This window comes from Protomyctophum parallelum (genome assembly GCF_964188405.1).
Source record: "Protomyctophum parallelum genome assembly, chromosome: 8".
Lineage (NCBI taxonomy): Eukaryota > Metazoa > Chordata > Actinopteri > Myctophiformes > Myctophidae > Protomyctophum > Protomyctophum parallelum.
In genome coordinates this window covers 27,836,306-28,109,713 of record NC_139703.1, presented here as the reverse complement: position 1 = coordinate 28,109,713, position 273,408 = coordinate 27,836,306, and the positions used below count along the sequence as shown (strand labels likewise).

At 42.5% G+C, this 273,408-nt stretch overlaps 3 protein-coding genes across 6 annotated transcripts; 1 reads left to right on the top strand and 2 right to left on the bottom strand.

The window, feature by feature from the left end:
- Nucleotides 1–684: 684 nt before the first annotated feature.
- On the bottom strand, nucleotides 685–5,260 carry elf3 (E74-like factor 3 (ets domain transcription factor, epithelial-specific)). Of its 3 annotated transcripts, none has more exons than XM_083770595.1 (9): nucleotides 5,115–5,260; nucleotides 4,713–4,877; nucleotides 3,606–3,842; nucleotides 3,304–3,441; nucleotides 3,076–3,192; nucleotides 2,874–2,963; nucleotides 2,565–2,684; nucleotides 1,984–2,179; nucleotides 685–1,695 (listed from the first exon to the last, which is right to left on the bottom strand). In XM_083770595.1, exons 2-9 carry the CDS (start codon nucleotides 4,867–4,869, stop codon nucleotides 1,584–1,586), a joined length of 1,167 nt encoding a protein of 388 aa, XP_083626721.1. In that variant the 5' UTR covers nucleotides 4,870–4,877; nucleotides 5,115–5,260; the 3' UTR covers nucleotides 685–1,583. The 3 variants fall into 3 exon arrangements, with proteins under 3 accessions (XP_083626721.1, XP_083626723.1, XP_083626722.1); XM_083770597.1 differs by having other exon boundaries at nucleotides 3,076–3,189; XM_083770596.1 differs by having other exon boundaries at nucleotides 3,606–3,839.
- A 7,674-nt stretch (nucleotides 5,261–12,934) lies between these two features.
- apobec2a (apolipoprotein B mRNA editing enzyme, catalytic polypeptide-like 2a) lies at nucleotides 12,935–22,543 on the top strand. Its single transcript, XM_083770943.1, has 4 exons — nucleotides 12,935–13,357; nucleotides 19,407–19,628; nucleotides 19,963–20,271; nucleotides 20,930–22,543. Exons 1-3 carry the CDS (start codon nucleotides 13,086–13,088, stop codon nucleotides 20,264–20,266), a joined length of 798 nt encoding a protein of 265 aa, XP_083627069.1. The 5' UTR covers nucleotides 12,935–13,085; the 3' UTR covers nucleotides 20,267–20,271; nucleotides 20,930–22,543.
- An 18,379-nt stretch (nucleotides 22,544–40,922) lies between these two features.
- atp2b4 (ATPase plasma membrane Ca2+ transporting 4) lies at nucleotides 40,923–189,489 on the bottom strand. Of its 2 annotated transcripts, none has more exons than XM_083770505.1 (21): nucleotides 188,780–189,489; nucleotides 143,802–144,362; nucleotides 121,190–121,387; nucleotides 119,419–119,676; nucleotides 117,287–117,412; nucleotides 101,835–101,972; nucleotides 98,800–98,835; nucleotides 94,111–94,275; nucleotides 91,797–92,011; nucleotides 90,753–90,995; nucleotides 86,295–86,536; nucleotides 85,158–85,395; nucleotides 82,510–82,689; nucleotides 81,272–81,359; nucleotides 78,340–78,446; nucleotides 67,655–67,846; nucleotides 65,242–65,455; nucleotides 62,537–62,748; nucleotides 60,555–60,662; nucleotides 56,801–56,983; nucleotides 40,923–44,649 (listed from the first exon to the last, which is right to left on the bottom strand). In XM_083770505.1, exons 2-21 carry the CDS (start codon nucleotides 143,995–143,997, stop codon nucleotides 44,395–44,397), a joined length of 3,594 nt encoding a protein of 1,197 aa, XP_083626631.1. In that variant the 5' UTR covers nucleotides 143,998–144,362; nucleotides 188,780–189,489; the 3' UTR covers nucleotides 40,923–44,394. The 2 variants fall into 2 exon arrangements, with proteins under 2 accessions (XP_083626631.1, XP_083626632.1); XM_083770506.1 differs by lacking the exon at nucleotides 188,780–189,489 and adding an exon at nucleotides 154,188–154,207.
- Nucleotides 189,490–273,408: the final 83,919 nt, after the last annotated feature.

Here is a 273,408-nt window from a genome sequence, read left to right as displayed (position 1 = left end):
TATACTGTTAACTCTTGGTGCCATTAGATTTATGGCTAGAACAACGAAGAATATAAATTACTGTACACTTTCATTGGAAGATTAGAATTTTCTTTTACTAAATAAAATAATAATGTTAAAATTACTTTTAAGGGAACTGTTGATGAAGAAAGAGTTGAGCAAAGCTAGAAGATATTATACTACACAAACAAACACATAGTCTGTATCTCAAATGTATTTTTCAAATCAGACACACGTACATCTTCTGCAGGTCTAACACAATGAAATTAATAATTGAGATATCTGTCTCAAAACAATGTGAAGTGATCTACTTTAATGCAGCGCAATATTTGTCTTTTTTAGCCATTACAAAGGATTTTGTTTTTATGTTACCATGTTTTGACAATGATGGATTAGTCTGTGGAACCATTATGTGAACAAAAACGATCCTATTAGCTGAGAATGTGACAAGGATTTTGAATGCTCATACATAGGCATTTGAAATGATCCACATACAATTATACACTGTCAAAATGTATTTATTAAAAAAAAGACTTTACAAAGAGAACAATATGTCATACATAAATAGGGATAGGCTATCCCAAACGATACATTGTGAGATTTACTTCTCAGACATGATATTAGGTGATAGGTCATAGATGATAGGAGACCCACTTGCACTTTATAGCAAGTGAACAATCATACAGAACAGGTGCACATGATTTCTTACTGATTCATGAAAATAAAACAGATACAGTATTATGTAAGATCTGTGACATAAGCCCTTCTGAATTGAAATGGAACGTTATGTAAACACATTCCATATTAGAAAGAAATACCATAACAATAGTGTACTTCAATACAATGTTATAAAAGTCTTAACATAATATGTACAGTATATTATACTGTACATTGCCTTCATTCTTTATTTTCCTTCTGCTGCTACAAAGATAACGATACCTCAATCGCAGATGACGTGTAGAACAACAATAATTAAGTGTTACTTTTGGGGGCTATGTGGACAGTTTTCACCTGTCTATAAATATAAAAATAATAATAATATGACAATAAAATAATACATTCGTCAATAACAACATAAAATGTATGCAGTGCTGTAATACAATCATTAATGCCCCACATACCAAAGGTGTCTTCCAAAGTGAAAGATGGACAGGAAAAAGTCATAATCTAAATGCTTTCAGAATAATATTGTTGGGATCATCTCCGAGATTGTTGTATCACCAAAATCGAATACATTGATACAACTCTTTACTTTGTTAGTCGCGAGTTGGCTGTGATAACACTTGAAAGCAATATCCCAGTGACTCAGTTACCACGCACACTGTAGCTCATACTGAGAGGTTCGTACTGAGAATCGATGTTAAAATAATAAAAATACAAAAATAAAACACTGGACAATATTAAGGTTGGTTCATAAAACCTACTGGAGCCAATAACTCTGGCTTACATTTTCTGCAACACCTCCCCTTTACGTGGGAAGTAAGTGTCTTTAACATGAGGGGTAGGTACAGTGCATGCTGTCATCCTAGAAGCTATACTGTACAACGGACAAGTCTGTCGCCCCCTGTTCCGTGCTTGACAGCTCACATGGCCATGCCGATCTCATCTGTCTTCCAACCAGTGGAGTTCTTCCCAAACTTGTAGACCAGTCGCCTGCCATCCACCCTGTCCAGAATCTCCCTCTTGTAGTAGTACCTTTGGAGAAAGGTAGTTTGGGTTATAGACCTATACTTTATTGAGTTTCAAGCTCATGCATATATACGCATAATGACTGGTTGATAGATAATAATAATGAGTACATTTATTGAAATACATTGTTGTTGCTTTTGGTCAATTTCATGAAAGAATTAATTCATTAACTGGTGTCAATAAAAAGATGGACAAGAAAAACTCTTGCAGGCTACCTAGTTTCATATCCTTTAATACTGTATAATAGGCTAAAGCAGCTGTTAGCTATAGCCTTACATGTATAGGCTAACTCACCTCATGGCACGGCTGAGTTTCTCATACGTCATGCTGCTGTTTTTCTTTCTTTGGCCCCACATCTGAGCCACGGCCTCGGACTTGAGGAACTTGAAGACCCCCTCGCGCCTGTCCTCCCACTTCATCAGCCCCTGGTTCCTCTCTGGGTGGATCAGGATGTCGCGGATGAACTCCCACAGGTGGGTTCCACGGGGTACTGCAGAGAGCACAGGGACAGCGTTAGCAAAAACTGTTTTGTTTTGTTTTTATGCTTGTGTGTGTGTGTGTGTGTGTGTGTGTGTGTGTGTGTGTGTGTGTGTGTGTGTGTGTGTGTGTGTACACGTGCGTGCTTGCCAAAGAGTGAGAGTCTGCATGTGGCATGAGAGTGATGTGTGACTTTGATAAAAACAAAGACATGCAAAATGAATGCAAAGTGTACACCCACTGAAACAGCACATGCACTATAAGATCTTCAGTATTAATTTAACTGTGAGTGTAAAGTAAGTAAGTAAGTAAAGGGTAAAAAAAAAAAGGAAAAAAAAGGAATGCATGCTATGGCCTGTGTCCAACAACTCTACTTAAAGTCTAAACTGTGGGCTTACCATGTTTGCTTTTCTTTGGGTGGCTGAAGTAGTTGTTGCCATGGTGTCTCTCGAGTTTAGGAGGTCGTCCCCTTGGTCTCTTTGTTCTCAGGTCTCCTTTCTCCGTCTTGATGTTCACTTCTGTCAACAGAGCAGTTCACATTTTATAAATTTGGAGACATAACAAGCAGTCTTTGACGACGTGAATGAGTTGGACTAATTGCCGGCTAAGGAATGAGTCAATATGCCTAGACAAAAGGTCTCAGCAAACCTATACATCTTTCATTCAACTTCTTTTCATGTTGTTTTGGTGATTGTATGTATACTCACTTGCAATCTGAGGGTAGGAGAACTCAGGGTCTGAGTCGCTGCTGCTCCTGGACTCTGGAGAACTTGGGTTGTGGAAGCTAAATACACCACCTAGAGAGAGGGATACATGTTTGTTTAAAGTAAACAAGACAAGACAAGACAATAGAGAGAGGAACATGATATAGATTGTGGCACACAAAATAATAAACTAAGCAACACTCACCAGTGGAGGACGAGCTGTATTCACTGTCAGAGGGATAGTCCATATCCAGTGGAGTCATGGCCAGATGTGATAGATCTAGAGCTGTCTCGTATTCAAACTCCCGCTTGATGTTGTCTACTGTTGACAGATAGAGTATCAACGTTAACTATCTATGTTGTGATGTCATCCGTGAAGAGCCATGGGCTCAGTGAAATGCTGTTGCTGCTGCTGGTATATATGGCTACCTACCTTCGTGAACTTTAACGGTGCTGAGGCGAGGGAAGTTCGCACTGAGAGAACCGAGAGGAAGGTCCAAGTTTTCCAAGAAGCTGTCCAGGAGTTGGCATGCCTCATCGTTCAAGTCTGTCCCTGAGAGACTCTGAAGCTCTGGAGAAGGAAAAAATCAACAGAAAGAAGAGTTATACAACAAGCATTTTTTCAATAAACAGACCTGCATTTGCATAAAATGTCAAAAGTATATCAAGGCGTTTCAGTCAATAATATCAACGCAATGCAAAACCAGAAGTGCTCGATTAGCACATTTTATGTACCATATTTTATCTTGAGGTCCAGGAGACTCTGGTGGAGGTGTGAGCCGAGCTGCGTTCCAAAGATGGCCAGAATCTGGTCATAGCTCATTTGGCACAGAGTGGGCCCGTCCATGGCACAGTAGGCCACGCTCAGGGTGCTTGCGTCAAACTTGGTGTTTTCAATGTGGTCACTGATCCAGTCCAGAACATTCCTCTCTGACCAGCTCTGGGGGTTGATCTGCTTGTACCACTGGCCTGCTGGAAGAGAATGAGTGTGTCAGTGAAAGTGGATTGTTTGTCTTTTCTGTTTACCAAGAAGCAAACCATTCATGGCATGCATGGCAAAGTGAAGTATTTGTGTCAATTCTTCAGTGGTAGTAAATGTTTGTGTTTTGTCTGGGTCAAAACGCTTGTCTTTGAAGTATATCTTACTAGATCTCTACCTGTTAAACCACTTGAGAAGTAGACTGGCTTGTCACTTATTTTGGGTCAAGAAAACCAGGCAAACAAAGCCTGCATGGGCTCTTTTAACAATGAGAAGGCAGGCTGTTTGGCGGGCGGGTATGTCGAGTTAAACATTGGCCCTGCGGTGAATGATTGAGCCAACAGTGTCTGAATGAGGTCATAGCGAGGTTCAGCACAGCTAATGGCCTTTCTGTCTGGTTTAGAAATAAAACGCCATGTTTGCTGTGAGATTAGCGATCCAACGTTCCGCAGTGACGGCACTGAAACTGCTATCACAGTTTCACATTGTTAGCACATGCTGGATAGACTAGTGAGTCACTAAACACGATTCGAAAAAACCATCAGAATTCAAAAAGCAGAAACATAGCCCCTAGACAGGACATGATTCTTAGGTTACACTTATTTATTTTATTATTATTATTATTACAATCAATTGTAATTGAACAAATTAAGCCCCGTAGAAACAATACTGACTGTGTATTACATTCTAAAAGATGTGCCGTTGAAATTTGTAGACCTACGGTTGAGGCTTTACATTTATAATAAAAAAAAAAAAAAGTACCAGCAGCAGCATGCAAATGCAACAGTGAGCAGTCTGAACACACAATGCAGTGCTGTTCCACTCAGCCACCACTTCCACCTCAGTATTCTGTATCTTCTTACCCATCACGCTGTAGCTCAGGCTGGGCATGTGCAGCGTGTCGATGCTGGGCAGCAAGGTGGAAGCAGCAGGATGCTGCTGCGAGGACTCCAGGCTGCCATGATGGTACATGGTCAGGTTGGCGTGGGTCAGAATGCTGCTCAGGCTCAGAGATGACATGGATTCAACTGGTCGAAGAGAAGAGAGAAGAGTAATATTGGTCAGCATAAGCATCGGCGTATGAGTAAGAATAAGTAATAATGGTATAACTATAAGCATGCGGGCAATGCATTGTGTTCTATTGAGAAGCAGGTTCGAATGGGTAATCGTTTATTTAAAATCGAGTAAATTACTAACACGTGTTATTTTCCCTATAAAGTCTCAGTGTCAGTGTCACTTCATGCAATTTCGTGGATATGCCGTACCTGATGAGTCGATGAGCAGCAGGCTGTGCGGCAAATAATAGAGGTCCAAGATAATCCAACGTGTGAGTCCGCTACTCTGTGATTCCACTGTTTCTTCTGAGTAAATCCTTCAGTCTTCTCTCCCTCTTATCTCACGGTCTAGAGGCAGAGATGCACCTGTTGCTACTTTTACCTGCCTGGATGTCTTATAGTCAAAGGTGGAGCGGCGGGGGGGTGGGGGGTGGGGGGGGTGGCTTAGGTGAGATGGGGCTTTCCACCGGAGCTGTGGACACGCCTTCCCCTTTGCCGAGAATCTATGTAGAACAAAACAAGCCTTCCCTCTATTATGCGCTACAACGGTGTTAACCCCTTCTCACTCAGAGACACACACACACACACACACGCACACGCACACGCACACACACACACACACACACACACACACACACACACACACACACACACACACACACACACACACACACACACACACACACACACACACACACACAGCCTAATCCCTCTTCTCTTTTGTCTCTTAAGTCTTTTGCTCCGTAGTCTCTCTCCATTTTTCTCTCTCCATTTCTTCTCCATCACTTTTTTTGGCCTCCCTCTGTCTCTCACACCCGCCAATAAAATAATACAAAAGTCAAGCAGTAGTCAAAGGGTTACATGGGTGGCTAATGGATAAGAGCTGGGTGAGATATGGAGATACGGACAAATTTTACATCGTTTCTATAAATAGCAACAGCTTGTTATCACGCACACCTGTCTGGTCAGGTTTTTTTGTTGTTTTTTTGTTGTCTACATACTACATAGTGTCATTGTTAAAATGACTTAATCGAGGTCCTTGGAAATTTCATTGCACCAAATAGTTCCACCTCAACAGTACACAAACAGTACATTACATTACACTAACAATGAGCATTTACTTATAGTCAGATTTCCACAAAATAATGCAACTCAAGTTTTTAAAGGTGACACACATTTACGTTAAGATTTGACATAAGGTTTGAATTGCCTGCTTAGAAAAACCTGACATAACTTGTAGAAAGTACACATTTCTACAATTTTAGAAATTGTAGGCATGTGCACATGCGCGCACGCACTCACGCACGCACGCACACACACACACACACACACATGCACACATTACACGCACACACACCATCTGCATTTACAAACACATTCAGGTCTTTGCGTTTATCTCTTTGGAATGGAATCTCCGCTGCCAATATTTACCATTGACCCTGACACCATGAGCTGCACCCTGCAGACCTTTCTCACTAACTTTATCTCTCATTCCACTCTGGGAGGGCGAGGGAGGAATGGCCAAACTGCCATGCTCAATTATTTACATAGCCAACACCCAAAATCTATTAGTGCAAAGCACGGATTTGATAATAGATACCATGGCTTGGATACATTTGAAGTCTCATGGCAGATCAAATGACCAAATGACATGTTCAGCTAAAACCATCAGACTAGTCTTTGTTTTTTTTGGGTTTTTTTCCTTCTGTCAATAGCATACTGTGCATGACAGCTAGGCCTCAGTTTGGATTTGCCTGGAGTGAAGTTGGGTCAGTTTAATTGAGTGGTAGGCCTACTTAAATTCAACTGGTAAACTAATTTAACCTCCTTGATGGAGGTGAGTGTTCAATTGAATGAATTTAATTTGAAGGACCCCAATGGAAATGAGCCATAGTGCTTTCTTGGGTTATAAATCCTCTTAGCAGACCTAGTATTGAACTGTACTTTACCGTGTTCAAATGGCACATCAATTGTTTTAGACTAAAACCAGCGTACTCACGTAAATGAGTAAGCTGGAGAGGTTTTGGCTCAGGACCGATCTGCTCAGAGAATCGTTGTTGATGGCCTCAGCCTCAAGAAGGGAAACACGCGTATAAGTCATTAAGTGTATATGTTTATGTAGATGGATGATTAACATTCCATGAGTTTTTATCCCTTAGTACACGCTTTACCAGCCTGACCACAAGACCACAGTCTGCTAAGAGTCATGCTGGAATACACTCATGGAAAAACTTGTGGACAAACTTGTTAGTTTGCATAAACTGATCTCTGCTGGCATGCTGCCCTATTCACTAGCCTTAAAACTATCAGTCATTACTAATTACTGTTTACGTCTGGTCCAATTCAGTTCATTTGAAATTCTATTCAGCAGCCATAGAACTGTAGAATTAAAAAGTGAGTGTACAATGCATGTAAATAAAACACCAAAATAAACCTGTAACCACTTTCAATTTAGCATCCCTATTTTGGGTATGCCATTATAGGCAAATTAAAAAAAAGAGGTTAGACTAACACAAGTCCCCTTAGCCCCCTTTTGCCGGTTAAGACTTCGCCTGCGGTTAGGGTTAGGGATTTTACGGCGTACAGCGTACCATCTACAGCTGTGCATATCTGATGGTTTCGAGAAATTGGATCCAAATGTCCTTTATAAGATGCATGCATTGCATATTCAGTTTCAGTCTGGACATGTGTTCTGAAGTTAGCAGGGGTCATGTTAAGTCCACTACAGTATTACATTATGATACCAGACTTCACTTGACCCTAACCAATAGCATTGTGATTCACTGTCACCACCAGCAGACATAGGCAGCGGGCAACTGTAAAAAGAACATGTCCTTAATCACCTCACCTGCTATGTGTGTGTGGTTGACTAGTGTCTGTGTAATCTTTGTCTCTCTCTTAATCTCTGCCATTCTCATTCATAATGTGACCCACATAATTATATCTAATGACACTACAGCACAGCAGTCAAGCTGCCTGGCAAATTTGCATTTAAACGTGTTTTCCCACAGGGAAAGCCAATGCATGGCTTTTGAAATGACGTCATATGGCAGCCAAGTCCATGGACTTAATGTTTGTTTAGAGCCCTTTAAACAAAACCTGTTTGCAGGCCAAGTCTATGTACTTTTAATGTTTGTTTAGAGCACTTTTAACAAAAATCGTTAGCCAGCCAAGTCTATGGACTTTTAGAGCAGTGACGTGACGACGTGAGACGTCATGTGGCCAATAATTATACAATAATAACAACACACTGCATTCATATCTAGTCATAACGTATATTAGTGGCAGTATTCTAAAAGTCAAAATGATGCTTCATTTCAACAGGCACCCTGGGCCTCACTTCACACGAGTGTAATTTTTACTTTGACCTTAGGGTTTGTGCACATCTCCCACCCTCTGACATCACAGGGTACAGTATGTTGGAAAACAATAACAGTCGCGAGAGTGACTCCGCTGTATTTTATTACACACCGAGAGGCATGGGTAGATGACTAGACGCGTGACATGTGAACCATACGTTTAACTGCCATGGTCTGCCGAGGTGAGTTTCACAATGTCAGTGACCACAAAATTTCACAATGTTTCCGTAGCTCCTCCCCATTTTCCCCCTTAATTGCTGCAGAGTTTAGAGAAAGTGCAGGTGTAGGAATGTGGCCGGACAGGCTTTTCTGTCACGGCTCCATCTTTTCGTAGCCCACAGACTTGTCGGCGTTGGTCGGTGGACTGAAGAAATGGAAAATGTCATCACACCTTTTCTTCTGCTTTCTTCCCGTTTGCCACTCCTCCACACCTGAGCTGCAGCTCAGTTAGGGGTTTTCCACAGCATTTTGAAATCGAAACAGCACGTATACGTGCGTTTGTGGGTATGGATACTTTTCAAGTGTGTGTATACTGTATATATTTATAGGAAATCCCATTGTTTTCTCCATAGACGTTTCAGAAAATCCTTTGAAGAAGGCCTGGAATCAAGCCAATAGGCTCCTGGTGAATGACCATGACGCATTTGATTCTGTTCCTAGTAATTGGAAAACGTAAAACCCTTGGGTCTTGTCTGTGACATCATAAATTAAACGTGTTTTTCCTTAAAAAATTGCTTCCACAGGAGCATATAGCATCGTTTTACAACCAGGAGCCTCATGGTAAAGTCTACATTGGATTGTTATATATGGATTATAGCTGATAACAAAATCCTCTATGGAGGAAAGTGAAGGGACTTTTACTTCCGGAAACCCACTGCAAATAAAGGTCTACATGTCATGTGTAGGAGAGAGAGGTGAGCAGGGTCAGCAGGTTACTGAGAGGAGTGGGGGAGGAAAATACTGAAGGGAGGGAGGGAGGGAGGGGTGGTGAAAACAAAAAAAACAGAGATCAACAACGCAAACACAGAAACTAGCTGCAGGGGTACAGAGAAGGGGGGGGGGGGGGGGGGGGTTATACGGTATTACCCAACCGCTCCCAAAGTAGTAATGATATATCATGCATGCACTGTTGCTGAGAATACCAGCTGCAGCCTATACCACTGATTCCTATATACAATGACATGTTGATCTGTCATGGCTCTGTCAGTGAACAAGAACAATAGAACATACACACAGCAGTTGTTTTGGGCTCTTCAGCCGTCCCTGTTCAACAGCTCTTTAATTGGTGTGGTCTAGGATGGTGCTATGCAAAAGATGATGATGTACGATGATTAGAGGGCCCCTCACTTCACACGGGTGTGATTTTTATTTATGGAATTTCTTTGATTTGTTTGTTTTCAAATGTATGAATTTATTTAACATTCTTTTATTAAAAAAAACCCAAAAAACAACAACTTTTAAAATATAATAATTTTCTGAATGTAGGAAAAATAAAATAGGATTTTGACTTGTGTCGTGACCCATAGAAATTGGTCCGTGACCCACAAATGGGTCCCAACCCACTGTTTGGGAAACAGTGCTTTAGAACCTTTAAGATAGAAGAGGTTCAACTGTTACCACTATAGTGACTATATTCTCACACACACACACACACACACACACACACACACACACACACACACACACACACACACACACACACACACACACACACACACACACACACACACACACACACACACACACACACACACACACAGTCACACACACACACACACACACACACACACACACACACACAGCATCCATCTTGCTAGCAAGGTGATTTACTGAAAACGAGTGCTTCCAAATCTTCCTCATCTGCAAGGAATTTCTTGACAGGAAGTAGCTCACAATTGACCATATTATGGTCAATTGTGAGACTCCTGTATGATACAGGAGTCTCACAATTGACCATATGCACATACACAGACTGATGCAGGCTATATCAGTATCTGTATGCACACATTAGCCTACTTTGTACTTTTACATGATACAGCAGGAGACACAGATCATGTAATTGAAATAGCACTGCTGCCCACTAGTGGACATGGAAAGAATCACAATGACCTAAAATGATCCCCTTCCAAACTGTCATGCTAGGTCAACCTACTCCAGACTAGAGTCCAGACATCTAGAGATCCTGTGGTGGAGCAATAAACTGAATGTCCAAACTTGGACTTTCAGTCAGGCAGTTTCACAGCACCACAGCTATAAACCCTATGGTACATGCCATTTGCCTGTTTCAGCCGCTGCATATAGTATATCAATATGTGACATACTGCACCCCAAAGAGAGGTCAGGAGAGAGAGAAAAAAACAGACGGAGGGAGAGACAGAAAGAGTAGCGCAGGTGGCTTAGTGGGGCAATGGAAAAACCCCTTTGCATTGGATTACAGTCTGAGAAGCCCCCATGTGCTCCATGAGTGTTGTGTGCAGCGGTGGAGAAAGTAGGCTATAGCCTACACACTCAAATGTAAAACTATCAATGCTAATGCTGCAGTATGGAAATACTCTGTTACAAGTATTTTTCTGTGTCAAATTTGAAAAAGGAATAAACATTGAGTCATACAAAAATAAGTCTGGAATTCAAAATGTACTAGTAGTAGCCTAGTACAAAACTATGGTTAATGTATGTTTTATGTTTTGTAATAATAATCCAAATCTACAAAGTAACAACTAAAGTTTTCAAAAGTACAAGTAAATCTTGTATTGCGAATTGAAAATACTCAAGTAAAGTACATATCATAAGCACAAGAAGTGCAGTAGCCTACTTAAGTAAATGTATTTACTTTCCACCACTGGATGTGTGCTACAGTATGTACTGTAGTCCTGTTGGCACAGATGTCTGACATGTTACCCTCCCACGGCTGGACTTGGTTTGAGTATTATGTGTCCCTCTGCATGCTGATTCACGTTAGGAAGAGGGTTCGGATGGTCGGTGAGGTGTGTGAATAATGCAATCAAGAATAGGTCTTCTTGGTTTCTATTTCTGTAACCTTCACAGTCCAGGGCCTGAAAGGCCTCTGTCACCTCACTGTCAACCCAGTGGCCCTAACTGACAAAGCCTGACCTCAACTCCATCCAACCCTGCATGACTGTCTGAAACCATAATTATGTCTCTCCCTTCCTTGCTTCCATGCATTTGAATTTCCCCGTTTCTCGACATGAGCGCCATGCAGGACCCAAGCGGCTCACAGCTCATTAGGCATCAGCCACTTTATATTCACAGCCAATTGAAATCTGTATTTCATAATGTACTGCAGGGGTAGGCAACCTTAGGCTGCAGGTGCCCACTTTGGCACAGGAGGGGTGATCGCTGGCACTCATGGCATAAGTGGATGAGAGCCAGGACTTTTCTTTTTTTTAAATGTAGTCAATTAAATGAAGTCCCCTCACATCTGTATGCAAATTAGTGAAATGACCTCCTGCATTCTAATTCTACTTCTGGGAGGAGAAGAAGAAGAAGAAGAAGAAGATTTTGGGATGTTATGCAGGTCTATAAATGAACAATCAAAATATGTTGAAATATTTATTTTGATGTGGTATCAAACGTAAAGTTGGTGGCACTGAAGTAAAATAAGTGTTTCCAACACGTGAAGGCAAATGTGATCTCTCAAATGATCTCAATGTCAATCAAATGATTCCCGATTCTTGATTCATCCTATGCTGGTGCAGCAACAACATAGCAGCCCATTACTCTTGTCAATGCTCGTCTATTTAATGTGACTATGAGCAATTGGTCATAGCTGTGCTCTGACACTATTCATTAGCCCTTTAATCATAACCAGAACCCACGAATGAAGCTGCTGCTACCCATTAGAGAACAGGCTCACAACCAGTTCTGGTTCGGGACCATAAAAAACGAACACAAACTCATTACTCAATGTGTCAAACAACACCAGTATCTGTTAAATGTTGCTTTTCCATGACCTTGTCCAAAATGTTGTGTGACAGATGTTTGGGACGCACACAGAAACACTGTTCCAAATAACATAAGAAAATCACACCTGTGTGAACTGAGCGATGCAACTATACATTTATTGTTATAGTTACTGTACTCTACTGTGCTCTGTACTGTATTGTAGTATACTGTGCGGGGGTCCCTGCCCCTGGAACATCCAGACCACCATGAACGCACGCATGGTGCCGGCCCGGTTCCCGGCGAGCCGCCCCGCGTCCAAAACGGTCGAGAAATGACAGAGTTACCATGTGGGGGTCCCCGGGGTCCCCCCGGAACATCCAGACCCCCAGGAACGGCCCAGGGCTCGTGCTAGTGTGTAGTGTACTCTGTGCTGTACTCTACTGGCCACTTTAGGTGTTGCAGCTTTCCGTGCTCGGACATATAGACACAGAGACAGACATACGGACATACAGACACAGGGACAGACATAGCTCCGTAAAGGAGCGGAGGCACTTCTCAAAAATAAGGCATACAGACATACATTCACACACACACACACACACACACACACACACACACACACACACACACACACACACACACACACACACACACACACACACACACACACACACACAGAGAGAGATAGGGTCTCTGCCCCCTACCCATGGGTTCTTTTAATAGACCTGGCTGGTCTGGGCGCTGCAGCTGCCTCAGTGTGTCGGTATCACCTCTCATTTCGTCCGGCTTTTACCCTATCCTCGTCCCAGTGACTGTCCCTCACTCTACCTCTCCTACTCTCGCTCTCCCCGTCTCTCCTCTGTTCTCTTCTCCCTATTCACCTCCACCTTCTTCTCTCACTGAAGTTCCCCCATTCGCCATGGCTGACAGAAACCGCCTGACGTCGACAAGGAAAAAAGAGAGAAAAGAGAAAGAAGTCCCAGAAGTAACCAAGAATGCAAAGAAGGAGTTGAAAAGGGAAGTGAGCGGTGGTGCAGTTGAAATGGAGGACGCAGCAGGGCCCGGGGAGAGCCCGGCGGCTGACGGGGCGAGCACCAACGGGAACACAGCTAACGGGGCCGTGGCCAATGGGGAGAATGGAGCGCCACCGGTGGAGATAGCAGAACTTCCCCCATGGGAGATCGTCTACGGGTGAGTGACGAGAGAACCCACTGGTTGACTGTTATGCAGCACGAGGCCCGATTCCCGCAAAGAAGCTCAACGGTTAACAACATGATCCCTGTTCTGAGTCAAAAATAGCCAATCTTCATGCTGAAAATGCGTAATGCGATGCGTTGCAAGCTTGACTATAATATATTTGCAGATTGTAGGGCCCTGGGGGACCCCAGGGTTTAATTAGTTCATATTCTTTATCTCTCTACAGTTTGTGATCAGACAGAAACTATTTTACCCTCACTTAATTTTTTAGTGCACTTCAAAACTCTCCTTTCAATTAGTTATTACTGATTATGGTAATCTGCGTCATAGTAATGTCTTAAGCTATGCAAAACGTACTTGATAGATTGCACATTGTGCAGAAAACTTCCAAAACCAAGACAAGGGAACTTAATACTCCTATTTAAAATGTCCTACACTGATTGCCTGCCTGTTTTAGAATTGATTTTATTTATATATATTTTTACTTTAAAGTCATGGCCAGGCTCCTAATTAGGCCTACATTTTAGAGTTTTATCACCCTGCTGGTTGTTCCTGAGTCAAGGCTGAAATCACAGAGTCACCGTGACTTTTCCGTCAGGGCCCCTCTGCTCTGGAATGACCTTTGCTTTAGCAATCAGTGAAATAGGAATGTTGATGAGGCTCTACTATACAATCTCATGGACTGTTGCTGGGTTCAGGTTCTGCTCTGCTTCGCCTCACATTGCTTAGAAACAATCAAGGGGTCAGGGGTACTTCATCCATTAACACGACTTTCAGAACAATAGTAACAACAACATCTAACTATAAATGCGCCACGTCTGTCTGTCTGCGTGTGTGTACGGTTGCAATGCATGTAACTTGACAACCGCTTGCCCCACGACTTCTAATTCGACACACGCGTTCCACACCTACGCAGGGAGTGCAGTGCCCCGCCTTGAGTCGGTGGCTTACACCGTTGTCCAGAACCACCACAAAAGGTTCTGGTCAGGCTCTGCCAGTGGACCTAATGAGCCTAAGTCCCCTCAACTGTGCAATTTCCAGCCTCTGCCTCAGCCAATTGATTGCCATGGCAAACCCACTCAGAGTTCTGGAGGGTGTACTATACAGGTCCTAGCGATAAATGCATATACTGAAAGACTTCTGCTGTTGTGATACTAATGCTTTACCATTATGGGCTGGGTAGTTAATTTTTGTATCATGAGAACCTCACTGATACAACCAAGCACTGAAAATGCTACGATGTTTGGTGCAAGTTTATTTTACTGTCCTTTTCATTGACACAGTTTGATCAGTGTTTCCCAAACAATGGGTCGGGAGTCGGGGCTTGTGGAGCTGCTATTTTGTTTTTAAATAGGGTTCAAGTGGTTAATTTAATAATTATGTACAGTATTGTGTTTCCGGGGAGACACCAAATTTCCCCTTGGGTCCCAAGCTAAAAGGTTTGGAGAAACACTGAGTTAGATCACTGGATGAATCGGTTACTACAGTATCTCTTCTCTCACAGACACAATGTGTTAATGGTGCCACATCCAATTACACAGCTGCACTACATACTTTTGGACACTTTTGGCATTTCTATCCAACATTGTTTTGATCTGAAACACCCGAGGGATAGTCAATAATTATGTATAGCTCACTTGATGGTCAAGATAACTGGCACAGTTTTGAAACTTGAGCTATAGGGCTGAGACTGCTGACGTCAGAATGAAATGTTCAGAGAGGAGTCATCCCATCTGCTAGACTAATTGGTCTCTCCAATGTACTGTCCTGTTTGTGTGTGTGTGTGTGTGTGTGTGTGTGTGTGTGTGTGTGTGTGTGTGTGTGTGTGTGTGTGTGTGTGTGTGTGTGTGTGTGTGTGTGTGTGTGTGTGTGTGTGTGTCATGTCATTAGATATGTTTATGCTGCAAATATGGTTACAAAATTTGATCTTAGTCTGTCTAAGAATCTAAAGTGTATCAGCAACATGTAGTGTCCAACAGAAAGAAACCACTGCACTGCTATAAATGTGTAATTGGTCATTCGCATTGGATAAAGAGTAGCTAAAGTTAGAACGCCCTTTATTAAATGGACCCGATGTTGAGGTTCGATGGGACATGGTGGTCAACATTTTAGGGAATTTCATTGTCCATAAAATAGACGTGGGCTATGTTACCAACTAGTTACTAGTAGCAAGTTAACATTGCAGGCCCTGAAATTCTTGCACAGGTAGAACATGTCTCTGGGTCCCTGGCGCCTCCATCTTCATGTCATAATGTCCATGAGCATGACACTATCCGCTCTGTAAGGGTTGTCCAGCACACTGCTCCGATATGGGTGGGCAGGCCCAAATTAACAATTTAATTTACTGGCGTTTAAGCCCCAGGGCCCGCAGCTTGCAGGGCCCTGTGCGAGACTATTTCAAATAGGTACAGCTGTTGCGTCCGTCAAAACCGTATTCATAGTTACCGATTTCAATGTAAAGCAACACACAGGAACCCACGCTAGTGATTTTGATCATCCAACAGTTTCTTACCCACTCGGTGGGAGGAGACTCAAACATAGCAGTTCTAGTGTCGGGGAACAGCCTTAACTCTATGCGAGTCACATGAGCGCATGTGCATGGGGCCTATTGATTTGGTGTAGCGCCAGGGCCCTCGGAGGAGTTGATGCAGAGAAACAATTACCCCCCTGGGGATCCCTACGTAGTATCCTTAGTTAAGAGTGTATCAAATATTTATCCAGGTTAGGTTACACAGACAAATGGTCCTGGCTGCAGCCAAGGTGGAGGACCGGATGCAACTCATTCACCCAGCTGACTGTTGACTATGACAATCATTCATATCATTGGTCCAATGCTGTCACCACCTGTAGGTGCCAAGCACTTGCTGCCCACATACAAAGAGGTGACAGGCTATGCCATTGAGTCAGTCCAGCATTCTTCTTTCGATAGTTGGTAGTGCAGGCTGCCAGTGAACCACAGGCTGCTATCTTAGCCATACCCATGAGAGCAAGTGGAAGTAGATGTTAGGCCTCTGGCTAATCCTGCCCGACGGTGACTTCTCAAATATGTCGAGGAACAATTTGGACTCATCCACTGGGGGGTGGGGGGTCTCATTCAAACTGACATTTGTCTGCTGAGTGCTTGCAGAGTGCTTTTTCTGCTGCAGATTGTGAGACTCCTGCAGCCGCACCAGATGTTGTATCAACCTAATGTGGGGAGAATAGATTCCGTCTAGGACTTCAGGCAGCACCACTGGATTACTGGAAATACACTTTCTGTCCTCAGAAATAAAATGCATTGTTAAGACCCTGGCACAGACGCATAGGTTTGCCAAGGAGCACAACAAAAATACAGGGGAGACGCCGTTTTAACAAAGAAATTAGAAGAAGAACAGAAGTGGGAGAGGTCTGGGGAGGCAGGCTTTTATATGGCTTTGCCACCCGGGCCCAGGTGCCGCGCCAATTAGGAAACAATGAGAAGACATAATAATAAGTAAAGTGCAAAGTAAACATACAGAAGGTTTGAGAAACCCTAACCAGATAACCTAAGTGTAATAGCCTAATATAATATAATACACAGGGAACCGTCACAGGATAAAGAGGCAAAAGGGGTAATCTTGTCATTGTAAACGCAGCCTGTGTCTGTTTTGCTGGTTGACAACACAATAGCAACAGATGTACTTCATTGTCCTGGCAAGCTGGCACCTCCAGTATGGCTGCCACTCGACCCACCCGTCCCAAAGGGCCAAACACAATTATTGTGGCAGTGAAGGATTAACAACAATAGCAGCAACATAACAGTTAATTCAACTGATATTCAGAGATTAAAATTCCATGCAGGGTATAATAATAATAATAATTCCATAGGAGTCAAGAGTGAAGTTGCAATCAAAAAGATCTCTGGTTACCCCAGGAATATAACTGTATAGTGTTTGACTGCCAAGTCAAACACTAATAGTCGAAGATTCTGCAAAAATAGGTGAAAAGATTTGGTCGAGGGTTTGAAAAAAGGTGACGACCAAATATACACCAGTGGTTTAAACCTGGTCAACTGGTGTATATCTCTGCTGTCTGGAAGAAACCACCTAACTCCAAAATATTAATTTTTCAGGAAATGAAAAAAACCTTTCATTGGTACATAAAGGGTGTTCAATAGCACTGATTTATGAAAAATAAATAAATAGTTGGAGTTAGCTGGTTTGGCAGATATAGTTTGAGGATCCAATGGAGGTTTTCACCAAAGCCGTTTTTAATACTTTAAATTGATTCAGAATTATTTTAACCAACACACAGATGCAAAGGATGTTCAATTGCATTTATTTATGAAAATTAAATTAAAAATAAACAAAACCTCAAAAATGGAGTTAGTTGTTTCTTTCGGACATCAAGTATATATTTATATTCTAGATGTGGTTAAAACTGAATAATAGGAGAAACAAACTAAAGTGTTGGATCTGACCTGGTAACATTCAATATGGGTGACAGATTCAGGGGTCTAAGAATATAGCTCTGGAATTCCTCTATGGGCCACCACATCCTAAAATTAGCTCTGCCCTGCTCTGCTGTGTGCTGATCTGTAAGCACTTAACCTCACAGTACCAGATGCTACCAAACACAACGCCGACCTCATCTTATTCAGCATACTTTGCTTTGGAGACCTCATCACGGTTTGAATCAAGGTTTGAATTTCGCTCATGACCTATAGCCTGGGAAGCATGCCTTTTCGGGTTATGATCTAGTAGGGAGCGGATATTAACTTACGTCATGTTGTAGTCACTGATTTGTAGTCATCAGCCAGGAAACCACAAATTAGAAGTACAGAAAATTCCCCGTGATAAAGGGCATCGTAATTTTAGCGCCAAAAAAACCTATGAATATGAATCTGACACGTATGTCTTGGAATAGTTCCAACTTGTAGCAACTGGCGAACATAAAAACAAACAGGGGGCCCCAAAACAAAGCAATGTCGAAAAAGCCGGTCAGATAACTCACGAATAGATTTAACCAATATTTATTATAGAATGAGAATAAGTGTGCATATAATATTTTATCTTGGCGTTTGGCTCTGCTACATTTTTCTCCCTGCTCGACAATTAAACACCATCATTATGTTGTTTCTGTACTATGTGCTGCTTCTGTTGTTTTTGTTGAACAGACCTGTGAAGATGAATATCCTTCGGGACAATAAAGATTATTATTATTATTATTATTATTAAACATTAAGAGCAGACCGGGAGATAGATATACAATAACAACTCCCTATGGGGAACAGAAATAACAGAGCCCACCGGTGGTGCTGGTGAGAGCAACATCACATAACAACCAGGAACCATATGCAGAAGGAAGGCAGGAAGAAGCATGCAGAGCTTATATTAAATACCCCGTCCAATTGGTCAGCTGACTGCCACGTCAGCATATGACATGGGAGTCTGCAGACACTGAATACACCCACATAGTAATGCAGCATATTAACCCCTTGAGTATATGTATGCTCCCTTGAGCACAGCATGAAACCCCTCGAGTATATCTGACTGAACTAACTCCGCAAGCTACGTATCATATATCTTACCATCCGGTCTGGGCCGGATCACACAGCAATTTAGCAGACCAGGCAACTGGTGACGCAAGATTACTAATGTGTTATGCCATATCAAGCAACGTTTCTGTCTCACTCCACTGTAGTGTGAAACAATGCAAAAATGCCATAAACATTTTACAAGACAAGGCAAAGTATATTAGAAACATATTGTGGATTTCATAATCAGCTAATTGAAAGTTGTGATATGTAACCTGAATATATAAAGTTGTTTTTATTTTGTTGCTATTCCTCTGCCCCCATGTAAAGCGTCTTTGGGTACTCAGAAAAGCTCTATATAAGTTTGAGATATGATTATTATTATTAATAACTTATTTTTAATTGAGAGAAATATCAATGTCAATTTAACAACAATGTTACATATTGTTACAACTCGAACAAGTACCATGGGAGCCATGCCTAAACTAGTAATAATACTGTTTTTACTAATTACGGTTGTTTTATGTTTTGTTTTGTTTTGTTTTACAGGGACCGCATCGATCCGTTCTTCTACAAGTTTCAGTTCAAGAATGTGGAGTACTCGTCAGGTCGTAACAAGACCTTCTTGTGTTACATGGTGAACACAGGAGATGTAGAGGACATGAAGAAAGGCTACATGGAAGATGAACATGCAGGCGCTCATGCAGAGGAGGCCTTCTTCATGGAAACTCTGCCTGAATACGACCCTGCACGCAAATACACAGTGTGCTGGTAATTGTAGTTCTTTCAATCTTAACATATGACACATGTCATGTACCAGTCCTTCACCTTTCTTGTCAGGACGCTGATTAGCTTGATTGATAAGACCCTTGATAGCTTAACAATCTTAATAGAAGGAATTTCTGAAACATCTATGGAGAAATGTGTGGGATTTTTACTTCACCAGTGCCGGTGATAATCATGGCGGCAACTATTGTGGTTTAATAGAGGGACGATTATACGCAGATGAATGTGCATGCGGGCACACCAAGAATGCAACAAAGGATTGCTAGTTAACTTTTATTTACAGATAGCCTTTACGGAAACATGGTTCCTCTTTCTATAGGTATGTATCCTCCAGTCCCTGCGCAGCCTGTGCCGCCAAGATCGCTGAAGTCTTGAAGGCCAGGACGAACCTGAAGCTGAGCATCTTCGCTGCGCGGCTTTTTGAATGGGAGGAGCCAGAGATACAAGCTGGGCTCAGGGCCATGCACGCTGCGGGCTGCAAGCTGCGGATGATGAAACCCCTGGACTACTCCTACACCTGGGAGTCGTTTGTGGAGAACGACGACCAGCCCCTGAACCTCTGGGAAGACTGCCAGGACAACTATGACTGGTACCAGGAGAAGCTAGCGGACATTCTTCAGTGACCATGGTGAGTGAGAATGCTGGCACAACAATGTCAATTAGGAATAATTAAGTCATTCTATTTCCACTGCGTGTGTGTGTGTGTGTGTGTGTGTGTGTGTGTTTGTGTGTGTATTTCCACTGTGTGTGCGTGCGTGCGTAGCATAGCGTGTGTACGTGCGTGTGCAGGACACACACACGCAGGACATCCCTCATACACGTGGCATGTACATGTCACAGAACAGTCATGTTATTGTCTTCACCAGGCCGAAGGCCGAGGTTTTCCCTCCGTCCGTCTGTGAACAGCTAATCTCTGGCACTGTTGGCTTGCTCACAGCCAAACTCTGCACACACACTCCCTGGATGCCAGAGCTGAACTTCTGCCCCACATTTTCCACATGGGCCTATTATAGCGCCACCAGGAGGCCGACTACTGCAAAACACTTTTTTTGACAGTACATCTACAGATTTTGTCCAAACATCGCGCAAATTGGTAGTCTCTCTATAAACATTAAAGGAAACAGGTCTTTCAGAATTTTCATACTAATAAACAGAATGCAAACTATATTCATGGGAGTGTCTTCGAGCTCAAAGCAAGAGAATATCTCTGAGGCCTCATGAGACTCAGTTTGTGCACTGTTTATGAAGTGTTACTTGCTGCCCTAACACCCCTTCTCTCCACACAGGAATCAAGGTGGCCACAACCCAGTAGAAGATCATCCCTGCACTGTCTTGTATGTGTCTGGCTGGCTTGACCTCGTCTGTGGACTGTCCATCAAATCAAGATACAGGAAAGGCTCTGGAGGCCCAGGCGGTGGCGTAACCGTCTGGGCACCCGACTGGTATTCCAGTCACAGTGTGCCGCGGGTTCGACTCCCGAGCCTGACACGGCCCTTACTGCATGTCATCCCCCCATCTCTCTCCCGTTTCCTGTCAGCCTACTGTCTGTCCCTTCAAAAACAAATAAAAAAGGCGTAAGCCACAAAAAAATATCTTTAAAAAAAAAAGAGAAAAAAAAAGGTTAAGGCTCTGGAGCACCAGGAGTGCGTACGTTCAAATGTAGACTAGTAACATAAACAGCAGCCAAACGGACCCTCATTTGATAAGATTTTGTGCCAGGGACCCCCAGAAGAGAAGATTTTTGTTAAATGTTTTGCAGATGTCAAAAATAGCAGATCTATAAAGCTCACAGCGCGTTGTGATGCAACATGTTGTGAGCTTGTAAATATTTTGGAATAGCCGTATAAAATATCCCTAACAACTATCTGAAGAACTACTGGCTGGCCATTACATTGTATGTGCAGTCATGGTCCCCCGAGGGACCCTTATCCCTAAACTTATTTGCCATTTTTGACTATTTTGAAAATCATTTTAAAATAGTTCAACTAGCCGATCTACATCTACACGTTGTGAGCTTGTAGATCAGCTAATTGCACTATTTTAAGAGGGGTTTATTCATTGTAAAAACTGAGCAAATAAGTAGCCCATACCATAGCCCTAAATGCTTAGTGACAGAATGGCATTTGTTCTAAAGCGGCACCTGTAGGCCAGAATTTCCACTTGCACATAAGATATTGGAAAATTATGGGAAGATTGCCCGAAGGAACTTGCCAAGCGCATTCATGCTACCTGGAAAATATGTGTTGTTGAAAATATGTGTTACATTGTTGAAAATGTGTTACAGTAAGTAAATAATCTGATTCTGGCACAACATTTTCCTTTCCTTTTTTAATTGTTTCATTAAGGCTCCAATATCTGATTTATAGTTGGTTGTGTACCATGTCTCATACCAAAAGTAGCAGATATTCCATTTTTGGAGTGAGACACCGGCACATAAGCATGGCAACATCATCAATCCAAGCCACTGTACAGCTGTCTGTATGATCTATAGCGGAGCTGGTTTTTCCTGAGTGCCACCATCACTGTTTGTTTTGTTTGTTTGTTTTACTATGTAATTAAACTACTTTAATAGCAAACACAATCACTGCTTGTCAGCTGTGAATTGTAAAACTGCACTCTCTCTCTGTCACATGAATATATGGTTATTTTCATAAACTGCACTAATGTGATTCATATTGAAAGGAACTTTGTTTTGCCTTTTCTTTTCTTTTAATTGATTGACTGAAACCCCTTTTTTACTACATGAAATGGATTTGTTTTTGTGCACTAATATATCATAATATATTAAGATTATGACATATTATTAGGGTTGTACTATCAAAAATAAGACATTTTAAAGTTACATCCAACAATTGATTGTTTCTAATACACCTTTAATAAAGATTATTAATGATAACCTATAGCTGATGTTTAAAGTTGTTTTTGTTCTGTTACTTAAATAGTTAACTGATAATGCCATCCAATTATAATAAATACATAAATGATTGTTCAACTGAACAAGATGGCAAAGTATATAGCACTCTCTCTTCAAATGCTGTGCTTTCCAATGATTCCAGCCAAACGATCAAATAGCTTGCTTTTTCTTTATTGTAATCATTTTTATTATAGTGTTTACATTGTTAATAGTGTTGTAAAATATTGTAGTTGACCCTTTTGGCAACAATTTACTTTTGTGTCTCCAGTCTAGACATATGCTAGATTGTGGGTAGTGAAGTATTGCTCCATGACATCAGAAATGTTTTTCTTAAAACTATTGATTGTGGCTTCCAGTGTTGCCAGATTTTGCGAGAGAAATAAGCAACCAGGCCTATGAAAACCATACCTTCTTCTGATTTCTGCTTGAAATGAAAGAACAGAAACTGACTGTTTCTACCAAAAAGGGGGCAGGGTCACATTCAAATACAGCCCGAACCCCCATTTCAGGGCCAGCTGCGTGCTTCGCTAATCATTAGACTTTCAGTGGAACGTTGTGAAGTCTGCTTCAGCCGACTCAGTGTCGTCCGATAGAGACCGAATCCTAAAATCATGTTTTGGGCTGAGCGTTCAGCAAAACTGCCAATCGCATCACTTTTTTTTTGGGGCTTAATTGGCAAAACACTGTTGTATATTGTATATACAAAAATACAGACCAGGAGTCATACACCCTTCCAGGCCCTACCCACATATAGGACACGGACACGGTCACATGAATGCGCCCGCACACACACATGACAGCCTGACAGCGCTTCAGATCAGAACAATAGAGGGTATGCGCATGCATAAAGTGAGTGGCAAATGCAATCAAATAGGACTTTTCTGTATGGACTGTCAAGGCCAGAAAGTAGTTTTTTGTAGTTTTTAGTTCCTGCATAACTCACGCACGTACAGTCAATTTTGTCAGAGATGTTTCCTGATATAACAAGAGGAAGAAGGAAAAAAAAGATAGCCTACATACCACACACTGTAGGCCAACAGTAGTAGTCACTACAACACTCAGTATGCTACAGTATGTCACAGAATCAATGAATTCAACAGTTACAGCATTATTCCTTTCCACATGGGCTAAGTAATCACTGATAATCATTATTCCATATAACAATTCTCACCAACATGTTTCCCTCAATACAACAGGACTCATAAGATAATGTTATATTATTATGGAAACATCATTGTCTTATTTTATCATCGAATTAGCTTACCATTATTCAATAAAATATGCCATTGCCTATACTGTACCAATATTCAACAAGAATAGAATTACAGTAAGAACAGTAAACATACAGTAGTTGTAACATACTTGTGTTATTTCAGCGATTAAACTGAAAAAGTCACTCAACTTAAATAAATGAGAAACAACATCACAAGTTCAAACAACATCTACTAGCACTAAATGGAATACAGCTTTGACAGAAACAAACCTAATGCCAAGATAAAATGTTACAGCTAACATTCAGCCATATAGAATAGCCTAGCGTAACTTGTGTCATGTCATGTTATGAGGTATAAGTAACCCATACAATGCTTAGTAACGTTATCCCAAGGAATATACAATTGACTCAATATTATACTAGCTATGTCCAACTGTGGACAGTTTGTTGTGGCATCTTAAATTTGATGGACGCACAGCTGCAGCTGCACCTACTTGCGACATCAGTATGATTGACTGGGGCTTTGGATATTGGTCATTTGGAAACAGCCTCCTCCTCCTCCTTCTTTTTCTTGTCCTTTCAGCTCCACCGTTCTTTGTCTTACTGGGAATTGAGTTCGGGTCCATATTTGATTAAATGTCCCGTCCCTCCATTTGAAAATAGCCGATCTACAAGCCAACAAGCAAAAATCCGCACAACACAAATCTTATATGATAAATTGACTTGAAATATTTGAGAACCACTGGTTTAAATAACAATAGGAAGCTAGACCAAATAAGCAAGCAAGCCCCCCAAAACCGCAACCCAATATTTACAAGCGACCAAAGTCGCTTACAATAAGCAGACATGGCAACACTTATGGCTTCAATTGGAGCATAGCATCCTGACCTGTATGGAGGGAAAGGATGTGATTTATACTTCTGGAAACTCGCCCGGGAAGCTCTATTGTTGCTTCTCTAGCACTTGTGTCAGGTAGGGATCAAAGAAGTCTTTCATTAACATCTCTACTGCCACCTTGTGCTGGCTCTCCACCCTGGCTGGCTTGGAACCACCTCCACCTCCACCTCCAGCAACAGCAACAGGAACTACAGCTGGAACAAGACCCAGGTTGAAGAGAACGGGTGGAGGGAACAAGGAGGCACGGCTCTGGGCGGTGTTTAGGGCTTCCATGGGTGGAGAGGGCAAGGAGGAGTGGGCTTGTATGGGTGGAGAGGGCAAGGAGGCACGGGATTGTAGGGGTGGAGGTGGAGGGAGAAAGGAGGACGAGCGGGTCTGGGCAGTGTGGAGGCCTTCCATTGCACCAGACAACCAGATCAGCCTCTTAAGACCCTGAATGGTGCGACTACGGTCATGCATGAGCTGGTGTTCGCTTACTGTTCTGCGACTGAGAGAGAATATAATACAAATAGACACACGGACACACACACACACACACACACACACACACACACACACACACACACACACACACACACACACACACACACACACACACGCGCGTAACAAAATATATACCGGTACATATTGGCTAATTTGGCTCATTGATAACATGTTCCTAACTTCATATTAAGAATTGGTGAGAGGTCAAATTAATTCAATGCCAATGTATTCGTTTCATTTTCAATAAGGTGTATCACTAGGGAAAACAACCAGGACATTATTACTTATTATGCACAATTGAGGCATTAAAGGAATAGTTCAGATCATTTTTACTTAAGCTGTATGAAATACTTGCCATTAATATAGTGGTTGCAACTGTATTAATTGATTGCCCGAGTCCCGTGGTGGGAGTTCTGCTCTGGTTTTAGTGAATATTAAGTAGTTCTGGTCATTTCGTGGGGGGCACTGGGCCACACAGTAAAAGTAAATTAATTCACAAAACTAACGTCATTTGTATAGTTGACCTATTTCTAAAATATTTGCGCAACTTTCGTTCAACTTTGACCCCTATATCACATGAAACTATTTTTTGGGCGTAGTGATATGGACACAAAAAACACAGTTCCGTGTGATCGAGGTGTCAAAAATGATGAAAGTTGCAATAATATTTTAGAAATAGGTCAACAATACAAATGACGTTCGTTTTTACTGCATGGCCCCAGTGACCCCCACAAAAGTACCGGAACTACTTAATATTTCACCAAAACCAGAGCAGAACTCCCACCACGGGACTCAGGCAATCAATCAATACAGTTGCAACCACTATATTAATGGCAAATATTTCATACAGCTTAAGTTAAAAAAAAAGTATCCCTTTAAGGTCCCCTTATCCCTAAACCTATGTGTAATTTTTTACTATTTGGAAAAACATTTTAAAAGTTCAACTAGCCGATCTACATCGATACGTTGTGAGCTTAGAACAGCTATTTGAACTATTTTAAAAGGTTTTTTAGTAAAAAGTGGCAAATACATTTAGGGATAGGTAAGGGGTGGCGCAAGATATACTGTAGCTATAAGTGTTAGCAGGGTTTGTATTAACTGTAAACAAATATATTGCATACGTTATGTCAATATCATATATTGAACACTATATGCAATACATACACAAGCAAAATGTTGGATGCTCATTTTTAAAAGCAATTTGATATGCATTTTCTTTTTGGGAGTTAAACCAACAACATACACTAATTTATCTCTTTATCTCTTTGCTAAAACATCTGTAGCCAGTGAGAAAATGCTGAGTCATTTTAGTGGTAGAATTGTATCATGGCTGTGGAACAGGAGTTAATCAAATATTCCTTCTAAAAGTATTTAATTACACATAATACTGTTGAATTAGGTCTACAGAAGCACTAAATAAAGATACAAAATGTTGTATGGTACTCATGTTACGAGCCGGCCCACTCACCTTACATTCTCCAGACAGCTACCAGTGGTAAAAACAATCAGAACAGTGACAGCAAGCAACTGAACAGGTGGCTTATTCCGCACAAGCATCTTCTATAAAAGAAAATGATAAAAGAAAAGAAAATGTAATAAATACATGAATAAATAAATAAGAAAACGAATAGGTTACACAACCATGCACAATATGCAAGGGTATAAATACATGAATAAATAAATAAGAAAACGAATAGGTTACACAACCATGCACAATATGCAAGGGTATAAATACATGAATAAATAAATAAGAAAACGAATAGGTTACACAACCATGCACAATATGCAAGGGTATATTGATACCATAAATCTAAATGGTAAAAATACATTATAATAACTAGAAAAAAAGTGTGGTTGCCGCAGTCGCTTACATAGGCCCCTCCCACTAATTTTGCCAGCCAATTACAATGTTGCGTCACCCCTGTGATCATGCGCAAGTAATTCAGAGGGGATTGATCCCCCAAAAATCATGTTTTTGCAATAAACAGTAAAGATTTTCGCATTTGTGGCGCCCCCTATGGATGAAAATGAAATTGGGATGGATTGGACATTCTGTTCGTGATTTGTGGCATTTTTTCGTAAAATGGGCCCTTCCCACTAACTTCGGGGCGGCGATTACGGCCAAACAATACAAACTACCAACATTATGCCTGTGGTGTTTCAATCGGATACGTCCAGAGATCAAGTGTACCGACTTTTGTGAGATTTAGACCAAATCTGTAGGTGGAAGAGCAAAAAGTGTATTTTGAAGAAAATTCAAATTTGGTGGAAATTCTTCCCGTCATGACCCAAGGAATCCATGGAAAAGGAACATTTGATTTTACGACTTACGGTTCAAGAGTTATAGAGAAAAAGGTAAAGTGGGCTGTTATTGCGCCACCATGAGGCTGACTGATGTAATTCCTTTTCAATTAATTTTCATAATTATTATGAACCTACCCTACAAGTCTTGTAAATATGGCACTTATGGTCTCCAAAGGAAAAAATACTTAAATTGGAGCCTTAATTAGTCTTCGATCTTCAAATACTAATTAATTAATATCAATTAAACTATACAACGGATCTCTTAGCAATGAGCAAGCACACTATTCCCGATGAAGCTGGTCGATTTGTGGGCGGCAGCTGTGGGAGGAGTAGTGCGGCAAAGTATCGCTCATTTACAATCACAATAGTCTGGTTGCCCTAACAGGGCAACCACACTAATAACATATAGTTTATACTACATGTGTGTTTCATTACACATGTATCCAGATTTCAATCTTATGACACTAAATTTAGCAAATATCAGAAAAAACGATAAATTATACTAGAGCTGGAAGATATACTATACAATGTATATTTTTAGTAAGCTTAGTAATTAACTGTATAAAATTTAAGAAAAAAAAAGTAAATGTAAAAATAATCAAGCAATAATCAAGCCAGAACATAATCAAAACAGTGTTAAACAAATGTAAATGTAAAAGTAATGAGGTTAGCAGGTATACCTACAGAGTCTGCCTGTCAGTGAGGTTGTGGATCTCCTTAGACTCTCGGACAGTTGAACTAATGAGTGTTGCCCTTTATAAAGCCACACTCACGCACGGACACACTCGCACATGCACGACCTGTCTCCCAACCACATGAGCGTATTTTAAAAATAGGCTACTCCCATGTCTTACGTGTTAGATACAATGAGCAACAAATCATCGTGGCATTTGATCTGCTAATTTGATATGGTAATTGCTAAATATTTTCTGATTGATCGGAGGAGAGTTCAATCCACGACTGCATAAACGACGTGTATATGCATACTGTAGCATTTACTTGCAATATTAACATTTTTATAATAGAGGTAGTTTATGTTACTGAGATATCCTATCTTACAGTATTTAAAATTGGCTTTTGGGAGGGCAGGTTGGTGGCCCACGCCATCATGCTCATGTCACTACGTCATCGTACATCGTAGAACTGCAATGTAAAAAAGTCCCCAGTACTTTCTTTGTCCACTGATGACGCTCATGTCACCATAAAGGGCAGTCCATACTATCTACGACCATCAAACTTTTTGTCGGAAAGCTCCGGTACAACTACAACATGACGTCACTCGCAACTTCTGAAACGCATTCCTCCGAATTTTTGTTCTGAAAGCTGCATTGCCATATGATGTGACTCTCCGAACTCTACTTCGGAGAAGAAATTAAAGTCTGATCTTTCCGACGAAAAGTTCGGTGGTCGGAGAGAGTATGGACTGCCCTTAACTCAGCCATAACCATGTAAGGAGTTCCCAATGCAGCTGCGCTTAAATATGGAGTATGTTGTCTAACCTCAATGTGTCGTCAACGGCATCAGGCCCAAACAAATCGGTCAGCTCCATATATGGGCACAAAAGGTATCATGCGCATATATGGGACTATACTGATGACATCAGAGATCTACAGTATATGGGCATAAAAGGGAAAAGGACCGACAGATAGAGATTTCCATATATGGGCATACGGCAAGACGTACATTTTCCCTTCATTGTCAATGGCGTTTTTAAAACAAACATTGAACTAAACACAAACATTAAACCTGTATAATATTTGAGGGGCTAGCGCCCCTCAAAAATAATCCAATGTCATCAAGGGGAAAAGTCTATTTCATGCCCTAATCCTTTAATAACTTCCCAGAAACATTAAGCCTTATCTGACAACCGAGCATTTAGCAAAAATATATGAATAAATAAACAAATAAAATAGAAATAAAACAGCTCTGCCATTAGAATGCCTTTGTATTAATTCTGTACCTCGATATCTGTTCTTATACCGATTATACTGCCTAAATTATATTCCCTCTGTATATCTCTTGTGACAGTTGTACTGTCGCCTGCTTGTAATGACTATAATGATCTGTTCAGGAAAACCTGACAACTGCCACAAATATACAGGTATTTGTTTAAGTCTTTCACAACATATAAACAATGTTATTATAAAACCTTTGATCTATCCAGACTGTGCGCTACTAATCCCACTTGATAATTCAATACCATTTACAACTTTCTGATTCTGACTATAAGACATAGTCATCTAGACATGCTTCAAACGAGCAGTACTACATCTGTCATAAAAAAAACCAATAGATTTTACCGAATATCTTAGTTATAATGAAATTTATTTGACATGTTTTAACAGTATAATCGCAATATTACACTCAAGGGTCGTGCTTTATCGTTATTAATGACACTTCTGCGCTGCTTATGGAAATGGCCTATCGGCTTATTCCTGCAGCAAAGAAGTCGTGCCATTAATGACGGTAAAGCACACCTTCTCGTGTAACATTGCTTAAATGCCTACCCATCTGAAAACCACACTCATCAAACTAATGATATTATGGATAGTAATAGGTCACAAATATCTTATAACATAATCTACAAAGTAGGTCTACTTTAGATCAACGTTAATAATCTTTTAAAGTAAAATCGTAACAGGAGCTGTGTTCGTCGTTCATTGACTGTGGTCGCGTCATGTTGCTGTGAGGTCAGGTAAAGTCATGATGGTGCAGACATAGCCCAAACATTTAGATTCTCGTAGAGGTTTTTTTTCGATTCTGACGAATCTCTCTACGAGAGTCTAAAAGATAACTCCGCCCCTAACGTCGAAAAGGAACGTTTGTGCCTCAAAATCACTCTTACCTTGTACAAATGCAAAATCTAAGCTGCTTTAAATGTTGCCCCACTTGTTTGTGAGGTGTTCGCAATCAGATTAAACACCGCACATGCTTATTTTTCAATAAAAAAGGTATTTTAATCCACTCTGTTTCTGAATCCTCCATTGTAAATGCGGTAAACGGCGCGACAGAATATTGCCCGCGCCCCTAGCGGCCAGGGTTCTCTTGCGCATTTACAATGGAGAGAAAAGCAAGATGGCCGCCAGATTCCGAGACAGAGTTGATTAAAATACCTTTTTTATTGAAAAATAAGCATGTGCTGTGTTTAATCTGATTGCGAACACATCACAAACAAGTGGGGCAACATTTAAAGCAGCTTAGATTTTGCATTTGTACAAGGTAAGAGTGATTTTGAGGCACAAACGTTCCTTTTTGACGTTAGGGGCGGGTTATCTTTTAGACTCTCGTAGAGAGATTCGCCAGAATCGAAAAAAACCCACGAGAATCTAAATGTTTGGGCTAGTGCAGACACACAGACATATAAACGTAGACGTCCTTTCCGGCTCTGGAGCGTATGTGCTCAAGGGAGGGGAAAACTTTCCAGAGATTCCTTGCGAAGCCCCGCGGAAGCATGAGCGTGCGTCACAGAGCACATGTTCGGGTCTGTAAGTCCCAGAAAAGATGCGCTGATTGGCCAGTAATCACTTGAGTGGCAGCATGGCATAACGTGCCTTCCACACTTCCGGCGTACTTCCTCTCCAAGTGTAAATTATTCCGCCCCTCCTTCAACACACATCGCTCCAACGAAATGCAGTGGCCAATGTTTTTTTTATATCTATGGAGACCATAGATGCAGACACATATAGACACAAGAATGCCAATTCCTTTTCTATGGAAGTACGTGACGTAGCAATCCTGCGCAATGGATTGTGGGATTGATGACGGACCAGGAGAGCATTAAAAAGGGGCGTGAGAAGAACTCAACGCCCTTTTACCACTTTATGACTATAGGCTACTGTACAGTGTGCTGATAATAGAACACAGCTGGCTATGAGTCTGATAACTAGGTCCACAAATAAATAACAATATAGGTGGATAGGAATAGATAGCAACACGTATACCAATGCCATTATGGAAACTCCAGAGTAGGCTACTTCAATTCAACATTATTAGTTATTTTCAGAGCCGACCCCGGTGAACAAAGTATACTTTACTTTAGTTTAAGTATTAGCTAATTTAGCATAGGGATTTTCTTCCCAAATCATTTTCATTCGGTGACCCAAAAGGTTCTATTGGCCAATTGGACGTGCACATTCAAACATTCTAACTAAAGTAATGTGAATCTGTTGTCACAAAGTTAAAACAGAAAGTGGAAACGTAAGAATTGTGTCAAACATGAAGAATACTCACTGAAAAAGCATCCTCGCCCCTCTACAAACAAAAACTGTATTGTATGTGGACATTGGTATTGTATCTGGCCCCCTGCTGTGAGCCTGTGACCCAGTGGGTCACAGTTTGAAAACCACCACTGGCTAACACTACTGTATAGGCAGTATGCATTGCATGCAAACTGACTACAACACTGACTGGAACACCTGCTGCTGCAGCAGCATATGGAATAATCTTTTCCCAAATAATGGGTCAGGATGCCCATGTTTGGGTTACAAATTTTTTTATGGGTCACAAGTAAATAGCCCTTTTGAATGTTCAACAAAAATGTCAAACATGTTTAGAACATTTACATAAAATTGAGAAAATAGCAGATTTACAAGTTATGTGATATGCTGTGAGCTGGCATTTTATGTGATTAATTCATAATAAATGTGTAAGTTTGGGACACCAAACAAATTTTTGGGGTCTCGAGCTCAAAAGTTTAGGAACCACTATGTCTCTCTGCTTCTGGCAATTACTATAGGTCTATGGAGATTTTATTGATCTTACAGTGGTGTCAGCAATGTTTGACGCAAATGAATATAAGTGGGGGGTGTTTTACATAACGCGCGCGCACACACACACACACACACACACACACACACACACACACACACACACACACACACACACACACACACACACACACACACACACACACACACACACACACACACACACACACACACACACACACACACACACACACACAATGTAGTATTATGTGAATGCATGCACGTCACAAGTGCATGGATTCTTTCATGTACACAGACGGCTAGCCCTGAGAGTTCTCTCTAGTTAAGATGTTTGTCCCCTAGAGCCATTCAGCGGATCCGTGCCATTACAACTTCCCGGTAATGAACCCACAGCTGCCATGCTGGAGTTTCTTGTCACCATGGTGCTAGCACAGTCACCATTGGAAACACAGTTGTCTTGACAACTCCATCAGACCAGCAGGTTTCCCTCGATGACAAATGTAGGCTGGTGCTGTGGCACGTGGGCGGAAACGGCAAGCTACAGATAGATGGATGGATGGTGTAAGTGTAATAGTGTAATAAGTGAAATAAGTGTAATAGTGCAATAGTGCAATACGTGTAATAGTGTATTACGTGTAATAAGTGTAATAGTGTAATTAGTATAACAGTGTAAAGTCTAAATAGTGTAATAACCCTAATAGCCTACTGTGCCAAATTTGGCACATACCTACATTTATATCTATTGTTTGTTCTAAATTCAAATTTCAAACTTAATATAGCATCTGATTGATGGCAGAAACACAAATATATTTTTTTCATCATTAGAAATTAATTCAGGGGATAAAGTGAATGGCAAATCGAGTGGCAAAGTGAGTTTAACATTGTTTAAAGCAATCAGATAGGACTTTTCTGTTCTGATGTATGGGCTGTCAAGGCCAGAAAGTCGTTTTGCCACTCAGTAGGTGTTTCCACATTACATCTGGCCGGGTATGATGATGACGCTACACGCATACGCTCTATAGCTGCCAATATCACCCTATTGCAGCAGCTTACGGTAACTTTTTTTTTAATCAGGGCCTACTTCAAAATCTTACACGGCCAAACCATCCGACTCAAACCTTACATACAACACTCGGTCGTGACTCAGACTTGGTCTCGACTTGGACTAGCTTTAGGTGGACTCAAGTATACAACACTATAGAGCGGCGCAGTCCCTCCCCCTTTCAGAACAACGAACGGCCCAGGAAATGAAATGCAATGCATTCTGACCATAGTATTTATTTAAAGACGGTTACGCCACGGACAAAGCCAACTCGGATCGTGACAAATCATGACAATGAACACAATATTTTGGGCCGATCAAATCATTAGAAAGAAGAAAATAAAGGCAGGAGACAACACTATTTGTTTAGTTTTTCTTCTTATAAATGATTTGATCGGCCCAAAACATTGTGTTCATTGTCATGATTTGTCGTAACCGTCTTTAAATAAATACTTAAAGAAAATCCTATGGTCAGAATGCATTGCATTTCATTTCCTGGGCCGTTCGTTGTTCTGAAAGGGGGAGGGACTGCGCCGCTCTATACTGCCTGCCTCCAATGGGCTCTATGCACCTGCGTGCTGAGCCTGCATGGGAGTCGATGGTCACTAATGGGGCGTTGTTTTACAGGTTAGGGATAGGTTTATGCATAGCTTTTGTGAGGTTAGGGTTAGGCATAGTTTTTGTGAGGTTAGGTTTAGGCATAGTTTTTTTTAGGTTATATTATATAACCCCACCCTACTAGTAGTAGCTGGCGCTGTAAAACACGTGCCGGCTACTACAGGATTGTCACGCTCATAGACATATAACTCGGCAGGGGTTCATATTAGAGGTCCACGGAACTGCGAAGCGGAAGACGAAAAAGAGACTCCGGGGAGTGGCTCCCCGGATGTTGAGTTAGTGGCAGGCCTTACTGGAGCCAATGTTTATTACAAACACTGCTGGGCGACAAACCCACACAGACGATGTACGATTTTGGCATTTAGCAGACGCACAACACAGGTGCGGGTTTTGCGGGAGGTTCCCCTTTACTCAGTTCTCACCCTTATTACTTTGTCGGGTGACCGGCGAGTACTGAAGACAAGTCTAGCTATAGGCTTTGTCGTAGAGAAAGGTTTTTAACCTAGTCTTGAATGTGGTTCCACAGCTGAGGTGCCTGGGACCTAAACGCCCTGCCTCCTATTGCAACTTTTGATATTTATGGGACAGTAAGCATTTTTGCATACTGTGAACGCACTGGTGTTCTATTTGGGTTGTAGGGATTGATGAGTTCTTTGAGATATTGTGGTGCCTGACCATTGAGAGCTTTGTAGGTGAGGAGAAGGATTTTGAACTCTATTCTGTATTTAACCGGGAGCCAGTGTAGAGGCCAGTGTCCTTTCCTTCTCTAAACTTCCTTGCCCGGAAGTATAGGACATTATTCTGTGTGCATATTTTCTCCTCAGTGAGTTGTCCAATCAGTCTGACGCAGGGAGAGACCAAGCTGATTTTTTAATCTCCCCAAATATAAGCCGTTTATTAGCATTGTAATGAGTTCATTGTGTACGGACAAGATGCACTACTATATTATCAGCACCCAGGCATCATAGCATTTGTTTGTGTCTTAATCTCGCAAATAACAGGACAGATTCAGAAGCAAACATTTTGTGCATGAGGCCTGTAGTTGAAGGACATCACTCTACCACAACATTTTCAAATTGGCCTCATGGTGTTGGTGTTGCTATAATAGCCCACTAAATATTTTGGCCTATAGTATAACTTGAACCACCGGATCATCACAATAGGCCTACAGTACGTCCATTTCCACCCAACTCGATTCGCTACAAAAAGTGTGTTTTTGTATATTTTGTCCAAATCTCACATACAAATCACTGTGATCAGTGATTTGTGTGAGTTTGGGACAGTCAAACGTGTATCAAACTGATATTTTATGTTCCATAGCCTACTGAGCGATCAGCTACAATTCCGTCTAAAGTTTGTGGTGGGTGCCCAAAAAAAGTTAATAATCATTTTTTTAATCATAAATGTAGGCAAAAGCCCATAGAGGGCACCATAGAAATGCAACAAATGTCACTGTTTGTTTCAGCTTTTTCCTGTAGTTTGCTTTGTGGGATCCCATTTGTTTACAAAACAAAAATAAATCCCCCAAAAACACCATACTGTATATACATATCACGAACGCAAAATCAATCTCAAATTGAAATTGGAAAGCTATAGAGTGCACCTCCAAAAGCACCTTCACTTTCAGGGGGTGCCTCAAATGCGGTTTCCAGCTTCCTCAGGTTCTGGCAGCTGCACAGCCCCAGGTTAGCTCACCCAGCCTGACGGAAATGTGCTTTGTATTGCATTTTGTATTTTGATTGATTGAAGTATTTAACAGTTTGCAGAATTACAGTACACAAGCACAACGCAATACATAAACTGTGAGTGGACGACACCATAAAGCATTACACTTGTTTTCAAGAGGGTCCACCGTTTTCAATTGATCATAACATTTAGAGACTACAAATATACCCTAGGCCTACTATATAGCCAAAAACAGGAAATAATCATAAAAAAAACAAAACATTTACAGTGAGGGGAAAAAGGGGTGGGTGGGGGATTCAGATTTTACGGGGGCCAGTTTCGAATTGCAGCCGTCCGTAGGTGCCCTTTGAGAGCGGTTTTGAAGCAGTCAAGGGATTCACATCTGTCTTAATGACAGTTGGTAGGGCGTTCCACATTTTTGTGGCATAGGAGCGAAATTAATTTAGTCCCTTGTTTGTGCCGAATCTGGGTTGCACATGGTTTGTTGAACTCCCCCTGGTGTTGTGGGTGTGGACTTCATTGACATTAAGACATGGGTACATGGGTATCTTTGTGGTGTATCAAATCTTGTGGACCAGACCCATTGCAAGATGGCTCCTGTTAGGGTCTTCAAGGTGATTTTTGTTGACCAGTGAGGAGATCCTGTATAGGAATCTTGTTCTTTGGTTGAGTTTTTTTTACGTTGGTGGCCATTTTATCACCGGAAATATTTGCCTCCAGGATGGAACCTAGGTAGGTAATTACGAATTTCATATTTTCGTGTGATAATAACCAAGAAGCCTGCCTTGCTGAGATTTGATCTAAAAAGAATGGATTTTTTTTTCATCCTGGTTATGGGACATACATATCACAGACAGTAGTATTGATCACATTGATTCCCTCAAACAGGTCGTGTGGCCAAAAAGTTAAAAACATGTTTCACCCTCAGTGGGTAAGATATTGACAGCAGAGATTAGACATTTGCTCTTCTCTTGACATGATCTGTCCACACGGTGGCGATGTTGGACCATCTATCGGCTAATAACGATAACATGGAAAACTACTGCCCTCACCACTTGGCTGTGAATGTGGAAAGAAAAGCTAACAGGCCTAGGCCTATACAGAAAGATTTGAGAACTTGTGGAATGAAATAAGTGTAAATGTTAAGCAATGTGTAAAACTTGACTCTTCTTACACGTTCTTATAGGATTATATTCACAAACTTGACAAAAAGAATGATCATGAACCATAGAAAGTGTGTATTTCAAATCCCAATGGCTTTATTTTATGTAGATCTTGTATATATATATATATATATATATATATATATATATATATATATATATCATAACTTTGACCTCAATTGCTTGATTTCCATTTTTTTTGTTCTGTATAAGTTCAAACGACAGGACATTAAGACCAAGGCATTCCACATGATATGATATCATACAAAAAACTAAAGTAAAGAAAATGCCAGTATGCACGCAGGCCGTGCACACACACACACACACACACACACACACACACACACACACACACACACACACACACATACAATGTTGCATGTGTGTTGTGGTTCCGTTAGTAGAAAGAATATAAAAAATGAAATTCAGTAAGACCATAAGCATCCACTGAAACAGAGACAAGCACACAGAGCATGTGAGCGTTGGAGAGCATCAGAGGGACAGAAAGAAAGAAAGGGAAATTAAAACAACGGTTAATCTAATTGGATAATTCTGTTGCATAGTTTGAAGCAAACAGGGACAATGTTCTACTGGATCTAGGATAATGCATCACATTTACAGAGGAGGTGCTGCTGCAAACAGGAGGACTGAAGCTTGAATGCGGGGTGTGTGCGAGCGAGGGTGTTTGTGTGCGTGCGAGGGTGTTTTGTCTGTGTGTGTGTGTGTGTGTGTGTGTGAGCGCGGGCACGAGAGAGAGAGAGAGAGGCAGGCCTGACTTATGCTTTGCCATATGACGGAGCATAAATTAAGCAAGAGAGAGACAGGCAGGAAAACATACAGAGAAGGTAACAAACAGTGCAGGGAGACACACACTGAGGAAGACCACCTCACAGGGGCCAACGAGACCTCTGCCAAAACAATTACCTTTCATCATTTACTCAGTGCTACATGTTATTGTAGCTAGAAAGACTTGCAGTGAGCAGCTAGAGGTTTGGTGTCTTGCTCAAGGACACATTGACAGGCCGACACAGTGGGGATTGAACCCGGGACCTTTAATGGGATGGCAGGCCATTCTGCAAAATGCAATTATCCATCCCGACACAACCAGAACGTTATTTATTTTATTTATTTATTTTTGCTTTAGCTGCTCTCAAGCAAGCTTTGCTGCACATAAAAGCCGCCACTTTAATCGGGAAATTTTAAACCCACTTGCACATGCACACATTATACAGTACACTGACACAAACAAACACACAAACATAAATGTTTATTCTGGCTAACAAATGACAATGTCTTTGAGGAAGCATTTGTCTTTGATGTGCCAATCAAGTCACAATGTCCTGACAGCCGGAATGCACTGTACAGAATGTGTGATGACACGTCATTATTCATTTTCACACTAATGCAACTTATGAGGGCCTGTCAGCACGAATCACCAGCTCCACAATGTTCCTACAATGCCAGAAAATGACCACTCCTCCATGAGCCCCAAACAAGCAAACTCAGACAAAAGCATTGCTTTTCACATGCAGCTGTATGTAGTCTTTGACAATGTGAAACAAACAGCCTTTTGTTGTGAAAGCTGTAGCTATACCAAAAAAAGCTACCTTGGGGGCTAAATGCAAAGGAACAAGAGATGGGTCGATCCTCTTAACCACAGCAAAGCTCAAATACTGGTACCATTCTAACCAGTGATCAGTTGTCCACGTTTTAATTAAATAATTATAAGAAAATAAAAGAATTCAGTGCTCTGCATGGAAACCAAAAGCCCTCCACTATCCAGCACCAGAGAACCAGGCAGTAAAGTCCAGACTTAATGGGATCCGAATCAAGTGGCAAAGGAATATTTCAACTTAAGTGGTGTTGATCAGCAAGAGGCTAAACCATAACAACCACAATACCTGCAAGTGAAGAAACTCCCTCTTACTCTGTCTTAGTGGCAGTACAATAGGAAATAAACCTATTATTTTTGGTCCAATTCAATTCCAGAAAGCCCTATGCCTAAGTTAGTGGTTAGCATGCACAGTAAAGCCTCATTTGTTTCAGTGCACAACGGTGTAGCTTGCTCAAAATAACTCATTCTCAACAAGCAAGCCCATCGTGCATCGAAGACGACTATAAATAGGCTTAAGGTCCTAGTATCACAGTTTCTCATTGAGTGGACAGAGGAAAGGAAAAGCATTACGGGCTATTGATCTGCTCAGCTATGTGTTATTTGCCCCCCCCCCCCCCCTCTAGCCCATAGCCCTTGATGACCACACTTACGCACATAGCATGTTCACACATGTACGCGTGTGCACATGCACATACAGCTCTGGTTATCAGAGTGTGCCTGGGCAGAAGGTGCAGGATTGAAGACAGCGACATCACGATGCAATGTAAACATTCACAGGTTAGGATTAGACAGCTGCAACCAGAGAACTAAGCACAACAAACTTGTATAAAATGTTAACATTTAATTGCGGATCAATGTGTAGAGAGAGTAGAACCTTTGAGCAAGAAGTGAATCCATAAAAAAGTGAAGGGAAATGCTCTAGCTAACAGATAAGACAACTTCCCAACAGAGACCAATACACTAGAACAGAGCAGTCCTCCCATACCTCAAGGCCTTGGGGGTTCACGGCTGAACTCCCTAAAGCCTGGTAGCACTTAGGTCATTAATGATGCATTTTGGGTCAATGGGACAAGCATGCATGGCCTTAGTGCTAAAAGATACAAAAACTAATAGCATATGATACGCACATCACTTAGTTGAGGTGCTGGGTTGGAATGTGACATCAGAAAAAGAATAAACCCGCACACTCATCTGCTCTGAGGTTTGCTCCAGTTCGACCTGATGAAGAGCCATGGCTCGAAATGTCAATAAATTACATCGGAGCAGATGAGTGTGCGTGTGTATTCTTTTTCTTAATGCTAAAAGACCCAGGAGACCCCACTCAAGTCTTTCAGTTCACAGGAATATTGACAAACTTGAACACCATGCCATTAAGGTTTTGTCATGCGGCTCGTGTTCATCCATAACAGACCTAGTGTCTTTGCTATGCACCTTTTGAATGTGGTCACTGTCAGTCACATCAATGACTCAACAAGTCATAAGCCAACAGATAAGATAATTTGACTAAAGGATGCAGGTAGAGAGAAAGAGGGACTATGGGACGACTGATGCGTGTGACAATGTGAATTCAAACAACAGGGTGGCTTTTCCATGGTGATATTAGATAAGTGAACGGTTGTGTAATCACTTAAAATGGTGGTCTCACATGACAAATATGGGAGACGGTGGCATTCACTGATGTTTATCATGTAAAAATGCTAGAATGGGGAAATACAATCGTTTGTGGGGAATGGAGATGCGACACACACACACGAACAAGAAACGGAGTAAGTGAATGTGTGATATATATATATTGGTGAATGAAATGAAGAACATCCAACAAAGTCTGGTGGTAAACCCTAAAAACATCATTTTCAAGCTGGTCGTCTACTTCATGCGATGAATTTTTATACCCCATCTCATTTTCACATTCCTCAGTGTGCGTTTCTCCTCACAGAATGTGTTTGTGTGCGTGAGTCTGCATGTACAGTAATGTTGGTGTGTGTCATTTGTGTGTGCAAGTTTCATTCCAGAAACAATTATGTCCTGTGATGTCTCATTCCATACCAAAACATGCAGAACATTGAACACATATACTGAACAGTTAGCTTTTTTTTTCTTCTTTTTTTTATCCAAATGTCTTTTTTCTGTTTTTATACAGTGGCTTTAGGCTACACAGAACACGACAGTATCAATCGCACCAGGTTGGACATATTGCTTTAAAAACCACCAAATTTTGTATATAGGTCATGCATGCCACATAGCTATTATGTCTATACAAAAATAACACCAGTGCCTATTGTATTATATCAAAGAAAGAAATATATTTGACTGTCTTTTCAATTAAATAAAATTGAGAATGTATTAAAACAAAGAAAACAGGTTTGGGTATATATTCTTTACATATACCCATGTGTAAAATAATGGTTAAATATATTCTCCAACTGTGATATTCCAGTTATCTTAAAACATTTTTTATTCATTTACAACTGATGTATATCCAATGTATATACCAAGGAAATTCCCAATGTTGAATGAAGGAAAGCTATTCTAAGAGAGGCAATGCTTTTACGAATAAGCAATGCAGTTACATTTAAACAATTATTCCATATCCAAGCATCCATACATTAGTCGTAACTGAGGCCTGTGCAATTTATTGTCTGACAGAAAAAGGGGAAAAAAAAGAAAGAAAAGTAGAAAAAAAGCCTTTACGTGGCTTCTCCAGTGAAAAATAAAGACATATAGACATTACTTTGCCTGGACCTTCTGGGCATTGTGATTTTCTCTTAGTCTTCTCTTGCTAGTTCTTTTTTTTTTAATGTTGTACAGACAAGTGTTTTTTTTTCTCTCTTATATTTGGGCTGTACACTTGTAGTGGGACATGAGGGCAACCGCTCAACTAAAGATCACCACAGCACAACCAAAGGACGATGCACATGCAACATGAGGGAAATGAACAGGAATATCCATTCAACTTGTGCAAAAACCAAAGGATAAATGCAACCGCTTGTACTAAGTAAAGACTTTGGCTGAACCTTTTAAAGCTTTGCTGGATGATCGTTGGCTGATTGCCCCCCTTCCTTCTGTAATGACACCCGTAGAGTTTGCAGTTACTTCATATTTCCTTCTTAGAATATGGCATTATTTACATCATACTATAATGGAGAAGCACGGTTTCTTCTAGAAAGATAGAAAGACAAAACCATAGCAATTCAATAATTCCATACACTTGTACATGTAATGTTTTATACTGTGTCAGTTGTATCCATTAGGTTTCATTTCCCACAAATCCCAATTGGAGTTTGGTAAATTGCGAAATCCTACTACTGCATGTAGTACTCCTAAGACTTTAGATAAAGTGGTCATGTTTGCGTGAAAGGGCCGTGGTAAGAATAGATTGCTGAGAGTTATATTTCGAATTGCATGGCCAACAGTAAGTAAACAAGTCATTTTGGGTTTTCTGACTTAGCCCTAGCCTCAAATCACCAAGAAGACAAACGTGGCATATACTGTATATAGAGAGCTGTAAAAAGACATACTCCACGGCTATGATCTCATTCATGTACTGTTACTGTCACCAAAACTCTTCAGCCTATACATATATATATATATATATATATTCATATATCTCCAAAATATTAAAAAGTACTAAATATAAAAATACAGAATCGTAAAAAATGAGCAAAACATTGAAGTTTTATATGAAAACCATGCAAGAAAGATTTCCCCATTTACTGTGGTTATATAGAACTGGGAGACTCACGAGAAGCGAGGCAATGGAACGAGGAGGAAGCGCAGGGGAGGGACAAGAGGCTCATCGGGAGGGAAGCGCAGGATCAGGCCGTCGGTCACCCACATGGTTTCCTTTTTTTTAATGTAAACATCGTAGGTGGTCTTTAAAACGTAGTTCGGCAGTGACAAATTTATATTTTTTCTGTTCTGTTATACCTCTTAACTTTTTGGTCATGTGAAGTGTTAAAAGGGCAGGGGGGGGGGGGTGTATTGGAGTGAGAAAATCAACTCTTAACAATGGGATACAAAACAATACAGGCAAACCTAGAAAATATGGCTCTGTTATTACGTAGAAAAAAGCTTATCCGAGGGGAGAAAGAACCTAGTTATGACAAAGGAGGTTGAAATATGGCAGTAGTAGTACATTACTTGTATCCGATAACGCGTGCCAGCCTGACTGCAGCACATAACGACATACCAGACCGGTTAGCTCTTTGACGTGTGCCTGCTTGTGATAACTAGGGTTGATTTCTTGTTCCTTTCAAAACGGTAATCTGGAGGAGTGGGGCCTGGAGATGTGGACCCTGGTAACAGCAGGACAGAGGGGAGAGCAGGAGAGGAGAGACAGGCAGGAATACATATTGGTTTTAGATCTAGGATGCTGATTGTTATCCCCGCAGCTCGGGTGCGATCAATATGTCCCTCGTGTCACTGGCCACAGCCAACACAGTGAAGTTCAATAACAATCCTCCCTCACGCTGAAGCTAACAGGGCTGAGCCGAGATGATTTATGCCCGAGAGTGGAACGCAATCCTTACCTTCCTTACCTTACCTTTTGATTAATTTATTTTTGGTCGTACAAACTAAAAAAAAAAGAAAAAGAAAAAAACTTCACATAATGGAGTGACGAGCTAAATAAAACAAATAGGACTAATACCAATATTTTTTCTTGTACACAGGTAGATGCCCTAACCCTCACAAAATGTGTCCCATATAATCCATATCCCCATGCCACTCAACAGTCAACACAGATGAAACATAACATGCATACTACTGGAGGGGCAGACTGTTCATTGTAAAAATAAATAGCACTCCTCTTCATTCAGAATGCTTGTAATTCTTAACTCCAAATTGAGGCAGTATGGTAAGCGTTCAATTTTACTTGGGAGGGGCTAGAGAGAACCCAGAACCCTTATTGGATGAGATGAGGTCGTATATTGTTTTGCTATGACTACTAAAAGAATGCAAGCCTTCCGTGACGTGGGGCGGCAATTTTGTATTCTCTTCTCGAGTATGAGACAATCAAAATGAGCAAAAGAAGTTAAGAATCTTTAGTGCTGTCCTTTCACAAAGAAATAAAAACAAAATAAAAACATCAACCCATAGGGACAATTTTAGACAGTTAAAACCTTCATGACTTTGGAGTTTGTAGTGTACCACAACCAGTTAAGACATTGCATTTAGTGCTGGATCAGCCACTGGTACACATACCTTTACACTCCATTTATACTTAGTTGTGCACCAGCAGCTTGTACAAAAGTAGCCGATTTACAAACTCAAACTTGTTGCAACGTGACACGTTGTGAGCTTGTTGATCTGCTATTTTCGGTGTGGGGCGTAACCAAGTACAACTATGGAATTAGAAGACTGGAAAATAACTATGTACAATGGAAAAGCAACTTAAGAAAAGACACAAAACCAAATACCATCAATGGTTACATTTTTTGTCTTTTTCTTTTTTACACCATGAACTTCTAATCATCAAACCAGCTTTAAGCTGCATAGAGGAGCAAAAAGCATATGTACACTGGAATTAGTGTGCTCTCTATAAAGTTCAGTGTAATTTCAGAGCATTATACAGGACTGGAGCAATACAGAACGAACAAACATATAACATGCTGCTTCTCAGTCCAGGAGTTCCAACTGGATAAAATAAAACCAAAAACTAAACCTAAAAACTAACTGTAGAAAAAAACAAAACAAAAAACAGAAGTGTGCAGGACAGGTGATGGTCTTTAAAACATGGATGCAGGCTGCTGACCCCAGCCATTGGGGAATTAAAGGGAAAGGGGCTGTGATGTGATTGGACAGGTACGCATGCCAGCGCCAAAGTCAGAGCGACCGAAAACAGACTTAAGACAACTAGACAACTTAGTTAGCATAGTTGGCCGTAACAATGACAAGAGAACAGAGAGGATGGAAGAACGGATGAAGAAGATGAGAGAGAGGGGCCATACAAGTGGGAGTTGAAAGTATGAGCTTTGCCAAATGCCTTCCTGTGGTGGTGGTGGAGGAGGCAGTCAGGCCCGGCAGGAAGGGAGATGAGAAGACTCAGAAGAAAGGGTGATGTCAATGGGAATGAGCGGTTGAGGGAGAGGTCAAATGGAGGACTCCTCGCTGGGAACGGAGGCGGCGGGCGGCTCCCCTTCTCCTCCTCCTCCTCCTCCAGAGGCGGCAGAGCTGGGGATGGTCTCGATCTCGTCACCCGTCTCATCGATGGAGGGGGTGCGGGCCTCCTCCTCGGACAGGGGCACAAACTCGGGGTGGGCCATGAAGTTGTGGATGGAGTTCTGGGCTTTTGGGTTCTCTATCCCCTCATAAAGGGAGCTACGGAAAGCATTCACCACTTTAATCTGAGAGACGGACGAGAGAGAGAGAGAGAGAGAGAGAGAGAGAGAGAGAGAGAGAGAGAGAGAGAGAGAGAGAGAGAGAGGGAGGGAGAGGGAATACAAAAAAACAAAGGAGGTCGGAGGGAAATGGGACAAAATGTTAGCATTACCACCACACTGGTACGACACGTCCTCCATTTTGTATGACAGTATGAGGCAGGCATGTAGGGGTTCAGGCATGAGGAACACAAGATGGCCACTGTGTGGGGAGAATGGAGTGGTTGGGTCAACTGGGAGGAAATCAATTTTGGAAATGCAAAAAAACCCCCAAAAAACCAAACAAACACCAATGTATGTAAATGCAACAAACAAATGCCGATGAAGAAACTGCAAAATGAAACATGACCATTGACACAAAATACACTGCATGGAAGGTGAGGGCCAGAATGGAGCTAACAACACTGCAAAACACAAACCATACATTAACATAAAGTAAGAAACACAAGGTCAGATGCAGATACAGGTACAGTATATGTAGACCATGGGAAGAATGCCATACAATGAAAATATAACCACCCAACTGAAAACCCCAAAACTACTGCTTCTGGTGGAGTGACAAAATTATGTTCCTAAACTACAGCACACTGCATAACAGACAGACACACACCTATTTAAAATGCACACGCTTGCTGTAACACACTATCACACTATCTACAAGCTCACAACATAACACTCATCATAGCCTTGTAGATTTTACCGAATGTTCACCAATCTTCATGAAATGGTTAAAGGGATGCTATGATGCTACTCATTTGCATTTCACTTTGATCTGATGGTCATTAAAATTGTATTTATGATACAACACACACACAGACACCGTTTCCGGCATCTTTCTGTGTTCCTACAATTCCCACAATGCACTAGTTGGCAACTTAGCGCCATATGATACATTGTGAGCTTGTACAGTAGATCTGCTACATCAAATAGATGTTGCAAATGGTGACAGTGATAGTGTCCTACCAGTGAGGACATATGACCTACAGTACTAGTGTTGATTTTGACAGCAATTTTTGTGTTTAGTTTAGTCATAAGTCATCTGAAATGTTTGTGCGTTTTTTGGCGGGCCTTGATGTCGTCATAATGGCTGATTTTACACTTGGTTACAAATAGCAGATCTACAAGCTCACAACAATGTGTCACAGAGCGACATAAAACTTGACTTGTCTTACTTCTACTGGATCTCTTCTCCACTAGTCCCTCCCTAACATTTTAGTAGTTTGTATTTGTTTACGGAATTGTCATTATTATTTAGTGTTAGGCCTGACTCTCACCTTCACAACAGATTGATGTATAGCTGATGCATGAGACTTGACTGATGCAAGCTCGCAATTAATTTCCAATGGAAGTCACATGGTTTGACACATTTCTGTTGTACGTCTTTCGGCTGTGTTTCGACTGCCCCCCACCCCCTCATACAACAAAAATGTTGTGTCAAACCATGTGACTCCCATTGGAAATTAATTGCGAGCTTGCATCAGTAAACAAGTCTCATGCATCAGTGAGTGAAGCCTTAGTCATCAGCTTTAGTCTTAGTTTTCCTCAATGAAAAAAGGCAGTCAACGGACATTTCTCATCATACTGTAGTCTTAGTCGATGGAATCAACACTATACAGTACGAAACCCATACAGACCCATGACAATATGTCAAACTGTAGGTCAGTGGCTCTCAACGTGAACCATTTGGTTCCATCTGTACACCTGTAAAGTTATGGGGGTCCGAGGCCTATTGCATACAAACTAGGGGTGCTTGAAATGTGAGAACTCCTGCTGTAGGTCCATATGCTGAAACAGTTGGGATCTTGGGTTTAGAAATGGCCAGGGAGGGTGACCAGCAAATTCACATCTGGAAATCAATACTATCCACAAACACGCACGCACAGACTGACAGACGCAAGCACAGTCGCACATTATCGCTAGACCTTGAACTATACTTGTCGTACGGCGGTGTTGCGCACCAACAATAGCCGAACTGTAAGCTCACACTGCTTCAGAGTCACATCCGTGAGAAATGGAGGGTTGGAACGATGACACTTCTTGTGAAGATGAAGCGGGAAGGAAGAGAAGAGATGAGAGAGGGATTTTGTGAGAAATACGTCTGACAAATGGAAAAGAAAGACAGTAATGCGCGGCGCTTGTGTACCACACATGCCTAAGAATAGGAGAGGAAAGGATAAAGATAGATACAGAGCCGTGAACGTGCCGTCTGTGTCTGACTTTTCTCCCTTCATGTTGATCAAAGGGTCCACATTGAGTGAACAAACATTATGAATATCTATTTAGGAAACAGTGTTATGCCATTCCTAAATGTCCCCGTGTGGAAAAAGTAACAGCTTGCTTGGACTAACTTAACCACTTAAAAGTATACTTCATTGACTGGAGTCACCAAGGAATCCGTTTTTTTCACTGAATGTTCATCTACTGCCCAAACGTTAAGACGACGCGGAGCTCGATTCATACTTCGTCGCACAGTGATGTTGCGCGTTGAAAATAGCCACCCTTGTGATGCTGCGTTCACACGAGGCAGATGCAAAGATGCACAGGATATTTGTCGCGTTGCATATCTGTTGCTCACGCGGTCGTTGGCGTAATCAAGTGTGCGTCCGTGGTGACGTGTGTCATTGCAGCTACAGTGAGCTCACATTCACAGAATCGTGCCGCAGCGGTACAGTATGAAGGGTCTATTCACATCAAGCAGGATGACCACAACTATAACGCTAAGTGAGCGTCCACACTGAAGAACGACGAAGAAAGTAGAGGGGAGAGATAGATCAATACGATACATGGATAATCTGACCCCGATTAACACATTATGTGCCCTTTTAATCTTTCAAAATGGCGACCCAGGGTGCCCACTTTTCAGACGCACTTTTTGAAATTTTTTCACAGCGCCGTATTTTCTGAGAAAAGAGCATGCGGCTAGTACAGAAGCTAAACACGCAAACGCATTGCAAGTGAATCCCTAGAAACTGTGCCTACTAACCGGAGCGATTCAAAAAATGGGAAATAGCGAGGCATTCTTATATCGATCGATATTAAACGCCTTAAGTCGAGCATACTCTTCAAGAGTACCCCGCGTATTTATTTAATAGGACGAGTATACTCATCTAAAGCATAACAAAAAGCATGTGTGAATAACAAAACCAACCGAGGGCGAGTGAGACCAATTGCATCCCAGGTGTCCTTTAGATGGATTTCGATTGGCTCAATGTCAGGTCAATGTTTCTATTTTGTAACCCATTTTTCACCCCTGTGTCAATCATCTAATGTGATCCTGGGCTCTACACACCCTCCACCAACCTAGTCCCCATATATGGGGGACAAGGGGAGAGCAACTTGAACTCATGCTTCCTTCATGCCTGAGTGTCCAAGTTGCTCCTTTACACCTGGCAGGGGGGAGTTTCCCTGGTTGGACGTAGCGCGTGGAAGGAACACGTTATTCCAACCAGTTCCTTTCCCCTCCATTAGGCGCCCCGGCTGGCCAGGGGGAGGCAGTTTAGTGACCAGGATTACTGCATGTTTTTTGTGAGGGTACCTAGGGGACACGGGGAGAACATGCAAACTCCACACAGAAAGGCCAATGTTTCTATCGTTCATGAAATCGCTCCGAAATGGATCCAAACGATATAGTTTAAAAATATTGTTTGGACTCCGCCATCCACTTCAGATAAAATGACATATTTATAGTTATAGTGCTTCATGTGAATGGTGCTTAAGTGTCGATTTGTCTGTGTTTTTGTTTGCGCTCGCTTCTTGGGTCATTAGCAAAATTCTATTCTCCAAGTTACAGATTGATGACCCGATTATTCTCACATGGAAAGTCGCCCAGATCCAAAATAAACTAACCCTGTCAGGATGGGAACCCCTTTTGACGTTTTAAGCATTAGGATATAATTTAGCTATTGAAAAATAGCAGATCTACAAGCTCATAGCGCCCGAGTGCCGCGCTATGAGCTTGTAGATCTGCTATTTTATTTTTTATTTTTTTTATTATTATTTCTTTCAGAGCCAACTCAAATATTTGCTTCTGTGGGGGGGTTTATCTTGCACATTAAACAAATGAGAATACCCCCCCCCCCCACACTAGCATTCTATATAAACTGTGCAAAATGTAAACAGCAAGACAGTACTTCTTCCTACTTATACTTACTAGCATTATGGATGTACAAATATATACATGATATGATACCAGTAGTGAAGGATCTACTAATGAAGAGAGATAGAATGACAGGGAGTATAATGATCTGCAGTATATGAACTGTTACGTGTAAAATATATATATTATATTGTTCCTACAACCTGTAGATGTGTATTTGATGATGTATGACGAGACTGGAGGAGACATAGGGCACACACACACACACACACACACACACACACACACACACACACACACACACACACACACACACACACACACACACACAACTGGATCCATCGAAACACAGGTTGTTTTTTGTCCCAGTTTTGGACATGCATGTTGTCTGCTTGACACAGACAACATGCAGAAACACGAGCAGGCAGGCAGGCAGGCAGGGCTGGTAAGAAGCCAGGGAAAACGGGGGAACCGCTGCATGGTTGGTTGGTTGAAAGTAAATACAAATAAATAAAGCCATTGGCCATTAACCCTCGACTTGCTCGCCATAATGAAGAACACAGCTCCATACAGAGCATCTGTCTGAATATTTCACCCCTCGCAAGGATTAACCCATGAAATTATCGCTCTACCCAAGCCACAGCCTCCGGAGAAAAGGCAGAGAGAAAATAGGACAGGGATCCCCCACCCCACCCCCGTATTGCGTAGTGGAAGGATTAAACACCCCCCCCCCCCACCCTATTTTTTTTCCTGGCAATGCTTCCAGTTATCCGTCACATGGAAAGGAAATCAGCAAGTCACAGAAGGGTTAATGCGAGCTTGTGAGAAGAAGTTAAATCCCCGTATCGTGCAGAAGAGGGAGAAATATGGTCTGGGATCGAAAAAAAGGAAACAATAAGAAGAGGAGAAATGTTGTGCCGTGTAGGCAAGAATGACGGGAGTAAAACATAATATAGGGGAGGGCAACAAGGAGTTTAGGAAATGCAAAAGCACAATCAAGAGCCTATAAATGAACAAGTTTGAGCAAGTTACAAGCCAAAATAATTAACTTATACGTCATCATTGTACGGTGACGTCACAGGCCAATCACAGTGGGTATGCGCATAAAGAGAGTGGCAAATCGAGTGGCAAAGTGAGTTTAACTTATACTGCCACCTGCTGGACTCAGAGCTAACCTCAGACTGCCGAGCCCATTTCAATGCATCACACGCTGGACCCACATCCTGTTTTGGGCGTCCATGTTTAAGGCTAAATAAATAGCGTCAATGTTAGCGAGCTAAAATTAAGCCATCCTTGCTCTAGAAAGCGCCAATGTTTCCATCTAGACCACCGGATAATCAGCAATGACCTCCGAACATCACGCGTTTTATCCAAACCACGGAGAGCTCCGTAGATTTCGAGTTATTCAGCTTTTTAGTCAGCCTGTATAATGGGAGGTGGACGGCAGCGCGGTTGCGGAACCCGGTCTAGGATCGCTAAAGAAGGAAAGGCCAAGCCAAAAAAAAAAAAAAAAAAAAAGAAATCAGTGATCCAGTTTGATATCAATAATAAAGCTCATCAGACGGAACATTACGCCAGAAGCAGTTGCTAGTTGGATTCCTTCTGACGGAACGTTCCACCTCGAGCAGCTAATTGGATAATGCAATCAGATAGGACTTTTCTGTTTGGATGCATTAGCTGTCAAGTCCAGAAAGTCGAGTTTTGCCACTCAGTAGGCGTTCTCACATAACTTCCAGTATGATGATATCACATGCATACCCTCTATAGCTGAGCGGAACCACAAGCTAATAACATGTCACACTGCGACGTGTTATGAAAAGTTCAGCTATTTCCGGTGTACGCCTATGACAAAATAGAATCCAGGCTTAATGTGACTGATGATGAACAATAACCAAAACTGCAAAAAAGCAGGGAGGTGCGTGGGGTCCATGGAAACAAAAAAGGGAAGGGACTTTGCTGGGGCCCATTCGTCAAATCACGTCAACATTCAGCATTCCTAACTGGATGACGCAAACAGGCAAACACAACGCAAAACGGAGCGGTTTGGGATCAAGGCTGCGGGTCGGTCATGCCGCGGGTTATACGGCACTCACTGCCTGCAGAGGAGGAAGAGGGTGCAGCGGGGAGGGGCGTGGCCGAGTTGGAGGTGCTAAGCCCTACGTGGGTGGGGCTAGACAGAGTTTTGGCCGCACCATCATTGTGCTGGCTGACGACGGAGGGCTGGCGACGCAGGGCACCCGGCACTGGGGCCTGGCCTGTCTGGAAGGTATACACCACATCCATCTGAAGGAAGGACATAGCCAAAGCACAGAGGTTAGTCGGGACAGCCAAGTGCTACAGGGCAGGAAGAGTGCCTATGGCAAGGAGTTAAAGAGTATATATATATATATATATATATATATATATAGGGCTGCAACTATCGTTTGTTTTCTCAGCGATTCTTCTGAATCGATATTTTTTTTAAATGAATATCAATCAAGCGAATGCCCTCTATTTTTTATGATAAATTGACGTGAAAATATTCGACTAAAGGATTATTCTGATTAACCACTATAACCACCATATTTGATACTTTGTTGTAGAACGCCGTCACATAAAAATACAGAAAATAACCAAAGTAGCAAGCTCACAACATATTACACATTACATGTGTTGAGAGTTTGCAGATCTGCTATTTTTGGTATTTTGGGTGCGGGGGAACTAAATGTTTTCCCCAAAAAGATTGGATTATTAAAGAAATCGTTTATAATTGATTAAATCGATTAGTTACCAGTAGATTAACTGTTGCAGCCCTAGCTAAGAGAAGACAAGGACTTAGAGAAGATTCATAAAAGAGTTAAACCTGCATACCAAGGAATTAAACATAATATCAAATAGAGAAAGAAGATGCACTAAATCGAAGAAAAAAAAAAGCTTTGCTGAGCAAAGGACATTGAGACCATTAGTTGAAGAGGAAGGAGGCCACCTTGTTAGTGAGGAGAGGGCACGCTTTGGAAGGGAGAGAGAGAAGCACAAAGAATAGTGTCATGAGTAGAAAAGAGAGGCGGACAGTACGACAAAGGGCAGTCATACAGATACTGTAGATGTGGGGAAAGTCAAGACAGGACTGAGGGCAAAGACCCGGAGCCAGGAGAGTGAAAAGAAGAAAAGAAAGAGTGTGAGAGAAAGACAGATAGCGTGTGTGTGTGAGAGAGAGTCCGAGTTCTGCCATTTAAACAGGAGAAACAATAGTTATTGCAGGAATTAAATGTGACAATCCCAGAAAAACGGTCTGAAAGGCGGAGGAATGGCCCTTCAAGTCCTTAATGAAAGAGCTGAAAGCTCTGGAAAGAGAAACAGAAACAGTGTTAGTTGGGAGGGTGGCTAATGAAGATTTGGCAACGAAGGTCCTTGTAGCAATTTATTTCCGTATTGTGTTTGACTAGGCACGCGTGCACTGTGCAGACATAATATGTATTTGTAATATAAAATCTCACACACTTCTGCACACAAGGATTAGAGAAGAGACTGGGAAAGAGGGAGGGGGTAGTGGGGGAGGAAGAGGAGGGGGGAGAAAGATAAGGACCTAATTAGCTCGCATCCTTTCATTGTCTCCACCCCACCACCCCCCTACTGTTCCCTCACCCCCCCTCCTCCCATCCCAGGAGGGAAAGACAGGCACAGAAACAGAAAGATGGGCGGGAGGGAGAGAGATTCTATCAACTGAACTGGGGCATCAACTACTAAAGTGTCCGTAAGTCACAGCACTTTTTTCAGTTGAAAATATTTTTTCCCCCGAATCGCACAACACATCACATGTACGCACAAGCATAAATCTGGCTAAAGTGGGTATCATTGATGACACCAACTGCAAGTCAAGACGTAGTCCGCAGTCCACAAAGCAGAATCTGAGCGGCGACATTTGCAGGACATTAGGCTATGAAGATGACAAAAAAAGACTAGAGCAATGGCGAGGCAGAGAGCAGTGAGAAAGAGGTAGGCAGATGTACTGTACGAACAGGCAGAGGAGGAGAGTGAAACGGGAAAAGACAAGACGGAGGCGCTACATACGTAACCAGCTGCAGGCTAAAGCTCCAGGTCCCCTGCCGTTAACCCCCTAGTGGCCAATGACGTTATCTGCGTATTAAATCAACAAATCCCTCGTGGCAAGGGACGTAATTGACGTAATAGACGTACTGCCCTGTCAGTATGTCTTATTATAACAAAATAATGGAATTTTTTTACTTTATTTTGTATGTAATCTACCAAAAACCGTCCGAAAACCGCACGATCGTGCACTATCGTGCACGCGCGCCGTCTCTATGTGAATCGCGGCAAAATATCTGACATTTTGAGATGTTCCTGGCCGTTTTTTAGCTTAATTTGACTAGGTTATGAAAAAGCTAGTGTTAGCCTAGCCTCCCGGTCAGCCAAGCTATCTGCTTGGGGTCAAACTACCCTCGGATGTTTACCTCCGTTTGACAGGAAGTGAATTAGGCAGATTTGACTGTTTGTCCAAAATCAGCATAATGGTGCGTTCCCGCCATCAGGTGGCAATTATGGGTATTACAGTGAAAACGAAAGTAAAAAGGGATCTAAATTATTTAGATCGCTGAGCTTTATTTTTGCATTAAAATGACGAATTAAGAAATGGGGCATTGGCCAGCATTGGCCAGCTTTGGCGACTTTTTGAATGGCAATCGAAAAATGTGAGATATGACCACAATGTCACGAAATGTCTTATTTTAGAGCTCCAAGTCTCTACTTTACAACGAAAAAAGAATTATGATTCTAGCACATTCCATCATTTACTTATAAGAATTTTAGTAGACCTTGGTTTCAGTGAAAAGTGAGGTGTACTAAAAGTGAGGTGTACTAAAATGTAAACGAGGGAACATGCTAGAAACATAATTATTTGCTATAAAGTAGAGATTTGCAGCTTTAAAATGAGACATTTCGTGACATTGTGGTCATATCTCACATTTTTCGATTGCCATTCAAAAAGTCGTCAAATCTGGCCCAATGCACAATAAGATGTTATTAAATCTAGCAATAAGAGGGTTAAGCCAACGCAAAAGGTATGAAGAGAAAGATATTAGTTGAAACAATAATTAAATGAAATCCCTTTTCATCCTCAGGCCAAACTGGAATAAAATAAGTTCCTGCAATGCTGGCAGGGAAAAAAAATACAAACAAACAAAGTACTTCACTCTGACCTAGGCTGTGTGCGCGGGGTGATAATTCTACAAGCTCACGACGTGTTGTGCGTTTATAGATTGGATATTTTCGGTGACAGGGAAAAGAGAGGGGACCAACTACATACAGTAGACCCATGGGGTCAACTGAAGTATTTAGGGTTTAAGCATTTAAATGTTGTTTATCTTTCACTGCCTAATCTAGCATGGGAAGTTGCAATGTTAGCTGTGCATCCGGTAGGCGTTGGAACCAAGGCCAACAAAGCCCAGACAAATAATGTGTTGACGAGAGACCTAATGTCATCTCACAATGTAAACACCCACTAGTGCCATCCTGTAGGAGAACAATTAGTCAAGGCACCATTACAAATGCTTACATGTGCATTCAAACGCACACACAAATACATACTGTACACATACATGAGGCTTGATTAACCATTTAAATACTTAGTTGTCGGGGTACCCCACGTGTCTATGACATACACAGAAAAGGAACATTAACATTCGTGTGGTTAAGAACTAACGGGCAGCATCGTTGTCATTGCCATTTTTACATGGCGCCTGGTGCCCCTGTTAATACAAAAATATATACAGTATTAGTATATAATAATAATGACCTACGTGCTCCCGTGGGGGAAATTCGGTTTTAGCTCAGCCTAGCTGATTGCTCCCCACAAGGGGTGCGCTTAGGTGTCTTGCTCAAGGACACTTCAACCACTCATATTCGACACATTGCAGCCAGGCCAGGCCTAGAATCGTACCTGGGACGAACTGCGGCTCCCCAGGCAGGCTCTCTCGCCATTCAGCTATGCCAACCCTAGATACCGAATGCCAACCCTAAATACCGAATGCCAACCCTAAATACCGAATGCCTATTTAGCGCCCATGGCCGCCAATTAGCAAAATAAGTGCACGCCTTAAAATGAGGGTGCGATCTGGAGCAAACAGGGCACACAGCCACCTTAGACCTCCAATCCTCCATTACTGCAGTGCACCATCTGTATACAGCAGCCAGGCCTTTTAGAAAGAGGTTTCAAATCAACTGACTGGGGATGAAGCTGTGACAAACTGAGTGAATTTTTTGAAAATGGTCGATAACAATATTTCACATGCTGCTCAGAATATCTTTGCAGAGAGAAAAACTAAAAAACATCCCAAAATATTTCTGTAATATCACAACCCGGGTGGTCTTTTGTGTGTCCTGACCCTAATCAATGAAGCTGAAAGGAGAAGTGTTGATGGCATTGGAATCATTGTTAATGATGTGCAAGTGACACTCAATCACCTCACAGCTGGAGATTTGTTGGTGCCGTCTGGCGTATGCCGGTGTGTTTTTCCTCATGCAACACAAATAATTAAAATTGAAGTGTGAAGATGTTTGTGTGGGGTATCTGCCCCCCCCCCCAAAAAAACTATAAAAAGACATGGCTGGTGAGAAACATATTCAGTATTTCCGAACAACACACACACACACACACACACACACACACACACACACACACACACACACACACACACACACACACACACACACACACACACACACACACACACACACACACACACACACACACACACACACACACACACACACACACACACACACACACACAATTGCATCGTTATTTCAGTGGGCTGCCAACCATGTCAACTGACGGCACAAGTTGCATGATGGCAGCACTTGCTGTGTTTTCTCCCTTGGAGTTCTTGAAGCTCTCAGAGACCCTGCAGCGCTATCCACCTGTTCACCCACATGGGTGCACCACATCGACTGGGAAACGAAAACTAGTTTAGACTACTAGTTTGGACTCCCAACATATAACGCAACCTGAGGAAAAAAGAATGGATGCCGTTTCATTGCAGTGTGCTGCAATAGCTGCCAGACGTTGTTCTGCTGCGTCTTCTTTTAGGTGGAGGGGACGGGACGGGACGGGAGGGTTGGGGGTTGGGGGGTTATGCTAAAAAAAAAGCAACACGGTTAAAGATACTTACTCTGCAATGCCGATGCATACTGTTTCCATAGCTGTTGATGCGAGGGAGGGACTGCTCGGAAAATAAATATAATTTTATTACAAAGTTATTTAACAAACAAGAATACGTAAAGGTGTAGGGACGGAAATGGTGGACATTTTATTTTGAAGTTTTAGCCTGAAACGTTGGCTCTGAAGTTTCGGAACCAATCAGAGCGTTGCATCCCTCCAGGCTATGGGGTCTCAAATTCTGTGACTTCCTGCACGTGCATTTCATTTGTAAACAAAAGTGACAGGGAGACATTTGGAAAAGCCAGCGGATTATTTCTAACCTGTACACAACCTATATACATATTTTGGCGTGATGAATTGAGTTTAAAACAAGTAATACACTGTCTGGATGTCATCTTGAATTGGATTAAAAACGGAGTAATTCTTTAATAAAAACCAGGAGGAATCAGGAAGCATAGGAATTAAATTGGTGAGCTTAATTTTTACAAGTAATTAAAAATATATTTTAATTACACACAGAAATGAGAATTTGCAAAAAATGTTTACATCCATTGTTAGGTATCTCCATATGATGACCACGGATATGGTCTAAAAGTGTGAAAAACGTATAAATCATTTCACTACGCCTTTAATGATGATTTTGAACATCTGGCCAAACCGGAACCTGCATTTCCACTTTGAAACAAGAACAGCAGCTTAAGCCTGATTCATTCTTAGTTGCACGTGGGTGTTGTGCATAGTACCGTAAATGCCAGATCTAAACTAAAAGTACTTGTCTTGTACATAGATAGTCCCGACGCGATGTGCGGCAAAGTAAAAATCAGGCATTGCATTTCTTCCAAAACTATTAAAATACTTTGTCGTACCTGAGTCTGGATGCGGTTGAGGCCTCGGAACCAGAGGATCTGTCCCCTCCTCATATCGATCTCGGCTTGGTCGATCTCCTCTTCTCCTTCGATCTGATCCTGCGTTGGGAATTCGCTCGTGGCGGCGCCATGGCCTGCCTCCTTCAGGAACTTCAGGCGGTGCGTGGGTATGGCTGTGACCAGCTAAAGGACACACACACACACACACAGTACATGTAACTACAGTCGAGAGTTTGTGACAAATGTTAGTCGCAAAAAAACCTCACAAAAACAGAAATAATAGCAAAACGGATATAAAAACAAAAAATGTGGACGTTTAGTTTTAGATTTATCTACTATATTTATCTACTTTAAACATTTCCTTGAATTTATAGATTGAACTGAATTGTCCATTCCATATTTCGATTGCCGTAACAGGCGGCAAATGGACCAAACTGCGTTTGCCTACAGAGCAAATAGGAGTGTAGATGATGCAGTATCCCTCTGTCTGCACACTATCACCCAACACCTAGAATCCAGATCCACCTATGCTCGTGTACTTTTTGTTGACTTCAGCTCCGCATTTAATACAATAGTGCCTGGGAAGCTGATCTCAACCCTACAGGAGCTAGGCGTCAGTACACATCTATGTAAATGGATCTTAAATTTTCTATGTAACAGGAAACAGGTGGTCAAAATAGGTGATCTCGTCTCGCTGTCGAGGCTCCTAAACACTGTGGCCCCCCAGGGGTGCGTCCTTTCTCCACTTCTCTACTCATTATACACTCATTTCTGTCAATCTCACTTTAGTACAGTTATGATGTATAAGTTTGCTGATGACACATCCTTAGTAGGTCTTATTACCAACGAGGTTGAAACCGACTACCGCAGAGCAGTAGAGGAGCTGGTGAGATGGTGTGAGAGTTACAACTTGATTCTAAACATCTCTAAAACCAAAGAGATGTTCATAGATTTTAGTAAAAATAAATCGAGTCCCCTCCCCCCCCTCTTCATCAATGGGAAAGAGGTAGAAAGAGTTTCCTCCTTCCGGTTCCTAGGGACCACCATCCATGAATCCTTATCATGGGATCTTAACACCAGTCTCATAATAAGCAAATCACACCAGCGTCTCTATTTCCTGCGGCAGCTTAAGAAGTTCAAAGTCAGCCAAGCAGCCAGGACTCACTTCTATAGGGCCACTATTGAAAGTGTTCTCACCTTCTCCATGCTTGTCTGGTTTGGTCACACAACCTCTCAAGACAAATTAAAGCTGTAAAGAGTAGTACGTCGCGCATCAAAAAACATAAGATGCAGCCTCCCTACACTTTCCTCACTCTATTCCACCAGAATAATTAGGAAGGCAAATAAAATCATTGCAGACAACTCCCATCCTGCACATCACCTCTTCAATCTCCTCCCATCAGGCAGGAGATATAGAAGTATCCAGAGCACAACATGTCGCTTCAGGGATAGCACTTACCCTGTAGCCATTAGACATCTGAACTCATAGTATATACATATAGCACTTTAAAAAACTGAATGTGATTTCCTATGCTGCTGGTTTTTGTTTTTGTATTGTACTGTCCTTCTTGTTTGTGTATCTATGGTTGTCTGTATATGTTGAGTATGAACCAAGACAAATTCCTATCAACTTGTTGACATGGCAAATAAATTATTGAATCTTGAATCTTGTCCATTTGCCAAATTTGTGTCAATTTGCAGTCAATTCAAATGACCAGGATCAGATGCAGTTATTCTGCACTTTACAAATGCAAACGTGGAGTAAATTATGAATAAATTCCAACGGCATAGGAAATTTGCTCTTTCTGCACCCTCCATATCTGAGGAGTAGAAGTACCCAGGTCTTATGCTTAATTTATCCGATGTCCTACGATGGTGTAATGCTCCAAAAATAGCTGATATACAAGTTCACCATTTGACGGGTTGTGAGCTTATAGTTCGGCTATTTCCAGAAGGTAACACTGTTGTACGACAAATTATAAATCAGGCTTTACTTAACACAGTAGTAACTGAGTTCTGTTGCATGAGCAGGCTATTAATCAGAATTTATTGGCAAATTTAGCATGGCACTGATACACATTATGGAATCACATATTTTTCATCTTATGAGTGCCGGTGCAGATGACAACCAATGAAGTTATTATGCTAATGTGGTGTTGCTGATTATGCCAGTACCACACACATCACTAAAAGCAGAGCATGTGAGTACACTGCCGAGGTCTGAGTGTTATTTAACTGAAGTGTAAAATCTATCTAACCATCTATCTATCTATAAATGCGCCACGTCTCTGAACGTCTGAAATCCACGTAACTCGAGAACCGTTCCAACCCACCGACTTCAAATTTGACATACGCATTCCACACCACTACAGAGAGTGCAGTGCCCGGTGTCAAGTCCGTCAGATCGCATGGTTGTCCAAAACCAGCACAAAAGACTCTGCCCAGGCTCTGGACAGGGCCCAACTTAGCCAATTGATCACCCCTAGATCTCCATATGTAGCTGGCCTGTTCTGACATCTGCATAAACTCCATATTTGGGCATGCCTGACAAAGAACACCAAATGGGCATAAAAGGGACACATAATAACTGGGTGGGGCATCAACGGACACCACTCTATTAAATAATGTTAAAACTCATTCCCTGCCGTTGACATCTTTGACGCCTTTTGTCCCCAAGGCCCCTGGAGGGCGTTGTTGGCTAACATATGGGTCTTCCATGGTTTTTGAGGATTCTCGGGAGCCTTCGGGACACATCACACGTCGATCACATGACGAAAAATAAATAAAGCACGACCACGATTGTAGGACCAAGTGGAAAAAACCCACACAATTAAATTCCAATGGACAACTTCCAACATTGCACCCTCTCAATCAGAGCTTGTAGCTTTCAAACGGATTGTCGCGTATGGATCATGATTATTTTCCGATTCTAGGACACGCGTGCGCGTCATTTGAAGAATGGAGCGACGCAGAATATTCAATGATTTTTCAAAGGTAGGTGAAAAAACGCTCTGAAGCCAGGCAGAGAATTAAGTTGGTTAAAACAACACTCTGGAAGTTATTTTAAGAGGTGGTACAGCACATTTCCAGGTGCTGTAAAATATTTAGAATGTTGGGAATATTTGATGCCAATGAGCAAGCATGCCAATTGATGCCTGCTACTACAACATCAGACTATACTAGAGTGTCATGCCCCTTTACGTCTACCTTGGCATAGACATAAAGTGTCTGTTCTGAATGTCAACTGGCAATTCTTTCATAACAATGTCCAACCTGTTCATAGTAGTGAAGTGCATCGTCTCAGGCACTCGATTCATTTGAGAAGGCCATGGCTATATCATTCGCTCATTTCAATCCGCACTGAAGCATTCAGTGAGCAACCTAAGCCCTGGGCATTATCAGGCTGCAAGAGCCTACTCGTACTGTCAAAATAGAAATGGTAAAATGGTCAGTCTAAAATCTACAGGGCTCTTACTGCTCGCTCGCGCTCTCTCTCTCTCTCTTTCTCTCTCTCTCTCTCTCTGTTCCGCATGCTGGCAAAGCAATCATGAACTTGGACCCATTTGATTTGGTGCTGCTGTGCCACACGTCAACGCCCGAAAATGTCAAAGCCTGTTATCATCAAACTGTAAGCGGTTTATTTTCATATCATTTTCAAATGCACGTTTCCCCACTATAGTGTATGTGAAACTCAATTGTTTAAGTTTGATTTGTCCGCTTCAAGGTTCAAAAGTACGCGTGTCTCCTACTGTACCTGTCCCCAGAGCAGCTCTCCTATACCGATGAACACACACCACAACCACAGGTCAAGGCTCAGAGCGGTGCAGGAGAAAGGCTTCCCTCCAAACTGCACAATGACGATCTGGAACAAAAGAAAGGTCAAGTCATCCATCTGTGTATGCACACGTGTCTGTGTGTGGACAAAGTGCCATAATGTTGCTTTTTCGGTCTTTCATTTATGCAAGGACTCGCCATTACTCCTGGCAGGCAATGTTGATCGGGCAGGCTTATCATTTGCTGAGTCCAGCAACTTCACTCCATTACATGGAATGCATCCTGGCGTCGCAATGCAAACAATGGATACCATGAAGATGTGTTAACTTAATTCTGTCAAGAAATTGACATAATTCTATAATTAGACTTAAGGTTACGACAAACAAACATTTCCTTGGAATGTGCCATGAAACATCTGTGAAATAAACATTTGGAAGATCCATAATGAACTTGCATGGGAAAAGATAGAATCCTGGGTGTTGCCCACACACAGTGTTTTGCCTGGAGGCCGTCCGCAGTGCGGGTGCCTTGGAATCACTTTCTTTTGATTAGGTTTAATGTTTTGGGATGAGATAGATATTCAGCGCCGCTGTTACTTCGTCATAGGGGAAACACTGTAGCTCCCAACAGATTGACTTCATATAGAAGCATGTCACTCAAACAAATTGTGTTACAGTACTGTATGTGAATGCACCTCAACAACCAGTATAATCTAGTGTATTGCAAAGAGAATGTCAAACGACTTGATGATCTTCTGTTATGTAATCCATGCCTATTAAAGCTATTTTATGCAGCGAATATCCTAGTTACACAAGCATTGTTGTTGTGAAGCCGTTTGTTGTGCTTTGGTGAGACTATAAGTAGGCAGTGAAAAAGTCCAATTCAGTATCTGTAATAAGGGCTGTGATGAAAAAAAAAAGAAAAAAAGAATTGTACTCTTCTGTACACAAATCTAATAATAAAAATCTATAATATTGAAATACAGCTTTATAACAGACAGTGTGTGAACAGTGTGTGGAAATTAAACAATGCAAAAATGCATCGTGAATATTTCTCATTTAACTGTTAATTTGGTGACGCCTCATTCTTGGAGTATGCTTTAATTTGCGGTAAAAATCGACCTAGTTATGAAAAGATAATTACGGCACTTTATCGCCTTGGTATAATTGCGTTTTGTGTGGATGTACTCATGACACAAACAGCAGTTTAAATGAACGCAGAATAATTGCAAGAAACAAACGGTGTGTAAGGACAGTACAAATATAATACAGTAGTTTTTGGAAGAAAGACATGTGGAAATATAATATAACAGTAATATCCGGTGATAACTATTTATGCCTAGGATATACAGTAGGCCTGTGGCACTCCCAAATTCAATACAGAGAAGAAATAATAATAAAAGGAATCACACACGTGTGAAGAGAGGGGCACCTTTTATCTTTTTATTTACATATGACCCACATTCGCCATTGAATTGGCCTGAAAGTTTGTATGGAACAAATTGTCATAAAAAGTCCATAGACTTGGGCACACCATATGACGCCACGGGCGGAACACACAAAGCAAGATCTAGGCCAGGATCTAGCGGCCCTCAAAAAGCATGCGCGTACCTGTATATGTGCACGTGCGTGAAAATGTACGAGACCATACAGCAGGGTACCCCAATAGGCGGCCCGCGGGCCATTTGCGGCCCACAGAGCGCCCCCTTGTGGCCCATGAAATAATTTCCAAATAAATAAAAAAAAACTTTTTTTTTAAGGGTCCCAGATATAAATGGCATTAAATGGGGGTCAGTAGCCTATGCATGTCAAACTGGGCATCCTTTTCAAATGGGGTCTTGCCCTGAAAATGAATTTTCTGGGCAAGACCTCAACCTCGCGCGTGCAGACTCGGCCCCCAGCCTGGTACGCTAGTCAAAATATGGCCCTTGAGGAAACCCTGGGGAACCCTGCCATACAGTACCTGCAGGGCGAACGTCCCCAGGACCACAGAGCAGAAGATGGGGTTGCGCCAGATTCCCTCAAAGACGTTCCTCTCTCCATGGATCTTCCTGGCGTTGATCTCGTTGAAGAGCTGCATCATGACGAAGACGTTGAAGACGATGGTGTAGTGCTCAGAGGGCGGGGAGTGGAGTGGTGCGTTGCGACCGCTGTCGATGTCAAAGAAATGCTCGCCTGCAAAAAGGGGAAGAGAGCATTAGAAATGCTGTGTCAGGGATCTCTGGTGGTCTACGTTGTGGTCAGGGTGGGTGCCAAATTAGGCACTGCATTTTTGGACCACTGAAATAAATAAACTATAGGAATAGGTTCAGTAAGTGGAACATTGAATGGGACTGGCACATGAAAAGCCTATTCTTGCAGCTATAAGTATATAGTTTCCAACACTATTATGAATTTTGACATCAGAATAATCATCGTTGGTTAATTAGACACACAATATAAACTGAAAAGGTACAGATAAAAAAAAAGGTACAGATAAAGTTAATTCTACAAGATGAAGAACATAATCAGCACCAACAGACATTTCACTGCTGAAATGAACTCATTTCATGTCTCCTTTTATTGAGTAATGAGTATGAAGATGCGTTTAATCTATCGATGATTTCCTTTTCATTAATTTATTTTATTGTGTTATTTATTTAAATCATCACATTTCAGTTAAAGGGAAACTTCACCCTTTTTGCAGAAAAATATATGTTAATGACGTTTAGAAGATTTAGAACAGTTTCCTGGGGGTCTTTATGTGTGTAATATGTGGTTTTAGATATTTTAGATTTTAGCAGTGAGCCCAGTATCTCTGATGTCATGGACACTGGGCTCACTTACTTCCTGGACTACATCAAGGTTAATTTAATAAGGTTAGGAAACGGTGGTCTCCATGTTGCTCCCTGGAAGGAAAGAAACATGCGCAATTGAGACCAAGGAAGTGTTGGCTGCATATAGCCCATTGCGCATGTTTCTTTCCTTCCAGGGAGCAACATGGAGTCCACCATACAGTCTTCACTTCCTAACCTTATTTAATTAACCTTGGACTACATGTTGTCTCAGTAAGACAGCCCTCCACCTATCCACAAGGAGGAGCAGTGCACCAAAGCATTATGGGAATTGTAGTCCAGGAAGGAATTGAGCCCAGTGTCGATGACATCAGAGACACTGGGCTCACTGCTAAAATATCTAAAACCACATATTACACATAAAGACCCCCAGGAAACTGTTCTAAATCTTCTAAATGTCAAGTGTCCCTTTAAGGGGTAAGAGGTGCTTAATGCTGATAAATCATTTTATACATTATTTTTCAAGAATGAGGACATCATACAGTATGTGGCTGGGTTGTTCAGATTTTAGTCACTTTATGGCACAGGGTGGAAAATATTAAATCTTTAATGCTCCAGATGGGCTTTCAAGAATTTCAGAATACTAATAGGTTAGGCCTCATAAGCATCTCCCCTGTTCCATGCTCTTCGTACAATACAAATAAATGCTTTTATACCAAAAAATCTGAAAAGAGGTCCATGGCATTCTATGGCTGGTTAAGGTAAAGTCACTGAAAGTGCTCTTTGGTTCAAAAGGGGGAAATCATCTCTAATCAAAAATGTATTAGTACAAAGCACTCAAAGTAAACAAATGTCAAAAAGGCTACAGTATAATAATAAAAAAGCCTACGTAGTTAATCATCAAACAACATTGCCTGAAGAAGTCTACCCGAGTCCAAAACATGTAGGCATGTTTTTTCTTTGATTAAATATCCTGTTTTATTGAAGCTGTTTTAGCCTCCTGAAGAGTGCCTTGGGATCTTATTCTTTGAATTGTAATTGTAAATCTTTAGACACAGAATTCAGGCATGCCCCATTTCGCAATTTACCTAGCTTATTCCAAGGACTGGATGGAGTAAAAACAAATCCATTCAATTATACAGTACATACAATTTTAACAGAACTCCTATTTGCGTGAATGTGAGTGTGTGTGTGTGTGTGTGCATGTGCGTGCGCATGTGTGTGTGTGTGTGTGAGTGTGTGTGTGTGAGCGTGCACATTTGAATGCCAACAGAAATGTGGCTTTCGTGGTGGTAGATGTGATGGTTAGAGGTAAACTAACTGTCCGGTAAGTGTGCAGTTTGTAGTCCCCATAGCCTGGTAATCAACTTTCATACAAAGGATAGTTCCGGTCATGGATTAGGTTTGGCTGAGCGGTGTTCAATGCGGTTGTAAAAAAACGCCCCTTATGTACAGTATGTTCTAGACTAGAATCACTATAAACCATGGCCTTTTGGGGCTAATTCCTGTATTAATTCTGCCTCAGTGCCCAACCTTTTCTGGTTCACTTGAAAATATTGAAAGCCTCCCCTAGGGGACACAGGGAGAACATGCAAACTCCACACAGAAAGGTCCTTTTGCAAACCCTACCTTTAGGATATAGGCACCGATGACGCAGAGGAGAGAACACACCCCCAGCACCCACAGTGGGAATCAAACAGAGAGGACCTTCTAGCTGTGAGGCGACAGTGCTACAGACTGCGCCACTGTGAAAATAGCCGATCTACAAGCTCACGACGCGGCACGGAGTGTCGTGTTGTGAGTTTGTATATCGGCTATTTTCACTAGTTTAGGTCTTGGGCGGGGAGACATAAAATTCTGGGTCAAAGTTTGAGAACCACCGATTAAGCCTCACCGGCAAAGAGGAGGGTGAAGATGATGACGAGCTGATAGACGGCGTGGCCCAGGATGTTCTTCATCATGGTGCGGGAGATGAGAGGCTTGTTGCGGCCGTAGGGCTTGCGCAGCAGCAGCGACTCGGTCGGGGGCTCGGTGGCCAGCGCCAGGGAGGCCAGGGTGTCCATGATGAGGTTGACCCACAGCATCTGCACCGCTTTCAGGGGAGAGTCCTGGAGGGAGGGGAGGGGAGGGGCAGTGAGACTGCTGTGTAGGTGGCATAATGGATCTGTTGACTGACGTCAAGCCAGTCAATCAGCCTATCAATCATGATATCGACTAGGGCTTTTTCAACAGTAATTGAACTAATTGATTTAATCTATATTTTCGTGTGGAGATTTCTTTATTTAAAAAAAAAAAAGGAAAGTAAAACTGAACTACGAAGTGATAAACCATGGTTATGTGCAAGGAGTGTACAGTTGTTTATTTCAAATGCTGTAGGTCAGGGGTACTCAATAAGAAATGCTGAATGGTCCGGTCCCATGCACAAATACAATTGTGGATAGAAACGCCTATGCTCGTTTAGTACAGTCAAAGGATCCCCTCCCAACCAACCAATACTGGGGTGCAGAGACAAATATTCACCTCCAAAAATCCACAGCAAATAATTAGGAGAGGTATTGTGTTGAGGCACAAAGAACACTTATTTTATCAAGTTGTGCCTGCTTAATAAGATAAATAGCCTCTTTAAGAGAAATAGCACATTTGGTTACCAAGACTTTGACCACTGAGGTTTAATAATCCCAACACATCTTCAATAATGTCATTTTATTCTGCCTGCTGTTTGATTGTTATTGATTGTTATGTAACTGTTGTTTTCATATTGTTAAGCACTTTGTGACACTGTCAAAAAAGGTGCTATATAAATAAAGTTTATTAATAAACTCCCCCTTTGGCTTTGCCCCATCATAATACCTCACCCCCACAACCAGACTACGGATAAGCGGTTGAAGATGGATGGATGGATAATACCTCACAAACACCAGCAACTGAGCATTATCATTGGTGTCAGTGGACTCATCCCCTGGTAGGGAAAGGCACTCTGCATTTTGTATTCCATCACAAAGTTGTTTCGACAAATCACCAACGAGTAATTCAGTACACTGGTTGCAGTGGAATCCGAGAGTGGGATTTGCTTAATTTTAGCTGTCATTTCCTCTTTTTCTTTGCCTTCAAACATGGCGTCCATCATCAGTTCAGCCAAACATTGTTTTATTATTTCCGCATCAGAGAATGGCTTCTTGTGCTTATCCAAAACGCAAGCCACTTTGAGTGAGCACTCTTCATTCTTCCATTCTTAATTTCTTATTAATTGAAATGCCGATTTTCACTGTCAAACTTTCTCTTAGTACTACTAGTGAATTTAGAACATGCAATTGTGATTCATTCAAAATGTAATCGTGTTCTACTACTGTCAAAGCTCCGGCACAAGCGAACACACTCTGCTGCAAGTCGAAACCTCCTGGCTCGTCTTTCTGTGTGCTGACCTGAAGCTGCAATCACAGCGAGCACCATGCGTGCAAGCATGCGTCTGCCCCCATACACACGCATTAATTTCCCCGTCCCTCTGTGTTGAATGGTTGTGTTAGGGTATGGGGCGGACGCGTGCTGCACGCACATGTGTGACTGCGACCCCAACTAACAGCCAGTCAGCGCAACGTTGTCATGACACACAGGCACACACAGTCAGTGGGTCCACATTCATTGCGCTGCGCTGCTCGGCATTCAGTGAACACAACGGAGAATTCAACTCGCGGTCGCGGTGACTTTCTTCTTTTTTCTATCATTGTCCAGGGTCAGCAGAGAGGTGTGCCGCGGTCCGGTCATGGACCGCGGTATGCCTATTGAGGACCACTGCTGTAGGTTTTACAAGATCTGTATATGCCATAGCATACGCTACATATCTTTCTTCTTTCTTTCTTTTTATGCAATAAAATATCATAATAAAACAATAAAAGTTAAGATACAAAATATCTTAAAAATATATACCGTATATGTCAATAGAGAATAGGTGTGTTCGAAAAGGAGCAGGTAGAAGTGGATACTTATAAATTCCTACCCCTTCATAACGTTTTTATATTGACACAAAAGTCTTATGACTACAGTATGAACAGAATGTTGATACAGTGTAAAATATACAATATATGTACAGTGTACAATATTGGTCTATTCAGATTTCTCTCAAAAAGTGGTTGCTGTTTTGTCTTGTACCGCATGCAGGTGAGGAGACAACATGTCTGGCTTCTGCCTACAGCCCAGATTTATACTTTGTTGAGAGTCTGTGTCATGAAAAAAAAAAGAAAAAAACGACCAAGCTCGCGGCAGGTTGTCAGCTTGTAGATCTGCTATTTTGGGTTCCAAAGTAAGCATACCTGTGTGATACAGGCACCGGTGAAGGCCACGATGACGGCCACAACGTTGACAGTGAGCTGGAACTGGAGGAACTTGGAGATGCTGTCGTAGACATTTCTCCCCCACATGACGGCCTTGACAATGCTGGAAAAGTTATCGTCTGTCAGAATGATGTCCGAGGCCTCCTTGGCTACATCTGTACCAGCGATACCCTGGCGAGAGACGGAAGCAAGAGATGCGATGACGACCAGGAAAAAAGTAGTGTGTGTAGTCTCTTCATCAACATAATCAAACCGTAACATTGTTTAAGGTGATCAAATAAGGAATAGGCTGAAGATCAAATAAAAACCTACCCTACATATGCCTATACATGTCATTTTGTTTGGCAAAAAACACTTTGCAATGAGCGTAAATCAACGATAACTAGCCCAAACAAACAAATGAAAAAGTTCCAGATTTAAATACATAAAACAAAATCCCACAACCATCATAAGCGTGTCATTATATGTAGATATGGATCAATAAATATTATACACTATATAAACCCATTGCATAACTTCATTCCACAGACAGAAGTGCACAGTCTTCACAGCACTGGATTGTTTTCAATTCAATATCCCTCAGTATGAGGCTGATTCTGCGTAATTATCATGTACAATTATTACATTTGGAAAAAGGGGGTTGGTAATAGAGTCAAGTTGGGGGAACAAACTGTGGTTTTGAAGATTGGACAAGTTACAAGACCCTGTCCGCGTGTCCCATCGTGTGGTTTAACGCATTTTGACCTTAGATCAGATTCTAAAAATGTCTTCTACATCCTGACAAAAAGCTATGTTTCTGTCAGTCGTTCTTCGATTTTTCAACAATAGCAGACCTACAAGCTTGTAGCTTGTAGATCTGCTATTTTTCAATAGCTAAAGCATAGCAAAGTGCTAACACCAAAAGGGGTTCCCGCCCAAAATGAATCATCATCACTGCTCAATTAAACAAAACGCATGTGGTCTCTGAGGCTGCTGTTCAATAAATGTCAATATTTTGTCTCCCAAATTCTAAAGGAGATTTACAGTACATTTATTCATCTTTATCTTTTCCTCCATTAATATTCAATATCCTCTGAATTATGCAAACGCTTTATCCACCAAAATGTGGGTAATCCAAACTATGAAATAACAATAAAAGAAAAACCTGACAATGTAAGAATCTACTTTAGACCTTCAGATGCTCCAACATGCTGTGGAGGAAAATGACACGTATGCTGAACATAAGCCATTTTGCACGATCAAAAGTGTTATCTGAGTTGAAATTGAATGGAGGGAGCTTTTTGTGTCAGAAATAATCTCTGTTGATGGGAATTGATTTGGGCTCAAATGAATCAGCTATTTGGGATAAACAATAAGCCACTGGCTCGCATAATGGCTGCTGGATCTGGCTGGCTCAATCAGACAAGATTCAATTTGAAAAACACAGGGTGGACTCAGGCCATACCGTATGGGCTGCTGGTTAACGCACCAGTGTTTCCTGGGGACTGAAATTCTAAACTTTGACTCGGATATTTAGCCCCTTTCTCCTCCTCACTCATTATGATTCAGTTAGTTGAGGTAGCTAGGGAAGCCTTCACTATGTTCAATTTCCTCCTGTTATATTTTTATATCCTATTGGTCTGAATATAAGACTACGTTTTTTCCAAAGGAAATATCCTAAAATCTGGGACTAGACTATTTGACATTCAATGTTCCTTTTCCACAAATGATTCTTGAATCATTGTCGTCTTATATTCGGTACAATTCAACACACACACACACACACACACACACACACACACACACACACACACACACACACATATATATATATCTCACACACACACACACACACATATATCTCTCACACACACACACATATATCTCACACACACACACATATATCTCACACACACACACACATATATCTCACACACACACACATATATCTCACACACACACACACATATATCACACACACACACACACACACACACACACACACACACACACACACACACACACACACACACACACACACACACACACACACACACACACACAAGCTGTCGGTGCTGCAAATTTAGGCCAACTCCTACCCCGGGCTATATCATTATCCTCTCCATTTTCAATTTAACTGCTTTTATAGGTTAGACTCTCAACCTCCGTCAAGCTGTTCATTTATCTGGTGTAAAGTGACAGTAGTGTAAACAGTGATGAAGTGGTAACGGTCTCTGTCTGTCCCTTCCTGACCTCACACGGCTTGCATAACCGCTAGAGTGACTGCTCTAAGCACTGACACCGATTAGATGTGCAGGTCTCTCACTCTCCCTCCACAGGGTGAGACCCTGTGGGCTTAACAGGGGCGGGGAAAAAGTACTCAAATGTTTTACTTAAGTATCAATATGGCAATGCAGTATTAGTTCAGAATTCGCCATTTACATGGTGCCAACACAGAATAAATCCATATACTCACAAAACAATACTGATTGGGTCGTGCAGCTGTCTGTCACAGCTGTAGCTGCAGGCTCCGCCCGGAGCCTTTAAAGCAGCCCACCAGCCGAAAAGACGTCATTCCTATCAACCAGTCCTTTTTCTGTGCTCTTTCTAAGCAAGAAGGGTAGTAAGGGCGATTCTCTCGCTCGATTCGCTTGATAAACTGAGGTTACTAAAGTAACCCAGAGTTTATCTAAGCTCATCTCGCTCAAGAATCGCCTAAGGGTGTACATAAACCCCCCGTATCACTACCACCAGTTGAAAAGGAGGCCCGACCCGGGATCCCTCCCCCAGCAGTCCCCTGCCCGTGGGGAGAAGGAAAGGCAAGGAGGCTATCTGGACCACAGGCCCAGTAGACAAGAACCTATCTAAGGAGCTAGCCAGCGTAAACTGTCTAAGCACTCAGACGCGGGCTGATGGTTCCCCATCTTATATGCCCTAGGATCTGTCTCCTGAAGTGAGCGTGTGTGACCGTTGTTCCCAACTGTCCCATCACCTAGCGGCAGCTCCCAGAACGGCGTGAGCAATTCCAAAAGATGCCACGTCCAAGTTATAGTACGTGGCGAAAGTCGAAGGGGACGACCAACTCGCCGCCGTACACACATCCTGAAGTGAGGCTCCCTTTGCAAGGGCCCAGGATGCAGACATGCCCCTCGTAGAGTGAGCCCGCAACCCCTCCGGGGGTTGTGCTCCTCTTTCGGCATAAGTCAACTGTATGGCTTCCACAACCCATTGTGAAAGTCTCACCTTGGTTATGGGAGTCCCTCTTCTCTGAGGGTCCCATGCGACAAACAACTGACTGCCCTTCCTAAAGGCAGCAGTCCTGTTCACATACAGTTTCAGTGCCCTGACAGGACAGAGACTGTTCAGTCTCTCGTCCTCCGCCGATGCGAACGGGGGCGGGTGGAAAGCCGCCAAATCTACCGGAGCACATCCGGAAGGAAAGTTCTTAGGCACGAACGACAGGTTCGGCCTGAGCGAAACCCTGTTATCGTTCCCACTGAACCTCATGCAGCTTGAGCTCACTAAGAGCGCATGCATGTCACTAGCTTAGCTGTAGCCAAGGCGACCAGCAGGGCGGTCTTTAGTGAGAGAAATTTCAAACCCACTGTGTCCAGTGGTTCGAAGGGGGCTCTTGACAGAGCGTGTAGCACCAAAGTCAGGTCCCAGGACGGAACTAGGATCTAGATACCGGCCGAGCACGCTTGACACCCCTCATGAACTGACGAATCAATAAGTTCTCACTTATTGGTCTGTTGTCCATACCAACATGGTAGGCCGATACGGCCGCCAGGTTGAGTTTGACTGAGGAGTTCCCCAAGTTTCTATCCAACAATTCCTGCAGGAAGGTTAGGATAAGAACCACCGAGGCTTGAAAAGGAACCGCCCGTTCCGGCCTCGCAGCACACCAGCGCACAAACACGTTCCAAGCCGTGTTGTACCGCTGTCTAGTTGAAGGGGCCCTGGCTCCCAAAATCGTCTCAATGACTCTAGGGGGCAAGCCTGTGGCTACTAGGGTCGACCCTTCACCGGCCATACCCAGAGATCTAGGTCCTGCGGGCGCGGGTGGAATATCTCGTGACCCGCCTGGGTAAGCAGATCCCTCCATAGAGGGAGCTGCCAGGGCCGGTCGTAGAGGAGGGGAAAGATGTCCTGCCTCCAGGATCCTCGGGCTGGCGCCACTAGGAGCACGCTCGAGCCCTGAACCCTCACCCTGGCTAAGGTGAAGGGAATCAGCTCCAGTGGAGGAAAAGCATAGAGTAGGCCCTGAGGCCACCGATGTGCCATCGCGTCCAGTCCCAACGTCGGTGAGCCTGTCAGGGAGAAGAAGAGTGGACACTTCTCGTTCCCGCCTGCAGCGAACAGGTCTGCCACCGGTGTCCCGAACCTGTCCCAGATCTGTTCCACTACACCCGGGTGTAGGGACCAGTTGCTGTAGCGGAGGGGGCCTCTGGACAACAGGTCTGCACCCGCGTTCAGAAGTCCCGGGTTGTGGCAGGCTGTCAGTGACAGAAGACGTCTGTTGCACAAAGTCAAAAGCCTGTATGCCAACGTGTGCAGGCGTAAGGACCTCAGTCCACCCTGCCTGTTGATGTAGCACATCGTTGTCGTGTTGTCGGTACAGACGAGGACATGACAACCCCGTATGAGCGGCTCGAACGCTTGCAGCGCGAGGAAGACCGCTAGGAGTTCCAGATAATTGATGTGGGCGGACCTCAAGGTTCCATCCCATATCCCTTTGGCTGACCTGCCTTCGTGGGTGGCCCCCCACCCACTCAGGCTCACGTCCGTAGTGACGACCTTCCTGGTCAACGGTAGACCAAGGGGGACTCCCTCCGTCAGGATCCGTCTGTCCGACCACCATCTCAGGGCGAGCGTGCATTCCCTGGGGATTGTCACTCGCCACGAGAGGAATCTGGTGGGCACCCGTAGAGACCTCAACCAGCACTGAAAGGGTCTCATGTGGAGTCTGCCCAACCGCACCAGAGAGATGGCCGATGCCATCAATCCCGCCATACGTAAGCAGATTCTGAGTGGCAGTCTGTGCCCTCTCTGGAACAGGGCCACGCACTTCAGGAAGGCGTCAATCCTCCCCGGGCTCCACCGAGCCGTGAAGGAGACTGAATCCAGTGCTATGCCTATGAAGTTGACCGACTGGGTGGGCACCATAACACTCTTCTCGTGATTTATGGTGAACCCTAGGGAGGACATATGGGACACCACACGAGTGGTGTTCCACAGTGCCTTCTGTGGCGAGCTCGCTCAGAAGCCAGTCGTCGATGTAGCTTGCTACACGTAGACCTCGTCGCCGCAGAGGGTCTAGAGCCGTCTCGGTGCATTTGACGAACACCCTGGGGCTCAGGGACATCCCAAAGGGGAGAACCGTGTACTCGTACACCTTCCCCTTGAAACCGAACCTTAGGAACTTCCTGTGAGGTGGGTAGATAGGGATGTGAAAGTAGGCGTCTTTCAGGTCTATAGATGTGAACCAGTCGTTCAGGCGTATAGAGCGCACAAGAGACTTGGCTGTCAGCATCTTGAAGTAGAGGACTTCTCCGAATGCAGGGGGTCTCATAGCGAACTGGAGCCTGTAACCTCTCGCTATGGTGCGGAGAACCCAAGGAGACGCTCCGCACAGTACCCACTGTGTCAGGCGACGCAAGGGGGGTTCGCAAGGGGGTTCTCCATCGCCAGGGGAGCGAGTCGTCGCGCAGAGCTGGCGCCCCATGGTGGACCAGAGAAAATTTCGGCATGACACGTCCTTGCCAGTGGTGTTTAGGCCCGCCACAAGGCCATGGTCCCGCCCCACTGTGTCGGAGAGCCCGGGGGCTACTCCTGGCAGTGGGTTAATCCCCCCCCGATGTTGTTGTTGTTTTGTTTTAATGGCGTGAAAGCCTTCATTACAGGAAATAAAACAGGTACAACATTGGAAACAACAACATGTCGATGGTCGGCCGCACCCGTGGTGACGCTCCGCATCGTGAGCCACCTCTTCCTGGGCGGTCTGAGTGTGAGAAGAACACTCAAATCCAGGCTCGGGGAGGGAGGGGAGACATCTGGTCTCGTCTCCCCTGGGACGGGGACGGTGTCACTTGCTCTGTGGCTCCCCACGGCCTCTGCCCTGGCCTCGTCTGGGGTCATGGGGCGGGCGGCCGTGGCCACGCCCAGCCGGGCGTCTGTCACGGTTGGGGGTGTTGGCCGAGGCACCGGACGGTGCCAGCTGGCCTCCTGCCCTCTCCTGGCGGGGCTTGGAGCCAGAGCAGTCACCCCTACCACCGCTGGTGTGTTGGGGTTGGCGTGCGGAGGGAGCTCTTGGAGGAGCTCGCTGTCCGTCGTCCACCTTGAAAAGCAGCCTATCTAGAATGCTAAGCATGCTAGGGTGGCATCGGCCATCCAACGAGGTTGCTACTCCCGACCTCGAAAAAGTTAGAACAACAGCTAAAGAAACCTAGCTTCACAATGTACATACCTGTAATGTTGAGGGAAGCAGTCGGTAGTCGAGGGTCGCTGGGGAACCACGTCGAGTGAGACTCGTGCCTTTGGCCGCTGCGTGAAGTAGTAGTAGCGGTAGTTGTCGGTGGAGGCCTAGGACTGCATCCGACATCCCGTTGTCGCAACCACCCGGCTCTGGGGAGCCTCGTTGGTGGGCCGACGAGATCCAGCCGGAGGGAGAGCAGCACCCAGAGCCAGCCGGCGAGGCCTGGCTGATGTCTTGGGTCTGGCTCCACAGGCCTGTTTACCAGTGTGGTGAAGAGCGTGTGGAGCTTGTTGTTGGCGGTCTGAGCCGCCTTCCTGGCAGGGGAGGAGCCCAGGAAGGACTCGTCATGGTGTCTCTGAGACGCGTCAAGGTTGAGGGGTCTGGAGAGAGAGGACGAGGTGGTGGGCCTAGGCCTCGAGGTTTGGGGCTGGTCGGGACAGCCGGGCTCGGAGGTGTCGACCAGGGACCTGTCTTGGTGACTCTTGACGCGTGAGATGCGTCAGTTTTTCTCCCCGTCTGCGAAGTAGAAGCAGCAGGGGTAGAGACCAGAGGTCTCGAGAGCCTGGCGAGCATGCTCTAGAACCAGGCAAACCATGCAGCGAGAGTGACTGTCCTCAGGGGACAGCAGGTTGCTGCAGTTGCATGAGAAATTCCCGGTGGCGTTCCTCTTTGGGAACCCGGGAGGGCTGTTGTCACCCCTGCTGAAGGTCCTCCTGGGTCTGGTTGTGCTGTGTAGCGTCACCGCCAGTAGCCATGTTGCCTAGTTTAGTTTTCCTACTGTCCACTGAGGTGTAATAAGGCTAGAAAACTAACCAGGGTCTTCCGACACAAGGAAGAGTCTTGTAGGTCATGCGCAGTTGTAGCTTAAAGAAGGAACCAGCAGTTCAAGACATTGTAGAAGCACTTCTCTTTTAAGTTATAATATAAAAATTATAAAGGAAGAAAAGTGGTGGTGGAGTAGAAGAGTAGGACTCGTGGTGCTCCACTGAAAATCAGCTGTCTAAACAGAGAGGACCACGTTGTGAAACTGTGGTCGGGCTGGTGCTGTTTAGGTCTGACGACACAGAGCGATGCGGTGGTTCGTTGGGTAGTGCGGGTTGCGTAGAGCAGGCCCGTGGCCTTCGATAGCAAACCGTGCCAAAAATAAGCTTGAGAAGCTGTAGTTAACGCCTGACGGCTGGAAACTAGCTAGTGTCTAGCGGAGCTAAAAAGCTATAGCTGCGTTAGCGGGAGCTAGCTAACCTAGGAAGGCTAGCGAAGCTGCGGCTGGATAGCAAGCTAGCGTTGTAACCCGGCTACGGTGGTTGCTTGTTGTTGGTGACGCTAAAATCAACGCCTAGCGGCTGAGGATTAACTAGAAACACCGGTAGCAAGCGAAACAGCGTTGCAGCTTGCTGCTTATGCGGGTTGTCTGTTGCCAGGGCCCTGTTGCAGTTGCGACTGAAACATACCCGCTGAGGGTCCTCCTGGGTCTGGTTGTGCTGTGTAGCGTCACCGCCAGTAGCCATGTTGCCTAGTTTAGTTTTCCAACTGTCCACTGAGGTGTAATAAAAGGCTAGAAAACTAACCAGGGTCTTCCGACACAAGGAAGAGTCTTGTAGGTCAAGCGCAGTGTAGACGCAGCTAGAAATATATATATACATATATAAATATGTATATATATATAATAAATATATTTAATATATGTTAAATATATATTCAATATATTTAATAAATAGCTACAGGACCACAAACAACAAACCATAGCTTACAGCAGCTGGTATTCCCAGGCGGTCTCCCATCCAGGTACTAACCAGGCCGGACCCTGCTTAGCTTCCGAGATCAAACAGTAGCTAGAGGCAACAGGAGTAGCCGATAGCAGCTAGAGGAGGCTGCCGCTAGAGGTAGCCAGAAAGGCTGCTAAAAGCAGCTAGCTAGTAGCTAGGGTCTTCCGACACGGAGCAACGTGCGCTACCAATCTAGCCGTGGGCCGTGAGGCCGTATGGAAGCCTGTGGTCGCGTGGAGCGTGGGGCTTCCGAGCCGACGGGGTCTTGCGACACAACGTAGTGAGAAAGAGCGTGGTTCAGCGCGGGCTGAGGGAGTCTGTAAAACTGCGTGTCAGCTAGTAGGGTCCCTAACAGGCTTACCAACTCACCGTAGCAGAGCAGCGCAGGTTGACTTCCGCGGATCGCTTCTTTCCGACGAGCGGCTGTCTCGTCCACTGTCGGCTGGCTCTTGTCCAAGGGCCAGGCAAAGCTTCGCGGCTAACGTGAGGTCTTCCGACGCTGGTTAGGCTAAGCCAGAGCTAAGCTAGAGTTTGTAGCTAAAGCTAAGCTAGCGTTTGTCAACGCTAATAGAGCTATGTTCAAGAGGCCTCTCGGCACTGCTAGAAAAAGCCCTAGAAACTTACCTCGTTTCTTTTTCTGTGTTCGTGAGTGTAAGACCACCGGGTTTCCACCGCGAATTCCAGGGTACAAGTGAGGGCACTCGTCCAAGGGGAATAATATTCTCAACGGAGTTAATGGTAGTCTTAGAAATACTTCTGTATCAGCGCAGAAAAAGGCAGGAATGACGTCTTTCCGGCTGGTGGGCTGCTTTAAAGGCTCCGGGCGGAGCCTGCAGCTACAGCCGTGACAAACAGCTGCACGACCCAATCAGTATTGTTTCGTGAGTATATGGATTTATTCTGCGTTGGCACCATGAAAATGGCACCACCCTTAGGCGATTCTTGAGCGAGATGAGCTTAGATAAACTGGGAGGTCGCGGTTTGATTGGCCGGGTCATCCCAAAGACTGTAAAAAATGGGACCCAATGCCTCCCTGCTTGGCACTCAGCATCAAGGGTTGGATTGGGGGGGTATCAACTACAAATGATTCCCGAGCACGGCATGGCTGTGGCTCACCGCTCCAAGAGATGGGTCAAATGCGGAGAACGAATCTCGCATACAGTAATGTATGTGACAAATAGTAGGACTTTAACCTTTAGGCATCAAAATGTACTTAACGTGCCAAAAGTAAAAAGTCCTCAATGTGAAGAAAAAAATAACGTTTGAAAATAGCCAATCTACAAGCTCACAACACGTCGCATCAGAACGCATTGTGAACTCATAGATCGGCTATTTTCAAATGGCCAAAATTAATATAGTTATGTTTTGTAATAATAATCCAAATCTACAAAATAACTGAAGCGGTCAAATAAATTAAAAGTACAATATTTGCCTGCTCCGAGATGGAAATACTCAAGTAAAGTACAAATACCTCAAAATTGTACTTAACCCATTCTGAACTGGAACCCCTTTTGGTGTTTTAAGCATTAAGTTATACTTAGTATATCGAGTGCCGCGCTACAAGCTTGTAGATCTGCTATTTGTGGAAAAATCTTGAAAATGTGGCACACATCTTTGAATATATACATTCTTTCACAGCAAACGTTTTTAAGTCATATTTTTGCTGCTGTGGGGTCCCTGGAACAACATATTTTCAGACGGGGGTCGGCGAACAATTACATATATGTTTGGGGGTCCTTCACACGAAAATGTTTGAGAACCTGGGTTTTTCAGAAAACCATTAGATTTAGAAGGCATTTGTGGAATCCTCCTCAGGTCTAAATGGGTACAGTAAATGTACTTAAGTTACTTTCCACCACTGCTTAATGGTATACATGTGTCTTGCTGAGCCTCTCCTAACGCCATTAGTCTCTCTCCTCCATGGCTAATGCATCTCTCTCCTGTGGGCTCATTTATTCACAGCCAGTTGCCCTAGCTAGCCGCAGGGTCTACCAGTTAGCCCAGCAGGGGCCGGATGAGGGTGCACCCCCTGCTGTTTGCCACTTTGAATCAATTAAAATAGAACAGCAACTTTGGCGTGGGTGAAAATTGGATATGTTGTAGAGGGACTGCAGCCAGAGTCACCGGGGAGTTAGTGAAGTAAAACAAATCTTGGCTCTCGTGCTCTGACTAGCACACACATTTACTGTGCTCAAAAGGCAACTCATTCAAGGTCAACTTTTTTGATTTATTCCGTTACACTGCTATCTTAATGAAGGAGCTGCCATTCATTTGGAGACTTATCGGGTATGCGATTAGGCTAAATTACTTTTTCACAGCAGCATTAGAAATATAATTACATTGTTAGTCTCTCGCTAACACAACTGCACTGAGAAAATAAGCTTGGCAAAATACAACAGTCAAGGTTGGGTCATGGAATCATTTAATGGAAAAAAGGTTGTTACCATGGCAAATCCAACATCAGCCTTCTTGAGGGCAGGTCCATCGTTAGTGCCGTCTCCTGTTACAGCCACCACCTGCCGTGTTTCCAAAACACAGCTATCAATGATACCTGAGTTAGAAAACAAAGACAAAGACACAGGAACATCCTCAGTATTCATTTACCGGTAACTCTGTACAAATGTATCAGAATTTAGTTACATTTACAGTCTGAGTTAACACTGATGATTTGTGATAGGACATGAAGGATACTTGAATTCAGTCGCTTTCGTAACTATGCTTTGGCCTATTTAGATACATTTTTTCTGACCCATTCACACTACAATCTACAGCAGAGGTAGGCAACCTTTGGAACTGGTACAATGGCACAAAGGAGGGTGATCATTGGTACACTGGCATAAGTGTGAGAGAGAGGATTTTGGATTTAAAATAAACAATTTAAACAGAATGTAGTAAAATAAATCACACCAGTGTGAACCAAGTGGTGCAACTCCCGTCTATTGGTTCTCTGTATCGTTCCAATTTGTATCATTCCAATTTCTTCTCTGTATCGTTCCAATTTCTTCTCTGTATCGTTTGCGTCCAGCAGGTGGCAGCCATGTCACATACTTCTCTCGTTCCAATTTCAGCATGCGCACACCACTCGTACTCACACAGGTACATCACAAACAGGTACACATGTACACGGACATTGCATGCTGGATGTAGAAGTGGTTGCACCACTTAAAAATTAAGTCTGATACATTTATGTCAATTACATCCTCTGACTGGGGAAGGAGTCTGGGAGATAGGTGGGTTATTATATTTCAAAAGAAGGGAAAGGGTTCATGGCTAATCAAAACATGTTGGATTCAGGAAAGCGGGGTATTTGTCACAGTGATAATTTACACTCTGCATTTAACCCACCCTAACTCTTAGGGGGCAGTAGGCATTATTAATATAGTGCCCAAGGAGCATTGAGGGGTTAAGTGTCTTGCTCAGGATCCCGGGGCCGGGTAGGGAACCAAGGTTCTTCTGATTCCCAGACGGCATCTGTACTAGACAGTGGCCTTGTGGTTAGAGTGTCCGCCCTGAAACTAGGAGGTCGGGTACGATCCCCAGCCGGGTCATACCAAAGACTGTAAAAATGGGACCCAATGCCTCCCTGCCTGGCACTCGGCATCAAAGGGTTGGATTGGGGGGGTCAAATCAACTAATCAAATGATTCCCGAGCGCGGCATGGCTGCAGCTCAATGCTCCTTGGCTGCGGCTCACTGCTCCAAGAGACGGGTCAAATGCAGAGAACAAATTTCATTAACGTGCGACACAAATCGTACGACTTTAGATATTCCCGCCCCTGCCAGTCTACTGTAGAGCTGTAATATTTCAATTAATTAAATAATAATTGAATATTTAAATGTATGATATACTACATTTAATAAATACCCTTTGTTTAGTGTGTTATGGTCATGACTCACCAGGTTCCTGGATGGCTTGATTCTAGGCTTAAAATAATTGATATAAATATTTTGGTAAATCTCGATGGGAAAAATGAATGGCAGATTTTTCAGTGGGTCCAGAAAATCACGCCCCACTGCTATGCTCCATAGCAGAGTGGTTGGGGCGCGTACTACATAGGCCTGACAGTGAGTCCCTATTTCGTACTACATAGGCCTGACAGTGAGTCCCTAGTTCGTACTACATAGGCCTGACAGTGAGTCCCTAGTTCGTACTACATAGGCCTGACAGTGAGTCCCTAGTTCGTACTACATAGGCCTGACAGTGAGTCCCTAGTTCGTACTACATAGGCCTGACAGTGAGTCCCTAGTTCCATTCCCAGGCTGACCGGACCATGACATGTTCCCCGTCTTTCTCCACTGTGTCAAATAAAATGTGGGCTCAGAGTGTTTGCTGGCACACCCTTCCCTTAATCAGAACCTGCAACTGTGTGTACACCACTCGTTCTCCTTGCAACCACCCAACCATCAATGAGATTAAAAATAAGAGCGGGACTTTGAAGAAGACAGTCACGAGGATAAAATATGCCGCACTCAGAACTGCAAGTAGGGCTCTGAGCCTGCATGCATACACAGTATGTATTTGGCTTCAGATGTGGCTTTATTAATGCAGGAAAATGCAAGCGAACATGCAGATGAAAATGCACAATTTAGCCAGAGCAACTTATAAGTGCAAGATCTGACTAAATAAAGCAAATCCTAGTGGAATATTACTAAACCAAGGGATCTACTGTAATTGAGTGTAGATTATCACTCCAAGTCTACATTTGCAAAAGCATTGACCTGTTTACCAGCCTCAGGCCAGGCTGCACCAGTCCTTGCCTAGGGCTTGGGTCGGACATCGAGGGCAACCTCACTGGTGGGTAATCATTTATTTATCACAAACACAGCCCTATTTATTCCCAAAGTAAAAGAGAGAATAGCATATGATCAACATTCACTTTTAAGGAAAATGCAACGAATCGATATAGTTGATGCTGAAAATATTGAACCAATGGAAAGTAGTAAAAACACTTTGGACAAAACCTCGTATCTCCATTGGACCCTCAAACTGTCTCCACCACCTCTCTCCCTCTCATGCAAGTCATTGACAATATATAAAGTCACTGCACCAACTTCGATGAGGCAGTATTGCTTTGTCTTCAAAATGGAAGTTGTGATCACACAACACTGTAACATGAGAAATGCGTCTGCATTTCTTCCATTACTATAGCGCCTTTATCGAAAGTGCTCTACAGTGCGTTTTACATGCACATTCAGTTCAGTGTAGGGGTTCAGCGTCGGTTCAGTTCAGGGGTTCAGATGTCTTGTTCAAGGAAACTTATAAAGACAAAGCCAGGAGGGGCCGGGATCAAACCAGGAACTTTCTGTTTCCCCAAACATCCACTCCACCTCCCTCATCTGCAATCCAGAAGAATATCAAGGTAGCTGATGGACTTACCCTTGACTAGTGTGTGTTTGTCCGTCGGGGAGGAGCGAGCCAGCACGCGTAGCTTCGGCCAAACCTTATCCAGACGCTCTTGCTCCACCTGGAGTATGGAATATCAGCATATCATGTATTATTTTAACCCATTCTGACCCGAGATCAGATTCTAAAAATGTCTTGTACATCCTGACAGTTTTCTGAAAAAGCTATGTTTCTCTGACGTTCTTCGATCTTTCAAAAATAGCTAAAGCATAGCATGATGCTAACACCAAAAGAGGTTCCCGCCCAAAATGGGTTAATTCCCTCAGTCCATTATGTGCCTTCACCTCATGTACTTGAACATTTCCCTTTCCTTTCCAGATTAAATGTCCCACAGTGATAGTTATTGTACCGGTACTTAATAATATATTACATTTTGATTAATTTTGAGTAACTAGACCTTACCCACAAAATTATGTACAGTGTGGGTGATGCAATGTAATAGATCAAATTACTGATTGGGAGGGAATTGGCCTGTCTCACTATAGCACACGTAGGCTCCGCTATCGCAAACATAGCTGATTTATCCCCCAAAAAGCATGTTTTTGCAATAAACGTTTTAAAATTTCGCATTTGCGGTGCCCCCTATGGATGAAAATGGAATTGCTTTGGACTCTCCGGTGGTTAAACCACCCTGAACATGTGAATGAAACTCACTAACTTTGGATGCCGATTACTATGAAAATTCTGCCTGTGGTGTTTTAATCGGATAGGACCAGAGATCATGTGTACTGTTTTTTTAGAGATCTGCACAGAAGCTGTAGGTGGAAGAGCAAAAAGCGTGTTCTGAAGAAAAGTAGAAATGGCAGAAAATCTATCCTATATGACCCAAGGAATCAAGGGAAAGTGAAATTTAGATTTTTACGACCTACGGTTCAAGAGTTATAAGGCGGAACTTAAAGTGGGCAGTCATAGCGCCGACTGATGTAATTATTTATTACAATAATTGTAATAATTATTATGAACCTCCCCTCTAAGTGTCGTAACTGTAGCTCCGATGGTTTCTGAGAGAAAGAACACTTTATGTGAGTTTTTGCATTTTCCCATGTAAGTGGATGGGTAATTTTATGCACTAACAAATTAATTATAAATCAATCATTTGTTAAAGTGAAAAAAGGGCTTCGTTAAGACCCCAGTAATATTATGGTCAATGCCTGTGTGAAAAGTGGGAGCGATTGGTGCAGGTGCACCACTGCTCCAGTGTCTAGCCTCACCTCTCCCTGGTCATTACGGATCTGCTGGTTAAACTCTTTGCCTTCCATACACAGCCAGTCTTCGCCAGGCGTCAGGATGCCACACTTGATTGCAATGGCGCGTGCAGTATTGATGTTGTCTCCAGTCACCATGCGCACAGTGATTCCAGCACGCTGACACTTTTTAATAGCGTCTGGTACCTGGAAAAGTGTAAACATTAGAAATTTATTTTTAATCAACAATGGAAATGAGTGACCAGCCAAACTTCATCCTAAGAGGTTTCTTTTAACCCATTTTGACCTGAGATCAGATTCTAAAAATGTCTTCTACATCCTGACAGTTTTCTGAAAAAGCTGTTTCTATGTCAGTCGTTCTTTGATTTTTCAAAAATAGCAGACCTACAAGCTCATAGCGCACCACTCGGTGGCGCGCTATGAGCTTGTAGATCTGCTATTTTTCAATAGCTAAAGCATAACGTAATGCTAACACCAAAAGGGGTTTGCGCCCAAAATGGGTTTTAATAAGGCAGTTGGCAGTTTACTCCACTTAGTTTCTTTTGAGTTAGACAAACAGTATAGTTACTGTATTTGTTTATTTGCACATTTGAAAACTACATACCAAAAAAAACATAGTATAGGGTTGTGCAGGTGAGATTTACAAAACCCTGTCGGGTTTATAAGTAGGGAAGCTTGCCCAATTCCTCTAAAGATCTGAAATATATTTGATGTGAGTTTATATACAGTAGATTGGATTGCTAATATATGAGCATGAAGGTATTTTTTGGGCTTATATTTTTTTAAATAACCAAAAATATATTTTTTAGAATCAAAATGCCATTTTATCAACAAATAATTGACTAGCCAAAGTGCTTTGATTCATTCAGTTTAAAAAAAAATCCACCCAATGCACAAACTTCCATTTGTGCATTGTAAGCACAAGGGAAGTGATGGTGAAGTGAGGAAACGAAAGTGCAAGATGTTTGACTGGAGGGTCACAAACATCTTAAAAGACAAATGATTGCATAAGTTGAAAGCATTGCTTCAAGACAATGAAAACTACCGCTGATATCTGTGCTGTGTGTAAATAATTGGCTTTGAAATGGGGTATAATCGCAACCTCATTGGTATGAAAGCTGTGGTCACCGTTATGTATACTTAATTATTTGCTCTGAAAGTATATTTGTGAAATAAATATTGAATCAGATAAACACACCAGAATGAAAATTTTTAGTGATGAGAGTTTGTACATGATCACATTCAGGTTAGTCTCAAAGCTGTGTATATTTCCCAACAACATCTAAATGCATTGCAGATCATGTGTGAATATAGCATTAGAGATTGTGCTTCTCTTCAGGAGAATTCCCTGGAACTCTGGGCTGATGCTGCTCCTGGGTGTGGACATTGAGAGTCTTCTTTATTTAATTTCTCCAACTCATTGCCCTCTTTTTTTCCAGCTCTGATCTCTTGCTCCATTTGCATTCAGGCTATTATCTTCATCACTGATAGTGGAAGTGTGTGTGTGGGGCACTGTCAGCCTCTGCCCTGACCTCTGAACCCACTGTGTGTGGTACAGGGAATACATGGTGTGTTATTGGCGTGTGATACAATATGTGGTTTCCTAAAATTAACCTCCCTCTGCTTGCATAGTCACTCCTCATTAGAGTGATCCGATTACTTATTTATAGATCATTTGGAGACCTGCCACGGCGGATGCTTTGCAATGCATAAACATATCTTTGAGCACGCACGCAGGCACGGCGCGCACACATTGCGCACATGCACACGTAAGAAAACCAGGTACACATTTTGAATATTTAAACTATAGATTATTTGCCATTATGAAAGGAAATTTCACATGAACGCAGAATAGAAAATAATGCATATTCATGCTGTAGTAGGCTATACAGTAAGTATAATACTAGCTCTTAATTAGACCCATTTTGACCCATGCTTTTTATGCGATGTATTCCCATGCTTTTTTGTTCTTGCTTAATGTCAGTCGCTCTGGATTAAGAGCGTCTGCTAAATGCATACATGCGTAAATTGTATTTTCTTCTCTTTAAGTGTAAAAGCAGAGGTAAGCATGTGGTAAGTAGTAAAGTACATGAGAACTGTCTTTACGGCAACTATCTGAAGGCTAAAAATCTAAATGGTTAGAAGGAATGGTTTATATACAGTAGCATTGAACACATTTATCAGACGTGTTATCTGACATTCAGTTGACCTTTCAACCCATTTGGGAGTTAAGAGTGAACCCCACTGTCTTTGAAGCTATTTTCAACCTCTCTTATGCATTAGCAGTCTTCTCTTGACATTAACAACTGTAATTACTCTTAATATGTCACCTGTGACTGTGACCCACTGGGAACCGGTAGGACTTTAAATATGATGAGCTTACCAGGTCATCGAATACAAACTACAGTATACTATATACCCAATATGACTAATCCAATTAATTTCTAACATATAATTTGATTTATTAGAAATGCAATAAAACCACTGAGGGCAGCAGTTAGAGGATGACACAATAAGATCCTACTGTATAGGACTTATTTCCATTGCGCTCCTCTTACAAGCAACAGTTAATAAGTTAAAAATACTGTATTTAAAATACACAATCATTGTATGTGAGTGTGTGGGGGGGGGGGGGTGTTAACCTTGCCACCTACCTCAGGTCGCACAGGGTCTTCGATGCCGACAACAGCGATGCAGGTGAGTTCATTGAGGATGTCATTTTCAGCGTCCCAATTTGGCTCGCCAGCGTCAGCAGGAAAGTCCCTGTAGGCCACACAGATGGTCCTCAGCCCTTCACAGGCCATGGGCTCGATCACTTTACGCACCATCTCATCGCGATCCTTAGGTTTGAAGATTCGTGGCGCGCCCTGGGCGTTCAGAATACGGGAGCATCTAAGACAAGAAGGGGAAGAAAGACAAGGAGCACATCTGTTTGGCCAGAGTAGAAATCTCCAACAAGGTGCTCTTTGGTACAACTGGTTGACAGAATTGATGCTCAAAACATGTATACATATATACAAATAAAGATGAGACCAAGGTACCGTTAATAAAAAGCCTTTAATGTAAAGTGGCTAATACATTGCAAGATTTAAATGCACTACACGTTGCAGCACAACTGCCTTCATCAGGGTGACTAACAAGATTGCAGATAAAACATGATGGCTTTTACAGGATATGACACAGGTTAATTACCATACAGATTTATTTTGTGTGTGTATGTGTGTGTGTGTGTGTGTAGTGGTATATGGTAGGTTTTCATGGTGGGTTTTGTGAGGCTCAACTTCTTGTTCTCTTGGTGTGTTTTTTTGCCCGCCACCAATCCGTATGGCAATTAACCTATGTCATATCCTATAAAAGCAATTTTTTGTGCTATCTGTAATTTTGTTAGTCACCCTGATGAAGGACTTTGTGCCGCAATGCATAGGTGCATTTTAATCTTGCAATGCATTAGCCACTTCACAAATAGCGGAAATCATACGACAAATGAGAAAAATAGAAGATCTACAAGCTCACAATGCTGGCATCACGTCATGAGCTTGTACGTATTTCCGCTATTTGTACCATTTCTGAAAATCTTAAAAAAAAAAAAAGAGAAATAATAAAGCTAGGGCAGAGAAAAGGCAAATTGGCTGCCTCTAACATTCTTCAGGCATCTTCTATTAATAGGAAGATTCTTTCATCATCCATTTATTGATCTACTTCTACTACATCCAACCATACTGTATATTCATTCATTCATCCATTCACTCTCTTCATTTCAGACATGCCCAGTCCCCGGCCTCCCTGCATACTTGCGCAGTACGATCTCGGAGGCGCCTTTGCTGTACATGCGGAAGCTTCCGTCCGCGTTCTTGATGACGGTGCTCATGGACTTGCGGGCGGAGTTGAAGGTGTACACTTTGTAGAGGCTCTCCTCTGGGATCTCGTCTCTGACGGGCTGGTAGTCCCTCTTCAGCTCCAGCACCAGGCCCAGCAGGGAGCACTCAGTCTTGTTGCCCACGTGGCGGGGCAGGCCACCCTCCTTCTCCGGTACCTGTACAGTCAGGAAATGGCAAGATGTGAAGTCTCTATATCGGTGGTTCCCAAAGTGGGGTCCAGGGACCCCCAGGGGTCCTTGAGGGAGTTCCAGTGGGTCCCCATGCAGCTAAATGATAGTTTGGAGTTTTGCAATTCTGAGAGTGTACAAATGGAATCATTTGGAACCAAATGGTTCCAAATGGTGGGGGGGGGGGGGGGTACTGTGCCCTGTGGCCGCGGGGGGTACTGCGCCCTGGGAGCGTTTTCGCATTTTTAATTCACTAATTTTAGCATTTTCTATTCACTAATAAATTCACTATTAATTTATAATTAGTTAAATTGGAAAAAGGTCTTCGTTAAGACCTGGTCAATGCCTGTGTGAAAAGTGGGAGTGATTGGTGCAGGCAGTGAGGAGCTACGGCAGTCACAGTGACACACAGACAGACACAGACACACATTCAGACATTGATTGAATTATAGTATGATGATGATGATAAATTGGAGTCCCAGAGATGGAAATGACATTAAATGGGGGTCTATAGACTAATGCATGTCAAACTCGGGGTCCTTGAAATTAAACGGGTTGAGAATCACTGCTAGAGCTGTAAAAATCTTCTCTTATGGGGGTCCCTGGCATATATTTTCTAATGGGCGTCCACAGGCTAATAACATGAAAAAGTTTGGGAACCACTGCTCTATATAACCAGGTTTTAGTGTCATATTACAGTGCATTATGTGGGAGATGCAAAAAAAAACACGGCAAACAAGCACACAAAGAAAACAAGTACCTGGTTTTCTTTGTGTGCTTGTGTGTCGGAAGGATATTTAAAGCAAAAACATCTTTGTGTCTTACGTACTGCATGTAAAATGATACCTGTGACATAGTTACACAGCCTTTATCTTATTATTGTTTGACGATTGCAACTGCTCTTTCCTGGAGCGTGGCGAGGGTCAGAGTTGCTATACAAGTGGCATGTATTGGATTACTGTATGTACTGTATGTGCAAGATAATAAAAAAACATAAAACGGAACTCCTGGGCCTGGGCCTTGGCTCAGCGGTCCAGGCATCTCTCTCCCCCCATTTCCTGTCAGCCTAGTGTCACCCTATCCCTCTATGAAAAAATAAATGTGAAAGCCACAAAAAAGATTAACTTATGGTCAAAAAGCACTCCCTGTGCGCACACGAGTATGTGTGTGTGTGTGTGTGCGTGCACACGTGCATGTTTCATATTCCTCGTTGTCCAGTGGGATGTGTACTAATCTGGATATCCACTCATTCATGTGCAATCACCTTATGTGCACACATATGTTCCTCCACCTCTCTAGCCAAGATCTTCAGTGCATGTGTGCGCATTTCTGATGTACAGCACGGGTTAGTACAGTTGGTTTCAACCTTTTTTGTATCAGAGTCCCCTTGCAAATCTTGAAAGAGAATCGTGGGCCCACCCTTCTAATCATGGGTGTCACGTGCATTTTCAGAGCATGCTTAACTTAACGAATCAGTTAAGTTTTGGGCGGGAACCCCTTTTGGTGTTTTAAACATTGTTATAATTTAGCTATTGAAAAATAGCAGATCTACAAGCTCATAGCGCGCCACCGAGTGGCTGCTATTTTTGAAAAATCTTGAAAATGTGGCTCAAATCTTTGAATGTATATTCTTTCAGAGTGAACGTTTTTAACTCAAATCTTTGCTTCTGAGAGGTTCCTGGAACAACATATTTTCAGATGGGGGTCGGTGGCCAAATACATATCATGTTTGGGGTCCTTGGCATGAAATATTCAGCACCACTGCTATAGAAACATGAGGTTTTTCAGAAAAATACATTTTAAAAATATATTTTTTTTTTAATTTCGACGTCAGGCCTAAATGGGTCAAGTTAAGCATGCTCTGAAAATGCACCATTGACTTCTGCCACCATTGACTCCGGCGCTGCAGCGGCAGTGCCAACAGAATGCACAAAAAAGGCTTTTTCAAGCCACCGCCGATCACCTTCGTCAGAAGTGCTAATATGCTAACCGGGACATCACCTCAATCTGAGGCTCAATTCCGAGAAACACTGCTAAAGATTGTGCGCACATGTACAGTATGTGCATGAGCTTTTGGGAAGAATCATTGCCTAGGGACAGGAAGCTAAAATACGGTAAAAATAATATAATTAATTCTGGATTCATAAAAGACGAGATTTCTCGTCTTGGCACAGCCGGGTTTGAGCTCTATATACAAGATTACTCGAATCTGGCATAGATGTGTTACGGCTTTGATCAATGAACTAACATTGCATCATTTAAGTTCCTATTTATTTAACGCATCCCTTACCAGGTATTCATTCATTCTTGCGCCCCTGCCGAGGTCTTTTCACTCTGAGCTTTTGTTTTGAAGGAGAAATAACTCCCAGGCTGTGAACCGGAAGTGAAAACCTGCCTTGTAACCTACATTTTGTAACCGTGATCAGCGGTTTAGTTATCGTCCGTGAACAAAGATTGTTTTAATTCAAATCGGAATCTGGGAAAAGAATCAGAGATAAAAGCATTTGAGCCAGGCAAGAAATGACTCGAGTCATTATACTGTATCAGCTTGCATTCCATTCTCTTGCACATTTTACCTTAGTGGGACTTTCTGTAGTCGTGTTTGCAGTCTATAGTCATGGTGTGGTGGGGGAGAGGAGAGCGGGCTTAGTGTCCCATTGGGGCTAGTGCCAGACAATCATGACATTCTCGTGACTAAACATAGAAAGTCAGATCATTGATCAGCTCTGGAAGCTGATAAAAATGCAAACTGGAGGTGGACGGGGGTGGCCATCTTGCTTCCGGTGCATTGCCCTAACTTAATCACTTAACTTAATCAAAACTAGAAAAAGTGCCCTTCTGGGCACAGGTCTCCACCAGGATAGGAATGTAGGACATTGCAGCTTGCCTTCATCTGGTGGTTGGATAAAAGGGCAACAAAAGTAAACTAGGGAGTTGGCATACAAAGTTATCCACAGATCCGTGTAGTTAGAGGTAAAAACACTTTTCGGCCAGTTATAGCGCCACCTTGAGGCTGAGTTGAAATTGTTCATGTGGCATTTCGTCCTCGGCCTAGTGGGAATGTGGGTGCACAATTTAACGGAAATCACGCGATGTGTTCATGATTTGCAGCATTTTGTTTGAAACTGAGCACTCCTGTGAACTTTGGAAGCCAATCTTAACCAATCAGGATGGAGTCTGAGAAATCTGAAAGACCGGTTTTGTTGAATGGCTCTAAAGAGACTGTGTACCAATTTGCGTGATGTTTGGACAAAATCTGTAGGTGTACTGTGCAAAAACTTGTTTTGCACAAAGCGGCCTCCTGGTGGCGCTATAACAGGCCGTTCTGGAAAGTTTGGGGCAGAGGTTCATCGTTGGCATCCAGGGAGTGTGTGTGCAAAATTTGGCATCGACCGGGTTAACGGTGGCCGAGATTAGCTGCTCACGGACACACACACACACACACACACGCACACGGACGGACGGAGTGCAAAACATACTCTATTTTTACGTCAGGCTACGGTGCTATTTGAAAAGACGATCAGTGTATGTGTTCGTTCAAATCTTAGTGTATTGCCTATTATTTGGGGGCCTACTTGCAATGTCCTCATGGCCCATGGCTCACAGGTTGAGAACCACTGGGTTAGTGTATATACACAACACACATGTGGCTTAGACACCAACATTGAATTGTTTACACTCCCGCATCCCGTAGCCAAGTACATTGAAGACTTGGGTAAAGGTGATCCTTGTCCAGGCATCAGTGTGTGTGTGTGTGTGTGTGTGTGTGTGTGTGTGCCCGGCCGGTATCACTATACTTATGAGGGCAAGATGTGTCCACGTATAGCAGAACTTGATAAATTGAGCTTGAGGGGGACCATTTCCCTGGGACCCCACAGGTGAAATATTGTGTTTATGGTTAACAAAAGATCTTTAGAGCTAAGGATAGGCTACAATTAGGAAAGTTTTCAGATTGGTGTCAGGGATAGGATTAGGCATTTAGGTGTTATGGGGTAGACGACAGGGTTAAAAATGGCACACACGAAAATCTTTAAAATGGAATTCATAAAGAAAAATAGCCATCCTAAAAGGTTGCAGTCCTCTTGACCTCCTTAATACCAGACAGTGTGTGTGTGTGTGTGCGTGTGTGTGTGTGTGTGCGTGCATGCGTACGCAAGTGCCTGCTCTTCTGCAATGATACATCATCATAATCCCATGTCCTCACCAGGATCTTGGTAGTGTAAGCAGAGTTGATGGAGATACTGTTGACCAGGACCTCCAGTGTTGCTGGTTTAATGGCCTCTGGCTCGGGCACCGTTCTGTAGTGCGTGTCCCCTATGTAGGCCTGGACCACGGTCATGCGGTTCATTGTCAGCGTGCCCGTCTTGTCGGAGCAGATGGCCGTGGCATTGCCCATGGTCTCGCAGGCGTCCAGGTGACGAACCAGGTTATTATCTTTCATCATTTTCTACGCAGAGAAAGGGAGGGGGGGAAGGGGGTTAGTTGTCAACTTTCACGCTTTATTTGATTTGGCCTTAAGGAGGCACCCTTTTGACATTGTAAACTAATCCCTGGAAAAAGAAAACATAAGCGTAAAGGAGCATACGATCTAGAGGAATACCTTAAGAAGCAAGCAAATATCACAATAAAGATTTATGAGATGTATTATAGAAATCAAACAATTATTAAAGATAAATAAAAGGCAAGATCATTATGATTAAAAAAAACAACACCGCCCACATTCATTACAGGATTACCTCGAGGGTATAGAACAAATAAGCCTAATTTGAGATGGTTTATTTGGTATTTTCGTTCTGAGATGGTTTATTTGGAACCAAATTTGGTTCCATTTGTACACTCTCAGAGTTACAGACCGATAAAGGTCCATTTGGTTTCAAACTATAATTTAGCTGGGGACCCCCTGGAACACCCTCAAGGACCCCTGGGGGTCCCCGGACCCCACAATATGTATTCATCCAACATTAACTTAACTTGCTTGTATTGTTGAAAATGCTAGAAATGTTTCAATATCTTGAGCGGTATTAATCCATTCTGAGTGGGTTAAGGGCTAAATGTTGTGTACATGCACATACAATGTGCTAGGGATAAAAAACAGATCTTAGACAACCTGGAGGGAATGACCTGTGTGTATTGCACTCTGTGAGTGTACAGTTGTAACAACATGGACCCAAGAAATGTGTACACTCTACAGTGCTAAAACATCACTGAAAAACACGACTGAGTTTGTTTGGGGGTGTTTGGTCATCACCTTCACAGAGTACGCCAGGGAGATGGTGACGGCCAGGGGTAAGCCCTCCGGCACCGCGACCACCAGCACAGTCACACCGATGATGAAGAACTTGACAAAGTACTGGATGTAGATGGGTGTGCATTCCTTCAGCCAGGGTCGGCCTTGCACGCCGAAGGTGTCCACCGCAAAGTACAGGATCAGAATGATGACCGTCACGGCAGACATGATCAGACCTGGGGTGGACAGGGAGAGAGTTAAAGGGAAGGTCATTCAAATACACAGCATACAAATTCAATACTTTGTATTTGGTACCGTAGATGCTCAGCAAAGTTGTACGACAGTGTATAAATACTTTTACAATACAAATACATTTAGTGTGTATATGTGTGTGTGTGTGTGTGTGTGAGAAAATAAGTGCAATGTGTCGGTTACTGTATTAAGTTGGCACCTCCCATCACAGATGTTTGGTTGAATTAGAGCAACTAAACTTAAAGCCTTTTTTTAAAGGCTCAACTATGAATGTGTTCACCCACTTTGGGTGATATTAGGAGGCTGGACACTAAAAAAGAATCCGATTGCGAAATGCATTAAAATACCAATATTTTCTGTAGATTTGTTTCAGTAATGTTACCTCTGTGTTTTGTTTGCATGTGATTTATTCATAAACATGGTAACACAGTAACCACTTTTACTCAATCACCGAGTATTAACTAATAAAGTAAGTAAAATATAAACTATGTTTAGACATGTTTGGTTTTAACTGAAGAAATGAACTACTAGGTAAAGTAGGTTATGCACACATTATGGCAAGCTAGTAGGCTGGATCATTATGTTTAATTTATAGCCTGTCAGACACAGCAGACAGCACAGCATAAATCTGCTTTGTCGCGTGTTGAAAATCAGCAACAACCTTGTGACGCAGTGTGAGATTATAGACCTGTCATAAAGTAGAAGTCAGGCTTTTGAGACTTGAGAAGATTGATAAGAGACGAAGGCATCGCTGAAATGAAATTATATTAGACCACATTACCCAGGATAAATAAGGTCATGGTCTGTATGCAAGTGTTTTTGCTCCACATTCTATTTCTGTACAGGAATTAAAGGGCAAATTATCACTGAACCTGGTGCATGGCTAAAAAATACCACACTTACACTTATGAAAGCTCATGAGTGTATTAAGGTCAACTCAAATGACACAGTAAATGCATTCAATTCCTGAGTAGATCGTGTTCCCAGTAAAATGTGTACCTAATAAAACAGAGTGCATTTATGACCAGCCCTCTGGCCTCTTCACTGTCTCGCCACTTTGCAAAAAGCACTTAATATGTTTTAACAAAATGCCGACCCAGTTTGCCACTTACAGACACATTAACCCCAAAACACATTTGGAGTTCCATGCAGTGCAGGATATCAGAGATTAGTTCGCCATAATCTTACTGTCGCTTCCAGGACAGTCTAGCATTTTTGTACATCAAATATTGAGAGAAATGTGTCAGAACACATGTCAATAGTCACCCAAATCTGTTAGGAAATAATCATAAAGTTTGTCCAATGCTATTTCAGAAGCATTCACATTCACTTAGAATGCACTTTCTATGTTGTTTGTATTATTTCACTATCAAATGATATTAGCAGTGTATTACCTTCCTGTGTTTTCTCAGCTTTAGGAACTGTTCCTGAGCAATGTGGCCCATGGTTCAGGAACCCACCTCCTTTTTCTGCAGCATGAGCCAGCTTGATGTACAAGTACATCCTCTGGACATATGTCACGGACTTTCCCCCGACCATTAATGCCGAGTGACAAGCAGGCATGCACTGTGTACTATTTTCTTTTAGTATCTGGTATGGTTCGGCCGAGACCTTCCAGTCTCAAGAGTGGAAACTTTGCACACAGGTGTTTCACACACCTTAAACCAGTGGCTTTGAACCAGTGGGCCTTGAGGGGGTTCCAGATGTTCCCCAGCTAAATGATGGAGAGTTACTAACCAAGATCTTTAACTCTTGAGTGTAAAATGAAACCAAATCCATTTGGTTTCATTTTACGCTCTCAAGAGTAAAATTGTTGTTACGTGCCTGTACAAGAAGTGTACACAATTCAACATTTGCCTGATATCTCTTCTATGGTAGACTACCAACATCAAGGCAGCATGGAATTGTGGACAAAATCTTGTCCAGTGACAACAAAATATTATTTAGTTTTGGATCCGAGAGGCTAAATCTCATCAAATAGTGGTCCGTGGCTCAAATGTTTACAATGTGCCCATTGGTGTGTCTTGGGCACAGAAAGTCAGAGATGGGCCTACTGAATGTGTGGGTGTTGTGTTGTTCTCACCGGCCTTTCCGATCTGCACGGCCAGCCTGGTGAGCTTGCCCTGTAGCACCGACTTATCCTTCTTGGAAACGTGAACTTTCTTCACAGGCTTGGCCTCTTCCTCCTTCTCCGCCTCCTCGCTCTTCAAGGGCTGGATCTCTAGTGCAATGCCATCTTGGGTCTTAGCTATGAGGTGGGAGAGGTGGAGGGGGTGTTGGTGGGAGGACAGACACAAGGGAAGACGGGCAAGGTGGAGAGGGTTGGAGGCAAAGGTATGAGGAAGATGTATGAGGGGGGTGGGTGGTGGGGCGTAAGGGTACATAGTTTGGAGAAGGACAGGGAGAAGGAACGTGGAAGAGTTGACATGAGAGCGAGGCATAAAAGGGGTTGGGGGGGGGGGGGGGGGGGGCGAAGGACAGGTTGAGGGAGGTGGTGTATTGCAGAGTGGATAGGTTGTGGAGGGTGAAGGAGGGCAGGGGGTAGAGTGGAGGTAGGAGAGTGAATTTCCCCAAAAGTGGGGTTGAGGGGTGGTTTGGGAATGATGGGTAGAGAGGCAGACAATATATTTTCGGTTCAGTTGGAGTCACAGAGACAATATCCTGCCAACCAGACCAGTGATCCACAAACGCAAGCTAGTCAAGCAACGCAAGGGATTATAGAGATCCCTCGGATCAGAAAAACAAAAACCCTCAAAGAATCAAAAACCTGGATCGTAATTTTTGGTGATGCTTGATGGTAAACATTGCCTTTAACCAATTTCATAATCAAATAACAATCGATCGATGCAAATGAAAACGGTCCAAGAAATTGGCATTTTAGTACCTCTTGCAAACAAGGAACAGTGGTTAGTTATGAAAAAGTAGCTTGGTGAACATTTAAGCACACACAGCACAGAGTACAGCAGATGTGATAAAACAAAAGAGGATTTAACAAGAAAGTGTCAATCATAGACAAATGGTGTCCCACTTCTGTCAGGAAAGCATTAGACATCACAACTATAACAAGGAACATCAAGGGGATAGGAGAATGAAAATTATTGTACAGTTTCTTGTTTTGTCTTGTCAAAAGAAAAGATAAGTCATCCTGCTATGCAACGCTGCATCTGTTTTACATACACAAATAGCTTATTTGCATTTCACCTCTTCATTGTCATGGTTTTGTCCCATTTGTAGAGCATAGTTGTCTCGATTCATTTGATCTCTGGGCAACCTGGCATTTGCTGTCTCCACCACACATTTCTGATACATATATCAAAGCACCGAATAGCAAAGAAGGTGAAGGTGATACTACTACTAATAATAAATATAATAATAGCTTTCTTTTGACGTTTTATAGTAAGTGTCCCAGTGATTGGCTCTATATTTGGAGCAGTTGTATCATGTCAATATAAATTCTAATCTAACAAAACAGTGACACTATTAGTAAATGTCCCAATGATTTATTTTACGTTCAGTACGGTATGGATTTGTGTGGAATTTAGTTAGTGAATGGAACAAATACAATGAATACTTGTTTGGGAATAACACAAATACACAGCTATACAAATTATGGACAGAAAGGCAGCAGTAACTAAATCTCTTGAATATTTTAGCGAACTGTACCCATAATTCCTTTAGAACCTCATGGAGAATCAACCCACTTCTGACAGCACCAAACATCAATTCAGTATAAACACAGATACCAATGGACCATGTACATGAAGCATGTTAGTCCCCTGGATAACGAGTGTTAATTGGTAACACCCTGTCTGCAGTACAACATGCAAAACAAGAGAAAATGTACTTGCAAAAATCTATCCTGGTCTCGCGGTTTACTTTTAAAACTCGCATGCAGACAAATTCTGCTTGGCTTGTGGCCCTTACGGCTTCTAGATCGCACTCATTTGCGTTTACATTGGTCTACATCAGGTGAGATGTCAAATATTCGGCAAGAAGTTGCTTAATAAAATGATGTATGTGCCACAATGTTTTACATCGTAAAATCTGTTTGTACAGAATATTGCACACAAAATTAATGGCCCGAGTCAACCAAGACTGAACAAAATTGTCAGCTTAAATTAAACGCACAACTTTCCAGCACTGCCAAGGAGAATGTTGATGGCTTTTACAAGGTGTCCATCTACAATACAGAGACTGGATCCCTAAGGTCATACAGAATTGAGTGATCGTTATCACAAAGGTAAAACTGCTCACATATTCACACTTGAAGAAGGCTACTATTACAATTTTACATTACTTTGTTTCGTCATCCTTTCCACTGACTCCAAATTTAAAGGCTGAATATAATTAGACCTGGTGTCTGTCCAGATCTATCAACCCATTTTGTTTCTTTTAGATTTTCTTTTAATCTTAGCTGGTAAAGGATATCTATTGTTTTGCAAATAGGACAAATTTAGGACACATTAAACCTAACCCAGGATATTCTCCTTGCTATATGCACATGGTCCATTCTGAAGACAGGTTTTGGGACCAGACCACCAAGCACGACATAGAAGAAAATCAGAGAAAACAGAATCGACTGACACAGCTTCACAAGGACTGGACTCGCAGACTGGACTTAGGCAGGAGGACTGACGGACGAACCCCACTGATGGATCAACGCACAGCACTTAAAACAGACTCAGCACGGAACCATGGGACCACGCACGGCGGAGAGAGAGAGGGGCGAGTGTGTGTCACAGTAAAAAATAAATAAAAGGAAAACAAAGAGGTGGTGAGTTGACAAACAAAAAGAAAAAACTCAAAGTATTACCCAAGAAACCAAAAGAAACAATACAAAACCACAAAACAAAAAAGGAGTGAGGGTACGAGGTAGAACAACTGTAAGGTGTATTTTCGAGAGAGAGAGAGAGAGAGAGAGAGAGAGAGAGAGAGAGACAGAGAGAGAGACACAGAGAGACAGAGAGAGAGAGAGAGAGAGAGAGAGAGAGAGAGAGAGAGAGAGAGAGGATAGTCAAACTGTGACTAGGAGGAGACAGCATGGAGTCCCGAAAAATACCCTGGAAAGAGGCAACAGTGGGAGAATTGACAGAAATCAAAGCCAAAACAAAATAAGTGGAAAAGAAAAAAACAGCAACAGAACAAACAAATTCCACAGGCTGTGATACTGCAAGGGTGCAACTCCCACACCATAGCTTTGGCCAAGGGCTTATTCAGTGTAATTTATTCAGATGGCGAGAATTGTCAGAAACTGTGACTTAGGACTTTCTCGGACCCTCTTGCCATGCAAGTTACATTAGATGAAGTGAAACACAATTAGTGTTAGATAGGATATGCAGAGTTGTTATATTGAACCACAATGGTTACTTACGTAGCTGACTGTAATATAATGTTATCGTCCTATTTCTGCTGACGACGTGTTGAATAAGCTTGTGTCGACAGCCGTTATTTTAAGATGGTTGTATGAAACACAGTTTTTAACATTTATTTAGCAATACAGCCTGAACATTTGACAATGTTCCAAAAGTAGGATGGTTTTGAGTAGTTGATTTGAGTTGCGGAATGTAGTGGGATAATATAAATATATGGTTAAAATGACTGGGCTTCTGTCTGACTGGGAATATTATATTTAACTTTAATATTTATATTTACATTATAGAATGTAATAGACAAACAAAATTCTACACACAATATTTTAAGTTGTAGCTGAAAAGCTAAACTTAATTAAATGCGATGCAATCTAGTTTATTCTCAATGGACATCATGACCAAGTACAACACAAATTGACAGCTGAAAAGCTGCTGAATTTCAGTTAACTGAACTAATCCTGCTGGGGAAATATCTCCCTTTCACTCTCTCACACCAGAGACATCAAAGGGTGTTTAATGGTGATTAAGTCCAAGGGCAATTGGAAGGAAAGAAGGTGGAGGGGCTAGGCATTGTGTGAGTGAGTGTGTGTGTGTGTGTGTGTGTGTGTGTGTGTGTGTGTGTGTGTGTGTGTGTGTGTGTGTGTGTGTGTGTGTGTGTGTGTGTGTGCACGCATACGTGCAATGAAGAGGCATTCTGTCTGCAGCAGATGCCGAAGCTGTGGGAGGTAGTGAGGCGGTGGGGAGTGAGTGTGTGTGTGTGTGTGTGTGTGTGTGTGTGCGTGGAGACAGCTTGCAGGGGAGGTTGTACGTGTGCTGGATCTAAAAGCACATGGGGTCAAAATGGGCCTATGACAGCCCAACATATAATAAATGAGGGGCTAGGCTATTTCCCTCACCATCGTACCTGAATGACGGTGCTCTATCGACAGTGTATTGTACACCTGCAGCTTATGGACAGTTGAACTTAATGCGCCGATTAACTCCAATACCCGAGATTGTCTACAATTGCACTGCATTGTCCTTTTTGCACATGTTTTTGTTTAGTCTGCCTTTCTTCTTTTTGTCTCGTTGACCTTCCCGTTTTGCACTGTGCCGCGACCACAAGCACAATGTTCTTAGACGTTTTATGTTCTATGCTCTTAACAGGCTAACGTGGGTCTGCGGGCAATGAGAGTTGCACCCTTTCACAGGTGAAGCAAGGCGAGAGAGTGTCACCCTTATTTACAGCAGGTGTGGGGGGGAAAGCAGCGTGAAACACATGAGAGAGAGAGAGAGAGAGAGAGAGAGAGAGAGAGAGGTTGACACAAGACTCCCAGCCTGCCCCTGAACGGACAGGGGGAAGGGCGTGTGGGGGATGAGGTGGTGTGAGGTGAGTGGGAGGGGGAGGGGGAGGGAGGGGTTACCTTTGTTGCGATTTTCTGGGGGTCCTTGTTTTTTACCTGTTCGGACAGAGGAAGAGAGTGCGGTATGCTGATAACATGGCTCAAAGGAAAGAGGACAAATCATAGAACTGAAGGAAACTTAAAAAGGGCAAAACTTAATAGAAAACCACATGTGTGTGTGTGTGCTCGTCTGTGTGCTGAAATGGGCCATCAGAGGAGAGAGAGAGCAGTCATCTGTTCCAAACTGTGTTGGATATGTTTTTATGGATTGTTATACCATTAGTAGACCAATACTAGACCATAAAAAAATGGATCTGATGAGCCAGGTCATTGAGTACCTTGCCTTAGACTCAGATTCAGCATTAACTACATTCACAGCACTGTAATATATTGATAGACACATTATGTGCATGCAGGTGTTGTAATTCGGCCTCAGCAGCCTGAATCAGACGACGACTCACAATGGATCTTCACCCACCACCCGAATGGATTATATGGAGATTTCTAGATGCCTTAGAGATGGTCGCCCTTTTAAATCATTACAGCAGGTACATACAAAACAATGAAAAGGAGTTTTATTTCCTCTTGTTTTGCGTGTGTGTGTGTGTGTGTGCGTGTGTGTGTGTGTACGTGTTTCTGTGATAAAAGTGTGTTATGCTTGTGGTTAGGTCGATAGATAGAAATGTGTTGGGCTTGTGGTTGGAAGAATTCAATATGTGTATATACTGTTACAAAGCTACTATAGCAGAAGAATGCTCCCAGGCCTCACTAACTGTGTGTCTACCTCTCCCTCTGTGTGTGACACAGGTACCGTAGAGCCACATCCAGTGTTTCTTTTTGTGTCTCCCACTCCGCAATTCCATGGACTTCTATTATGGACCCCCAGCTGCCTATCAAGAGTGTGCCCGTGGACAAGGCCTCTTCAGGGAGCCTCAAGAGTGTGACCGTGGACCAGGCCTCTTCACGGAGCCTCAAGAGTGTGACCGTGGACCAGGCCTCTTCACGGAGCCTCAAGAGTGTGACCGTGGACCAGGCCTCTTCAGAGCCTCAAGAGTGTGACCGTGGACAAGGCCTCTTCACAGAGCCTCAAGAGTGTGACCGTGGACAAGGCCTCTTCACGGAGCCTCAAGAGTGTGACCGTGGACCAGGCCTCTTCACGGAGCCTCAAGAGTGTGACCGTGGACAAGGCCTCTTCACGGAGCCTCAAGAGTGTGACCGTGGACCAGGCCTCTTCACGGAGCCTCAAGAGTGTGACCGTGGACCAGGCCTCTTCACAGAGCCTCAAGAGTGTGACCGTGGACCAGGCCTCTTCACGGAGCCTCAAGAGTTTGACCGTGGACCAGGCCTCTTCACGGAGCCTCAAGAGTTTGACCGTGGACCAGGCCTCTTCACGGAGCCTCAAGAGTGTGACCGTGGACCAGGCCTCTTCACAGAGCCTCAAGAGTGTGAGCCTTCACACAGCCTATCATGGGTGTGGGTGCACAATACTGTAACTTGTGCATGTCTGTGTCTCTGAATGTGATGTGGCAGTGGGAGGGGCAATGTGCATGTCTGTGTATAAGTGCTGATGCAGCCACATGTATCAGCAAAGTCTGTTGTGTATCCCTGCCAATTCCAGAAAAGAAAAAAGGAATGGCTTGTCTGTGAGTAGAAGGGCTGAGGCAGCCATATGTGACAGTGACGTCTGATGCATGTCGGACCCGGTGCCATTTTCAGAAATGCCAGAACGTGTGCGTGTGTGTGCGTGCGTGTGTGTAAATGTTGACACATGTAAATGTTGACAAATGCACTGCTCCTTGAGTCATTCTATTAAGTGGTTCTATTTATCCGACTGCATCCAATAAACTATAAGTATGATGTTATAATATCATTAAGACCCTTGATGATGCTCTGAAGTATCATTCAGCTCATTATTGGCCCGGATTCCAAAGCTGATAATTGGTGGGCGAGAAAACATTTTACATTAGCATTGTCTCTCTCTCTCTCCCCCTCTCTCTCTTCTCTGAAGTGGCGCATTCATCCCTTGCAGAATGAATGCCTCAGGAAATCAAAACCTGAAGCCAAAATGTGTTGCAAAACACAAATAAACAAAATAAATCAACAAACATTTACAGTTAAAAAGGTTGTTAGTATGGACCATAAGTCAACCGAAAGCAAGATAGATCCATTGCAGATCCATGATATTGTTCTTTTGGGCTGATGTGACTAGTAATTATTTATTGTTAATTATTTGTTCACCACAGAAAAAAGTAACACCACTAGAGAGGATAAGAGGATATCTAACCTCTGCTGTCGAGTCTGAGACCTAAAATAGAACTCCAATATATATTTGAGAAAATGGAGGAGGTAGTGAAGGGTACAAACATTTGGATGAGAACGGTCTGGAGCACCATATTAGACAATACAGAAATACCAGGACCTTTGACTGTATATGCAAACTAATAAAAGCAATAACAGCAGCATCAGTATAGTGTAGTATAGACTAATGCACTGGAGTCAGGGAACCCCAATGGTCCTTGAGGGGGTTCCAGGGGGCACCAGCTAAATGATAGTTAGGAACAAATTGGAACCGTATCAGGCTGAAATACCCATTCACACCAAGAAACACCAGAGATTGTACAAATTAAGATAACTTGACCCCTTTTGGGTCCATTTGGTTGCATTTAATGAGCATTTTGAAATGAGGATTTTAATAAGAAGATCTGAGTCCCAGACATAAAATCATATCAAAATGATGACTAAGGCATATCAAACTGGGAGTCCTTAAAATTAAAAAGGTTGAGTATAACTGGACTAATGTATTTTGGTACGTCATCGGCAATCTGACATTACCTGAACTTTATGGCACATTATTCATCCTGCAACCACTTTCCATAAACAATCAATGTTAAAAAAAAAAAAAGAGGAAAAAAGAGAGAGAAAGAAAAACGGCAAGGGCCAGAGAGTGACAGTGAAAGCAAGTTGGAGAAAAGCCAACATGTCAACATGAGCCTCTTCCATTGGATGAGCAGCTGTGACGAGGCATTTAGTTGGCATGCCCGTTTGGTTAGCCTTACTTTTCTTGCTTCCTTCCTTCCTCTGTTTCTCTTCTTCGTGCTCGCCAGCGCCCAGGAGGGTAAAAATGATGCCTGTCTGCGAGTTGAGTCCGACAGCTGACACCAGCATTCTGCCTGATCCCTCCATCACATGGGTTCCTGGGGGAGGGAGGAAGCGAGAGACAATGTGCACAGTGCACACCAAGTCAATCGTGAGTCTTGACAGCTGTACATTTTTAATGAAGGAATAATGATTCATGTTACATTATATACTACTGTATACTATACTACTACTATTAGTGGAATGTGGCTGAAAAACGAGGAGGAATAGTGAAAAGGTTTTCATCTAATCTCGGCAACACCAACCTAAGCAATCAGCGGGATTCCTAAATGCAACGTAGTTGCAAGAATGGTGGCAAAAACAGCCGCTAACAAACCTACACCTTCTGATTTGGAAACCAATCATGTCACTGCCCCAATAGGCCTGCCCAAAAGACTTTGGATTGGTTCTGCAAAAGAACACTCCGTTTACACCCAGTTGCAATCACGGAACCGGAAGGTTCCCAGTTCCATCCAGGGCTCCCCCAGCCCCAGAGTTAGTGTCGAAGTGTCCTTGAGCAAGACTCTGAACCCCAAATTGCTCCCGATGAGCAGGTTGGTGCCTTGCATGGTTTCCTCCACCATCCAGTCAGTGGTCTTGTGGTTAGAGTGTCCACCCTGAAATTGGGAGGTCCGGGTTCGATCCCCGGCTGGGTCATACCAAAGACTGTAAAAATGGGACCCAATTGGGGGGTCAAATCAAACTAATCAAATGATTCCTGAGTGCGGCACGGCTGCAGCTCACCGCTCCTTGGCTGCGGCTCACCGCTCCAAGAGATGGGTCAAATGCGGAGGACCAATTTCACTGCGGTAACGTGTGTGACAAATCATACGACTTTGACTTTGATCCGTGTGTGAATGGGTATGAATGTAATGCACAATCTTTGGATAAAAGCGCTATATAAATGCACCATTTACAGAAGCTGGGAGGTTGATCTCAATCTAGTTGAGTGAAGCATTAGAGGCTAAATTTTGATGCCAGTTCAGATATGGATATACCGTTACATCTTCGGGAAACTATTTAACATAAGTTGGCGGCATAGAGTAGACAGTAGTCACGTCTTATTGTTCTGTAAAGAGTACAGTACCTGCTACTCAAGTGAGATACTAATAATAACTAGAAAAAGTGTCTCCCCCAGGTCAGGTAGGTTGTTGTGGGCTAGAAATGTTCAGAATTCAGCCATTATAGAGGTGAGTGGAATGTGTAGAAGTTGAGGGGTTAATGTTGATGAAGTTATTGCACAGACACTCGGATGCTGCGTTCATGATGTTGAGTAATTTTGTTCAAAACGAGCCAGATGGATGCTTCTTGATCACATACTGTAGACAAAATGTGCACCAATGTGTGTGATTTTTGGACAAAATGTGTAGGAGTAATAAAAAAACAAAACATGTTTTGCTAAACTTTGCCTCCTGGTCGAGCTAAAATAGGCCAATGTGAAAAGGGTGGCATTTCACATGACTATAGAGATAATGGGGTCGATTTAGGACTTCTATTTTACTTACTTCTATATTACTAATCTAATTACAGTATTATGATCTGGGGGCGTGTAGTATGTCATATTGCAATTTTGGGCATGTTAAGAAGCGCTTTTGACACCCCGCGGAGTGCGCAAAACGGCCTTGAATTAGTCATGGGTGTGTTTAAGGCGTGTTTGAGACGTACCCAATCAACATGTCCGTACAGACCAAACGGGCTGTGAACTTGAAGAGCTCAATCACCATCCCGACACGGAAGAAATATAGCCTAGTGCATGCATGTATATGCACTGTTGCACTTGCACACAGTAGCCTACACACGCTCTTTATTTGTTTCTATTGAAAAACACCAGTAAAATAACGTTTATTATATTTTATTTCATTCAAGTCACGACGAAGGAATGAGTTGAATGCGTGCTGCGTAATGCTGTGGCCCCGATGGTATGGTCTTCGCTGAGTTCGCTCGTAGCATTTTATTGAAGAAGACTTGAATCGGGTGTGATACAGCATATGAAAGCACATTTCCCACGGATTATGGAGATGTTTTTATTTATTTTTAAGGTTGAGAAATGAAAGAATTATGGCCGTTTCTAATCTCAACATTTTTTAAAAAAAGACGCAAAACTGCCATGTCTCATAGAAACAAGTAAATAGGTCTATAAAAATAAGCGCATATAACAGGGGTCTGTAACCTATTTTAAATGAAGTGCCATGTTTTTATTTTCTAAATAGTGAGTCTGCCATATCCAGATTAATTTGAATGACACCACATTAAAATAAAAAAACATTTTGATTGTCCACAAATATAAAGTTCTTCCTTCTTTTTAAATATGTTCTTGCACATTGTTATAATGATCATTATATATCCCCCTGCAGTCAGAGTTCATAGTTTTAATGAATGAATGTGATGCATTGTGAGCTGGTATAGATCTGCTATTTTCAAAAGTAATCTTTTTATTTAATTTTTGGATTAGCTGTCCTTAGTTGGGCAAATGCATTCATCTGGGGATCCTTGACATGGGAATGTGCTGTGTGAGGATCACTGGTTTAAACAACATTAGGAGAAAAGCCCAAATAACCACTTTAGAAACAAGAAAAACAACCACACAGAAAGCAACTTTACAGAAAAATAAGCCGCTTATAATAAACAGACATGGCAACACTCTACCAGCCTCCCAGAGCCGCTCAAGTGTCAAATCAAACAGTGCTTTTTGCGTTTATGAGGTGGTCAGACCCACGTCTAATCGTTATGCGCTGAGTGTCTTTAGGTCAAGGGGCTTAATAGCAAATTGCGCAAAGCGAAAATAATTAACATATGGACACTCCCACAATGCTAAAATATTCAGGACCGCGGTAAGCCATAATGTGTGTGCGTTCAACACGGGTCAGTGCGTTCAACACGGGCCGATATGCCTTTCATAATACGAATGTGCGCAGAGCGAGGCCAATTTATGTATTTCCATTGGTAAAACGCACCTTCAAAATCTACCCAAATGTGTCTACCAATTTGTGTGATGTTTGGACACAATCTGCACGTGTTTTACAAAAATCTGCCTCTCGGTGGTGCCATAACGGGACGATCTGAAATCTCAAAGTGCTACATGGTAGGGCTGGGGCGGTATGGGATTTTTATTACCGCGGTTATTGCCGACCGCCATACCGCCGGTATGGCGGTTATTACCCCCCCCCCCAAAAAAAACAATAAGGAACAATAAGAGGGCTAATAAAAGTTACAGGTATGGTGTGTGCGATATTAATTGTGAGATTACCATAATGACGGTAATCATTAAAGGACCACTTTTGAACCTATCTTCATATAATAGGTCCTCACTAATAGTCATGATAAAATGGCACGTTTCTTTCTACTCGGTCTGTGTCACATAGGAGGCCTAATCTAATTGAATACCCCTGCCATAAAGCATTACACTTGTTTACAAGAGGGTCCACCATTTTAAATTCATCATATCATTTTGTACACTATGCACTTCTATAAAGCCAAAAACAGGAAATCATCATAAAGGAGGTGTCGTATAATTTTCTATAAATTAACTAACTAAATAACTATGGTACTATTACTATTTTTACTGAGTCAAGTAAAATGTTTTAGAGTAATCACACACCAAAGGGTCTTTTCACTCAGGCTCTGATTACATCCTTTGAAGCTTGCTCGGAGGTGTCTATGAAGCCAGGTCCTATTGTTTGCTTCAGGAACATGTGTTTGCATAGTCCTTTGACCAAAGGGGAGAGGTTTTAGAAATTAACATTGGACCATTTGGTACTTGTAAACCTACACAGGTTAAAACTCAATGATTTTATAAACAATCTGTTACTATAGAAAGATGAGACTAACTATTTATAGTGAGTTTAACTTGTCTCCTTTAAAAGGTATGATAAATACATAGGGTTTCGCGTCACCGTGTTGGTTTTTACTCTTAAAAGAAAGTGTTCAGTTTGATTTATAGTTCCGTTAAACATTTCCTGTGTTTCCATTTTTCATATACTTAAGGTATGATTAGCCAGTTTATAAGTTGTTCACAGTTTCATCTAAAGACCGGTTATGTTACTACAATATGTAACTACAATTTGTCATGGGATCTGTAAAGTAGTAATCTGGTGTTTTAATGTAAGGTTAGATACTCGTGTCTCTGCCAGAGAGGCCCGCCTCTGTAAACATGAATAAGCGGGTAGCCCAGATTTCATTGGTCAAAAGAGTCAGGAAGCGCCCGGTTCAGCTACTGGAGGAGGGGTGATCAGATCTGTATATAACACTTTGTTTTTCTTGTGGACGGGGCTGTTCGAACGAGTCTTACATTTGGCTAACCTAGGCTGGTTGGAACAGACAATTTGGCGTGTACCTTTTTGAGACATGCTTGCTTTGTGACGAATTGAATCTCTGTGTTTTACCAAATAAACGCTAAGATCCGGAGAAACCTTTGTCCTGCTTTTCCGTCTTCACTCTTCATACTGACTGACACACACGGTGAAAGTATACCACAGTTTTTTGGCGCCCGATGTGAAAGTTCGATTCCGTGGAGAATTCTACGGCACGAACACTGGACCTGCGGAGGTTTTCGTTCTACTTACCGTGTCTAGGAGCGATGGGTGAGTTGAATTATATATTTGTGGGTTTTGGCTTGCTTGTTGTTCCTAGACGAGTGTGTCGGCGTGTGTGCGGAGAGAGGACAAAGGGAGGCGGTGATGTTTTTTCTCCGGTCGTTACAAACCAACCGGGTAGGATTTTTTTTCTTTTGTCTAGCCCGTTCGCTTTTGTTTACTTTCCGTGGACTGAACACGTGGTCCGTTCTCTAGTTTGTTTTATTTTTATTCATGTTTCATGCTGTTTTAGTGCACACTCCAGGGTGTGTGTGTTTGTGGTTTTTGCGATTGCCGTACGTGCATGGCCGGCTGTCGTAAAAACGTATCGTAATGGGTTGAATACAGACGTGATGTGGTTTGCGTTTTTGTTTTGGCAGCTGCGATAGTGAACGTAGGGTTAGGGCATAAAAATATTTATCGTTTTTCCCATATAGGCTGGGGCATCCTGCTAACACGCGGGTAGGTGTTGTAGTTGAACTATGCGTAACGACTGTTTGTGTTTGATTGATTCTGTTTTAAGCACAGTATAATGGAGTGGTTTACGTGTGTATTCTCTGTTCAAAGGCTGTGAATTGCAAGGAGCCTGTTAATTGTAACTTTTAGACGGCCGTTCTGTTTGGGGTGGTGAAGTTATAATGTGGGGTTTTTTGACACATGGATTATAGAATTTATTGCACTGTGTGCTGTGAGATTTTGTCTGGTTTCGCGGTGTACAGAGTAAATTCTAGTTCATGTTAGGGATGTTAGAGGGCGGCGCTGATCCCTGCGAAGATCACAGAAGGATGTCAGTTAAGTTGGAAATCACATTTTTTTAAGTAAAGTGTAACTTAGTACTGGTGTTTGGAGTAGCATGCGTTGCGGGTACCCAAAAGGAGTTGGAGGAGTTGGCTATTTCTTTTATTATAAAAAGAGGCGGAGGTTAAGTGTTTAAATTACACACATTGGTTGGTATGTTACTATTTTTCCTTTATAAGGGGCATTCTTAAATATGTATTTACGTTGCTACGATGGTTTGATATATTGTGGGAGTGAAGTCGCTAAGTTGTTCAGAGTTAGGTTTTCGGTGTGTGGGAGTGTTCCTTTGTTTAATGGGTGGTCTGTGGACGGTTCTTTGTTTGGGGGTCTGCGACGCCATTTTGTTTTTCGATTTTCGGCGGGGAAATGAATGTGTCTGTGAGTTGAGGAATGTGTGTGAGTTGAGTTGTGTGTGTGATGTTGTAAGGGTGACTACAGTTGTAGTTTTTTCTTGTGTTGTGTGTGGGCGTCGACGGGCGCCATTTTGTTTTCTTTGTTCTTGGAGACGGGGAGGCAAGGGGAGGAGGGGGTCGGTAATTCAGGGTTAATTGGACTTTATACATTTTTTTTTAAGGTTGGATGTCTGTGTCTGTGTCTGTATGCTTCCGTAGCGTCTGCTTTGTTCTCAATTTAATCCGTTTTGGTCTGAAATCGTGTGCAACACGTTTCAAAGGGGGGAGTATAGATTAAATTGGGGTTTTCAGGTATAATTAAATTGGCTTTATTAATTGTAATGTTTTCGGTATAGCGGGAGGGTACGTTTTTTCTCAGTGGACATGGGGTGTGTTGGGAGATGATGGAGATTGTCTTACGTTCTATAAAGACATGACACTTCAGTGTGTACAAACTGAGGGTGGTAATATTTCTGGGTGGACCAGGGATTTTTTTCTGCATGTTGTGGTTTTTTAGAGGGAAGTGCTTGGTCATGTTTAAACTACACCAATGGTGCACATAGAGGGAAAAAAGGTAGGTATATGTCTAAGCACAGTTAATTTGGATTATGGGTGACTGAAGGGTACACAGAGGTGGTTACGTCTTTTTGTCACTATTATAATTTAGAACTGGGGACCTCTGGTCCTGGGTTGAAAAAATTGCTAAACGTTCGGCATTACACGTAAACATTTACTGTGCATCGTTCATTCATGTATCTTCCACATTGACAAATCCGTATAGTGTAGGAGGGGGTATATTTTATCTTTGCAAAATGTGTTGACGTACAGACCGGGGGGGTATAGAACATTTCAAATTTAACGTGGAGTCTCTTACGAGAATAAGATTATAAATACTTTGTTTAAATATAATTAGGCCTTGATTACATTTGGGGGCACAAGCCTACAGCAGACCTTTTTTGGTGACTGTGACTATTAAATTCCTTGGTCTGAACGTCTTAGCGCCCTCTACTGGCGACTGTACAGAATGCCTAGATTCTGATTTCTCTTTCATTAATTGTTGGGCGTTAGCTGGTGTTCCTGTCTCGTGTGTATATTTCACCCTCATTGTCTGTGTCATCTGATGAGTGTTGGGGTGAACCTGTCCACGCTCTGTTTCGTGTGTTGATGTTGTATATATGTTCCTTCCTTTGAAAGTATATATTGTTCAAACTGAATTCTCCCTGGTAGATTGTATAACCATTCTTTCCTTCCCACTTTTCCCACCTCATTGGGTATAATTAATAATTATCACCCCATATTCCCTTCATGTTTAACTTTCCTTCCAGTTGGCCACTGGAGATGGAGTTAATCATTTTCCTCCTGTTAATGCCTAGACTTTTCCTTTTAGGGAAAACGGTGTTAACCAATTTCTTACCCACATATAATTGGTTCGGGTAAAGGGGTTGTGGTTTTGTAAGAGTGCCGTGTTAAATCATGTATTCTTAAGATATTCTACATGTATTGCTGGCACATAAATATTGTTACTATATGAGTAGGATATTGTCTCACGGACACATATATGTGACATATACATTCAATAATAAGTGCAGTCCCACATTTGTTTTACAGATTAGATACATATTTTCCTGCTTAACCGGGATTAATCACTGTGCTATAGTATAGGCCTTGGGTCACGGAGGACCGACAGTTAACTACATTGTGTGCATATATACTGCAGTGTATAGGCATACACCAGGGTGACGTACATCTGTCACACATATATGCTATGAATAATACCAATTCTCATTATCCAGAGGGTGGAGAAAGCAGCAGAAGGGAAGATTATTCGTTCCTTCTAAAGTGGCGTGGTGTGCTTTGGGATGAGCAAAGCGTGAAGGGGGGAAAACCCTGTTCTTAGATATCAATATGTTATCGGTATCGTGGGTCGGTATGACTCATTGTTGAAAAGCATTTAATGGTGAGCAATGCATGATTCTTTCATTTCTATATTGTACGATAATAACGGTTTGAGTTATATTTTTCAGTTTGAAGGCAGATCCAGGGAATCGGTGAGTATCTTATTGTATAAATATCAAGTCTTTTTTCACTATTTTTTAATTAACAGTTGGGATAAATTATGTGCGTCCCAATGGTAAGTTGCTAATCGTCAGTGGATTACATTTGGTAAATATAATTTGATGTTGACTCGTTTCAGTGGATGTTTAATGCAAGCTGAGGGCCAACTTCTGACCTCTTAATAGTTATTATTGAACGAAGGTTAGGTGTTAAGTGACACTATTCCTCGTGAGAGAAGCCACTCGGTTGTTCAATTTCTCTCATAAACTGTATAGACGTTGGTGCATGCATTATTGTACTAACAGACAATTCCTGTTAACCTGGTAACTGCATGGTCGATTTTTTATTGTCTTAAATAACTAACTCTGACCTGACAGTGGATACTTGGGGGGTGTGGGGTTTAAATACCTGTGTTCTCTTTCAAAACAGGAAAGGGAGGCGAGCGGAGTCATTTACTGCTTGATCAAGTGAGACGTATTGTAGGGTTTCCTAAAAACGCTGTACTTTTTATTTTTCCAACTCAATATAGTCCATTTCGTTATTTTTGTTTAAGCCTATAATCAGTTACAACCTTTCTCACACGTGTCTCTGGACGTGTGTATAACATATACAGTGTTGCCTTTCACATAATTCGCATGACATCATACATTGTGCTTACGCATCTGCCTACCGTTCTCAAGTAAGTCTGCAGTCTGTAAGTGGCTGGCAATTTTTGAATTTCCTGCATGTTTCCCTGGTTGAGTGAGGTGATATTTTTAGCAGTGCAGGGAGGACGATAAAGGTTAGTTGACGTGACATTTATTGTAATTCAATATCTCTGAACTCAGTACTGAAAATACTGATTATGGCAACGGCTAGTCAGCAAGCTTCTTTCCACAATGATGAGTTTATTGACACGTTATCATCAATTCTGGGGAGGTGGGAATCACACGGTCCAATTAAGAATTGGCCCCGGGACAGCATATTTCATCCAGGTAACTTTGAACTTCTGGTAAACTGTGTGCACGATTATGACAAAATGTTGGAAATGAGGTTCCAGGAACAAAGGAAGATTATGAAACTGTTTCTTAAAACGGGGAAAAAATTTAGCAAAGCCTATGACCTCATCACCGAGAATCGCTCTAACATGTCGCTCACGCAGCCACCCTCCAAAGGGGGTGACCATGATTTTGATAGGAGCGCTTCGGATGACAAGGATTTCGTGAACGCAGTGCTGGGGAAGAAGGAGCGTGGCGCCGGAGCCAAACCTGCGGGTCGAGGGCGGCGGCAAGAGGAGGTCCAACAGGACTGGAATGAAGCAATGACTGCCATGTCAGCAAGGGAGGCGGCCCTAGACCTGAGGATGCAGGCCATGACGGAGCTCAACAAACGTCAACTTACCTACCTGGAAGCCCTGGAGAGCAGGATGAAGGCACCAGACTCAGCACCGGCGGTAGGGGTCCGAACGCAAGACATAAAGAAGCTAGCAGGTGAGCCTGGTGTCACACCCCCTCCAGAAACCCAGGGAGCGGCGAGTGACCTTACACCACCATCAGACGATAACCACGAGGGGAAGGAGGGTAACAACAAGATGGCCCCTGTCAAAGTATCGCCGTTGGTGATCTGTGGTCAACCTATTGTCTATCGGCCATGGGCCCACATGGTTATGAAAGATGTCATCGCAAGGCTCCCCCCATTACAGGAAGGGGCATACCCGTGGATGAAGAAGCTGGATGTGGTGACGGTGGGAGTTCCATTGGCCGTGGGAGATATGAAGAGACTGTTGGTGCACCTGGTGGGGAATCAAGGGTTGAACTACATCTTGGCCCGGGCAGGAATGCAGGCTTACGTGGACACGGACATGGGAGACGCAGATCGATATGCAGACCACAAGGGGCTCCTGTGTCGGGCAATGAGAGAGATTTACCCCAACAACTTCAATCCGGACAGAATTCTGATTGACCCCCTGACTGACAGCGAGAATCCAAGAGCCTATGTGGCCGGTGCGCACGAGATCTGGACCAGCATGACGGGGAATGACGCCCACGGTCCGAGTATCGACCGGACATGTCTTAGAAGCAAGATACTCGGCGGATTGCCAGGGCCTGTACAGAACAAGCTGAAGGAAGTCATCGCCCTGTCCACTCTGCCATTGGATACATACACAGATCATATCGCTCACACGGTGGACCTATACAGACGGAGGAGAAGAGGGTCTCAACTGCAAGGACGGGCTGAGGATAGAGGTAACAGTCCTACACCTGCAGGGGCCACCACCCGTCCCACTACAAGTCCCGCCACCTGTCCCAGATGTCCTGCACGAGGAGGAGCTGCGTCAAATGTCACCGGAAGGGGGTCCGAAGCGGTGAGATGTCCTGCAATGATCAAAGGTGGTTCCGCCACACAGCTGGGTCTTGTAGCACAGAAGCCACAGTGGAAGAAGGGCCCCAACCAGTACAGATACGAACAATCAGATACCCCACCAGCCAACTACAGTGGATGTCACAGGTGCGGGGAGCAGTCCCATTTCATAAGGAACTGCCCGCAGCCCAAGCCACGATATAATCAGCAACAGGGCCCCCGCAGCAAAATCAGCCGCAGCAGTCCAGGTATCAGCCAGACCAAGGGTTCCATCAGGACCACACCGGGAGGGCTTCTGCAAGGCCCCACAACTACTCTGGATGTTACAAATGCGGCAGTCTGAATCATTTCGCGAGAAATTGCAACTGAGGGGTGATCTCATATCAACAAGGGCATCACAGTGAGTCCGTCCTATTTTTCAAGGTGTTTCCATCGATTTTGGACATGAGGGATTGTGGGGAAAAGAGAAACTCTTTTCTGGCAAATGTGGAAAAGATAAACCCCATTCTAGGCAAATATGCGGGCGACTGGTGAATAAAAAAAAAAAAAACTGGGAGAGGCAATGACAATGTTCCTCTGTTTGGGATGTGCAATTTCTAAATACTTCCTGCTTCTTTTTCTTCTGGTACAACATGGTAAGAGTGTTCATAGTATATGCTGTCAGGGGGCCAGTGGGACAGCAAATGCCAAAAGGGAGGTTGTGGCAGAAGGTTATCATTGACATGTTGACAAAATCAGTATGTGTGTAAATATAGTCTGTCACTCTTTTTGAGTAACAGAAGGGGGGAGTATATTATAAGGTCAAATTAATAAGAGGGTATTTTTTTCATTTTCAGGTTGCATTTTTTTAATACAGTTTGACTAAATTCTTTAAAAATGTATAAACATATTAGGAGTCAGAGTGTCACGATAAATAGCTTTTGTTTAGTTAGAGGGAACATGCAATACATTTTGAACTTGTGACTTATAATTGCTTGGAGAAATGACTTTTTGTCAACAAATGTGCAGTCTAATTTAGGGTGCATTATTCACGGATAGTAATTGGGTTGTTCAAGAAATAACCATGGCATTAACAAGGCAAACGAAAAATGAGACTACATTGTTAAAGGTAATAGGAGTTGGCGAGATAAAAAGGACCTCACATAAATAAGGATAATTTGATTTTAATATAAGAAGGATGATTTCTTAGGACTTTGAGTGACACTGAATGGTCTACTAAGTTACTAATAGTTCAATGCATGCGTGTGCTTTTGCAAAAGAACGTCTAATCTTGGTGTGGAAGTGGTTCATATTTCTAAACAGGGAGCTGATGGAGAGAAAGTGGCAGGAACAGCAGCATCCAACATCGTGTCAATATCAGAGGCTGTCTGTCTACTTCTGCGCTACACGTCAAGTCGTGCTCCTCAACTCTATATCAGCTAACCTGAGAACAGGTGCTCCACAGCGGCTAAGCGGTTAACCAGAAGACTTCATTGTCAATACTACGTCATCGATGGGGTACCAAGTGCCAGAGAGGACTTCAGTCCTCAGTCTACTTTCAGGTCACGTCTACAAGAGTGCTCTGACGCACTTCAGCTGTGTCATGACTAAGGCTGGTATACAGTCAATATAGTCGCACCGATTTCTGATTGTTCAGAAATGAGTAATCCTACATGGAGTATTCGGTCCTGAGGAAATAGCTGGTACAGCCTCCAGCCATACTTTGCGAAAAAATGCCCTGGTGACCAAAATGAAGATCATTGCCATTTCCGTGGATTACTGGTACAAGGCAGTCCAAGGAGCCAGGATTCATCTGCGTTTATATTTTAGTCGAAAAGAAATAATCTATGCGCGTGAACCGTCATCGCAGAAATTTCATTGAACTTTGGAGAGAAGGAGAAAGAAAATATGTCGATATTGGATTGTTATGATTTTGTGTTTATGTTTTTCATATGTTTCAAAGTTACTGGTACAAGGGATTATTAACATCAGATATGCTTGCGTTGAATGTATTTACTTTTCAAATCCACAGGTGTGACTTCTTGAATCATGACGGATGTTGTGGTTCCATTTTGAGGTTTAATTGTACTCCAGCTTTCCAAAATAGACCTGGTAATTCTTGATGTGTCATTTGAGGTTAACTTTGATTGTATTTCCAACCTAGGGGGGATACGATGACTGTTTAGCTAACTTTTTATTTTGTACATGTTCAGGTTGATAATTGCGCAGGTATTACAGTGTCAAGGGAGGAGGCTAGGATTTGTGTACCTATTTCTACATATGTTTTGTTGGTGGTGGGATGTTTCAACGTGGTATTTTTATTATTGCGGTTCTTACTATTTACCATTGGTATTATTTCTGATGGTTCATACTCCATAGATGGACAGACAGTCATTTTAAACATCTGTTAAAAAGGGGTAATTTAAAAAAGTGTTTCATCAACTTGGGGTTTTTTATTTTCTTTTTATTTTGTGACATTTAGGGATAAAAGGGAGGACCTTTCTTGGAGTTCATTTAGTTAAATTGTTTATGGAGCATATAGCCCCATAAAAGGGAGGAATGTCGTATAATTTTCTATAAATTAACTAACTAAATAACTATGGTACTATTACTATTTTTACTGAGTCAAGTAAAATGTTTTAGAGTAATCACACACCAAAGGGTCTTTTCACTCAGGCTCTGATTACATCCTTTGAAGCTTGCTCGGAGGTGTCTATGAAGCCAGGTCCTATTGTTTGCTTCAGGAACATGTGTTTGCATAGTCCTTTGACCAAAGGGGAGAGGTTTTAGAAATTAACATTGGACCATTTGGTACTTGTAAACCTACACAGGTTAAAACTCAATGATTTTATAAACAATCTGTTACTATAGAAAGATGAGACTAACTATTTATAGTGAGTTTAACTTGTCTCCTTTAAAAGGTATGATAAATACATAGGGTTTCGCGTCACCGTGTTGGTTTTTACTCTTAAAAGAAAGTGTTCAGTTTGATTTATAGTTCCGTTAAACATTTCCTGTGTTTCCATTTTTCATATACTTAAGGTATGATTAGCCAGTTTATAAGTTGTTCACAGTTTCATCTAAAGACCGGTTATGTTACTACAATATGTAACTACAATTTGTCATGGGATCTGTAAAGTAGTAATCTGGTGTTTTAATGTAAGGTTAGATACTCGTGTCTCTGCCAGAGAGGCCCGCCTCTGTAAACATGAATAAGCGGGTAGCCCAGATTTCATTGGTCAAAAGAGTCAGGAAGCGCCCGGTTCAGCTACTGGAGGAGGGGTGATCAGATCTGTATATAACACTTTGTTTTTCTTGTGGACGGGGCTGTTCGAACGAGTCTTACATTTGGCTAACCTAGGCTGGTTGGAACAGACAATTTGGCGTGTACCTTTTTGAGACATGCTTGCTTTGTGACGAATTGAATCTCTGTGTTTTACCAAATAAACGCTAAGATCCGGAGAAACCTTTGTCCTGCTTTTCCGTCTTCACTCTTCATACTGACTGACACACACGGTGAAAGTATACCACAGAGGTAAAAAGGGGGAAAACGTATACAGTGAGGGGGGAAAGGGGTGGGTGGAGTCAAGGGATTTACATCTTAATGACAGTTGGTAGGGCGTTCCACATTTTTGTGGCATAGGAGTGAAATTAATTTAGGTGGACCCTCTTGTAAACAAGTGTCCACTCACAGTTAACAGTCTTTGTATTGAGTTGTGCTTGAAATGTAGTGTAATTCTGCAAACTGTTAATAAATATTTTAATCAATCAATCAATCAATCAATCCTTGTTTGTGCCGAATCTGGGTTGCACATGGTTTTTTGAACTCCCTCTGGTGTTGTTGTGTTGCTGGCATGATTAGACTGACTGAGCGTCACTGTTTATTATGATACACTTTTCTTTTTTTTTTATTTTTTTAACCGCGGTAATGAACCCGATACCGCGGTATGCGTTACATACCGGCGGTATGGCGGTTATTGCACCCAGCCCTACTACATGGCATAAAAAAAGTCAAGAAAATAGATATAAACAATGAAATTCAGATAATTCGTTAAGAGATCCCCCCCTCCCCATAGTTTAAAACACGCAAAGATATCAATAAGTCCATACAAAGAAAGGTACAGCATCCTGATCTATTGAAGTAAAAAAGGGGACGAAAACGAATGGCTTTCTGCTGAGGAAACGGCTTTGAAAAGAGACCATTTACAGGCAGAATAATAATGTGATATGATCATCATTGATTATCACCGGGATGCGGGGGTTAAAGGGATTGTGACATAAAAAATAAAAAAAATTGAATTGTTCTTGTTTTTTTTAAGTTTTCTAATCTCAATTGCACCCAAAAAACATGAACTTTTAACATTCAGTAGATTTTCTGTGATCTGGGGTTTTCTGGCTCAAACAGGTGCTCTGATTTGCCGGCAGTAAGTGACATCACTTACTGCAAATCCCATATATGTCAATGGGATTTGCCAGCAGATGTCACTGTTTCACTGTGTTGCCTGTTTTCATTGTAGCTCAAAAGGCCCAAAAAACCCCAAAGAAAACTTCAGACCACAGAAAATCCACTGAATGTTAAAAGTTCAGGTTTTTTGGGTGTAATTGAGGTCATAAAACCTAAAATAAAAAATAAAAATAAAAATAAATGAAAATTAATGTCATAAAACCTTTAAGAAAGCTGGACTGCTGCTCTGTTAACCCATTTTGACCCGAGATCAGATTCTAAAAATGTCTTCTACGAGCTTGTAGATCTGCTATTTTTCAATAGCTAAAGCATAGCATAATGCTAACACCTGCAATGTTGTAGGTCCTATGCAAGCAGGCAGGAATGCCGAAACAAGATTGCCGCCAATTCGGTGCATGTTCACACATGACACCAGAATCAAGTTTCATAGACATTATTTTAGATGACTACAATACCAAAGTCTTTCATGAATTTTTAATAAAAGGTTTAACATTAATGAAAATCTTTGTCGATTTTTAACCTCAATGCCGTCGTTCTGACGTGAGGAGATCGATAATATAGTGTGGCAGAAAATGCCCTACTGTATGTCTTCCGTGTACAGTTATGTGTCCGTGAAAGAAACAATGGCCTCACATGCATCAGTTCACAGCACTGAACACAGCATTTACACTTGATGCTATGCCAAGCAATGAAGATTGTTCTTAGCACACACTGCACGTTGGATGTTTTCTTTTTGCCTTCGTTGCTGTGAAATGACAAGCATGCAGTCTTACCGGACAGCAGCATGGGGTCCTTGTCCAGAGACTTCCTGACTTGGTCGGATTCTCCGGTCAGAGAGCTCTCGTCTATCTTCAGGTCGTTGCCTTGGATCAGGATGCCGTCGGCAGGAAGCAGGTCACCTGCAACAGGGGTGGACAACTTTGAAGATGGGGATAGGACCACTATAGTTCCACGCTCACTCCAGAGGGCCACGTTGCATATTACTGTCGTAGCAAAAAAAGAGCCGATCTAGATCTGGTATTTTTGCTATATTTGAATTGAAATTCAGAATTATTAGTTTTTGATATATTTGAATTGTAATCCTGAATTGTATTTTTTTTTTTCCAAATGCATTTACTCATGTTAACTCATGTTAACTTTATGAACTTAAATGCAAATACATTGGACATAAAAAAAAGACAATGAAATTTGAATACTAGTCATTAAATAATATACTAAAGTAATGCAAGTGTGACATGTTTGGAATTGTAACAGCTGAAATAAATAATATATCAGTATTGCGATATTAACCTGAGGGACACATTAAGTGAAGGTGGGGGCCGCATGTGGCCCCCTGGGACGTCAGTTGCCCATGCATGACCTACAAGTTCACCATTGAGAGTAAACGTTTGATGATGGCCGTGTTTGAGTTGCTATGATTATTAGTGACATGATCACTGGAGGAGGAAGTTGTGCCAATGCTATGGATAGGATGTGTCCTTCACTGGTTAATCTACATAAGAAGTGACAATTGACTGCCCAATTTCCTTCCTGTCTAACGTTCATATCTTCTGAGATTCTCTTCACCAATGGCAGATGAATTAGAGCTTACCAATAGAATGAATGCAATGACAGCATCACATAAACTTAATCTGAATACTTTGTTACACGACTTTGTGATGAATTGATAGCTTCAAAGTTTATTATTATTAGTTTGTTGTTAATTGTGACACCATCCTGCACCGCAGTATAGCTTGCGCTTAACCTATCCTGAGCAGTGTTCATTTTTTCCAGCAGATTTTGATTTAGTCTTTTGAATAACACATAACCATTGAATGTTAACACGTAACCATTGAATAACCATTTAGTCTTATGTCAACAAGATTAACAGTGATCCCGAGTGGTGCTACAGAGGAGAGAAAGTTACATTCTTATGCTAATTGAGTGCTTCATATTGCCCACACTGCGGTGCGAGTCCTGTGGACATTCAATCACGAGTCATGACACAACATCAAAGGCAGCCAACGTTCTCCCCTGCAGCATTTTAATTGGACATTAATTCACATGTTCCTAGATTAACTGATGACACCCGGCTGCCCTCTGGCACTTGGAAACAAGCCACTGGAGCAATGAATTATTGAAACTATTTCCCCATATGACATTTTATTTCAGCAGCAGAGGATCAGATAGTAGTTCTCCATGTTGATGTGTTTTTTTAAAACCATCTTTGCAAATCCCTACAAATATGCCGATGTTAAAGCTCTATCATGCAATTGTTTTGTGTGTGAATAAAATTACATTTTGTCCAATCTGTAGCATAACTTATACAATTGGTGTTTGGTCGCCCTGCACCCTGAGACATTTAGATGTCTCAGGGTGTGTTTTTAGATGTTGAGTTGAGTGTGATACGATCCAGTTTCTCGTTTGACAAAACTTTTGACCCTGGAGGACAATTTACATTTCTAAACAGTGCAAGGAGGCAGGCTCTGTAAGCTCAGCGGTAACTAATTTCAGCACTTGTGCAGGATAACCGGGCTCTCCTGCAGAAAACAGTACCTTTGCTCGTTGCCAATATAATACGTTCTGACAAATCCTGGCATTGTTTTATGACCCTTCCACAAGAAGGGTGGCTTGCTTTTTAATCTTTACGACTGTGTTCAAGGTACGGATTATCTCAACAGAAGTGAAACTCTACGATGTCAAGAGCATGTTATGACGCATTGGAAAAAACGCTGGATATTTTTACAACACGCTATAAGAGTAAAGAGAACCTATTGCTTTCCATTCAACCTCAAAAGCACAGACTTTTCCCATTCATTCAACTTAATTTGAAGTTTAAACTGAAAGGGGTAAAAAGTTAAATCACTGGGCATCAAAAGGCAGCTAATGCATATAGTCTCCCACTATAACAGGTCTCACCCCTCACCATATTTAATCTGGGCAATGTCTCCCGTCACGATCTCAGCCACAGGGATCTGGATGACTTGGCCCTTGCGGATGACGGTGAATTTCTGCTCCTGCTCGATGCGATTCTGCAGCCCACGGAACTGCTTCTCCTTGGACCAGTCATTGAAAGCAGTCACCAGAACCACTATGGCAACGGAGAAGAGGATGGCCGCACCCTCGATCCAGCCGGCCTGCGCTTCACCCTCATCCTCTGCGCCGGCGGCAGCCTCCCCACACGCTGTAAGCCGGGGAACAGATATTGGGCATGGTCAGTTGCACCAGCTGTTCAGAAGTTAACACTGCGCTTAAGTATTACAATATGTTTTAAGAGGCGGCACGCGGCAGCATAGAAACAATGTAGAATGGACATTTCTATTCATAAGTGACAGGATTTGTCCAATCAAAACCGGATGTTACGTTTGGGACGCCCACCACCGTCCAGCCACAGGCCAATTTTAAAAGAGCACTTTTTTTTTGATGCATCTTCAGATAAGGTCCTCTCTCACTCATTATAAGATGCCACAATTTCTGTCTACTCTGACAATCTCAGAGGTGGACCATGGGCATTTCAGAAAACTGCCTACCAATGACATCATCGATGGGGATTCCAAGCTAATAGAAGTGGAAAGTAAACTACAGTCTCTCTCTTACTGGACATTGTTCTTGCATGTTCTTGCATCAATTAAATAAAATAAAAAGGTATAAAATCAGTAGTAGACAAGATTTCTAGTCATGAAGCTCTAAGGTCCACACATAATGTCATAATGTGTTTTCAGTGGTTTTACGCTAGATAAAAGGGGCTCTTCGATAACCTATGAGTCATTGTTTGACTGTCCTTGAAACCAGGCGCGTCAATCCAACCGAACGCTAGTGCGTGCACGGATACGGAAAGGATACGGTTGTCTTTTACAATTTTATAAAGCTGCTGTCGTCATTATTTATTTATTATTATCACTGCTGCATTGTCTGAAGGAAGAACAATACCTGTACACATAACGCCAGGGCTCCACTGGGCGCGTTGCGTCACGCGTGCGTCACGCGTGCGTGCGTAAAAAAACGAACCGGTTCAATTTTATGGTGACGGAGACGCGACGCAACGCGGGCAGTGGAGCTACCCTCCATTGATTAAAAGGGCACATTCCCGACGCTGACGGAGAAGCGACGCAGACGCGCCGCAGACGCGCCCAGTGGAGCCCTGGCGTAAGTTTCATTATATTATATTAACATTATATGAACACATTGTCTTCCCAATAAAAGCGTGACTCCCACTAAGCCGCATCAAGGCTAAAAAATTATCCAAAGTGGCGATCAACAACAGAGGGCGGAGGAGGAACGCGCCCGCTGCATTCCACCACCGCCATTGGAATGCATTGGGCCTCAATTTCGCAGAACCCTTTGCATGCCAGTGCGACGGCTGTTTTTCCGTTTACATCATCCGAACAACGCCACCTATCCCACTCCGTCTGATGGAAACCCCGTAAGTCTTAAAATGTATTAAAAACGTGATTTAAACAATGAAAACGTAACTCATGTAACTCGTTATTGGGAGGGAAGCTGTTCTACAATCAATTCACTCGTGTAACTCGTGAATAGGAGGGAAAGTGTTAAAAGGTCAGGACAACCGGAAAAGCGCCAGCACTGGGTGAATTAAATAATTATTTAGTCCGGCAAGTGAATGAGTAAATATAAGATTAGACGTAAATGTATCCACTTATAGGCATACTACTACTACTACTACTGCTACTACTTACCCTCACTGTCCCCCCCTGGGGGATGGTAGAAGGAAAGACCCAGGGAGATGATGGCAGCGATCTCCAGGATGATGAGGGTGACGTCCTGCAGAGCCTCCCACACCAGCTCCAGGAAGGACTTGGCCTTCTTGGGAGGAATGAAGTTCCTCCCGTATGCATTGTGGCGCTTTTCTAGATCGACCGGGTTGCCAGACAGACCTGCGAGAGGGAGGAGGAAACAAAGCAAAAGCATGAAATTCTGAAATTACATCTGGTTTTAACCCGTTTTGACCCGACGCCAAAAAAAAAAGAAAAAAAAAAACGTTTTCTAAATCATGACAATTTTCGGAAAGATTTGAGGCACAGTTTAACGATTTTTCAAAAATAGCAGACCTAAAAGTTCATATGAGCTTGTAGATCTCCTCCATGTTTAAAATAGTACTTGTGCCATGACATAGTATTCCTCTGTTGTAGGACAAAAGACAGCAATTCAAGTGTGAAGCCTGACCTGTGTAATGAGTAATGACTCCCCCCCCCCCCCTGCCTTTATTGATAGGACACAGTGGCGATAGATACATCCAAACAGAAAAGTCCAATCTGATTGTAATAAATGACTTCAAAGTCATCAACATTGCAGCTGTATGAAAAGCTTGAATTATCCTCTTTATATCTGCAAAGTGTTTGTTTAATTAAAATCCACCGTAGACATGTTATGAGCTATTTCCTGTCAAGAAATCCCTTGCAGGTGATTATGTGTGTAGGCTTTTGGAAGTGCTCGTTGGATATCACTCAATGGCCCTGCATACCACCCATTTTGAATTTGCACATAATGTAGGCGGCAGCAGGACGTTGCGTAAATGAAAGTGAGCGCTTCCAAACTCCAACACTTGCAAGGAAATGTCTACAGTGGATTATTATGAAACAAACACATTGTAGATAGAGAGAGGAGAATTCAAGCTTTTCGTACAGCTGCAATGTTCGTGGGTTTGACGTTGTTTAATTAATAATAAAGGACATTTATACACGTTGCTGGTGCATCCGTTGTGTTAATACAATCAGATAGGACTTTTCTGTTTGATGTATGAGCTGTTAATGGGAAATGACCACCACGGTGGTAGCCACATCTAATGAGGGCTCAGTTCCAAAAGCTTGCTGGCTGACCGAACACACCCATACACACCCGATGTCAACCACCCACTGCACACAATCTGCTGCACGACAGGTGCCAAGCTTTTTGACTCGCATCTTTGACAAGACAATGTCTACAAACAAGGACATCTTTTATTAATTTATTTTGTTTACGAGTGTCAGAGTGAGAGAGGAGAGAGAGAGAGAGAGAGAGAGAGAGAGAGAGAGAGAGAGAGAGAGATTTTTTTCCTCAAGGCCACAATTTGGATTAAACCAGATTAGAATGAATTCATGCAGCAGATAAAAAACCGGTCATTTATCCTCTTTCGTGGTCTCTGCTCTCTTATTGCATTGATTGTCCATCCAGCTTCTGGAGTGTTAGAATCATTCAAAATCCAAACATATATTGCTAATTGTGCTACAGTGCTTGCTTGCGTGCTAATCCAAGACTGTAAAGTCATTGTCACAGCTGTGTGGTGTTGTTTTTCCACACGGTTTCATCCAATAACTCAGGTGGCTGTGCTAAACCTTTAAGTGGCAGTATTTTGTGTGGTCTATCTATGTAGATGAAAACAGATGCCCTCGAGTCAATCCATGCATTTCTCTCCTTAGTTGCCAGCTGTGTAACTGCTCAGACAAAACCAGTAGGGGAGCAGTTAGAGAGGGCAATGAAGAGCCCATTGTGGAACTGAACAAAGACCAGAGACTGAAGAAAAGGGAAGGGAGAGACAGAGGAGAGGACAGAGAGAGAGAAAACAATGAGTCTTGTGTGACACTCTGCTGCCACGTTCCTTCCTAAGGCCAGACGTTGAGCTCGCTTCCTGGCCTGGCCTCAGTTAAAGAAATATGCTCCCCCCCCCCCCCCCCCCCCCCCCGGGTGCGTCTGAGCCCCTTCCCAACCCACCACCAATCCACATCACAACAGAACCTGCCATCCCCAATTCCGCTGCCTCCGTGCTTCCTCCAAGGAACAAAGACGCAATGTACTGTAAGTGTAAAAGCGGCCCCCTGACCAACTCTCTGTGGCCACAGAAGAAAGACGGGGGCTTATGAGAGAGACTGGGGGCACAAAAGCAGACGAAAGTCTAAAACCAAAGCCATGTGAAATGCACTTGCTCTGGACGGAGGGCATCATCTGGTGGGGTAGCGATAGATAGGAAGAGACAGGCGCATTCTTGAGGGAGGCTCAGGGCCAGGCCGAGGGTTTGCCTGTGTTCCTTTTGGCTGAGGCTGGCCTGGGGCTGATGGATGTCTAAGATGGAGGTCTGTGTAATCTTTATTTTTTACTGTCCCTTTGTCTTCAGTGGTCTGTGTAGGATATAGGATAACAACAGTCCCCAACACCCCTGCATCCACACACTTTATGTCCTATCAATTACTCAAAGTATAGTTTTATAGATTTTACTGTGTAGTATATGAATTGAACACATTGATAAAGCTCCCTGCTGCAGTTGACAAAGCGCAGTGTGAACACCAAACGCACAAAATAAAAAAATGCAACAATGATGCAACTTCACCCCCCAAACGCACAGTCTACAGGTGTGAATGCAACCTGAACTAGCAAGTTCACTAGGACTAGTGAACTTGCAATCTTACCACAAATCTTAATTTCCGAAACCTCAAAGATGTAAAATGCTGTATGGCTTGGGTATCAAGCTGATTAAATAACATTGGCCCGGTTTCCCAAAGGACACTTCTTACACCATTGTGTAAGGGGTGTCCTTTGGGAAACCGGGACATTACTTTCAACAACATCCCCAAACGCAGAATATGTTCTCTACCTGTGCTCAAACGGTTTGATGCATTATTAATCAGTTACAAAGTAAAACAAACCCGTCTGATCAAGTACGAGAATCCATAGAGCGAGAATCACTATAATGGCAACCGGAAAAAACGAACAGTCGCGCTCCGAGAAAAGACGCCAGAGCGGAAATAGATGGCGAGGCCAGGAATGCCATGTATACACTGGACTCAAGGATGATATTGTCCTTATGAATGCATCAGTGTGAGTAACCACATGTTTTCTCTAGGATTCTCCCTGGACGCAGGAGACGACAAAATGTAACAAATGTTAATGGACAAACAATGCCATGGACTTGGTCAGGTTGAGTTGAATAGATTGCTCTCTGTGGCATAATTGGTAAGCCATGCATCCTCAGGGTATCGTGGTGACTCAGTTAATTAGTGCACTACTATGTACCGCATAAGCACATTTATGGGTTCAGATCCAGTTCACAAACTCGGCCCCCTCTTCCTTGTCAGTAACGGTTGGATTATCGGTTAAAATGCTTAAATATAGAGATGCTTAAATATCCCCAATGCTCCCCCTTTTCATTATAGAGTATCTCCAACACACACGTATTGCTGAAACAGCCATCATTCAAAATAAAATAAATAAAACCATTTTGTTGTGATTCGTCTTATTAAGTGTACCATCTTCCGTCACTGGCCTGCCCAAATATGGAGTCTATGCAGTTGTCAAGAACATCATTGTGATGTCAGAACAGACTGCTCCATGGAGTTCTAGGGGTGATCAGGTGTGATCAATTGGCTAATTTGGGCCCTGTCCAGAGCCTGGGCAGGGGCCCTGTCCAGAGCCTGGGCAGAGGCTTTTGTGCTGGTTCTGGACAAACGGCTACCCGATGGAAACATTTGAAGTCGGTGGGGCAAACGGTTTTCGAGTAACGCGGATTACAGACTTGGTGCATTTATACTGTAGATAGATATTCATTTGATTGTTTCTTATTCATTGATAAACCCCACTTTTTCCACAACAGTCCTCTTTCTTTTTTTCCATTTTTTTATCCCATGATTTTTGTAACCCATTTTTCCACCTAGTGCCAATTGCCTAAGCTGTGATACTGGGTGCTCTGCCATCTGCCATCTGGGGAGAGCCACGAACTGAGCTCATACTTCCTTCAATGCATGAGAGTGAGCATGCCGTTTCTTATCACCTGACAGGGGGGGGGTCCCCTGTAGTACGTAGCACATGGAAGCACACGTTATTCCAACCAGTTCCTTTCCCCTCCATCAGGCCCCAGGAAATGATTCTCTGTTCATTTTCCTCATAGACATTTCAAACTTACAAAGCCAACTCTTGTCGTGACAAATCATGACAACAAACACATTTTTTGGGGCCGAACAAATACTTAGTAAAAAGAAAAAAACGGCAGGTTACAACCCTTTTTTTGTTGTTTTTCTTCTTTTTCTTTCTTTTTTTTCTGTTTGGTCCAAAATATTGTGTTTGTTGTCATGATTTGTCACGACAAGAGTTGGCTTTGTCCACGGCGTAGGCTAACCGTATTTAAATAAATACTTTGTGAAATGTCTATGGGAAAAATGCATTGGGAATAATTTCCTGGGCCTGGCGTCGTCATGAAAGGGGGCGGGACTGCGACGCTCTATAGAGACCAGGATTACTGCATGTTTTTTGCGAGGGTATCTAGGGGACACGAGGGGAGAACATGCAAACTCCACACAGAAAGGCCCTTTCGCCGACCCCACCACAGTGTATGGGCACCGATGCCGTGGAGGAGAGAACACGCCCCCCAGCGCCCCCTGGTGAGAAGTGAACCCGGGACCTTCTAGATGTGAGGCTACAGCGCTTGCGCCACCGTGCCTGTGCATCTTTCTGTGAGTGACTTTTGATTTCTCCAGACAGACAGTATCGCAGTATCACAGACGGCTTCACACTGTCTCTGGCTGGGTTCCTCCTCATGAGCTCTTCTGTTGTCAGAGTACTGCGACATAATATGGCAGCACATCAGTAAAACACAGTTCCTTTCCTCTTTCCACCTCCCGTTTTCTCTCTACCTCCATCTCCCATTTTCTCTCTACCTCCTTTACTCCATCTGGTAAATCCTCTGGGTTAATACTTTCACTAGATTACCAAAAGCGCAATGTCCTTTGTCATTGCGTGTGGTGTGTATTTGTGTCCCTTACGGCCATTATGTGTGTGGGCGTGTGGTGTGGGCATTCGTTTCCCCCCCAGAGGCGTTTTTAGCCACACTGCGTGTTTGTGAGATTTTTAATCAAAAGTCATGCATCATGCATTTTAGTACTTTAGGTTCAATCTCTTAATTGTCCTTTTCACTTCCTGACCATGTCCACACGGCTTTCCCCCTCCAGCATGAATCACTCGAGAGCGAAATGGCTCCCGTGTGAATACGGTTAATTCCATCGATTTCCATCTCTCTGAGAATCTCAAAAAGATTATGTCAGCGAAGGCAGTAGTTTCAAAGTTCAGATGCAGACTATAATATGCACACCTTGACCTTGAAAAGGTCAAGACACTGATTGTGTCTCTCTTCCTCGCTGCTGCCAATGTCGTCCACAGTCTCCACTACTTGAGATACTAGACAATTCTTTGCCTAAAATGACATGCACAAAATAGACACCAGGGTAGCCCTTTTCCATCCCCTTCTCTCTTTCTCCCCAGTACATTTCCTTCACCTGCTACCATCTTCAGCAACATATTTATTCGTCTGCACTGCAAAGCCATGAGGTCACGGACATGCAGAGAATGTTCTAACATTCTCTGCATGTCAGGGGCTGACAAATGTTTTCTTGTTTGACACGTCCCCTAGCCAGATTTAGAGGAATATATCATCTTAAATTCAGAATGATACTCATAATATTATTATTATTATAATATTGATACAAAAGTATAATTTGATATAACCTCAATATGTTCTCCTTTTCTCACTTTCATCTCACCACACATAAGACCAACCACTCATGTGGACATGTGCATTGCCGGGTTTTTATTTATTTAAAGGTCTTGCAGTTATATGTAGGCTACTTTCTTGTGCGTGGTGTTAAGCTCAAACCACACCATTTGCAACTCCTTGCAACAAAATAGTTTTCAGTTCAACCACACCAATGAAACTCCGTGAGTTGCAAGGAGTTACATTGGTGTGGTTGACCTTAAAACGGTTTTGTTTCAAGCAGTTGCAACTGGTGTGGGTTTGGGCTTTAGACACCGAAAATAGCCGATCTACTCACAAGTCCTCGTGCTGCCACGTGTTGTGAGCTTATAGATAGGCTATTTCTGGTGTGTGACAACACGGTCAGCTAACTCCAATCAAGCCTTTACTGGAGATGTGGCGTATGGCATTCTACACAGAGGGCAATGGTAAGAACTTGGGCCCCTTCCCTACTTCCTTCACAGGTGTTACCAATGATACTAATGAAGGCTCTGTTCCATTCTGGTCAAACAGAGTCAGGGTGCTGCTATTGTGCATGTTGGCTCACTGGAAAAACTCTGCTACACCAGTGTGTCTCAAAGTGTCCTTGAGTGGGTTCCAAATGGCCCGTATGGGTGTGTAACTCTGAGTGTACAAAATGGAAACAAATGAGGACCCTTTTTGTACACTCTACACACTTAGTTTGTACAGTTATGGGGGTCCTTGAAATGAAAATGTTTGAGAACCACGTGTGCATAAAATGGAACAGAGCCTTAATTCGTATCATTGGGCAACACCTGTGAAGAAAGTAGGGAAGGGGACCGGAAGACGGAAGTACGAACTTAGGAAGAGTTATTTTGTGTGCATAGGGCCTATTCTTTCAACATGAATGCATTGGAAAAGGCAATTCTCTTGAACGCTGCCTTTGGTGTACAGCATGCACGTGCCTGCACGTTGTAGAGAAGAAGAAGAAGCTAAACAAATAGGATATGTTCCAAATATTAGTCCTGTGAGGCTCGTGCATGTCATGTTATGGAGGAGAGAAGAGCAGAAGAGTAAAAACAAATTCGACAAGTTATGAATATCTGTCCTTTGAGGCACATACAGTACAGTGATACATACAGTGCACATGAGTTAACGTCCCACTGAAAGCCCTTTATTTATTTATTCAACTGTGAACAGGAAGTATACACTCCCTCGCACAGCTCATTATTCATTCTGAAAGTATGTAGCCGATGAACAGGATTTCCAACATTACAGCAGGCAAACACTAACTGGTTGGATCTTTCTAATCTGCAGTAGTAGTATCTGATTCAATCTATAGGCCCGGGTCTCCTTCAAGATTTGGGTGTAAACAGTCCCATTTCATCATGTTTCCATGAGCCCTGATCACTAATGCAGCACCAATTTAAAAGACAACTTCACAAAGTACATTTAAATCACTGTCAGACATTGTTGACAGTTTGACCTTTTGACCCGGATCCACTGACAGCAGTTCTAGGAGTCAGAGGGCCCGGGGTCAAACTGTCTACTTTCCAATATAACATGGTAAAATGTCTGACTCTACTGGCTCGCAGACTGATACTGTTGAATTGGAAGCAAGCACAGGTTCCGACTCACACTACACTAATGAAAGATTTGCAATTGGAAAAGTTTGAATTGAGAGGGAGTGAAGATAGATTTTACCAGACATGGCAACCCTTCATTGATTTCAATAGGTGCACGCTAACCCCTCCTACACAATAGATAACATAATCGAAAATAGGAAAGGAAAGAAAAGAAAGAAAGAAAAAAGGAACAGAGTGTTTTTTCTTAATTTTTTTCTCATGTCTGTAATTCAGTTGATTTACAACAACATGTTGGGAAGGTTTGAGAGCAAGAGTGTCTGTCCTGTTGTCTTTGTTTTGTTTGTCTGTTCACATTTGTCACTGTTTAACAGTTTTTGTTTTTTCTTGTTTATCACATTTATATATCTTTTATATTATGTATTGTATTTGGAACATTTACACTACCTGTCATTATTTTTTGTCATTATCATTGTCAAAGATATTCTGAAGTTATGTCATATACAAAATGCTGAATAAAAACAGTATAAAAAAAAGACAACGTCTTTATTTGATAAGACGTGTGGGGACATCCTAGGCATCAGAAGCCTTGATAAGACGTGTGGGGACATCCTAGGCATCAGAAGCCTTGATAAGACGTGTGGGGACATCCTAGGCATCAGAAGCCTTGATAAGACGTGTGGGGACATCCTAGGCATCAGAAGCCTTGATAAGACGTATGGGGACATCCTAGGCATCAGAAGCCTTGATAAGACGTGTGGGGACATCCTAGGCATCAGAAGCCTTGATAAGACGTGTGGGGACATCCTAGGCATCAGAAGCCTTGATAAGACGTGTGGGGACATCCTAGGCATCAGACGTCTTGATAAGACGTGTGGGGACATCCTAGGCATCAGAAGCCTATATACTTAACTGACCCGTCTATCCTTTTCCCCCCTCTAGACCAAGATTTGGGGTTAACGCCACCGGCCACTTTGGGTGCCATTTTCCAGCCTATGAGTTTGACATGTATAAGTAACGCCAGTCTGTAGTTTGCATCGGTCCCACTGGTGAGTAGACTGTTACTGCAGTACACCATCTTCCATCTCTCTACTATCTTTGACTTGTTTGTCTGTCGCTCTAATTTAGCTATATGGGTCAAAGGTGCTATTATTCGCCGTTAGAAAATGTCCATGTGGTCTGATCTCCGCCTCGATATCCCCTTACGCCAAAACAGTTCTCAATGTTTACAACTTGACTTGATGAGAAGTGGGCAAACTGGGCATATGTCTTAGTCAACAAAATTAACACTGCATATCGTTATGGAACCAGAGAGAGAAAAAACATGAGTGAATCAGCGATCAGGCAAACGTGTTCTCTCCTCAGTAAATAAATAGCAGTTTTATGTTGCACGCAGATCATGATACGCATCTGTCTAGTAGGATAGTCGTGTGTGTTGTTAGCCGCCTAGCCGATCTAGCCTGGGCAGTGTGTTGACTGTACAGCACGGAGCAACGCATGTTCGCCAACCTTAATGCATGTTCGCCAACCTTAACCATTAACCATTGATTGTCGGACTATTGGTTGTAGGACTATTGGCTGCCGGACTATGTCTGACTATTGGTTGTCTGACTATTGGTTGTCGGACTATAGGTGGTCGGTCGGACTATTGGCTGTCGGACTATTGGTTGTCGGACTATTAGCCGTCAGATTATTGGTTGTCATACTATTGGTTGCCAGACTAATGGTTGTCGGACTATGAAGTCTGTATCTGTACTGCCTCTCATCATGCACCTGTGCATGTGCTATACACCGTAATCTCTACTGCTCTGCTACCAGCTCAGTGGCCTTGTGGTTAGAGTGTCCGCCCTGAGACGGCGAGGTCGGGTTCAATCCCCAGCCTGGTCATACCAAAGACTCTAAAAATGGGACCCAGTGCCTCCCTGCTTGACACTCAGCATCAAGGGTTGGATTGGGGGTAAGTCCCTGCAACATACAGTACTAGCGTCATGTCCAGGGGGTGTACTTGTACACCAAGCTGCCTCACGCTACAGAAACAGGAGATAGGCTCCTGCCCTATGGGCCTCATGGCTCTGCAAGGCTACTTATCTGTGCTGGACGCTGGTGTTACACTAACACAAGAAACTCGGCTTCCCATCATGCACCTGTGCACAGTGTGAAGCTCAACAGCACCACTTTGTCACCTGTTAGTACCCTAAAGACAGACGGAGGAACACATTGCTGTTCAATGAAGTGGCTGCACCACTCAAACATGACATACAAGCCATCAACGCACTGTCTCATGGCTGTCGACAGCTTGTAGATCGGTTCTTTTGGGCACATAGAGGCATGACGGAGACACCAGCGTAACATTCTCCCTCCCCTGAAGACCTGCCAGGAGCCACCAGTGCTTACAAGATTTGTTTTACTGCGATCATGGATAAGCATCACTGCTTTAGCCATAACCATTATTGTACAAAACACGTCAGCTATTGTTTTTATATTGGTAGGCACCCTCCAGCCACTATGTGGTTAACCATACACTCAGTTACAATTGTGCTTTTTTTTTTTTTTACCAAATTCAAAAAACATAAAAGATGTTTACAGCATCAAGGGTTGACAATCATTTGAACATATTGCCTACATCTCGACAGTAATGTCAATTGCATTGAGGGAAACTGTGATCTTATACAATATAGCGATGTGGGCAGCATACGATAATGACACTGCTTCAGGCATAACGATCCAGACGGGCTGCTGAGGGAGCCATGCTACAGTTCGTATACCTGAATCAGTCATCCCAGACTCATGGAATCCCTCCCAGGCAGCGGTGGGCCCATTGCCGGGGCTGTGACGGTCATGGGTGTCAGTATGACTGATGGTGGAAAGCCTTGCATGGCACTGTGGGATTCAACAGCATTGTCCACAACAGATCTGCTCCAATACGACACGAGTCCTAAAAGCTCAGCCAATAAGCTCTCATGTTACGCCATTTCAAGAGTGTAGGATACTACATGTCAAGGGGTGTGTGTGTGTGTGTGTGTGTCTGTCTGACTGGAAAGAGCGCGCAAACAAACAAGTCTGCAGGGAGGCAAGGTTGGAAGGAACAGACTAAATTAATGGAGATTGTGTCTTGTACGTACCCTGCTGTTTTTCTAGGCTCGACTGATCCACTCACTATTCAGACTTGAAGGGTGTGATTGGTCAAAAGTCTCTCCCGGGGGAAATCGGTTGTGAAATGGATCGAGATTGAAAATGAGAGAAAAGAGATGATGCGTGATTGCTATTGACATTAGCTTAACTCTTTAATGAGGACTCAACAATTTGCCAACAGGGGGGGGGGGGGGGGGGGGGGGGGCAGCTTACGGTATATACCCAATTCAATCTCAGTATGCCTTGTGGTTGTCAAAATGTCTCTATGAAAGACAGGTAAACCCGTTACAGCCCGCCCCCTCCTCCCCAGTGCTCATCATGACCATTCTTAGCAACAATCAGTCGAATAATGAAAATGAATACCAATCTCACACTGGGTATGATATCTAATAAAATAACATAACCAGGTTGAAAGTGGTTAACGAGGACCAATCAATTTGCTAACCGGGTCGCCTTCCCATAATGCTTCACTCTCACCCTCTGTTTCTGTGTGCCTTGTGGTCGAAATGAACACATGGGCGACAGCAGGGAACTGGCCTGAGGACACAGGCAACACTGCCTTTCTTTCTCTTCATATGTCCCCGTCTAACTCTGACTGTCTCATGTTCCATCTCTCCCTTTCCAATGCCTTTCTTTACTCTTCCCTTTCCTGCGTCAGAGAATCTATATGCAAACGTAGTTCTCACATTCCCAGACTCCTTTCAACCACACACATGTACACCACAAAGCATACTTACTATCCCTTCCCTAAAAGCACTAAGAATACGTTTCGTCCTTTTACCCGGAACAAGCACCGAAACAGCTTTTTGTTTGATAGCCGAGATGAGACCCCTTTCCTTTCCCTCTGGAGAATTTCTCCTGGCAGTGTTAAAAAATGCATGAACATATGTAGTAAACTAGGATGACAACGTGAAGAAGAAGCGCTCCATAGAGGAAATAGAACGTTCATAGAATATAAATTATATACATTCTGTTTGTGCACACAGTAAGCAAATTGTACTATAGTGATGCACATTTTCTCTAGGAGGTCTACAAGAGGAAACCACATTGCACTGAAGTGGCACACAGCAATTATTTTTTTACACCTGTTTTACACCTTCCCAGTTTTGTAATCCATTCTATTTTGGATCAAAACTTTCTTCCTTCTATTGTTGGTCTACTTCCTACACTCCTACAGTATTCCTGTTGACTGCCCAATTTCTCCTCTGTGATTAATTTAAGTTTCTCTACAGCATCTCATCTCATATATTACAACAACTGTGGAATCTCAGCAGCATCTGTTGTTGGCATAGCGTATGTCGTTGGCGTAGCGCATGCTGCCGACATATTTGACCAAGCATTAAAATAGGTACGGCCGGAGAAAGCGCGGAGAGTCCCTAGGTTGTACAGACATGGCATATTGGTGTCGTATGTTTGGATAAAGATGAGCATGACGATATGCACAATGTTGCAGACCCATGCACGTTCCCAGCCCACAGCTGTGTTTTCATGTGGCAAAGCCCTCAGCCTGGGGAATGCGTGTATACAGAACTTTGAGTTTGAGTTTTCGATGCATTTCTTGCTAATTAGAAACTCTCCCGCGTAGAAAAAAGGTGTCATGGCCGGGGTGATCTAATTAAAAGATGGCACCTAGCGAGAGGATATACATCACAAGATGTTTCCACAGCAAATTGAGTGTGACGTGTCCTATACAAAATTACAAAATTAAATTAAGGAAAATAAACAGATGAAAAGAAAAGTATAATTTAATTTAGTTTTTAAATGCCTGTGCAGGGCAGGGCAGACGGCACAATTTGTAAGGTATTTGATTGAAAGAGCGAGATTACTATTAAATGGGTTTTTCAGGTCAGACTTGAATGTACGGTTCATTTTCTCTTTTAGAAAACCATCAGTTTAGAAGTTCTCTACAACCCGCGAGTGAATCCAGCTGGTGTTGTTTGGCATGAACAGCTGATCCACAAGCATCAAGACACTTTGGGAGCCTGAGTAGATCCTCTACGGTTTATTTGGCGGGCGACACCATCGGACTAATAAATTGTCATATTGATTAGCCTACCTGACTTTGCTCTCAACTCGCAGCGCAGCAGGATCTTAACACATTGGCTGCTGAGCAGTTCAGGATAATTGGAATACAGGGTGCTGAAGGAGATAGGTCAAAAGAGGACCCTTGTTTGTGTGCACAGGCTGCATTTTTTCCATGGATCAGTATAATGAAAGACACAAAATATCAGCGAGAGGCAAGGTATTTTTTTTTCCTCAAAAACAAATAAAAGGCAGAAAATACTGGGATGTGAAACCGTGAGCCAAACACAGAGGTTCGAACCGAACCGTGGTAACTGAATCGTTGCACCCCTAAAAGAGTGTGCAACTGATGATCCAGTTCCTCGTCACATGCCATAATTTGAGTCCAAATTGATCTTCTAATATACATGCATCTCTATTGTTCTAGCCTAGGTTACATCACCCACACAGTAGTACTACCAAGGATGTGATTCACAAATGCACAAAGAAATAATCCATATCCGAACACTAACCCCACAGAAAAGGTGGGGTAAGGTAACGAAAAAGAGAGAGTGCAGAATGTAAATTATAGATTTGCTTTTCCTTGAGGCTGATCAGTGCCAGTTGAAGAGCATCTCTGGCAAAGATCACCTTAGGCACTGTGTGTGTGTGTGTGTGTATAAACAGTGAAAGATAACTTCAGTCTATAGAATTATCACGCAACGAGAGCTTAAAGTAAACCTTGCATAGCTGGCCGTTCACAACATTGCTTTCTAAAAGCTTCTAAAAGCATGACAGACCACGGATGGGACCTCCCAACGTTCTACTACATCACAATAAATTTCATTTTCCAGACCAATTCAATTATTGATAGTTTACTCCCATGCAGAGTACAGTACATTATACCGACTCAGCACTGCACTGTACATGTAGCACTTTGTTGTCTGTTGCCTTGCATCCCCATGTTTCCAGTGCATCATGACAGTAAAATGTTTTCATGTCGACTATGCTATACTTAGGTGAAATGACAGTACAGTTATAACTGTTCAACTGAATTATTAAACACACACATACGCACAGGGGCGTCAGTGGCTTAGGGCAGGGGTTTTCAACAGGTGGTCCGTGGACCACTGGTGGTCCGTGGAGGTATTGCATGTGGTCCCTGACCGTGCATTTAGTAATGTAGCAAAGTGAAGAGTTTGTATATGGGCATGCATAAAGTGAATGGGAAATCAAGTGGCAAAGTGACTTGGAAAAGTGAATTTAATGTTAACATAATTTAATGCAATAAGATTGACTTTTGTTTGGATGTATGGGCTGTCAAGGCCAGAAAAGTAGTTTTTTGCCACTCAGTAGACGTTCCCGCATAACTTCCGGGTATGATGATGATGTCACACGCATACCCTCCATTTTCTTCCACGGAACAGTGCACTAAACCTTTTGTGCACTGTTCTGTGGAAGTCAATGTTGTCAGAATTACTGAGAAGTCTGAGGTTAAGAAATTCCACAGAAAAGGGAGATAGAATCTCAAGAAGGGTGAAGTGGTGAAGCTAGGGAATGTGCTAATATAATCATTTCATCATGTGCTATATCTTGCACATATTTGCCATTTTTACTATATATATATATATATATATATATATATATATATATTACTATTATTAAAATAGTTCAAATAGCCAATCTACAAGCTCATAATGTGTGGATGTAGATTGGCTAGTTGAACTATTTTTAAATATTTTTCAAGATATTAAAATATGGCAAAAAAGTTTATGGATAAAGGTTAAGGCATGCCCAAGATAGGGCCACATGTGTCAGTACTGTATATCAGTCGTTTTAGAAACAGTATTCCATAGCAAGTATTATGAAAGCATTAATCTTAGCCCATATCCCATTGCAACATAACAGTGGTCCCCAGGTTGATTCTTAGTCAAGGTGGTGGTCCCTGGTTCACAATCAGTTGAAAACCCCTGGCTTAGGGGTAGAATAGCCGGTAGAGTGGTCAGATGGGAACCCAGTTCAATCCCGGGCTCCCCCAGAGTTAGTGTCGACGTGTCCTTAGAGCAAGACTCTGAACCCCTAATTGCTCCGATGTGCAGGTTGGTGGCTTGAATGGTTTCCTCCGCCATTGGTGTATGAATGCGTGTGTGTGAATTGGTGAATGTAATGCACAATCTATGTGCTCTTTGGACCATTTATGTTAAGAGCTTGTAGACCGGCATTAGTAAATAATAAGAGTTTACAGATGATGCCTGAAGACCACTGGATCAGGCAACAGAGAACAGGAGAGACAAGATTGAGTGATCTACTAGTACTAGTGAGCTATCCCAAACTACAAAGCAGATCCAGACTTTAAAGCAGAAAGTAGCCAACATGGGAAACAGAAGCCATCGTCTCAACTTCAGGCGTGTGCACTGTGCAGCTGAAAGAGGCTTGTGATACAGTACCCACGGTCTTTGGCAAAATCCTTAACTACATACTAGACCAGGGGTTCTCAACGTTTTTGGCCGGGGTCCCCCGGAAATGCTTTGGCCATGTCTCGCGACCCCCGCCCCGCTCCCTCCCCCCCCCCCCTCCCCAATACAACTTGACTGCTATAATAACCTTAATAATAGAGAAAATACATCAGAACCATCGTTAAACCAGTGGACCATCCTCTCTTCATTTTCGCCCTAGAACTATTAGCATGTGCATTCCGCTCTTGTAATGATATAACCTACACTGTGTGAACACTCCATTTCATTTTAAATTGAATATGCATGCTGGTGATATTTCGCAAGAGCCAGCATCCCCCCCATACCCACAGTTCTTAATTGTATTCATTTATGTGCCCGTTTTCTTTTTCCACTCAAACTTTCACACATTTACAATCGGATCCCATGGGCAGTTGGGCACCCCTTTCATTTGGAAAACAAATGAAATGGAGAGCACAGTAATGAACATTATACAGTATCACACATTAATAAAGCTCATAGGCTAATGGCCCTGGCATCCTCCAGAGCAGAACTTTTGAAAATGAATGTTTTACCAAGACTTTTCAAATTCCATGTATTAATCTTTAAGTTTTGGAATCGCATGCTCTATTGTGAAGCAGCTTCATGGGAGACACAGCAATAAGGAGCTTTCTATTCTTCCCCCATTAACCCATTTTGGACTGAGGTCGATAAAAAAAAAGTCTTCTAAATCCTAACATTTTTGAGAAAAACTATGTCAGTGGTGCTCAACCTTTTTCATGTCAAGGAACGCCAGAATTATCTCTATTGGGCCACGGACCCCCATCTCAAAATATGTAGTTCCAGGGACCCCCCAGAAGCCAATATATTAGTTCTAAACGTTCGCTCTGAAATATATATTCAAAGATTTGCGCCACACTTTCACGACTTTCAAAAATAGCAGAGCTTGTAGATCTGCTATTTTTAAATAGCTAAAGCATAACATAATGCTGACACCAAAAGAGGTTCCCGCCCAAAATGGGTTAAGACCTGAGGCTGATTCTACAGTTTACTGAAAAACATATGTCACTATATATTGTTGTCGGGCAGAAACCTCTTATGTCCATATTTTAACATTTTGTTGTTTCGTAAATTAAGTCCTACTTGATCATACTACAGCGTCACCCAAAAGCATAAAAAGTAGCAGATCCACAACCTCGAAGCGCATTTTGATCTTGTAGATCTGTTACGTTTGCTACTTTTGAATTTGAATCCTGAAAACTAACAGTTTTGGACATAATGATGTTTCCACCCGACAGAGATCATATAGCTCAAATCTAAAATGACACGGATACTTTCCTGGTTTTAATGGGTTACACAATAAAACTTGGTGGAGAGACATGACATTACAACAGTGGGACAGATCTTTAGTGATAGAATATGACAATTTCAGCAACTTAAGTCTATTTGCCTTTTGTAGTCGTTCTTTGGTATTCTTTGTTTGTTTTGAATAACAACTATTGTCTGCTACAGTACAAATGTAAAGAGGGAGCCGTCACCGTGCCTGCCTCATGCTCAAGACTTGTGGGATCATCTTTTTAAGACTAAGATGTGTGGCCTCAAAATGTATAGCTAAATGTTTATGGCTGCCTCTAGTGCATTGTTCTTCTGTCCAGCTGGCTTCGGAGCATGGCCTCAATATATCTTTGAATGCTTCTCAATGGAATACAATTTCGAGGAAGAGCATTGAGCTCATCTAAACACCAAGATCGATGCTGGCACAATTGTGTCACAAGGTTAATTTCTCCATCAGCTTTGGGACTGTCCAGCTTACTTTTTCAACATGGAACGGGCAGCCTGTTAAATGAGTTTGATAAGGGCCTGGATGGCCATGGGGACATTGTTTGAAAGCTCCTTGTTTGATCGTATACACAATAAGACATGTACTGTATGTAATGTAGCTAGAGGATAATAAACTCTCTTGCACATACTGTAATCTCTCCTCTCTCTAGCCTATCTTTCACTACAGTATGTGAAGAAAATACCAAGCTTTTTTTTTTGGAAGTTTACCTATGTGTTTCTAGTGAGCAAGACTTTCACTGCAGTGTACCTGCATTGAAACAAGTGGTCTGAATGAAATGACAATCTTCCACTTTACACTCGCCACCTTCCACTTTGATCTATGCGGAAATGTGGGAGGCAAAATCTGCAACCTGGGGTATACAGCAGCCGGTGGAAGCGGCAAAAACACATTAGTTTCGAATCAGACCCAAGACAGCTCATATCCAAGGTTCATTTTCCACACAGGAGTGGTATTATGGCTCACTTGCTCCTCCATTTCAGGCGTGATACCATGGCTGCCAGGAGGCAGGAGTGGAGACTGGAGAGTATAAAACAAAGAGGACAATCGATATCTGTCCTCCATAGAGAGAGAAGGCAGTGGACTGGTTGATTAGTAAACATTAAGCAGGGCGAGTGGATGCTGGGCTAAACAACGTGTCACAGAGCGCTGCAGCCATTCGGCTGGAACAGACACAGCTGGCAATTGGCGTCGAGGCATGGCTGACTGTGTGTGCATGTGTGTCTGCCTCCGTTTGTATTTTAAGGTTATTTTCTGTCACAATTCGGCCTCGTTGTGCCAGAGTATGGATGCCCAGCATCCACTCGCCCTGCTTAATGTTTACTAATCAACCAGTCCACTGCCTTCTCTCTCTATGGAGGACGGATATCGATTGTCCTCTTTGTTTTATACTCCAGGCTCCACTCCTGCCTCCTGCAGGTAGCCGTCAGTGGGCTGGTGTAAGTTTGGGGAGGGAGTCGAATGCTTGAGCCCAGTATATTTAGGGTACCTCTTTTTATATTGCTTGAAAGTATATTATTATGAGCTTCTTTCTATTGCTTCCGACTTGGCACACTTCTTCTGTCTCGACTGAGCCATACTTTATAGGGTGACGTGAGCCGTTGTTTACTTCTCTATGGCCCGGTACCCTTCAAATTAAGGGTCTGCACTGATAAGACTGTGGCAGTGAGGGAATAACTAATTATTTGGCTTCATGGAGTGTGTAACTTATAGAACATAAGTCCTATTTTGAGTGAAATACTCCTTTATCACATCCGGGCAAAACAGGGGTACACTACACAGGACAGGTTACGTGACATGGGCAGGACAGACAGGGCAGAGGCCATGATCGTGACAAAGATTTAACAAGACATCATTTGCAGCGGCCATGATCATGACACAGATTTAACGAGACAAGCATCAACAAGGTTAGATACACCGAACTGCAGCCATTAGGGGATTAAAAAGCCCTTTTTTTAAATGAAAGAGTCCAGAGTAGGGATGCACCGAAAATTCGGCCACCGAAAATATTCGGCCGAAAATGGCTAAAAAAATATTTTCGGCTTATTCGGTTTCGGCTCAAATAAGCCGAAAAATAACACCGAATAGTAGTAGTGGCCCTAAAGTTGTGAATCGAACTAAACTGCGGGAAAAACACAGATGTACAAGCCCAACGCGCTGTGCATTGCGACGGGTAGATAGCTTGTAGATCTGCTACTTTCAGCGCAGGAAGGGCGCATGCTTATGACGCTCTTTAACTATGCATCAGCTCAGCAGGCAGCAGCCACGGAATGCTTCAATGCACAGGCAGATCCGACACAACTTTATTGCATACATCTGTGCTTTCATCCACGCTTCCATAGCCTTTTAAATCTTATTTCCCATCCATGGGCACAAGCAACGTGATATCAGCAGCTCTTCCACCCGATCTGTGGATGGACGGGTGGTGTTCTGTTGACGAGGGAAGCTATAGCTAGCATGGGAGCTAACGTTAGTTTTAACACTATACTTTCCATCCGTTCACCAACACCTCACACTCGCTGCTGCGTTTACACGGGCAGACACAAAGACGAATGGGAATATCATTTGGAGCTTTAACAATGAATGATACTGTATCGTTGCGTCTGCCCATGTTTAATGGTCAGGGTTTCACTGCCCACAGCAGGCAGACCTGTCAAAACGATGCACTTCCCAAAACTCAGAGACATGCCACCACCTATAAATTCAAACCCACCTCTGGAATATTGCTATCTCATTCCACTTTAATTTATTTTATTCCATAGTCTTAGTTTTTCTCTAATAAAGTTGTTTTTATTTGTTTTCTCATGTTCTCATTGAAAAGTGTCTAAGTACTCAGAGAAGCTTTATATAAATAATATTATTATCACTATTATTATTACTACTTGTTTTATTGCCTAAAAAAAGCTCACTGCTCAGGTCAAATATAGGCCTATTGATATGCGATTAAAATGTGATTAATTAATCACAAAGCCTCCAATTAATTAGATGTTTTTTAATTGACCCATAAGTGTTTATTATTTAAGTTAGGTTTTGCCATAATCATGTCTTTTGCCATAATCAGGTAGCTTTACAACAAATATGTATTCGGCTATTCGGTATTCGGTTTTCGGCCAACTGTTTCCTATATTCGGTTTCGGCCAAGAATTTCCCTTTCGGTGCATCCCTAGTCCAGAGTCTAGGGCATAGATGACAAAATCTCTAGTCTAGCGCAGGGGTTCTCAACCTGTGGATTGCCACCTCTAGGGGGGGGGGGGTCGCCAAATTATTTTGGGGGGTCCCCAAATTATTTTCAAAAATATATTTTCTTGCAACTGAATGGCTAGAAAATGGAAATGAATTGTCTACATAGAACACATAGTACATGCATAAACTTTCCTTAATGATTATATCCGGTTTCAGTATTCATTTATGATATAATTATCTATCTTATCTAATTATTTTGCAGTCAGTGTGTATTGGGGGTGGGGAGGGGGGGGCGGGGGTCGCGAGACATGGCCAAAGATATGTTGGATATACAGTATGTCAGAGTCTATATTTGAAATAACTTATAATTTCTGTGTAAACTTTTAAACTTGTTGCAACCCAATTGTTTTGAAAGTACTGCAGCATGAGTGTTACGTCGCCGTATATACATAAAGCAGCGTCTGATTGGTTCAATCAGAGGCTGCTTTTCACTGTTGTACAGACAGCCGTTGAAACGCAGTCACTGATTGGCCCTGGTAATTTTTCTGATTATTTTCTCCTGCTTCCGCATACTCTCTGCCAATGGGACCAAACCCCAGACTCATATACGGGGAGGAATCTTCAGTGAATCCCCGCTATGAGGCTAGAACTTGGACCTTCTTTAAGTTCACCGGCTTAAGTTCACCGAATATATAGTATTTTCCCACTGTGATGCATACAAAGGAAATTAACATAGAACTATTGTCGTCCTAAAGCAGTGGTGTCCAAAGTCCGGTCCCACGGCACAATTTTTACATCAATGTGCTTGGTGTCCTCAAACTCACGCGTCCAACAAGCTTTAAACTGAGCAGATTGGACATTCAGTTCCATAACGAGAAAACGTCTGTCAGGATTTGAGAACTCTAGTTTAATGTGGGCCCAGACATTGTAAGGCACATGAAAGAGAGATGTACTGTAGCTCTACTCTACTTAACTGTAGAGTACGTAACTGTATCATCAATGTTAACCTCTTGGTAACTAAGCAGACAGAAACACTTAACACGTCTGATTACATTTGGTAATATTAAATAAGGCTGAAAACAGGCTGAGTTATTTGCATTTGGTATACAGCTTGTTGAAATACAATGCATTTGTAAGTGACTTTAATATGGTCCGAAAGTACCTTATGACAGGTAGGAGATGTAGTGGGCCCTTGGGCGTTTCATATTTTCTAATTTGGCCCCCTAATTTGGACATCCCTGTCCTAAAGTAAATATATCTCGCATTCTAGGGAGTTTGGATATGGAATTCTACCATTTTCGGACATCACAAAACGGCTCAATTAAACAATGTTTATAGGCGCTCGGGTGGGACAGTGGTAAAGTACTTGCCCACCACCACGGAGGATGTGGTTCGAATCCACACAATTGGCCCACAATTGTGGCCCGAGCACGAACACAATCGGCCTGTGTTCGGAGTAGAGCAAAGGCTCTACAGTACATCCTCCTGGTGGGGGCTCCTCACTGGCAGGTGAGCCAGTAGGATACGACAGCCAATTGAGGAGGAAAAGGGGGTAAACAATTATTGGCTAATCTAAACAAAAATAAATGAAAATATATTTTGCGGTTAGGGCAGATTTAGCTGTAGCTACTATAAAAAAAAAATCACAGTACCTACTCAAAACATTAACTGAAGAACAGTACTCAATTTTGTTATTGTCGACCACTGGTTATATTCATTGTTGCTGTAATGCCATCTTTACCTGTCCAAACCAGCCAAGCATGTGTGATGTCATCGTGTTGTATTGCAGTTGCAAGCCTGGCTGTCAATAACACGTTACAACGATATGAATCCTAGTAGATTTACACACTGTTATTTGCCCGGTGTAGTCTTTTAAAATAAATAAATAACTAAAAATGTCAGCTGTCAGCCTGTCAATAGGATTAAAACCAGCGTATAACTACATAACTGTTGTTATATGTGAGTACATACTACTTCTCTTGTCTCTCTTATAATGTACCCAAGTCATCAAGTCTACTTTGTTTTTCCACGGAGACAACTGTGACGGACCATCATCTTGCCTGTCATTAGGGTTTTGTTTGTGTTTGGGCAACAGAAAAGGGAGCCTTTTCAGGTTCACTTGAAAAAAATATGTTTTTCTATTATCCCCTCCCATCCGCCCACACTGAAAACAGAATGACGCTTCCTTCATTAACATGAGTAATTTCTCATGTGGAGGATGCAACTACAGCTGTCCCTTGATTACTAAATGGAATAGAGCAATGATCTATGGAGCCATTAGGGGAAGGGGCTGGAACTAATTTCAATCCTGGAATGGACTGGTGACTGGGCTACACAATGTGGTGGGGATGAGAGAGAGAGTGAAGAAAGAGACAGAGTGAGAGACAGCAAGTGAGGGGGGAGGAGAAATGTGAAACACAAGTCAGATAGGGACACATAAAAGAAGGAAACATGAATGGATTTCAGCCATTTTCTGCCCGCCGTATAACCATGGCAAAAGAGTGTGTGTGTGTGGCTATACCTGTGATGGTGAAATATCCCCAAAAGTATAGTACAATCTGAGAAATTGACATTGCGAGGACAATTTTTCTGGTGCACAGACTCCACACAAGAGACATCTTTTTTTTTTTAGCTTTGGGCTTACGAAGGCATTAGGATTAGGTATTTAGAAGTTAGTTTGGTTCAATGTGTTGCGCTGTGACGTCTTGTGAAATTGTAGATCTGCCATTTCTGGCTTAAAAATAGCATTTTCCCCATAATAAGTATAGTAATACGTGTGTGTGTGTGTGTGTGTGTGTGTGTGTGTGTGTGTGTGTGTGTGCGCGTGCGCGAGTGTGCAGATGTGTGTCCTGGGGCTCATGATGACACATTCTGTTCTAGACAGTCTGGTAAATAAATGGTGTCACACTCATTAGCTATAGCTGCACCCGTGCTAATGACTGAAGCAACTATTATGATAATGGCCCATTTACCCTATTGTAACATAGCAAAAAAAAGGCAAGTTATGTTTCATTATGACAGATTGAACCGAGTTGCAACATGCAATGTATCTTCACCTAAAGCGCTCACAGGAGTAAGTTGTGAGAGGACCAGTGTAAAATGCTTTTTGCTGTGGCTGTTGAACCGTAGTGTGTGCACATGACGTACCTTCAATAGGCGAGGTCTTGAGCCGGCGGCAGATGCCATGGACATCTCCGTAGGTCTCTGTTATCTTGGCCACAGCCTCGCCGCTCCTCAACTCCATCAAGTCCCTAAGTTCCATCGTGGTGATGCCAAAATCCCCCTCATGGTTGCCCTCTGCAACAGAGTTTCCTGGTGGGTGGTCAGCCATGTTGTTGGCCATATTGGTCCTCTAAAGTTTCTTTCTTTTTTTCTTCCTTTGTTTGTTTTGTGGTCGTTTCTTATTAGAGTTCTTAGTGCAAGATCTTGGAAAATTAAAATCACGTCTGGCCCACCAAATAGCTGTAAACAATGGGACCGGTAGTGTAAAAAGTTAAAAATGATAAAAGGTTACAGTCACACCAGAGAGTCCACTCCTCTTGCTTGTGTGCAGGATTTGTGGGTATTGTAGCTCTCAAAGTTGACAGGTGTAGGAGTCGAACGTGTGAGGTGAACTCCTGACCAGGAAGTGCATGTTCTAGTCAGTTACCACAGAAGCTGGGCTTCAAACATGTTCTGCTGGTTCACTCCTCTTCTCTTCCACCAACACTGTAGGAGAAACAACACACAGAGAGTCTTTTTAGGAACAGATAATATGAGGGGAGAAGACAGTCGTGTGATGTGGACATAGAACTGGTTTCTGACATCTCCTGGGGCGCCATTCAAGCACAAGACAAATCATGGGTTTAAAGTTTTTTCAGGTTAGCACTGGGAGCAAGGGGGTCTGTTGTTTGTTTTTTTAACTCAAAACTGTGTTAAGATCAATTACCGCCCATCTTGGTAAAAACAGACCAAAGTGATTGTTGATCAGTTTATTTCCCCACAGAGGTTTCTTTATAAGGCCCTCTCTAAGCTTTTATCTTCCCCTGCGGGTATTTGTGCTCTACTTCTGCACTCTGCTGTGCAAAGGAACTTATAATGGTACAGTAACCTAATGATTGCTTGATTGTTCGGTTATCTAATTAGGAGACAAAACCACAGCAGTCCATTTTGAATACGGTTTTCCCTTTTTTCCTGCTGTTCAGTGCTTTTCATTTTGTCGCTTATATATGCTTTAAATCCAAAGGCTCTAAATCAAACCTTCTCTTGAACCAGCAAGTTGCAGTGTGCGGGTCTGTTGTCTTCTGCATGTTCTAAATCCAAAAGGTCTAAAATGTGATAATTAAATCTTGAAATGTGTTAACTAGTGACACTGACACTCAAGTAGACTACAGGCTTCCTCATCAGGTAAAGACATATATATCCTACAACAGGCTTGGACGATTGTGATTTGTGGTAATTGAAATCCAGTGACACATGATCTGATCGCTAGGGGTCAGAGCGTAGAGGGGTATGAGGGCTGGGGGTGTGTTGGAGGGGATTGCATGCATTTTGAGATGAAGTTTGCATGCAGAGACAGAGATTTCATAGCTTTAATAGAGCTAAATAAATTATGTTTTAGCTCTATTATTATTAGAAATGAGCACACTCCATCTTTTACAAGGTCACAGCACAGAGCTCAGTGGCAGCATGGATGACCTACGTGCCAAAGAAAAACATTACCTCTTGTATTTGGGAATATTATGAGTTTTACCCAGATAGCCAGAGGTGAAACATTAAAACGATTGATTTAATAGCAATATCGCCTCTATTCAAACAAAGGCTCCCTTTTACAAGTCAGTGTGCTTGGTGAGTCAGTATCACGGCATCATGTTCCGTAACCGTTTAACATTATTATCTTGTTTTTAAAAATCGCAAGTCGAATCATATCCATAAGGTTGCACAGAGCAACGTTCTGGTTTAGCAGGCATATGAAGAACGCACATATAATATGCTAATTTCCACGGTTGTCCATGGAAAAGAGTTGGCAAATTGCTTTGCAGTTGTACATATCTCCGACCTCGTTAGTCATGCTTCTGATACATCAAGTACAACAGCCAGCAAGAAGCAGCAGCAGTCTTTGAGGACTTAGTCTTAGAATATGAATATACAGACTATACATAAACAAATATAGGAAAGATAATACAAAAATAGAACAAAATGTTTAGTTTAAAAGAAAAATGTCAAGTTCATATTTTTTAGTTTAACCCATTCCGACCTGAGATCAGATTCAAAAAATGTCTTCTACATCCTGACAGTTTTCTGAAAAAGCTATGTTACTGTGTCAGTGGTTCTTCGATTAGAGTGGCGCGCTACGAGCTTGTAGATCTGCTATAATAATAGCTAAAGCATAATGTAATGCTAACACCAAAAGGGGTTCCCGCCTAAAATGGGTTAAGTACATATGAAATATATAATTTTTGAGCATTTTATAAATAGATTAAAACCAAATAAGAGACAGAAGACCAAACCTAGTTTGGGAATTAGACTGCTTTGGGGGCCAAAAAACTGGGTGAGTGGCCAAGGACATACAGCACAATAAAACAATAATAGGGCCCCACGGTGGGCGGGCGGCAAGGGCAGGACAGCAGCAATGTAGAACAGAAATAGCCCGAGTGGTGGTCTGGTGGTGACACTTGTGGAAATCTGAAGGAAATTTAGAGGAAACAAGAAAGTTTCAGTTCCTCATTTAGGCCTAAACGAGGAACTAAGGTTTCCTAAAAAAAAATTCTATTTTTGTATTATCTTTCCTATATCTGTGTGTTTATAGTCTGTATATTCATAGTCTAAATGCACTTTAGTTATCATCTGGATAATTCCTCACTTGTTCCACGTAAAAAATATGTATGAACGAGTAATCTACAGAAATGTGTTTTGCCTAAATCGGCCTCATGGTGGCGCTATAACAGGCCGTTGAGGAATATTTGGGGCAGAGGTTTGTCGTTGGCATCCAGGGAGTGTGTGTGCAAAGTTTGGCATGGATCGGGCCAACGGTGCCGGAGATTAGCTGATAACGGACGGACGGAAGGAGACACACACACACACACACACACACACACGGACGGAAGGACAAACGTTGTCACTTTTTACTTGTACCCTGTTAATATATTAAGGGCCTAAATTGTCTGAGCCTCAAGATATACTGTGTGTGTGTGTGTGTGTGTGTGTGTGTGTGTGTGTGTGTGTGTGTGTGTGTTCGTGTGTGTGTGTGTGTGTGTGTGTGTGTGTAATGGAATGTCCATTGGTGATTTGTGGCATGATATGCAGATCAGTGTGCAGATGATAGTTTTGTATAACACCTTAGTTCTGATTGAAACCACCGATTGGTTAAAACCACCGTAATATCGGTGTAGGAAAGACCAATCAGTGATATATAGGATCTAAGGATGTGACGGTGTTTGCCGACGGAAGCGGTCGCAACGCTCGCCGCGGTGCTCAGGCTCACTGCTGGCTGCCTGTTGTAGCCTGCAGAGCGGCCAGCAGCCCAGCACACACACACCAGGTGTCAGGTTTCAAGTGAATGGGGGCAGGGGGGTGGAGCTGGGTGGACGACGCAGGGTTGTTTGTTTACAATAAAGTTTCAATAGTCACTGTACAATAATTTAAAACAGTTGTCATGTTGCACACAATCAATTTGGTCATAGCAGCCGCCTGTAGAAACCCCTCTCCTCCCCAAGCAGCAGCCCACAGTTCCCGCGCCGTGAGACCGCACAGTGAGAATGATATCATTGCAAGAAGCTAAGGCTTAGCTGCTAAGCTAACAACACCAGCCATGGTGGTGGTGATGTTAGCTAACTTAGCTAATAGCTTAGCGTAGCTTGCTGCTGCTTGGCAGTTCCTTCATCTCTGCCTGTAATTTCTTATTTTGTTACCCTGACACCGGCGCTGCAAAAACAGACAGATCTACAAGCCCTACAATCTCAACTACAATCTCAACTCTTAAACTCCAGCTAGTCCCACTCCGCTTAACTCCAGGCTGCATGAACAGTGCTCGAGTGCTCAGTTTTCTGCCCCCTCAATGTCGCAAATCTGGGAGTCTTAAACTTCAATGGCTCTTCTGCACAGCGTAGCAGTATCTTTGCGTTAGTCAAAACTAAACAGACAGCGAGACGAGCATGTCGACCGTAGCAATGAATGGAGAGACCTATTTGGAATGATTAAATCCATTATTGGCCTGGAGAAAGTTACAGCCGCGCCACCTCCTCCTCCTCCTCCTCCTCATTAGCACATTAGCCATGTGTTATATGACGTTTTGTTTACCCTGCGACAGGGGAGAGGGGTTTCTCGTCAGCGAAAAGTCAAGCGGCCAGTGGCTTTAAACAGTAGGTACAGTTGCTCACATTTGGACTGGACACTGGACACAACAGCGATATGTTTTGGACTCTCATGGACCCTATATAGCTGGCCTGGTGCAGATGCATCACGATGCGTTAATTGTTTAATACAAATACAATGCTTAAAGAATTGATCCCAAGTAGGCAAGAAAACACTATGGCTTGTTTCCATTTGTGTGAGCATTGAGAAATAAAGACAAATGTGTTAAATCTGTCACTTTGTTGTCCAAATGATGGTCTTTACACCGCTATGGAAAAAAACGAAAATGACTCAAGTGCGCCCTCCAGTGGCCAAAGTCGGTTTTACTGTTTTGGTCGATCTTTTATTCAATATCGACCCGGTTTTGTAATTTTCAAACCGTCACATCCTTAATAGGATCCATTCGCCAATCGCCAAGCCTAGATTCTAGTTCTGTTCCCCGAGGGAGAGAGCATGAGTCAGCGGATATTGAGCAGGGACAGAGCTATTAGCAGTGACTATCCAGGATATAAAGTTTATGAGTCCTGCGATGAGGAGCCCGATAGCTGCTTAGGTCTCTCAATGGGAAAGGGAGCATTTATACACAGCCATCATTTTCGACTGGGCTGAGCTTGTGTGCATCATCAAACAGTACTGAAAAGCACCTAATTAGTTACTGGGCCCGTTTAGAATAGATCCCTGACCCGGTGAAGACCTGCTATAGGGTCGAAACGATGTTTATTCTAATAGCTACTGGGAGCTCAGTGTGCAGACTTACCTCCTCCTTCTAATGTATGTACACATGATTTTAGTTCAGCACCTGTACATTTTAGTTAGGATGGGATGTGTGTGCTTCCCTCTGCTGGACCCTGTTTAACCCAAATTGAAAAAAAGCAGATCTACAAGCTCATAGCCACCGCTTTCCACTGTGCAAGTGCAGGCAGCATATTGGGCTAAAGATTCCAATACCACTTATCTGTGTGGTGAGCTGCCACAATTAGGAAATTACTGTATGTTGAGATCTAAAACAGGTTTTCTAATAAAGAGGTTCCACTGTCCCAACATTGGAGCTCAATGGAATAAAGTGGACAGTGATGTGTTAATGTGCATTACAATCCCACTAGCCGCGTGCGTGCGTGAAGTGTGAAGCCAGAGCGTCACTTTCCAACCACTTCACCACAGATCATGGAAGCACACATCAAAGCCTGACCTCCATTTTCCACCATTTAGTGTGTCATGGAGACCCCAGAGAAGCAGAACATGTGCACATAGGCAGCGCGCGCACACACACACACACACACACACACACACACACACACACACACACTCTTCAGCATCGCCAAATGCAAATCTTACAAACAGTGGCTATAGTAGCAGCTAATTCCATCTCTAGTGTGGAGTGGTGCGAGGTAGTTGATGGAGAAGGCCTGGGGGACAGCGTTAGCCTAGATCGGGTTAATACCCTATCTATCCCCTATATTGCGGCACTCTTCTTCTCCCCCCCCCCCCCCTTCTATGGAAATCATTGTTCTCAGTCGTTGGCAATTATCTTGATTTAACCAATTTTCTAACGACGATGGAGTGAGAGAGAGTATCGGTTATATAGCATAGGCAATTGTGAGTTCAGTCAACGGTCATGTCCATGGATGTTTACCATTAGCTCGGTTAGCCAAAGAACTTTCTAAAAGCTCATTACTGGTAATCAAGTACAACGTATATAAATTATACGTATGCGTGCACTGTGCACTTTCTCTTGACTGCGGTTGGCCTGCTATGATTTATACCTTATTGCATGCCGGTTTTGCACACCAAAAATAATATATTATTGAAATGTGTTATAATAATATAATATTATACAAAATTACAATGCACTGCATCGTGAGCTATAAATTAAGCATACATTATTAATAATATAATATAACTTACGCACACATGTGTGCATGCTCTGCAGGATGTTCCATTTTCCACAGTGTCCCCCTCTTTACACACGAAAAACTATTTAATCTCGATCGAGTCACTCAGTTTATACATCTTCTATAAGATTCTAGTTCTGGTTCTAGTGCATCATACCAGAAGCTCCCCGACAAGGATCCTCAAATATGGAATTTAAGGTTACACACTGCGTATTTCACGTTAGGAGATACAGTACTACCGGGTAGGTGGCAGTGGTCGGAGGAAGGTCCTCAGATTGACAGACAGAAGGACACATATACTGCCCAGGCCGTAGCGTAACGGTCTGGGCACCGGACTGGTAATCCAGTCGCAGTGTGCCGCGGGTTCGACTCCCGGACCCGACACGGCCTTTACTGCATGTCATCCCCCCATCTCTCTCCCGTTTCCTGTCAGCCTACTGTCTGTCCCTTCAAAAATCAATAAAAGGCGTAAGCCGCAAAAAAATATCTTAAAAAAAAAAAAAAAAAAAAAAAAAAAAAGGACACATATACTGTATGTGAGTGCTTTGCTTATCGGTACGGGGAGGAACAGAATGCCACCCGAGTATTGATCACTGGTGCCTCCAAACTAGAATCTGTTGACTTTGGGTAATGGCATGCCATCATGGCATTGGCATGGAGTACATTTAACAGGTTTCCTGCCGACCCGGATCTACTTGGTTTTAGTGTGATGCACGTCCGGTTTGGGCGGCCATCTTAGATGCGAAATAATTAGCGTCAATGCTAGCGAGCTCAAATGAGTCCATCCTTGCTCTAAGTAGCCTTGCCGAGCCATGAGGCCCATAGGGCAGGAGCCTATCTCCTGTTTCTGTAGCGTGAGGCAGCTTGATGTACACCCCCTGGACATGACACTAGTATGTCGCAGGGACTTACCCCCCAACCCAAGCCTTGATGCCGAGTGTCAAGCAGGAAGGCATTGGGTCCCATTTTTACAGTCTTTGGTATGACCCGGCCAGGGATTGAACCCCAACCTCCCAGTCTCAGGGCGGACACTCTAACCACAAGCTGGTACAACATCCTTGCTCTAGAAAGCGCCAATGTTCCAATCGAGAATCACCATGGAGAGCTCCCTAGATTTAGAGTTATTCAGCTTTTTAGTCCGCCTGTATACAAGAAGTGAACGGCAGTGCGTGTGCGCGAAACCGGTCTAGGATCGCTGAAGAAGGAAAGGCCAAGCAAAATTAAATAAATAAAATAAAGAAATCAGCGATCCGGTTTGATATCAATAATAAAACGTAATCGATGGAACGTTCCATCAAAAGCAGTTGCCGGTTGGATTCTAATTGGCGGAACGAGTAGTAAAAGGTCCAGTGTGCAACCACCTTTAATTTGTTAAAAGGATTTGCGTTCAAACGGCTTGAGGGTATGTACCAGCTGTTATGTCAGTAGTGGCAGGCTTTCTTGGGCTGACCCAAACATTGTAATATTCGAAGATTCGTTGGATGGCACGATATTCTAACTTGAAAAAAAAGGAAAGATATATATATTTTTTTATCGAAATAGTTTATCTACAAGCCCACAACGCATTGCAGCATGACATGTTGACTGAGAGCTTGTAGATCTGCTACCATTCAAAGCTCCACAATTCATGAATCACTGACTCATTATTTAATCTCTGTGTGTGCGCGCGGGCATGCATCCACAATTTTTGCTAAGAGGAAGAGATGGGTAATGTGTTGACATATTTAACCACATTTGATAATTAGGGTGCTTTCTCAGGCGAAAGCTAAATTATGGTGGACTATGCCAAAGCCAATGCTAAAGGATGGATTGAAACAATGAAACAACCAATAAGCTGCCAGCAGATCCCCTCCTTGCCTCCACGATCCATTGTGTTCTCATGTTCCATTTATCAAATAAATGGACAATGACGTAATTTAAATGATACACATTAAATGCATTGAGACTATCTAATTAGCACAGGAGCTGCCAAGACAAAGGCAAAGAAAAGAGGTGGTGGGGTCTGGTGGATTTTAAAATGTGTTTAACTGATGTAACCTACAGTACAAGCACTGGTTTAAACATCCAGCGGAGCATCTTACTGATCACATTTTGTTGGTATGTTCTTCTGGTCCCAGACAAAATGCTAACATCATTAGCAACGGTATCCCTTGCATTACACATTCTCAGCCTCAGGGTACCGTGGCGGCTCAGCCAGTTTGTCTTGTGATGTTCAAATGTGGCCCTTGGCCTCCGTCATACTGCGTAGGACTATCCACTTTGGCTCATCATTAACCCTGCAAGATGAAGTTGTGTGAATTTCTGCCTCTGTGGGGAGGGGTATTTATATGCAAATATCATGACCAATGGAATTGCAAGACTAAACAATGAAAATCAATGATGATGCTTAGGTCAAATAAGAACCGAGAAAAAAAATATTAATGAATACATTGAAGTATAAATGGTTGTAATGTTGCAACGGTGGGTCTTGCAGGGTTAAGCACTGTCCTGTCCAAATAGCAGAGAGGAGCTCAAGTAAATGTACTTTATCCACGTTGTGTTAATTTCCTGTTCTTCTCCCATTCTGGGCGGGAACCCATTTTGGTGTTTCACCCACTCAGATCGGGAACCCATATTTGGGTTCTGTACAGTATGTACAGTATTCAAAAATGTAATTTGAAGTTTTTCAGAAACCTTAGGTCAGGATTTAGAGGCCTCAGGCCTAAATGGGTTAATTGTGTGTCAAAATCCCATTGTCCTCATTGTGTTTCAAAACCTGTTCTCCTCCTAATTGTGTATCAAAAGCCTGTTCAATCTCCTCCTAATTGTGTGTCAAAAATTCAGGACGTGGCTGCACTAATAACTTTGGGGCAAGCCCGTCTAGAGTTAAATGGACAGGTCACAGGTATCACTCAAAAGGATGGATGGATGGGGAAGGATCAACATATGGAATGTCAGAACAGGTCAGCTCCATATAGAGATCTAAGGGTTTGAGGTGAGATGTAGAGTTGCTGGGCAATATTGATTACATCAGGGATCTCCATATATGGGCTTAATATTGATGACATCATGTGATGTCACGACTGAGGCATGACCAATGGGGCGTAAGCAACTGACTGACGGGAAATGCACAATTTCATAGTTATGCAACTGCGTCTTGCGGTCGCAACACACATCAATAATTGATTCAATGCCTGACAAAAGGCCTCATGAATATATAAAGAAGCAGTAATGACTATTACTTAGGACTGCTGGTTAGTTGAAGATGACTGACAGGAATGAATGAATAACCAGTTGGGAATGCATTAAGACAAATCTATGAAAGGGCTGGGCTGGGGTGGGTTTACAGACATTCACTGCCTGCGGTGCAGGTTGACATTGCCTAATAGGTGTACTTTCTCTGACATTGTGACAAACTACATGTTACTCATTAAAAATGCATGTTTGAATTTAATGCAAAATTACTGAACAAAACACCCTGCCTGGAGCTAGGGGAGAAGGGAGAAGAGGAGAGAATCTCCTTGGGTGGGGAGGGATGTGTTGTTGTTGGTCTAGGTATTCACTATTGTATGCCATAGAATAAGAGACAGTGAAAAGGACAATGACACAGTATACTCATCTCATATGTTAACAATATATATAGTTAATTTATTTATAAATATAAATAAATGTATCTATAAATGCACCAAGTCTCTGCACGTGTGTATGTACAACGTACGTCTATAATCCACGTGACTAGTCGAAAACCGTTCGCCCCACTGACTTCATTTGGCACACACATTCCACACCTCCACAGGGAGTGCAGTGCCTGGTGTCGAGTCCATCGTATAGCCGGTTGTCCACAGAACCAGCACAATAGCCTCTGTCCAGGCTCTGGACAGGGCCCAAATTAGTCAATTGATCACACCTGATCACCCCTAGAACTCCATAGAGTATATGGAACTGGCCTGTTCTGACAACACAATGATGTGCAATCTTGCCCTTAAATGCCACTTTGTCAGAAAAGTTGCAGACCCCTGGCATATACTCATGTCATCACAGAACTCCATATACTGTATGGCCAGAAAAGGAATACAGACAAACAAAATTCTGCATTAAAAAAAGTCATTGCATAACTGGGTGTGCCATGCATTTCCAATCATTGACGAGTAGGCGAGTGCCAAACAGACACTCTTCCAGTTGTATATTAATTGAACTATTGTCTGTTAATATTCTAATCATGTCTCTGGTATCTGGATGATTGTTATGCAGTATGCACTGTGTTGAAAAGATTACCTTGAACTGGAATTAAATGAATTGGAAAACATTTTTAAAATATGATTTGTCTTACCTCTTACTTATCATTTGACCACCTGTAAGGCTTTTTTAAATTCATGGATTAACCTCCACTGTGTGGTGAAAAAGTTCACCTCTTTCAGCGAAAAAACTGAACATAGTGTAGCGTACTAAAACAGACACACACACACACACACTGTGGAAACTATGCTGCACAGTGCACACCGCTAAACACGTTTTGAACCCATAGAAAATAACCACACCCTCCTTGAGTCCAAAGGTCTGCTGTCATATCTGCTAACTTAACCTTCTAATTCTAATGCGTGTGTGCACTGTACACACACACACACACACACACACACGAAGGTTGCAGTTAACTAATCGTGCATTTCCCCTCAGTGTGTTGGTCGGGCACCATATATGGTGCCCAGGTCTCGTGACATCATATGGAGATCCCCGATGTCATCAATAATGTCCAGCAACTCTACATCTGACCTCAAACCCTTAGATCTCCATATATGGATATATGTCTGAACCTGTTCTGACATTCCATATGTTGATCCTTCCCCATCCATCCTTCCTCTTCGATGTCTCCCTTTTGACGTATACCTGTCCATTCAAATTTCAAACTCTAGACAGTTATTAGTGCAGCCGTGCCCGGAGCCGGCGAAAAATAGAGTTCTCAACAGGCCCACCTGTCCATTCAAACTCTAGACGAGCCTGCCCCAAAGTTATTAGTGCAGCCGCGCCGGCGAAAACTAGAGTTCTCAACAGGCCCGGCCCTATACCTGGGCCCTCATCAAACCCTGTACACTCAAGACATGCTCCTTATATGACCAGTACAGAATTCATTCCATGTTGATCTGACCCCCCCATGCCAAAACGACAGCGCTCGCCCGGCAGTCTGCCATCAACGAGGCGGATGCGTGCACGCAACCTCGTCTTACTGGTAATGGTAATAATAATAATAATAATAATAATAATAGGAGTGGAGATATATATGCATTTATTCTGTAGGTGATCGATTCAGCTCTTGATGTAAAGACTAGATGCGTCATTTGCTGTATTTCAGGGCTGCATTATTAGTTTTCCTTACATTGATAATGTCTGTAAACAATTGAGTAAAACGGACCTATGTTTTGATTGCGACTGTAGGTCACATTTACCATGAAAACATCACATGACATCATGCTCATGGTTCACGATACAACTTTTCACGATATTCTAAACACTAAATTATTTACCAGACAAATGACCGAAAAATCTTTTCGACCCTCCTAGATAAAGGTTTAATGTTTGTCTTTAGTTCAATGTTTTTTTTTTAAACACACACACACACACACACACACACACACACACACACACACACACACCCCCACACACACACACACACACACACACACACACACACACACACACACACACACACACACACACACACCCACACACACACACCCCCGGCCTGGTGGAGAAAATAATCCAAGATCGGGCACTATACACTATACTAGACACTACTTCTCATGTGACAATCCGATGGTATTGTTTTAAAGGTGAGAAGAGTGATTTGCACGTGTGTACTTTGCATTGCACACACTTCACTGGCATCTGTGTGGCATTTCGTAGCACAGCAGCACTTACACGGCAATTAACACGAGGTATCTATTCTGAGGAAGAGAGAAGGAGAAAGAGAAGTTTAATCTGGGAACTAGCCAGAGAGAGAACACATGTTGGCACAATACCAGCTACTTTGTACGACAAAGTATCAATTAGGCATAAACCACACAGCCCAATATGAGACAAGCATATAAAGCAAATGAGTTCAGCAGTGCTCAGATGATGAGTGGGAGACTAATTGTAAATGAGCGAGCGCTAAGCTAATAAACACATAAAATAAATAAAGGATATGTGAATGTAGGGAGGGAAGTAGGTTAGCACACTCACTGCCAGCTATCAATAAAATAATTATTATCTGTTAAATGCCAGCATTTTTCAGTGAAACCCTTATTTTGAAGGATCCACCGGATCCACCTTATGTACCCATACGATGTGTGTTGTGATGGACCGTAGTAGTAACTCACTCGGAGAAGACATTGTGTTACCTCGGTTGTCAGTTGTTTGGTTAAGGGAAAGGAATCCGAGATAAAGGCATATGCAAAGACGTTTACAACGAGTGGATACGCTATTGCTCACAGTACATGTTCATGTTGTTTACTTCAATGCCTAGCAACCCAATGCTAATGTATGTAGCATAGGACCGTGAGCTTTCATAAACCACTATAAAAGACCATAAGACGTAGATTATTTTGGGACCCCCCCAAAATAAATTGGCGACCCCCCCCCCCCCCCGAGAGGTTGAGAACCCCTGATGTAGATGTATGTCAATAGCGTGTGAGGAAAGAGCAGCAGATGTTTGTTAGCTTGCTCTCCTTTGTCTCTCTTCTCCTCTCCTGTTCCGTTAATCTCTGCCAGTGGAAGTACTGTATTCATATCATTCACTTTTGTTACTTGAGTATTTCTATTTCTACTCCGCTACATCTCAAAGGCTTTGTACTCCACTAATATTTAATCAATGGCGTGATGTGACGCATTGTGTTTTGGGAAAGGTTTGGCAAATTTAGAAAAAAATAAATGCACTTTTACTTTGGTACTGGTACTGTAAGTATGGATTTTTATGTCAAATCAATACTGCTGTACTTTTACAAGTAAAATGCCTTTAACAGATCGTTTTAAATTGTGGTGTTGCTTCTTTTACTTAACCACTTCAATCCTGAGTCCAGCTGTACTTGGCCTGCTTTTTTACATCTTACATTCCTGTGCCAAGAGCTTGTAGATCTGCCACTTTTTGTTTTGCTGAATGCCCACGCCAGAATACGCATGCTGGGTTTCAAGTGGTTAAGTTAAAAAATCTGAGCACAAGCACCACTGCTCTGCTGCCAGACTCCAGCCAGCGGCTCTGGAGACAACAACACCCCCCCCCCCCCTCCCCCTCTCATGTGCCCCGTCCCTCTGCTTCCGCCTCTTCTCTGATCAATCAACATGGGGTTGGTGATCAAAAACCCTGTGATCAATCAACATGAGCTTGGTGATCAAAACCTTGTTGATCACAAGCGCTATTGGAGCGAAGCGGGCCAGAGCAGAATAGAACAGAAAGTAGAGCATATAGAACATCCATAGAATGATGTGACCCTTTCTTCTGCCTCCAGATAAGGTGGATTTTCCTTACAGAAGGTCATGATAATAGCCCCCTCCACCAGAGAACACCCATCAGACAAAGAGATAATGTGCCAATGAAATGTATATACTCATTGTGTGTGTGTGTGTGTGTCTGTCTGTCTGTCTGACTGTGTGTGTGTGTGTGTGTGTGTGTGTGTGTGTGTGTGTGCATGCCTGTTCTTTGTCAGTCCTGACAGAGTTGTCTGGCCCGTTATCTACTCGTTATTGGCTTTCTAGATGAAATCATGCCATGCAACATTGCAGCGTGTGTGTGTGTGTGCGTGCGTGCGTGCGTGCGTGCAGAACATTACTAACCGGACAAAGCAGAACAAATTGACTTAACTCTGGAAGAACCAAACACAGCTAGACAGAGGGAGCCAAGTCCAACAGGCTGTTGCATTATACTGGGTGGTGTTGCACCAACGCGCACAGAAAAAAATGCCTGACCTATTATTGTTGTACTTTCCAGCTAGAAGTAAAACTTTGTTCAAAAGTTCAGTTTTCAATAGATGCTGGAGCGGGTTGTGGAGCACTATTGGGAATCATACTCTAATATTCTGGACATGCCTCAAATTGAGACCATTCTGAAGGGAGATAACTGAAGCACTGAAAGAAGTTTTCGGTCAAAATATCCCGGAGGATCCCATGGTTGTTGGGAGTGTTACTGGAGGGTAGAGCCATAATATACTTATTACATGTGCTGCATACAGCGGCATACAAATGCATTACAATTAAATGGCTAAAACCAGATCCACCAACATATAGTATTTGGGTGGAAAGAATATGGGACATTCACCATGATGGAACAAATTGCATATGCCCTGAGGCTTCAACCAAACATATTTAGTAAAATCTGGAGTCTTATAGTGCCTTTACTAATGAGGTAGTAGGTATTGGAATCTTGAGTAACAATTCACCAAACTACACTCATATGCTTGCCTTTGTCCCTAGTCAAGTATGTATTCAATAAAGCTTCAATTATCGTTCGTTGTTCACTCCCCATTGTTGATGTTTTTTATATTGTGAATATTTGTAAATGTATATGAAGTTATTTGTGTGCGAGTACATACATACATAACGGAGGATACGTCGGGTGTTTTTTAGTTATAGTTATTCTATTTATAGTGAAAAAAATCACACCCGTGTAAACTGAGTGGTGCAATCCCCCCCCCCCCATATATCTCTCTCTCTCTCTCTCTCATTAGCAGGCAGCAGGCACAGCAATATCCCTCTCTCTAATAAGTCACATACTCGTGCTCATGACAGACCACTGCTACATAGATACGCACAGACATTGCTGGTTGTAGGAGTGGTTGCACCACTCAAACAAATAATCAGTTTTCTTTTCCTTAAACCAACGAAGGCCTGTAGACTAGAGCTCCAGGTTTCTGGAGTTAGTTTGACAGCCTTCAAGTGTTTTTATGACCCTGCTCCACACTTTTTGGCAATTTAGAATACATTTCCCATTTCCTTTAACCCGTGTCAATCTAAAATATTAGTTTGGGAGATTTCTCAATCTTGTGATACATGAATTCTGTTGGACCAGGGTTGAGGTCGTGTCTCAAAGCTTTAAAACATGAAATGATTATAATCGATTTGTAATTTAATTGTGATAAGAGAGAGTCTTTGAAGTACACATTTTCAATTTTAGGATTTAGGCCAACGCTCTTGACCAGAGTGACAAGCACTATATAATGAGCTTTGGTTCCTGCTTATGCACCCACATAAACAGCAGCCAACTGGAAGGAGAACAAGAAATGGTCAGTCAGAGCCATAGCGTGCCGACAACATTCCTTTGACCCTATTAGATTACACAATGACGAGTGACGAATATTTGAAGAATTTCAGACTTTCAGTCTTTTATTCCTCTTCACAGTATCTGGAGTAATATGGTACTGTAGCTCAGTGATTGTGGTTACTTACATAAAAGCCTGGCATTACAAATACTGTTAAATTCACATTCCGTGTGTTCTATAAATGTCTATACGTTACATAAATGTCCTCTTCTGTGTGTGAGTGAGTGAGTGAGTGAGTGTGTGTGTGTGTGTGGGGCATGTGGTTGAGGAAGTGAACCAGATTTTGGAGTCTTACCGATTTGGTCAAAACTAAAAAAAGGTGAAAAAATAATATTAAAGTGGAGAACAGAACCAGAACTAATTGTATTCATTCCATTCCAAATCCACAAACTCACAACTCGCTGCTTCGGGACGCGTTTGTAAGCTTCTAGATTTTTTTATACTGTATATATTTTTGTTTTGGGGCTTTTTATGACTCGGGAGTCGAACCCACGGCACGCCGTCCGGCTGGCTTGGCAGCCCCTGTGCCCAGACGGTTGAGCTAACCGTCTGGGCCAGCAAGGGCAGAATCCATTTGTTTCCGGCCCACGGTCCGTGGATAGGTCAGCCGGTCGTTTGATAGGTCGGCCGGTCCGTGGATAGGTCGGCCGGTCCGTGGATAGGTCGGCCGGCCGGCCGGCCGGCCGGTCGTTTTTTTAATTTTTTTTAATTTTTTAATATTTATTTTTTTTTGGGGGGGGGGGGGGGGGGACCCCCAGGAACTGTAATTTCTCTACCGTTTTGGACGGGGGTGGGCTCGTTGGAATCGTGTCGCCCCCCTGGGGGCGTCTTTGGGGGTCCTCCATGGTGTCCTCTGCATGGTGTCCTCTGCATGGTGTCCTCTACATGGTGTCCTCCAAAACGGTAGAGGAATGACAGAGTTACCATTTGGGGGTTCCTGGGGGTCCCTGGGGGTCCCCGAACCTTGAGACCCCCAGTGACGCCCCGAGGGGGGCGACACGATTCCAACGAGCCCACCCCCGTCCAAAACGGTAGAGAAATTACAGAGTTACCATTTGGGGGTCCCTGGGGGTCCCCGAACCTTGAGACCCCCAAAGACGCCCCCAGGAAGGCGACACGATTCCAACGAGCCCACCCCCGTCCAAAACGGTAGAGAAATTAGTTACCATTTGGGGGTACCTGGGGGTACCCCCCCCCAATTTCTAAAAATAAAAAAAATAAAAAAATAATAATAAAAAAATAATAATAAAATAAAAAAACGACCGACCGGCCGACCTATCCACGGACCGGCCGACCTATCCACGGACCGGCCGACCTATCGCGCTGGCCGGCCGGTAAAAATAATAATAATAATAAATAAATAAACGGCCGGCCGACCCTTAAAACGACCGGCCGACGGTGTTTACCGGCCGGCACGTCGGCCGGAACAAATGGATTCTGCCCTCCCTCCCAGATCGGCCATTTTTTATGTTTTGAAAACAATTGAACATTTTCACTAGAGATGCTCCGATCAGGTTTTTTGGGGCCGATCACCGATCACCGATCACTGGAAACAGTATAGGCCGATACCGATATTGCCGATACCGATCACAGCGTCGTGAAATCCATATTTTTTTCCATTGTGTAGCATATATACTTACTGTATTTTCTACTGTACTCTTCTTACACATCATTGACATTGTAAGTATAAAAATTAGGAGATGAGAAAGTTTTTTTGCAAGCTGAGGCAACGTGCAATATTTCACTCTAGACTCTCTTAGAGACAACTTGGAGGTTACAGAGTAAACTGTAGAGACTCAAAATGCAGTGGTTCCCAAAGTGGGGTCTGTGGACCCCCAGGGGTCCTTGAGGGAGTTCCAGGGGGTCCCCAGCTAAAAGGATAGTTTGGAACCAAATGGACCCGTTTGGGTTAACACTTAACATTGATTTTACAATATAAATTGGGGTCTCAGAGATAGAAGTGGCATTAAATGGGGGTTCGTAGTCAAACTGGGGGTCCTTGAAATTAAACTGGTGGAGAAATTTGATAATCACTGCTACAATCTTCTTATGGGGGTCCCTGGCATATCTTTTCAAATGGGGGTCCGTGGGCTGATCAGTGTCAATTTGGGGGTCCTTGACGTGAAAAGGTTTGGGAACCACTGTCTTAGAGACAACTTGGAGAGTAAACTGTAGCTTTCTTCTTTCATCAAATACAAAAATATAATAATAACATACCGTACATGTTCAGTGCACGGACACAGACAACTGAACATTTCACTGTACAGACTAAAATAAAAAGCAGGCTGCTAGTGTTAGCACTTGTATACTGTATAGGCTCGCTGATCGTTAGCTTAGTGCTTAGATTAGCGTGTAATCTAAGCACTGATTGACAACGTGAACGAACCCCGACACCAGCGCTGCAAAAATAGACAGATCTACAAGCTCTCAACACGTAGCGAACTGCGCTGCAGAAACAGGCAGTGGAGATCAGCAGCAGCATGGAGCCGGCACTCCCAGCCTCCAACGGCGCGGGGAGGCAAGACTTCTGCGGGGAGGAGGAGACTTGGCCACTGGGCAGGCTAGGCTACATGTTGCTGTGGTAGCCACAGCAACATGTAGCCTGCCCAGTGGTTGTGATGTTAGCTTCAAGCTAATAGCTTGGCTTGCATCTGCTTGTCCGTTCCAACTTCACTTCATCTCCACCTGTAACTTATGAGTGCAGTACTTTCATCCGACGGAGCATTGGTCCGAACGACAACCTACCTCCTCCCTCACCCTAACCCTAACCTCCCCCGGGGCAGACACCTAAACCTAACCGCAACCCTCTCCTGACCCGCAGCGCACCTCGGAGCATTGCTCCGTCGGATGATAGTATGCCTCCCGTAACTTATTTCTTATTTTTTCCCTGGCTGCGCAGCTGCGCTACAAACAGACGGATCTACAAGCTCTCAACAGCGACCGGAGCTGCAAAAACAGGCGCCCCCTTAAAGGAGACTTGCCACTGTCCCACTGTCTGTTTTGATCGGGCATTTTGATCGGCAATTTTGATTTATTTTGAGAATCCGATCCGATCCGATACAGGCATGATCGGCCGATCATGATCGGTGGCCGATCGATCGGCGCATCTCTAATTTTCACCCAGATGCTCAAATTATAGGGCCAGAAAAGTTGAAAGTGGTTTCAGCACACTGACACACTGTCTGCAAAACTGCCAAGACCCATGTAGTCGGACCAATACATCGCTTGGGCTCCAGTTGATATCAGCCACCCTGTGACTTGAAAGACTCCCTCTCCGTCTCTCACTCTGTCATGCTCTCTCCCTTGTGACTTCACCACCCACACCCCTTCTGTTCAGTACTGACATGTCATTCATTCTCTCTCTCTCTCTCTCTCGCTCTCTCTCTCTCTCTGACAATGGGCAGCAGGCTGGAAAAGTAGAGCAAAACATACCGTCTCTGTCGGTCAGAAATCTCCACCATATTTCAACGTTTTTTAAAACCAATTCCCTGCCAGTTTCATTCATAAGTAGGGTAAATAGCAGATCTACAAGCTCACAACACGTTGCATGGCTTCATGTTGTGAGCTTGTAGATCGTCCATTTTTGCAATAAAAAAAATAAAATCCCATTTCTTGTAGTATCCCATTTTATGTCCAAAGTAACAACTTTGGACATAAAAGCTTTCCACACGACAGCCACGATATGGAAAAGAGGAAAGGAGAATACAGCAGAATAGAATGGAATAGTTGTTAATCACATGCAAGTTTTATCTACAGACAAGAAACAACATCCATAAGACAGGAACGGGACACAGCATGAGAAGGAGTGACAGCAGATGGTGTGGTTAGCAGACAGAATGCCAGCAGGTGATAGTAGAAAAGTGATAACACACTCTTCATCCATCATTCTATATCTCCCTCTCTCAACTGATAATTGGGTCTCACTTTTGCACACGTGCGTGTGTGTGTGAATTTATTCCAAGGGAGGTTTGCTCTAAGTAGCTCTTTCACCTCTACTTTCTCCCTCTCATACAGTATATGTATTATCTCCACCAGGCGGAGTGGGGATCAGGTTTTCCCCTCCTGTACGCCTCCGTCTCTCCGTCTGACTATGAGCAGCTAATCTCGGGTACAGCTGAACTACACTCCCAGTAGGGCAAGGAAGAACCTCCACAGCACATTTTTTAAATCTGCCTCACCATGGCACTATAACAGGCCGCTACATCTCGTGGCCTTAACTCTTAAACCACCCACACTTTTTTGACTTCAGAGCTACTTTTAATTGGCTTCCAAAGTTTACGGAAGGGGCATGTTTTGCAAAAAGAAATGCCACTTATCGCGAACACATGTAGCATCTGCTCTGCACCACATTTGAAATGCGTATTGAAGGGCCACTAAACGCAGGGCCAAAAGTGTTTTCACTTACACCCACACACTGCACACAGGGCCCAAAAGTGATACAAAGGTTAGACCAGATTAGTCAAATGGTGTTGTGAGTCATGTGACAATGTCTACTACTACTACTACTACTACTACTACTACTTTGCTTTCAAAGCATTGTTGTGGGTAGGGAAACACCATATATTATGAATGCAACATCCAATCATCCCCAAATTGTAATCGCACGTTTCTCCGTTGAGGCCTCTATATAGCGCTCATCCAAAATCATTTTCAAAGTTCCGACCATAGGGGATACCACAACGCAAAAGGTTACACTGTCTGTCGTACAGACTTTCCCCTGCAGCCTCCTGACATGACTTCATCATCATCATCATACCTTTATTTAACACAACAGCAATATCAAACACTTGGACTTGGTAGGCAACCTGGCCTGGTGGAGGACTTTCACCTGTAGGGCATGTAATAATACTGTAGGTAAAATGTATCAAAAATCTTTAATCTTCCAAGAAATTAAATAGACAAAATAGCAGATCTACAAGCTCACAATGCGATGTGACATTCTATTTTTGCTATTGTTTGTGTATAGGGTTTTGGTCTGATTTCACTCAATCCATCCAATGCCCCCCCCCCCCCCCCCCCCCCCCCCTTACAATGTCAAGAATTCTGTCTGTTCATCATTTAAACCATCTCTCCTTCCTTTCCTTGTTTCTCTGCCACCTTGTTCTGCTAATTGCCTTCCCTAACCTCCAGTCTCCCTCTCCTTCCCTTGTGTAGCTCCCCTAGCCTGGTTAAAAAACCAGACTAATATCGCACGGAAACGGCTGATTCGGTCTGGTTTATTAACCAGGCTATAGCTCCCCAACCTTCCCATTTTCTGTCACATGCCTGCTGATCCCTCTATTTTCTATTTTGCCCTTCTTTCTCTCTCCTGCTAGTCTGTCTCTCAGTCTAGACTAGAGTCCTCCCTTTCCCCCATTCCATCCAACTCCCCTTCTCTCCCACTGTCTCTCCTTTTGTCTTTCTCCGAGTCTCCCTCACTCTCTTCCTCTCTCCACCTGTCTCCAAGTCTCCTTCCCTCACTCCCCCTCCGTGACGGTTTCACCCTTTCCTGCTCAGATTGTCTCCTTCTCCCTGCCTCTGCAGACACACCTGCCTTGCATACTAAAGCAGCGGACTGCGCAGTCCTGCCTCCCCCAAATGTCTGTCTGCTCTACGTGTGTGAGCGCGCGCGTCTGTCTGCTCTACGTGTGTGAGCGCGCACACAAACACACACACACACCTCCTCCCACTACTAGGCAAACTTGCCACACCCACTCCAGGGGGACTTGTAGACACAACTTATCACACAGAGTCAATCACACACACACACACACACACACACACACACACACACACACACACACACACACACACACACACACACACACACACACACACACACACACACACACACAGTATTTTTTTAAGAATATGATTTGAAGGGTGTGTGTGTGTTTCTATATCATCTAGTGTCTAGACAAGAGTGCAGTTGCTTCCATTTAGCTAAGGTCCCAGCAGGCTAATCATATACACACAGCTCTCTTAAGTCTTTCCATCGCGCCACACACACACACACACACACAGGCTGTATACCCTATTCTCTTAACAGAAAAACACTGACACACACATTATGTGCCGTGTGGTTGTTATGTTGTTGCTTGCCAACAAAAGGGAGAAGCCTGGAATGCAGGAGACCACACCCATATCTGCAGTCATGTGACCACAGTGGAAAAAGGAAATCCCCACTACTGCAGCGAGACGGAGGGGGGGAAGAGAGAGAGAGAGAGAGAGAGAGAGAGAGAGAGAGAGAGAGAGAGAGAGAGAGAGAGAGAGAGAGAGAGAGAGAGAGAGATGAAAATGACATAAGGGTTGAGAAGCGGGCAGGGAGGATAGGAGACATAGGACATTAACTAAAAGGAAAGGAGGCGTAGAGGCTGGTTGTAACAGAAAGCAACGCTCCAACGGTATATATACACACACCGGGGTTACACAGGCTTTCACTTCTTTTTTTTTAAGATATTGTTTTTGCGGCTTACGCCTTTTATTGTTTTTTTTTTGAAGGGACAGACAGTAGGCTTACAGGAAACGGGAGAGAGATGGGGGAAGACATGCAGTAAAGGCCGTGTCGGGCTCGGGAGTCGAACCCGCACTGCAACTGGATTACCAGTCGGGTGCCCAGACGGTTACGCCACCGCCTGGGCAGGCTTTCACTTCTATTGATTTCTACTAGTCGACTAGTCGTTTAACTAGGTCTACCTATTATGTAATAAAAAATAAAAAAATTAAACGGTGTACATTGGTGACTAATTATATCTATAATCTACATGATCTTGCGAGGTCTACAAAAACGGGAGGAAAATAAATGTTTATTTTATTATTATTTTTATTATTATTATTATATTTCTCCCCTATCCAGTATTTCTGCCTTTCAAGGGGAAAAAAATCTTATGTCGCCATATACTGTGCCGTACTGCCTTTCAATATTATGCTCAAGGGGAAAAAATCACCCTATGCACTCACACACGTGCAGCTGTAGGGCAAAAGAAGGGAGAGGGAAGGGGGCAGGGGGAAGTGTGCGAAAAGAAAAAGTAAACACAAGTTTAGTTTACAATTAAAGATCCACATTTAATCTCTGCATAACAAGGATATGCTTATACTGCTTACAAGAAGAGTTTTTACTTCCCATGAACAGCCATGGAATATCTTTGCTGTGTTTTTTCTGACGGAAAATACTTTTAATGAGCTCCTGCTGCGAGCAGAACAACGTCAGGTAGCCTAATCAATATGATCATGTATTAATCCGATGGTGTCGCCTGACGAATATAGATGATCTACAGGCTCCCAATGTGTATTGATGCTTGTGGATCAACTGTTGCCAAACACCAGGTGGATTCACTCGTAGGTCGACGGGAACTCTGCAGTGATGCTTTTCTTTCCTCCTCAAAACCGAAAAATTGCGGTCCGTTAAAATAGCAATGCTGTGAAACATATTATAGATTAGAATGAGGCATATTATAGAATTAGACGGGTCACTGTCGATTTTAGACACTCGTTATACGACCAAACCCAGAATATAGAATTCCCACAGGACATCTTTACCAGGTCTCAGTTCTCTCCCTCTCCCTCCATCAACTGCATGTACTTATTTCAACGTATGCAACCAAGATGCCAATAGACACAACCTCTGCATGCAAACATGCCCATTTGAATAGAAAAGGTCTATGTGGAGATCGTACAAAGATCACCACAATAGCTAAATTAACCTTTTCTTGTAGCCTACGAGTTGAATTGCCAGCCAGCTGATAAATGTTATGAAGTGCCTATATTAGTATTATAATTGTTATTAATCACTAATGTTAAGAAATCAGTATGCATGCACACAAGATGCAAGACAAAGTGGTTACTAAGGCTCTATATACAGTATACAGTATATATATCCCCGTCATGTTCAGTGAGTGCTCAGTCCTATATCTATAAACCAGACTACATCTATGCAGCTGCTTGTTGTTCCTGCATTGAAAATGAATATGGCATTTTGAATGGCATTTAGTTTTATTAGAGGTCGATGTCGTGTCTTGTCTACGCAGCCAACTGCAGGATTATCATTTTATTCACTGAACAAAGAATATTGCTTTTGAACATCCACATTCTTGTTTTATGACAAACTCAATTTAAACTGACAGCATTGGCACACGTCTCAGGAAGTGACAGAGAGAGAGATGCATGACACATTTATTGAAACTGAAACTGCTGCATTTCTCTACTTATACATCTAAAACAGTTAAACAGCAGAGATTTCCTATTATATAACACAGACCGTTATCGTGGATAACTTGCAAAGAGGCAGAAAAGAACACTAAATTACTATATATTACTATACTATATATATTTTTTGTATGTTAAGTGTCACACTTTACGGCTGAAACACGCCAACGGCGTTACTATGAAGTATGAGCTTTCGTCTATCGTGAGACTTTGCAAGCTCCATGCAAGCTCCATGCAAGTATATACTGTACAAATACTGTACATTCAAGAAGACTGCTTTCATGTTTGTCATGCATGTTTCATACAATGAAAATACATTTTAATTGCATAGGCTATCAAGTTCTAAACAAAATAGCCAGAGGGATACTTTCCCTTCCCAAAATAAGATATATCTCTATGGACCGGAGACTTCAACTTGTGTAACCAACAATTTTGCTATGCTACATTGCTTCATTATAATGACTGGTCTTCTGGAAGTGTACAAATGGGTGAAGCAGCATATTGTATCCATTAATTTTGATTGAGACTTGTGTATTAAGTTTGGGTACTACTTTGTGTTGCCAAATCTCATTCAGGCATTTCAGGCATTTTTTAATCTTCTCTTATCTCATATTTGTATGTATCGAAGTAAATGCCAGCCCATGCCACTGTAGGATTGTTGCAGAAATCATCAGAATTGGGTCAATTTAAATTGAAAATATATAATAGAGTGTGAGTGAGTGAGTGAGTGAGTGTGTGACTGTGTGTTCACACATTCCGTATGTTAAAGCCTAATTAACATGTCGTGCAGACTGCCGGTGTTTACAGTTACCATTGAAGCGTCAAAGCATCGTAATTCTACCATTTTATGATGAAAATCCACTTGAAAATAGTCCCATGATTTGTTATTGAGCGGACACATCAGCCACTTCTGCGATCCGAATCACAGACAAAGAGCAAAACGGGCTAAGATCGTCCATACCACCCCGTTCACTTTGCATTGTACTCAGCTCTTGCAAACCGGCGGTTGGTTGATTTACGGTTACGTCATCATAAAGCGTTGGCCTCGTCACCAGGTCCGCGACAAAGCCGCTATTTCTTTTAAGTTATTAAAAAACTGCAAATTAAACACATAAAACAAAGAGCAGGTTTAGCGTATTACGCAGGGAGAGACAATGGAATAAAAGGCGTGACTAGCGGGTTATGCAGGTAAACTGTTAAGGTTGGGTGACAATACTAATATATCAGCAATCGTGGATTGGATGAGTATATCGCTGAATATTTTTATTAGGAGATCTTCTCAGCGATTTTATAAAATTTCTATTTAGCAAAATAATACTCAACCTTATCGAAAATTCAACTCTTCAAATGTAGCCCAATTAACCTGTACAGCAAAAAGTGGTATAACCCAAGACAAATTTCCCTTGTGGACAATAAAGTTTACCTTGACCTTGATACCCCATTGCCCAAGCAGCAGCATTGACGTCCGGGGAGGAGAAGTTAACATCACATTAGCTTAGCTTGTTGCTTCAGCTTTGTCTGATTCAACTTCACTTAATCTCCGCCTGAAATCTATCTTATTTTGTTGCCCTGACACCGGCGCTGCAAAAACAGGCTGATCTATAAGCTCTCAACTCGTACCGAACGGCGCTGTGAAAACAGGTAGATCTACCTTGTAGATCTGCCTTTTTTTTGACCCAAAGTGTGTGTGTGTGTGTCCGCGCACGCCTCTCTCTGGAATGTGGCTCTCCAGCCCTGGGAGAAGTTCATTTTTTTTAACTTAATTCTTGGGATTCCTGACTCATTTGGGTGAATGGATGGCTAATAGCATCACAAAGTATCTGCATGTTGTAATGCTCTATAGCAGAGGTTCCAACCTTTTCATACTGAAGTACCACCTCAGAAGATATTTGGCTCTCCAAGTACCACCATAACAATAACAGATGTTAAAATACAGTAGCGTATACCTGCCCTTTCTGTTCCATTCCTAAGCCAATAATGCTGCTGCTCTGACAAAACTCTGTTGAATCACTAATCAGCACTAATGTGATGAATCTGTTGTCAAATCTTCTATTAACGGCTAGGTGTGCTGTCATGCTCATTTCAGCACGGCTGGATAGCCTATTTCAACCAATTGCTAGGTCAGAAGAACTACCTGTAGTAATAAATATTTAATTCCACTTTTGTCTTTATTCCTTTTTTGGGAGACTCCGTGTACCACCAGAGGGGGGCTCAAGTACCACCAGTGGTAACCTCTGTTCTACAGTGTATTGAATAGTGTGCGCGAGCGTGTGTGCGTGCGTGCGTGTCCTGGCAGATCAGCTATTTACAGCATGCAACACGTCGTATGATAAGTATAAGTCAGGCTTAGCCGAGGCGAGATGTACGTACACACAAAATCTGTAGGAGAAATGTGAAAAGAATAATCTACCTCCTGGTGGCACTAGAACAGGCCGATAACAGGCCCTTCAGGGAGTGTGCGTGCAAAGTTTCACACTGATCGGGTCAAACGGTGCCAGAGATAGCAGCTCACACACACAGACAGAACGACACACTCACACAGACGGGTGGACAGGGGAGAAAGTCTCAGTCATGCCTTAGGCCTAGCGGAGACAATAAATGAAGAAGCACATTTTTAATTGGTTTGGTGAATGTAGGCTACAACAAGTCGATTGCAGTGGAAGTCAGCACTGAAAATGCATTCCTTCTCCATCTCTTTCTCTCCCTGGGTGCAAACCCAAAACTCTGTCCGTGCGTGCATGTGTGGCTGCGTGCGTGCGTCTGTGTCAAGGTATGCAGATGCAGTATGGGGGGGGTTCGGATATTATCGCATGCTGTCAGACATCCCACATCAAATAAGACTGCATAGAGTAAAAGGATATTTTGCTTTAGACTAGTAGAACATATGTTTACAAGAGGCAATTTCAGTTAGGAAATGAGCAGGGTAAATAGAGATGGGCTTGGAGCAAGTAAGGACACGGAAGGAGACAAAATACATTATGCCGTTATGCATTTTGTGCGTGTACAGATTGTTTGAAGGCTTGGAACTTTTATAATACAATATTGCTACCAGTTATTAAGTGTTACGTAAGTTAAGTTAAGTAAACGAAACTGGATTTTTTTTTGAGAGAGAGAGAGAGAGAGAGAGAGAGAGAGAGAGAGAGAGAGAGAGAGAGTAGTTCAATCAGCTAGACCAAAGATGGGCAAGGAATACAAGATAGTAGATTATAGACGCATAACAAAAGTCTCCCAAGTGGCAGAGTATCCAACTTTAAGAGCTAAATGAAAATGAAACATGTTTACACCCTGCAAACACAAGCTTTACTACAGAGCTCTTAAGCCCTTGTTTGTCCATTACTCAAAATGTTCTGTCCATATTGATTATACAACTAAATACTACCGCAAAACCTTCATGCCCTGGGAGAAAGTTGCATACTGCACTGAGGGAAGTATAGCGGTAGCCTGCAGTTCAAAGCATTGAAATTCACTGCTGATACAGCAAAGGAGTGCCGCTCTCCCCACCGTAATCAACAACCACAACGCCAACCTTGAGCAAGGCACCACTCTGAAGCAAACAGAAGAAAGGGCACTTGCCTGTTGTTCAAATCAATTGTTGTCAGTACGCGAGAAGGGAATCCCAAGTTTTCCCACCCGATCTATTGTGTCACCAGAATTTTCCAAACGGTGGTGAAAGTTGACTCGGTCGAATGATTATACCAAGGATTCGTCAGCAATGCGTCAGTGACTGTGGTTTATAAACAGCTTAGAGTCCCTGTCACTTCCGTGTTGCATAGCATAACAGTGACATCACTGTTGAATCCTTGGCATCTTCACCGTTCACGTGTGTTTTGAAAAGCGCTTTATAAATAAAGTTCACGCGTGTTCAGCAAGCAGCTGCAGCAGAGTAACAACAACAAGCTGTAGCCCATTTGGTCACGCTCACACTAATGAAACAAAACTCTACACTGTAAGGGAAACTCAAGTATCAGAAGAGGATGTAACAAAGGTAATGTGTCAGTCTACATGTTTAAAAAAATGTCTACATGTCCAAAGTCATTTCTGAAAAACACGTCGGGTGTCACTGAATCTTTCAGAATAATGGCGCTAGAGTGCCAGCCAGAGCTTTTACTCTGAAGCACTTCCATGTCATGACCTGACGAAGATGTTAGTTACGTCAAGATGTTATAGTTACATCGAATATTTAATTTAAGATTTCGATTATTTTGCTCCTGTAGATTAACTTTGAGCCTGCCTCTCTTCGCAAAAGTGTGTGGTCACACTTGAATGCAGGGAAATGACCAATGTCTGCCAAGAAAAACATGCTGAAAAGTGAGCAGTGCAGAATGTGATGCACACAGACATTTGCCTTTTTGCAGGCCATTTGAGTGGATGTGTTTGGTCACACATGATCGCTCACAAAGAAAACTACAGCCAGCTAATGACAGTCAAGTGGGGTCAACAACCACACACTTTCTTTGCCATTAGTTGACACCTGGTCAAAGTTCAAAGGTGGGAGGCATACGCCTTTGCTCACATAAAATGTAAATGAATGGCAGGCGAATATTCACTTTGCACATGTGTGACTGACTGTAACCTTCAATCTATAAATAGCAGGAATCTCTTTATGCATGCATGTGTAGGTGTATATGTACACTAGTATGCATGTATATGCATGTACATCTCAAGAACCGTTCATCCAATCGTCTTAGCACATGTCAGGTGTACTAATGACTGTCTGATGACCAAAGGGTGAGCAGAGTCGATTTATAAGTGTGAGGTCAATCAGACGAGCAGTTCTTGAGAACGCTGCAAGCAGCCATATCAGGTTGTCTACAACGGTGCAAGTAGCAACACGGTGCAAATAGCTGATCTACAAGCTTACTTGTCACAAATGATTACCAGTATGATGACGACAAAATAATTGCGATTATCTCAAATAATTGTGACAGGCCTACCATAGGCGTGTTCTAAAAGGGCACTGTGTAGTATGAATTATCACAATAAGTGTGTGGCTGAATTTACAGAAAAATGACTACTGATGATACATACACATTAATCTTTTTCCTTTTCAAGGGCATATTAAACACTAGTGGCCACTGTTTCCCAAACAGTGGCCACTAGGCGGGACTAATGCCAGTGCCCTACATCAAGTGATGATGAATTTTTCATAAAACCAAACATAAATTAATTCCATTTCTGGCTAGGCCTCCTAGCTGTGCACCCTCCTATTCCCGCACCAGCGCCGACAAACCTGAACATGCTTTGAAAGGGAGATCCTTTGAAAAGTGCAAGCAGCTGGGCTTTTAAAGACCCTCGCAATTAGCACCAACAGCTAACGAGTTCTAGCTTTGATACGACCCAGGTAGCGGTGCCTCTGGCTAGGGTTGGAGCCAGGTGACATCCCCTGGGCTGCCTCCAAGCAGGCGACAGGATAAACTGATGAAGCGTGTTTGCATGCAAGGAGCCAGTCTGCTTTACATGGCAACAAAACAAATGTCATGAGTACAACATTGGGGTATTAACCTCTTGTGATTGTGTTTCTTAGATTAGAGAAAAGGGATAGAAATGCCCTGTACAAGTGTTGAAGTCTAACAAGTCCTAAACTAATTGCATGATAGGGATATGTGTTCAAACTAGCTTACAGTACATTGAACTACAGTATGGTCGGTCGGTATGACTCATCTTTTCATACCATCCAACAGTCTCCACAATTTACCACGGTATACATGGAATTACATTGTGATTAACCCATTTTGGGCAGGAACCCCTTTGTGTTTTAAGCATTATGTTATACTTTAGCTGTTGAAAAATAGCAGATCTACAAGCTTGTGGAACTTGAAGGTCTGCCATTTTTGAAAAATCGTGAAAATGTGGCACAAATCTTTGAATATATATTCTGTCAGAGTGAGCGTTTTTAACTCAAATCTTTGCTTCTGCGGGGTAACTGGAACAACATATTTTCAGACGGGGGGTCAGTGGCCAATTACATATAGTTTGTGGGGTCCTTGACATGAAATATTGAGCACCACTGATACAGACATAGGTATTTCAGAAAACTGTCAGAATTTAGAAGACATTTTTTTTATTTCAACGTTAGGCCTAAATAAATGATGTTGTATATAGACACTGTTCCATGTGTCTCGAGTCTTAATTCCTTATCACTAAATGTGGGCTGTAGCCAGGGTTGGAAGAGCGGCACTCTCTCAGTACTTCTAAAAATAAAAATTTGGTTTTGGTCAATTAATTCAGTTGCTTTGAAAAATAAAGATGAAATTATCTCTTGCCTGTGGGAATAACATGAGCTAGATATGATGCTGGTTAGAATATTGGGCAGCTTCGAAAACGATCTCGATTTAATGTTATTCTTATTTAAAAACTAATAATCATCATGTGGATCTCGTCATTCACATGGGAGAAGCATGGCACGGAGCACAAGCATGACTCGGAGCACATGTGGATGTACTTGTACTGTACTGTACCGTACCAATGTGGAATTGGATCCAATGTTGATCCCAGACTTAATGTGGCCAGCCTGTAATGATAATCTATGACATATCCATTTCAAGTATACAGTATAAGAAAATTGTATTCAAGATAAGCTCCGGACACAGACAGACAGATGGACACACAGACGGATAATCTCCCAGAAAAGCTAGCCTCCTGCAGAGCCAGGCTTAAAAATTATAATAAAACCCATTCATTTTGAACATCTAATAGCAGGTGTGAAGCTGTCAAGATTTGAACTTGAACTCATTTGAACTGGAAGTCATAGTTGAAGTTCAGGCGAGGGGCCCAAGGGGTGTGGAAACTCAAGGGACAAGGTGCAGCTGTGTCTGCATAGAGCAGAGTCAGCAGACACATAGCGAATGAAAGAGAAATGCTTCATTTGTGCTCAGTCTTTCGGTGTGGCGCCCTGAAAATCGATGATCTACATGCTCAAAATGCATTGCGCATGCAACACACATTGTGAGCTTGGGAGAGGTGGTGATCGCCCCAGCCTCTTTATGCTAATAATCCCCTTCCAATTAACTTCGGCCCCAACCTGTGCATACTGTATATTTCATGATTAGAGGAAATGTATATGTTGTTTTAAATTATTATTGTTATATCAATTGTTGTTACTGTGTTCAATTATTATTCATGTGTGAGTGGATGGGAGCCGAATGGAAACAAGGCTGCAAGGTCTTTCTTCGGTGAAATCCTTTTTTGGACAAAAATGCCTCACTGTACATTGTGCTGTTTGCATTTATATGTTGCCTAATAAATAAAATATTCAAATTGTAGAGCTTGGAGACATTAATGGGTCCTGGGACCTTAGAGTATATATGAATAGAGACGGCACCCGGCGGAAACCCTGAGGCGAAATGGACATAGTGGCCGAATTTGGTATTGCAGCGCTGGGCCAATTCTGGTCCGTTGACCATCATTACGCACGTTCATGATGACACGTGAACGCTGTTTCACACGATTTGGCCCAATTCTTCCCAGAATGCACTCTGTTCCTAACCAGAAGGAGGAGTGAAATCTCCTCATGCACTTTTGAGCAACTTAATGCAAGTGGATGAGAGGAGAAATCCGGTGCCGTCTCTATTCATATATACTCTAAGCCTGGGACCCATTACATTTAAAACGTAGCAACATCACTGGAGTTGGTACATTTTATTCTCCTTAACCTTTCATATTTGTATCTGCTTAATTTAGATTATTTGGGGAATTATGGACAAGATGCAGCTTATATAAATCATGTTAAACTCTCTTCCACTCCACTCTAGTCTACTTTAATGTAATCCCACTTCTATTAGGCCTTAAATGGAACAATGGGTGTTTTGATACTGTATGATGGCAAACTGCTTGGAATTCTTCTGACTATACCACATGTCTTGTCTACATTATTTGGGTATTTCCATTTAAAAGGGGACATTGTACTTTTGCTTAGCCACATTTAGAGGAAAACAGACCACTTCACTGTGTGCATATTAGGGATGTCGGTAACGGTTCATTTTCCAGCCGGGTAGCTGATGGCATTATCCGGTTAATTAACGTTTGATATTTTTTATAGGCTACCCCAAATGTAATATGCATGTATAGGCTACATAATTAAAGTTGGCAGACGAATGGTATACATTTATTTATGCTCCTTTTTAAAAGACAAACAAAAAAGCAACATTTAACAATATAAATAAATTGTTGGAGGCTTAAAACCCATTTTGGGCGGGAACCCCATTTGGTGTTAGCATTATGTTATGCTTTAGCTATTGAAAAATAGCAGATCTACAAGCTCATAGCGCGCCACCGAGTGGCACGCTACGAGCTTGTAGGTCTGCTATTTTGAAAAATCGACTGACATAGAAACAGCTTTTTCAGAAAACTGTCAGGATGTAGAAGACATTTTTGCATGCATGCATCTGCACGTCTACAGTACATAACGGTCGCCTAACCGGCCGGTTACCCCCTGACATCCGTAGTGCATATGATCCTAGCAGTTGCTACAATTTCTGAATTGAATGTGACATATGTTACTTTCAATATTAAAGCTTGCCATCTGTTAGAGGAATTAATCAGAGGTTGCATACCAGGACCACCACCTAATGCTTTGAATGCTCTCACACACTGAAATACTAGATATGTCAAATGCCATGTACCATTGGTAAATAAAAATGGGATGCACACACAGATTAGACACACCAACGGACCGACATACTGTACAGAAACAAATGGTCAGACATGCGGTCGAACATGCACTGGAAGACCTAACCGCAAGCCTGTGCATGCGGTTAGGGTTAGGTTAGGGTTTGAGGTAGGTTGTCGGACTGTTGGTATAATGACAGTCGGACCAATAGTCTAAATTAAAGCCTGTACCCAAGAAAAATAACCACAGACACACTGTATTGTCCCCCAAAACAATGTTTTGCCATGTTGTGCATGTTTTGCACAACCGTAAGATTTGGTAGGACATGAACTCATTTACAAGATTACACCGCATGATGAATACATTCATACAATAATAAAATGGCAATATCAACAACAACAAAAAACAAGACTGGTTCAAGTTGGTTGTATATTATGCTTTGACTTCAATGGCTTAGAGTACCACAGCAGTTGCCTGGTCCAACTGGAGATTATAGAGGTGAGTCTGAGGCTTCAAATTCAATTGGACTTTCTTCCATGTTGGGAGTTATTGTCTGTATTTTAAGAGGTTCTCTCTGGGTGAGGGTTTTCATGATACTGGAGAAGGAGATGTTTAAAGCGGTTACAGCCAGGTGCTTTCCGGTTAGTAATGTAAGAATTTGAGGTTTACTTTGAACCTACCCAACTGAACGTACCATCTTCATCATCTTCTTTATACATATTGTTCCTTCACAGCCAAGAAAGCCTAGCCCTGAAACCTACCGAATACATACATTTAATGCATAAATTACGTTCCAACCACACAAGTGTAATTACAGCGCCCTGCTGAACTGGGAAAAACAAGTTGAGGTAAAGAATGGGCTGCTGAAAGGTGGGACCATGAGAACTTTAGAGTTTACTCGCCACTGCAAACACAGGTTGAGACTTTATCTGCGTTTCCCTGGAGCTGCACACAAACGTGACAGTTAAGTTGAAAGACCATCTGCAGAGACCAGCACTGATGGGTCCTTGTTCGCCTAATTGCGATATGATTTGTTTGGTGGTTAGCATGCAGCTGCCACCAGTATCACCCTTACCCAGCGCCCTGGAAATGCTTATGTGCTAATGTCATAATTAGAGTCACTCAGGAGAAGTCTCAAAGGCAAAGACTTTTCCCCCTCTCTCCCTCATCAGTCTGCTCTCTTTCTTCTGAATATTGTTTGTTTTGTTTTGCTTTACATGACATTTTTTAGGTCACATAAATATATCAACTGTAGTCAAAATCTTGCATAATCCATGTGATGTATAGTTTACATCTAAAAAGGGTCATAGTAGCTTAGCAACAAGTAGCTAATAACAAGCAGACGTAGATCTTCTCAAAACGGTGGATTTCTAAGAGCCTCCCATTATATGATAAGTTATATGACAGGTTTAATTTTAAGTCAATTTACAGGAAGTAAATTAGAAGTGCATGACATACCAGAACGCACTTGTAACTGATGCAAATAAATAAATAAACAAACACAGATGGCTTGAATAAAATAATTTGCGTCGACAGAGGGGGTCTCAACTCTCAACTGACTCGTCAGCCCTATTAGAATCCACACTGTTGCAAATGGATCGGGTTATGCATCACATGCTTACTACCGGTAGCTAGGCCATCAGGATGCTCATATTCATGGCATGTTCTTTAGATCCTGTATGTGCAGCCACATTTGTTAATGCCTAGATGACCAAAGACACTAATAATAATAATAATATGATGAAGACCCATCATCCACCTGGCATAAGCTACAAAACGTTGTCAGGAAGCATCACTGAGACACGTCATTGATTAGCCAATTGCATTAACTGATGACGAGGACGTCAATATACCCAGCTGCTCTGTGTGCACACATTCCAGGTTGACTGCACTGAAGCCAGACACTGCTGTGTGGCACAGCAACAGCTAGGCATCTGCAATAAAATAAGTATGGGGTCATTGGGTTGAACTTGACACTAAGGTCTCAAAGGCACTACACAGGTACAGGTCAATCATGTTCTACTTGGCCAAAGGTCATGCTCACTTGTCCTTTAGAAAATTAAAAGGTAAAAAAAAATGAATTACTGTTCCATTTAACAATATTTCTTATACTTTCTGGGGCTGTGCGATAAAAAAATGTCATACCTCAATTTGTATGCCAAATACCTAAATAGCTATGAATATGACTAATTGACTATGGGTTCACACAGGTAAACATTGCTCTTATTTTACATTCCACAGACCAGAAGACAGAGAGCGCTCTGGTCCCGTTCAGGTTTTTAGACAGATGTCTGGTGTTGTGTTTATAGACGGTTGAGTCTACTCTCAAACGAGCACTTGCCCAGTCGGGCAACCCAAAAGCAAACTCCACCTGCCCTAAAGTTGTATTTAACTGCCAGGGGCAGGTGGGCAAGCCTTAGTGTCAACGCCTAGAATACCTTACCTGCATGCAGCATGACATTAGATACAGTCTATAAAGAATACAGGATCCATGTGAGAGTGGTTTTGGCCCTGCCAGCTGTATGCTTGCCTGTATTTTAATGAATAGGATCACCATGGCTCCATGGCTTGATATTCTTTTTCTCCATACGTTTGATGAGTTAAGAATCAAATAATAAGACTTCCATGCATTAATATTATAATACACCATTAAGTAAACTTGTGAATAATCTCACAAGGCGGGAAAACGAGGTCACCTTTAAGCCCTATAGGCTATACTTTGTCATAATAGGAGTTGTATGTCGAAAAGAGCAATATCAGATACATGTCATACAAAACACTGAACAGCTGACAAATGAATTTGCAAATGTCAGGAAGTCGGTCTTATGGAAACAGAACAGCTTTGGTTTGTACTAGTACTGCTGCAGACTAGTAGAATACATGAGTCATTCAGTTGTATAGACGGAAGGAAACAGACACACACTCAAGTCACAGAGACACAATGTTTACCAGCAAAAGGGGACACATTGCTCCGATTCAGGTGAATGTTTTTGCATGATTCTTTTCCCCCTCTTCTAGCCCTGGTCACAAGATGCCACACAATCAGTGGCTTGTTGCATATCACATCTCAAAATCACCACATCAGCAGTAGAATTACGCCTTCATTGGCCCCAATTGTCTTCTTAAAACTGGTCACATTATCTACTAATGGAATCAGCGCTAACAAGGTTTGGTCGAGGAAAACATAAAGGCTGTGATTCATGCTAGTGTGGGTGGGACCAGGGTGTTTCTGAGAATGCAATCAGTAAACATGTTTGACTGGGGTGTATTGAGATGAGAAATTGGGACGTTAGGAAGTGACAGGGGTGTTTGTTGGATAGGTGAAAGACGGCCGTGTCTTCTGTGCACTTTGCTATGTCCACACACCCCGCACTGCATACAGAACATTTCTCAATCTTAATAGACAAGAATCAAACATACACGTTTTACTCCAACTATGAGGACGTTCAATTGATTTCCAATTACAGCATTTTTAACCTCGTCCTTACCTCATGCACTAGTAGTAGTAGAGTAAATAAATAATTCACCCCTGCCAGCAATTTTCTGTTTTTCCCTTACCTTTTAAGAAGTCATAGAATATTTATCTCCACTATGATTAAACCACCGACTGTTGATGAACACAAAAGCCTTTCTCTCTGCTTTAGCCACACAAAAAAAGTCAAAGCATCCATGCGTTCAATAGTTAGTGTCCATTGAAACTAAAGCTCCCAACGCCCTAACTGGGTCGGCCCAAGGCTCGGCCGGACCCTAAAAATAACCATAATGTTTTGCCTGAAAGCCGACAAAAAGAAAAAATAAAGAAAAAGAAAACACCACTAAATTGTGGCGCAGCGGTGCCGTAGTTAGTGTGAAAGTGAGAACGGAGATCAACGGACTTATGGAAATAAAGGATGTATGTAACTCACGAATAGGCCGTTTCATTTCCATCATTCTAATTCCAGACAGTGTTGGTGGTGACTGGTGAGTAAATAGCAGCTGCAGCTCCCTCCCTTTAGTTTCCTCTGAAGTGAAGTTGCTTGTTACGTTAGCGTTAGCGTTTAAGTTAATCACCATGGATCGTTTGGTCACTTTGGTGACGTTATTTAATGATTAGGTTTTATTCAACGCAGCCAGCCAGCAACGAGATAGCTCAGTGCAACGTGACGAAAACCTGACGCTTCAGCTATCGTGTGATCCGATTGATCTTATAAAACATTTAAGCATATGGCAACTTGACAAGATAACTGGTTAGAAGCTCGTTTGGTGCGCAAACCAGAGGTAAACCAGTGTTAGCAAGCAAGTCTCACACCGTTCACGGTTCTCTCTACTGCCTGCGTGCAGTGCGGGACTACGGGCTGCTGCTCTGGCCTCGTACACACATGCGGACGGACATGATCTGTTCTGTCTGTGTTTCATGGCCGCCTCGGGCTCAATGCTTTTCCAATGGAAGTCACGTGGTTTGACGAAAGACTTTGATTTGTCCGACATCAGTGTACGAGGCCTCCGAGTCTGAAATGCCAGTGTGATACGTCCCCCACCTCCAGTCACAAGTGAATCGCGTAGCGCAGCCCTCTTCATAATAAATACATATGTATTTATTATACACATTACAAAAATAACAGAATTGCAATTTTTTATTATAATACACTTAAAAAAAAAGAAATCACCGAGCCCGAGGCTCAGCTCGGCCCGACTAATTAGCATAATTTCTGGGCCCGGCTCCGCCCGATAACGTCGGGTCGGTGACTCGGGTCGGTACTTAAACTGATGCTGCTGAGCAGTAATATAAGCACGGAAATATGATACGAGTAAAAGGATAAAGTACATCGCTAAATGTATGTCATTCAAATAGGTTTTTAAGAAGAGCTTTAGCCTACATGATGACACTGAGCTCATAATTCCAGTTTCAGAAGAGAGAAACAGAAAGAGGAAGAGAGGAGGGAGGGAAAATGCTGGTGTGGAAAATGTCTCAACCTTTCCATGAAGAACAAATTGTAGGCCACCCTTTGAATCACACAGTATATGAATTCTTAAATCATGGATGACACAGCATTTCCAGCAACTCGTCTGTATTTTAGACAATGAGGCCTGTCAAGTTTTGAAGTTGTATAAATTGCATTTTGACTGATGTTTTGATTTCCAGTAAAGTGAAATAGAAGCACACGTAAACTGTCTACATTCTGTAGACATCCTGGTCTTAGCATAAATGACTTCTGATTTCAAAGTTCACCAGCGTGAGCTGCGTGACTAGCACATGGTTGCTTGTCATAAGAGGTGTGTGTGTGTGTGTGTGTGTGTGTGTGTGTGTGTGTGTGTGTGTGTGTGTGTGTGTGTGTGTGTGTGTGTGTGTATAAACACTACAGTTGATGAATGGCTGCCTCTAGTCGTATTGTCCAAACATGGTGCCACGCCTAGTTTCTCAAGTGAACTCGGCATTCCATTCACCACACTCAGAGCCCAGTCCAGAGAGTTCACCATTCACCAAACATACAGGTTACAGTCATGTACAGTGACAAGTCAAAATCTAACTTTGTGGGAGAGACAATACAATATTGCCGTGTGTGTGTGTGGTAACTGTGGTTGTGTACGCATGCTGTGGAGGCAGGGACAGAGAGGTTTTGGCAAGTTCCCTTTTGGCTGATGTCCCAGTAAAGCTAGCTATCTCACAGGCTTGACATACCAGGGCTGGTTAATGTGTGAAGGCATTGAAGCACACACACTACGTCTACTAACTACACACACATTTAAACAAGCATGTGCCAATAACAGTGCTCCGATTCAGAAAAGTATGACGTGAACTGTGAAGTCAGAAGGTGGGAGAGGCTGACAATACTGTACAGTGAATACAGGTGGAAACAAAAGGCAGGGCGAACAACGGGCAAGGAGATACACAGGAGGCGTAGAAAGTGCCAGCACAACATGAGGAAACGATCTGCACTCTACTTCCTCCTGGCTTCCCCTCCTCCCTGGCTGATGTTTAGTATAAGACTGTAGCCATGGTGAGCCCTGTAAATGAGTGAACATGTCTTTTACCCCCTTCTCTCCCTCATACATTATCCCTTTCCCCCCCTCACACACAAATGGCTGTCATGTTTTGTAAATTTACTAGCCATCTATAGAGCCAGCTTTGGAATAGTAATCAAAAGAAAATCAGAATTTTACTTTTCTTAGCTAGTGTACATACATGTGATTATCCGCCCTTTCAGCATTAAAAGGGGATTTACGGATTTATATGGTGAAGAATGAGGTAGAGGATGACATACTGTATGTGATGAGCATGTGTGATGCACCAGATTTTAGGCTGATGACACAAGCAGGTCTGTATCAGAGTGCTACGTTAAATGTAGTATTTTCCACACAGGCAACATGTGGATCGAGTGATGACATGCACTCGTGGTCAACATTAAGCATATGATTTATTTACTTGTAAGTCTCTGCACGGCCTGTTCCCTTTACATTTAAGTTGAAATGAAGAAAATGCCAGCACTCATTGTATCTCCTTTTCATATGCATGTATTTACCTCTAACGCTGACGAAGGCCACACAGGCCGAAACATGTTCAAACGTCAGAGGTAAATAAATTCATATGAAAAGGACATACAATGAGTGCTGGCATTTTCTTCATTTCAACTTGTATATTCGAGCCTTGCACCGTAAGGACTTTATTCTAACCTGGAGTGCTGCGGGTTGTCTGCTTCGGCAGCATTTTCTTACCCTTTATATTTATCAAAACTCTTGGACCCTTAAACCCCACAAAGAGCAGTGCCAGTGAGGTCAGCAAACAAGCTGCTCTTGGAGGTTCCCGAGACTAATTTAAGAGTAGGGACGACCGCACCTTTGCTGCTGCTGCTCCTAGGCTCTGAAACAGCTTGCCCTTTCATATAAATAATGCTAACTCGGTTGAGTCTTTTTAATCACTCCTCAAAACACACTTTTATTCTTTGGCACTGTCAATTTTGATTGTTTTAAATGTGCTTTATAAAAGTTTGATTTGAAGATTCCCTCTCCTCATTGACAACTTCTCTGACTCTAGCTATCCACCAAACAGACTACTATAGATTACTATCGACGACTGGCAGTAGAAAGTCAGTAGATCAGTCAATGTGTAAAAACATGAATTTACAATTTAGGCATTTAGCAGACGCTCTTAATCCAGAGCGACTTACATTAAGCAAGAACAAAAAAGCATGGCAATACATCACATACAAATACATAAAAGCAGTTATCATGCGTAAGCTAAGAACATAACAGTGGAATATCTGTATAATGGAACTATGCATGTATAGTTTATAGTGCCATGTCTATATAAAAATGCTATAAGTCTACATAAAATGTTATCTAAGTCTACATAAAAATGTCGGGGCTAGGAATCGGATGCTGAATGCATCTTAGAGCCGACACAGTCAGATGGCTTGATGTCATTTTCACAAAAAACACATGAGAAATTTTGAGAAATTATAAAGACAACTATTGCACTGCAGGGTGCTTAGGGTTACATATCTGAGAGAACTCCTTTCCGCCAGGCCGCTGCTACCCAAGTACCAGACGGACGAAACCGACCGAACTTCGATCAGCTTTCGGCGCTGCCCTACAACTTCCGACCCGACAGTACACACCGCCAATTCAACAGCAGCTTACCGAGAGCTGAGCTACCTTTACTTCTGCCTCTGTAGTAAGCATGCTAGCCAGATGATGGCTCAGCAGGCTGTCTGCATGAGAGAAGTGGATTTGTTCCCAGGGCAGGCACACATGACATGCTACTGCTGCAATCTGAGGCACATGGCTGCTTGCATCTATAGCGGAATTAGTGTGTGAATGCAGCTGTTGCAGCTGCGTTTACATGCAACATGTTATCCGATTGTGTGGAGCCCCACATCATTTACTAGGTTACTCACTATATCAGGATGTTGCAAAAAGCTATTTACGTTTACTTATTGTCAATATCGCCCAACCGATCGCCAGCTTTCTGGGAAAGATATTTGTTAAGTTTCTAAACATTTATAACACTTAAACATTAGACAAATAAACCATGAATAACGTTTTGATAGATCAGAAATAAAACACTGTACTGCCCAAGATTACCTAGGCTAGGCTTGTTCTAAAACAAATAAAGGGCACGGTGGCGCAGTTGGTAGGAATGTCTCCTCACAGCTACAAGGTCCCAGGTTCGATTCCCGTCTGGGAGTGTTCGCTCCTCCGCGTCATCAGCACCCATACCCTAAGTGGGGCTTACGAAAGAGACTCTCTGTGTGGAGTTTGCATGTTCTCCCAGTGTCCCCTAGGGTACCCTCACAAAACAAAACATGCAGTAATCCTGGTCTCTACTGCCTCCCCCTGGTCAGCCGGGGTGCCTGATGGAGAGGAAATAATGTAATAATGTGTTCCTTCCACACGCTACGCCTTACTGGGGAAACCGGTTGCCAGATGAGTTTCCCAAGGTTGAGTCTAAAAAAATAATAATAATAAAAACAGGACACATGAGCTTCTTAACACCTTGAGGGCCCGGGCCCATTTAATCCATTAATAAAATGTGCCCATCGTCAGCAAGCGCCTCTAGGCTTGCCGACGAATCCGACGATGGATCAGTTTTCATAGCACTAATTTGACGGAGATTATCAATCTCCGTCTCGGGCACATGACCGTGCACTTGAACTTGCCGGTGATTTACACCGCAACCAATCTTATTGTGTTGTATGACGTGACTGGTGTTGGTTTACCCACCCTATTCCTTCCTCTCCACAAAGTATCAACACCATCAGCTGCTGTCAAGGCTGCAACATCCCTCAAGGCTCCATAGGGACAGCACATGTACTTAATATATCACACATAAATTGCTGTGCAGGTGTGTGCGCATGTGCAGTTTTTGCACATGTGTGTGTGTGTGTGTGTGTGTGTGTGTGTGTGTGTGTGTGTGTGTGTGTGTGTTGCCACCATCACATAGCAGCCTACACTCCCACACAGTGCTAAATATGCAACACACACATGAGCTTGCTACCGTTTGTCACAAACATGCCAGTGATATTCAACACCTACAGTAACTGAATCCACCAAAAATATTATTTAGGAGTAGAAAGTGTTACAACATAATAATCCCCCAGAGGTAAGAGAATTGAAAATAGGAGACTTCACAAGATGAAGAGAAGACTTTTCTCAGAATATATCAACCTGTAACCATAATATTAACTGTGTATACGCTTCTCTCCCCATCTTGTTGCCCTACTACTCTCATCCCCTCTCCACAAAATGTAAACCAACCCAGGCATGCATGCTTATTTAGCACAGAAGAAGTGTGTGTGTGTGTGTGTGTGTGTGTGTGTGTGTGTGTGTGTGTGTGTGTGTGTGTGTGTGTGTGTGTGTGTGTGGGCACCCAAGGGCCTCTCGAATGAGAAAGGAGGTTTAGCATGACCCCTACACGCATTAACTCTACACGCAGACAGAGTGCCACTCAACCATAAAGTGGTGAGAGGAGAGGACCTGAGATAAAGATAAGATGAGATGAGAAAGGAAAAGGGTTTAGAAGAACCCATGTAGTGGGTGGTGGAGGATTAGAGATTGAGTAGAGAATGGTGACCGAGGCATCAGGGGAAATGGCATCGTAAGGGAGCTGAATTATGGTGCAAGACTGAGAGAAGGAACACGTTTTTTTTTTTTTTTTTTTTTTACAATCCTGTCACCGAACACCTGCCAAGCAAGAGCTGTAGGACATCACTCACACACACACACACACACACACACACACACACACACACACACACACACACACACACACACACACACACACACACACACACACACACACACACACACACACACACACACACACACACACAGTATGTCATGGGGCCACTTTAAAAGACGCCTCCATTTCATCTGTGCTAGGCTAAATCACTGATTCCAGGTAAGGCTGTAGAGAAAATGACTGAAATCGTAATGATTGTGCAATTCACACATGGCTGAAGTTTGTTGTCCGAAAACAAATGTTCAGGGCGGCATACAGTACAAATCCAGCTACAGTCCATAACATTGATAATTAACATTAGCAATACCCATCTCCAATTAGGGCTGTCACGATCAAATCCATTGAAATAAAAAGCGACAAGAACAAAAATGGTTTTCTGCTGAGGAAACGGCTATGAAAACGACCATTAAACTTACAGGCAGAATAATAATGTAATATTGATCATTCATCATCACAGGGTTAACAGAGGTGGATGTGCTGCTTTTCCTGCAGCCTAAAATGTTTAAACGGCCCTTAATTAACACATATTAGGTTCATCTGTGTGGTTGTACTCTGCAGGATAGATACATCAGAGGAACGCTCCGTGATATATATTGAACACAAGCTACACTCAGAATATGCAAGTAACATCATGATGCTGCAAGCAGTCTTCACACTTCCTTTTCCAAGACTTTGCCTGCAATGTTGTTGGTCCCAAGCGGGCATGAATGCCGAAACAATATTGCCTCCACTCTAAATGTTGCGCACGTTCACACATGAATATGCTGACACATTGTCTACACATTTTGTATATCTGTCAATGGGGGTTAACTCATAAGAGGGAGTTAAATCCTGCGGATTTTACAGTACAAATTGTGGGATTTGCAAGGCACAATTTGTGGGGCGCAGACTCAGAGTAGACCCGAAAGGGAGGGAGGGTCCTTGAAATTAAAGGGATTGAGTCACTGACTCACTGTGCTAACGAGGGGTGCTGGTCAGCCTCAGCCACTGTGGTGATAGACAGACAAGTGTGATGCAACACAAAAATAAAAACGGTAACAAAAACCAAAAGATCTAGACTACTCTTTTGAAGGAGCATATATATACATATGCCTGTAAGATGGTTTAATATTAATATGTGTGCCCATTCTACCTTGTGGAAGGAGGTATTTGGCATTGGGCCCCATTTTTCTCAATCTCAACAGCTCTGAAGTGTGCACATACAGTGCTGTAGCACACACACACACACACACACACACACACACACACACAAACCTCACTATCTAACTGTTCTGACACACCCACACATATACAGAGTTGTCTGTTAATTAGAGAGAACAGATGCTGGCAGGCCAACAGTCTTCTCAGCTTGATGTGCACAGCTCTGAACTCCCTTAGCCCACAGGGGAAATACACATGCACACACGCACGTGTGACAAACACACGGTTTGATGGACAAACTGGTCTTTTACAAACTACACTTTACCATCGAACGTTTTTCTACATTTCTCCAACAGCCCTCCAACATCAAGCCTGCCAAGGTTTTCTTCAAATGTCCACCGATACGGAAGGTAGTTGCCTTACTTTAAAAATGAAGACATTTTCTTTTACATCTGGAAGGTTGTTTTAGACCTGTCAAATAACTGTTCTGGTCATCCAAGTTTTCATGGGAGCTATTGCAGCATAATATAATCAAAAAACAAAAATGTGTCAAATCCTACTGTACTTTGTAAATGAGGTTTTGAACAAAGAGTGTGTGTGTGTGTGTGTGTGTGTGTGTGTGTGTGTGTGTGTGTGTGTGTGTGTGTGTGTTCAATTATTCTAAACAGCAATAAATTACTGGTGATAAAGCACCCTCATCTGCAATATAGGATTTAGTCTCTGAAGTCCAAATACAAATAATTGATGTAGCCTTATATAACTATCTGAGATACCCCCCGATTATTAATATAAAAAGGGAGAAGTCAAAGACCTGTAAGACAGCAGGGTGACAGTGTGATTATTGCTTTGAGGTAGGATCTGACTCTCCATATTCATATATTGCCGTGTTCACTCGTGGTGCTGAATACAAACTCTTGATCAAATAGGTTAGTATTCGACATAAAGGCACAAATATTGCTTCACATTATAAGTTGGTATATGCCCATCCGCTAAACTAGCGTCGTAGTAGGGAGGGGAATGTAAAAGGAGAAATGCCCTCGTTTGGAGGTCACACAGCAGGGCTGGAGTCATGAGCCAATATGCGGGGTCTCCCTCTTTCTCCGAGACGCAATAGCGTGAGGACACACCCAGAAACACAGTGGAGGAGGAGGCGACAACAGGACAGAGAAGAAGCTGTTATATATACGCCCATCTTCACAAATGACGTAAGAAGGGTTTACTTTTTGCACTAAAACTAGAGGCAATTACACAGAGAAGGATTTTGCCTAAACAACTTTTATTGTTGCCCCTTTTATTTTCCTTTTATTTATTCATGTGGGGAGGTTAGGGGGGGGGGGTCAGGTGGACAAGTAGCCCAACAATAAAAACAATTAAATAAAAAACGGGTTTGTCTTTTTCATGGGACTAATTGGCTAGAACAATCACTTGACAGAAAAGCACAAGGGGTGTGTAGCCTCTTATTGTGTGTGTCAATGTCGGAGAGCTGTTCCAGCAAGTCAAATAACAAGCTTATCCCGAAGGCACACACACAATAAGCCAGCCTATATCATGCATCACATTCATGGCACACATTCGGTTCATAATCAAACACTGTTGCTCAGAGACCATTGTTGCACGTTGCCTTACCCAACGAGGTCCTAATGGTGAAATAGCGTGCCTGTCAAATTCCATGAGAGCAAACTGTTGCAAGACACGGGGAGACCTCACAGTCTGCCTGCCAACCCCACTCATTAAACTAACAAGAATAGAATGCGAACAAATTTTGTTTGTTTCCACCCCACAAGGAAGGGGGGGGGGGGGATTGCCAAAACATCGCTGGTTTAACTGGCAAATGAGATGTTTTCCAGTGATGCGAGGACTCCCTCCCTGGTTGGTTGAATGTAAAACACAGCAGACTACAGTAATGTCCCTACAACTGTGATTTCGCACCTGTGGAAAGGAAAGTGTGTATGTCAACAAAAACGCAACAGAACACAGCTTTTTCTTACCCAACAGTGTAGACAGCTAGAACATGACACCGCAGAGCAGACCCAGCCTCGTCAGTGGCACCAAATGACAGTCCCTTTAAAAAGGTTTTAAATCCAAGTCCCCGTCTGTCGGTCTGTCTCTGATGAAAAATGTACCCTCTTTCTTTCGTTTCAGTCACAATGGAATGTCTCGACGTTGATCTTGTGAGATGTGTGGTCAACTCTTCTTTGGAGGAAAAATGACAGTTGCCGCTAGGCAGGGTACGGGGATGATGTGTTAATTGTATGGGTTTGATTAGTCCAACTTAATAACTGCGGTAGGGAAGGAAGGAAAGAAGGAAGGAAGGAAGGCAGTCAGACAGACGAAGGGAATCAGTTTACAGACATGCAGGCTTCATTTTAAGATAAGCTTTTCTTTTTAGTTTCTAAATCAGTTGACTTCGAAAGATTAATAAACTAAAGCATCAGGTCGTCGCCATGCAACACAGCCCATCCGGAAAAGTAAAAATCCACGACTTTTCACTTTCAAAACCAAACCAATGAAAAGCCCCCTTCTTCTCCAAAGAGGAGGAAAATAACACCCGAGAAAGAAATAGCCTCCAGTCCAGATGCAGGAATTAGACCTACAATGAAAATTATTTCTTTCGGCTTCTTCGGAGTGGGTAAGTGCAGATAAACTGAACCTCGCTGCTCCAGACGAGGGAAATATTAATAGCCCAGTAGTTCCGTGATTTTCGTGACTGGAGAACCAAAAGAGGGAAGCGAGCTGCCGGAGAGCCCCGCCGCGGAAAATAGAGGGAGGGGCTATAGTCCGGGATTACCCCTTTAAGGTGGATCTAATTAGATTAGTGATCTCAACCCTTTACATTTTGATTTTCTTTATGGTTCCCAAACTTTTCAGGTCGAGACCCAAAAGAGAAATTAGACCAAACTAGTGAAAATAGCAGATCTGCAAGCTCACAACGCACAGCGAAGACTATTTTCACCACTTTCTTAATTATTATTATTATTATTTATTTATGGAATTTCTTAGATTTGTTTTTAAGATTCATACAATTTCAAAACCAGCGCATATTTTCCACTATACAAAATTCTTACCGTTTTCCGCACATCATATCCTAAAAGTAAAGGTGGTCCCACTCTCAGAAGTTATTAGTGGACAAGAACGACGCCGGGGTTTAAGACCCACCCTTGCAACATTACAACAATTTATATTTAAATTAATTAAATTAAAATTAAAATTAAAATTAAAATTAAAACTAAAATTAAAATTAAAATTAAAAATAAAATTAAAATTAAAATTAAAATTAAAATTAAAATTAAAATTAAAATTAAAATTAAAATTAATTAATTAATTCACTCAAAATCTCTGTACTCTCAATGTTTAACCTTTACAATTTAGGCATTTAGTAGATTTACAATAAGCAAGAACAAGCATGGCAATACATCACATAGCCTACATGAAAAGTAGTTATCATGAAACATGCGTAAACTAAGAACGTAACAGTGAAATATCTATACAATGAAACTATACATGATACTATACTATACATATATAGGCCTACTATAAAGTGCTATGACTACATAAAAATGCAATTCTAGTGCTGTCTACCCTAACATGTTATAAGTCTGTATAAAATGCTAGCCAAGTCTACATACAAGTAAGACGCGCAAACGCGGGAAGCGAACGCAGCTCATAAATTGCAATAACAACAATTCAAATAAATTACGTACTTTTTTAAGTTTTTTTTTTAAGTTCTCCTTTTTTAAGTGTTTTTTTAAGATATGTTTTTTAAGTTAAGGTTTTTTAAGTTAGGTTTGTTTATCTGCTCTCCTCCACACTGGCCTGACAGAGTCAAACTCTCCAGGTGGCCCATTGTGATTGCCCATCACTCAATCAGCCAGGTGAGCTGTGGGCGGGGTCTCTCAATCACTTATTGTTGCCATAGCAACACATGCATCTCACTGGCTTCTTGTATTATATAGTCCAGCGGATAAATAGCAAAATCTCATAGACCAGCGGATTGGTAGAAAATAATAAAATAAAATTGAAACATTGCAAACATAGAAACAATGTGGCACAGAGGTTACAAGTTGGCAGAATGCACTGGACTCAGGCAACAACCCAGCTTTAATGATCTTAAGTTAAATCCCTTTATTTTAGATCGTTTTTTTGTAATAGTACAACATAAACATTACAGACTTTAGTTGTCATTGTACAATACTTTAAAACAGTTGTCATGTTGCACACATGCCTAGAATAGCTCTTATTTACGTCGCCCTTGTTGAAAACAATGTATTTCAAACTCCAACTAGTCACTGTCCAGGCTGCATAAACAACGCTCCGTTCTCTGCCCCCTCAATGTCATAACTCTGTCTTACTCTATGGCTCTGGAATAGACCATAGTAGAGACCATAGACCAATTCCAAACACTGTAGACTGTAGATGCATATATATATATATATTAGGGCCGGGACTAATTGCGATTAATTTAGATTAATTAACTACAGAAAAAAACTTTTTTTTCACCGCGGAACGTTTCTCACAGGGCGCTTTTCTATAGTACTGAAAACTGGAAATAATAAAAGGTCACCCCATTTTGTGTTGCCTAGAACTGGAGGTCTGACAAAAAACAGTAACAATATGAAGTAAGTACAGCTTTGTGATGTCACTGAGATGTAGTACTTGTTACTGTTAATTTTTTTTTTCCAGACCTCCAGTTCTAGGCAACACAGAATGGGGTGACTTTTTATTATTATTTCCACAACAGGTATATTAAAGACAGTGAAATGTTGAAAATGAGTGGTATCCTGTATTCACTATTCGTTGATTCACTGGGATACCAAAAATAAATAAAAAAAGGTTTCTCGCTGTTCTCGGGTTGAATATTGATATGCGATTAAAATGCGATTAATCTAGATTAATTAATCGCAAAGCCTCTGATTAATTAGATAAATATTTTTAATCGAGTCCCAGCTCTAATATATATATATATATATATATATATATATATATATAGTTCAAATAAAAATGTTTTAATTAAAATAAGTTCTTGATTGCAGCTTAGCTACAGATATCCGCTCAGCTACAGCAACGCTCCTTTGGTTTGACACACTTATGGGCCTAATACGCTGCTTATTCAAAAGCAACGTTATTTGCAATATTTCAGCATATAGCAGAATAAGACAGATAATCAGGTCAATCTCAAAGCCAAATATGAAATATTTCAATTAATCAAATCACACATAATGACATGATTACAATAACCAGTAACCAATGTGACATGAGTGTTGATGTCTAATCTTTGTAAAGATGTAAATGCAGGTTATTTTAAGGAACATTAATGCTCGTAATTACCGCATTATTACTGATATGTTGCTTAAATAACCACAGTTATTGCATAACCTCCAGTTTTCTCATTATCTGTATGAACTTTAAATGTGGGGAACCCTATGGCTCAATATGCCAAGTACCACATAATGGCACTTGACCTAATCAGCTTCTGACATGTTTTTATAATATTCACTTCCTTACATATTTACTGTCTCTTTCCTCCTCAAGAAAAGGAAGAAAATTATTTATAAATATGAATACATACTATGTATTACTCTGCCTGAGTCTGCCACAATATAGTGATTTGAGAATAACAAATAAACAGAATAGAAATGTCAGCTTTCTCTCTTCCTCACTCTCTCTGTCTCTTGATATATGTAAACTGCTGGCGGCCAGTGTTCGATTGGCCGCTAAATCAACACCTACGCTATGCTAATTTCCAGATACGAGGCAGAGATACGCCAGGGAAAGGTGGTTTGGGTTACTGCAGTTACCACAGCGGGTCATAGTTTCTCACTTGCAGTGAAACAGAATGTTATCAAATCAAACTTTATTTATAAAGTTTATATCAATCGAAATTGACCAAAGTGCTGTACAGGGTGAGAACAAAAACATCAACAATCTGTGCAACAACAAAATTGCAACGTTACATACAACAAACCAAATCAAGACACAAACATTAAGTGCGGTTAAAAGCCAAAGAATAAAAGTGTTTTGAGAAGTGATTTAAAAGACTCAACAGAGTTGACATTTTTTTAATATAAAAGGGCAAGCTGTTCCAGAGCCTAGGAGCAGCAGCAGCAGCAAAGGTGCGGTCGCCCCTACTCAAGTTAGTCTCTGGACTCGGAGCCTAGAAGCTTGTTTTCTTACCTCAGTGCCCTTTGTGGGGTGTAAGGCCCAAACCACACCAGCTACAACTCCATGCCACAGTATTTGCATCCACCTTGTTTTTGATGAAGCCAGATTGGATTCATACTCGTTTTTTGAGTGGTGCAACCAGCCAACCACTCCCTTACAGACTTATATGTGTGTGTGGGTGGGTGCCTGCCTGGCTGGCTGGCTGGGTATGAGCATGAAAACACTGAACAGCATGGTTGTTTTTCACCACCTGTGCGCAACCTAACACACACACAAACACACACGCACATATTAACTGTATATATGATGATTTCAGGTGTGCCAGTACAGTACAGTGACAGTACAGTACAGTACAGTAGAGGGACCGGCACACGGTAACTCTGTCATTTCTCAACCGTTTCGGACACGGGGCGGGACGCCGGAACCAGCCCGGCCCCCTGGGCGCGTTCCTGGGGGTCTGGAACTTTGATGGAGAGGTTTATTGGGAGCAATGGAGAGAGGCACATTTTTTATAATTATTTTTTATACCATGATTTTGTAACCCATTTTTCACCCCTGTGTCAATTATCTAATGTGATCCTGGGCTCTACACACCCTCCGCCAACCTGGGGAGAGCAACAGACTTGAACTCATGCTTCCTTCATGCATGAGTGTCCAAGTTGCTCCTTTACACCTGACAGGGGGGAGTTTCCCTGGTTGGACGTAGCGCGTGGAAGGAACACGTTATTCCAACCAGTTCCTTTCCCCTCCATCAGGCGCCCCGGCTGGCCAGGGGGAGGCGGCACTCTAACAATATATATTAACAATATTGTAATGCATTGCACAAGCCCCGTCGAGACAAATGCCTCATGTGGACATTTACCTGCGATAAAAATAAATATTATTAATAATATAAGCTTAGAAGAGGCTAGAAGAGTATAGGTCTAGTCTCATTTGAGCTACTTTCATACATGCACCCCATAACTTATCTAGACATTACCTAGAGGGTAATGTCTAGATAAGTTATGGGGTGCTTACCGTGCTTATCTCACTACTATGTGAGAATGCAAACATCCGAATCAGTTGGCCCAGATATGTAACAGACTTTACACTGACAGCATCCCAGTACAGTCTGTGAAATGACTAGATTTTTGTTCATTAAACAATAAAGATACTTTTGTTAGTAAAACATTTCCAGTCTTTATCTCCTCTTATGGAGTTAAAACTATAGGTTACAAGCGTAACCCCGGTTATTTGAGTATTACAAGCGAGTAGTGGCGTGATGATGTTTTTATGGAACTGGCTCAAAACCAAAAGAAAACAAAGTTGTCGAGGAACGGAGGAGAGGAGAGAGGAGCCTCCCCGAGGAGCTTGGAGCGAGGACACACGCGTGAATACTTTGCAGATGTTATTTGTCGGAACAAGTGACATATTGTTTGAAATCTGTTTCATTTGGATTGGATACTGCAGCTGACCATGTCCTTGGATGATGCAATCTAAATGAACGCTATGCTTGTTGTTTAATTATGTAAACATGTTAATTGGTGAATAATCAGAACTACAGGTAAAGCTTTACACTACACAGTTTCACAAGAGGAGTGAAAGTGTACCACTTTAATAAATGTGAAGAAAGATAATGAAATTCGATAAAACAGTGGTCATAGGGACATTTGTGGAAGAGGCACATGGAGGGGGGGAAGGCCATTTCCTGCTTATAATGTAATATTAGAATAAAAGATGTCATATGACACATTGCCCGTCACCAAAATATTAGTTTGGAGAATCACTGATTTCTGTTTGGATTATGAGGCTGGCTGCTTCCTATGTCATTCTGATGGCCATGCGAAGCAGAGATGATGTTGTGGAAACAAGTTAAACAACATGAAGTTGACTCGACTCTTCCACACCATGTGAGACTAAATCATTCAAGACTGCACCATTTCATGGCAAATAATGTGTCAAACAAAGAGAACATTGTCTGGGACACAAATTAACATGGCCGAAATCACATGCTATGCTATAGTGAGCTTACTGGGTTTCCATTGAGGACCCATGAACATTTTAGATTATAAAATTAGATTGTTGGTGGAAAATAAATAAATTAACTTACAATTATTTGGTTTTTCAATAATATTTTTGATTGATTTGTTGTTATGTTGTTATAAAACAAAACAGAGCTCAGATCTTGAAAACTAAAAACACAGGGCACAGATACAAATATAAACTCCCCGTACCTACATTGGACTATAAAATTAAAAATACAGTATGGACACATTGTTTGGTGCTTAACAGTCTGTAGTGAATAACTACACCAAATGTAAAAAAAAACAACAACAAAAAGTTGTAGTTTTAATTCCCACAGCATAAAAAAAATCTAAACATGAATGATCCTATCCATCAAGGTTAGCGGTATCGCTTCAGTTAAGGGATCCTATTGTCAAAGTGTCAGCTAATTGATTAATTGCAAATATGAGTCCCTTGTTTTATGGAAGGCAGCAGTTGTGGAGCGTAGCAGGCAGGTTAAGAATTCCAACGGCATGCACACTGCATGATTATTTTGTGCCAATCTTTCTTTGTTGTTGGTTTCTCATTAATCCAAGACAACAGAAAATATTTCCTCACAGCATAAATTAAAAGATTAAACAGACGTTTATGGCCCAGGCCGTAGCGTAACGGTCTGGGCACCGGACTGGTAATCCAGTCGCAGTGTGCCGCGGGTTCGACTCCCGGACCCGACACGGCCTTTACTGCATGTCATCCCCCCATCTCTCTCCCGTTTCCTGTCAGCCTACTGTCTGTCCCTTCAAAAATCAATAAAAGGCGTAAGCCGCAAAAAAAATATATAAAAAAAAAAAAAAACAGACGTTTATGCTGTTACCATTTTTAATGCATATTAAAATGTGTTATATATATTTGATCAATAACTTTCTGAAAGATAACACCATTGTTCACCACAAGCACTCAAACATCTGTCCATGGTCTGAATATTTATTTCACTTAAATCCCACATCGCTCAGATAAATTACAGTAAACACTGACCGCTTGACCTTTCTCTGTAGTTTTAGGTATTGACACATACTGTATTCTTCTGACTGTCTCCTATAATGTATTTTCTCCTCTCCTCTCCTCTCGTCTCCTCTAGCCCTATACTTTTACTCCTGCGTCTGCTGCTATCCTCTCTCCTCCTCCTCCCTTATCCTATACTCACTGTATCTCCTCTCTCCTCCTCACTGTATATACTGTCTATGCTCCTTTCCTTCCACCTCCTCTCATCTCCTCTCCAGCCAGTGCTCTATTGACATTAGATACAAGGGGATGTTATGGCAACAAGGATGGGAAAGAGGGTGGCCCAGTGGACACAAGCTTATCAGCTGCAACCAATCAGAGGACCCCCTTACATTGCACATTCTTTATGCTTGATTAAGGGGGAGGGGCAACAGGGTGGTTTGTATGGTGTGCGGTTTTGGAGCGGGTTTGGATGGGAGAGGTGTGTGCAGTCTGTGCAATGCACGTGTGTAGAGAAATGGACAACATGAGAAGGAGCTTACTTTTTTTTAAGAAGAAGAAAAAAAAGCTGAATCTGAATCTCATAGACTCATATGAAAGCTCAACCAGGAGTCATCTAAAAGCAAATAAACAATTTAAAGCCACAGTCTCTGAGATTTCAGTTCATATGATGACTCTATGTTCTTTCAACTCAGATTGAGAGAGAGAGAGAGAGAGATGAAACATCAAGGATTTGGCAACCGAATGGCCAATGGCAGTCTCCCACACAATATATAAACACACAAAATATGCCCCCACACACATACATATTAGACCACCCCCACGCATACAAATGACAGAGCTGCTGCATACTCCTTGGCGGCATAAAGGCGTACATAAACATTTATTATGAGCAGTCGCACAGCTCATACACACAGCTGAAATGGATGATACGCCGAAAGTACGAACACTCAAATAACGCTGGTTGCATAATCGCACACACTGACTGCAGTGCTATAGGGGCCAATGTTCCCTCAGCTGCAAGATGGATATCCTATGTTGTTTATTGTGATCAAACCTACCTGCGGACAATACTGAAGTAAATGCTCAAGTAGTTCAAAAGTATAAATTACAAAAGTAAGACATTTTCAGAATTGTAATGTGTGAATATAAAGATCTACAAGCTTACTACAAACTCACAGTTACCGTCCACCACTGCCTGTGGTGTACAATTTACATTTTAGGCATTTAGCAGACACTTAATACTGAGTGACCAGAGTGAATCAAGAACAACACAAGGTAATACATCAAATGCATAGAAATAGTTATCTAGGATCATATAAGTAAACTAAGAGCCTATCGTCTAACAGTAGAAAATCCGTAGGCTACATTTGAAACTATAAACACTACAGTATAGAATGCCAGATAATGACCTGGCATTATCTGTCTACATAACATGCTAAATTACATATTTTGGCCATTGCATAAGCCTGCAAGGTCGTCGAGGCTATACTACACAGTAGTAGTAAAACTATAGGAGATATGAGTTGGACAAAAGAAAGAGGAAATTAAAGCGAGAGAGAGAGAAGTGAAAGAATTAAGGCCTGTGAACCTTAGCAAGGCTCTTGGGGCTCTATATTTTCGTCCATGCTAAACCCCTTATCCCTAAACTACTTTTTACTATTTTGAAAAAAATATTATATATATATATTTTTAATAAGCCAATCTACAAGCTGACAACGTGTTAATGTAGATTGGCTATTTTAACTATTCTAAAATTATCTTCAAAAGGCAAAGTAGTTTAGGGACAAGGCGTTTAGCATGGATGGAAATGGAGCCCATATGTCTCAAAACCCATATTTATACTGAGTCCGTGTCGCACACTGAAAATAGCAGATCGACACATTGTGAGCTTGTACATCTGCTATATTCAGCAACACTTGTGCAACTGTAACTCAGGCCTAAATCAGCAGAAACACATGCACGCACGCACGCACACACACACACACACACACACACACACACACACACACACACACACACACACACACACACACACACACACACACACACACACACACACACACACACACACACACACACACACACACACACACACACACACACACACACACACACACACACACACACACAGTTCCAGATTATTCCTCCTAACTCCAAACAGGGCTGTTTACTGTCTCCCTTTCTCTTCCTCTTGGCAGTCGACTAGATTATGAAACCTGGGCATTCATTTCAGTGGACAATGTGGTCCCAATTAGAAGATCTGGACTTTGCTGATGACATAGTCCTCCTGTCACACACACAAACACAATTGCAAACCAAACTCACAAAACTTGCCATAACATCAGCCACCACAGGACTTAATAAAACAAACAATGCCATAAACATGGATGGAGAGGCACTGGAAGAGGTGGACACATACACATACGTAGGAAGCATCATTGGGAAGGACGGAGACATGTGACAAAGACATACAAATGAGAATATAGGGAAGGCTAGAACAGCATTTTAATACAAGGCATAGAACTCAAGTATAGAACTCAAAACACATCTCCACAAACATCTAACTCTGCATCTTCAACTCCAATGTCAAGTCAGTTTTCCATGGAGCAGAAACATGGAGAACCACAAAATAAACATCAAACAAACTGCAAAACATTCATCATCAGATGCTCACGACATATCATGGGAATTCTACTGGCCTGATGCCATCACAAATGACGAGCTCTACTAGCAATGAGGCTGGATTGGGCCTTGAGGAAACCACTTTGAGGAAACCACACTCCAACATAACCAGGCAGGCCTTAACCTGGAAGCCTTAGCGGAGACGGAAAAAACAGGAAGACCCAGAAACAGCTGGATATAAGGTCTGTCGAGGCGGAGCTCAAGGAAAAAAGAACATCTTGGCAGTTGGAAGGAAGCAGAGAAGATCGCCCAACCGTTCCAGCATTTATTATATGTGTGGCGGCATAGCTCTGTTCTGGGATCCATGCCGCCGCCGTTGTTCTGGGAGCTGGCGGCATGCATGACCCCCCTGGGTACCACAGAGCAGCAGGAACATCACAATGACAGTGGTAATATCAGAAGAAGAGTGCAACAAACAGTGTTGCCATGTCTGCTTATTATAAGTGACTTTGGGCTTGTTTTTTTGTAAAGTCCATCCATCTATCCTCAACCGCTTATCTGTAGTCGTGTCGTGGGGGCAAGAGCTGGGGACTGCCCATAAGTCAGACATCCCGTTAATCAGACCGTGGCCGGTTAAGAGTTAAGACTCACCCGTGCTGCGGGTTAAAAATCACCCGTGGCTCATTTCGGCCGCTTGTATTTGTGAACTTATTCTTTCGGTCATGACCAATACTTCATTCATACAGTAGGTGAGAGTAGGAATGAAGATTGCTTGGTAGACAGAGAGCTTTGCCTTCTGGCTCAGCTCTCTTTTCGTCACCACAGTGCGGTACAGCCACCGGCGTAGGGTCGTGGCATTCCGGGGGCCATCACTACACCTGAGTCGAAAGTTATGTTCAATAGAGTTTTTGTTACATGTATATGTTTCCTGTAGCGTACGTAGCATGATTGATCATTCATTTAGAAACTCAGCAATAAACATGGATAACCGTCGATCTTGGACAACACCACTGCGGTCACATGACTGTGACATTTGATCAGAATTCCCCACAAAGAAAATTGGGAAAAAACAAACCATCCTGTTCCACTTATTAGCCGAAGCAAGCATGTGTCTGGAATGATCTGTTACAAAGGATGCTGTTTTTGGTTTTCGTGTTGATCGTGGACACAAAAAGGCCTTAACTTCTATGTAAGACAGTGAATGACTGCGTGTGCATGCAGACGTGTGCACTGTGCGTAATCATTTGGATAGGCTGTGCTTCAGTTGTGCACCAAGTGTACCTAAATATTTTAGTCAGTTAAACACAATTGCAGTAAGTCATGTACAGTACATTTGAATTAAGCTCATAAAGACATTTTTATCCAAGTTTCAGCATACAATTATGAGGTCAATTTAATCCAAAGGATTTCTCCGCCTTCTAGCATGCCCTCTGTCATCTAAAACAGTAATTCACCAACAATGGGTTGGGAGCAAACCCACAGCACATTTATTTTGAAGTACATTTGTGCGACTGGGGTTTATGTGATTCCCAAGCCAGGGGCGGCAGCGGCTCAGGAGGTGGCCGATTGAGTTCGATCCAGAAAAGTCAAAGTGTCCTTGGCTTGAGAAGACACAGACACTGAACGAATTGCTCCTGATGAGCAGGTTGGTGCCTTAATTGCATGGTTTATGACATCGGTGTATGAATGTGTGTGTGTGTGTGTGTGTGTGTGTGTGTGTGTGTGTGTGTGTGTGTGTGTGTGTGTGTGTGTGTGTGTGTGTGTGTGTGTGTGTGAATGGGTGACCCAAGGAAGACAAACTGTTTGAAATGTTGTCTATTTGGCAATTGTGTAACATTACTGTTATGTTGTGTTGTTGTACATAAGTATTATGCTTTAATTGTTTTTAAATTAAATGTAGGTGAAGCCCCCCGCACCACACAGTGCAATTCGTACAGTGCATCCGTCATTAGCTAAATCTTGAATTAAATTGTGAATTAAAACAGAAAATAAAGTGCCAGCTACATGCTTTAGTGCTGGTGTGAATACTAATGTGCACACAAGCACTGCAGAAACCTATTTGCCTGAGAGCAACACAGTAATCAACCCACTCTATACCTGCTTTGAAACATCTGAATTGAAAAAGAGTCCCATTGTTTAAAAATGCAATTTAACTGAGAAACTTTGCCATGTTAATGTTGTTTACAGTACTGTATCTGATTCAAATCCATCAAACTTATATAATGGAAATGGAATGACCTTCGGGGGGGTCAAAATCCACCCACCCACATGGAGGCTCACAACACATTTACCATTTGTGGTGGATACTCGCATAAATCTCTCTGTATACACACTGATATTGGTGACTGGATGTTGTATCCATGACTACCTTCACACGTAATGTGTATTATTTATATCGCAAAGAAGGAAAGCCTCTCTTTCCTTCTTTCCCAACCTCTTAGCGTGACAGTATTGTCCTGTGCTGTTGTCTGTTGTGCATGGCAGTGCAGGTTCTCCATGTGGGGTCTGCATGGGGACCGCCAGGGGTCTTTGAGGGGGTTCCTTCCAGATGGTCTCCAGCTAAATGACTGATTAACCGAATGGACCCGTACAGATCTGTAACCCCCGAGTGTACAAATGGAACCAAATGGACCCTTATGGGTCAGTACACTTGAGTCAGAGTTAAATTAACTCAGATGATTTTACTTTGTAAATTGTGGTCCCGGAGATAAACGTTTTGTATAATAATCCCATGCACCTTTGATTGATTGAATACTTTATTAGTAGTTTGCAGAAGAACAAAAGCACAGGAAAGAACAGTTCAATACAAGGTCTGCTAATAAGAGTAATACGAGTAAAATAAGGAGTAATAAGTGTGCATGTCGGATCCGTATGTAGGCTGTCTAACATGTGAGTAAAAGCAAAAAAGGGGGTGGAATTCCACGTTCCTGGCATTAACACGGTTAAAGTGGATCTAAAGGAGAGTAGGGATTCACTCCTTTAAGACTGTTAAGCGTTTCACATTTGTCCAGGCGGCCAACAACACATTTTGCCCGCCCAAAATGTAATTCCTGGAAACGCTACTGCATAACCCCCATTTATTGTTTCTGCCAGGCCGATAGGCACCCGAAAAGTCACCCTTTCACTTTGGCCACCAGGAGGCCACAATAACCTACCTTACCTGGCGGAGACTTGTGCAGGAGCCCTTTTTCTAGTTTGATATGTGTTTTATCTTAAAACACATATCAAACTGGGTCTTTGAAATGAACAAGGTGGAGAATGGGTGGGGTATACAGTACCGAAGTACAGAAGTAGTATAAGCATGTGTGGCTGTGCACGCATGATTTTATTTATTTTTTAATTGGTTTATTTATTTAGCATTTTGTCTGTACTGACCCAATCAAAGTGAATTTCCGTTGACTATAAAGGACATCCAAACTAATTTAATCTGAGAGCAGCAAAGAATTGAAGAGACGGACACAGAAGCACTATCTGCAGATGGGCTGTTATAGATTTGGTGAATATATGATTTCATGCAGCGTGTGTCTCCTGCCATATCCTCATCTCACACACTAACTAACAATTTCCTCCACTGAGAAAGGCAGCCATCTTATAATTGCCTTGGCACCCCCACACAACACTCACTCACTCACACAGGCACAAACCCACACACGCTACACAGTAGCTTTCTTATATACCAAAGTATATAGTTACTGAGAATGGTTTTCCTTGACATTCTCTTGTAGGAACTTCAGTCGAGTTGGTCAAAGAGAAGACCAGCCATTCTGGACAAGTAGACTTTATTATTCATTTATTAATACATTGCAATACAAATACAATACAATTGTTTTAAATGTATCAACTTGGTGATGTTTTATAGCCATTTTAGTTAATCCTGCATTTTCTTTTTTGTATTTTAAATGGATTTTGTGTTCATTTAGTTGTTGTTCACTCTTGAAAAAGAGATTTTAATCTCAATGAGTTTCTTTTACCTTGTTAAATAACGGATTTGATGATAATATAATGCAGAATGACTTTACCATGGGAACGGCCTCATTTATCATGGAAACTATTGTTAACTTATTGTTTAGGTGCCACAGAAAAAAGAAAGTGTATCTTTGTGCAGTATACTGATGAAGTACTAAGATGAAGGCAGCATGTTGACATGATTTTGTCCACAGAGCAGCACCATAGGAAGGCTTATGTCTGCAAAACCACTGACATTCAGACCTGATCAGGTGTCTCAGCAGAATTCCCCTCTTTCACTGAAGTGGGAGTGTTTATCGGGCAATGCATGTGTGTATTTCCTGACAAGTGCCGTTTTTCCTCAGGGTTGGTGTGTGTGCATGTTTTCAAGGTTTAAGATGTCTAGTTTCTTTATAGAACTATATATTGTGTATGCATGGGACCACAATGGAATACATAGGACCACAATGAAGTCTGCAGGACCATGTTTTTCTGTGTGTTATCCGTGTTGGGAGTTTGTTACAATTCCAAATGGTTGGCCCGTTGAAACTGCTTTTCCACTTGTTTTTATCATTCATTTTTGGCATGCAGGTCAGCACTAGGTGACCGTCCTAAGGGGACGATTTGGAACCTAATATGCTTGGACAGGCAATTGCAAACATAGGAAGGTGATAGACAAGTGCGTGTGTGTGTGTGTGTGTGTGTGTGTGTGTGTGTGTGTGTGTGTGTGTGTGTGTGTGTGTGTGTGTGTGTGTGTGTGTGTGTGTGCGTGTGCGTGCGTGCGTGTGCGTGTGTGTGCGTGTGTGTGCCTTCATGTGTGGGGGGTAGGTAGGCTACTGTAGTTAAGCAGCCTCCCCAGGCTGTCTGAAAGAAAGCAGCCTGTCTCATTTCCATATGGGAAACCTGCTTAGTGCTTACATGTCAGTCGGTAATCGCTCAACACTGGACTACCACAAAAACAAGAGACAGGTAAACACACTCTTACTGCTTGTCCCTATTCTCACAGCATGCTTGTCCCTGTTCTCAAAATGGCATGTCCAGAATATACTTGACAACTGACGTCATTGTGAGAATATTGGACATGTCATTGTGAGAATAGGGACACGCATGTTGTGAGAATACTGGACATGTCATTGTGAGAATAGGGACACGCATGTTGTAAGAATACTGGACATGTCATTGTGAGAATAGGGACACGCAGTAAGAGGGAATGTATGTTCATACATGATGAACAGGATATTGTCTGAGCCATGTATCTACTATTATTATTGTTTCTTGTAATGTTGCAGGAAATCTAAGAACTGACTCCGAGTCCACAGCTGCACTCGTGAGGCTTTGTGGTGAAGACCGCTCAGCTAAATGTACTGTAAATGTGAAATGAGAAGGGGGAGGAGATGTGGATGCGGGAGGATGATTTAGAGGGTCATAGTCAGGATAGATGGGGAATATTGTCAGAATTGAAGGCAGGAGGGGGAGCGAGGGTAGTCGTTATGAGAGGGGGCATGTTGAAGAAAAGAAGGACAGGGAATTTGACGTTAGCTGATATTTCATGAATGCATACTGTATGTCTGCAACATGCACACATATAAGTGCAAGCCGGACTCATTTGTTTTTTCTTATAAACATCGGGTTGTGAGCTTGTAGATCTGCCATTTTCAGAGCGCAAGTGCAACGAAACCTAAAATGACTTGTCCTTTCATTCTACTGGATCTCTTCTCCACTAGTCCCTCCCTAACAACATTTTAGTTTAGTTTTTATTTGTTGACAAAATTGTCAATATATTTACTCATAGCTTAGTTTACATTTAGTTTTTCATCAGTGAAAAAAGGTAGTCGACGGAATTAACACTGAATGTCAGTTCATGAAGTAAAGTAGAGCTTGGCAACGGAGATGTGACACATGCACACTAAGACGAGAGGTCAGGAGAGAATCCATATCAGGGAATCTGTCTGCTGGGAGATTGATGTCCTTCGGGTCTCCCTGGGGAGCCTCCCATCATCCAGAATACCACTGAATGTTACACCCGCTGGAAGACAAGGAAAGAGAGCTCTTAAGTTGCCATGGGTAGTGCGATCAGACATCCCCCCCTTCCACCAACCCCCAGGCATGGAGCTCTGCTGGTGGTCCCTGACTTGAAGCCTAACCATATAATTACCGACATCCAGGGGAGGGGATTGGTGGCTTGCATGCGCCTGATTTATAATTTGTTGTGTTCTGGTGTTTCGCACCGAAAATAGCCGGTCTACAAGCTCATAATGTTGTGAGCTTGTAGATCTGCAATTATCTGTGCATCATACCCACGTGCGACTAAGCCTAACTAAGGGTTTTTGAGCGGTTCCTTTGCTCCATTACGAAGCTATGTGTGCATTTTCGGATCTGTTGAGAACTCTAGTTTTCGCCGGCTGCCTGGCACGGCTGCACTAATAACTTTGGAGCAGGCCCGTCTAGAGTTTAAACCGACCAACCAATATACACTGGCGAGAAATGCACAATTGCATAGCTGTGACCTTCGGTCGCAACAGTATATAGTTGCACCGCTCAGTTCACACAGATGTGATTTTATGTTTTCAATAAGGTTAATTACGGGCCTGAGGTCAGGTGGGATGCAATCTGGGAACCTATTGGCAAAAAAGGTAAAACAGTGGTCTCTTTTCCTTTGAATTAGCGCTCGAATCTGTTCTTGAAGGATTAGGTGGGATACAGAATGCACCCATAGGTTATCATATGGAGAAATGTAAACCCTGGAAAAACATTGCTTCAAATCAACGAAAATCATGAAGTAGGCTATGTGCAAATCAGTCGCCAATCTTTACTTCAGCACAGGGCCTATTTTTTCCTGTAGGCCATGACTTCTAAGGAGGGCATATAGCATCATAATTGGATTGTGGAGCAAAACAAGCCATATAAATGCAGCCTTGAAATTGTGACCTCTCCAGGAGGAATTACACGCCTGGCTTTGCACATACAAACTATTCATCTCACCAGCATTTTTCATTTCATGGTTTCCAGTGGTGTTGCAGGCTATTTAATTGAGCCTGGCACAAACAATAAGCACTGATAATTATTATTTGTATACCACAAATGAAAACAAAACTAAAATATTCCAAAAAATAATAAATGTCTTAATAGTAATGGTGAGACGACGCTCAACATGAAAAGATTGTCAGTGGATAAAAGTACAGTAAAAGTAATATCCTATAAGGAAACCTCTGTTCTAAATGTTTTGATGAATTGAACATGGTGGACCCTCTTGTAAACAAGTGTAATGCTTAATTGGGTCGTCCACTCACAGTTAACAGTCTTTGTATTGAGTTTGTGCTTGAAATGTACTGTAATTCTGCAAACTGTTAATAAATATTTCAATCAATCAATCTGTCACACTGTCACACTTTACCCACATGGTTCTTTAATTGAGTTTGTTTTCTTTTTGTGTATGTAAAAAGCAGTGGTGAACAGAAAAGTTTCTAGCCTGGATTTAAGTGTGCATTTATATAGCGCCTTTATCCATAGTACAAAGTACCAAGTACGTACTATACATTTACCTGGTGTTCACACAGCAACGGCAACGGTGGAGGAAATGCAAGGCAATTGCAATTAGGTGGTCAGTGTGCTCAAGGACACGACGAGCCCGGGATCGAACTGAGAGCCTGGCGTTTCCCAAGCGGCCATTCTACGTCCTGAGCCACGTACCCCATGTTGTCCCAAATTAGTCAAAGAGTTGATGCAATGCAAGCTATCAATCACATCAATGCCGCCTCAGCATGTTTTGTTTTTAACTCTGGTAACATGGACTTCTCCGTACTCCCAGTCCCATAATACTCAGACAATACTCCGATTTCCACAACATCCTTTTAAGACTAAGAGGGTTGTGCAGTGGTAAACTTCTGTGGAGAATGTGTGGAAAATGTTTGAAGAGTGTAAACCGAAAAGTTGACTGACTAACTCAACTCAAATTGCAGGTGTGGGGTCCCTGTGGTGGTGTGGAATGCATGTCGAATTTGAAGTCGGTGGGGCACGGTTCTCGAGTTACGTGCACGTACGCACGTACGTCGGTGCATTTATTGCAAGATTGCCGGAGAAGATCCAGCAATAAAAAACATTTCATCCCTAATTCTGGTTACACTGAATTACATATCCTTTTGGGAAATGTGAAAGGAAACGAGTGTCTGATGTTTGATTTTCTATTTTGATATTTAAATATTTATGTTAAAATGCATGCCTATACTGCCTGCCTAGGCTCTATGTTTTTAGGAATTGAAATTAAATTTGTGGTGGATGGAAAACAAGACTTTGATTAATGATTTGGTCCACTGACTGTGACTGCATTATAATAAGTCTGTATTTAGTTAGTCTTACATGAAAAATAAATAAAACCATGAGCACAGTGTGCACATTAACATTGACATTTTACTGTCTATTTAGTGTGCACTGACATTTACAAGAGATGGAAGTTACAAGCTACAAAACGCTGTTTGTCCTTATAGATAACATATTAAAAGTCATTGCCCCGAATCCATATAATATATGGTTATTATATATGATGGCAGAGTCGACACCGCAACTATACACAGACGACAGTGGTAAAAAATATACGATAGGCCTATATATACTTTTTTATTAATTTATTATTATAATTATTATTACAATTTAGGCATTTTGATGCTCTTATCCCAAACGAAACAAGATCAGAATACCGGTACGCAGAGTATGCGGGACTCACTCACTCTTTCCCTGCAGGTCTCCCCCCCCCCTACAATGTAGCCTGTGGGGCTTTAACATATCTATTCTACTCAGAAAACAAACACACACACACTGTAAGAACAAGTGATCACCAAGGTAGTATTTCTGCATAGTAGCCATATCTTGGTCTAGCATCAATCAAAAGAAAAGGTTCCAAAAAGGGGTACAGGGAGAGTGTCATGCTATTGGCGGTAGGTGGACTGGTGGAGTCTGACTAGTTGTGGTCTTCAGATTATAGCAGAAAAGAGTGAGTCTGCAGTTCTGACTGCAATGGGTTTATTCCACTGTTTGGGACTCGGGAGCCAGGAGGGAGTTACGTTAGGTCGCATTCACACATCAGGAGGCAGCTGATATTGAGACATAAGCTAACACCTCTGGGTAGAAGCAAACAACCTAATCTAACCTAACCTTAATCTTTAACCCCTTGCCATGTGTTCTCTGGGTTCCTGGTTGGAATCTCTGAAAATGATTTTTAGGTCAATACTAAACAAACTAGTAAAATCGACATGAGAATATTCTGTAGAGTGTGTGCATGTGCATATCTTGTTACCGGGGCGGACCGCACTCAAATCACTGAATGCTCCTTTAACCACCACGGTAACGGGACATCTTTGCGTAAAATATGCTTTCTCTGTCTCCAACTGTGTTTACTCGTCATTCATCCAACACATTGTTTGCTTCATTTCCTTTATTTGCTGTGGATTGCAATTGCATTCACACCTGAGTGAATTAAAATCGAAGTAGCGAAGTAGAATGCTGTTCTTTGATGCGCATCAGGATTCGAATGTGCCTTCACACCTGCCAAACGAAGCGAACTTTCCGACAATACGCAGCAGGATTCGTTTTAACCGCAGTATAGCAAGCTGGTGTGATTGAATACGACCAAAGTCAGACATGCAGAGCATCGTCCAGTGTTAGATGATTGTGGATCAGGCCTTAAAGGGAAACTTCACCCTTTTTGCAAAATAAATACATGTTAATGACGTTTAGAAGATTTAGAACACTTTCCTGGGGGTCTATGTGTCTAATATGTGTTTTTAGATATTAGATTCTAGCACAGCCAGTATTTTAGTAAGCCCAGTGTCTCTGATGTCATTGACACTGGGCTCACTTACAGTACTTCCTGGACTACATGTTGTCTCAGTAAGACAGCCCTCCCCTTATCCACAAGAAGGAGCAGTGCACCAAAGCATTATGGGAATTGTAGTCCAGGAAGGAAGTGAAGTATATTTTATACCATACATACACTAACTACAACTAGACTAAATAGAGACAAAAAGGACGAAGAGTACCAGGCATCAAAGCCTCAGACGCTCAGACGATCGGATGAAGGAACACGCAGGCAGAGATGAGCTGAAGTGTAGAGTTGACCATTTATTCAATCAAAAGACAGAGTCCAGAGTGACGGAATAGCATCAGCAGCTTCCCCGTGGCCATGCTGTGCCACGGGAGCACACGGACAGCCTAACCACCCCTTGTGGCTAGCCTGCTATCAGACCCCTATTTCACTTACAACCGGACATTATATGCAGTTTTCCATCAAACATTTGGGTTTCTGGGTGTTGGTTGATTTTACATACATAGGAATAGCAGATGCATACATAATCAAGTGACCACTTGTTGAGACAATAGTATGCAGATCAACACATTGCATAGGAATAGCGGTTGGCGCCTACGTGTGTTTTGATTCACACCTGAGAGAAGCTACAGGAGTAATGAACAATGCAGAGTACTTGACTGAGTGATTGCCTTCAGCTAGACAGACAGACTAGACAATCAACTCACTTAGCACAGAATGTAGTTGATTATAGCATGATATAGTATAGAATTATTGTCCAGATACGACAGAAGTGAGCCCAGTGTCGATGACATCAGAGACACTGGGCTCACTGGTAAAATCTAAAATATCTAAAACCACATATTACATGCATAAAAAACCACAGGAAAGTGTTCTAAATCTTCTAAACGTCGTTAACATATATTTTTTTGCTAAAAGGGTGAAGTGTCCCTTTAAAGGTATCGGGATGCCATGCCTTTTGTTGTGCTTTGCAGCCTTTTCTACTTTTAGACTTTCATTATGTTCTTTACATGGACGTGGTTGTTATTGAGATGGCTTTTCCAAGAGATGATGGATCAATTGATGCCATGCTGTCACAGAAAGACAGTTCTAAATTGTATGATACAATGCACTTTATAGCAATTTCTAAGCATAATGAAGAAGAAGTAGCATGCATGTTGTGTTTTAAGGGTACACACCACAGACACACACACACATGCACGTGCAAAGAGCATCTGCTCTTTCTTCATATAGGGACAACATAATGGGCAAGGTATACAGTATAGCCATTGATTTAATCCATGCTGCATCATCATGTCAAATACATTATGCATGGTGGGATTGCCTGTGATTGTATTGATTTAATAATAAGGACATTCAAGACAAGAGCGATGCATAATGTTCTTCTGAAAATTGGTGTCATGAGTTCATGTGGCTGAAGAACACAGCACCGTCCCTGTATTGTATTTTCCTTTGATTATGGAATATGGAAAGATGATAATTGTCTCCACCCGGCTGAAGGCATGGGGACAGAGTATGTTTTGCACCACCGCAAGGCAGATTTTCACATTTTTACCTATAACTGCACCGATCTGCGTGAACCGTTGAATGCAAACTCCCTAGAGGCCACAAGGAAAAACCTTTAACCTGCATTTTTCACATCTGCCTTTTACAACAAGAGGCCGACTTTTGTAAAACACATTCTTGAGGGACGCTAGCCCCTCCTATAAACAGCTTTTGTCCCCACACGTCTCAAGATTTGCCATCGACAATGAAAGGGGAATTCAGGTCAAATGTCAGCTAAATCTTGTTCCCACACGTCTCAATATTTGCCATTGACAATAAACAGAGAAATTACGTCATCCTGTATGTAAACATGCAAATCAGTTAACCAATCACAGGCAACAGGCATTCTGATTGGCCAGTATGAGATGATGCGTGATGATGTACGATGGTGAGAGCGCCCCTCACTTCACACAGGTGTGATTTTGTTTTATATTACTCCTCCAGATTCTGTCCAAAAATCCTGCAAATAGTTACACAGTAGTCTATAGTCATGTGCTCAAGACGGATCTGTATCTTAATCGGCTCACATTGGCTTCCAAAGTTTGCAGGATTGGCCCGTTTTTAACAAAAAGCCTCAAATCATGAACGCAGTGTGCAATTTACGTGAAGAATGTCACACTTTCCGCTTTGATCTGTACTCTACCAGAGAGGTCTTTTATACTATTGTGTGTTGATGTGTGGCACTTGCATGCTCACCATACCATCGTCCCCCGTTGATAGCTTGTGAGCAAACCCACAGTGATCCTAAATTATTTGCTAACACGACACAAACATCTTCCTCTATTGAAGGAGATGTATCATCATAAAGTTGTACTGCACTATCCGCTTTGAACATAGTCACTGGCGTTTTTATTGTTTTATTTGCTCTCCCTGATTGGTTGGCCCAGCTCTGCCTCTGATCTCAGCCCTCAACAAAACTTTAAATATATGTAAATTATATTTGGCTATAATGGCCATCATTATACGAGGTTTATGGTGCTCCATTGGCCTAAGATAAATAAATCATAGACTACCCATGCTCATGGTATATTAGAAGAACGTTGTTTTTTTATTGTCAGATGAAACCTGACATATATCTTCTCGGTTTGCCTATAAGGACCTTCGCACGACCTAGTTCTGATTGGCTGGCTTGTCTCTAGGCTACCAGACACGCCGCCTAAGCCAATGGGAGTGCCTCCTATGACCTGAACGGCCGCAACGAGGAAGTGTTAATCCAGAGCTAGGGCTTTCACTTCTAGTGATTTTTTGTTGACTAATTGCGTTAATACATATATATATTCATAATAGGTAGGCCTAGTTAAACAACTAGTCGACTAGTAATCTAGGCCTACCTATTATGTATATATATACATTTTTTTTAATGTGTGTACATTCGTGACTATAACTATAACCTATCTGATCTTGAGGCATTTTAACTAGTCAACTAGTACCAACAAGGTCGACTATTGGATTTACTAGTCGACTAGTTGAACTGTCGACTAGTTGCTTAAAGCCCTACCCAGAGCGCCTCACAACTTCACAAGTTGTCACAACCAGATAATGTCTATGGTCACAACAGCGGTTAATGTTATGAGCTAACTGGAGCTACAGAACAAAACACAGTGATTGAACTAACAAAAACACGTCGTAAACGAAGGCAAACAACGGCCGCAACAATTGAGAGAGGGCTTGTTTCACCTGACAAATAAAGTTGTGTCATAATTTCTTGTTTTTTATTTGATGTGTCATGTTAACAATACATTCTATTACTTGGCCACATTGAATTGTATTGGTACATAGTTCACCAGTGGTGGAAAGTAAGTAAGTACATTGATGGCATAGGAGCGGATAGAATTTAGTCCCTTGTTTGTGCCGAATCTGGGTTGCACATGGTTCGTTGCACTCCCTCTGGTGTTATGGGTGTGGACTTCGTTGACATTAAGGAAGTATCTAGACAGGTACATGGGCATCTTGGTGGTGTATCGAATCTTGTGGACAAGACCCATTGCAAGATGCTGTACTCTGTCGTCGACCCTAAGCCATTCCAGCCTGTCAAAGTGGGCAGGGGTGAGGTGGGTTCTGGAGTGAGGCCAATTAGGCCATTAACCATTTCAGCCCTATACATTTCGGCCATTTGAAAATTGTCGATCTACAAGCTCACAATGCGTCGAAACGCGACGCATTGTGAGCTTGTAGATCCGCTATTTTCAAAAGATTTTATACTAGAAAACTTGAAATGAGACATTCTGCATAAAGACTACTTTCTACTTTTGCTAATTTAAGTACATTTTGATACCAATACTTTTACTCAAGTAAAATTTAATTACCAGACTTTTGCTTGTAACGAAGTATTTCTACATTGCAGTATTGATACTTTTACTTAAGTATAACAAATGTGAGTCCCTTTTTCTTTCTTTTAAAAAAAATATTTTTTATCCCACGATTTTGTAACCCATTTTTCACCCCTGTGTCAATTATCTAATGTGGGCTCTATACACAACCTCCGCCAACCTGGGGAGAGCAAAGGATTTGAACTCATGAACTTCCTTCATGCATGAGTGTCCAACAGTCGCTCCTTTACACCTGACAGGGGTCCTTTTTTCACCACTACAGTTCACAACGGCCATATGAATCATGTTGATGGCACTTTCTCTTCTTTCTGTCATGTGAAAAATTATCTTACCAGGCCAGAAATGGCCCATGATGCCCCTAAAATAGCAGCAAGAACGCCATCAGGCTACCTTCCTGCCTCATTCACCATGGGAGCTCTCCGGTACCAGCCAGACCAGCCACACTCAATTCAATACGCTTATTTGTGGAAAGAATACTCAAAAGAAAAACAAAAATGGCAGAGCTGTGATTTTGCTGTGGATTGTGTGTGTGCGGGTGTGCGTGCGTGCGTGTGCATGTGCGTCTCCTGAGTAACAGCATGGCTATAGCGTGGGCAGACTCTGGCCTTTTCCCCTCATCTCCCACGTCCTCCAGCGCTGCGCCTCAACATTAGCATGCAAACGGCAGCTGCACCACTGCGCCCCATCGCTCACTTCAAACGACAGCACAACCTCGCCTGAACATTACTCCCACACCCAGCACACGCATATGCACGCAAGCACCCACGCACGCACGCACGCACGCACGCACGCACACACACACACACACACACACACACACACACAGTGAATGCACACACACACACACACACACACACACACACACACAGTGAACACACACACACATCCCACACATCCATGCATGACATCCATGCTGTACAGTGTACACATACCTACGTTATGTATTGTACACAGATTTCTATCGCATTAACAAGATCCATACAACAACAAAAAGGCGTACAGTACATATCCACTGTGCATATAAATATGTACTTTGTTCATGAACCTGTAGAATGGCGTATATATATGGACACATTAACAGAATGCATACGCTGCAAAATCCAGACTGTTAATTTCACTACTGCATGAAATGGACCCAAGGGTCACATTCATATGCACTGAGATGCACTGTCATTGGCTAACCGCTATAACCACAAGGTAGCATACAGATGTTCAGATAATGTGTTTCGGTTGGAAGCAGAAGAAGAAACGGCACCAGACACGCGCAACTTTGTGCACAGTGCACCGCATACAGTACAGTAACAGTACAGTACCACATGGGCATTCATATTCAGCCCACGCACTACACGTGCATTATACACACACAAACACGCACGCAAACACACACGCACGCACGCACGCACGCACGCACGCACACACACACACACACACACACACACACACACACACACACACACACACACACACACACACACACACACACACACACACACACACACACACACACACACACACACACACACACACACACACACACACACACACACACACACACACACACAGGTTTGTATTACTATACTTGTGATGATCAACAATTAGGACAGCAGTTTATTTTATGAGTCCTCTGGCATTTTTAACCGTAAGCCTAAAGCCTAAGCACGCACTATACGTGCACTAATACTATACACACAAACACACATGCACGCACGCACACACGCAAGCAACGCACGCACACAGGTTTGTATTACTATACTTGTGATGATCAACAATTAGGACAGCAGTTTATTTTATGAGCGCTCTGGCATTTTTAACCATAAGCCTAAAGCCTAAGCACTGCAATGGTTTGTGAGCTTGTAGAGTGGCTATTTTTTCGGTGCATTACACAAGCGCAAATAACGACTAATCATAAGATCATAACAGTAACCCCAATCTTTTCCTAATTATAATCCTATCTCTAATAATTATGTTTAACCATCATCAACTATTTTTTTCTTGTGAGGACCAGGAAAATAGAATATCTAACCTATTCCTCAAGTTCTAATTGCACAGGTCGCATTTACTATGAAATCGTGCATTTCCCGTCAGTCAGTCAGTCAGTCAGTCAGTCAGTCAGTCAGTCAATAAGTCACCCCCAGCCTCGTGACATCACATGACATCATCAGGCATGGAGACATTCTGACATTCCATTATGCTGATATGGCCTCATCAAACCCTGTACACTCAAGACACGCTCAATATATGGCCAGTACAGAATTAATTCCATACTGTATATCATTATCTTGATCTGACCCCCCATTCCAAAGCACCAGCGCTCGCCCAGTCTGCTGCCACCCAGGCGGATTGCGTGCACGCAACCTCTCTCTTTAGGGCGAGGTGGCTTCTTTCCCTCAGGCGTCTTACTGGTATATTTATGGGGACATTTGGCATAGCTGAAGCAATGAATATGCGTCTCCGCTGCAGCCTTTTAAATAGATGCATTGATGTGTCACTTGAATTCCCTCCCCCTTTCTCTAACTCTTAATTAGAACATGGCCATGCCAGCCAAACACATATATATGGATGTGTTACACATACTGACTGTTTTGGTATGCAAGAAGAGGCACACATGGCATAGGGCCCTATTTGAATACTAAATGCACCTCATGCTATATAGTCTGCTCGAGCGTCATCATGGCGCATTGCACGATAGGGCCCAGTATCTGTATTTGGGGTGGCCGTAGCTTTAGTAGTGTATAGGCTGTCTAGTAAACAGGAGGTCACTGGTTCACCTTCTGGCCCCAGTCTGTGTCAGGTGTCCTCAAGCAAGACACTTCTCCCTAACTGCTCCCCTCTTGAGGCGCTCATCCACATAGACATAGAAAAGACTTCCAGACTTCCCTCATTAGTAACTTCATTATTGGGGATCCAAAGGCCTTCCAAGGCCAGTTTGGATAATCCCTCCATCTGATCCTTCGTCTTCCCGGGGGTCTCCTTCCAGTGGGACATGCAACGAGGACCTCCCTAGGGAGACACTCGGGAGGCATCCTTACTACTAGATGACCAAACCAAGCCGGCTCCTTTAAGCAAGGAAGCAGCGGGTCATTTCGGCCGTTTGTATCCGCGACCTTATTCTTTTGGTCATGACCCACACTTCATGACCATAGGTGAGAGTAGGGATGAAGATTGCTATCTGACTATTGCTGCATTGAGTTTCCTTTTGAAACAAAATGTAGGTCTATTTCTTGTTAGAGTCAAATGTGGGGGGAGCACATGCCAGTATGCAATGGTTCTGTACATGACTGTTTTCTTACGTGCATTGGTTTTGGGCAGAGGAAAAGTAAAGTGACCATTTTGTGCATGTCTAGTATTGTAATCATGTCTTTCATTTGCAGATAATAGCTGTAGAAACAAACTGAAGGGTTTCTGTGAGGTATGCACATTCTTTAAAAACAGAATAAGGCTGTATGTCAGTCTTTCATTCACCCTCATCCATGACAGCCTGGCATGCATAGCATCCACACTAGTCCTGACAGAGCAATGACGTGCTAGTCTTGCCGCCCTGTTCCTGGCAAGCTGAAGTTCACTAAGTTCTTGCTTTGATGCACTAGACTAGACCAGACACATGGACAGTTCAGATTTGACAGAACTAGAGATTGTATGACTATATTCTAATTGTTGTATTAGTTAGGCAGATTAGCACTCCTTCTAATGGCATAGATGCCATTAAATTACTCATCCTCACCACTGTATTATTGATCTGAGTGGACCATGACAGTGTTTGGTCAATAGTGACACCTAACAGTTTAACTTCTTTAACCTGTTCAATCGTAGCACCCTGCAAAGAGAAGCTTAATTTCTGATCTGTCCTGAGAGCATATTTAGAACCAATTACAATACATTTAGTTTTTAAGACATTCAACTTCAGCTTATTTTCCATAATCCATTCAGAAACCAGGTTTAACTCTAGTTGAAGCACCTCAATTGACGTGTTCAATACTCTCTGACAATGCATGACGGATGGATGAGCCAAACAAAAATTGGCGGAGAAGCTGAGGTGGTTTTTAAGGCCATGACCCAGCTTTTACTCATCAAGTTCATCAAATCATTCATGACCATTTATGATCCGTGTAGTGCACTGCAGACAGACAGACAGACAGACAGACAGACAGACAGACAGACACGCGCACACACACACACACAGACAGACAGACAGACAGACAGACAGACAGACAGACAGACAGACAGACAGACAGACAGACAGACAGACAGACGCGCGCACACACACACACACACACACACACACACACACACACACACACACACACACACACACACAGACGTGGCACATTTATAGTAGGATTTACTCACTATACGCACTATAGTGGCATTCTTCTCATTATACTGTATCTCATTATAATGTATTTTACTGCTAGTTGTTCATTGCAGTTATCAAATATAATCTGAAAAAAAGAATGAGTTGTTTCACATATCACAGAAGTGACATCGCTCTATTTAGAGCTGTGGGTTAACATGGTTATATTTCAGTGGGATATTAGATTGGGTTATTGAAATAACTGAATTATGTGGCTTCAAGGTAGGTATTATTCCACAATGCAAGGCAAGCTGTTTAAAATATATATTTTCATGGACACAATGACAGAAATTTTAAGTGAACCCATGATGGTGTCTATACTACTGTATGTGTATGGGGCATGCACAATAACTGCTGAGCTGTCAGGTTTGACAAACTGTGTGTGCGTGTGCTTCCGTGCGTGTGCTTGTCGCTCACACATAGTTGCATGCATGAAAGCTCTCTGTATGATTTAGAGTCACAGAAGCATTATGGAGACGTGAGAATCCTTGAATCACCATGGATGTCTTAACATCTCTCAAGTCCAATCACACTTTCATATATCTGGCTCTCTCACACACACATAATGCAGTGAGCTGTTACACAATGCAAAGCCTCAGTCTCTGCAATGTTAAGTCACTTGCACACCATCTAGAAATAGAGTAATGCACCCTTGCAGCAGCTACATGTCAGGTCTTAGCACGCAATGATAACTTGAAACTATTGTGTGAAGGAGTCTGAGTGCCACATGGGTGCATTACGTTGATCCAAAGAAAGTGATGGAAAAATATTCCATCGTGACACATTGTGAGCTGTAAATATTTGAATAAAATACTTGCAGTACTGTACAGTGTCTCTTTAAGGGTTACGTGTCTTGCTCAAAGACATTTAAACAGGGGAGCTGGGATCGAACCGAGAATCTTCCGTTTCCAAATTGCACTCAGTATTGTTCCTCTATTGTCCGTCCATCCATCCATCCGCATCTTCAACCGCTTATCCGTAGTCGGCTCGCAGGGGCAACAGCTCCAGCAGAGAGCTCCAACTTCCCTCTCCAGAGCAACATTAGAAATTAATTCTGGGGGATCCTGAGGCGGTCCTGGCAGATATTGGAGATATAAACCCTCCAACTCATCCTCGGTCTGCCCCGGGGTCTCCCCCCAACGGGACGTGCATCGACAACCTCTCTAGGGAGATGCCCAAGAGGCATCCTAACCAGATGCCCGAACCACCTATAAGCTGGCTCCTTTCCAAGCGAAGAAGCATGAAGCGACTCTACTCCGAGTCTCTCCCGTGTGACTGAACTTCATAGTTTCACAGAGGAATCAAGCATGACAACATGATTGCTTCAGTGAACACATTGTCCCAGTGTCCCACCCACAACACACACACAAGCACACGTGCACGCACGCACGAACACACGCACATACAAATGCACGCACGCACACAAAATTGCAGAACACCGTATGCTACTGTATATGACAGCAACAGATATCCAGACATGCTCCAAATTGCACATAATGTTACAGTATGAACTATGAACCAATTTGATGCATCTATAATTCAAGAGATTCTCAACGCATGCATGCATGCACATTGCACACACAACAGTGGCAGATGTTATTTATTTCTCATAGTATTCTCACAACATGTTTTGTCATACAATATGCCACAAGGCCTCTGCTCATTGGCCATGGTTGTCATTTAATGATATTCACCCGCAATTTGAAAACAATCACCTGTTTCTTGAGAGGAATTGGACTATCTAAGAAAATAAATAGAAAAAAGGCTTAATTTGCTTGAAGTCAATGTGTCAGATACTGTACAGTACACTCTACACCAGTAGTAAACTGGACATGAGTTGCATCTGTCCTTGGTCCGTTGTTTTAGATCTTTGCCAAAAATATGTTGTAGATCAGATTTTTGATCATATCACATCAGATCAAATGTTTCCTCCAGAATAAGGATGCTAGGGCTCAAGTGATCAAAAAACAAAAATAAATAAAAATAGGATGGAGACAAATTCCCACTGAGAAATAGTTGGCTTTCACACGTCTAAATGGCCGACTAAAAATGGGTTATAAATGGTCTAAAAATTTACGTTTTTTTTGTTACTTCATCTTATTCCCATTAGCAACAAGGCTAATGACACACGTGACATTTGGGTAATAATGTCACTTTTGTTGGTACTATTCTCATCATCATTGCTTCATTTGTCTTTGTTGGGTGTTCACAGTTCAGTGCTACCACTGGTTCTCAAAATGGGGTCTTTGTACGCCGGGTTCCAGGGGATCAAATATTTTCACTTGGGGGTCTGCCAAATACGTATAAATTTGGGGGTCCTCAACATGAAACGATCAGCTTTGAGAACCACTGTGTTAGACCATACACTGGTATCCAAAATAGCTAAAAATAATTAAGTAGAGTTCGGCGAGTCACAACATCTGGGAGTGCAGCTTTCAGAACAAAAGTTCGGAGGAATGCGTTTCAGAAGATGCGAGTGACGTCATGTTGTAGTTGTACCGGAGCTTTCTGACGAAAAGTTAGATGGTCGGAGACAGTATGGACTGCCCTTTACGGTGTAGCGTTGCTGACAAACATCCCAATCTTCTGTATGGCATCACAGATTGAGACGAATAATGCCAGAAACCAAAGTCTTTGAGTTCCGGGAGGAGCATGGTTGCAAATCTTTAAAGGAATTGGAATTGGAACTGGCACCACCAGGATAATTTGACTCAACAAGGGGTAGCTCACCCGGCCCAGACTCAGAATCGATTGACAAATTGATAGGTCTTTTCTTGATTACTGTATGTGGGTATGGTGGTGCATGGCCAGTCTTGCCTTCTCTCCAGGCCCAGATTGGCTATCAGATTTGGGACCATTTCCGATGGCCTAGCCTGCCTGCCAGTGCTAGCTATGACTGGCCTGGTGACTGATTTGCAGCCTATTGTAACTAAAATGACACTTATAGGCTACTCAAACTCACAGACTGGCTTCAGATGTCAATGTAATTAATTATATGGATAGATGAGTATGTTTTGGCCCAGTTGAAACAATAAGAAGTGGATACAGGAAAAGTCATTACAACATGTAATCTGCATGTAGGCTATTCTGCATGAATATCATTCATTTAATTGTAAAATGTAAATATGAAAGCAATTAATAAATAAAGGTTATTTGCTCCTTTCCTGTATTATTTCACAGGGAAGACTCACCACTGTTGTTAAAGGAAATCCATAACTTTTTTGTGAATAAAACATTATTTTTACCGTCCCTTTGCACTTTGTGTAGAAGCTCACACTGAAAAAAATACTATTTTACGTACAGCGCAAGGCAATGTGATTACGATCGTCCTTCTGGGGGGGGGGGGGGGGGTCCCTGGCAAACACAATAGATAACCTACAAGGACATATGAATTTATATACAAGGCTATATTAATTTAGCCGATCATCAAAGCTCACCGCGCATTGACAGGTCTGTCTGTCTGTCCGTCTGTCTGTCTGTCTCAATGACTCGCCCCATAGCCCATTGTTTATGCTACTGCATGATGTGCTGCTGGATCGTCGATGGCAGCCCCCCCCCCCCCCCCCCCCCGCTGTTTTCGCTGGTACTTTTATTTACAGATTGGTAATAAACACAGCGGTACGATTTCAGAACACATGATTCACTCATCTTGTTTCAACATTTCAGCATGCAATGTTCAACAGTAAAGATTTGCAATGATCAATAGTAATTAGATATATTAGATATAATATTCGAAGAAACTATAGCATAGGAACCACTGGAAAGAATGCGCAACTTGGAGAGAGAGATATGCGGAGGGGGAGAGAGAGAGAGAGAGAGAGAGGTGTGTATAATGGAATCATCAAATAGTGTGCATGGTTGGTGAGAATAAAGTATGGGTCGCCGTGCGCATATACTTTACTAGACCAATTTAAAATAGTATTAGATGTTTTTCGTTAATGATAACTTATGCTAATTATTACTGAACCATTTTAGATGTTTATATTTCACCAACAGGCATGATATGCATTTATAGGCATAATAGGCCATCAGTGGCCACCGGTCGACTCCATTTTGCGCATTACGGCGCAATCACAGCTCAGTCCATTTTAATATCATAGCGCAGTTCCATGTTTATATACATCTGCTGGTGGGGGGGGGGGGGGGGGAGCTGCTATATGTTGATTTTCCATTTGTATGCGATAACACACCTATATAATATAGGTGCGTGTATGGTGCGTGTATATATAATAGGCCTAGATTTAAATGACCACATTAATCAACAATAGACCATACTGTTCATTGAAAATAACTGCAAAATCACTATAGTTGTGATGGGATAAAGTAGACCTTTTAAGTATAGTTACCAAGTAGGCCTACCATTACCCCCACGATGCTGAGCGTGTGTTCCAGCTAAACCTAAGGGTAGGTCTATAGATTTTTAGGGTTAATTAGTAGGACCCGATTGTTAATTTCATTCAGAGGGAGAGTCACGGTATATATTTTATATATAGTGAAACATACATTTCATCGATATCCTTCATCGTCTTAATTTCTTTCATAGTTAAATCAAGTGCTAAGTGGTCTATTGTCTAAAAAAAACACACACAAGCATGAACAGTAGACATCTATTCATCATTATTTATTTCAAATCAAAATACAAACCACTGTCACCAACTCGTCTCGAAGTTCGCACGCACACATGCGACACACACACACACACACACACACACACACACACACACACAACACACACAACACACACACACACACACACACACACACACACACACACACACACACACACACACACACACACACACACACACACACACACACACACACACACACACACACACACACACACACACACACACACACACACACATCCTTGGGAAGTTTGCTTTCATTCGCTGTATGATACATTATGCTATTCTCACTGAGTCTCTTTTAAATGAAGTGCCATGTTTTTATTTGGCTGGCTGACTGGCTATATATAGCTGACTGGCTAACTGACAGACTGACTGGCTGGCTGTCTGTCTGTCATATACCTATTAGGCCTATATAATATAGTATTATCATTAACCCCCGTGCGCTCTGATCCACAAGGCGCACGGGGCTGCGCAGAACCGCGCTCTCCGATCTGCCGTTTATAAAACCAATAGCCTACGTTCGTTGCATATCAATCAGACGGCAAATGATCATTAGAATTATGGCAAGCTATGACTTCTGCAGGAGGGGGGGGGGGGGGGGGGGGAATAATCAACCGCTGTCCGCTGCGATGCGTGAGCTTGTAGATCAGATGCCGACAGACAGACAGACAGACGACTAGATCGGTAAAATGGAGCATAAATTTGTATGTTGGTGAAAAACACACACACACACACACACACACACACGTGCGGATATACCCCCCCAGGGGTATATCTGCTCTTTTCGGTGCGCAAAAGAGGTGAGAGCTCGGGAACGCAGGCTCGCCTGGAGACGGCGGAGGGCTCCACTGAATCGGACCGGCGAGGCGCACGTGGTGGTGTCGGGCCCGGGCGCGTTGGCCGATCCCCAGGCACGATGCGCGCGGAAAAAGGCCAAAGGCAATACCACCGCAAATAACTAAGTCAACCTATTACGTCGCAAACGGGTAGCTATAGCCGCGACGAGTCCCGTTCTATGCCGCGACGAGTCCCGTTCTATGCCGCGACGAGTCCTCACGCCATGACGTATTCTTAACGCTGCGACGAAAATAAACCGTTGGGGGCGAATTATTAAACCGTCGGGACGAATTTATATTTAAACCGCGACCTATTGAATAATAAGCCACGACGGAAGATAATAATTTGGGACCTACGTCTCCGCCGTGAATGGATTTCGCTGTCTCTCCACAAAATACCTAATTATCCGTTCACTTCCTCAGCATGGACCTCCCCCACCAACACTTCCAGAAAAACAGAATTATACTCTTCACTTTGAATTTCTTTCTATTTTGTGTCTTTTGACTGTTTGCCTGGAGACAACAAGGATATTGCATGTCGTAGGCATTATATTTATTTCCTGCCAATGCTGAAATTAGATTAAAGTGACTGAGCTGCCACTGCCAGCTACTTTCCAGATGAGGTGGGCCTTGACTTGGTAGCCAGGGCAGCAGACCTACTGTATGAGAGCAGACAGTGGATTGGATTAAGCCTGATTTATGCTTTCTCGTACGATGGTGTTGCATGCCGAAAATAGCAATGCATCCCATTGTGAATCTGTGTTGTGAGCTGGGAGATTATTGTCTCTTTTTGCCACGAGGCAGTAAGGTACCATGGCATGGAGTATGAATTAAGCATTACAGGGGAGCTAAAGGCATGCAGTCTGAATCATAAAACTGTTTAATAAATAAAAATGAAAACTGTTTAATAAAAATGTTTCTTCAGTCTTCACACCACAAAAGAGACAAAAAAGCAGGAAGGTATACAAATGTAAAAGAAAGAAAGAAAGAAAGAAAGAAAGAAAGAAAGAAAGAAAGAAAGAAAGAAAGAGAGAAAGAGAGAGAAAGAGAGAAAGAAAGAAAGAAATAATCTGTGACAATATGTCAAATGTCCATGTACCAGGCTGATAGAGGATAACTGCAGATCTCAGTACACACATACACAGTATTGTCATGTGTACACATGTGCACGCAAGCACGCACGCACGGTCGCACGCACACAATCAGAGAAAGCTTTGCTTAAGGGAAAAGGTCACCATCAATTGCATTGTGTGAGGAACTGAAATCACTGCATTCTGTTCCATTTGATTATCACAAGGGGTGTAAACAAATGGAAAACATCTGTCCTTTTCTCTCACATACACACCTCATCTTACCATTTAGTATGCAGTCACACGGAAAAGCCAAAAGGACTAGAAATACTACATAAAGCGATGTATTTACTGGGTCATTCTTTCCTAGCTGAGACACACACACGCGCACGTGTGTGTGCGTGCGTGTGATGTGTGGCAGGCAGTTGATTCAAATTTCACCGTGCGACCTAAAGGATGGCTGTAGGCTAAAAACAAGCCACATGATAAAATCATCTGTGTTCATTTAGAGTGTGTAAAAAAGGGGATTGGTCCATTTGTAGCCTACAGTACACTCTCTGAGTTAAACTCACCATGTAGCCAGTCTGAGATAGACACCATGGCAACAACATTCAGGTCTGTCATTACATAAAGAAGATCAACTGCTCACAGTCAAAGTGCAGATTAAAAATAAATGGCTTAAAACACCGCTTCTCAAAGTGTGGTCCGGGGACCCCCAGGGGGTCCTTGACGGGGTTCCAGGGGCGCCCCAGCAAAACTATTTAAAAATAGACAAACTACAAGCACACGACACGTCACAATACAATTACAATTAATGCCTTGTGAGCTTGTAGATCTGCTATTTTCAAAAAATAATCGTAAAATATAAAGTATATTTTCAGGGTGTATTATGGATCTTTGGTCAACCTTTGCAATTGGCTCTAAGATGCATCTTGTACTGTATTAGCCAGAATAATATTTGTACCTGGTATTTAGATACTGTTGCTGTCAAATTGGATAGAGCCTCTTTCTGTCTACTAAAAGGGCATTTCGCAATGAATCAGCTCATAACTAACCTCATGTCACCAGGCTTTCCTCTCCCTGTTTTCCCTGTTTTCTTGAGGTAGAATAAAACATACCCAACAAAGTACAGTATACCAAGAAGTAAGCCAGATTCATTCATATACAACGCTTGGGTTGCCCAAGGTTAAATGCCTGCCCACCACTGTAGAGTCCTATGGGTTAGAATCTAACATGGTGCATCCAGTTAGGTCAAACATCTATGCGAACAATTGGCCTTGAGGGAGGGAAGCTGAGCGGGGAGGTGATCTTTGGGCTGCGGTGGTGCCTGTCAGCGGGTAATGTTGAAGAGGAGGAGTGGGTTGTCCTCCCGTTGGGGGCTCTATGCTCATGGCAGGTGAGCCAGTATAGGGTGAGACGATTTATAACTAAACCAGAGGAAAAGGTTACAAATAATTGACTACTCTAAATTTGTATATAAAAAAGATTGCCTCTTTGAAACGATATAGGCCCTATACTACTATGACTCATATAGGGGAATGACATTTGGTAGCACAGCCACACAAAAAATCAGCCACACTGATCCTTACTAGACTGAATCAAAAATGAATTGATCCCATTCAGACTTTAATTGGCCCATGCTGAACAGCCTCAGAAACCAAACCAGTAAATAGTAAAACGCCCCATGTTAATTCCATCCATAGTAACTCGGAGACAAATTAATTCATGATGTGCTATTTATATTCGCTATACAACATACCACGAAAGCAGTACCGAGCGATGACATGCAAAGCTGCATTTCTCTCACGTAAAGAGTCCCAGTTGATTCGTTCAGCATTGAACCTGTTAAGTCATGCCCTCTCTCTAAACCTTCTCTTTCCTGTCTCGCTCCCCCTGTATAAATATAACAGAAATGCCTCCCAAGTCGGTTCATTTGAAGGTTTCCAACGCTAGTGGTTTGTGTAATTCAGGCAAGCATATTTAGTGGACGTACTGACCGAAATTACAAGATGTTCCGAAACAAAGTCACGCACGAGTCACATGTCGGTTGTGGCCTCAATCTCCCAAATTCCACCGTACCTTATATAGATGCTTTTATACTCCGGAAATCTCTTAGGTGCAGATTTTTGGACCAGATTAAATGCAGCTTTTAATGACTCTTACTGTATTATGATGACACATATTACACATAGTCCCATGCAGGCCCGATTTCATGTATTACTAACAAAAAAAGGAGCCAGATGTCGGGATGAAGGACAGATATTGTTTAATGGTAGACACCAAAATCTCAAATCAAGAGGTCACAAAATCTGCTCATGTTTAACAGTTTCCGTGCTTTGAATGGATTACTCCAGGTTATTGTCGCTGCCATATCGGACATACGCGCCTTTTGTTTTATGTGTTTAATCCGCCGTAATGTAAACAAAAAAAAGAAAATCCGTCATTGCCGCGGAGAAAGAGAGAAGATGCATCTGTTTTGAGATGAAACCGGAAATCGTCACATGCTGTGGGCTGCTAGGGCTTCTGGGAAATTGAGGCCAATGTAAACGAATGGGGTTCAACGCCTCATGGAGGAGGGTCCTGTGCTGCGTCTCCCGGGTGTACCAAGATGGCGGGTGGTCCAGCTGTTCATAACAAACGGCGGAAGCTTTTTTCGCTCGATTTTCGCGGATTAAAAGCCCAAATAATTCAGCGTATGCTCTAAAGGTAATACAACAATCTCGGCAGTGAAGGGGGGTTGATTAAAAGTCTGATAAATCGTTTTCCGCAGTCAAACTGTTAAAAGCACTTTTTGGGGTTTTTTGAGGGTTTGTGTACTAAACACAAACATTGTCTTTACACAAACATTGAATGCCATTGACAATGAATGGCCAGCTTTGAGTGTTTTGTGTAAACACAAACATTGAAGACGAAGGTGAGGACACAAATTGTGATTGGCCGGAATGTATGATGATGTATGATATGATGTATGATAAGACAGAGCGCCCCTCACTTCACACGGGTGTGATTTTTTGTTTATATTTGGGAATGTGATGGCATGAATTAAGTGTCTTGTAGCAGCCTGACATTACACCTGTCAATTGAGGACACCTGACTAAAAATGAGTATTAATTAATTAGAAATGAGTATTAATTAATTAATTAATTAATGCAAAGATTTGCACAGTGTGCCCAGCCAGATGGTCCCAGGCCCAACTAATAATTAATTCCTGCCTGCGCCACTGAATGACATCAGATCAGAAATACGGATAATCAACGGAACCTACATTGAGCCTCGACTCCAGAGTAGGCATATAAGCTTGCAAGAGTCAATCAACGTCAAAATGGCCATGTTGAGGGATGTTAATGTGAGCGGAGATTGTGGGATTGTCTCTCTGAGACAAGAGTCTAACTTCTACCAAGATCAACCTGGGAAACCAATCAATGCATGGTGAAGGAACCTACAAAATCCAGGGGATGGCGTTATATTATGGAAAAAAGAAAGGGACAAAATACTGGCAATATCCATTGGAGATCTATGGATCTATGAATTCTTAATTCTTGTTCGGCCGATGTGGAGTACATTTTAATTTAAATTCACGTCATTCAGGTTCCCACTATATTTCATCTTCCAAATGATGTGATGACAGCTTGGACGTCGTTTATGCTCCATGGTCCCATGATTTAATCCATTACGCTGATACTTCTTCATCAGCCACATAAGGATGTCTCTAACCGTCTGTGTACCGTTGCAACTTGTAGCAGCCTACATAATATGGAGTCTGGAGTTCCATGGGAAAAGATTGAATAATGCTGTTTTGCATATTGACAAACAACTTTTGCCCTTGAGCATGTGTTGCAGCTTGCTTTTCCTATGCAGTCTCTGGAGTACACAGCACTCCAACTACTGAGTAACAGAGAAATGAATCTGAACCATGCCCCTGTTCAAAGGGAGAGCTAGAGAGAGAGATAGTAAAGCCTGATTTACGGTATATTTGATTCTGTTCCGGTGTTGTACACCAAAAATAGCCGATGTTCAAAAGAGCTGGAATAATGCTTCAACTGAGAATTCATAAAAGTGCTGGTTATTATTGATTACAAAAGAAAGAAGTATACTGTGAGTGAGACCTAGCCTACTCCTGTTGGGTATCTCTATACATTATGGATGGATGATTGTATTGTGTCATTGAACACAAGTGTACAAGTAGCACTGTGTGAAAAGTGTTATCGGGCAATTATGGGCACTAGATTTGCCCGTAAACCTCAAGTTTAGCATGGCATATACAGTAATATATACGGTAATATCGTGATGGTACAATTCGGGAGTTTACCGGAGTTTGTTGGAAAGTTTAACAGGAGTTTCCTGTAATATACACGTATTTATACCGTATTCCATGCTTTTTGTGCAGTGTAGGCCTACAACGAAATGTACTTGATGGCATCAATCAAATGCAATGCAAAAAAGGGCGACATAATTCTGAAATGAACAATTTTTAAACATTATTTGGTCCTTAAATTGCATGATAATGTGAATGAATCATGTCACGTGTCCCTGAGCATTTCCCTAACTGCTCTCCGGGCAATGTAATAATAGTGCCCAATGCGCCTAACAGTTAATTTCACGTACTGGTATGTGAAAATGTCCTGTGACAAATACCCCAACAACAACAAAACGTTTTAAAGGAGTCTTTTCAGAGACACTCAGAGCTCCAGCAATTGTAACCCAAAAAGAAACAAATCCCTGGCGCATGCTCCATTGTCTTATGAGACAGAAGGAAGCCAATTCTACAAGATTAGAGCAGATTGACTGTACATACTAATTCTCTCTACATATTACTAAGTTACTATAGCCTATGATAGATTGTATATTATATCACATGTGTGCATATATTTATATCCATCTAACTGCATACCTACGTATATCATTTGATCCATCATTTGATCCATTCTGTGTGTTGATTCTGTATTACCAATATAAGATCCATAACGTTTCATACAGTACGTTATCGTTCGAATGTCGTGCTTTTCGTTGAAGTTTGAGTTCATTGTGATTCATACATCCTGGGTAGGTTATCATACAGACCGATGTGAGAATACATTGACTAATAACCCAGGCCTTATCCCCTTACAATGTAACTGTTATTAGTCAATGTATTCTTACAATCATGCCTTTTTAGTACAGTATGCGTATAGTAGCTGTCACAAGCATTTGTATTAGTTTTCATAATAAAGAACAGAGGTAGGCAATAGGAATGCATATATTATGGGAAATGAAATATAGGCAGGCTAGTTGGTTCCATGACCTTTTTTGACCTTTCATGAACGTGCATGGCATGTTTGATGCAGGGCGATGCTGTTCCAATCAATTCTGACCTTGGCTGCCTAGAGGCCTATACCTGCAACCTTTGAGTATAGGCTAGACCGGAGGTGTCAAGTGGAAATGTCTCACAAAGTTTGAGCTAAAACAACTACGCTCTCTGCCTCTCTGCTTGCTTAGTGAAACTCAGTTCTTGCATGCATGCATGCATGTGCTGGTGTGTGTGCATGTGAGTGTGTCTCCCCCTGGAGGTGTTCCGTTTCCCGCCTGTCTGTATAATTGTGTAGGGACTAGGGAGGTGCTGCATTCCCTTTCTGGATTAAGAGTGGCTCTGTCTCCATCCATGTCTGTCTCTTGTCAGCTCAAAGCTGGTCTACAGCACTGCTGCAACACAACAGTACTGAGGAAAAAAAGACAGTGGGACCTCTGTGCCTTTGGGTTTGCAGCTACAATATCTGGTGAATTTGTATGCACATGCGTGTGTGTGTGTGTGTGTGTGTGTGTGTGTGTGTGTGTGTGTGTGTGTGTGTGTGTGTATATATGTGTGTGAATATAGGAAAAATCCCTAGTGAGTGCAAATAAAACAAAAAAAGATAGTGTTTTTCTATCTCGAAAAATAGCGTTTTATAGGAACTATGAACCTGTGTGCACAACCCTTTTTTACATGCAAAGTAGGTTGCTACTGGGCAGGAAATGTTAGCATTATGTAATTTAAGGAGTGGCAATGTTAAAGTATAAACATATAGGATGTGACTTTGTCCATGTACCCCGAAAGCGCCATGGAATTTTAATGCCAAATAAAAGTACAGTAGGTGCAGTGCTTTTCACACTGGGCATAGCATTGCTTGTGAGGAGGCATGCTAGGCGACATGGTATGGTGACAATGGCAAAGGAACGTGAGAATATTCCTTCAGAGTTACTCACTTCTTCATATACCTGATCCAATAGACTTTGTGATGTACATCCTTTGATTGGCTCGGCAGCAGATTTTAATTGGAAATACATGACATATTCATGTGTTTACAGTTCTGTGCCAATCAAAATGAACATGAAAAACTCACCCGGAACAGAAAATGTTCCGCCTTCTGGAAAGGGACAATGCCATTTGCAATTACATAGTGAGTTAGGGAGGTTTAAGAGCAGCTTATTAAATTGTTCATAGTACAATGGGCATTGATTTTTAGTGTGAGTTGAGTGTTCCATGAAATAGGGGAATCAAGTAGAAAACAGATTTTCCCAGTTGAGGTGGAATAGGTGGAAGCTCAAGTGTAATCCAGATGCTTGAGCGGGTCTGATAAAGGCTTCTTCTTCTTCCTAATTTTTTTTATTTTTGTTTTTTCTATCTAACAGTAATGTGATGTATGGTGGTAACTTCCCATCAATAGCCTTAAAAAATTAACGGATACCAGTGCCTAGATCTCCTGTCAGAGAGAGAAGACCAACCTACCTTATGTTGTAGACTCAGGATACAATGGTTATAGCTTTCACCAGTGCTGAGTAAAAGATTGGTAGGGGCAACATTTCTATGAATTACATCACGGTAATCCAAAACTGACAAAAAGACAGCTTCAACAATCCTTTTCCGGCAGATCATCGGGAAAGCTGACTTTGTTTCTGTAAAGAAATCACGTTTTCTGACTTAGGTTTGGTGGTGAGGTCGGCATCGAAGCATTTAAATACCAAGATATTTATATTCTGTAACTCTGTCAATAGAGGACCCATTAACAGTTTCTAGATGTAAACAGTTATACCCCACTATGTTTTTAGCTTTTGAAAATATCATGCATTTTGTTTTGCTAGAGTTCAGAACCAGTTCAAGTGAGATTAAAAGCTTGTTGGAGTTTTTCCATTGCTAATTGGACAGGGTCAGCTGTAGGATATGGATATCTCTCTGTTTTCTCACCTGCACTGTCTGTAGTTTTGAGGGAAATGCTGTGGTCCGAGAGAGAGAGAGAGAGAGAGAGAGAGAGAGAGAGAGAGAGAGAGAGAGAGAGAGAGAGAGAGAGAGAGAGAGAGAGAGAGAGAGTGTGTGTGTGTGTGTGTGTGTGTGTGTGTGTGTGTGTGTGTGTGTGTGTGTGTGTGTGTGTGTGTGTGTGTGTGTGTGTGTGTGTGTGTGGGGGGGGGGGGGGGGAGAGGGGGGGGGGGTCAAGGGCAGGGGCGTTAGATATTGCACACTTAACATAATTGTGTGAAATGAACTATGCCAAAGATTACCCATGGATTCACACACAATTATTTTATCCCCCTGACGGGGGACAGAGAGGTTGGCTCTTGTATAAAACTACTTTTTCAGAGGTGCTTCAAGACGATACTTGACTTTGACTAACGATCTCAAGCAATGAAGCATAGTGTATTTGATTTAATTGAATAAGCTGCATAGGCCTATTCATTGCTGACTGACAACATCGCTAAGCCCAGCCATTCCAGCGCACTGCACAATACCCGATTGTGATAGTGTGCAATGCAGGGCATAAAAATACTGTAAGCATTTTGTCAAGCAAATGTCAGTTCTGCTGCTTGGACAAGACTACTCACCTCCAAAAGTGTGTGAGATTATACGACATGTTGCAACCTGTACAATGTTACACAGCGATGGTGACGACCAGGAGGGTAAGGGTGACCTTGTTCCCAGTTTTATCTCCACCTCATGAGATAAAACCTGGAAAATAACTACTGCCCTATACTTCTGATTGTTTAAGGAGAGAAAACATCTGAGAGTAGAATGGACGGAAAGAGAGCCTATAGCTGTTGTAATATGGCCTCAGCTGCATGACGACACATACAGTATAGCTGCATATAAGCATATTGATAACCATGTCTACTACTGTATCAGAGGGACTGTCTGACTGTATGTACAATATGATATGAGATGCAAGCGTGTTCCTGCTTATTCTGTTCTTATCTGGTTTCCATAATCTACTAGGGATGTCATAGATCTACTGTAACATATAACTGTTGTGTTGGCATGTGAACGCAAACAAAAACACACGCACGCGCGCACACACACACACACACACACACACACACACACACACACACACACACACACACACACACACACACACACAGTGTGACTGTACGTAGAAGGTCAGAAGTGTCAGCATTGCATAATTCGTGAATTCAAGTGTGCAAATGTTTGTGCGTGCCCACTGCCAACAGTACATTTGTACTCCATTCTCAAGTGTTTCCTCCCTTGTATTTGCTGCTTTGACCAGTTCATTGGAAATCCATGCAGCCGTGGCCCCTCCCCACACTCCACTGGTCATCGATTAACTGCCAGAGATGGGGAATGGGAGCACACGACAAAGTGGTGTGTGTGTGTGTGTGTGTGTGTGTGTGTGTGTGTGTGTGTGTGTGTGAGTGTGTGTGTGTGTGTGTGTGTGTGTGTGTGAGAGAGAGAGAGAGAGAGAGAGAGAGAGAGAGAGGCTGCTGCAAGGAACAGAAGACAGCTAGGTCTCCACCAGGGCAGGTCAGGTTGTGGCCTCCTGGTGGCGCTATAATATGACAATGTGAAAAGGGTGCCATTTGTTCTTACACCATTGATGGCAATTGGATGATTTGAGGCATTTTGTTCCAAAAATGTGTTTTGCAAAAAACACCTATTGTGGCACTATAACAGGCCAATGTGAAAAGGGTGGGATATATTCCTCAGCCTAGTAGGAAAGTCTATGAAAGATTTCACTTAAATTGCACGCTGCATTCATGATTTCAGGCTTTTTGTGGATGGAATATGAAATATTGGACGGATCCATCTTGAACACATGACTATAGAGATACTGTGTAACGATTTGCAGGATTTTTGGGCAGAATCTGGAGGAGTAATATAAATAAAAATGTTTTTCAAAAGTCGGCTCCTGGTGGCGCTATAACAGGCCGTTCTGGAAACTTTGGGGCAGAGGTTCATCGTTGGCATCCAGGGAGTGTGTGTGCAAAATGTGGCATCGACCGGGTTAACGGTGCCGGAGATTAGCTGTTCACGGACGGACGGACGGACGGATGGAGAGAGAGAGAGAAGCAGAGAGAGACAGAATAATAATGGGGCTCAGGGAGATGAGAATTGAAAAAGGGGATAGGGAAGAGATAGTTCCAGGATGAGGGTGTGAACCCCTCCCCCAGCAGAATGTGCAATGTGGAAGTACAGAGATACTGAGGGTGTAGGAGAGAGGGAGAGGTATGGTGAAATAAGTCCAAATGAACCAATCAGAGCTATTGCGAGAGAGTTTAGACACTCTAGACTTCCATTAATGAAAAAATATTAAAGGACCTATATGTTTTTGGGGCTCCCATATGTGTTTTCTATCCCCACAAATTACCAATTTTGTACAATCAGGCTTTCATATCATAATTATGGGTGTTTTAATGGAAATTGCTCTCAGGAACAGCTCAACTGATTTTGGCCACATCGTGATGTCATCAATGTCACCCTACTTTGTATAATTCATCCCTCTCTTCAGTCTTCAGTTCCAAATTTGCATTTCCACTTTGTTTACAATGTCCGCCATTGTTGATTCTCCAAGCTGGCATCAATGGAAACAAGCCTGGTTTTATCTAGCGTCAGTATTATAATGACTCAAATATTAAATAATCTGCATATCAGCACCCCCACCACCTCAGGACATTGTGGTATTGCAGCTAAAACTGCTTTCAAAGTCCAGAAAGAAATGACAAGGCCTGGGTATATCAGAGTTGTGATTGAGAAATAACTAGAATAATTAGAAATAACTTTGAGGGACATAGACAATATGATATTAAATATATAAAAAACTAAAATGCATGTTATTTCTGCTTTCATTATAATATTCAATATTCAATCATTTATCGCCAAAACCAATTTACAGTTTATTTGGATTAAGAGTTCTGAGTAAGACCAATGCAGAAGTAACGCATGCCATCAACCAATAGTTCTGAACATCAATGTATAGTTCCAAATGTTGAATCCTAATATTGGGTGTCGATGAAGCACATGGAATGCATGAAAATATACACCCGGACAGAGAGGGTGCAAAACATAGTCTCTGTCTCTCTGTCATGCCTTCGGCCTGGCGGAGACAATAATGTATAACATGACTGCCCACTGCCATTTAAAACCCAGCCTCACCCTCCCCACAAATAATGTGGAACTGAATGTTAGAGGAATAACTTGACATTTAATTTTAGTCACATGTTTCTCCATTGGCCCCAAAGGCTTTGCTGTGATGTTTTAATTGAACTGACCAACAGTGCCATCTTGGAGCCCAGCACGCCGCTCACACTAGTGGGACTAAAAGTGAAGGATAAAATAAAAACAGCACTGCTAAAAATTCTTCCATTGAAACGATGATAAGCTAAAGCTACTGTATGGACAAACAAAAATATCAGCTCAACTTTATTACAATCTCCTGATGTTTTGCAGTTTTTCTGCAAAACATTGTTAGTTTAACCTTAACCTTGTTTGTTTCTTTTGCTTGCTTGAATTCAGGGGTCTGATCTGAGGTTGTTGGTAGAGGTTCATTTGTAAATACATCAAAGATGCGATTATAATCAATTTCTAATGGATGAAGCCTTGGCCTGGAAGAGAGGTCATCAGAGTGTTTCAACCCTCAACCACTACACTCTCCAGTTGGCGGGTCAGCAGTGATTGGCCAAGTCACTGCCCCTCTCCTCCAGGCTTCCAGCTATGAACGAATCCGCGGAATCCATCACCAAGGTGCAAACAGCACCAGCTATAGCATTGGCCACACCCGGCCAACAGGGAAGTCCGTGTCCTGCCCCGCCAGGTGCAGCACTGAGCAAATCAGTGCTGACCACACCCCAGCGATTGCTGTGCGCAGGGCACACCCCACGGATCCGCCCACTGTCCTTTCTCTCATGCCAGAACCAACAGGAGGCTCTCTGTCGTGTTATATATGGATGTGCGGGGATGTGTTATCAGAAGTGTGGTAAAATATAGAATAGGTCAATGAATGATCATCTGTGTTCCACACTGGTAACTGGAGGGACTGAGATGGGTCTCCCTAACCAGCACATTCCATTGAAGCAGCCACCTGGGAGGGGGTTGTGAAGATCCTTATCAGTACCAGTCAGTGGTGTGAGGACATTTTATGATCTGCCACAGGCAGGCCGGGTCTCAACTTACCACAGGACATGTATGTAGGGAGGAGCCATAATCTGGTTACTATCCTCCCTTTCATTGATAAATGGGTTCTAAGTAACCAATATTATACTGGGTTAGTAAAGCCTAGATAATATAAGAATGTAATGATCTTACAGTTAATCTAGAACGATAGCAGTTTGGTTAACCATTGCTGTGCAGGCAGGAAGCTCCTGCACTGGGAAGACTGAAGAGTTAGGTGAAAAACTGACCCTGCTAAGCTGATTGGTTGCGAAGGCAACTGTCCCTTTGGTCTAGTACACTGTTGGTCCAGGGTTGAATTTAGATTCAATCACCAGACCACCGTGAGGAGAACCAGCAGAGGCCAGCGGTAATTATAATGATATGATATGTGCATTATTCCATAACGATGTATTAATGTGTAATATGATAATTAGGTTGTAACCGAGTGTGTTATTGTGTTCTTGTCTCCTATTAAATGATCTTTGATATGCAGATTTAAAACCACACATACCACACATAGTGTTTAGTGGGTGGAACACCACATAAAGTGGAACCACACACATATTACAGAGTGAGCATAGCGGAACCATTAAACAAGTGGAATACCGCACATATGCACACTTACTTTAATAGAACCACACAAAGTGGGATACTATGAATATGTTTCAATATAACCACACTTCTCCAGATGAGAGCAGGGTTAGATCTTAGACTTTAAGTCACGAATCCAGGGTACTAATGTCAGTCTGCATTGGGGAAGTTTGAGCAAACGTGTGAATGTTGATATAACGTGTTTTATGTTTAAGAATGAACTAATAAAAACCCTATAAAAAGCATGTTTGATTCGTAAAATAAGGAAGTTATTGAAGCATTAAATAAATCAATTGTGCGCATTAAACGTAGCTATATCTGCTGTATTCTTGGGAATTCGGATCCCGGCAAATCTCACCGAAAACCGAACACTCTCTCTGCCTTGTGTGTTCTTGGGGGACTGCAGGCACTGAGACGTCTCTAGGACTATGGTTTGCCTCCTGCCTAGGGTCCTCCTACGTCTCAACAGACTGTGCGTCTGTACGGTGTAAGGGTAACAAATTATGTCAAATAACTATCAAATATGCAATGCCAAAATTACATAAGGTGCATGGTGAAAATAGAAGTAAAATGAGGCAGAAATGTGGATTTATATGGCTTTTAATTTGGTAGGTACAGTGGCGAGAAAGACATAACATAGATAAAGAGAAGGGTGACATGCCGGCTGGGAATCAAACCGGGCTACTACTACTACTACAAGTAAGACGCGCAAACGCGTGAAGCGAACGCAGCTTGTGTGTGTGTGGTTGTGTGTGCGTGTGCGTGTGCGTGTGCGTGTGCGTGTGCGTGTGTGTGTGTGTGTGTGTGTGTGTGCGCGTGTGCGTGTGCGTGTGCGTGTGCGTGTGCGTGTGTGTGCTACAGCTGCGCCCTGTGTGTGTGTGTGTGTGTGTGTGCTACAGCTGCGCCCTCTGGTGGCGGGCGGGTGGTGTAACAGTGGGACAGACACACAGACACACAGACACACACACACACACACAGACATTCAGCCCTTGCTGTCATAGTAAGTGGCTCACTGCGTTCGCAACTACTACTGCTACTACTGCAGAAATGCTTCATGTGTAAGTAGAGAAACACTTGTAGCAGATTTATATAGCAAATAATATAGAATCATAGATGAATTATTTATTAAATAACTGTGCAACAATTAGACCAGGTTAATGTGTGCGCAGGCTAGCCTGGCTGCATTCCACATGTTATACTGTCAATACTACACTGCTGTGTCACAGAGGAGGTAGAGTTGTTTTCATACTGTAATTACACATAATTATCGGATCGGATAATGGATCGGCCACCGATCCGATATCCGATCTAGAATTTTTGCCTGGATCGGCGCCGATCTCCGATACGAGTATCGGATCGGTGCATCCCTACTGACAACAGGCAAACAAACTAATTAATTACTATGATTAAAAGACAAAACCTGTTTTCAAAAACATTATGTTATACCGCCGGTCACAATTGTGCACTTCTTACAACAAATTATAATAAATAAATAAAATAAATACAATTTTCATGTAGACCCTTTTAAGAATATCTGTACAAAATATCATTGTTACATTTGTAAATTAAATGAACTCCGATGGTGTGGAATCATATACATTTTGTACATTTTCTTTCTCAATTACAACACTTCAGTTGGAGTGGCACAAAGTGCACGTAACATGCACGTGATGGACAGTTGAGAATGGACGAGGCAGTTAAAGGGACTATGCTGGGCACTGCTCATTTGGGGTAAGGCAGAGGGCTCTTAAGAGAGAGGATTTCATTAGCTCCCTCAAAGGGACACAGTCATTTATAATTAAGTGGTCGTCTCATTTAATAATACATGTCTGCCGATGAATGTTTTACACCAACAGCGCTCAGAGAAGTGCCAGACAAAATGCACAGATAGATATGAACAAAATGAAACCATGGTAGAGTCTGGAAGGGGTGGGGGGGGGTTTGAAAAGAGAAAGCAGAGTTCAAATGCATAGATCAAGAAACAGGGCTGATCCGAGCACTACAAAAAAAGGAGGAGGATGTAAAATCAGGGTACTTTATCAAAGTCAATATGTTTCGAATCCCCATTTAGACTGCAGTCACATCCAGGCAAATCTGAGTCAAATCTGATTTATTTCTCAAATCGGATCTTTTGGCCCGACTGTTCACATTGCATTTGCAAGTGCCAGATCGGATCTGTGTGTTCACACTGGCAGCCAAATGCAGCCTGAATTACAATACACGTGCCACATCAAAATTGGAATCCAATTTGTTTAAATAAGCCTAAACACAAACAAGTCACATTTAGATTACTGCGTTCAGACTGAGACGGATCTCCTGAAATCAGATTTGAATCAGAATCTGAAACCACCTCTGACTGTGGCTCAAGTCACATTTGTAAAAATCGGAATTCCATGTGACTTGTTTGTGTTAAAACCCATTTTGGGCGGGAACCCCTTTTGGTGTTAGCATTATGATATGCTTTAGCTATTGCAAAATAGCAGATCTACAAACTCATATGTAGGTCTGCTATTTTTGAAAAATCGAAGAACGACTGACATATAAACATAGCTTTTTCAGAAAACTGTCAGGATATAGAAGATATTTTTAGAATCTGATCTCAGGTCAGAATGGGTTAAGACTTACAGGATTTAAACAAATCAGATTCCAATCTGGATGTGGCACCGATCTGATTCAGGATCAGTGTAAACGGGGCCTCCAAAGCATACGATGGTTTGTTTGGTCTAAGAGAAAGCATGAAGTGTTTTCCGTTTCAGTATCATTGAGGTTTTTGATTTATCTTCATGAATCAACGCTATTAAACAGCCTTTACGTCTGTTTGTTGTTTCGAAAATATTGAACCAATGAAAAGTATATCAAAAAACCGCTTCGGAAAGAATCTCTCAACCACATTGCAGCCTCAAGCTGTGAAAGCACCTAACTCCACCCTCTCACTATCACTAGTTTACTGAATTAAACTGCAACTCTGTCTCCGTGAATCCCTCTTTGTAGACCTTATAAATATTTAAAAGTCCTGCTTATTATAGGCCTGTATAAGCATTGTCATGAAGCATTGGCACATTCTTATCAATGACGGAAAAATAAACTCCTATCTCCACTTGAGCTGGATTTGGGTAAAGTTTTGATTAAATAATGACACATGCAAGTAACTGACAATGTACAAAGTCAGAATACAAATGTTGATGAGGCAGTATTGCTTGGTTTAAAAAAATATATATAAAATGTTTTCATTTCCTGAAAAATGAACATTTTGGACATAGCTGGTTTCTTCCCGACAGCATCTCACTATGCTGTTAGTTTCTGCCAACATTTCTTTATTGTTGTGTTTTTAAATTAAAATGTCAGAGTCTATGTCATATTAATCCCGTCCTCCTTATTTTCGAGCCATCAACTTTCGTATAATGCAATCTCACCGGGTGACACCGTGTTTGCCTGCATTTCCCCATCCCGTTCAATTTCTCAATCTCTTTCTAACCACGCTCCACTCCTGTGCAATCTCAGTAATGTGCAAGGTGCTATGATACGCTGGTTGTGGGGAGAGTTAGGCCTATATTACTCTTGGAGACAGATAGGTTGAATGCAATACGAGGTGCGTGATAACTGAGCCAGTAATATTCCGTCTGTCATGCCTGGTCTTTATACCTGCAAAGAAAACCCACACATGCATGTGATCACTGGCTCTAAATATCTCTCCTTGCTCTCCTTGCTCAAACACGCACGCACGCATGCACGCAATCACAAACAGTACTTCATATTCTTCTTTTCCTTTTTGGTAACAATTTTATTAGTATGAACGGGTCAACAGGTTTTAGAATCCCCAGAGTCAGCATCTCTGAGGATCTGAAGAGGTGTCTGCATGTCGCCAGACTCGCCACACTGGTGAATAAATCACAGAAGCGCCTTCATGGCTGGCATGAAGAAGGCCAACAATATCATCACCAACCCCAGTCACCCAAGCTATATAGGGCCTGTTCATCAAGAAGCTGTCCAAGTGGAAACCTGGCTATGTCAGCATGGCAATGAAGATTAACCGCCTTAAGGACTGCAATACCTATTGTGAGCTGAGACCCCATAAGCACTGCAAAGATCCATCAACAACTGAACGTCTCCTCATTCTCCTTCCCCTTCTACATCTCACAACCAATACTATTACAGTGTCCCTTTAGCACAGGACATCACTTTATACTGCCAACCCAATTGTCCTTACGTTTATCTAGTCGTTATTATAAATAATATTTTACAATTTATCACAATTTATCATGTGGAACGCAAATAGTTCCTGTCCATGGAGTGAAATACGTTTAATATAAATATGTTTAGAAAATCTTGTTTCCATCAGCAGTATACTACTTTCACTTATTTGTGTTCATGATTTATATATTCCAATTTGTTATCCTAGATAACATGTCTGTTCTGAGGTCTGTTTCCATATCCCCCAGGGTTAAGTTTTAGATAATTCCTTGAGACGGCGACTGCTTTCAAAATATAATCACTGGATGATGGCACCATGCACATTCAAATGCTACACTGTTTTTGAGGTCAAAACAAGCCTTTGCAGCTGCTTCATCAAGTTGTTCCAAGAATAAGACACATTGACCAAAACAACAGTACAGCTCTGGGACATGTATTTTGTAAATTAACGCTGCATGAGCCCCATTAACTTTATTGTCACAGCCAGGTGATATGGCAAAGACTATATTTAAACACATATTGGGACAAAATGCCTCAAATCATGAATGCGGCGTCCAATTGCAATCAAAGGCGTGAGAAGAAATGGCACCCTTTTCACATTGGTCTATTATTAACGCCACCAGGAGGCCACAATCATTTATTAACCTGCTGTACCTGACTGGCCCTATTCATTTGACCAGTACTGTAGATAGAGTAGAGTACTGATCCAAGAAACAGTGATGTGGTGTATTACCTTGTTTTTTTTGTTTGTAAAGTGGTCTTCTGTGCTGTGCTTGATGTAGAGTGGCCATCTTGGAATTGGAATTGTTCCTGGTTCAATCCCTGGCTGCTCGATCCTGTCCTGTCCTGTCCTGTCCTGTCCTGTCCTGCGTGTTGAAGTACCACTTCTCCCAATGAGAAGTTAGACAATAGATAATACCATTTTTGTAAGACGTGATTGCTAGTTTTTTAACTGAGGCTTACCTCAGTTAAAAAAAGTTTTATCAAGGACCGTGGTCGTGGAATGTTTTGCATGCAGACAAGACATAAATTAGATCAATTTATCTCATGGATTTTAAGAGGCAGCGGATACACTGCCTATCTCCTGTTCACGTTTACAGTACTAATGCAGTAGTGTTAGATGTTTTTATGTGTATTTTTATATTTTTTGGTTGAATTTGTTGCATTTTGTTGTTTAGTTTTACTGCTTTGGCCCTGTCTTGTAAATCTCTTATGGTTTCATATCTCAATTTGATCTTGGTTAAATAAAGGTTATATGCATTTCTGTGTATATCAGAGTGATGCACAAGCACACATCATTGTGCGATGTTGTTGCTACACTGTACACACACACACACACACACACACACACACACACACACACACACACACACACACACACACACACACACACACACACACACACACACACACACACGAAACATGTCTTTATCTTAATTAGATCTGTTCCTCTGTCATAGTATCTAATGCATTTCATGATATGCTGGCACACATCACACTAACACACAGAGCGACCCACACCCCACTCATCCACACACAACACTCCCCTGAAGTAAAAATTAAGCGATAAGAGACACTATCACCACATTAACAATTTGTCATCTCAAATGACGACATGGGTAAATATTTGAATTGTCCTTTCTTAGGGGAATGGTCAGCTATGCTTGTATTTCTTATTTAGGTGAAGGGGAAATATGCTGCCATAGTCTTCATCTTCTTTTTCTTCTTCTTCATCTTCTTCTTCCTCCTGTGAGAGTACGCTTTAATGGCCCTCATTATGTTAGTGTGACACCCACAAAATAAAGTTATCAAATATAGTTGTCATTATTGTGTGAATTTTTGTAATTTTTTTTATTATATCCACATGGATGACAATCATTAATTTGTAGGGCTAGGGCGCCCTGGGCTAGGGCGCCATTTATAGGGGGCGCCAAATAAATCGGGTGTATTTATTTACTTATTTACTTACTTACTAATAGAATATGGGTTATCCTGCCTGTAAGATGAGAATTGTGTTATGGAATGTGAATTTGTATAATGACAGAATGATTGTTGTTGTTGTCACGGAAACGGTCGATGGCGTGACGTTAGGCCACGACATCACGTCCCCCTATTAAGTATGGCGCACAGACACACTGAATACTACAGGTAAATACCTCATACTACTAGGTATCTCATATTGCGAGTAGGTATTTAGAATCATATATCATGGAGGTACCTAGATATCACTGGGCTCATGCTACTGACTAGTTCACAGCTCCCTCCCCCCAGTGCCTTAAGGCAAGATACAAATCCCCTAAACCACAAGGCCACAAGGCCTTTCCAACACATCCTACTGACAGCCCCCTGCAAGTATAGGAGATCTCAGTTACAGTTGTGAATACACACAACATTGAAAACATAATTGAAAAGAAAATTTTAAAAGAAAGACAGAATACAGTTTTTGGAGAATAAAACTAGCAACCTAGTCTGCCAAATCTCGATAAACGTTAGCATCTTACATCACATCACCTTGTTGAAGCTAAGATCAAACAAATATATTGTTTAATATCTATATGAACATAGACTACGTCCTCACAACATGACTTCATTATTGCTGGTTTAGCAAATTACTTTGCTAAGCCGAATGGCCCACTGCACACTTCCCCAGGTCTTTAATCGCCAGTGGCCGTGATGAAATGAGTGAACATTGGTGTGATTAATCACTCACTGCAGATGAAATGCGGGGAGGGGACTCAGGGAGGGTTCCTGGAGAGGCACAGGAGAGAATAGGCAACAATAATACAAAATAATCTACAGCTATAACACTCCACAACCAATTGTCCTCCTTTTATAAAATAGAAACGTAGATCCATGCAGTCTAATATAAACTCTACATTCTATCAGTTCAAAGATGAAGGGTACGTAGCACTGACTCAAGCAGGTTGGAGGTAAAACATGCCATATATGCATAGAGATATGCATCATTTTGGATACATACTATAAGAACGGAAATAAGTAGCTAAATGCCAACTGAATTTAATGGGCTGACACAAAGGCAATACTTTCATCTGGGTCTCAACATACTCACTGTGAAACCTCCTCTTAAAAGAAAAGCCTAGTAGCATAATCACTTTAACACCTGGTATTGCATTAATAATCCATGGATAGTCACATGAGGCATCATATGCAATGAACGTGAGTAATTGCTTCCATTAAACTTTGGCAGCAATGATACATGAACAGAACATTACAGTATACAGTATGTATCCTGTCAGCGTGACTGCAAACAGACAAGAAATGAAATAGAACATTCACCTCATAATATACAATCTGGCCATAGTAGTATTAGTACACAACCAAAGCCAAGTATTAGATACATAGTTTGGGGTAATGTCTATCTACTAAAACATTTGATGGCCCGGGCCTGCCTAGCGGTCCGGGCACATAGAGTGGTGCGGGTTCGAATCCCTATCCCGACGACCTTTTTTGCGTGTCCCCCCCCCCCCCCCCTATTTCTCTCCCTGTTTCCTGTTAACCTACTGTGATCTATCAATAAAGGCAAAAATCCCCAAACATGCAAAAGTATATCTTTCAAACATTTGATGAGAATACAGCTTAGTAGGGAATCAACCAGTAACAAGATCAACATCATCCCAACAGGATGTGATAAACTATAATTTGTCTTCCTGCCCAATTTATCACATAGGCTACTGCTGCAAGGCCACAAACTGAATTTGAACTGCTTGGATAGTCACAATATTATTGGTGTTATAATATACCGTAATTTCCGGACTATAAGCCGCTGCTTTTTACCCATGATTTGAACCCTGTGGCTTATACAACGGTGCGGCCAATCTATGGATTTTTACAGCTAACGCAGAGCCATCTAAGGCTCTGAGCTATTATAGTCCGGAAATTACGGTACTAGTCCTTACCCGTTCAAATATATGAACACTTATATGAACACTTACTCAAAATTTAAAGTATGTTTATTAAAGTTGAAATCTCCAAGAAGCCGGGCCGAGTATAATCTTTTATGGGATGCTCACGCTAATGGAGCATCAAACATATACTGTATACATATCCGATATTCCGATAAACAATGGGAGGGGCTTATGTCTTACGGAAAACATGGGCGCGCATCATCCCTTCAACCCAAATTAAATGAAGATAATTTCAGTGAACTCACTATAGTTCCTGAGTTCTGAATAACAGTGAGTAACAACACATTCCTCTATTAACGTTGTTCTTTGACTGGCTGCCACCGCACCCTGTCAGAACATCTCACAGCAGGCCAGTTTTGGTTTCCTGACCCAGTGGTTGAGAAACGCTGTGCTAAATTATCTCTTTTCTCTGCTGGACAGTACAGTGTTGAGTGCTTTACTCCCTTGGGTGCCATTCCCTAACAAGAGAATAAATTAATATGGATTATGTGTGCCGAGGCATGACACATAGTCAGCTCGCACGCACTCATGCACGCACGCAAGCACGCACGCACAACACACAGCATGATTGGAAGTCTTTGATTGAATGATCTAATGGTCTATATGTGTGCATGTGAGTTTGTGGGGGTCTAAAAGTAGATGCACTGGTGCAGTTCCAATTGCCAGGGTAGATGGACATATAAATAAGCACTGCACCAATCGCTCCCGCTCACACGCACGCACGAACGCACACAAGTAGGCCTACACATGCACATTCAGTCATTCAGCAATGCCTCTTCATGTATGTAAAAAAATAAGCACTACTCAGCTCAATATTTGGGGTCAGTGTCTTGTTCATGGACACCTCAACACATAGTTGGGGCCGATTATTGAACCGGGGACTTTTTGTTAACCTGTAGGCATAGCCTCTCTATCCTTTCAGCTATGGCCGCCCAATATACTTCAGTCACTGTGAGGAGTGCATAAGATGGCACACGGTGCTCCCGCTTCCAATGCTATCAATGCATTGAACGGGACAAAATTACGTTTAATGGGACCATTGAATGCGCTCAGTAAAAACTGACTTACGTGTCCGGTTAAGACTATGGTGTGAGGTTAGGGGACTTACGTGGCCGGTTAAGACTATGGTATGAGGTTAGGGGACTTACGTGGCCGGTTACAATTTACAATTTACAATTTAGGCATTTAGCAGACGCTCTTAATCCAGAGCGATTTACATTAAGCAAGAACAAAAAAGCATGGGAATACATCACATAAAAACATTTATCAAGAAACATGCGTAAGCTAAGAAAGTAACAGTGGCATATCTATATAATGTAGCTATACATATCAACGGTTAAGACTATGTTATGAGGTTAGGGGACTTACGTGTTATGAGGTTAGGGGACTTACGTGGCCGGTTAAGACTATATGGTACTGTATGAGGTTAGGGGACTTACGTGGCCGGTTAAGACTATGGTATGAGGTTAGGGGACTTACATGGCCGGTTAAGACTATGGTATGAGGTTAGGGGACTTACGTGGCCGGTTAAGACTATGGTATGAGGTTAGGGGACTTACGTGGCCGGTTATGACCGAGGCTAGGATTAGAGTTGGGTAGGGTATAGTGTTAGGGTTAGTAATGTCGGACAACGTGTGTCGTCGCTGTCAAAACAGTAGCCGTGATCAACGCGCAGAATGCAGCTGAAATCTTGGTAAGTCAGTAGACGGCTACAATGGTCCGAGTAGTACACGTGGTTTTGTCCCGTTCAATGCATTGGTTTTGTCCCGTTCAATGCATTGATAGCACTTGATGTACAAATACACCCCCTGGCTAGTCGCAGGGACTTACCCCCCAATCCAATGCTGAGTGCCAAGCAGGGAGTCTTTGGTATGACCGAACGCCGGACCACCCAGTCTCAGGTGGACACTCTAACCACAGCTGCCAGATGGTGGTGCTATACCCTTCAAACAATCCACTGCCCCATGGATATAATCCATTGATAAAATATATTTATTAATAAACCAGACCGGAGCTGCAACTGTATACTTGGGCTGCTTTTTTCCATCTACAAATCTCTTTGGCAAAAATAGCCGATCGACAAGCTCATAGCACGTCGCTACGTGACTCGTTTTGAGCTTGCAGATCAGCTTTTTTGATGGCGAGAGTGACAAGAAGATACAGGTCATGATTACACTACAATCAGCAAGCCTGAGAGCAATAATGCAGACAGCTCTAGTTGCACAGTTACAACAGATGTGTCTCCTGTAATTATGTTCATGTAATTAAACCCCAGGCAAAATAACCAAAATAAGGACGCAGTCTTGCTCGGTGTAGTGAATTACAATATACTTGATTTTGAATTGAGAATCAAATCATGCAATCAGATACATTCAGACCTTTATGAATATGTGTTCTAAGTGTGGTCTCTGGTGTATTTCCTTATCAATTTACAATTTACAATTTAGGCATTTAGCAGACGCTCTTAATCCAGAGCGACTTACAATAATCAAGAACAAAAGCATGGGAAATACATCACAAAAGCATTTATCATAATCATAAAACATGCGTAAGCTAAGAAAGTAACAGTGGAATATCTATATTATGAGACTATACATATAAACTATATATATATATATACTACTATGCTATACATATGTACTATGTGTGCTATGACTATATACAATGCAATTATAGTGCCGTCTACATAACATGCTATAAGTCTGTATCAGATGCTATCTAAGTCTACAGAAATGCTATCTAAGGGGGTAGGGTAAGTGCTATGGGCCATGATGGAGTCTAAAAAGGTGGGTTTTCAGACTACGGCGGAAGATTGGGAGTGATGCTGCAGTTCTGACTGCAATGGGAAGTGCATTCCACAGTTTTGGAGCCAGAAGGGAGAAGAGTTTGGGACGTGTGGAGCGTTGTCCCGGCGTTTTTAGTGAGGGTACTTCCAGCGTCCCATTTATTAAACACTTGACACTCCACAAATGAACAGTGAAAAAGGAAAGACTGCTTTCATCTCTTATTACCCATGCAGACAAATGGAATAAACAAGACATTTGAGGCACTACTTGACTGAGGATATGATATGATATATGATATATGATATATGATATATGAACTTTATTTGTATAGCGCTTTTCAAAACAGTTCCAAAGTGCTGCACAGAGCAAGATTAAAAACAGCAAGAAACAACAAACAATAACAAAATGAAAATGGCACACAAAACAATAACAAGAATGTATGTACAAATGGCAATTAAATAGTTAAGAAACACTCTGTGTAAAGGTGGGTTTTCAGACATGACTTAAATAGGGGGACGGATGGTGCTACCCTAATGTGCACTGGCAGTGCGTTCCACAGTCTGGGTGCCCGACTGTGGAACGGGTAACTAGGTTTGTTCGAGGGACAACCAGGAGGGCCTTATCCGAGGATCTAAGGGTGTGCCCGGATTTAGGGAGGGACAGCATCTCACGGTTGTAGATAGGGGCCAGCCCATTTAGGGCTTTGAACGTAATTAGTAGAATCTTAAAGTCACATCTGGCGCTCACCGGCAGCCAGTGAAGATCTGCAAGTATTGGTGTTATATGGTCCTGTTTCTTTGTATTAATCAGTAGTCGAGCAGCAGAGTTCTGTATTAATTGTAGACGGGATGTAATTTTCTTCGGAAGGCCAGAGTAGATGGAATTGCAGTAATCGAGACGTGATGATATGAGGGCGTGAATAACAGTTTCGAGGTCCGGGGCTGAGAGGAATGGCTTGATTTTGGCTATGTTCCTTAACTGGAAGTAACAGGATTGGACGACTGTTGTTACCTGTTTATTGAAATAGAGGTCTGAATCAAAAATCACCCCCAGGCTACGAGCTGCAGGAGTGACATTAGTGGAGAGGGAACCAAGTTGTGAGTGTAGTGCAAGGGTTAAGCTAGAGGGGCCAAAAATAATAATCTCTGTTTTTGACTGGTTTAATTCTGTGTCATCCTGTCTTTGATGTCTGATAGGCAGGCCAATATGCGTGACATATTACCTGGACCTGGTTTTAGTGGCATATAGAGCTGGGTATCGTCCACATAGCAGTGGAAATTTATGTCATGGGTGTGATGTTGCCGATGGGAAGTATGTAGATACAGAAGTAGTAGTGGCCCTAGGATAGATGCCTGCGGGACCCCACGTGAAAGGGGCTCGAGAAGAGGAAGCCTCACCAATGATTACATGTACCTGCTTTGTGTAGCCCCTGTGTATTTGCATTATATTTGCATTATGGTGTTTTTATATTGGTCACTATCCATCCATCCATCCATCCATCTTCTTTATTTTTTTTAATATTTTTTATCCCACGATTTTGTAACCCATTTTCACCCCTGTGTCAATTATCTAGTGTGATCCTGGGCTCTACACACCCTCCACCAACCAATCCCCATTTATGGGGGACATGGGGAGAGCAACGGACTTGAACTCATGCTTCCTTCATACCTGAGTGTCCAAGTTGCTCCTTGGCTGGCCAGGGGGAGGCAGTTTAGAGACCAGGATTACTGCATGTTTTTTGTGAGGGTACCTACCCTAGGGGACACGGGGAGAACATGCACTGATGCCGCGGAGGAGGAAACACGCCGCCAGCACCCACAGCGTCCCAAGCGGGAATCAAACCCAGGACCCTCTAGCTGTGAGGCGACAGCACTACCAACTGTGCCACCGTTCTCCCCCATCCATCCATCTTCAACCGCTTATCCGTAGTCGGGTCGCGGGAGCAACAGCTCCACCAGAGTGTTCCAGACTTCCCTCTCCAGAGCAACATTAGTGACTTCTTCCTGGGGGATCACGAGACGTTCCAAGGCCAGTGAGTCGATGTGTTTCCTCCAACTGCGCCTTGGTCTTCCCCGGGGTCTCCTCCCAGTGGGACGTGCCTCGAGGACCTCCGTAGGGAGACGCCCGAGAGGCATCCTAACCAGATGCCGGAACCACCTAAGCTGGCTCCTTTCCAGGTGAAGAAGCACCTATATATAATATATTGGTCTCTATATTGCACCTTATGTAAAATTGTGTTGTTTGTTGTTTTTTTGTATGTTGTGATCATGTTGTACTCAATAAATAAATAAATGAAATGCCATTTTTTTTTGTCATTGACAATAATTATACTCATAAATTAGTGTACTCCACTTAAAAATATACTTTCAAGTATATGTACACACATGCACACAAGCCCACGGGCCACGCACACTCACGCGCAGTCGCGCACACACACACCTGCACGAATGCACGCACTCACACATACAGTGAGAGAGCGCGCACGCACGCACGCACACACGCACGCACACACGCGCACACACACACACACACACACACACACACACACACACACACAGAGTGCACACATACACGCGAATGGCCATTGGCTGAATTAATGTCCTGGTGACATTTGCCATTTTTGTGTTTTTATTATCAGGAGTCCAATATATTTTGCCCAGCAGTAAAAGGACAAAGCATGCTTCTTTCCCCTCTTCAATGTCTGCCCATTGGTCTAAGACATTGGCAGACACAAACTCACAGACACATACTGTAGTCGTATTATAGTAAGTATACTGTATTTGCCAAAGAAAACCCACAGTCTAAACAGACTAGCCTGTTTTGGTGTGCTTGGATGCAGCTAGGAATTCCACGGTGCCATAAATTTGGATTGGTTCTTTCAGCAGCCATTGATTTCCGTTCCCGGGCAGCCGGGCACATAGAGCAGAGAAATAGAGCTGGAGGGAAAGACAGACAGAGAAGAGACGAGGAGCAAAAAAGGCTGTTTATGCACGGTCATAAATTCTACCTTCATGGCCTGTCCACGGTTCACTAAATCACGCTGTGCCTCCGTATCATTCAGTAGGTCACAGAAAGAGCAAGAGGGAGGGAAAGACTGAAATGGAGAGCAATATAGGCCGCCCGCCAGGGCATAAGTGTAAGAGGGAGGAGCAAAGGATGTTGGCTGAAGAAGAAATCAAAAATAAAGAAGGCAACAGAAAAATGATGCCCTATATGTGGAGATACTGTAAAAGCCTACAACTGAAATGGTCTAACTAGAACAGCGTTATATGTTGTCCAGCCTACTTATACTTCATGTAAACCCATTTAATCACTTTTGCCTGTTTGTTCTTGTCCAGCAACAAAATGAGCGACTGTGAGGGGAGATAGGAGCATCTGCTCTGTGGTAAATGCCCTTGTTTGTCCACCTCTTCTGCCTTGAATTGTTGGAAAACGTAGGACTACAGTATACTGTATGTGTTTTTGTGTGTGTGAACGTATATAGTGCAATTTGTCAACACTGTTTTTCTGGAATTTACAGTCAATTTACCTAAAAACTTCACCCCATGTGTCATGGTCAAGACATTTAATCTCCATGTGTTTATTCTCCTTTTCATGTATAAATAGAAAACTAATTTAAAGAATATACTATTTTCCACATAATAGCACTGTGAAGTTGCCAGAACGGCCAAGGCTCCAAGAACAGTCAGAAATGGTAGTTAAGGGCTTTTATCTTCCCCAAACTCCTCCACCAACCTCCAGACAGTTTTCATCAGTGCAATTCACATATCAAAAGCAAAAACTAAATACTGGCCTTGAACAAGACCAAAGGATAAGAACTCTCCTCAGGTTAAACCTTGGTCACACAAGGCCCGGTAGCTCTCCCTCAGGACTGTTACCTGTGTTAAAGCCCACAACCAACTAACTAACCCACCTGTCCCTGCAGCCTCCAGAATGGAAGATGGTAGAATCATATATATTTTTTTTTTAATTGAAGTGGACTAGTTTGGCTTTCTTTTGATTTATGCGGTGTTCAGAAGTCCCAATGTTAATCGCTTAGCACCACCAATCCTGAGAAAATTGAAACCTGTAGCAATCAATGTGTTAAATGATTACTGCACACTCAGGCTTACAAAATGTAGGCTAAAGGAAAAATAATCCTCTCATTCATATTTGTATATTTTTTGAGGGGCGCTAGCCCAGCTTTTGTTACCGTGCACAAACTTCGTCTTAAACAAACAATGAATGGAGAATTTTACATCATAGTGTCTGAGCAAATAGGCAAAGTGTCTATTTTACGACATGATGTAGGATGATAAGAGCACCCCTCACTTCACATGGGTGTGATTTTATTATATAAATATGGAATTTTACGCCTTAATCTTCTTTAAACACGAATCAACCATGCTAACAGCAAAAATAACCGATTTAATGGGAAAAGCGCTGCTCTAAACTAAAATGAGTGACAGCCATTTTTTGGATGGCTTGATTCTATGCTTAAATTAATTGGTATAAATATTGATATAAATATTTTTGGAAATCTCAATAGGAAAAAACGAATGGCCTATTTTTGAGTGGCACTGCAAAATGGCCGCCACTGCAATTATGTCCTATTCCTCGGCTCAGTATAGATTCCTGCAAGCTTGAACACAGTAAAATCCTCAATGTTAATGTATCCATTTGCTAGCCTGGTTTCCAACCCACTTGACTGAGTGCACTCAAGAGCTGGAGGCTCTCAGAGTCTGACAATCAGGCTATCCATTTGCAACTGCGATAGAACCTTGCGGGTTCATTAATTTATTTACATTTGTACACTCAAGATTCAAGCTATGTGGACTGACACACAGGCTCATGTGAAACCGAGCAGAGATCTTATTCATTGGAGGAGTCAATGGGGCCCTGAACCACAGCTGTGTGAGTGTCCTCTTCCTAACCATTTGTGATGGGTGTAACATGGAGCCAGCAGCCGATACTCAAAGAATGAGAAGAGGGCCTTCCATCTGTTCTCTTCACACATCCATGGCACACACATCGAATGTGACAGAACTACTCCCATTACATGCCACGTACCCGTCAAGTGTGTGTGTGTGACGTGTGTGTGTGTGATCTGTGTGTTCAACTATAGTACATAGTCACTGGCATTAAATTAACTTACTACACCACCATCCCACACCTCCACCCCATGACTTCTCTAGCAGCTGATTTTTTATTTGTCATTTTGTCTGCTACCATGCAAGTTCTCTCCTCTCTCTCTCTCTCTCTCTCTCTCTCATCAAGGCCCTTTTCCTTCCCACCCACCCAGTCCCCTATACCCCTCGGTTTCTAATCATCTACAGTATATTGCAGCCTTGCCTTTGCTTATTCCTCCACTCCATTCCAAAATACACAGTCTGTGAAGGTAAGGCCTGGGCCTGTGCCTATACAGTAAATCCGTGCCGGGGATAGTGATATAGTGTTCACATTTCAGTATCATGCTTGCCTCTGTTTCTGTTTTCAAAGAGTTCAGCAGCCAATAGTAGTGAATCATTTATGGGTGGAACCATGGAACAACACCCCAAATCAATCTAGCTGGACCTTGTACCACAACTCCACAAGGATATGTAACTCTATATCACTACCAAGTCTACCATTCATAAATTATGCTAAACTATCACTAGGTATTGGGGCCAATATTATTGTGAACAATACTCCTAAGTATATGGAATAATATAAAAAAGGCATTTTCAATGCTGAAGAAATTGTCTTTTTACGTACCGATTGTCAACAAGTTAACCCCAATTTTATCGCTTCATGCACTAATCCCAGGTTTAAGGAATGGCATTGAATAAATTATCTATACCAGGACGGTACCATGACATCCTTTATACAACTAGAGGATCAGTATGGGCTACCCCAGATACGTTTTAATTTTATTTTTATTTCTACAAATATAATTTATAAATATATTATTTAAATTCCATACCCCCAATATAAAAAAATACATGGACCAGAGCAAATTGAGAGGCTTGTGTGGCTGTGTGCCTATCTTTGAGTTGTCTTGTCTATCTGTGCAAATTTATGTCTGCGATCAATTCCTATTGTGTTTCCCGTGCTGCCTGCTGAAGAAGACAAAAGCGACATATCAAAAATGTATTTCCGTAGGGCACATTAGTACCATCAACAGCAGGCAGTCGTGGGAACGAGACTTACATGTGATATATAACAATTACAAGCTTAAATTCAAGATTATACATAAATTACAAACTACACCATATCAAAGGAGCAAATATGACTGCTCCGGTAAATGTGGGTACATACATGCATCTAATCATTAGATAATAGATTAATTTATGTACCCACCACGTTTTCCTTGCATCTTAAATGAATTAGCCAGTGGCTTTGGCTGAAAAGGAAAGACCCTAGCTGTTCTCCCAAATAAGCAGGCTGGGCAGATGCAGAGGGGGGTGCTTCTGGGACGCCAGAAGCCCAGAGCCTACTGGATACGTCGTGGGGTTAAATCAGCAAAACGTTGGTGAAAGTAGGACCCCACTTGACAACCCCTGTGAAGTGTCTGTCCAGCTGTTTCCACATCACAGTGCTCAAGTCTTCCATCCTTAGTAGGGGTGTAACGATAAATTTTAACAGGGATACGATACGTGTCACGATACATGGTTGACGATACGATACATGGACGATATTGGTTCATTATGGCGATACGATCCGATTCAATGATTTGAAATCGATACAGTAACTATTTAAAAAATATTATTTGTTTTTAATTAAGTAATTAAACCCCTCTTTTTCATTTTTCTTCTAAAAATTGTTAAATACCACGCACAAAAATGTAGTATTGATACAATCGATTAATTGCATAGCAAAACAATTCAATACTGATTATTTCCATTGCAAAACGATACGATACGATACATAGTCAATCTTGCTGTTTTCATTTCGATATACTTCGATTCTTGAAATTAAAATCGATTTTTCGATGCAGTTACTATATCGTTACACCCCTAATCCTTAGGTATGCGGTCAAGTGCAAGCCTGGCTCAGTCCCTATAGGCACTTTGGACTTAACATCATACAGTATGTCCTGTGTTTTCGAAATCATATTTGTGACTGTTTGGAAATTCAAAAATGTTGTGTGGAAGTTAAGAACCAAAATAATATAAATTAAAACAGGGTGTAGGATTGAACTTTATCCCCTACAAGGAATCATTAAGTATTCTGTACTGTGCAAGGTTGTCAATTTTACAATGTTGGCTTGATGATGCTGTACCATCTGTCTCAAGTTGGCTCCACAACTGCTCCCACTGCTCCCACTAGAACGGCTCACACGTGTTCTCCAAGGAGCCATGAATGGATTGTTCTTGTTTGGGGCCCAGTTGTGGAATATGTGGGAGGAGAATATGCAGAAATATTATCAAGGGGTTTTGCAAATTAAGGAACCACGTTCCTGTCAATTTCAAAGGTTTTATGATTTTGAAGACTATATATGACAATATGAGTATTAAGAAGAAGATGATGTGTAATGTATGTTGTATGTATGTATGTATGTATAAGTATGTATGTTAGTTTGTTTGTGTTATTTGGTGTATATGTGAGTCACTTATCATCCATCCACCCATCTTCAACCGCTTATCCGTAGTCGGGTCGCGGGGGCAACAGCTCCACCAGAGTGCTCCAGACTTCCCTCTCCAGAGCAATATCGGCCAGTAAGTCAATGTGTTTCCTCAATCATGTATCAGTTTGTGAAAAAGGTGCAGTCATCGACATTCAAAGTTTTTTTTAAACAACCTGATTTCGCTATGACACCCGGACATTCAACTTTTATAAAAATCACAATAAAAGTGTCCATTCTTGTTTCCTTGTTGAGTTCTAAATCAGCTCATTACTTCCTGTGTCATACCATTAATCCTAACCCACACTAATAGCAGCGGCCGTTCAGATACAGACCTACAAGATTTGCAAGCAATGTACCGGCATATTTATGTGAGTGGCAGCAATCTTGTTTCTGCAATTATGCCTGCTTGGGACCTACAGTACAACATAAGGCAAAGTCTCTGCGGAATGCAAAGTGTGAACACTGTGCCGGCAGCGTCATGCTACAGTAGACAAAAGCGTAAAACAGTAGGAAAAAGCATAAAATAACATCACACGATTAAAAACACACAGTTAAGCATCAAGGGAAACAAAACAGTTTTGAACATGAGGGCATGGGTCAGGGAATACAATCAGTGGATTTAGAAGAAAGCCTTGTTAAAAAGGAAGGTCTTTAGTCCTCTCTTGGAGGAGTCAATTGACTGTGGCGAGGGTGGGAGGGTATTCCACAGTTCAGGGGCAACTGCGCAGAAGGCCCTAGCTGTCACCCATGGTTGAGGAGCGGAGGGTGCGGGTTGAGGGTTTCAGGGAGACTAATTCATTGACGTTGCTTGTGTATGCGACTTACAGTACCTGCATAGGAAGTGACACCATTCTAACCTAAGATTTGTCAGACTGAATAGACCATCCGACTAATGGACAGCCCCCTTCCGGCAAGTGAACATTCTGTCCACTATAATGCTCTTTCCCCGCTGTGCGTCCAACTGCTACGGCTGCAAAGACTTCTGACATCCATGGGCAATGGGCATCCTCACCTGCCTTTACAATTACCGTACTCCACCACTGCCAACCTTCTTTTGCACTTAAAAAAAAAGAATTGCTAAATGACTACTGCAGCTTTCACATTATGCACAGCATCCAAATTGACACATTCACCTTTTGATGCGCTAATTGTGCTTACAATACACTATAGTGCATGGCTAGCCTACTTTGTTGTTGCTGTGCTTCAAATAAACAAACATGGATGCCAACATCCTCACTCTCAACGAAAATAAAACCGAAATCATAATCTTTGACCACCATTCCACCACATCCTCCTGCACCCTAGGTGCGTTAAATGCTAAGATTCATCCCTTTGTTAAAAGTCATTTTTGATAAAGATTTTAAATTTAATAAACAAATAAGCTCCGTTGTAAAAACGACTTTCTTCCAACTTAGAACTATCGCTAAGATCAAGTCATACCTCCCCCCAAACAGCTGGAGATGGTCATCTACACTTTCATTTCCACACAAATTGATTACTGCAATTCTCTGTACACTGGTATCGACCAGGCGTCACTTAGGCGCTTGCAGTCAGTGCAGAACGCAGCTGCCCGTCTTCTCACCGGAACCAAAAGACGAGACCACATCACCCCAGTTCTGGCCTCTCTCCATTGGCTCCCTGTTAAGTTTAGAATAGATTTTAAGGTGCTTTTTTTTGTTTTTAAATCACTTCACGGTCTCTCTCCCTCCTACCTCTCTGACCTAATTGTGCCCTACGTCCAAAACCAATTGGGCAGCAAATAGGAATGCAGGGGTTAATGGCCGTCATTTTGTCAGCGCTGATTTAGCGGCCCCTGAGTGAGGCTCCGAGGGGGACATTTCTTCACTCCCTTAAACCTGAAGGACACTTTGGTGGAAGTCTCTCTAGGAGGGGGCGGGGCCGGGTCAAGACTGGGACGGGGTTGACAAATGTTCATTCCTAGACGAGATAAGTCATCATTCAAAAAGGAAAAAATATATATGTGTGTGTGTGTGTGTGTGTGTGTGTGTGTGCGCCTGTAATCCACGCACCTGGACAACCAGTTCGCCCCGCGACTTCAAATTCGACACCCCACCACCAGAACTGCCCCAAAAAGTAGCAAATACAACTATTTACATGATGTCTTACGTTGCCATTTAGTGCCCTAAACAAACATTAAAGTCCATGGACTTGAAAGAAAGAAAGAAAGAAAGAAAGAAAGAAAAAATGATGTATCCCAGTTGCCATTAAATAACACCCGTATTCGTGTCTTCTTTGCTGGCGTAACGGCCGCAAAGAAGATGGTTGCTTCGCACTGGAAACCACTCATACATTGTCATTTCGCCAATGGGCTTTGACCTTTCTAGACATCATTTATCTAGAAATGTCTACAGCAAGATTGCATGGTGAAAAAGAGGAAAACATTGAGATTTGGTCTGGTATTGCAGATTTGGTTAAGGGCATGGTTTAATCATTATTATTATTATTATCATTATTTATTTATTTTTTGTCTCCATTGCACACACAGTAGTAGGAGTAATGACATTTTGTGGCATCTTTGGTCTCGGGGGGGAGGGGTGGGTGGGATTGTTTGTTTTTGTGTTCCTTGCTTTTGCTGTTATGTGTTGTTTTATATGCGTTTTGTTTTCTTTAAGTCATTCATGTTGTTAACGTGTATTATTGTGATTTTTGTCTTCAAATAAAAAACATTTGATAACAAAAAAGAAAGAAAGAAAGAAAGAAAGAAAGAAAGAAAGAAAGAAAGAAAGAAAGAAAATACCTACAGTACATAGGGACATTCCTTGCCACCATGCCAGTCATGAACCAATACAGCCACCCTGTCAGAACGACTCACAACGAACCTCAGCAACCACGAAACAACGTACATAAACTAATGTCAATCAGTCTTCTATTGAAAATTAACCATTGGAATTGATGGCTGTTATGTCAAAGCCCGAAAGCTCTATCTCCAACCAAATGGAAATAGCAAATTCACTCATGGAATTATTGAAGTGATCAAGAGCCACATACACACATACTGTTCCCTGTTACAACAACTGAACTCCCATACGGCAGATATAACACAACAGACACACTCCAGATTCACATGATGATTATAGCATTCAACTCCAGAGCCAGAAACAGTTCCATTGCCACCTGGTCAATTGGTCCCAAAATGACAGCAATCGTACCCCAGCTTGAATCAAGCACAGATAAAAACACAAGCAGCAGCCAAGAAGCAAAAAAACAAAGTTCATACCTTGAGCCGTCGACTCTTCCACTTGACTTCATAAGTTAGTTGTAGTGATGCCTGCAGGGGAAAACTGTGGCACCAGTTCATGATGAGACCTCCAGCAGCTTCTCCCCCAGACTCCAGTCATCTCCATCCTCCATACATCTGGCTAGCTGCTGGCCATGCAGTACTCTCCTCCCAGTATCAAAGGCCCCCAACCAGCCTCATTCTCCTGGCTGCCTGATCTTCTCACTCAGCCTTGGTCTGGATGTTTCGTACTGTACAAGCATTCTGCTGTAGTGCTGTGGTCAGGGATTTAGGGCATAGGCTCTATAGGGTCCAGCATTCACAGCATGTCAGGGCTGAGAAGAAGCTGATCTTGGGGATCTGGGGTCGTCACCCTGGCCCATGTACCTGTGGAGCAGGATGAGAGAGAGACCATATAAGCTTTGAGTATAAGTAGGTAAGCAAAAGTCACATACTGTACACTTAGCCGCAATTTGCAACGCTAGATTATTATAATTTTTGTATTATTACACGGCTTGGTTGAATGCTTGATTCTGATTGGTCAATTGCTGAATTCAGGGGTGAGTTATGTCTTGATAATGACCGCTCCGCTGTGATTCAATATAAGCCCTCAATGGGGTTGGGTAACTTGGGTTTTTGTGCTAATTCGCTTATTTCCATCTAAATAAGTAGTAAAGTGTGCCACTCTGGATACTATTTACATTATGAAGAGAGTCTATACAATTATTTTTTTGAGCAATGGAAATAAGCAAATTAGCACAACACCCAATGCCCAATTCAATTCAATGAGGGCTTATGGAAGGGGAAATAGCCAATAATGCGCTTTTGCAGAAAATAACACCTGGACCTCTTTGGTGGAGACGTAACAACTACAAAGAAAGGTAAGAAAGCCTTCTAGCATCGAATTCTCCTACCATTTTGTGCGGGAACCCCTTTTGGTGTTAGCATTATGTTATGCTTTAGCTATTGAAAAATAGCAGATCTACAAGCTCATAGCGGCGCGCTATGAGCTTGTAGGTCTGCTATTTTAAAAAAATCGAAGAATGACTGACATAGCTTTTTCAGAAAACTGTCAGGATTTAGAAGACATTTTTAGAATCTGATGTCAGGTCAAAATAAGTTAAACCATCATTGGTAAACAGTTAAGAAGAATTAAGTTTTATACAAGGATTTGGTGCTGTGATGTGACACCCCAAAAAAAACATTGTGTCTGTATATATTTATTCTATTTATGTATATAGGACCCACATGCACACATACAGCACTTAATGCACCTTTGTTTTGTTTTGTTTTTTTATTTCAACCCCCAGTCCCCTCCCTCTCTCTCGCACACACACACAAGCGCAGGCACACACACGTTATGCTTAGCATAGGTAGCTAACTCAGGTTTGTGTGCATTTCAGGTTTTACAGCACTTCAAGCACCTTTGTTTGTTCATTTAATTTCACCCCTCTAACTCTCTCACACACACATGCACACACACACATGCACGTTAATGCTCACTTAGCATAGGTAGCTAACTCACCTGCAGAATGAAAACAAACCCACCAGTTTGTTGTTATGAAGAACTTCTCTTTCAAACTGCCACACACTGTTGTGAGTGTGACTGAGCAGTTTTCACTTCCTAACACGCCAGACTACTCCACTTCATGAGGAGCAAAGTTACATTATAAGTTGTTTATATTTTTCACTCTTTACCATAACAAACATAAGTTTGCAGCCCGTGTGTGTGTGTGGAGGGGGAGGGGCGTGGCTACCGGAGGATTTTAAAGAGCGCGCTTGAAGCCTGGTTAGGGAGTGTCTGCCAATTCACTGGAGCGTCTACTTCAACCATGTCAAACATACGGCCCGCGAGATGATTTAATCCGGCCCCCCACTTGTAGAGCATCAATGTATGAGTCTGTCAACAAAAAAGTAAGTCTCTAGCACATTCCTGTCAAAGGTTATGATTTTTTAAAGAAATATAAACCAAAATGCACAATCCCAGTTCTGAGCTTCCCTCCCTAACTAGTCTGATTGCTGTCAGCTGTGCTCCAATGAATGGACGACGCATGCCCCCCCACACCCCCCTCTCTCTCTGCTGCTGCGTGTTGAATTGAAGAATACTCTATACTTCTCCAGTACAAGGGTCTATAACCGACCATTCAGATCACAGAGCTCTGACAAAGAAATTATCATATACCCCACCACTGTAGATTATACATATTATTTTATGATGTTATGAAAATAAGTGAAAACAAGTCAGAGATGAAATGTCATGGTTTTCATTTATTTTTCCCCCTTTGGCTATATTTTAAAAATAAGTAATAACAATTAATATTTTAAAAATAAATGTTTTTTGAAGTATTAGTTATTCACTCATATTTTTTTAATTGTTCCATTGTTCATCACTTCAATAAAAAAAGCAGGCCTGCATAAAACCAAGGGTTGTGTAGCCATTTACAAATTTCTGCTGAGACAGTATTTTAAATTTAAATATTCTATTTTCAAATGGTTTATTGGTGCTCCATAAATAAAAATAGCATCTCTCATAGCAAATGGCTATACAGGTATAATACCAACTAGAAAAAGTGCCCTTCCGGGCACAGGTCTCCACCAGGTTATCCACAGATCCGTGCAGTTAGAGGTAAAAACACTTTTCGGCCAGTTATAGCGCCATCTTGAGGCTGAGTTGAAATTGTTCATGTGGCATTTCGTCCTCGGCCTAGTGGGAATGTGGGTGCACAATTTCACGGAAATCACGCGATGTGTTCATGATTTGCAGCATTTTGTTTGAAACTGAGCACTCCTGTGAACTTTGGAAGCCAATCTTAACCAATCAGGATGGAGTCTGATAAATCTGAAAGACCCGTTTCGTTGAATGGCTCTAGAGAGACTGTGTACCAATTTGCGTGATGTTTGGACAAAATCTGTAGGTGTACTGTGCAAAAACTTGTTTTGCACAAAGCGGCCTCCTGGTGGCGCTATAACAGGCCGTTCTGGAAAGTTTGGGGCAGAGGTTCATGGTTGGCATCCAGGGAGTGTGTGTGCAAAATATGGCATCGAAAAACTTGTTTTGCACAAAGCGGCCTCCTGGTGGCGCTATAACAGGCCGTTCTGGAAAGTTTGGGGCAGAGGTTCATGGTTGGCATCCAGGGAGTGTGTGTGCAAAATATGGCATCGACCGGGTTAACGGTGGCCGAGATTAGCTGTTCACGGACACACGGACACACACACGGACACACAAACGGACGGACACGCGGACGGACGGAGTGCAAAACATACTCTCCCCACATGCCTTCGGCCTGGTGGAGACAATAATGAAAGTCAATTATGTAAGTAGCTATTCCTATTATAATTTGTGTGATGAAGTGTATAGCTATAGCATGCACAACAGGAAGAAAAACAAAGCCAAGTGACAGCTGTGTACGTAAACATGTGTGAGCATGCTTGCAGTCCACGACTGCATGGTAGCACCGCTCCGGCCCTCATGAAGTCAAATTTCGTCCAATGCGGCCCCCGCCCCAAAATGAGTTTGACATCCCTGATCTAGAGCATTAAGGTCTGCGGACAAGCTGCAGCTGGTCGAGTTCACGACTAGTAAGAGCCTAAGAGGAGCCGGGGTGATCGTGTTTTTGCGGCTGCGGGCCCCAAGCTCTGGAACATGCTGCCCCTCCATGTTAGATCTGTCGAGTCAATTGGGGCTTTTAAATCCCTCCTCCATCTGTTCTCCCTCGCCTTTAACTGCACCTGATTGACCTGTATATTGATTTCCTGCTCTGTGCTATTGTATGCTCTGTTTTATATTTTATTGTCTCTTTTTTTCATTGTTTTATATTGCTATGCTCTGCTGTCTTGTTTTACTCTGTTCAGCACTTTGGTCAGCCTTGGCTGTTGTAAATGTGCTATACAAATAAAGTTTGATTTGATTTGATTTGAATTGAATTGAATTGAATTGAATTGAATTGAATTGAATTGAATTGAATTGAATTGAATTGAATTGAATTGAATTGAATTGAATTGATTTGATTTGATTTGAAACAAACAAACAAACAAATTAATAAATAAAACCTATGAGCTTTAATAGCAAAGGAATATTTTGCCATGTAGCCTAGAAGCTATACTGTAGTACCGTTAGTCTGTAGACGTAGCCTACTGTGGTAGTCAGTCTGTTAGTGCTGGTGGCTAAGTTAACTTGTGTTTTCCTCGCTTTACAGCGTCTTCCGGGTTTCTCTCTAATGCACGAATCCAAGAAACCAGAGATGCCTCAAAATCCTTTTTGATGTGATCCCCACTCAGTGCCTTAGGCCACATTTTGGTTACTGGATATAGCTGATAAGGTTTCATGTGTTTGAGACCACTAATGGGTTATCTTCTGCAACAGCCTCTCTTGAGGGCAATCTTGTGTACTGATAAGTTAGTGGGATATCAAGCTGTTTGTAAACTGTAATTGTCAAATCCGTTATTATTATTTTTCTTGTTAGTGCAAACACTCACTATTCAATATGTCACTGACTCATACATGTACAATCTCATTACATTATGAGAATCTAGGCAAGCAAAAATTACAATTGAATCCCCATCCCTGGTGTGTTCATCCTGAATAGCAGTAAATACCACTGGACCAATCTGAACTAGAGGAAGAAATAGAGTCCGCAACACTGCTATGAAAAACTCAGCTCCACTGGGTTATTGATTCAACGTTTCCATCAATGGGATCCTCTTCAGGAATGTACCAATCTGTACTCCCTCAGGTATATGTGTGAGCTTTCACGTTTTTGAAAACAATCATACAAACACACAGTTCTGCTGAACACAATAGGAATTGATATACGCAGACGTAAATTTGCACAGATAGACAAGACAACTCAAAGATAGGCACACATGGAGCAGCCCATGTGACCCCCCCCCCCCCACACACACACACACACACACACACACACAAATGCACAATCAAATTTGTGTGTCTGTGTACAAACAATGATAAATAGGAACTGCCCTAATTTACAGGCCTCACATAGAATATACCTTATCAGCAGAAACAGGCTCGAGTGGGGGAACGCTGGAGTGATTAGGTTAAGCAAATTTGATCAGCACACGTGATTGTGTGTGTCATGCAAGTCTGTGTACTGTATCCATATTCCATGCACATGGCTGTATGTGGGCATAACTCTCACACTTGCATGCTCTCTCAAGGGTCAAATATGTTTTCATAGTCAGCGTTTGTTTCGGAGAAGTTGTGTGATCCACAAACCGCACTAAGGCTATTTTGTACTGTCCTCGTCAGATATTCCGTGGCAAAGATGAATGTACAGGGACTAATCATCTTCTGTGGTGGCTGGCTCCCTATATGAATGAAGTTCCTGTGGCTTCCAATGAAAAAGTAATGTCATGACATGAATAATACATCAACCATATATGGCTCCCATCCTTATGGCTATGCATATTTGACCAATCTTTCTATTTCCGAGACTGGTGATGTGCACTCAAGGACCTGGAGCGTTGGATCACGTATTATGCTGGTGTCTATGTGCATGCATGCACAGTATGTTATTGCTTGCGTGCATGGCTGCATGCATATGTATCTGTTTGTTTGTTTGGATGCATGCACACGCATGCACGCACCCCCAACACACACGCACGCACGACTCACGAGCGAGCGCATGCACACGCACACACACACACCCACACACACACGCACACGCACACACACAGCGATTACTTTTCCTAAACAGATTCCCTTCAATATTCTGTTTCCCTAATATTTTCCTGGCAAGGGAAATTGAATTCTCCCAAATTGAACATCCCAATTTCCCATCAGGGTGTGGTGGTTGGAGATTTGTCTCAAATGGCCTGCTGCGGTTCCAATCCCAACGCCCGTGCAAGGAAAGGTTTGCTCCAAAGTATTCCCCTGATCAACGCATGCCTTCATCGATCGTTCCCCATCAACACAGCTGCTTACCCCGCCCTGCATGTGACACACACACACACACACACACAACACACACACACACACACACACACACACACACACACACACACACACACACACACACACACACACACACACACACACACACACACACACACACACACACACACACACACACACATCTATCTATCTATCTATCTATCTATCTATCTATCTATCTATCTATCTATCTATCTATCTATCTATCTATCTATCTATCTATCTATCTATCTATATATCTATCTATCTATCTATCTATCTATCTATCTATATCCAGTATCTGTACAGTACAGCACATTATATTTAAAACACCACTCCAAACTGATACACTCCATCTTCCTCTATACTATCCAGCAGTGGTTTGTCCTTCATTCGCTGCACACCTTTCTCATCAGGGAGTGTAGATGAGCAATGTCTTCTGCACAGCTTGGGTGAGCGAGATTGCCTTGGGTTTTTTTAAGGCACAATATGACACAAAGCAATATTGATACACCAAAGATAATATCAGGATCCCCACGCCACGCATGCACACACAGCCCAAATGTGCAACACAGACCATCTGCCATTTATAAAGTGAGGGTGGTGCAGAAAAACAGTTTGGTCCCGACCAAGAGCCAAAAGTACAGCCCTGCAGATGCTGATTAGGTTAGATCATACGAGTACACTCAAAGACAAGGGATGGACCGTTTGCTAGCCGTTTGCCAGCCAAGGGTTAATAACTTTGATGAGGCTCAAAACCAAAAATGTGTTCTAAATGTTATCTTGTTAAATGAATTGTTAAATTATTTTAATCTGTCTAATATACATTCTTCACCACATAGGCTATAGGAGTTTTTGCTTCTTTATAAAATAAATTGCACTTTTTTCACATCACAGTCTACTCCTTTCCCCACCGGTCTTTTCAGCCACATATCTTATTTTGAAGACCCCAGATTCGCGACCATTGCATCGTAAGCAAAATCGGCTAGGGTCGTTTTAGCCGTGATCTTTTTATAATTCTCAATAAGAAACGTTAATAATGTAACCGCTGTTACGCTCAATGTGTTAAGTATAGCCAAATGTGCCAATTCAGATTGGAATCAGCCACACCTGTGCTGGCTGCTGGCTGAGGGAGACGCCTGGCCCTTGCCCTATGATGTCATGCAGGGGAGGGACTAGGAACGTGAGGAGTGTGTGGCACAACAACCGCAAGGCAGCTAAGCTTTAGTTATGAGCCGTGGCCCGTGAACATTGCAGTCCGAGTTACGTCCCGATAGGCAGAGAATAGTATATATTAGTAGCCCCTAGTTTCCATGTGCCGACAATAGAGTTGGGAATGACACGTTCAGCCAAACTCCACAATGTCTAGTATATGCCAGTATGGCCATATTGGCCGTATTCCAACGTCCTGATAACAGTTGATTTCGTATATTTAATACAGTGATAACGGGTGAATCGGCTGAAAATCTCGCCACTAGACCACGTGACTAGACTAGAAACTTCCACCGTGGCAGTGGATGAGCTAAGCCAAAGTGAAATGTCCCACATTTCTATTCAATTCAGATTGTTGTCTCCACCAGGCCGAAGGCATGTGGGGAGAGTATGTTTTGCACTCCGTCCGTCCGTGTGTCCGTCCGTGTGTGTGTGTGTGTGTGTGTGTGTGTGTGTGTGTGTGTCCGTCCGTCCGTTAGTAGCTAATCTCGGCCACCGTTAACCCGCTCGATGCCAAATTTTGCACACACACTCCCTGGATGCCAACGATGAACCTCTGCCCCAAACTTTCCAGAACGGCCTGTTATAGCGCCACCAGGAGGCCGCTTTGTGCAAAACAACTTTTTTACACCTACAGATTTTGTCCAAACATCACGCAAATTGGTACACAGTCTCTCTACAGCCATTCAACGAAACCGCTCTTTCAGATTTCTCAGACTCCATCCTGATTGGTTAAGATTGGCTTCCAAAGTTCACAGGAGTGCTCAGTTTCAAACAAAATGCTGCAAATCATGAACACATCGCGTGATTTCCTTGAAATTGTGCACCCACATTCCCACTAGGCCGAGGACGAAATGCCACATGAACAATTTCAACTCAGCCTCAAGGTGGCGCTATAACTGGCCGAAAAGTGTTTTTACCTCTAAATGCACCAATCTGTGGATCACTTTGTATGCCAACTCCCTAGAGGCCAAGGAAAAACCTTTGTCTGGAATTTTTCACATCTGCTCTTTATAGCGCCACCAGGAGGCCCACATATGTAAAACACATTTTCTATTATTACTCCTTCAGATTTTATCCAAATTTCACGCAAATCGGTACACATGATCTCCATAGTCATGTGATCAACACAGGTTTGTTTGATTTCTCATATTCCATCCTGATTGGCCACGATTGGCTCCTACAGTTTTCAGGAGTAGCAAATGGCCACAACTCCGCAGCGTCCGATTGCGATGAAACTGTGCACGCATATTCCCACTAGGCTGAGGAAGAATCCTGGTGGAGACCTGTGCCGATTGGCACTTTATCTAGTTTTGTTGTGTTTTACTCTTCAGGCAGGCTTGAATATTGGATAGAGACATAAACAGACTTTCCAGGCACCTATATTTATTCCTAGAACTTCAATCCTCATCAGTCACTCTGAATGGCTGCAGCGCTCATGAAAGCTCCCCACCAATCACTGGCCGCCTGGAAGTGTCCCCTCCAATCAATGGCTGGTCACACCTGTTTTGTATCCATTCACACCCACAATCTCACAGTATCATCTATATCTGGCACACCATTTCAGGACCAAATCATAATTCATAATGATAACAAATACACAGTCGTAACAGACATCAAGAGCAGAACCGTATAGGTCTGAGTGTGAGCTGATTTTTAGATTATTGTCTCCACTAGGCCAAAGGCATGGGGAGTGTATGTTTTGCACTCCGTCCGTCCGTGTGTGTCCGTCCATCTGTCCGTTACCTGCAAAACTTTGCCACTGCGCCACCATGAGGCCGATTTGACCAAAACACATTTCTGTTGATTACTCCATACATCATGCAATTCGGTATACACTATCTCCATAGTCATGTGATCAACACGGATCTGCACCATTTCCCATATTCCCTCTCGATTTGCGAAGATTGGCTTCCAAAGCTTGCATGATTGGTCCGTTTCAAACAAAACGCCACAAATCACACACACAATTTCCTTGCAATTATACCCGCACATTTCCACTATAGGCCGAGTATGCCACGCCACTTAATTCTTTCCAAAACAGCCTCATGGTGGCCGGGTAATTCCTCATTTTACCAACAACTGCATCGATCTGTGTACATCTTTGTATGTGCACTCCCTAGAGGCCATGGAAAAACATTGTCCCTGCATCCCTCCACATCTGACGGTTATAGCGCCATGCACCATAAGTCCGATTTCTGCAAAACACATTGTTTACATTAGTCGCACAGATTTCATCCAAATCTCACGCAAATTGGTACACATGATCTCTGTAGTCATGTGATCAAGATGAGTTTGTTGGACTTCTCTGATTCTACAGTCCTGGTGGAGACCTGTGCCCATTATTTTCATTCACAATCGTATCCTTAAAGCAGTGGTTCTCAAAACATGTTTTGTCTCAGGTCACCCGTGTAAATAACTTTTTCAATTATAATTACTTTATAGAACTTACATTACACATTTATGTCATACGGTACTTAAATACGTACATCTGGTACAGTATACGTCAAAAGAGGAAAACTTGAACCCCAGCATTGCTATTCTGGGGGGAACATTCACCAAAAATAGCAGATCTACAAACGCATCACAAGTTCACAACGTGGCGCATTGTGAGCTTGTAGATCGGCTATTTTTGGCAAGGAGGTTTGGTGGTCCGTCTTATAATAGTAGGCTATAGAGGGTTTCAGTGGTTAAACTGAAGTTATATTTAATTCCACATATTATCAAAGTATTCTGCGGCACCCGTGCCATGGCCTTAGGCTTAAGGTTTTCTTTCATACTACAAACTACAATATGGCACCACATATAGTATCCATTCCGGATGGTGCACCATCTGCTTCAAATTCATTTTCTTCCCCCTTCTTGTAGGGTAGGGTTTGGTTTTAGACTGGCTCATGGACTATTCACATCACCATGGTACATCGGTTAGAATATAGAGTTCCGTTTAAGCCTTTATTTTCCTTTGCACAGATAAGCATTTGATTGAGCAAGGAGGTGGTGAGGCTTCACAGTTTTGGTTTTTATTCAATGACACATAACCAAGGCCTGAGGCTCCAGGACAGAGGGCTCTCAGGTGGTGGTGGTGGTGGTGGTGGTGGAGTTGTTGCTGCTGCTGCTGCTGCTGACAAACAATAACTGCAAGGCAAGGCACTCATGTAACTTGGACTACGTAGTACGTACTGTAAGTATAGGTCAGGCTTATTGTTGGTATGGGCAGAGAACAAGGCTGTCTATCAACGTTTCAATGCTAGACCCATTGGAGGTGGAGTGCAACACCTACAGTACCATCAGCTCCCAATACTTATACTGTACCACATGACTTACTGTATTTACCCAAGTCGTGCTACTCACACACGCCGAGTTGGCGGGGCCAGCGATTGAACCCAGATGTGGTCCAAAGGCCTCTATGGACTACACTACCCACACAGAACACATTGATTGAGTGACATCTTTATTGACAAAACACACAACATGCATATTGCATAAACATCTATTCGTACAGATCTGTCAAAAGGCAGAGAGCTTGTTTTCATTGTCCTGTGAGTGGTCAAACATTCTAAAAAGTTCCAACCATATCAGCAAACTTCTTTGGCGTCCGCTCAAACCACTTCTTGGTCATATCTGCAAACTAGCGCTGGCCGTGTTTCAAACCACCGGGGCCAAAGGTCCCGTCTCCTGGTTGTGTCCATCGCGTCGGCTGCCAAGTGGTTGGCAGTATATCAAACCTTGCATTAATTGTGTGCGCAGCACAAGCCTCTGTTTATTGCCTGTGGTTTACCATTGATAGAAAAATGACCTCAGTATATATAGCTGGCCACTGATTGAGGAGTGAGTGAGAGCAGGTGTGATTAGTGATTGAGAGGGAGTGACAGCCCGTGAGGTGGGTGGGTCCAACCCATGGAATAAGCCAGGGGGAGGGTTGTTGCTGCTCACTAGATGACTCTTTTCTACACTTCTCATTCCATTTTTATTGATTTTTCACAAAAATATAAAATACACATCACTGACAAAATCAACATAATTGAACTGCAATATCACCCACCCTTCTCCCTTTACCCTCCTTTCCCCCATCCCATACTGTATCTTCCCAACCCTTCCACCCTCCTGTCACCATTTGCAAAAACGGGCAGATCCAAAAGCAGAACACAACATAGCCAAGGGTGTTTATTGAAAACAAAGGAGAAACAGGGGAGTTTGTAAGATTTATTATTTTCTGTGTTGGCTTAGGAGTGGAGCAGGCTGAGGCTGGTGGCAGGCAGTGAGGCAAGGCACTAAGCAGCAGGTCTCTGGTCACAGAGAAAGAGGACAAGAGCAATAGTTACAAATCACGAGGAACAAAAGTACAGTTTCCAAAAAACACTAACACTAAGGATTCACGAGGGAATACACTAGACTTGGGGTTATGCAAACGACCTGGCATCAGCGTGGAGAGAAGACCAACCATGTATAGACTGGAGGATGATTAACTGATGCCAGGCAGTGGAACCAGGTGTGCCAAGCTGGGAGCTGGAGCCAAGCCTGTGCCCAAAACACACGCCCACGCACACACGCAAGTCCAATTCTTACATAATTCCTAGCCTAAGCTTTCATCAAGGGCATAGTTCTGAGAGTATATTGATCATGCCACTATTCATCTATAAGCACTCTGGATGGTCTTTTAACTCTGATCCTCAAGCAGGGAACCTTAGGTATAGTCCTTAAACGGATTACTATGAAGAGAATGCTTATCAATACCATATAAAGATAAATTGAGGATATTATCAGACCCATTGATTTCTCGAAGAGTCATAATAACGCCTTTCTCATCCCTACTCTTATTAGTCATGCAGACAAAACGTGATTATTATTTCATATTCAAGTTTTTTTACACCACATGATTTTAAATCCTATGAATTTCTCTACTGCTCTAAACACCTGTAATTATTCATGTAGGTTACAGCATGCATCTCTCATTGGGAATGTATCGACTTTGAATGTGACAATCCACTCAGTCACACAGTACCTGTGTGCATTTATGTAAAATAAAAAAATCACACCTGTGTGAAGTGAGGGGCGCTCTTATCATTGTACATCACCTATTCATTGTCAATGGGAATTTTGTGTGGGACAAAAATAGCTGATTTGCTCGTCCACATATGCCGTAAATTCTCCATTCATTGTCAATGGCATTTGTTTGTGGACAATAGCTGAATATAGGAGGGGCTCTTAAATAATAATAATAATGACACCAAATACTGTAGATACTTTTTATGCAATGGAAAACCACGGGGTGAAGGTTTGCAGAGAAGGCATGAGAGCATTTGTCATAGATAGATAGAGGGGAGTCTGGTTAAAACTGCAGCACATAGAAAGCATATCCATATTTAGCCAGGTAACAGAGCCAATGACACACTTGTTTACTGACCCCAGCCATGTGGCTCTGTTCTACCTATACAGCATTCCATGCCTCATATGGTGTCTGTGTGAGTGCTTGTTTGTGCATGTGCGCACGTGTGCGTGCGTGTGTGTGTGTGTGTGTGTGTGTGTGTGTGTGTGTGTGTGTGTGTGTGTGTGCGTGCATACATACATACAGTATACATAATGAATATATATATATATATATATATAATATATTATATATATATATATATATATATATATATATATATATATATATATATATATATATATGCTCATGGGTTAGAGGAGCGATCATCAAAGGAACCAGAGAGTGATGAGTCTGATGCCCTATGGCTCACAACTGTTATTTCTGGAACACCCAGTGGGATTACAGTAGCATTTAGTTCACTGACAGTATGTTCATATAGGCCTGTATTGATTAAATTACAAATTATTATCAAATGCTTTTATCTCATTGCCTTTGTTGTGAATGAATAAGGCTATAGTATGTAGCCTATGTGATGAACGGGATAATGAGCAGCTAAACTATATCCCTGCCAAGTCTCTACATATATACGACAGCAGCACCACTGCATGCGCTCTCTCCCCCCTGCTCTCTCGGCCTCTCTCTAACTTGTCTCTCTCTCTATTTTTCCTCTGCTTTTGAAGATGCCCCCTTCCCCCCCACCACCCAGTCACATCTCTGCAGCTTTCGCCGGCTGCCCTCACTTCCTTCTCAACATCTATCCCTCTTTTTCTCTATACCGCTCTCGACTGCTGCACGCTTCCCTTTCTGCCCATTCCAAAGTCTTTCCATTTATCGCATTGTTTTCTTCTAATCCACTGCAAAAACACTGCTGTTTTGGTTGGCCTATCATTTTTCTCTCTCTCATCCTCCGCTACCCACAGAGAGGGACCCTCACTGACTGCTGTGGATTGTGAACAGAATCCAAATCAGTTGAGGGTCACCTCCTAGCCAACCCCGCCCCCCACCCTCCTCCTCTGTCTCTCTCTCCCCTCGTTCTCGTTCTGTCGGCTCCTGTGCCTCTGTATTGATTGTAAATGCAAACGGTGCACACCCATGGCTCTCAGCCACCTACATATAGCCACCCACACCTCTGCAGACGCACATATTCCACTTTCCCAGTTTGCTGTCATCATGCAACGCTCCGTTCAGTCGGTTGTAATTCCTCTCATTTCTCTGTCCTCTCATCCCTTCACTCTTGAATCTCGCTCCCTCCTCGCTAATCCATCACTGGCCCTCTTTCTAGTCCCTTTTCCCTTCTGTGCACCTCTTGTATTCTCTTCTCCATTCTTCTTCTTCTTCTTCTTCTTCTTCTTCTTCTTCTTCTCCTTCTTCTCCTATTTGTTTCTCTCTCATTTGCTGCCATTAGGCACTGCAGCAAAATGGATGTTTTGCTTTGAAGTCGCCTCACCCTGCAGAGTGCCTGCACTGCTTGTCAAAATTGAAACGAATATCCATGAGCTGCACATCTCATCTCACTATATTCACTGCTACAATTTCTTGAGCTGTGTGTGTGTGTGTAGACCACAGTTTTATGTGTCTAAATATTTTATGACAAGTGTCACTGGCAATGAATTTACAGTAGCCTACACAGTACAGATTTACGATAATGCATGTGATTTAAATTCAGGTTCGCGCACACGTGTGTGTGTGTGTGTGTGTGTGTGTGTGTGTGTGTGTGTGTGTGTGTGTGCATGCGTGTGCGTGCGTGTGAGTGTGTGTCCATCCGCCCGTATGACTGTCCATATGTCCGTCTGTCCGTTCGTCCGTCCGTCCGTCTGTGTGCACCCTCGCTTTGCTGTCCAATTGCCAGAGGGATGCTTGACTCAATAATAATATGGCTCCCGGCAAGCCAATTTACACTGACAGGAGAATGGATACGTAACACGCAACACATGAAAATGAATGTGCATAAAGGCCCATGCAGTGCAGCACTCAAACAGTGGATGTAATCCTCCCCCGCACCATATGCACCTCTGCACTGCTTGCCTTCACAGCCCCCCTATACCTCACCCCCACCCCTCCTCTCGCTCGCCATGTTTCTGCTCGTCAGAAACGTGTAGGAGGGAAGCCCCTTAGGTTCCCTCCAGCAGTACGGATCGATGAGCTGGTTGAGACACCAAGGTCACCTTGACGCATAGGCCTACTTTACACACGCACATGCGCACGCACGTGATGCACGCAACGCACACACGCACACACACACACGCACACACACACACACACACACACACACACACACACACACACACACACACACACACACACACACACACACACACACACACACACACACACACACACACACAAATGCACAACATACCTAACGAGTGAAGAGGGGGAACCAAAATAGAATGAGACTGAACATCAGGAGGGAGCAATAGAGAGATGCAGCCAGACAGAGCAAGAGGAGGGGGGGGGGGGTATACAGAGAAGGAAGGAGGGTGGCATGAGGAGAAAATGCAACATGGAAACATGAGTCAGGGTTGAGTGCATGCAGAGAGGGATATGTCGACTGTGAGAGAGAGAGAGAGAGAGAGAGAGAGAGAGAGAGAGAGAGACAGAGAGAGAGAGAGAGAGAGAGAGAGAGAGAGAGAGACAGAGAGAGAGAGAGAGAGAGAGAGAGAGAGAGAGAGACAGAGAGAGTATAAGAGTATAAAGAGAGAGTATAAACTTAAAGCATTGGTTTTGGGAAAATTATATCTCAGTGGACCGGATTTTATTTTCTTTCTTTCTTACCCGAAGCAGCATAGCTAGGAAGCAAGGGCAAACATTGAGAAATAAAGGCCGAATAACATAAGATGTTGATGAAGTGAATCTGGGAAAAACAAGGTTGATGAAGAAAATGAAGTGCAAAGAAAAAAAAAGATTTTTCTTTTTTACAGGAATACCAGTAAGATGCCTGAGGGCGAGAAGCGACCTCGCGTGCACGCATCCGAGATGCCTAAATTGTAAATTGTAAATTGAGATCTTACAGTGCGTCTTAACAGCGGGCGACAGCCAGACGAATATTCCGGAAGTGCACTATTTGTCAATGCATGGGACCCGGCAACTACTGACGATAGCTGGCGATAGCAGGCAAACAGGCGATGGTCGGAAAATGGGCGGAGGAATGTCGTCCGAAAAGATGAAAATAATTCATCTTTTGGGCGACGTCGTCTGGCGATAGTGGGCGATTATAGGCGATAGCCAATGAAATTCAAGTGTCACTCGCCGTTGTTCTCCCACTGTTAAAGCGCACTGTATAAGGGTGGCCGCGGGGGCAGTGTCTTTATACAGGGTTTGATGAGGGCCCATAGGGTGTACAGGGTTTAATGAGGGGACCATATGGTGTACAGGGTTTGATGAGGGGAACATATGGTGTACAGGGTTTGATGAGGGGAACATATGGTGTACAGGGTTTAATGAGGGGACCATATGGTGTACAGGGTTTGATGAGGGCCCATAGGGTGTACAGGGTTTAATGAGGGGACCATATGGTGTACAGGGTTTGATGAGGGCCCATAGGGTGAACAGGGTTTAATGAGGGCCCATAGGGTGTACAGGGTTTGATGAGGGGACCATATGGTGTACAGGGTTTGATGAGGGCCCATAGAGTGAACAGGGTTTGATGAGGGCCCATAGGGTGAACAGGGTTTAATGAGGGCCCATAGGGTGTACAGGGTTTGATGAGGGCCCATAGGGTGAACAGGGTTTGATGAGGGCCCATAGGGTGTACAGGGTTTGATAAGGGCCCATAGGGTGAACAGGGTTTGATGAGGGCCCATAGGGTGTACAGGGTTTGATGAGGGCCCATAGGGTGTACAGGGTTTGATGAGGGCCCATAGGGTGTACAGGGTTTGATGAGGGCCCATAGGGTGTACAGGGTTTGATGAGGGCCCATAGGGTGTACAGGGTTTGATGAGGGCCCATAGGGTGTACAGGGTTTGATGAGGGCCCATAGGGTGAACAGGGTTTGATGAGGGCCCATAGGGTGAACAGGGTTTGATGAGGGCCCATAGGGTGTACAGGGTTTGATGAGGGCCCATAGGGTGTACTGTACAGGGTTTGATGAGGGCCCATAGGGTGTAC

Excerpts from the sequence above, each read along its gene's own strand:
- elf3 (XM_083770595.1), bottom strand. The coding sequence starts at position 4,869 with ATGTCATCTCTGAGCCTGAGCAGCATTCTGACCCACGCCAACCTGACC. Across the intron at positions 2,180-2,564 it reads CCCAAAGAAAAGCAAACATG|TACCCCGTGGAACCCACCTG; the intron begins GTAAGCCCACAG and ends TGCTCTCTGCAG. Across the intron at positions 1,696-1,983 it reads AAACTCAGCCGTGCCATGAG|GTACTACTACAAGAGGGAGA; the intron begins GTGAGTTAGCCT and ends CTTTCTCCAAAG.
- apobec2a (XM_083770943.1), top strand. The coding sequence starts at position 13,086 with ATGGCTGACAGAAACCGCCTGACGTCGACAAGGAAAAAAGAGAGAAAA. Across the intron at positions 13,358-19,406 it reads CCATGGGAGATCGTCTACGG|GGACCGCATCGATCCGTTCT; the intron begins GTGAGTGACGAG and ends TTTGTTTTACAG. Across the intron at positions 19,629-19,962 it reads CGCAAATACACAGTGTGCTG|GTATGTATCCTCCAGTCCCT; the intron begins GTAATTGTAGTT and ends CTCTTTCTATAG.
- atp2b4 (XM_083770505.1), bottom strand. The coding sequence starts at position 143,997 with ATGGCCAACAACATGGCTGACCACCCACCAGGAAACTCTGTTGCAGAG. Across the intron at positions 90,996-91,796 it reads CCCTGGCGTACTCTGTGAAG|AAAATGATGAAAGATAATAA; the intron begins GTGATGACCAAA and ends TTCTCTGCGTAG. Across the intron at positions 44,650-56,800 it reads TCAACCGCATCCAGACTCAG|ATTAAAGTGGTGAATGCTTT; the intron begins GTACGACAAAGT and ends TCCGTCTCTCAG.